This window comes from Sceloporus occidentalis, unplaced genomic scaffold, assembly GCF_023333645.1.
Source record: "Sceloporus occidentalis isolate IW3139 unplaced genomic scaffold, rSceOcc1.0.p SCAF_1, whole genome shotgun sequence".
NCBI lineage: Eukaryota > Metazoa > Chordata > Lepidosauria > Squamata > Phrynosomatidae > Sceloporus > Sceloporus occidentalis.
The window spans coordinates 149277362-149565719 of record NW_028316981.1 but is presented as its reverse complement, the minus strand read 5'-3'; the positions used below and the strand labels follow the sequence as shown (position 1 = coordinate 149565719).

The following is a 288358-nucleotide window of genomic DNA, read 5'->3' as shown; positions in this document are numbered from 1 at the left end:
CCCCTTAGACTGGCTATTTTGATTCATCTCTCTTGCTTTCTCTCTGAATAAATCAGCTGTTTTGATTCAATGTGAAAGAAACCAGAGTATGTGCTCTACTGAAGCATGCTGAAAGCATCTGGTGGATGCTGGCTGCTCCTACAGAAAATTTGTCTTGGAACAATTAAATTTGGGATATTTTGTTTTGCGGATATCTTGTTTATTGTTTAATGCAGTTTTATATTGTTTTACCTAGATGAATTTAATTGTTTTGAATTTTTATTGTAAAGTTTTAAACTGATTTTATCTGTGAACTGCCTTGGGTCCCTTTCCAGGAGAAAGGCAGTATATATATCTGTTCAACTATATAATAATAGAGGAAGGGATGTCCATGAGATCACAGCTCTAATCTGTAGTAAGAAAATTTGCTTTATATAAGGAACATTTGTACTTTGTACAAATATGTAACATGTGACCTATTTCTATATGAAAAGGTCCCAATTAGGTGTAATTACTGCAACATATATTTCTTTAATGAGAATTATATCCTTTACATACCACAGCTTAAAATCAATCGCATGAACTGTTTCTCTTTAGCATTTATGAGAACAGGCACAGTCAGCTACAAGTATTATACCTTACTAATTTCTTGTCTTGCTTTTACATGTATGTCATTTTTAATTCTGTCCTGCAGTTCACCATGGAGCTGAAAAACAATCGTAACAATAGATATTTAAAAATAAGATTGCAGCTTGTGGATTTAATTTGCCACCCCCACCCTCATGTTTAATCATATACATATGCAAACTAATTATTCTAGGCCAATTGTTAGTCTCTCAAAAAAAATTCATCTTTTTTTTCCTGGGAGGTTCAAGAATGGGCTAATTTATGGTCTTCAGATTTAATAAACTAAGCTTGCACAAGCTAGAAATTTTAAGTAGGTCAGTGTAGGTGTAAGTGTACAGTTTTTAGACTTTGAATCTATCATGTACATTTTCAAATTCAGGTTAGAAACTGTCTTATGTAAGTTCTATTTCTGTTCTTGTGCAAATGTATATATGTCTGTGCATGTATGTGTGTTATTCAAAAGCAAACTGGCAACCCAGATCAGCAGTCCAACCCCTCCTGCAATGTGTGGATTAATCTGTTAGTGTTGTCCCACTGGAATGAAGCAGGGTGCCAAGACTATAGTAATATTTGTCATCTGCTGTGTCTACAGGTCCTGAAATATTCTTCATCCTACAGTGACTGAAAGAAAAAAACAGAGCAGAGAGATTAACTATGCAGTACTAATGATCCAGCGTGATGTAGTGGTTTGAGCGTTGGATTAGGACACTGGGAAAACAGGGTTTGAATCCCAGCTTGGCCATGGAAACTCATTGGGTGACCTTGGGCAAGTCACACTCTCTCAGCCTCAGATGATGGCAATGGCAAACCACCTCTGAAGAAACTTACCAAGAAAACTCTATGATAGGTGTCCAGGACTGCTGCCAACACACACTCACATGGCTGATAAGAGCCTACTCGGCAGAAGGAAACCACGCTGAGCTGCCAAGAAGCAGTTCCACAAGCAACAATACCAAACCACATCCGAACAGAATAAACCACAAGCCAGTCCAAAGTTCAGGATTACAGAGAGCAATACAACCAGTCCAATCCAAAATCAAGAGTGCCAGAGGGTTGGTCAACAAGTCCGGTCTGAGGTCAAGGATTCAAAGGCAGTCAAAGGTCTAGGAAGCAAGGAGTCAGATCCAGAATTGTTCACTAATGAGAACATATAGGCTTTAACAAAAGAGCTTGGCATCTGCCAGGTATCTTATATCTAGCTCCCTTATCACAGCTGCTGAGTGGCTAATGAGCATTTCTCAGGAAGCCTCTTGGACTGCTGAAGGCACGCCCTTTCTGATCTCCTCTGACTGAAGGTAGGAACCTCAATGCCTTGCTGCTCTATGTCTCCCAAGTCTGGAACTTTTACTGGGGTTGGGCTGCTGAGCCCAGGATCCCCTGAAGAAGATCCCACAGAGCTAGGGTCTGGCTGAGCCAAGTCTACTGGGGCTGGGAGAGCAGAGCTGGGACCTGGCAGGGTAGAATTGGGGCCTGGCACAGCCTCAGGTTCCTCCTGTATCTGAGGAGCTGAGTCCTCCTCCTCGTCTTCCAAGTCCTCTTCGTGGCTAGCCATGACAATAGGCTTGCAATAGAGTCACCAAGTGCATGTTTTTGTAGTCCACATATTCTATAACATTTGTTAATTTTTGTGTTATCACAAGACTTTCTGTTTCTTGCTACTGCAGTTTGTACTGTTATTATTATTACTAAATTTTAGTTTCTATTAAATTGTAAATGGTACCAGAAAGTTCAGAGCACTGAATGTTGTGAGCCCTGCCTACTCAGCCCTCCCTCCCTGCCTATTCTATTCAGCCAGGTCCCACAACTGCCAAAGCAGCAATGAGCGGAGGTTTACACAGGAAAGGGAAAAGTCTATTTCTGCCACTCTTGTTACACATGCTTTTCTCTCAGTCTAACCCATTGTGTTTAACATAGAATAACGGATCACATTTTTAGAGTATCAGTGATCAGATTTATATTTTCTAAAAAAACATTATTATTTTTTATCCACCATGGCACAGCGTATGAAGAATAAAGCATACATAGCTTGATGCTTTATAGAACTGAGTGGGCTTAAGCTTACTTATCTTTGCATAGATCAGGCTATTAACCTTCCAGTGACTTTACCGGACAAGTTATACAGGTTTATGGTATAATGGGCAACAGACAAATAAAGTACATAGTAAAATAGCATTGTTATCGAACTTGACCTTGGAGTTAGCTAAGGAAATCAGTGGGGAAGAGTAATACCAAGAAGATCATAAATTAGTACAGTCACAAAATTAATAAAAGTACTAGTATTTGGCAATAGAGGAGAAAGAGACAAGGAAATAAGGTTTGTCCCCTTCATGTTCTCCTGCCAGATAGATCTTTTTATCTGAACAGTCATTTGGTGATCAGCAAATTATACCATACGTTTTTATGGGGTGTTCATGGTATACCTTTACTGTTGTTATCATATTTGAAATTATTTTATATATATTTAAAATACTAATGCTTTAATATTGTAGTTTTGTTTTTAAACTTTTTATCATTAGCTTTTTTTTTTTAGACAGCTTTGTTTTAATGCATGGTATGAGCCACCTTGGGTTCCACATCAGGAGAAAAGTGAGATATAAATTAAACGCTCAGTAAATTTACTTGTGGCTGGGATGAAGTGGCTTAGTGGTTAAGATGCCAATTCTGATGATTGGAAGATCAGAAGAATGGCAGTTCAAGGCCCGAGTGCTGCATGATGGGGTGAGCTCCTGTCACTAGTCCCAGCTTCTGCTAACCTAGCAGTCAAAAGCATGCAAATGCAAGTAGACAGATAGGTACCACTTCTCAGTAGGAAGGTGGTAATAATAATAATTTGTTTTATTTATATACCGCTACTCCAAAGATCATAGCGGTGAACAGCAAGTAAGCTAATTAGAAAGTAAGCTAATTTGCCCCCAACAGTCTGGGTACTCATTTTAGCGACCTTGGAAGGATGCAAGCCTGAGTCGAGCTTGGGCCCTTTTTGCTGGTCTTGAACTCGCAACCTTGTGGTTTCGAGTGAATGGTTGCAGTATAGGCATTTAACCACTGCGCCACCAGGTAACAGTGGTTAGTGCAGTCATGCTGGCCAAATGACCACCAGAGCAGTCCTCGGACAACGCTGGCTCTTCGGTTTAGAAGATGAACACTGCCCCCTACAGTAAGTTATGACTAGATATTCATGTCAAGGGACCACCTTTACATTTTTCAATTGATTTATATTAAGTCAGACCACACACAGGTCTGCAAAACTGAGGGTCATGCAAACTTTAAAAAAAAATTATGTTAATTTGATAGAAATTTGGCATTCTTAATCCAAAAATTACCTCAATTTGCTCCATCATGTACAGTTTTTTCACAGTATTCTTTGACTGTTCTATATTGTAATATGTAACCGAATGAAATTATCCTGCAAAGAATTATCCTGCAAAGAGTAAGAAAGGGGTTAAAGTCTTCTAACAGACTTTCAAAATACTTTAATTCTGCTAAGAAATGGAAAAAAATCTGTTCAAAAGCATAAAAAGAAATTGCACTGGAACATCAGCATCTGCATTTAATCTAAGCTGAGTAACAGCATAATAGATAAAAAATATCGACTTTCTGAAAGAACTGTTTGTGGCTAGACATTTTTATTGTCTTTCAGCATTCAAAAATATTTTAAAAATAGCTACAGTACTGAAAATTGTTTTAATGGAGGTCTGTGTTGTTGGTGCATGTATCTCAGCACTGCCCAACATCTGCAGGATTTCAGGCAAAGATATTTCTAGCCCTGTCTTAAGGTGCCAAGCAAAACTGAACATTTTGTATACAAAACACATATTTCCACTCAGTTATAGCCTGCACCTCTGTAACATTCAGCACACATCTAGTCTTGTGGCACTTTAAAGAATAATTTAGGGGTGAAGCAGATGGCCCCAATGGGGAGGCTTGGCGCCAACCCATTTAAGGCTGGATTGGAGCCATGGCAGATGTGTGCTCCTATCCAGCCAGCTTCTGCCCCAACTGAAGTGGGAAAAGGCTTCTGCTTTGCATCTGGAGCTGGCTTTTTTCTGGCTCCAGGGCATGAGGCGTCTAAATGCCACACCTCTAAGTCACTCAGAAGCCACCCAGTGTGTAATTGCCAGCGCAACTTCCGGGTGACTTGGGGGCATGGCGCATGTAAACGCCACACCCTCAAGCTGGCTTGAAGCTGGCTGAAGCTGCCGGTCTGTTTCGGCCCATATTTATTTATTGGCATATGCTCTGACCCACTTAATGAGAAGTTATCAGTCTGTGAGAGATTGTGACCTTCTGGCAAGCAACTTAAGCTTTAAGATGCCACAAAGTCGCTTTGTTGTTGCATCAGATCCCCGGTCCTTCCACACTACATAGTTATAGCAGTATCATTCCACTTTAACTGCCATCCTGTGGAATCCTGTGAACTCTCATCTCATAATAGTCCCCAATATCGCTGATGAGTTTTCCAGAGCCCTAAAATCTGCTTTCCAGTATGGGTTAGCAGTTCTGTGACATGACCCTTCCTCACCTCTGCCCATAATCCCCATTAGGACCAGCACCCTGGCATGAATTTATCTTAATGTGTTGAAGTAAATCAATTAGTCTGAAAAGGTGCTCCTTGATTCTTTCAATGGATATGTTTTAAAAAGGTAAAGGTAAAAATTTCCCTTGACATGAATGTCTAGTCGTAACTGAGTGGCGCTCATTTCTGTTACTAAGCCAAAGAGCCAGCGTTGTATAAAGACGAATCCGGTGGTCATATGACCAGCATGACTGCACCAAAAGCCTGCCCACTGAAGTGGTACCTATTTATCTACTTGCATTTGCATGCTTTTGAACTGCTGGGCTGGCAGAAGCTGGGGCTAGTGATGGGAGCTCATCCCATCACGCAGCACTTGGGCCTCAAACTACCAATCTTCTGATCTTCCAATTGTCCGAATTGGTGTCTAAACTTGTAAGCCACTGCATCCCTCTAGGATGTGTTTTACTACTGGTACATTTTTGCATAAATCTATGGATGCCATATATTTAGGGCTTGGGAATAGTGTGAATAGATAACCAGAATAAAAAACTGTGGTTTTGCTAACTTCTATATCTCTCTGCGAGATCATCTGAATGAGAAACTCCTCTTTGGCCAACAAGCATCTTTTGCCTTTGCCAATGAAAGAAATTTTTTGGGTGCATTTTAAAAATAATGTAGCTTGATACCTCTTTAAGTGGTGTAATGCTATCCTATGGAAGCCTGGGATTTGTAGCTTTACAAGATCTTTAGCTTTCTCTGCCAATGAGTGCAGTAGCTTCATAAAACTACAAAATCCCAGGGTTCTGTAGGAAGAAGCCATGTCAGTTAAAGTAGTGGCGTTATTGGGGAGTCTGGGCTGCACCAGGGGACACCTTTAAGAGAGGTGACACCACTGCTCCCCAAATGTCTGTCTTTTGCCAGAAACAGGCTGTGAGCGTTTGCTCACATCCCCTTAAAACCCTGGAGCTTAGCAAAAGAGAAGGCATGAGTGGGGCAAAGCTCAGTGGGAAGAGAAAGAATTATTCCCAAAAAAATTTTTTTTGACTCTTCTAAAATTTTCTTTTAAAAGATAACAACTTAATAAATGTTCCCTCTAATCACATGAAACTATGTAAATGTAAATCATAGAATCATGGAGTTGGAAGAGACCACAAGGGCCATCCAATCCAACCCCATTCTGCCATGCAGGAATTCTCAATCAAAGCACCCCCCCCCCCCCCAAGACACACACATAGATGGCCAACCAGCCTCTGTTTAAAGACCTCCAAAGAAGGAGACTCCACCACACTCCTAGGGAGTGTGTTCCACTGTCCAACAGCTCTTACTGTCAAGAGGTTCCTCCTGTTGAGGAACTAATCACTTTTCCTGTAGCTTGCATACATTACTCCATTGTGTCCTAGTCTCTGGAGCAGCAGCAAACAAGGTTGCTTCATCCTCAATATGAAACCCCTTCAGATATTTAAACAAGGCTATCATATCAAATCTTAACCAGTTCTTCTCCAGGCTGTGCTTATGATATTGTAATATCATAATATATCCAGGCTGTGCTTGATATTGTAATTTAGGGTTGCAATTTTAATTTTGCCAGTTCTTTATTATTATCATTGTCATTATTATTCTTTATTTATATAACACTATAGGTTTGCACAGCGCTGTACATAAAACAATAAATATATAAGAGTAAACCTGCCTATGGTGTACAATGTCGCAACAATTTCCACTGCATTCAGTGATCTAGAGGAATCACGATTTAAGAGTAACATGAGTACAAAAAACACTACTAAGGATTCTGCATGGTGCGGGGGAGGAGGTGACACCGAACCTAATGACGCCATTGACTTTTGAGTGGTGTCAAACAGTGTAGAGGCACTCTGCTGCATCCACACTACAGGAATAGGCCTTTGTAGCTCCTCCAGCGCTACTCTATGGTCAGCGCTTTATAAATAAAGGTTAATAATATGGTCAATGTCTGGCAGAGGTTGACCACAGAGTTGCACTGGAGGACCTAGAAATTCCTAGAGAGGTGTCCTCTCAGGTAAAAACATGGCGTTTTTGTTATTTGTGGTTTTTCCATATTCACTGTGGTAGCATGGTTCAAATTGGAATTTTACTATGCTCAGGAGCTGAGGATTATAGTGCTGAAATGTGAAATGAATTGAGGGCAAAATTTGTCAGGATGAAGGATTCCAGGTCATGCCAAATGGGACGTACTAAAACCAACTTGCCCATAGGGAAACCATACTTGGCCATAGAGAAACATAGGGGAATACTTAGCCATAGGGAAACATTTGGGAATACTTGCCCATAGGGAAACATTGGGGGATACTTACCTATAGGGAAACATACGGGAATACTTACCCATAGGGAAACATTTGGGAATACTTGCCCATAGGGAAACATAGGGGAATACTTACCCATAGGGAAACATAGGGGAATACTTGCCCATAGGGAAACATAGGGGAATACTTACCCATAGGGAAACATAGGGGAATACTTTCCCATAGGGAAACATAGGGGGATACTTGCCCATAGGGAAACATAGGGGAATACTTACCCATAGGGAAACATAGGGGAATACTTGCCCATAGGGAAACATAGGGGAATACTTACCCATAGGGAAACATAGGGGAATACTTGCCCATAGGGAAACATAGGGGAATACTTGCCCATAGGGAAACATAGGGGAATACTTACCCATAGGGAAACATAGGGGGATACTTGCCCATAGGGAAACATAGGGGAATACTTACCCATAGGGAAACATAGGGGAATACTTGCCCATAGGGAAACATAGGGGAATACTTGCCCATAGGGAAACATAGGGGAATACTTTCCCATAGGGAAACATAGGGGGATACTTGCCCATAGGGAAACATAGGGGAATACTTACCCATAGGGAAACATAGGGGAATACTTGCCCATAGGGAAACATAGGGGAATACTTACCCATAGGGAAACATAGGGGAATACTTGCCCATAGGGAAACATAGGGGAATACTTACCCATAGGGAAACATAGGGGAATACTTGCCCATAGGGAAACATAGGGGAATACTTACCCATAGGGAAACATAGGGGAATACTTGCCCATAGGGAAACATAGGGGAATACTTGCCCATAGGGAAACATAGGGGAATACTTTCCCATAGGGAAACATAGGGGGATACTTGCCCATAGGGAAACATAGGGGAATACTTACCCATAGGGAAACATAGGGGAATACTTGCCCATAGGGAAACATAGGGGAATACTTACCCATAGGGAAACATAGGGGAATACTTGCCCATAGGGAAACATAGGGGAATACTTGCCCATAGGGAAACATAGGGGAATACTTACCCATAGGGAAACATAGGGGAATACTTACCCATAGGGAAACATAGGGGAATACTTACCCATAGGGAAACATAGGGGAATACTTGCCCATAGGGAAACATAGGGGAATACTTGTCCATAGGGAAACATAGGGGAATACTTTCCCATAGGGAAACATAGGGGAATACTTTCCCATAGGGAAACATAGGGGAATACTTACCCATAGGGAAACATAGGGGGATACTTGCCCATAGGGAAACATAGGGGAATACTTTCCCATAGGGAAACATAGGGGGATACTTGCCCATAGGGAAACATAGGGGAATACTTACCCATAGGGAAACATAGGGGAATACTTGCCCATAGGGAAACATAGGGGAATACTTACCCATAGGGAAACATAGGGGAATACTTGCCCATAGGGAAACATAGGGGAATACTTACCCATAGGGAAACATAGGGGAATACTTGCCCATAGGGAAACATAGGGGAATACTTGCCCATAGGGAAACATAGGGGAATACTTTCCCATAGGGAAACATAGGGGGATACTTGCCCATAGGGAAACTATAGACAAGTAATGTCTCCCTATGGGCAAGTATTGCCCTATGTCTCTCTATGGGCAAGTTCTGTCATTTGTTTTAGTATGTCCCATGCTAAATGTTCTGTTTAGGAATGAAAACAACTGTGAATGGCTCTAGGTTTTAAGCTGCTAGCCCAAATAAAATAAGTTCTGCAAGAGACAGTTTGAGGACAGTGAAACAAAACATATAGATAAGGGTTTGCTTGATGGGTACCAGGAGAGATAGGAGAGGTATGTTAGGTGTAATATCTGAGCATCCAATGGATGTTTTAATTCAATGTAACCAATGAAAATGTGTTTTGTTGTTTCTTTTGTTCAAAATGCTATAAAAACTTGGTTTGTTTTAGAACCGTGGCCCCAGAAATTTGGAATATGAATTTCCTCTGGGAACAATGCTGCAAATGGAAATAAAGCATGCTTAGTTTTGTGTGGGTTTTGGGGTAGAAGAGTTTATTCCTGACGCTTCGCCTGCCTCCGTGGCTGGCATCAGTCTCCGAAAAACCCACAGAAAGCTATGGACGCCGGCCACGAAAGCCTTCGACGAAACTCTGTTTCCTTGCTTGGCCTCCCTCTTGCTCTTTGCTTCCCTCCCTCCCCTCAGGAAGGACCCCGCCAGTGGCTCAGAGATTAGGCGTCTACCGCGATGCCTGCACAGAGAGAGAGAGAGAGAGAGAGAGAGAGGGTGCGGTGGGGTCCTTCCGAAATGGCTGTCCACCCGGGTGCCCACAGAATGGCGCCCGCCGACTTCCGCTTCCGGTGAGTCAGTGTGCGGCTGGTTGCTGGTGAGGAGCGGAAGGTTTCTCGGCTGGAGGAGGCGACGAGGCCGGAGCCATGGCGGAGAGCGGCGCGGAGCGGGCCGACGGGCGCATCGTGAAGATGGAGGTGCGACGGGCGCATCGTGAAGATGGAGGTGGACTACAGCGCCACCGTGGACCAGCGCTTGCCCGAGTGCGAGCAGATGGCCCGGGTGAGGAGGAGGAGGAGGCTGCTGCCGTTCCCGCTGGAGGGCTGAGTCATGGCGAGGCCCTGCTTAGGCCCCAGCCTCCCCACCGGTCACAACGGAGGGAGGAGCCGGGGGAAAGGCTTTCAGGCCACCGGCCCAAAACACCCGCTGCAGAAATAACAACCCTCTTTGAGAGCGCTTTAACTGCCCTGGCCCAGTGCGAGGGGATCCTGGGAGTTGTGGCTTATTGGTGGCACCAGAGCGCTCTCTCTCTCTCTGGCAGAGGAGGGATGAATGCCTCACAAAACTACAGCTTCCACAACTCCCTAGCATTGGGCCTCAGGGCAGTTAAAGCGGTCTCGAACTGGGTTATGATTTCTGCAGCGGGTGTTTTGGGCCTCAGGCGCCCAGCGTCCAATGGAAGGACCAGGGACCCATTTGAAAGGCTGGAAGGCCGGGTGAAAAGCTTCCCTGGGCTCTACATGGAGGCAGGCCTTTCCTTTGCGTTGCTCCTTGGCTGCAGGGAAAAGGATGCTTCCAGACTCCCCTTGACTCCAGAGGCTGTGCTTGAAGCACTGGGCTCCTCTGGTAGGAATACACACACACACAGATATACAAACCTATTAGAGATGTGGTGCTGGAGAAGAGTGCTGAGGATGCCCTGAATGGCCAAGAAGACAAATGGGTCCTTGGCCAGATCAAGCCTGAACTCTCCTTGGAAGCCACAGTTGTTAAGGAGTGAACATGCAGATCCCCAGTGAATTGTTGTTCAGTTGTTGGATGTCAGGCAAAGGTTGAAGTCTTGTGTGCATTTATTTAAGAGGAGGTGCCATAGATTTGAATGGGACTTCTAAGTAACAGTATCCAGGCTGGGCTGCACAAGCAAGCAAATAATTTGTGGTTGATAGGCAGTTTTGGAACCTAACTGGTGAAGAAGTTGCTAGCCCTCAATAATAATAATAATAATAATAATAATAATAATAATTTCTTACCTGCCTCTTTCCAAGACTCGAGGTAAGGGGCAACATGGATTAAAACACATAACGTCACTTGAATGCAGCAAAAACATGAACACTGTTAAAGCTTAAAGCACTGTTAATATGTCCAGTACAGGACACAGTAAAAGCATCCAACGTAAAATTAAAAATACAGTATGCCAATTTAAAACCCACAGTTTAAAAGCAACTACCCTCTTCTGAGTAGGCTTGCCAGAAGAGATACTGTTTTGAGCCCATTTAGCTATTGGATCTCTCCCAGCAGCTGGGTGACAGTGGCCAGTCTTGTCCTGGTCAGCTGAAGTAAATGTCCCCCAGAGGACCTGGCATTAACAAACAACTGTTAAGGATACTTGTTTTATTTGGAATGTAACTATAACATTACAGCTTTGGAGTTTAGGTAAAAATCAAGTCAGTATGCCTTCCGGTAAATTATTTATTTAAAATGTTTTCTGCCTTGTATTTGAACAGCAACCCTTCCGGTATACTACACTTTAAATTGAAAGACAATGAAATTGCAACAATAAATGTGTTTTGTGACAATTAAAAGGAGCAAAAGCAACACCAACAAAGAGCGATGTTCAAAACTTGCAAATTTATTATGGCATAAGCATTTGTAGACAACAACCCACCCTAGCAAATTGATGACACTTTATCCTGAATTGGAAATACTGTATCTGTGTGGCTGGCAAGTGCAGGTGGGATTGTTAACAGTGAGGTCAGAGGATAACGAAACGCAGAAAATACAGAGGATGACCAGGTTCCAATGGATTGGGACCAGTAATAGAAATCCTTCTGTCAATGAAAATTGGAGGGAAGACTATGGCCACACCCTCATTACAAAAATCGTCCAGGTTGCCACCACTTTAACTATCATGGCTCCTTGTGATGGAATTCTGAGAACTGTAGTTTTGTGTGACATTTAGCCCCTCTGTGAGAGACCTGGTGCCGCAACAAATTACAAATCCCAGAACTCCATGTCAACCTGGATTATTGCCGCAGTGTGAATGCAGCCTATAGCATCCCATTCCCCCCTGTAGGCCTCATGCTTCCACAGAACCAGCAGGAATGAAAAATGCTCCAGAGTTAGATTTTGAATGACTGCTGGAAGGAGGTAGAAAAAGAAAGGTTTGCCATGCTTGTTGGACATAGGCCAGGGTTACCTTATTAACAGTGGCCAGTTGTTAAATAATAATAGAGTTCCTTGCACTAATGAGCTAATTTTTACATATAGTTTGATGCAAGAGGAAGAAGTCCTTATATTCATTTTCACTATAACTGTAGTGCTTGGATACTGAATCTGGTCAAACCTAGCTAGTATTTGGATGGGAGACCACCAATGAATGCGAAGCGCTGTAGGCTACATTTCAGAGGGAGGAACTGGGAAAACCAGCTCTTGAGTATTTCTTGCCTATGAAACCCCAATGACATTTATTGAATTATGGGATCACCATAAGTTGACTTGAAGGCACATACGCACACAATGCTTGTGTTTACTCAAAAATCTGTATTCTTAAGTTGTTTTTTTCTGAATGACAAGAAAATTAAAACAAAATGCTTAATAATATAGAAATGTGTTCACTCCTTGCCTGAAAGTCAACCACGAGGGAATCAATTTGTAAAATATACATAGCTATACACTATGTTCTCATCTGTGTGGCAAATTATTCATGGTAAAGTTGTTTTTGTAATACTGTTCAAAGTCTGTTTTGTGAAGACGTGATTTCAGTAGTGACTTCTGGTTGAAGAGTCATGTGAGTGAGTAACCTTGATTCAGGAAAAAAAAACATATCAGGTTGATGGCTAAATGCATAATTTGGCTTTCACTTTTATAATGACTGCATGGTTCCTGACCTTAGAGAGGCTACTGTGCAGCTGCAATTTAAAGGAATGTTTCCCAGTCTTTGGTCCGCCAGATGTTTTGGGCTCCAGCTTGCAGAATTCAGAGCCGAAGTAGCCAAAGGTGAGGAATTTGGGGAGCTGAAATCCCAGGTGTCTGGTGGACCAACATTTGAGACTGTAACTGAAGTAATTTGAGATATGAAGCCTGGAGCTCTAGGTGTCTTTAAAAAGATATTGTACACATATGAAATTGATGACTGTCCATCTGCACTCAGTTCAGTCAAAACCAACAAAACAAGTTGTAAGTCATTTAAATTTCATTCTTTTCTGTGATACATAGTAACAATTGACTGGGGTGAAGTTGGCTCTGTTGCTTCATTTCAAAATGTGGTTTCCTAATTTATATGACAAAGGATTATACATTTTAACTAGCTTTCTTAAATGTCATGTTGGATATGTAGTGTACCAACTCTTTGTAGTTTAAAAATACTTGTTGTGTCTTCCTATTGAACAGTATGCATTGCATTTTAGGATGGAAGACTTCAAGAAGCAATTGAAACCTTATTGTCCTTGGAAAAACAGACTCGAACTGTAAGTACAATGCACCAAGTAATTGGTACCTTTTTTAAAAAGTAGTTTTAATGGCCATATAGTCCTACAGTGTTTCCACAGCAACTTTGAGTGTGAACTGATGGCTTCTGACCATCCTGTTGTGGTTGTAGCTAGGGCCTCTCTTGCAGAGGTCAAAATGGTAGTTGATAGTTTTTCCTAAAGAGCAAAACCTGGTCTTAGTACATCCTTCTCACCAAGAATGAGTTTCTGAGGCAGATCACTTCATTTAGAGGTCCCTCCCCTCAATAACCTGGGTGAAAGTAGTGCTAGGTGTCATCCTAAGGGCTTAGAGGAGGTGAGGGGCAAAGTGGACTGTTTGCCTTCATTTTAATTGTGTGCATTTTACCTGTTTAGTGTGCTGAGTGTTTGTTAGTTTGAACGTTTCCAGTTTATTTGTTTAGGATGGGAATGTTTTATCTTCTGTGGATAAATATGTATATGTTTCTGTGAATACTAGTAGTTTTCCTTCTGTGAAATATGAGTTTCGTAGTGGCAAAAATTTGACCAGCATTTGATGCTCAGACTTCGCCTCTGATTGTATTCTGCCTCTGACCATCTTCCATTCCATGGTCATTTTGCTTGAATCTGCCCTCATTAGTTTGCTTTCCATGAAATGGGTGATGGGGAAGAAAACTGTTCGAAAAGAGTAGGACGGTTTTACACACACGCGCACACACGAGTTAAGAATCATTGTTTTAGGCTACTATTTTACATTTAGGCAAGTAGCTGCGTTGTTACTGGCTACCATGACAGGCATTCTGTGGAAGGGTATATACCAATATGGGAACACAAACCAAGAGTTCCTGATAGGCTTGGTTGCTGCAAAATGTTGGGACCCATGTTCCAGATTAATATGGAGTGTGGCTCCAAAGGGATCTCTGTTGTTCTTTAGCACATTGTCACTATATTTCTGGGGTACATGTGCTTCATGTGATTAGTACAGTGAGCAGTACAGCAAATTGATTTCTAACTATGGCTTTATGTTGTTCAAAGTGCATTAATACTGTACAATTCAGTAGAAGAAACATGCTTCATAACTACCAGTGCTTCATTGGAATTCCTTGAAAATGTTCTTAATTTTTACCTTCTAGAAACAGTTGGTGGGTTCCTACATGACACTTGTGGAGCATAATGATCTGGAACCAGATCTGTGTTTCTCCCCACTCTCCAGGTAGTTTCCAAGAATGGAGTCAGGCAAGAACTAGCTAAGTGGCCTTCAGCTACAAATCTGCACCATGGAGCAGAGTACTAAAGTTGCTTTCTTTTTCCAGCTTCAGATCTCCAGTGAGATGCTGCTAGGGTACCTTCCACCAGCCACAAAATGATGCTTGGAAATTATCTTTTTGTGTGTGGGGGGAGGGGGGGTTATATGAGGAATGTCTGAAAAATTATGCATTGTGGGGCAGATACTGCATCAATAGGATTCTAGCTAGTAGCTCTATCTTTGGTCTCCTAATTATGTAGTGTTTTTTCCTCCCATTTAGGCCTCAGATATGGTATCCACTTCTCGGATTTTGGTTGCTGTAGTTAAAATGTGTTATGATGCTAAAGACTGGGATGCTCTTAATGAAAATATTATTCTTCTGTCAAAGAGGAGAAGTCAGTTGAAACAGGTAAGAGATTACACTGAGTGGGGTGAGTGCACAAAACCACAAAACTGGATATTTGAAAATCATCTGTAGACATTGATAATTAACTGCTTTTTGTTGCCACTGATAATTATGTTGGTGCTGTCATCTTCATGCTGTCATTTTGAGAAAGGGACTCTGCTTCTTGTGATCCTAATGAATTTTAAAATTATTGCTGCTCCTGCTGGAGGCATTCCTGATCATCAGTAGAATTAAACTTCTGGGATGTTGCCACTTACATCCCAGCAACTATCCATAATCTTGATGAAAATAATGACTTGAAGAGACACACTAGCATATTTTTAAAGTCCTCCTGAATGAATGGCTAAATCCACTTCCTTGTTAGTCCTCTATAGGTTCTAATTACTTATTCAGACTCTTATGTCTTGATGGTTTTGTTGCATTTCTTTAAAAAATTCAAAAAGGATTGGAAACACAGTATATGTTACTTACATCGAAATTAACAGAGGGGTGAAACAGACGGGCTGCTCCAACTGCAATCAGGCCCTGATCAGCCTGGGACCATGGTGACCACACAGCCCACTTTCAAATAGGCTGCCAGCAGGAGTGGAGCTTGTACATTGTGGTTACCGGTGCCTGTGAGATTTATTCAGCTGTGTGTCATTCCACAATAGGATTAATTGTAGTAATACCATCTGAAGTAAGCAACTGGAACTCAATTAAAATCTTTGATTTTGTCCTATTATTATAAAAATTAAAAAGCTTTTTAAAAACAGCAGCATTACTTTGGCTCCCATGCAAAAATGTGTCATTTTAGCATACCAGAAAACCAGTTGCTCATAGGAAGGCCATTCAGTTTGGTAGAGGTTCAGTAAGTTGGAAACATTTATAAGTTTTGTATGAAGCCATAAATAGTAGCACATTGGAGCATCCACAATTTGCTACACCCCATAGTAATCATTGGTAGCACATGGATGCACTGATGCAGGCATTCACATGTCACCACCTGTGGAATAATCTGGAGCTTTTCCCCATCTACAGGGGAAACCAAACTCTAATGGATGGGAATGGTTCCCCTTATATTATTACAGTGTTGATCTATTCACTATAATAAATATTTGTCAATGGCAGCTGGGGTATTTTGTTGTTTCACAGAGTACTTTGTCTTGCTGAAAAAACAAATCAGTTTCAGAGACTTTAACCAAAGTTGTTAAAATGAGAAAAATTGGAAGAAGCTTTTCTGTTGCATTTACTTCTGAATGTCTCCCCAGTCGATGTGTTGATGTCTGTGAATAGAAAAGCAGACATTCTTTTAGTAGTGTCTGCCTTTTTGCTTTAAATAAAGCACATTCAGATATTTGTCTACAAAGATTATCTGTTTTGATAGATATTAATTTTTGTGTTAAGGGCACCATTACTAAACAACTTTGATAACTGGAGTTCTAGATAAGCCTTGTGAAGTAAAGGATACAAAAAAGAAGCATATACTGAGATTGCAGTTTTTCCTGTATTTGCATTAGGCAGTTGCTAAAATGGTCCAACAGTGCTGTTCTTACGTTGAAGAGATTTCAGATCTATCAATCAAATTGCGATTAATTGACACATTGCGGATGGTCACAGAAGGGAAGGTAAGACTTGTTTCTCTTTAAAAGCTGTGAGTTTTATTTATTTGTTTGATTTATAACCCACTTTTTCTCGAATAATTGGGCTCAAGGCAAATATATTTATATACCATATTTTCCGGCGTATAAGATGACTGGACATATAAGATGACCCCCAATTTTTCCAGTTAAAATATAGAGTTTGGTATATACTCGCCGTATAAGACTACCCCTCTTCCAAAGCATACCAAATAAACATTTAAAAAACTTTGAAACTTCAACCCTGTGGAGGGGGCTACATGCACTGGCTCCCCAGGCTTCTGTAGAGGCCTGCAAAGCCTGCCTTGCGTGCAGGCAGCACCCTGGCCTACTATGGGCTGAGTTAAGGGGGCCTGGTACCCACACACGCTAGCTTCAGGGGGCCTCCTTGGAGGTCTGGGCAGGCAGCAGCAGGCCAGGCGCGCACTGGCTTCAGAGGGCCTCTGAAGGTCTGGAAGGTGGGAGGAGGCCAGCGGCGTATGCACCAGGCCGCAGTGTTCTCTTGCGGCCTCTGTGGAAGCCTGGGCCTCCTTGGAGGCCTGGGAAGGCAGGAGGAGGCCGGGCGCATGCCAGCTTCAGAGGGCCTCTGAAGGCCTGGAAGGTGGGAGGAGGTTGTCGGCAAATGCGCTGGGCTGCGGGGCTCTCTTGAAGCCTGAGAAGGCTGGGCCTAACCCGGCGTATAAGACGACCCCTGACTTTTGACAAGATTTAAAAGGGTTAAAAAGTCGTCTTATACGCTGGAAAATATGGTATGTATATTTACCTATTGCTCCATCACAGTATTTCCAGAGCAGCTTACAAATAATCAAAAATAGAAATAAAATAATAATCACAAAACAATAAACTAATTCTAGCTTTTCAAAGTTCAATAAAAAATCAGCAGAAGAGAATCAGACAGCATAGGAAAGGACACATCATCCCTAAAAGGTTTACAGTGTACCTAAAATTCAATGGATTTATAAGTCAGAGAAAAAACATTTTCAAAGCCAGGTAAATTCCACAAAAAGAGACTCTCTGGAGAGGGCATTCTTTGACCAGGGTGCCCCTTCCATGAAGTCCCTTAGCTACCCATCATACATCACTTGTTGCAGGCAACTGGAAAAGGATCTATGGAGGAGATCTCAGAGTCTGGCTTGGTACATGTTGAAGAAAGCAACTAGTTTCAAGCTTGGAGCTTTAAATTTATGTCCAGGACATACATACAGTGACATAATATGACAGAGTCTTCCAGATCCTAAAACCATCTAACAGTCTACATTAAAGAAACCCCTGGGATAAATTCACAAGTCACAAATAAGCTAAATCAATAAATTACCAATGTCTGCTAAAATGCAATAAAAATAATGCAGACAAACAGCAGAAGACATATAAAACACTTGTTTCATTCCTGAAAGCATGTATAAAGTGAGAAGTGTTTAACTGATGCCTGACAGACAAATGTCTGGAATACCAGATCAATGACAGGCATGTTTCTACCCTAATCGGAGTCCAGCTGTATTTTATGGAATGTTTTCAGAAGCAACCTTAATTATGTTATAGAAATCCAGATTGGAGATAATAATTACAGCAAAATTATTTTAGAACTTAATTTAATATTAAAGACGCTCTTTGGGAGCAAAATAACTTACATAAAATAAAATCTTTCTCTTTTTAGATTTATGTTGAAATTGAGAGGGCTAGGCTGACAAATACTCTTGCAACAATCAAAGAACAGAGTGGAGATGTGAAAGAAGCGGCTTCAATTCTGCAAGAGCTTCAGGTAAAGGACCAAAAATGCTTAGAACTATTGAGTAATTGTTTTGATGCATAATAAAGAGAAAATTGTACCAACTAGAAGGTTTCAGAATTTATTTTTATATTTAAAGTACCTTTTACAGTATTTTTATCCATTGTTTGTAGGATACACCACATTATTTACCAGAAATGGTTACAGTTTCCTAGTGCTGTTTACACAAAGCCCTATAGTATTCTGTGGTTATTCTGAACTGAAATCTTGAAAGAAGCAAAAGCAGTGAGGTTTTTGTAGCTGAGCTGCACAGACTGTGTTGAAACAAATAATGAATCATGGACACAAAATGAATTATAAGCACAGTTTCTGTTCACATGCTGAATCTACCCATATATCTTACCTTTTTTAGTACAACTAATATAACTTTCTAGGTAGCTAAAAGCCAAGCATTTTAAACACTTGATAATAAACAATTCAGTATTTCAGTCCACTTTTTATTAATGAGGTAGTGTGTGCTGTCTTCAACTTTTGTGTATTACAGTCTGTAATGTATTATATATTCTGAATATTAGGTGGAAACATATGGATCAATGGAAAAGAAAGAGCGTGTGGAATTCATCTTGGAACAGATGAGACTTTGTCTGGCTGTGAAGGACTACATTCGAACCCAAATTATTAGCAAAAAAATTAACACTAAATTTTTCCAGGAAGAAAATACAGAAGTAAGTCTGATGGTAGCAGGTTTATATTCTAGTTATTTACGGCTATTAGGCACATGGTTTAAAATAGATTTGTCAGACGTATTGAAGAGTGTTCAGCTTCCAGGTTTAATGTGTTTGTGTTAACCTGAGATTATTTGACATTTCAGAAATTAAAACTGAAGTACTACAATTTAATGATTCAGCTGGATCAACATGAGGGTTCCTATCTTTCCATCTGCAAGCACTACAGAGCAATTTATGATACGCCTTGTATCCAGGCTGAAGGTGAAAAATGGCAACAGGTAAAATAAAAAGAATGTACTGCAGTATGCAAGAAGAATAATTTGAATGGTCCACTGCCATGTGAAATAGATGTAGCTCATCTATTGGTGGAAACTGTGCCTATTCATTCAGTTGAGGGAGAGCTGTAGTCAAATTCTGTCACCTTCCAGCAATTACTTTTCAGTAAAACCGTTGGGACGTATTCTGTTTGAAATTCTTTTTGTGGCTTAGTTTGTTTTATTAATGAAAACATCCCACAAAATCAGTTTTTCACATCCATTATGCTCTTTATTATGGAAACATTGGGTTACATAGTTGCACATTTTCTTTCCACAAATATTTCCTTTCTTCATGAAACTCACTGAAATCTAACAGAGGCTGCTCTGGTAGCCTGCTCCTTCACTGAGGACACAAGAGCATACAAGTGATGCACATGTTTGAACTGTATAATGAATCCTTGCCCAATTCACGAAAGAAGGAGGAAGAGTCTTTATGCCAGCAAGCCTCTCTATGGAGAGTGCACATCTTGTTCCATTATGTTTGCTTTTGCTACCCTACTGTATGTTGCAGTGTCAGCTCAGTAAGTGTCTGAACCTGGTGTGTGGAAAGTGGCTAAGGAAGCACATACGTCTTCCAGTCTGCATTCATGTGACTTCCAGCTTTGTCAGAAAACCACCATCTGCTGAATTCTTTCTCTTGCTTCAGTTACATTTGACAAAACCTTTTCTTCACTTTTAAAACAACTTGAGATCTGTTCAAACAGGCAGAGTCAGTATCTTGCACTGTCCTTACTAGATGCTTTACTAAATTGGCTGGGAGCCTGAACTGAGGCCCTATTTCCTTACATTTCCATTTTCAAGTGAAGGGAGTAGTTTGCTTTTCAAAATGAGATCACTTAGCCCAAAGTCCAAAGATATTGTTTCTTTGTTTTTTTTGCTGTCTGATACAATCATTAATTACTTTAGAAAGAGGAAGCACATCTTTAATAAATAAATCAGATTACAAATTAGGAAGAATAACAAATACAAAGAGCATCCAAAGCCCGTGTATTGATTTGTAAAGAGAGTAGCAAGGACAGATTATCATTTGAAGACAAACGAAATGGGAGTCAGCAGTGTAAGGGAGTTGGCAAGATAATGCTTAAATTTGATTAGGAGAAAGGTGCTCCTCTTCAGCACTAGTGTCTTCTTTGCTGTATTGTTTCTGCAGTACGTTCGAAGAAAGACATAGGAAAACTTGAAAGAATTCAGAGGGCGTTGGCAAAAACAGATACGCATTGGGTTATGGAATGTGAGGAATTACTGGAGGAGTTCAGGTTTGTATTTTTGGAGGAGGGAAGACCACTTTGTTTTTAGCTCCACAGACAGCTGTTCTTAAAACAGTTGGTATCATCAGATCTTTGTCTACCATGGACAAGAAATGAGTGCAAAACATGATTTAGAAGTTATATGCTGCAGGGATTGAGGAAGAGAAATGGCCTATTTGTAAGAATGAAAGACCTAGAACCACTCTACATGGGAATAGAGTTATTTAATTTTGATAAATGTAAAGCGAGAAACATTTGGATGGCAAAAGGACCAATTTACTGGATGATCTTTAAGAATATTTCCCTCTGTAGCTTATATCCAATTAGCCCCTTTTACCAATGGAATTACTTCCCTTAGTGGAACAGGGGAGAAAGCCATTCTCTGCCTCATTGTGCTGCAACCTCCTTTCTATGCCTTGAGGTTACCTTTTACCCCTCACTTATAGAAAGCCTCTCATCAATGATGTCCAGCATCCACCCTTATACACTTTCCCTAAATGTATCAGGACTAGGGTCCCAAGTGTCTTCCTCTTACAAGTTTAATATCTTAGGTAGTGTGTTTGTCTATGCCTATATGGTTTACAATTCACTCAGGCAGAGGCGTCTGTTATAACAAATAAACATTAACTTTATAGAATAACATTTAGCAACTTAATAGCAACAAAGTAACTTAAGTAGAATAGTTCAGATATGGTCTGGTTACATTAATATAACAGTTGCAGGCATTTCAGAGTTTCCTCTTTACAATCTCCAGTACACTTTCTCCCAGTCAGTATTCTTTTCTGACTGTATTTGTCTGACCTTTTGTCTCTTTCTCCAGTTACTCTACATTTCTGACTTTCTCTAGGCCCAGTCAGATTCCCAATCTGACCCGCTCCCTAGAACTCTCATTCAGGAACCTCCCCTGAATTCGAACCTTCCCTCAACTCAATTTCCTTCAATTCCTTTCAGCTCTTTTAAACTCTCCCTCAACTTTCGTCTCCCCCAAAATTATAATATCAAACATGATTGTATAATTTGTATTTTTGGAAAAATTAAAAAAAACCTTTCATCTCTCCCTTAACTGAATTCACAGGCACTTACTCCTGCCTGGTATTGTGACTGGCTGACAGGAAGCCAAGTCTGCCCAGTGGCTCCATCACACTCATATGCATAAATTCTGTGTCAGGTTTGAGGGGATCTTTTGGAGCCAATGCTACAGAAGTAGATGAGAAGAGGGAAGGACCTGTTGCATGAACAGAAGTCCATTCTGTCTAAACCTGAATTTTGCCACATTGAAAGGATGTATAGTAAATGTATAGTCACTTTTGGACTTGATGGATTTGTTAATTGTTCCAGATCACTGTTCTTATGATTTTGTAATAATGTGCATTTAATTAATTATAAGAACATAGATATGTTTGGCCCTCTGTTCTGAATGGCAGTTGTATCTGCACAGTAAGACCCCTTATCTGTAGTGGATATGATGCAAGATCCCCTGCAGATGTCCAAAACTGCAGATAGTATCAAACCCTATATTTTGACTACATTTTTGGACTGCAGAAATATAGACAAAATATTCTCCCTCCCCGCTGCTAAGCTACTGCCCTGTGGCGGATAGGGGAACCGATCCACTTCCAACTTTCCTCTTATTAGTTCCTCACAAGTGAAACGTGAACTCCCAGGCCAAGTATTACCATAGAATTGCACTGGAGATGTCCACAAATGTAGGAAATGATGAGAGGAAGGTTGGGACCAGTTTTGTCCCCTGTCCTCCACAGGGCAGCACAGGGCAGTAGGTGAGTTGGGGGGATATTTTTTGGACTGAGTAAATGAAACAGAAAGCAAATCCACAGAGAAGGGTGTTTTAATTGTATTAATAACATTTGTTTAACTGAATTAAAAGATATAGCTGTGTCAGTACGTAGAGAGCTTGTAGCACCTTTGAGACTAACTGAAAGAAAGAAATTGACAGCATGGGCTTTCATAGACTTCAGTCTACTTCCTCAGATGCATTTGGTGGAGTAGAAGCCAGGTACAGACATATATATATGCCATTGGCATGTGAAGATGTCAGTTCAAATTACAAATCTTTTGTGTGGTGGTTTCTCAGCAAAATTAAGTTTTTTTTTCTCTTTCATTAAAACAGGCCCTGAAGAGTGTTGTTCTATATGTTATTCTTTCACCTTATGACAATGAACAGTCTGACCTGGTGCATAGAATAAGCAGCGATAAAAAACTAGAAGATATTCCTAAGTATAAGTATGTATAGCTGGCATGCTAAATGTTACTGTGATGTGACATGATGTTCAACATATGTTCTTTGTGATAGTTAAAGATACATAAGATATTTTGAGTTGGCATTATTACAACATGCAGTGATGTTTGAATTTTATGGGCCCATACAGACAGGCCAAAATAAAACGGCTTCGGCTCACTTTGGAGGTATGCTGTTTAAATGATGCGTGTGTGCTAAGAGACCAGAAGCTGCGCCAAAGCTATGCTCCAGCGTTAAGGACTGAAGCGCAGCTTTGGTGCAGCTTCTGGCCTCTTAAGATGCATGTGTCATTTAAGCAGTATACCTCCAAAGTGATCCGAAGCAGCTTTATTTTGGCCTGTGTGTACGGGCCCATAGATAGCTGTTGTAGGTGCAGGTACTTCAGATCTCAATGTTAGTGTGTTTTAGGTGCTTATTGAAAGTGTAACTTTGGTCTTGGCAAACTCTCCCAGCCTAAAGCTGTTTCAATTGTCATATGCCATATGATGGTGTTTTCAACAATTTTTTATATTACTTATGGTGTTGTAAACTGCCTTGGGATTTCTAAACATGGCATAAAAATGATATAATAGAGAACCATTTGCAGCTTTTAATGTTTCTATCAAACCGAAGTGGCATATACACACGTAATATATATTCAGTAGTATTAATTAGTATGCTGGGTCAGTGTACTCCCTAAAACTTTTTAAAAACTGTTAACAAGAGAAACTGTTGTACTGATAGACTAATCTTGCTGAACTTTAAACAGATGTGCATATTTGTTTTATAGTGTATGAGAATTATGCTGTTGACCATTTACAGAGACATTCTTCTTTTTTTAACAGAGATCTTTTAAAACTATTTACCACTATGGAACTGATGCGCTGGACCACTTTGGTTGAGGAATATGGAAAAGAATTGAGGGAAGGCTCTCTAGAAAGCCCTGCCACAGATGTATTTGGTTATACAGAAGAAGGAGAAAAAAGATGGAAAGATTTAAAAAACAGAGTAGTTGAGCATGTAAGCAGAATATGCTTTCTACCTATTATTTAGGACTGTGAGGAATGCTGTTAATGTTAATTTGTGCTGGATGGAGTTACACTCCTGAAATCTCAGGCTCATAGCTTGTATGTTCTCTTGGACTCAGATCTGAGCCTGGATGCCCAGGTTTCAGCAGTAGCTAGGAATCCATTTGCACAGTTAAAACTTGTGTGCCAGCGGTGCCTGTTCTTTGAGATGTCAGATCTGGCTATGGTGGCACATGCCTTGATTATATCCCGTTTGGACTACTGTAACATGCTCTACATGAGGCTGTCCTTGGAAATTGTTCAGAAACTTAAGTGGGTTCAAAATGCAGCAGCCAGAATGCTGACCAGGGCCAGTTATAGGGAGCATACAGCTTCCTTGTTGAAACAGCACCACTGGCTACTGGTTATTTCCAGGCACAATTCAGAGTGCTGGTTATGAGCTATAAAGTCCTACATGGCTTAGGTCCAGACTATCTGAAAGTTCTGAAAGAATGTTTCCACCCTCTGGAATGCCTTTCCATGGGAGGCTAGGCTGTCCCCTCCCTGCTTTTCTTTTGTCAGTAGGTGAAGACATTTTTATTCAAGCGGGTTTTTATATGGGGTGTGTCAACAACGATCACTCCCCTCGATGTCAGAGATTGATTTCCCAAATTATAATTGTGTTTATTTAGGATGCATTGATAATATAGCTCCTGATACAGAAACTAATTGACTGACTACGCCCATAAATCCTATCCCATTATCTGATTTAAAACAGCATGTCAGTGGGGAAAGTATTCAGATAGTCACATGGAATGTTGCCGGGTGGAAGGAAGCAGTGGATGCTCAATTAGTGGGTTTTCTTTCTAAATTTGATGTTGTAGCTATTCAGAAAACCTGGTTAACTGATGAGGATAATGCAATAAAACTTCCAGGCTTTCAAAGTTCAGATATCCCTGCCCAAAAAATTAAAAAACAAAGGGTGAGCCTCTGGTGGCCTTTGCATTCTTATTAAACAAGAATTGCATTGGCAAGGAGAGAAATTATATAATGGGGACAAATATACTCATTTTTTAGTTATGAAATTCAGATATAAGGATCTGGAAGTTATCCTGATAAATGCATATGTTCCCCCTATTACATCTTCATATTATACCAATCAGTGGATTGGTTTAGAAGTGGTAATGCAGGAACTATTAATCTTGTATCCTCAACCTGTAATAATTCTACTGGGTGATTTTAACGCCAAATTAGGCTCATCTCTTTATGATTTTGCCCAAAAGAATAATTTTCTAAAAGAATTTTTTGATAACCATCTTCAGTGGCGTTCAAGAGACAACAAAAGTAACAGTGCTGGAGTGCATTTGGTCTCTTTAATTTTCAAATGGAATCTACAAATTTTGGGAGGTAGAGGTGAAGATGATAGTTTCAGATACCCACGCAACTAACTCTAGTAACGTATTAGATTTCATTTGTGTTTCAAGTAACAAAATTGACCTTTTTTTCTGAAATTGTTGTTCTTCCAAGAGGCGAAAGTGATCATCAGCCTGTGAGTGTGATACTAAGGGGTAGCTCAGATTTAAGATCAAGTAGTAGGACTGATAGATGGTTTGCAGACAATTAATGAGGTGGGTCATAATGGCAGGCTCAGATGGGCTAAAGTTGATACTATTGCAATATCAGATAATCTTAATTCAGAGAAAGTGGAAAAGTGGGCCAATACAATTCAGTCACCAACAAATGATTGGCTGTCTGTTATTAATGCATTTGCATCTGTGCCAAATGTTGAAGAACTATCTAACAACTAAACCTCTGGTGAAAAGCTACCAAAAAGGCAGCTCACCCTGGTTTGACATGGAATGTAGGATGCTGAAAAAGAAATTAAAGTTAGCATTAAGATCTGTTCAGAGGTGTTTCTCTATTCATACTCAAGCTAAGATGTTGTCCCTTAGAAGGGAATATAAGAAACTAATAAAACTAAAGAAGAAAAATTATGCCACTACAATTTGGGCTAGTCTTGAGTTAGCGGCAAAGAGTCACAATTCAACAGTGTTTTGGCATTCTGTGACAGGAATTCTAAAGGAAAGGAGATCTCTATATGATATCCCTATACCTGCCAAGGAATGGGAAAATTATTATCAAGGATTATTTGCTTTAAATGATACATCTATGTTCCAGCATTTAAGTATAGATTCCCGATGTACAGAAACCCTATCCCCCTTCCTCTATTCTCAGAAGAAGAGATACAGTCTATTATTACAAGTCTGAAAAATAACAAAGCTCCTGGGGAGGATTTCTTGCCAGCCGAATTGTTTTGGTGGGTGCTTCATTTGTCAGGCCTGTTTACGGACATAAATAATACCTGCCACATCCCAATCGGATGGAAGTTGGCAATAGTAGTCCCTATATATAAAAAAAGGAAGAATAAGGACCCGAGTAGTTACAGACCTATTAATTTAATAGACATTGTAGCCAAAATCTATTCTAAGTTCCTACTGAACAGACTTGAATGCTGGGTAAATGAAAAGGGAATTCTGACAGAAGAACAAGCAGGCTTTAGACAAAATCGTTCCACCACTGACAACGGTTTTATTCTAAATCACATGATTACCAAATATGCCAACAAAGGGAAACATCTTTACACCACTTTTATTGATCTTTCTGCTGCATTTGATACAGTGAATAGAGAAATACTATGGAACAAATTGATTGGTCTTAAAATCGAATTGAGATTGTTGTTGTTAATCAAAGCCCTCTATACAAGTACCTGTTTAAGAGTGAGATATGGGATAAATGGCGCCATGACAAATAAGATTGACACACATAAAGGGGTAAGACAAGGATGTCTATTAGCTCTCTTGCTATTCAATTTGTATATTAATGACTCACCAAGTGAAATGAAGGACTCTGTAGTCCATATACCCACAATCTTAAGCACATCTTGTAACATCCTGCTTTACATAGATGATATGATTTTGTTATCCTGCTTGCAAGTTGGCTTGCTTAGATTAAGAAGATTCAGCTGTTATTGTCAGGATATTTCTTTATCTATTAACAAATCTAAGGCCCTTATCACATGTGGGGGTTTGCAGCTCAGATCCGCAGTCACTCCTGTTCTAGCAACTTGAAAAGTGATGTTTTTTCACACCAGATCCAAAGTCACTCCTGTCTAGCAATGCAAATTCACGTTAAAACGTGATGTTTTACCACACCTTGTTGCCTTTCCATTGCCCTTCTGAACCAAGAGGGAAGCGGAGTCAGTTCAATTCCAAGCAAGTCACGTGATGCAGATTTAAGCAAAGCGTGGTGAGTGCACATTGTATTACCACACCAGGACATTCGAATTGGGTCCCTTGCACATGCTTAGTGGGGGTCTGAACGCATCCTAACCGTTGCACTTTCAGGGTGAAGAAGGGAGCCTGGTTCCTCTTTCACGTGAATGACAGCCTCACGTGAATGAAGCCCTTCTATTTTTCCATCCCTGGCACCCAAATTCAAATGGGTCCTCCAGCCCCCATCCATTTCAGCCACATCTATATCTATCCTCCGTGTCAGAGCCCCTATCCATTTATTATTATTATTAAGGAATTATTATTATTATTATTAACTGCAAAATAATCAGTGTAGAAGCTGCAGGTTTACTTGGAAGTAAATCCTTTGGATCTGAAGGAGACCCATTTTGGAGGATTGCAGAAATGATGCAGTTTCCCTTATTCTCCATGCTCCCTAAAATACCACCTCCCTGAATCCAGTCCACTCTCCTTCCCTTTGTAACAGTTGCTTCCAGTTTAACTCCACTTTCACTGTCCTGGCTCAGTGCTATGGAATTCTGGGAGCTGGAGTTTGTTGCTGCCTCCAGCCTCCTGTTCATTCCCTCTATCCCTGTCATCTACCCTTCCCAGCAGCGGAAGCAACTGGGGCAAAATTGCAGCGCAGCATCATGGGAAATTTGCCTCTTTGGAGGTTTGGGGGGGGGGGTGTACTGGGAGGGAAGCAAAGTTGCATTCCACACCAGACCAATTCGGAGTGAAATCGAAGTGAGCTTGAATGCGAATTCTGTCAATTCACTTGTACCAAATTCACCAAAATGAGGAGTCACTTTGGATTCACTGTAGAAGCGCCACAGAAGGAGCTCCCATAGAAATAAATTGCATGTGATAACACATTCGGGTTATGATGTGAATTTGCATCGTTGGACCCGCAGTCACCGCAGATCTGAGCTGGAAAATCTCCAAAAAGCTCTGTGTGATATACTCCTAAGTCAAATGTAGTGGTGTTTGGTAAAAGACAGCTGAGGCGCATTACAGACTGCCCAAAACAGGCGGTCTCGCGCTGCTGCCGGTTGCTGCGTCCAGGAACTGCCCCGTTCTCAGGCGCATCCAGAAAGAAGCACTGAAATGGCACTTCTTTCTGGGCCCCGGAAGTGGCGTCGCGAGGCGCTAGTCGCACACTCGCAGCGTCGCTTGCGCCGTGTGACGTCTGGACGCTATGCGTCCGCGATGTCAAAATGGCAGCCCCCTTGTGGATGGGCGCCGCCATTTTGTACGGACTCGGTCTGTACTAGGGTTGAGGGGCATCAGGAAGTGACACCCCTTCTCAACCCTACCATGCCCCTTCCTAACCCTAGCAGGCCCCTTTGGCACGTCTGTAATGCGCCTGAGACATAGATGGCAACTAGATGGTGAGGAGTAGAACAAGTGAAGACCTTTTCCTACCTTGGTGTCTTATTTTCTGAAAATGGATTCTGGTTACGTCATCACCAAAGGAGTTCTCTTAGAGCAAAGGCATGCACGAATCTTTTACTTAAAGCACATAATTACCCCAGTCTCTTTGAACAATTACAATCCCATGTACAAGCAGTTTGGTCTATCCAATTAACAAACTGTATAAGTATAAGTTGTGGTCTCTCTGTATGTTGCACACTCAGTGACCAAGCAAAAAAGAATACGAGACAAAGAATCTTGGATATTGAGGCCCAAAAAGATATAGCCATTCTTAGTAAGATAGGCAATTTAAAATGGTTGAGCCAGTATAAACTGACCTTTCAGTTTCAAACTACCTAAAAATTCAAATGCCAAAACACCAGAGGGAGATATTTACCCAAGCTAGATTCAAGCAGCTTGATACCATGTTAAGGTTTAGGAGATTTAACGGCATTCCTTATAATGAGTGAACCTGTATTTGTGGAAATCATGAAATTGAGGATATAGCTCACATATTACTTAAATGCAAACTGTATCAGCAGGAAAGAGACCTGTATCTCGGTCCATATATCAAATGAACTGTGTACTGGGATACCCATATTAGGACAACCTACGTTATGAGCGGTCAAGATTCAAAAATTGCTTTCAATACAAAATCAGGATCACAAATGTTTAAACTTTTATTTTGATCCCTTATTTTGCAATGGAACCAGTTGATACACAGTTGTACATGCTGTAGGAACTTGCTAACAAAATTGATCTAGTTTGGAAGTAATATATATTAAGCAAAGTAATACACCTGAGATCTAGATATGTGGGGATGATTGGGGTAAATTGCAGGGGTGATGAAGAATTTTGATGTATGATGGTAATTTTAGTCTGACTGACTTTTGTATTATGATTATTTTTACTTATTCATTATCTTTCTTTTTAAACTTTTACATAGAGTCTTACAGAGTGATTTTTTAGTTTTGTTGCATACATTGCCTAATGTATTGTAGCTATACATTTTTGTTATATTTTCTTATTTTTATATATTTTACTCTCATGTTCTCTTATATAACTCTAATTACCGTATTTTCTGGCGTATAAGGCGATGGGGGGGGGTAAAAGACGACCCCCCACGTCGCCCGCCGGCAGCATCCCTGGCCTGCCCTCAGGGGGTCTCGCACCGGCTGAGGGGGCCTCTCTGGAGGCCTGAGAGGATCCTTGGCGGCTGGGCTCTTGCCGCCATTCTTTTTTCAAAAGGCGGCGGCGAGGAAGTGGCTCCAGAGCTGGCCAGCCGCCACCCGGGATCCTCTGCTCCTCCAGCGGCTTCCGCGGAGGACTTTTGAAGCCGCTGGAGGATCCCCGGCAGCGGCGGCGGCACGGAGAAGTAAGGAGCCGGCTCTTTGCCTCGGCCGGCCGGCTCTGGAGCCGCTTCCCCGCCACCGCCTTTTGAAAAAAAATGACGGTGAGAGCCCAGCCGCCGAGGATCCTCTCAGGCCTCCAGAGAGATCCCCTCCAGCTGGCACGAGTGCCGGCTGGCTGGGAGAGGACTCAGCAAGTACCCCAGAGACAGGGAGGTGGCCTTGCCATTCGCCTGTCTCGGGTATAATTCTGGCGCATAAGGCAGACTTCAAGAGTCGCCTTATATGCCGGAAAATATGGTATTTAGAGTTCTACACAGAGTTTTATTTAGAATTTTATTCTGTTTTTCTATTTTGTATTGTGGTACTTTGAGATGGCCTATGGGCAGATCAATAAATATTGATTGATTGATTGATCTGAGATGTGTGTTTTTAGGTACCTTTTAAGAAAACATCTGTATGTTTTTATGTCATTTTATACTGTTTTTAGCTAGTTGATTTTAATTGTTTTTAATTTTTTATTGTAAAATCTTTTAAATTATTTTATCAGTGAGTTGCCTTGGGTCCCTTTTAGGGAGAAAAGTGGCATAAAAATGAAATAAATAAACAAATAAATAATAAATAATTTATAAACCTTGATTTATAAAGGGAATCGATGCATGCCAAATGGAGGATGTTATATTCGTGATGTGTCACATGACACTACCTCTGGTCAAGCTAGTATGTAGCAAAGAAATGACAGCAAAATGTAATTTTAATCTGTAGGTACTTGTTTAGCTTTATATTTAAATACTAAACTATTTAGAAAGAATTGTTCCATTGAGGATTCAGTTAAAAGTGCTATTTTCTACAAAATGTTGATAGTAGTAATTTTTCCATTAAGCTTACTACTTTGCATAATAACAAAAATAACCCAATCCAAAGTTTTATGGTTTATAGTCTTAGGTCACTTCCTAATTTATAATAAACAGACATTTGGCATATATATATATATATATATATATATATATATGGAATCAATTTCAGTTTTTTCTTTACAGTAGCTGATTCTTTTTCTTTCTTTTAGAATATTAGAATAATGGCAAAATATTATACCAGAATTACCATGAAAAGAATGGCACAACTTCTGGATCTATCAGTTGATGTAAGTGATGTTCAAGTTTTCTTAGTAATTTTGTACAAGAAGAAAGCAATGATATAGTAGAAAAATACAGTTTCCTTCCTAGAGCCACATTTGCTTTGACATTGTGATTCTCTTCCCTAACTAAAGCTAGTATGTTCCCATATTCATATCTCCCCTTTCTTTCTTAGAGGTAGATATGGCCTTTCTTCCAGTTGGGAATCAAAGACCTTTTCCTAGAGCCATCTCGAAATGTAGGGATATTTATTTCAACCTGTAGTGAAATTTTATTAATTTCATAGTTGCAGAAGTAGTCAAGTGAAATTTAGTGTTTACTAAGTTCTTTCCTTACAGTTCTGGAAAGACATTAGGTTGTTTTGGGATAAAAGTCTGGCTTGCAGCCAAGTTGATAAACAGCTCAATTTGAAATGTCTGAAGTCCTGTTTATTGCAAAGGAATTTAAGTCAACTTATCAGCAGATATATTCGTTCTTCACAGTCTGACAATCTTTGGCCTGTTACAGACTGCCAAAATAAAGCTGCTTCGGGTCTCTTTGGAGGTATGCTGTTTAAATGATGCATGCATCCTAAGAATCCGGAAGCTGCACCAAAGCTGCCCTCCAGTGCTTAGGAATGGAGTGTGGCTTTGGTGTGACCTCTGGACTCTTAGGACCCATGCATCATTTAAATAGCATACCTCCAAAGAGACCCGAAGCAGCTTTATTTTGGCAGTCTGTAACAGGCATCCTTACTGTGAATCAAAGCAGGGTATTTTTGTTCAGCTATCTAATCCAGTGCTGTTTGTTTGCTTTACAGGAATCTGAAGAATTTTTGTCCAACTTGGTGGTGAATAAAACCATCTTTGCCAAAGTTGATAGGCTGGCAGGAATTATCAACTTTCAGAGACCGAAGGACCCTAATAACTTACTCAATGACTGGTCTCACAAGCTCAATTCATTGATGGCTCTAGTTAACAAAACTACACATCTCATTGCCAAAGAGGAGATGATACATAACCTGCAATAGAATGTCTCAGTAGCCTTAATGCTTAGGGAGAGGCATTGAATTGGTCATAGAAAGAGACTTTATCCCACTGTATATTTGCGGGTTTTTGTTTTTTCATCTTACCCTTCCAGGTGAAACTTAGAACATAATCACTTTTGAAGAATTGTTGACAATTAAGTTCTTTTGATTATTCATATGGTTTATAACATTTTTGCTGCAATTGATGGATAAACAATAAAATTGCCTGTGTAATGGAAATGGCCTTTAATTTACTCCAGATTGTCTTTAGCTGTCCAGCAAAAACTTCCATTAGTCTTAGATATTCTTTTTCACTCTTCCAGATATATGAGTATGTTATAATATATTATTTTGTTTAAAAAAATGTGCAAGGTAGTTCTATAATGTTCACTTTTCCTAAGCAAAGTATCTTGGAATTTCAGGCACAAAGCTGAATTACCATTATTATTTTATGCTGTAGTATGGTAGCTATATAGAATGTGCTCTAACAAGATGGCATGGGATAAGTTGTAGCCTGTTTCTGCTTTTTATGTGTAATTTTTTAATTGGACATGTATTTAACTATGGTAACAGTGAAGTAATTTTTACGAAAAACTGAGTTCAGCCTTGCAGATGTCTTAATAAAAGAACATATAGACTGTTTCTTTAAGATTTTAAAATGAAAAGAGAATGTAAGTAAGTCAAGGTGGTGTTTTACTCTTCTATATTTACATTTGATAAATAGCAATGTTGCCTATGTTGTGATCCTATTAATTTTTTTCAGATTAATATGGCTTCTTTCATTTAAGTTAGATCAGCCATATTTGCTCATAAAAAATTGTTACCAAGTTACAGTTTGAAAATTCTTTAAAATAGCACTTCTAGGGATATCACTATTGACCTGCAAGTGCCTTGGATACACTGACATGCTATGTTAATACTGCAGCTTCCAAAAGCTCTGGGCAGCATAGCAAATGAAGGGGAATGATTGGTGTTGCAGTCTTACACACTGGAAGTCATTTTGAACAAGGATACAAAGGGCTATATGTTTTGTATCCTTGTTCAAAATGACTTCCAGTGATTTGCTGCTGAATTTTAGTAGATTAGGACTGGATCGTGGCTTTGGCGTGGTTTCCGGACTCTTAGGATGCATGCATCATTTAAACAGCATACCTCCAAAGTGAACTGAAGCAGCTTTATTTTGGCCTGTCTTTATGGGGTCAATAACAGCATGCAGAATTAGTCCACTGGACAGCGGTACTTAAGGATGCTCAGATATGATCCCCTGGCCTGATTGGTGCTTGTCTGGATCTATGTCAGCATTGGTTAATTTCAGAAGTTAGGAACCCCCCCCCCCCCTTTTCCCTGTAGTTGAAGCAACCTTTTCAGAAATATATGAATAGACAAAATACATTTCCCAAAGGGGTAAATGACTTACGGGAATGTTATTTTGTAGATTTTGTATAAAGTAGATGTACCATATATACTCGTCTGGGCCAAAATGTGGATTTTTATATGACCCGTGGGTATATTGAGGGGGTAGCCCAGCTGGATAGAGATGCCAGGGCGATCGCTCGCCCTTCCCAGCCTGTCCCCAACTGGGCTTTCCCCTGCAGAGGAAGTCCAGCTGGGGAGAGACACCAGGATGAATGCTCACCCTTCCAAGCTTGTCCTCAATGGGGTTTCCCCCCGCAGATGAATACCAGCTGGGGAGAGACTCCAGGGCAAGTACTTGCCCTTCCCAGCCTGTCACCAACTGGGCTTTCCCCTGCAGAGGAAGACCGGCTGGTGAGAGGCTTGGTTGAAGGACCCATTGCCCTGTGCATAAGTCTACTCAGGATTTTGGAGGCTATTTTGGGGCAAAAATTTCTTGATTTATAGTTGAGTATATACGATAAGGAGATACATTCTTATGTTTCTTACAACTTGGTTTATTATGTACAATGTCAGATTTTATTTGAACAGTAGTCACACTGACTGACTATGAATTCTTGCAGTGTTCATTTGAAAACAAGAATTATTGGGTTGAGCATGCAGAGTTAAAGAGGTCTTCATGGAATCTTTCTGCCTTGCATTTGCCATAAAATTGATGTTTTCTCTGTTCTCTTGAGTTGGCTTGTTCAACCTACTTAACAGGTCTGTCCTATAGATCCTCGTTTGTTTATGTTTTCTCCCAGTGCAGAAGTCAGGGCAGCTTACAACGGCCCCATTCAGGCTGGCATCAAAAATCTGGAAGGAACTGGGCTGATTCAGATGCCCCTCCCCCGAATCTCTCCGTTAGCAAGTGCCCACTACAAAAAGAGGGGCATTTTAAATCGAATGCATTCTGTGCCTGCTGTGAAGGTGCCTGCTGTCAATCAAGCGATCGTCATGGTGACGTGTGTCCTCCCCCTCCTTTTTTTTTTAAAGAGCCATGCACAAAATGCCCCAAAGTGTCAATTTTTTAAAAAACCTTTTTTGTGTGTTGTATGTGTGGGCATTTGGGTCAGATCTGCCCCTGTCCCCATTTTCAATCCCATGCAAGCTAATGCATCCCCCACTCCTTGCCTCCCAGAATGCCTCTTACACATGAAATAATGATGATGATAATAATAATAATAAATTCTTCACCTCAGAAATGCCAGTAAAGGATGCAATTGCCATGCATTCTTTTTTTCTTTTTTCTTTTTCTTTTTTTGCTTTTAAAAGCAATTCAGGGCTGCCTCTGATTAATTCAGTAGCAAAAGCATGTATCATTTGTCTAATTGACGAGCAAAAAATGTAACATTCGCATTGTAGGTCTGCCCTTTGATTGTAACATTTGCATTTGCAACATTTCCCCTTTGCTGGAAGCCAGCAAAGAAAAGGGAAAGTGCACAAGCTGCTAGCCCTGCTCTATCTGCCTCAAGAAAAAAAATCATGCACATATTTGGTCAAAAATAATTTTTAAAAAAATATGAAGGGGGGGTGCCTGATGTGAACTCCGCCTTTGACCTGACCTTACCTGACCCTTTTCCTTCTGCTAGAGGAGCTTTGCCATTGCCTTCCACTGAGGCTGAGAGAGTGTGACCTGTCAGTTCCAACTAAAGTAGACCCATGGAATGAATTGGGAATAAAATGGAAATGCAGCACAGGCATTCCTGTAACATCCTCATATAACACAAATAATAATAATAATAATAATAATAATAATCCAGGAGCAACAGGAAAGTAGAACAAGCAAGCACCCAAAAAATAATGTCAAAAGAGGCTGATTTCCCTACATCTCCCACCTTAGACCCACAGCCCTACTTCCCTGGGCAATCCTTCCTTCTGACCCTCACCTCCCTTTGAGCTTTCTCCACCACCCCCCACCTCCCTCTGACAATAACCCAGGAGCAAGATGGAATGAAAGTAGAACAAGCAGCCTGATTTCCCTACATGCCCCAGCGTAGCCCCACAACCCAATTCCCCCTGGAACTCCTCCTCCTCCTTCCTTCAGACCCTCTCCTTCCTCGGGGATGCCCATTGACTCTTTCCCCCAGCTCCTTCATCCTCCTCCTCCTCCTGCTCCGTTTTAGGATCCCCTCCATGGCTCCCTTCCTCCCACGGCCCCTTTCTCCTCCTCCTTCATCACTTTCTCCACCCCCCACCTCTCTCTGACAGCCCTCTGCAGCCCAAAAGTCACCCCTGATTTCCCCCTTTCCTCCTGTCACCCTTTGCATCCAGATTCCCCTTTTTTCGGCTCTTTCCTCCTCCTCCTCCCCCCTCCCTTCTGATGATGGGAGGGAATGCTCTGACCTCTGCCCGCCCCCTGACCCTAATCCCTCCCTAATTTGCTCCAATCATGATCGAGGGCAAGTTCAGATTTTGCACAACCCGAGTCTTTTGAGAAAAGACGGATTTTAGCCCGAATCTGGATACCTCAGTGTAAGGGGCATTTCCTTGTGCAAGCCCCGACATGGATTGTGATGGAATCGGATCCAATATGAACTTCACGTGCAAGAATCGCTTTCAAACCCAGTTTTTACTGTAGTCTGAATGGCCCCAACATTAATCAGCATAGGCTGCGGTGCAGAATTCAGTCTAATTCCTGAGATTCACCATTTTTTCCTGTCTTTGAAATTTCCTTCTCTGATGGTTTCTAGAGATCTCATAAGAAAAAGTGAAGCCTTCTCAATTTTAGTCCAAAAGAGCCTTTGTTGAATCAAAGTCCTCTCTGTAAATAGAATGGGTCCTTGTGTTATTGAAAAGTCTGCATATATCCCTCTCATTAGTTACTATGTGTTTGTACTCATATTAAGAAAGACAAGATTCTTCATTCTTAATTTCTCTGTCTCATAAACAACCACATCCTCTAAGAAGTGATAGCTTATAGGTTTATCAGTTGTGCACATCTTTGAGCACCTTAAAATATTTTCAAACATTTTTGTTTCATGGTATAACATCTCTATAAAGACCAGTGGAAACAAAATTCCTGGGGGGGGGGGGGGAGCTGGTTTATTGGAATTCTTTTATCTTGTCTAATACTCAGTGTGCTTTTTATAAAGTAGAGGTTCAGCTCACTCAAAAAATATTTTGAGGTGGCTTTGTCTAGATTTGTGTATTCTTTGCGCTTGAAAGTAATTTGTCCACATGTAAATAAAATGAAGCGCTGGGTTCCATATCAATTGTAAAGGTTTAAGTTTTCATTTTTAATAAAGCAGAATTGAGCCCAAAGGACCATGAGGGAACTAGGTGCATACACATAAAAGTTAATGTAGTCCTCTAAGAAGGTTTTGAAGCACTCTTCGTGTTTCTGTCATGCAAGGAGATGCACCAGAAGAATGTCCTGAGATCTAGTTTCTGTCTTCTTGCACAATTATGTTCTTTGAAGAGTAAAACAGACATTCTTGTCAACAAGAAGGTACCTTTGGATCTAACCTGTAGATTTGTCATAGTATGTGCTAATGCTTAATAACATGCAAAGCCAAAGTGATGCTAAGCAGGATTTCCTGTGGTAAGGCCATGGCTTTAGTGTTCTGTAATAGTTGTTTATCCTCTGTGTCATATGTGGAAGATAGATTAAAGAGTTATTCTGTGCAGCCTCTTGGATTGAAAATGTAGCAGTTTATACTATTGCAAAACTGTTGTATGAACAACTTTAGTAAAATAGTGGAGCTTCTCCTTCTCAAGGGATTGAATATGTTTTCTCTCTCTGACCTAAGATAACTGTTTGAGGAAACATTTATACTTAAAGGCTATATAACTCAATGAGTCAGACTGGAACAATATTAAATTTGTGAATGTTTTTTTCTTCAAGAGTTGGTGAAATCTGATTCAAGTTAGCATCTTCAGTGAGAAAAAATAAACTCGTAGTGCACTTACTTCAATTTTTGAAAAGATAGGTATATTAAATACAATACTGGGAAATAAAACAGAGGTCTGATATCAAACTGAAGATATGATCAATTTTTGAAACAATCCTTGTCTTTAACTGGTTTCTTTCACACTCTGAATGAAATGTTCAGCAAATCTAATTACTGTTCCTCTTTTTAAAAATAGTCATGATTGGAAACCTTTCTCCATCTTTTAGCTATTTGAGGAATACATTTGCTTTCCATACCCCAATTTAGATCCTTCTTTAGGTCCTTGTATTATAGTCTTGGGCCAACTAACATTTGGAATGCATGAACTGGCACTTCTCTCCAATAAACAACAAAAATAATGTCACATTTTTAGGAAGCATACTGGGGTGTTCTTTTGAGGAGGAACTGGGGTGGAGATCTGTGGATAGTAACTCCCCTGCCTTGGTACCTGAAATAAATAGAAACTCAAGTACTGTTTCTGTTTTTAGTCAAACTGAAATAGTTTCAAGTAGCCTTGACCAAAGTCTGTGTCTCTGATCTGGAGTCATTAATGTGTATTTTGGGGTTTCTTTGTGTATTGTTTAATAATTACTTGGATGTGACAAACAAGGGAATTAAGCTGATTGCTACATTCATAATTACACCTACCATATGCCTTGTGTACATGCCAGATTCAAAATTTACACTATTATATTCTTGGACTGGGTATTCTTTTTATTTCTCAGTGCACTTCTCAAGCTGCAATTGCTAGTTGTCTGTTTATGATCTGTTGTAATTATTACACATAAGACGTTTGACTTTTTAGTCTGTTCAGCACATGGATTTGAGGTTCCACTTTCATAGTTAGATCAAAATGTTAGATCACATTGGAACAATAATCTGAAAATAGTGTTTTCCTGCTTATGCTTTATACAATTACATTTCTGGATTTTACAGGAGTTGTCTATCAAGTGGATCCACTCTGGAGCACCAAAAAGTGGCAGTGATTAAAATTAACATGGTATTTAACATGGGCATTAAACCAGACTGGAACACATAGCTTATAATAATCTTATGTGACCCATCCACTTGAGCAGGTATGAGAACATGTTTGCAACCAAGATGCTATGTGTCTTAATATTAAATATGGATGAATCTGTCAGTGCACAGAAAAATCATGTTGTTATCCTCAACTTAGAGCCTTATCACACCGTGGCATTATAGTGTCATAGCAATGAATTAATCCTACTATTGCCTCAGCCTTATTGCATGATGCTTGAGTGTGGCTTGTGTCCTTTGCTCTTCTGTTCTCCACAGGAGATGGTTTAGAAACCATTCCTTTTTATTAACACACACACAAAAAATAATTACCTCCTTTCCTGCTTCTGTTGTGTTATGATTTCTGGTGTGAAAGTTGTTGCACTCCTGTGGTGGTTTTGGATGGTTGGGGTGGTCAATAGGTGTGCTGTGAGTGTGGCTTGTGTCCTTTGCTTATCAGTGAACAGGGAGAAGGAGAAGGCACAGAAGTTGAGAAGGGAAAACGTGGTCCACTGGCCCCTGCCTCATTTTCCACTGGAGTAGTCTCTTTCTTCCTCTCTCTCTGACACACATACACACACATGCCTGGAAATGTAAGTGGAAAAAAGTCTTCTAGTTAAAACAGTATTTATTTCATTATTCTGTCTGTTCCTGATAGAGCAGACTTGATTAATTGCTGGCAGGTTAATCACTTCTTTAGCTGATAGTTTTCATCTACCAGAAATTAATCAAGTTATTCCAAATAAGTTAATCAAGAAATTAATCAAGTTATTCCTCTACAAGGAAAAGGGGCCTTTTTAAAACATAAGAGGGTTTCTGTGTGAGGGGATTTGTGTGTGCGGCATGTGTGCCGAACTAGCAAAAGGGGCAGTATTAGATGGTACTGATTGGGCAGTGCCAAATACAGTTGGTCCTCCATAGACATGGATTCAACTATTGATGGCTTGAAAATATTCCAAAAATATAAAAAATCCTAAAAGCAAACATTGAATTTGATATTTTATATAAGGGGTACCATTTTAATACACCAATGTATTTAATGGGGCTTGAGCAGCCACAGATTTTGGTATCCACAGGGGATATTGGAACCAAACCTTGGATACCAAGGGCCCCTTGTACTGTGTGCAATAAGGTTTGCATGAGCAATGGTTGCAATTCTGGAAAGATTACAAAGGTGCAATAGGGAAGATAGCAGTCTTGCTCACATTGCTCTTTTGAAAACAATACTATTTTTAGCTGGAGACGATAGCCTAGTGTGATAAGGCCCTTAATGGGTTGATCTTTAATTAGAGTTGGAAAAAGAACATTCTGAAGAACTTGCTCATTTAGTGTAAGCAAAAATGAGTAGAGAAAACATATGGAAATTAAAGTTGCAACACTGCAATTTCAATAAAAAGATACATTACAAGCTGTTTCTTTAGTAATAGCTCCCAAACGTAAAAAAAGGAATCACCTCTTTAATTAAGGTGATGTGTGTTCTTGCTTCATGAGTCTTTTGGCAATGGAACCAAGTGTTGAAACAGATGGCAAAATCAGCCTTGCTCTTAACATTATATTTTTACTGTCTTGCGTTGATACAAATAATAGGAAACAAATTGGAACACTGCTTATTGCAAGTAACCTTTAATCACACTTACCTGTTTCTGAATCCTTTGAACGGTTACTACATATTCTCATACATAGATCTAGACATTTTAGTCAAAAAATTGACCCCCCCCCAAAAAAAAAAACCTGGGTCAACTTATCCACAGATCAATGTAAATACTATACTTTAACTCTTATTTTAATAAAGGAACCACCCGCTTCTCTGAGGTCTAATCTGCACTGCAGAAATAATACAGTTTGACAACACTTTAACTGCTCTGGCTCAATGCTGTGGAATTCTGGGATTTGTAGTTTTGTAAAATATTTAGCTTGTCAGAGCTCTGGTGCCACAACAAACTATAAATCCCAGAATCCTGCAGTATTGAGCAATAAGAGTTTAGTCAATCCTAGAAGCACCTAAAAGAACCACCACTCTACACTCTGTCACAATGAGACAATTTTGAATGCCTGGGTGAGAAAATGGTGGCAGTGGCAGCTCTTTGGTACTTCCCCTCAAAGGAGGGCTAAGAGGAATTGGGCTCTGAATGATTTTATAAGACATTTGTGCATGTTTGTTGGCTTTTCTGAGTTAAAATCGGGGAGAGTTATCACATTAAAGTTAAAGCATGTAATCATTGCTAACATAGCCACCATTTTCTTTGTTTTGCCTTTTCATCCTATTGGACACGTGTATTTTCTTAGCCCTACTTATGGCTGGTTGCCTCCCCCACACATCACATAGCCATGATTTACTGTAGTTCTCTTCTCACCCATCCAGCCTTTAAGGGTGAGCAAGCAGGTACATACGGTACAGTTTGTCACCATATTTTCTTCTTACAGCAAACAGGGTGTGTGCATGTGTGTGAGTGACAGCATTTTCAGGGAAGGAAGAAAATGTGTGCTGCAAGAAAACATTACATGTGCAGGCAAATAGAATGTAAGGTCACAAGCCTATCCTAGCCTCAGTGTATATTTACTGTGTGTGGCAACTCTTACATATCGTGGGCAAAACTCACTATCTTCTCTTTAAAGAGTGCATATTTTATATTGTTTTAATTCCACCATTAAAGTTAATATTGATGAAAAAGCACAGAAGACACGTTTAATTCTAGAAGGATGCATGACTAATATGATGGCCTCTATATTTATTGTCAAATAACTCTTGTTTAGATTACTGCAATATTTTATATATATGGGTCTGCCTTTGAAAATGTCCTGGAGATTTCAGTGTTTCCAAATGGGGTGGCACCATGATTAATTGGGGCTGGCCCAAATGATCACAATATACCAGGGCTTTGGCATGTGCACTGGCTTCTAGATACAATACAAAGTGCTGCTGGTCATAACCTTTAAAGCCCTAAATGGGCTTACTTGTCAAATGCCTAATTGTACCATATTCTAAATCCATTGATTCAGTGGATCTACTCTAAGGGGTACTACCAATAGGATGCAGTCCTTGATTTTTTGAAAGGAATGTAACTTGACTGGAGGACCAGCTAACTTCTCCACCCCACAGTATCTCCACCTTAAAGTAGGGAATAATGTGTGTATTTTGTTGTTGTAGAGAACTAACATTTTTTCTTTACTTGTTCTATTATATGTTTATGTCCGCTGTGAAAATTGTGAAGTGACATCTATAGAATAGTAGCATCTGTAAATTGCTGAGTTGTGCTTCTCCAAAGAAAATGGCAGGGCTTTGCTGAAGTTTAATAGCCCTGTTGCCTTTTACCTTTAGCTGCTTGTGACCTTACATTAAATACACATCACATATTGCTGTCTTCACAATCTACTTCTGTGTCACTTTATAGTCTCTTACAATCTACTGCCCTTGATCTGGGTGCTACAGATAGCAAAGCAATCTTGGGGCCTCAGTCTACAGTCCTATATTCATATATTTATTTATTGCATTTATGGCCTTCCCTTCTTCTTAAAATGGGGCCTAAAATAGCTAATAAAACAGAGTAAAACCAATACAATAAAATTATTAAACAAATTCAAAACATGTTAAAATACAATTTAAAATATAGAAAGCACAGCACTGACCTTCATAAAAGACCCTTCTACTGCAGCCAAGATCAATTACCAAAGGTGCACCTGAATAATAATAATAATAAATCCATTGCCTGCTGAGGGAAAGACAACTGAGAGGGAAAAGGCATAGGGTTCCAGAGCCCAGGAGCATCCTCCAAGAAAGACTTCTCTTGTGTCCCTGCCAAATGTGTTTCAAAGAGTGACATTTTGGGGTAAATCTTATTAAACTCAGTGTGTCTGACAACAGAATGAACTGAATAGGGCCGTGCAATTTACCATTTATTCAATTAATAACGTGGGATGTACAATGTATTTCATCCCCTCATTAATGATTTGATCCCTGTTGAAAAAACAATTTAAAAAGTGGAAGAAGTGGTTGAGCCACAAAATAACATTTGACTTTTTGTAGTACAGTACCGGGGTGAGAAATGCATGGCCCTCTAGGTGTTGTTCAACTGTGACTAAACTATTGGCTATGCTGATTCAGGTACAGGCCGACAACAAGTGTAGGCCAGATGTTCTCTTGTCTCTGTTTTAGACAAACGGTATATGAACTGGTATAGTCTGGGGCAACCTTAACAAATCCATGCCCTTCCATATGTGTTAAACTACAGCTTCCATAACCCCAGCTAGCCCGGCTAAGTGCTAGAGGCTGTACGGATTATAGTTCAAAATATCTATGTTGGCTCATTTCATGTTATGTATTAAAGACAATTGAACCTCAATTTCAAGGTGCAAAAATTCACACCAGTTCGCTCAACACACGTGTAGACCAAGTGCTTGTCCCAAATTGCCATCTTAACAGTCAAAATCAGCTCTGGGAAGAAATTAACTGAACTGATGCAATTGACAAAACAAAGGTGTAATGTGATCATAACTGACTGATAACATAGTGGCCAGAATCCAAAGCAGAGTTGTGTTCATTATAACAATGGTCTTGGGCTCATTTTGAATTGGACTCCAGCTGGACCCTAACATTTATAAGATTTTTATTGGTCACCTAACCTTTTAATTCAAAAAACTCAGTTTCATAGAGATCTTTAATTTTAATCATTATTTGAATAGATATTATGAATGTCTGGTTGTGCATTTCCAAATGTAGTTATGTTCAGTCACTAAATTGTTTAAATAATTCTAGAGACTTCATCAGTTTCATCATATAATAAACACTCTGTTTCTCCTCACTACTGTGATTTTGTTTCTTTGTAAAATAAGTGACTGCTATAAAGCTGGAATCTTTAAACCATATATGAAGAATTTGAAGTTTAAGAGGATTTTTATTATACATGACTTTTCTGCTATGATCCATGTGATAGAAACCATAGTAGCAGCAGCAATGTGAATTGATCCGTAATGCTAGAGAAATGCTCACAGTGTTGTTCACATTATAACTACCTTGTTTTCATGTTAAAATTTTGTAAAAAATAAAACAGAACATAGTTGAAATACTATTTCAGTCTATCATACAACTCACACTCTAATGTTGTTAACTGCCATCAAATCAACTTTAGCTTAAGGCAATGCTATGAATAAGAGACCTCCAAGTAACTTTGTCAATAGAACCTGCTCAGGTCTTGGAGATTCAGAGTCATGGGTTCCTTGATTAAGGGGAAAAACAGACAGGCAGTAAGCGCCAGGTTGGGGGTGGCATCTGAGTGCGGCATTTAGATGCTGCTTACTCTGACGCTGCCCCCATGCTGCTGGAGAGCTGCATGACTGACTGCACATGTCATGGCTTCATAGCATTTTGGCGTTTACATGCGCTGTGCCGCTGAAACACCAAAAAGGTGTGGCGGCTGCAAGAGTGCCCCTTTTCTGCCCCAAAAAGGAGTGGCATTTTGCTGTTTATTTTTGGACCAGAAAAATGCCAACTGTGGGCGTGATGTGTGGTTGCTGTGGCCCTGATATGGCGCTCAAAGGGGTGGCATAGAGCCACCCCTTTACGGTTGTTAGTTTTGGTCCTGCGTCTATCCAACTAGAATGCAGTCCTCCTCTTTTCCTACTGACATCTACCGTTCCAGGTGTTATTGTCTTTTCTAAGGGGTCATAGCTTGCATGACATGTGCAAAGTATGACAGTTTCAGTTTAGTCATCTTGGCTTCTAGGGAGAGAGTTCAGGTTTGATTTACTCTTGGGCTCATTCATTTGTCTTTTTAGTAGTCCATGACATTGGTAGAACCGTGCTCCAGCATTACATTTCAAATTACTGTAGTTGATTTTCTTCCTATCTTTTTTCTTCACCATACAGCTTTCACAACCGTACACAGAAATCAGTAATACAATGGTGTGAAGAACTCTAACTTTGGTATTAAATTATATAGCTTGACACTCCAAGTTCTTGTTTAGTTCTTTTATAACAGCCCTTCCCAGTTCTAGTCTTCTTCTGATTTCTTGGCTGCACTCTCCAATCTGATTAATTAATTAATCCCAATAGTTGCTTTCTAGAAGATGGCTATTTTTGGTCAATTTTGAGTGGAACTTGGTGTGATATAAAATTTAGGAATTGCATATGATAGCAGCCCACACTTTTGCCATTTAAATCCAAGCAAAATAATCAGCATAGACTCAGAGAACACTTGATAAGTTCCCCTAGAGATTGGGGGTACTATACAAACTGAGAATGCTAATGTATTTATAGAGAAAGTCTGTTCCTTTCATAGGAGATAAAAATATTGGTGACCATACTGATTTTCTAGATAAAGAATCATTTGAATATTACAATATATCCCTTAATTGTAATACATGCTTTTGGAATTAACTGAATTTTTGGAGTGAAAAACTACAAGGAAAGTGTATATTTTTACATATGGAGTTTTGTGACCATAGCTTGCACTTTCTCTTTAAACTGGATGATTCTGGTGACTGTTAAACCGAGTATAGGAGAAATAACTTGTATTTTGGTAATAATATCTATCCAGAGAAGTTTGAACTTCATTTATGTTCCCACTTAATAATTAATTTTTGTCTTAATCTCTAACCAATACATTGGCTCAGGGCTTGGGTAAATCGATAAGAGTTTATGGAAGTGGAACAGTGTCAAGACTGTAGCCAAATATTGTGGCTGGCTGTATGTGTTCATGTTTCAATCCTAAACACATTTAGTTGGAAGAAAGACATATTGATTTCAGTTGTATTAAATGGTCCTTCAAGATTTCAGCCTTATATTACTTCATTAAAAAAAAACCTCAAGCATTTCTTCACAACTACTATACCTTAATATTTACATATTAAGGTAATTCTAAATCTTGTGGTATTATAGTCATAGCATAGTGTTAGTTACTATACTTTCTATACAAAGTAGCCCACTTGTTTCTTCACTTAAAGGATCTCAGGTTGGCACCAGAAGGGCTTCTGTCACAGAATCACTGCCAGTCAGAATAATTGGTATTGGCCTAGATGTTATGGTAGCACAGTATTCTATAATGTAACTTAATAAATGCATAAATGGAGAGGAAACAAGTGGTGGGCAGTTGGCTCACCAAGAGGCTAGGTCTCTGTCACTGCATTCTTTTGCCTCCTATGATGGAAGTGACTACTTCTTTTTGTACAGAAAATGAGAATAGAACATTAAAGCCTGCTATAGAAAGGGGAGGCCCACATATGAACTGGGATGTGTGAGTATGTTTAGCTCAAGTGACACGTAGAGCTGCTGTCCATGTTGATTTACTCACTTCCCTAAACTACAGTCAGCAGATGCACTGAATTTATTATACTTAATGCAACTATATTCAGTTTAAAATAGTATTTGGATTTTTGGATCTGAAAGAGAAGTTATGCAGAGGATTAAATCAGCATGACCTTTACTTTATCTTCTGCAGACCATGTGAGGAAAATGAATGGTGGTTGTAGACTGCCATTTAATAGGGCACATATTAGGAGAAGAATAGAGAAGGAAAATCCATCTAAGAGAAGCAGAAAGAGGACTACTTCAACAAACTGTAGGAAAAGGAAAATGGTAAAAGGTGGAGAAGAGCATGCATGTAGCAGAAGGTTGTGTGGAGTGTACTGGAAATAGTCAATTGAACATTAAAAATGATGGTCAAATTGGAAGTTTAGAGATATTGCAGAATAAATAGCACTGAGTCTAGACATTGGGATTTTCTTTGTTTTTTTTTTTTTAAATCATGGGGTGGCTACTTCTTAATGTTGTATTTTCTTGTACTTCTCCATCCTTTTTAGGAAACTATACATAAGGAAACTATACATAGGATAAGAATTTACTTGAAAAACTGAAATGTTTGGTTTGACAGGGGGTGTCATTGATTCTCACAACCAATTCTGTGTCATGTTTTACCTGTTTATTAAGTTGCAATGCTAAATGCACTCACTGAGTTGCAGTGCTAAATGCATTGAGGCACTAAATCCCAAGGGATTCATGTCTAAGGATATATGAATAGGATTGCCCAGGAACTTTGTGAGCTGATGCACAACTGAGCAATGCAGTTTCCAGAACTGTTGGAATTCAAAAATCAATGTGACTTCTGGAATGTGTGTTTTGTCTCTTTCACCTATGAGAGATAAAAATCTTTTTAATCCTTTGATCTATTTCCATAATGTCAGGTTGTAACCAAGGATTGCATTCTAGTCCTCTGCATGGCTACTCAGAAATAACCCCTAGTTTTGTTAAATGAGCTTGCATCAGTCAGAAGTGAATGTCCACTGGACTGCAAACGCGACATCCTAGTTCAAATGTCCCAGTGAAACACAGTGCCGGTTACTGAATTCTTTTGGTAATTAATCCCCTGCCCCCTCAAACTCTGTAATAATAAACAAAATACTATTCACTAAATTCTAGAGGCTACAGTATAAATTGGTTTCAAGTATGAAATTCAGGAGTTGCCATAAATTGACATGCAACTCATAGCATATACAAAGAAAGATATTAAAAATCTGATGTGTTCATATGGTAAAATACTGAGTGTCAGGGGAAAGGCACTGCTGACTCTCTCCTGTAGCCAATTATTATAACTTGGGATCAAAACACACTGCAGAAATAATCCAGTTTGAGAACGCTTTAACTGCCCTGGCTGAGCCAGGGCAGTTAAAGCGTTCTCAAACTGGATTATTTCTGCAGTGTGTTTTGGCCCTTATTCAGAAATCTAAGAATATGTGTTCCACAGGAAAAATAGAAGTAACTGTGAGTAGATACATTCTGTGCTTGAAGTCAACTTTCTACATAAACACCCACCTGCAAGAAATTTTTGTGGAATATTGGCATTGCAATATATGATAATTTGACATGCTGCTTCCCTACAAAAAGCAAGTTGGAGAAGAAGTTGATAAGAAAGAATTTCAGTGATAGTACATTCTAGATCAGTGATGGAGAACCTTTGGCACACTGAGGTGGCACTCAGAGCCCTCTCTGTGGGCACACATGCTGTTGTCCTAGCACAGAGTTTGCCAGAGTTTCTTACTAGAAAGCCAGTGGGACGTGGCACTTTGCAATAAATAAGTGGGGTTGCAGTTTGGGCACTCGGTCTGTAAAAGGTTCACTATCACTGTTATAGATGTTTGGGTAGTGTATGTGTACAATTGACTAATTTTCTTTACTAACTGGTACAAACTTTTTTGAGCACCACTGGCTATCATCTACATTGAATAATATGCCTCATGTTACGGCAGTTAAACAGTTCTCTGGATCATAAGTGAATACAGTACAGGCCAGGGTGACCAGATGTCATAACCGGTTGCAAAGGAGAACAAGGCACCGCAAAATGTAGGACATTTAAGAAAAATGTTGGACATGACAAAATAAAAGCTGAAAATACTCATATAAACATAAATTAATCCTTTTTAATTAATGCTACTGGAGAGAAGGATGAAATGTAGGACATGTCCTGGAAAAGAAGTGCATGTGGTCTCCCTGGTATAGGTTGAATCTCCCTTATGGGAAATTCTTGGGACCAGAAGTGTTCCATGTTTTTGGGTTTTTTGTGGGGAGGGGTACCTGTATTTGCATATACATGCTGTCATGGGGGGGGGGGTCCTTGGTAAGTTTCTTCAGAGGGGGTTTGCCATTGCTATCCTCTTAGGCTGAGAATGTGTGATTTGCTCAAGATCGCCCAGTGGATTTACATGGCTGAGTGGGCCCCTACTTATTTGCACTCTCTCTCTAAAACCCCACAGTTCCAGGTGGCTTTCTTGGGTGGATCTGACTAGATTTGGCCCACTGATGACGACAGCTCCTGGGATAGGGTGACGCCACTGAGCCCGTGGGGCTGAGCTTTTTCAGGGTGACAGCCATCTTCCTTTTCCAGCACACATCCTCCATTTTAACCTCCTGTCCAGGAGGAATTCCAAAAAGTCCTCCATTTTGAGCATGACTGAGAAGCATGAATTTAAATTTCTATGAGTGTTTTTAGCTTTTATTAGGTAATGCCCTCTATTTTCTTAAGGAGCATGAATATACATTTTTATGAGTGCCTTTAGCTTTTCTTTGGTCGTGTTCTCCATTTTTCTTGCACACCCTCCAGCGCGAATGGATATTTCTATTAGAGTTTTTATCTTTTATTTGGTCGTATCCTCCACTTTTCTCCAATGCCCTCCATTTTGAGCATGACTGAGAAGCACAAATTTCTGCGAGTGTCTTTAGCTTTTATTTGTCATGACCTCCATTTCCTTGAATAGCCTCCATTTTGAGCATGGCTAAGAAGCATGAGTTTACATTTCTATGAGTATTTTAAACTTTTATTTGGTCATGTCCTCCATTTCAAGCATAATAAAGAAGCATGAGTGGATATTTCTATTAGTATTTTAATCTTTTATTTGCTCATGCCCTCCATTTTTCTCCAATGCCCTCCATTTTGAGCATGACTAAGAAGCACCAATTTCTGTGTCTTTAACTTTTATTTGGTCATGTCCTCCATTTTCCTTGAATGCCCTCCATTTTAAGCAAGACTAAGCAGCATGATTTTAAATTTCTGTGTCTTTAGTTTTTATTCAGTCGTGTCCTCCTTTTTCGTTGAATGCCCCCCATTTTATTTGGTCATGTGTCCATTTTCCTTCAATACCTTCAATTCTGAGCATGGTTAAGGAGCCTGAGTTTACATTTCTATGGGTGTCTTTAGCTTTTATTCAGTCATGTACTCCATTTTCCTTGAACACCCTCCATTTCAAGGATGACTAGGAAGCACGAATGGAAATGTCTAATAGTGTTTTTATCTTTGGTTTGGTCACGCACTCCGTTTTTCTCCAGTGCTCCCCATTTTGAGCATAACAGAAGCATGAACTTAAACATCTTGTCTTTAGCTTTTATTCAATAATATCCCACATTTTCCTTCAATGCCCTCCATTTCAAGCATAACTAGGAAGCATGAACTTAAATTTCTTTCACCGTTTTGGTGAACTTAAATTTCTGTGTCTTTGAGCTTTTATTCAGCCATGTCTTCCATTTTCTTTGAATGCCCTCCCCATTTCAAACATGAATGGATATTTCTATTAGTGCTTTTATCTTTTATTCAGCCATACCCTCCATTTTCCTTGAAAACCCTCCATTTTGAACATGTCTAAGAAGCATGAGTTTACATTCTTATGACTGTCTTTATCTTTTCTTTGGCCATGTCCTCCATTTCCTTGAACACCCTCCATTTTGGGCATGGCTAAGGAGCATGAGTTTACATTTCTGTGAGTGTTTTTTTTAAAGCTTTGACTGGGCCATGTCCTCCTCCTCCATCCTTCCTGGAAGTGAAGGCATGAAGGCCTTAGGCCTCCTCCTCCTCCTCCTCTTCCCTTGATTGAGGAGGAGTCTTTTCCCAGCCCACAAAGTGGAGCACTTTTTGAGGGGAAAAGAAAGTTGCCCGGAAAGGGGGGCCTGAGGAGGCGGGCGTCGAGGGGCCGGGGCCGGCCTTTCCTTCCTTCCCTCCAGTCAGGCATGGCCATGGTGGCCTAGCAGGCCTTGAGGGAAGAAGAAGGGAAGGGAAGCAGGGATCTGGACGGGCGGGCGGTCGGCTGTGTGCGCGAGAGAGCGCGAGCGAGCGAGCGTCGTTTCCCTTTTTACCCACAATGCTTTGCGGGGACGTTGACAAGTGGATCCAAGATGGCGTAGAAAGTAATGACAGGTAAGCCAGGACTCGCCCGCTCCCCGCCAGGGAGGGACAGGGGACACCGGGGACACCGGGCCCTTTCCCCGGGCAGAGGAGGGGACGAGGACGGGGAGGAAGGCCAGCCCCAGGACGCGCCTCTCGGGCGGGGAGGCGGCGCAGGCGCTGGGGCTGCAGCGGAGGCCTAACGGGGGAGGAGGAAGGGCGCGGGGACCGGCTGTTTACTCGGCGCCTCAACGGACTCTCGGGCCCCGCGAGGGAAGGAGGCCGCGCCACGGCTTGGAGGGACACGGCCCTGGGCCCCGGCCCCGGCCCCGGCGGCGGGGGAGGAGCAACCCAGCGCCAAGGGTGCGGGGCCTGCTTTTTATTGATTGATTATATATATACATACACACACACACACACGCATGTATACACACATGTATATATATATATATATACACACACATATACACACACACATACACACACACATTTATACACACGTGTATACACACACACACGCATGTATACACACATGTAGATATACACACACATTCATACACACACATACATATACGCATTTATACACACGTGTATATATATATATATACACACACACACATACACACACGCATTTATACACACATGTATATATATACACACACACACATACATACACACACATACACACAAACATTTATACACACGTATATATATATATATATATATATATATACACATACACACACACACACACATGCAGGAAGTAAGCAGAGAGGTTCAGGATAGCGGGGTTTGGAGGTGTTTTCGTCGTCATGAGTGCAGGCCTACTCCAGGGCAGTTCACAACACACACACACACACACACTATACACACACACACACACACACACACTATATATATATACACACACACACACCAAAACAACTCCCCCTCCCCTTTTGAACCGCCTCCTCAGTCCTGGCTTAAATTTACACACTCCCGCACTGAAGCCATAAACACACCCCAAAGCAATTTTTCTCCCCACTCTTTGAACAGCTTCTGAACTCTCCTGGCTTAAATTTACACACTCATGTCCTTAAGGCACATATATATTAGAAACCAAAGTAACTCTCCCCGCCCTTTGAACAGCCTCCTCCTTGCCCCAGCTTAAATTTACACATTGCTGTCCTTAAGCCATATATATATTATAAACCAAAACAACTCTCCCCACCTTTTGAACAGCCTCCTCACTCCTGGCTTAAATTTACACACTGCTGTCCTTAAGCCACACACACAATTATACACAAACACACACACAATATAATATAATCCAAAACAACTTTCTCTGCTCTTTGAACAGCCTCTTCCTTGCCCTGGCTTAAATTTACACACCATGTTCTTAAGCCATATCTATATCTACATCAATATCTATAATAAACTAAAACAACTATCCCCGCCCTTTGAAGAACCTCCTCTTTGCTCTTGCTTAAACATACACACTCGTGTACACACACACACACACACACACACACACATCAAAGCAAATCTCCCCACCCTTTGAACAGCCCGCTCTTTGCCCTGGCTAAAATTTACACACTTGTGTCTGATATACATTTAAGCCAGGAGAATGAATATAAATTTAAACCAGGAGAAATATATATACCAGTAGATCCATATCGCTTAAGGACCTGGGTGACCAGATGTCCTAACTGCAAAGGAGGACACAGCACCATAAAATGTAAGACATTCTAGAAAAATGTTGGACATGACAAAATAAAAGCTAAAAACACTCATATAAATGTAAATTCATGCTTCTTAGTTATGCTGAAAATGGAGGACAGTTTGGAGTTCCTCCTGGACAGAAGGATGAAATATAGGACAGGTCTAGAAAAAGAAATATAGGATAGGTCTGGTCACCTTACTTAAGTACACGAGCGTGTAAATTTGAGCCAGGAGAATATGTATATGGTTTAAGGACATAAGTGTGTAATTTTAAACCAAGAGAATATATAGTTTAAGAACATGAATGTATAAGTTTAATATGGCTTAAGAATACAAGTGTGTAATTTTCAGATAGGAGAATATATCGTTTAAGAACATGAGTGTGTAAATTTGAGCCAGGAGAATATATGGTTTAAGAACATGAGCGTATAAATGTAAGACAGGAGAATATATGGTTTAAGGACACAAATGCGTAAATTTGAGCAGGAGAATGAGGAGGCTGTTCAAAGGGGGGGGGGGTTGTTTTGTTTTTTTGGAAAAACCACCCTCAAGGATCCTGTGGGTCAAGCCTTTGTGAAACTGAGAAGGCAAACAACAACTGCCAGCATTTCTGAAGACTCCTCTGCCCGCCTTCCCGACTGTGAGACAGGCTCCTGCAAATATGCATGCCGGCTCCATCAGGCAGCATTGTTTCCATTAACGAAGCTGGAAGTAAATATTAAAAAAACCCCAACAAGCGTTATTGCACGAGACATTTAAGGGGCTGCCCAGCCTCTCAGAGATGATTCATCTGCGAGTGCTGGATAGTGAGAGACAAGCCCTAGACTGATTGTTGGCTGTTGCAACAGAATCAGTTCCTTTGTAGGGTGGATGAAAACAGTTTAAAAAGTTAATGTTTAAAAGAAATGGCGTGACTAGTAACCAAAAGCCATGTTAAAATCAATTGCTTGGTGAAGAAGGAAAGCTAGTAACTGTGTCTTAACTTGTCCAGCACACTAGAAATGTGATCATAGCTGAAAATATTGATGAAAACACAGGGGGAGAATAGGTCTCTCTCTCTCTCTCTCTCTCTCTCTCTCTCACACACACACACACACTGCACTGGGGCTTGTTTTGGGGGAATGGTTTCAACACTTAATTTGAAGATTTTTTGCTGAATTTTCAGATCAAAATATTTGGCATCACATATAACATTTAGCAAACCCACATTTTTCTGTACAAATATTTTATGTTGAGAGATCGTTGTACTTACAATGTTAAAATGTGTTGTAACTTACTGAGCTGGTGTAGCTCATAAAAAGCCCACCCTGCTCAAAGTGCTATAAAAAAAACCTAGGCCAAAAGCCTGCAAGAATGTACGCACTCAGTTGTTGTGTGCCTTGAGGTTTCCTACTTGTGGCACCCCTAAGATGAACCTGTCATGGGTTTTTCGTGGCAAGATTTGTTCAGAGGTTGTTTTTTTTTTGCCTTTTCCTTTTCCTTCCTTATAGACTGAGAGTGTGACTTACCCCAGGTCACCAATCAGGTTTCCATGGACAAGCAGGGATTTGAACCCTGGTCTCGAGAGCCAAAGTCCAGTATTCAAACAATTAGACTGGCTCAGTTTCACCACTAGAGATAATGAAATGCTTGTAGGACACAGAAGGAAACAGCAGCAACGTCATTATGTGTGACTTGAAATTAAGAATATGCTGTTGGGATTACATGAGAAATGTCATTCCAGCCTAATGGAAATGGGAAAAAACATGCCTTTCAGTAATTTAAGTGGAAGACACAGTTGTCATATAACTTAATAGTATTATTGCATCAGATTTAATTTAAATTTCCTTAGTTAAAGACTTATGCTGTTATGAGGTCTTATATCTTAATGACAAAAAACCAATTACAGTCGTCCCTCCAAGTCCACAGACGTGAGATCCATGAATTTGGAAATCCACTGACATCAATGGGGTGTGTGCCCGTGTTGCGTGCCCTGCATGCACGCACTCCATCCAAGCCTATGGGGCTTGAATATGTGCACATTTTGGAACTCGCAAGGGGGGGGGGTCCGGAACAGATCCTCCGTGAGTTCCAAGGGCCAACTGTACTATAGATTTCTACCTTAAGCCTGCAATTCACACTTATATGGGAATGTCCCATTGAACTCATTAAAGGGTACTTATGAGTAAACTAGTATACGACTGTACTGTAACTGTTGGGGCAAAACAGGCCGGCAATAAGAGCCAGCTTGGGGGTGGTGTGGGGGCGTGGAAGCCGCTTCGCTCCCAATTTAGCCTCACGCCACCCACCTGACCAGACGGCAGGCAGCGTGGGAACCAGATGCCACAGCGATGTCAAAAGGAGGGGGCGTTTTCCCTGGTGCAAAAGGGAGCAGCTTTCTGCTGCTCCTTTTTGTGCTAGGAAAAGGCCAGATTGGGGTTTATGTGTGGTTTGCTGCAGCCCTGATCTGGCTCACAAAGGGACGGCGTAATGTCACTCCTTTAGGGCCGTCTGTTTTGGGCTGTAGTTTGTGGAAATGTTCCTTTTTGGTGAAGCCCAAATGTGTGGACATCATGCCAAATAACCACAGTGATTTAATTATTTAGTACAACTGAAAATCATAAAACAAACATCTTGCAGAATTGGGTTGGTAAATGGAGCAATGGCAGTTCATCTGACTGGCTTTACTGTAAAAGGTGTGTATACAAAATTTCTCACTCTCCATCCTCAAATCTTCCATTTTAAAGGAAAAACCTAATTTCAAGGGAATAAATGAATATTTTGAAATAACTACTTGTAGGAGTAGAAGATAGAGAAAATTCTAAACATATGTATTCCATTTATTCATATAGATAATAACCTTTTTTTTTTTTTAAAAAAGGGCCTAGACCAAATTACTGTTATAACAGTAGTCAAATTTAAAATGGAGGAGACAACTGATGGAATTCCTTTGTTGTTTGTGAGTCACAAATCTCATCCTTAGGTAATACTCCTCTGTGTTGCAATGGCTTCATCAATGTTGCTGATAACCTAGTAACCTTCCCATAAATCTTTCTTGTCTCCTCCTACTTGCCAGAATTATTGTACTACTGCTAACTTTAGGAAAAATGGTCTGTGGAATAAAGGACTCAATCCTAGCAGAGTTGGTTGCACAAACAAGACTTTATTTGCAATGAACTTTCTTGTGGAATTGGTTTAGGTTAGTAGGGAGAAAAATACAGCAATGCAACTTGACTAGGAGTGCGTGTGAATAGCAGATGGTGAACTGTGAACCAGGAAGCTTTTTGTTGTTGTTTTAGAGCCCTTGAAGTAGCTTGTAGCCAATAAAATACTAATAAATAATTAAATTCTGGTTAAAACCCCTTCTCAGCATGCATTCACATGGTGGGTTTACCAACATGCTGCCTTAGCTTTACCTGATCAATGCCCAATTTGCTCTCTGTGGTTGGTGTAGTTGCAGTAATACACATTTTACAGAAATTGATGTAAGAATTAGTATGTCAAGTTAATATCTATGAACTTATTTGAATATGTGCTTTACAAATGTTACTCATGTTATTACCAGTTATTTTTCAGTGTGAGAAAGTAAGGTGAAATCTAAATTATACAAGCTTCACTACAGACATGGAAGAACTCGGCAGATCCTACCTTGTCTGCTTTGGCAGTAAAGGAATAAATGCCTGAATGTAGTGAATGATCTAAGGATAAAAAAGAAGAGAGAGAGGCCTCAAAGTGTGTGGGGAGGTATTTTGATAGAGCAAAGACTATTAATTGCCCAATTTATTTTGATATTAAATTTCTTCAAGACCATTTGAACTGATAAAGTGAAGTAAAGTGAGAGTAAATTCTTTCAAATACAACAGGAATGTTAAATACACATGCATAGGATTGCACAATAAGCCTGCAACCGTGAACACATTTATAGGGTTGAACTGCAAACCTGAACATGCGAAAGTGAGTGGAACTTACTCCTGAGTAAACATGGAGAGGGTTCACTGTAATCTTTTTATAGGAAAAAATATCTGATCTTGTAGTCCAGGGAAGGATTTTGAACCCAAATCCTTTGGATACACTTGCTTTTACACCACTAGAGTAAAAGATTTTTTGTAACAAACCTATTTAAGGATTATTTGTCATTTTTTAAAATACAGTTTCAAACAATTTAGGTAGTTTTTTTACCCACATCTGCAGAACGTAGAGGTATACCTTGATTAAAGAAATAGATGTGTTCTTGGGAATTCTTTAATAGAAAATTTGGCAACAGGGGCAAAAATAACATGGAAAGAATAAAGATGCACTACAACTGCACTACAAAAATGATTAGCAGTTCAACATGTTTCAGCGAACCTTTTATGCAAAACTAACAATATGCTTATGTGAAATGAAGCAATTGGATCAGGGAAACTTTGCAAAAGTAAGAATTACCTTTTTTCCTTCAGCCTCTACTTTTTTCTGACTTCCATTTTGATGGCGAAACTTGCAGATCTATGCCTTTGTTAAAAACTTGCTGGAGGAGTTGGTGAGACAAGCTTATCTGCTCTCCTCTTTTCTCTCTGTTCTTCTGTTCTTGCATACACATTAAAGGATGTCATAGGCAGGTGCTGCTGTTTACCTTGCCTGTTGTAGGCAGCCACATACTGTACAGTAGGATTGACTAGAGTAGAATCCCATTCATTCCCAGTTCAATCTGTACTGCATTATTTACTACAGAATCACTACTGAAACACACAACTGAAAGTCTATTTCTCCAGCCTGGCTTCTCCATCCTCCCAATGCTGATGCTGCTAAAAACTTCCCACTCAACATAGGACAGGGTGGAAAGGGGGCGGGCTAGGCAGGTGTAAAAAGACTTTGTAGAAAGGAGCTTCTTTGTCAGAGGTTTTGTTAGCTGAGGTATGCCTATATTTCTAAGCTAGGTATTATAGCTCACAAACTTCATTTCTGTCATTCTGCAAGACAGATATTATTTCTAGTTTATTTGAGAAAAAAGTACAGTATAACATAACCATTAATTTATTGTACAAAAATATTGTACATGGGGTGGTCAATAGCGCCATTGTAGAATATACTGTATATACAACACTTGCTACATGACTAATGTTCACCTGTAGTTGAAAAGGATTGTTTATATAATAGAAACATTAACTGTGACCTGCTGTTGAGTTGCAGATATTATTGTACGTGCAGAACTGTTAGTGTGCAAAAGCTACGTTCTGGCTAACCAGTTAGGAATTAGTTCTGTTAATGACCCTTTGAATCATGTATCTAAATGTTCATAAGGCTGAGTTCTGCAAAACTTTACATACTTTCTATCTTACATTCCTTTCTAGTTCCCTACCTGACTGAAAAAAGTGTCTTCTATGCATCTTCACACCTTCTCTTACACATAACCAATTTCACATGCTTTTTTGACCCCTTTGTCAATTGGGAACCATTCTATTTCTCCATATTCTGTTCTGATTGTAATCTCTTCACCAAAGTACAGATTTCTCATTGAGATAGTCAGATACGTTCTCCCATGTCTTTAAGAGCCATCTGTAGCTTTTCCTGGTCTGTGCAGTGAAATGTTTTGCTATTGTCCATAAAGCCCATGCTTATTTTCTTCTGGAATTCTTTGAAATTATTGCTTCATATTACCCTATATACTTGACTGTGTCGGCCTCATGTTTAAATTGAAGGCAGGTTTGGGGCCAAATTGTGGACTTTTATATGACCCATGGATAAGTCCAAGGTAAAACTTAGGTTCAGGTAACAAAGGATGTAAATGATGAAGCAAAGGAAAACGATGCCAAAGAATTTAGAAAATTTTGGCAAGCATAACTGTTTGTGCTCACCCTAAAGGCTGGGTGGATGAGAGAGCAGCGGAGCACTTTTAGGTGCTTCCAGGACAGACTAAGTGCTTGCCTTTTGCTGTTCTACTTAGAGAATGGGATGGTACAGTACTTATATGCGTATGTACTTATATACATATACTTTATGTACATTGACCCAAGGATAAGTCGACTCAGTTTTTTAGAGTCAATTTTTTGACTAAAATTTCTAAAACAAGTATAACAGAACTGCTGCACTATCTAAAAGCAAACTGGAGAAAAGACAACTTCACAAAGACAATGCATCATGTGCAGGGAATCTGAATGTAGAGCTGGGAACCAATCTTGAGTTTCTGAAGTTCTTAAGTATCATTGACACCTAGTCTGTCTTACCCCCCCCCCCCCAAAACAAAACAAAACAAAACAAAACACCAGTGCTTCTCCCTTTAAGTTAAAGTATAGCCAGTTAAAATAGACCATACAATTTTAAAGTTCATATTGAACTTAGTTTTAGAAGCTTTTTTTTTAAAAAAAACAAACAAACATCTGTGTGTTTACTCAAATACAGCTAGCTGTGTTGGAAAGTAAACAGGGTAACCATTTATCTTTGGTCATCTCTTATTGTCAGAACACTGTAGAGTCACTGAATGTTTCTTCTTGGTATCTGGAGAGACATCTGTCATCTTGTTATTTAGAAATGTTAAGGCTATAATTTTTTGGTGATTCAGGAAGAATGTGATTTTTTTCCTGGTGTCCTGTGTGTGTTGCACTGTTGTTGTTGTTATTTTTATTATGTTGCTGCACTATTATTATTGGATTAGAAAAAGAATCTGAACAATCATCGTGAAGAAACTGATTGCAATACACTTACATCCTAGTATACTTTGACACTACTTTGCTATTCTGGAAACATCAAAGTACCCTCCATGCCCACTGAATTTCTTTATTTGAGACTGTGCTCTTGCATATTTTCTGCTAAGAACAGTTCAAGATTTCCATACCCACATCATATTGTATTTATTGCTTCCTTGACCTTCGTGACATGTTGGTAATCCACCTATCATGTGATGTTTCCTGATGTTATTGTTGCTGTGTGCCTTCAAGTTGTTTCAGACTTATGGAAATCCTAAGGCAATCCTATCACAGGGGTTTCCTGGCAAGATTTTTTTCAGAGGGGGCTTGTCTTTGCCTCCTGCTGAGGCTGAGAGGGTGTGAATTGCCCTAGGTCACCCAGTGGGTTAGAAGAGATAAAATGCGGCCTGATTTCATCCACAGCAGCTCTGTCTGTCACTGCAGTCTTAAACCTGTTTGCTCAGAAGTACATTCCATTGATTTCAGTGAGATTTAGATCTAAATCAGACATGCCTAGTAAAGTGCTTGAGTTACTGCTCAGAAATCATTCACAACTAATGCCTTCTCAACAACCTTTCACAAAGAATTTCAGAGGAAAGGAAAAGCAATGACCATTGATTTAGCCCTTCTGTCGGTAGGAGCCTCCTGTTAACAGAGATTTGCTCATGGGACTTTTGAATCCAGGGTTAGATTAGTGTGGAAGCCAGAGATTGGTGTTTAGGGACCAGTACAGGGTTCCTTAGCTGGGGTTCCTGATTGGATTTAAAAACAAGTAAGATGTAGGAATTTTTGTACAGGGGTTCCCAGTGACCTGAAAATTATTTCAGGAGATCCGCAAGGGTAAAAAAGTTGAGAAAGGCAAGACTAATGTATAAATCAGAATAACTCTAAGTGTTACATGAGTTTCCAGTATATCTGCAAAAGGTGTAGCTTGTACTTTTTCAGATCAGTGTACTAGTCAGACTACAAAAGAAGTCTTTCTTTTAAAGCGATCCAAGTTAGTTTTATAATTGCAACTATGATTTGTTTCTTTCTTCTAACAAACTGAGTTAGTTGAAGATTGGAACAAGAATAGGTAATACAAATGCTTGTGCATGTAGAAGCTGTCAAAATTGCAAAGCTGAAATTTATAGGTACTAGTTTTGGAATAGTTTACATTAGATGTATGGTGGCAGTCATTGGTTGGTTATATCCAGTTTGCATGTCACATTTTGTATGTCGAGATGAAATGGCTTGGTTTTAGGTTTCTCAGATATTGGCAATGTTATATTTACATTTTTGGAACTTTGAGACAGAAGTCTGATCTATGAGAGCCATCTAAACTGAAAGCTGGTGGCTTCAGAAGTTGAGCATTTATCTTCCTGCAAGTTTTAGCAATTAACTAAAAGAGTATACAAATATTATTTGTATAATAGTAGATACTAGAGTATTCAGATCTTAGTGATGTTTGTATTTTTGTTGGTGTAGTGATTTTCATGTATAGTATACAAATGTTTCACTGAAAATAATTTTTCTGTTGAACTGTTTTGGTCAGTAATATCAAACTGGTGTATCTTCAGGAAAATCAACTAAAATATAGGAAGATGGACTATAGAAATCAATATATTATGGAGAAATTTGTTGGACAATATGCCAGGGTAGAAGGACAGTTCTTTTTGTTGTACTTATGATGCTCTAGATCAGTGGTCCCTAAACTGTGTTCTTTAAGGAATGTTGGACTTTCGCTCCCAAAATCCCAGATTATTGGCCAACATGGCTGAGGCTTCTGGGAGCTGAAGTCCAAAATCTCTTAAAGGGCACAGTTTGGGGAACCACTGCTCTAGTGAGTGGATAAAACAAATGGAGCTTTAATTTGAAAGCCCTTCTGATGGTTTCCAGCAAGTACATTGGAATACAGAAGTGGATTTTTTTGTTCAGAAGCTTTTCAAGCACTACTTTATATTACCCATCTCTGCTTTTTCCTTTAATGTTTTTCCCAGTTGGTTAGTTTGGCGTTTTAAAATGTTCTATACATTCAGCCCTCTGTATCCATGCATTTTTATCCACAGATTCAAGCATCCATGGTTGGAAATATTCAAAAATACACATAAATTCCAAAAAGCAAACCTTGATCTTGCTGTTATGTATAAGGGACACCATTTTACTGTGCCTTTGTATTTAATGGGACTTAAGCATCCATGGATTTTAGTATCCACACATGGTCCTGGAACTAAACCCCAGTGGATACCAGTGTAATTATCCATTACAAACTTTGTTTAGAAACAGGTTTTCCAGAAAGATAACATGGGCCCGAAGCAGATGGGCCAAATAAAGTGGCTTTCGGCCTCTCTGAGGGCAGGGCATTCAGATGTTGCATGCCCTGGAGCAGCCAGAAGCTGCTTTGAGGCTGCCTAAAGTAACCTTGGGCTGGCAGAAAAAAGAGCAGGGAAAGCCCGCCCTTTGCCAGAGGCCTATTCTGGATTGCAGCAGTGGCCTGCTTTCAGAGCAGGCTGTGAGGTCGCTGTGGTCCCACGCTGATTGGGGGCTGATTTTGGCTGAAGCAGCCAGAGGCTGCTCCAAGCTGTTGGTCTGCTTCACCTCCTGGTCATTCTTTAAATAAATGGCCTGGTTTGTTGTGGCCATGATATATGAATAAATTAATAAAAGAAAAAGCACCACTTCAGAGTTGTTGTTGTTGGAAGGCTAGCTCTTTACCAGGTGTTTTATTTATTAATTTATTTGATTTCAACCATACTATAAATTTTAAACCTCCAATTTCATAATAGAAATGTGTTCTGTCATCAGAAGAATCTGTTTGAAATTTTTCACCAGGAACATTGAGTTTTCCAGATATCTTTACCTTAGACCGAAGGAATATCAAGTTAACTGTTTTGTCAATTGTATTCTTAGATTGTCTGTGATTGTGCTATTAATCGCAACATACTTTGAGGTAAAAGTTTCAGTGCTGTTAGTAAGTATAGGTCATCTTGTGGTTGAAGAAAAACATTTAAAGAAGGCAGCTTGCCTATATATGTTACAGGTAGCTTAATGAGTCCAGATTAGTCATAGTTATGATATGAATATTATGATTTTAGTGAATTTTTATGTTTTCTGTTGAGGTAGTGATTTTCAAACTCTGTCCTGGAGAATCCTGGGATTACTTAGAAGCTTAATTATGTCAAAAGGTAGAAAAGTATGAGAAGACAAATAGTCCCTGAATGTTCCCTGATTTGCTTAATCCAGTTTTCCTGATGTTCTCAAAAACAGGACTCAACATGTTTGGTCTATACCAAATGAAATAGTGAACTTTAAGACAAGTGCAAGAGAAAAGGGCCTCTCGGGAGGCAGGCCAATATGGTAGTTTCCCTGAAGGCAGAGTATTTTGAGTCATAATGTTAGGGTACTTGTTTTGAGATTGATTGAACATAATCATTTTGTAACACATGAACTGGGGATGTAAGTGAGAAGCTAATCTGGTTACTGAATAAACTGTCAGACATTGCCCATTTTAGGTTTTTGTAATGTTATAGAGGCATTATGCTACAGAAAGTCCTTTTTAGAAACAAGCTCTGATTCCTTTTGGAGCTGGTTAGCCCCTTCCCTCAGATATTAAAGGAAAGTTTTCTATGAATTGATTTTCTTTGATATTTTAAATCTGAAGGTAGTGAAGAATGAGTATATTTTAGAGAGTTATTTGCTTGGAGGCACTAACTGTACTTTTTAAAGAGGGTATCTAGAACATTGCTGTGTTAGAAGAATAGAGGAGGAGTCTGGCATGTTTGATGGGAGAATAAAGCAATAAGGAAACCATTCTCCCACCTCCTCTATTATGCAGCATCCACAAATACAACCCCATAGATTCAAATTGCCTTCTGTAAACCAGAAGCTTCAGAAACTATAGAAAGTGGTGGCAGCTGGTGTTTCCCATGCCCTTGGGTGGTGAATCTACTCTGGGTTTTCATGTGAACTTTAAAAAAATTATCAAAGCTAATGAGCATATTGAGGAATATAGTTGAGCACCTTTGATTGCGCTTTAAAGTTCAAAATAAAATTCAGAATGGAATTCACCATCCACTGACTTAGGAGTGAAGCAGAAGGTCTGGGACCATGGGCCGGGACTGCAGCATCCTTATGGCCCACTCCCAAAGGGGGGCACTGTAGTCCCAGGCTGACTGTCGCCAAGAGCCAGATTTAAATGGCTCCTTTGTGCAGTGGCTTTGGGCTGTCTTTGGTGGCTTTGGAGCGGCATCTGTCTGCTTTGGGAGCATGCATCATCTAAACCCCATGCCCCCAAAGTGTCTGGAAGCTGCTTCGTTTGGACTGTGCATTTTGGACCTTAGAAGAAAGCAACAGTCATGTTTTTGTTGTTGTGTGCCTTCAAATCATTTCTGACTTATTGTGACCCTAAGGCGACCCTGTCATGGCAAGAAGGGGTTTGCCATTGCCATCCTTTGAGGCTGAGAGTGTGCCTTGCCAAGGGTCACTTAGTGGGTTTACATGGCTAAGCTAGGATAGGGTCTTTTAGTCCAGTGCTCAAACCATTACTCCACATTCGCTCCTTGGCAGAATTCAAATACTGTACAAGAGGAGAGGTGCTTGTGATACATTTGGCTGATTTGTCAGAATGTTGTTTTAAGTTGATTCTTCCATAGGTTCCCCCCTCCCTTTTTTGAGTGAGGAGCATTAGTAGGCTGCTATTGTCCCACTGTATTTGGTGAAGCAAAATAGCAGAGCTAGATGATCCTATGTCATGGATGTTGTAGTTGCAACCTATATTGCAGATCTTGCACTAAATAGAGATTATGTAATCTCAGTTTTTCCTTCCAAGGTTTTGAATTTATGAAATGTGTATGTATAGAGTATCTTTCCCTTGTCACCATCAGTGAAATCCAACAGTATCCATTTGCCAGTTGAAAGGACTTCGTTGCTGGAACAGATTCCTCCACATGCCTCAAAAATCTGTTCCCTTTTTGAGAGCAGATTTGGGTAGTATGCAGAGGAAGAGAGGGAGGTTGAGTTCTGTTGTGTTTGTGCAAGTCCACTGACATAATTTTGATGTTTCCTGGTGTTAATGCTTTCAGGACATTTTTAAAAACATTATATTCAGAAGAAAGTTTTCCACACTATGGTGCTCTGTGTTAAATTCTGACAAATTTATTTTAACAAAAGCCACACATTTTGTAGAATTGACAAGTATGGCTGTTTGAATTTTTTTGTCTTCATTCACCAAATCATGTGGCAAAGAAAAAAAGAGTAGCGTTTCTTCTTTTCTGTTAGTCATTTCAGGAACACCTTTTGGCTAGAAAACTGAAAGGTGGAAGCAGACTTGCTTCTTACTAAACATTTGGTCAGAATACCCCCTACACATTTTCTCCTGTTATCTTTACAGTGCCAGGGGCTAGAAAAATGAAACCTAATGGCATTGTGATCCACATGAAGAAAATTTCTAGGCTGAAGGCAGGCAACTTTAACAGAACTGAAAGAGACCTTTTGAAGGAGCTGGGAACAATGTGTGTTTCCTTAAGGTCCAGAATCACAAGCTCCACGCTATTCTCTGTAAATCACATGTTCTGGTTTCACACCAATGTTTTAATCAATGAGTTAATTAACAGTAATATATAAAGGAGACAAGTTCAATTATTAATGTTTATGCTAGTGAATTAATTTTCCAGTTTCTGAGGTTTAGCATCAAGATTAATTTTGATGCTGAATATCTTCAAAACTAGCAATCCAATCTTGGGTCTAATCCAGATTGACTAGGTCAACCTTCCTCATCCTGGTGCAGTTTAGATGTTTTGGGTTAGAACTCTTAAGGGCCGAAACAGACGACCTGAAAGGAGCTATCCCTGGCCACCTTGACTGCAGTTGCTCCGGGACTGGGGCAATTGCACAGCCTGCTCCTGAAGTGGGTTGCTGCCGCGGTCCCAAATGGGCTGCTTGCATTGCATTTGTTAGAGAAAAAGATCTTTGGGATGGTTGATGTCTCTTGTTACCGGTGGTTCTGGACTGGTACCAACTGGAACAGATGCAGTCTTCTCAGCTACTCAGGATCAAAGTAATTTCCACACAGATTTTCACTCAAATGACTTTGTTGCTATTTACACTTTACAGCAGGCTACTATACATCTATTCTCTTTCAGAGTCCATGCTAGAAGCTCGAATGTGACATCAGTCTTTGTTCTCTCAAAAGATCAACCTTCCCACCAAGTGGACACACCTCTTTCCCATGAAGTCACCACACTACACAAAAGCATAACAATAATACATTCCTAAAGTGGCCGGAAGCTGCTTTATTTGGCTCGTCTGCTTTGGGTTTTAGGGTTCCTAACTGTTGGCCCTGTTCCCTGAGGCTAACAGCCACTGGTAGCAAAACATTTGCATAGTGCTAGGTTGTGAAAGGTTGAACTAGGGTATATGACAACTCCAATAGAGAGAGTGTGTGTGATGTCAGCAGGTTAGTTACCTGTTGAAGCACTGTTATAATTCAAAATGAGAAAAACAAGTGATCTAATGTAGGCATTGGGGGTATTAACCAAAATTGCTCACACCTCTCCAGGTTATGCACAAGGAGCAGGTTAAGCATAGTCAATTCTTTCATTCTTGTAGCATAGCATGTAGCCTCTCCAAATACAAATTTCCATCTTCTTCTTTGTTCAGAGTGTAACATTTGAGATAAACTTTTAGTTTTTTGACTAAGCAAAATAATTTGTTTTGGCAGGTGTTTATCTTTAATATAGAAATAACTAATATATAAATGATAATTTTTAAACCTGCAGCTCTTATATGAACACAGAAAAAGTAAAAGAGGATGTAATCCTGTGGTTGAGTTACTTCTCAGTGTTTTGTTGTCTGTTTTTAAAATAATAAGGAAGAGCCTTACCCATACTTACATGGTAGTTTTATATCATGTAATCAGTTATTAAGTATTTCACTGTATTTTACTCCATCCTCCCCATTCACTGTAGTTGTATCACAATAATCTGGCTGTATGGTAGAACAAGAGTCTCAAGTGCACAAAGTGTGGCTGCCAGTTTTGAGAAGAGCTAATAAAATCAGTGGGCCATAGCTCTTCAAGCACTAACCATGTGTCAAATGCTTTCCTTTTTGTAAAAACATAACTTGCTTTGGGATTTATAGGGTATTGCCTGCATATTTTAAGTAAAATACACTTTAGGGACACTAATTTTTGAAAAATATCAGTTTCTTATCTGAGTATTTAGTACCTATAGATTATTTCCAGTGTCTAAATACTCGTTCTTTAACTAGTTCCAAAGATGGGGGGAGTAAAGGGATAAATCACATTTATTTCCCTTGACATATTTCTGTTTCCTTTTACAAGCAATAATGCCATTCATTAGAATAAAAAAGCTTCAGGTACTGTACGACCCTCAGTGAAATAAGTGGTCTGTTTTTATTGCTGTCCTGTGTAACGTGTACCCTGCATTAAAGAAATCAGAAGTTACAGTGCATTATGAAATAGGGGTCTCTATGCCTCAATTGTGTGACAGTGGATTATAGTATAGTAAGAAGGGGCAATGAAAAGTGCCATGAACTGGAGGTTTCACTTATTGGACTTGTATTATGGAGACTGTCTGTAGCATTTGCTGGGATGTTATGAAGAGATCTGAAGGCTTCTGAATAACATTGTAACTGAATAAAATAGTATATCACTTGCATCTAGGATCTATATCACTTGCATCTAGGATTAATAAATGAATAAATGGTAAACCTTTGTATATAGCCAGTGATCCTGCTGCTGCCCAAACAATACTTCTGTAGAATTACATTGTCAGGTAAACACACCATGCCTGCTGGAGCATTTATCTGCAGGTACAGTGCTTCCATTATTGTCATGCAGGTACAGTGCTTCCATTTTTGCCATCATAAGATTTGTGGATGACAAAGTAATGTGGATGTGGCTTGGTAAAATAATTTAGGATGCATCTGCACCTGGGATTTGTACGTTTGGCAGAGGAGGCTAAAGAACTTTTAAAATTACAGGTCCCAGTATTCCATAGGATGGAACCGTAGGACTGAAAGTGGTATCAGACTGCATTATTTCTACAGTGTAGATAAAGCAGAGATAAGGAATATGTTGTCCCTTACCTATTGTTGGACTGTAGCTGCATCCCTTACTATTTGTTGGCTGTGTTTCCTAGGGAGTTGTAGTTCCATAAACTCCAGAGGGCCACATATTTCCATATGTCTGACTTACAGATGTCAATGTGCATGTCAGTCCCTAGTGTGTGTTTTCCTCTTGTAGCTAACCAGTTTTGTTCATCAATTATAATGAGTATCTTTGAGGGCTAAAACAGTTAATTGTTTTCTTAAGACAATATAAATGCAATCACCACATATTGAATCATGGATCTCTCTGTGCCTGTGTTATGCTCCATGTCACAAATCACAGTATATTATGCATGTGCATTAATATGCCATTAACCAACAGCTTGTTTGTTGTGCTGGCAGTATGTTTTTAGTGTGACACATGCTTCTATGTATGGTAGAAGCAAAAGCCATTTTCATATTATGGATGAAAGAATGATATAACTTTGAGGCTGACAGTTCCCAGTTGCAAAGAAACAAAGATATCTGTCGATTATATTTAAATTCCCAATGTGGAACAAATTTCTAATAGAGACTATATTTTGAATTGCGTAAGAGCTAAAATGAGTGGCGATCCTGTGGTCTACCAGGTGCTGTTGAACTGCAGTGCCCACCTGCATGAATACTGTATTTTCTGGCATATAAGACTACTTTTTAACCCAGGAAAATCTTCTCAAAAGTCAGGGGTCGTCTTATACACTGGGTGTTGTCTTATAGGGCAGGTGCTGAAACCTCCAAGCTGGACTGGAGAATCTGCGGTCGCTGCATATGGTGGGAGAGCTCAAAAACGACCACAGCTGCATCCCCACCATATGTGGTGACCGCTGTACAAGTACGGTAGAAGAAAATCCACTCACTAGGATTTGTGGAAAGAAGTGACTTAATGCGGTCCTGATGACAAGGTGAGGGGTTGCCTCACCGGGAAGGTGTAAGTTAAGGGTAGAGCAAGCTTCAGGCGTCCAGGATGCCTGGGGTATGGAAAAAAGAGCTGTGTTTGTGCTACCGCTCTGATAGTCTTGGAGACAGGGAGGGCTGGGCAGGCAGGGAGAGCTGACCAATCCAAGCAGGCTTTGTATAAAACAAGTTTTCCTGCTAAGTACCTGAATGTCATAAGCATTGAAATTAAAATTACCATATTAAAATCAAATCTAATGTTTTTTAATTTCTATTTGGTGTGCATTGGAGTAGTCTTATGCGGCAAGTATATACCAAACTCTATATTTTAACTGGAAAAGTTGGGGGTCGTCTTATACACCCAGTCGTCTTATACGCCGGAAAATACGGTACTTTTCCATACCATCTGAAATGAGGATATTCTCAAAGGAAAGCGGCATAAGAATCAAACTGTGATAAGTTTTTTTAAACAAACAAACAAACAAACAAACAAACAAACAAACAAACAAACCTCAAACCTTGAAACAATGTCGTGTTCACATGTCCCAGGTGGTGGGCCAGACTCAGATATCTAATAGTACATTTCTCTTCTAGCTTGATTTGTTACCATAAATTGGAAAACGTATATGAAACTGGTTGCTTCAATGGCTTTGTGTTTCATATGATATGCTTTATTTGTAAATAGGATTTGTGAATCCTCAAATAAACTATTACTGTAAAATGTTGTAGTAGGGCATCATCATGAACTGCTTCTGAAATGATAACCTTTCATTTTGTTCCACTCTGCACACATTCCCTTTTGCATGCTTATTTTTGGCTTGTTGCTGAGCCATTTATCCAACCATGAAATTATTATTTCACATCTTCTTGTGTGTCAGGATGAGTTGATGTTTATATTATATTAAGTGAGCTAGATACTTTTGTTGTTTTTGTGCCTCTTCAACCAACTCCCTCCATTCCCCATATACTCTGTGACTTTTCAGAAGTGACAGAAATGACTTGATTACTGGATACTTACTGCTTTGCTAGCTTTCAGACTGTTTTTTTTTAAGTTGTTTGTCTTGCTTCAGTTGTGTGCAATATAAATGGAAAGCCTGGATTTTCATTTCTCAGGGCCAGCTCAGCTCCAGGAGTACTGAATTGTGAGGTGGCTTCTTCCAGCTATTCCTTAAAGAGTTTTTGCTGGGGCCCCAGTAAAATGGATTGGGGGAGAAAATAGAGAAGTAGCCCTCTCCCCCGCTACTGCCCCTGTTTAACGTTTTGCAGCATCAGGCATAGATTATAACCTAGTTAATGTATTACACCCTCTTGGGGAAGGGTTTGAAAAAATCCAAGTTCTGTACTGAAACTGACAAGTAACTTTTAAGTTAAAGTGTGGCAGGTTATCACAATTTTCATCAGTCTTGTGCTCTCCTGACATTTTTGAATACAGTTACCAAAACCGTTGCTGAATGCCAGGTTGGGAATGCTACCCTGAGGTCCTTTACATGTACAATGTGCTTTGTGTTAACCTGAAGGGTTTTTATGAGTTTCTTTTTCCCAATCTCCCTAAGAAGCTGGCATACATAACCTGGCAGGCTGTGTTCAGTATTAATATTTGCTAGTTAAACAGAGCCATTTTAGTATTTTCCTTAATACTTTGTGCAAATGTAGTTCTTTTACAATTATTTGATAATAGCAGACACAACATTAACTGTATAGTTGATTGTATCTGGTAGCTATAGATTCGAAATCAGGTTGTGCAACCAGTCCCCTCCATTCCCTGTACTCTTCTGATAACCCTCTCTAAGGGGTTGTGGGCACTTCTGACCAATGTAGTCTGTTCTATATGGTGTGGGGTAGATGGCCAGAAATTTAGTAGAGCAATTTTGTGCCTTAATCCTTGGGTTGTATGAACAGGGCCTCCTTGCACTGGAGCTTAGATATATAGGTCACTGGTTCTTGCTGAAAGATATGTACTTGCAGTGTGTGCATCAGCTTAGCTAGTTTCTAAATGGGAACTTAAAAGGGTTAATAGTAGTGCATTATCTCAGCTGACCAAACTGAAATAATGGTTGTTTATGTTTGTATTTTTATTTCCCTCACTATGCCTTGCCACAGGACAGCCTACCTCAATTGCTATGTGTGTCTCACCACAACCTGATAAAAATTCACTATTAGTTAAAGCTTTTATTGTGTCCCCTGGAGTGTTCTTTATGAGTAGAAAAAAAAGGGTCTCACAGTATAGACATCTTTTCCTTGGTGTGAAATGTCATTCATCCTTTAGGCAGCTGAAACAACAAGGCTCAAACTTCCTATGGAGAGGGTGACAAAAATAAAATGGCTTTTTTGGCTACCTTTTACATAGTGCCAACTTGAAAAGTAGGAGAGCCCTTGAAAGTTGCTGAGTTTAATTTCCAAGATATTTTTAACTTGACATACAACTATACAGTGACCATAATGGTCCTTGAGAATAAATTTAGTCTTAAAGTGCTATGATAGCTATATATGGTTGCTCTTTTCTGGAAAACCCTTCTGCAGTCCACTTCTTTGCTTATCCATACAAAACTTATTATACATGTGTATAACATGACCTTGAATTTGTATTTGTATCTGAAATTGTTTTTAACAGTTGTTAATAATTGTATTTTGCAGTTATTATTTTATCAAGAATTTGTATGTTGATCAACAACTGAATAAATTTTTACTACTATTAGTAGTATACTTGGCAACTAGACAGTGAGAGCTGTGGAGGGACATTTCTACCCATGGGAACAAACACATCAGAGAATAAAAAGCTATAGTGCCAGTCGTAAAAGACAGATTTTGCTTTTTGGATGAATGTATGCTCTACAGTACAAAGCAGTGAGCAAATTTGTAAATGCTTTCCTTTTCATTCAATAATGGCATGACATAAGGCATTTGAAATGTCAAACTTTTATATTATTTTATAATATGTATTATTTTATTATTTTGTAGAATGTATGTCATAGACACACTTATTTTTATCTATTTTATTAATTGTAAGTACAGCGTTGGGTAAATCTACAGCGCTATATAAATAAAGCGTAATAATAATAATATGCTTTTTAATTATTGTAAGGTGCCCTGAATCCCATTTTAGGAGAAAGGCAGATTATAAATCCAAATTCTTTCTGTCTATCTATCTATCTATCTATCTATCTATCTTGCTTTCTCCCACTCCAGAATTGGGACTTAAAGCAACTCAAAGTTTAAAAGAACAATATAATTAAAAAAATAAAAATAATACATTGGCAACTTATACATTAATAGTGAATAGTTATTTTAACAACTGCAAAATAGAAATCTATATCACATCTAGGGCAGGCCATAAGATGGTATCATTAAACTTTAATATAAGAAAGATCTTTGGATTTCTTATAATAATAATTGCTAATAAATAGCAATTTATTTCCAAGTGTTTTCACACTGATGTTTTCTCCATCATCCAGAAAGTTTAACATCGGTTTAGGTTTTTCAGTTATTTTTGCAGTTACAGTGTTTCTTCTGGGATGAATTTGCATTAATTTTTTTTTAAAAAATGTTTTTTTAAAATTAAAATAATCTTTACAAGTCTTGCAGCACATCACAAAAACACAAAAATGTTTTCCTTTTCTGACTATCTCTTATCTTATTTCTTTGGCCGTTATTTCCTTGTATATTTATTTAAGTTAGGTCTGTTTAAAACAGTACCGTATATTCCGCCGTATAAGACGACTGGGCATATAAGACGACCCCCTCCTTCTGAACAGATCTTGCCAATAAAACCTCATGATAGGTTCACCTTTGGTCACCATAAGTTAGAGAAAACTTGAAGGCACACAACACGTAAGTGTTGTATATACCTATGGGTCAGTCTAGAAATTTCTGTCAAAAAAGACCCCCCCCTCAAAAAAAACCCTCAGTTGCCGTATCCACGGGTCATTGTAAGTACTTTGACTCCTATTTAAAAAGGAACTATCCCCTGGTGAAAGTCAACAATGTAATGTGTCCTGAAAGTACCAATTCCCCATCTTCTCTCTTATCCATCCAGTCTTTAGTGTAAGCACAAACAGTTATGCCTGCTGGAATTTTGTAAGTTCTTTGGCATTGTTTTTCTTGGTTACATCACATGCGTGATTGTTTATCCATTTGTATCAGCTGTCATTAAGAAGTACACAGGCCTAAACAATGTGTTTTTTTTTCTATTATGAAGAACTTATATATGTAACAAAACATGGTTTTAAAGGAAGAAACTTAATTACAACGGATGCAAATGGTTTTTAACTGGAAGATGGAGTTTCAGATGATATTATATTACAAGTTGGCTTTCTGCCTACGGAATATATTTACATTCATGGTCAAGGAGTGACTCTTGGACATCTCAGCAGCCTTTGATACCATTGACCATGGTATCATTCTGGAATGCTGAGGGAGTTAGGTATCGGGGGCACTGCACTGTAGTGGTTCAGGTCCTACCTCTTGAGCAGATTCCAGATGGTGAAGCTTGGGGACAGCTATTCGACCAAGAGGGAGCTCAGATCGGGCGTTCCTCAAGGTGCGATTCTGTCCCCAATGCTGTTTAACATTTACATGAAGCCGCTGGGTGACAGCATCTGAAGACATGGGGCATGGTGTTATCAGTATGCTGATGGCACCCAAATATGTTTCTCTATGTCTCCAACTGCTGCAGTGACTAAGGATGGCATCTCTCCTCTGAATGCTTGTCTTGAGTCGGTAATGGGCTGGATGAGGGAAAACAAACTCAAGCTGAAGAGAAAACTGAGGTACTTGTGATAGGAACCTTAAGTCCAGGGAAGGAAATTTGTCAACCTTCCCCTAAAGGACTGTGTTTGCAGTTTGGGAGTAATCTTGGACTCATCCTTGCAGTTGTCATCTCAAGTAGATGCGACGACCAGGAGTGCCTACTATCAACTTCGGTTGATACGCCAACTGCGTCCCTACCTGGACTGAAAGGACCTTGAAACAGTGGTACAAGCACTGGTAATCTCTCATCTTGATTTCTGTAATGCCCTCTACGTGGGGCTAACTTTGTGCCAAGTTTGGAAGCTTCAACTGATCCAAAATTGGCAGCCAGATATAGTCACTGCCTCTTCCAGGTTTGACCATATAACACCTGTGTTAAAATCTCTTCACTGGCTGTCGATCAGCTTCCGGGCGCAGTACAAGGGGTTGGTTATTACCTTTAAAGCCCTACATGACTGGGGCCCAAGTTACTTGTGGGAATGCCTCTCCCTATATAATCCACCCCGCATACTCAGAACATCTGGGAAGCAGTTATTGGAGTTATGAACAACTAGACTAGTAATGACTTCCCAAAAAACTTTCACAGTTGCTGCCTCAAAATTGTGGAATAGCCTCCCGGAAGAGATCCTTCTCATTACCTCCTTGGATGCTTTCAAGAGGACAATTAAGATGGATCTCTTCCGGCGGGCATACCCACCTGATCTCATACAAGAGATAACTGCTCCACTCCTCTGACTATGATTGTTTTGTAATCCATTATTGCCAGAGTTGGTTTTTTAACTAAAATTAATATTGTTGTTGTGTTTTATTGATTGTTTTATGTATGTATTTTAGGTTGTAATCTAGCCTCGATCCAACCGGGAGAGGCGGGAAATATAAATAAACTATTTATTATTATAATTATAATGTAAAAGTAAAGTATGTTACTTTTCTACTTTGTTGACTTTGAAGACTATCTTCAGTTGTTTCCCAGGTTGTGTGAGAAGGTGATAGAACCTATTAGTGGAGGCACTGAGATTGTGGAGCCTGTCAGTACTGTACAGCTGTAAATTAATGCTCTCAGGATGGAGACCATCAGCTCTCCTTGGTGGCAGAGCTTTTAATTCAAGAAAGTAATGCTATGCTTGTAATCCTTTCAACAGTCATTGGAAGTGATAAAAGACTGAAAGGCAAACCTCTGGATCTGTAGAATTCACAAAACGGTCAATTACTTAAAGCATGGAATTTATTTCAAGCGCTTGAGTACGTGCCATTCAAGGCAAAATGATAACATGAAATATTTGAAACTGTTTAGATCTAGAAAATTCTGCCTGTACAAGGGGAATACTTAGCTGACTCTGGATGACCCTTGCAACTAAAGTAATGTAAATGATGGAAATGACTTGATAAAGCAATATTGATATTAGTGGCAAAAGAAGAAATGAGTGGATTTTATTTATTATTATTTATTTATATCCTGCCCTTCTCCCAGGGCTGGATCTCAGGGTGGCTTACAACATTAAAAAACACCATACAGTTTAAAACATACCAAAATAGTATATTAAAATAGAATTAAATTGCTACAATAATTAAAATAAATTCAATACTAAAATCAAGTAAAAAAAGATTAAAATGTTTAAAATACATTAAAACAATATAACAACACCTTATCACACCTAAAACCTTTCTGTTTTAAAAGCCCATCTAAACAAGTAGGACTTAGAATGCCGGCAGAAGGATAACAAAAAAGGGGCCATTCTGGCCTCCCTTGGCACGGAGTTCCAGAGCCTAAGGGCAACCACGGAAAAGACCCTCTCTCGTGTCCCCACCAACCATGCTTGTGATGGTGGTGGGATAGAGAGAAGGGCCTCCCCTGAGGATCTCAGCGCCCAGGCCAGCTCATATATGGAGATACAGTCTGCCAAATAGCCTGGACATGACCCATATAGAGCTTTATAGGTCATCAGCAGAACTTTAAATTGTGCCCAGAAACAGACTGGCAGCCAGTGGAGCTGTTTCAGCTGGGTTGTTGTGTGATGTCTGTAACCTGTCCCTGTTAGCAGCCTGGCTGCAGCTCTTTGAACCAGCTGAAGTTTCTGAACACTCTTCAAAGACAGCTCCATGTAGAGTGCATTACAGTAGCCCAAATGTGATGTAACCAAGGCACGTACCACTGAGGCCAGATCTGGTGTCTCAAGGAACGGGCACAGTTGGAGCACAAGTTTTAAATGTGCAAAAGCACTCCTGGTCACCACAGAGACCCGGGCCTCCAGGTTCAAAGCTGAGTCCAGGAGTACCCCCAAACTGTGAATCTTCAGGGGGAGTATGACCCCATCTAACACAGGCTGGACCCCTATTCTCTGATCTGCCTTTTGACTGACCAAGAGCACCTCTGTCTTATCTGGAATAAGTTTCAACTTCTTTGCTCTCATCCAGTCCATTACTGATGACAGACATTGGTTTAAGACAAGGACAGCCTCCTTGGATTGGGGTGAAAATTTTCCTCATTTCAGAGGTTTGGCATACATAACTTTATCTTAAAATAAATTTATGTGTATGGCTCAGAGAGTAAAATTAAGACAAAAATTGTTGGACATACAACAAAAGCTCAAGCAGAATTATACGAGGAATAAGGTAGATGGAGGAAAGAGGTAGATGGAGGAATGAGATAGATGGTGGTAACATGTGGAAATACAGGTGTAATTTGGAAGACAATTTTTATGTTACAGCTAACCTGCATTTGAAACCCCTCCTGATTTATATTAGGATTTCTGTCGCTGAGTCATGGCAGACAGAAGACCAGAGAAGTCATGTGAACAAGCATGTGAATCCCTCAGGCAGCAGGATTACGAGGTGGCGGTGAAGCACTGCACGGAGGCCCTTTTTTCCCTCAGCCAGTACCCTCCCACTCATTTCCCAGAAGCATGTCAGGCTGAAATCGACCGCATCAAAATAGAGAGTCTTCTCTATAGAATTGCTTCTTCTTTACAACTCGTGAGTGTGATGTTTACAATGGAACTAAGTGAAAATAATTTATTTTTATTGTATGGATAAAAAATGGTAATCTAGTGATCTTCTCGACATCACACTAGTATATAATTCTGAGTTAGCATCTGATGGCAGGAGACTGTGTACGTCTGATACAAAATTAATTTCAAGAATGCTTGCACAGAACAACTTGCATGATTTGCTCTAAGTATATGTTAGATCTGAACTAACAATAGAGGAAAATATTTTACACATCTAGTGCCTATCCAGTAAATTAAACATTTGGAAAAACATGTCCTTTACAAGTTAGTCTCAGAATAAAATCATAAATTTAGATTTTTTTCAGAAAATAGAGCCATGGTGTAAAATGGATTTTAAGATCTATAACAAAAAGAGTACAGTATATACTCATGTATAGGTCTAGACATTTTAGTCAAAAAATTGACCCTAAAAATTAGGTTGACTTATCCATGCTTCAATGTAAATACAGTAGAGTCTCGTTAATCCGACCTTCGTTGATCCGACGTTCTGGTTTATCCGACGTCGGATTGGTCGGTAGGCGTGGCTTTGAGCCCTGACCACGCCCCCAGCACCAGGCCCCAAGCGAGGCGGCAGGCGCGGAGTACCAGGTGGCAGCGGCCCCGAGTGCCACCCCCACTAGGCCGCTGGTGCGGAGGCGGCAGTGGCCCCGAGCGCCACCCCCACCAGGCCGCAGGCCCCGACCACCCCGAGTGCCACCACCACCACCAGGCCACAAGCTGTAAGGCTTTTCCTACGACCCTCCGGATTATCCGACTTTTTCAACTATCCGACCTATGGGACCGCCAGTTTACGTCAGATAATCGAGACTCTACTGTATAGTATCTTATTAACAAGAGAACCATTCCCTGGTGAAAGGCAAGAGTGCAATCTGTCCTGGAAGCACTGACCTCCCTCTACTCTCTCTTCCATCCCGGCTTTTCCTTTGCTTCTTCATTTAGATCCTTTGTTGCATGTCCCTAAGTTTTACCCTTGACTTATCCAAGGGCCATATCAAAATCCATAATTTTCCCCCCAAAACCTGCCCTCGACTTATACATGAGGTCACCTTATAGTTGAGTATATACAGTAATTGGGGAGTGTTTTGCTAAATATTTACTTGGTGAGATATTCTTCAGAGACTTACTATATATATTTAACTAAATACTTGAAAAGATGATTGAGCAATAGTATTTGTTAAAGATGTGAGGATAATGCAAAATTCTTAATGCAGATTTTATGCCAGAATTTGATTTGAATCAGTGGCAAGAAATGCACCCATATTGTCAAAATTCTTTGTTTGTAGTAGAGTTCCCAGAATCTTATATCTAGCCATGGGATTTTGGGAATTGTGGTCACAATGGATAACTTTCTGAGTTCTGAATTTAACTCATTAGTAAAGTTACATTGCTGCAGAGTGATGTAATGTGCATAGTAGTCTGATAAAAATGTGAAGCCATGCTGATTTTCAAGTAACACATTTTGAGTATTGTGGATCTACTCATACACATATCTTTGTTTCTAAAATGTACTAGCATTTTTTAACTGAGTAAAATCAGGCCTCTGTTTTTATTTTGGATCTAGATAGGTGAAATGTGCAACAAATTAGTAGTGTAGAGCACACTGTACCAATTGTGCCTTCCCCTGAAAAATTCAGCTCAGTTCCCTGTGACATTCTTTCCACATTGGGTAGTCAGTTACCATACTTAGACCTTTTTGGACATTTGGATCTATTGTTGTTTTACTCCTTCCACTCCCAAGATTCTTGTATTGGTAAATCATTTATTTATTTACTTATTTCATTTGTATGCCGTCTAAGGCGGCTGTCTTGAAAGTCCTTCAACCATGCAAATACTTCCCTCTTGTTTGTGAAAGCTACAGTTTTGTCTTCATAAGGATCCATGCTTGGAGAATGAATTCACTATTAGTAAATGGGATTAAACCGGTAGTTTAATTATCTTCTATAATCTTGTGCATGGGAAGGTATGTATTTCAAGTCCCATTGAAATCAGTGAAGTTTACAAACAGTTGACTGTATTTAGGATTAGTGTTAGTTTATTGTTGAATATATCACATTTTCTATTCTTTCAGCATAATTTCTGTTTAAGCACATAAGAAGCAGAGATTTTCTTACAGTGGCTGTTACGTCTAACCATCACTTTTTTTTCTTTCTGCAGAAGAACTATGGGAAGGCAGATGAAGACTGTAGGCATGGTATGCAGATTTATTATTTAATAAATTTGTAGCAATATGACAGCTCTTTGAAATTCTGAAAACACTCATTCAGTATATCACTTGACTTCATGACTGGAGGATATTGGTCGTTCCAAGGAGATTCTGCTATTTGCCATCTTATTGTGCGTCAAGAGTAAATAGTATTACTGTTAATTCAATCCAGATATAACAATTGAATTTACGTATATATTTAGAAACATTATCCTCTTCACTATATAGTGTAGTGCAGTTCTTTATTACTAGTTTCTGTCACTGGGAAATCATGTTAGAAGCATAAACAAGGGAGCAGAGGAGCCCCAACTAATTATCTGATTTGGGGCCCAGCAGTTGGGTCTAATCTGCATTTCTGGTGACTCTGCCATATGCCAAACTACTTGCCAAGTGTATTTTACAATATTCTGATTTTGAAATGAATGGCCTCATTCATTTTGACAGGATTTCATTCAGAGATCCCAATTTCTGTTTAAATGATACACCAAGCAATTAAATTATAATTGGTAGATGAATTGACAACTAAAAAGGAAAGAACAAAGGCTTGACTTGGTGGGTAGCAATTTACAAAATATAAGCATAGCACACACCTCAATAACAAGCCTCCCTGCAAGTGATTACATGTTAAAAGCCTGCTTGAACGAATATGTCCTTGTCTACTAGTGAAATGAGAGCAGGGAGGAGACCAGTCTACTGTCCTGAGGAAGGTTCTCTCTCATGTCTTCACCAAGTAAGCCTTCAGTATTGGCGGAATTGAGATAAAGCCTCACCCTGATGATTTTAAACCTCTGGCATGTTTGTATGAAAGGACACACTTTATTTTTTTCAGACCAAGCCATGGCACCCTACTGTCTAGGTGCTCTATTTGTGCCTACATGATGCAAGGTCTGGCTTGATTCATAGTTTGAGTAGTTTACTGCTGGCAGCTTCCTGGAAGCATTTGGAACAGGGACAAGTTTGAAGCTCAGATTGTTGTTTGGCCTAAAACCATTTGGCTGTAGCCATTCTATTCCTTGCCAGCATCCAAAGCTTTCCTTCTCACCTGTTTTGTTTCCTGCTGTTTGCTGTGGTTATTTGTTACCCTCTAGTTAATCTGATTAAGAATTCTCTGCCTTTGGTTCTCTATTTTTTGTTTTAGTTACTTACTGCTGTGTTTGCAGTCAATCCCTCTTCTTTAGTTGAAATAAACACATCATATCTTACTTTACCTTTAATAGTTCTCCTTATTAACTTTTAACAAATAAGATAGTTCAGAAGTGAGTGAACAGTGTACCTTTTGGCAGGAAAGAAAGCAGAAAGAAAAGAAGAAATGGAGATCAGTGAAAAAAAATTAACCCAACAGTTTGTAAGATGAGATCTTATGCTGTAGAAGAGCCTTTTCCAATCTGACAGTTTCCAGATGTGTTGGACTCCCACATCTCCAGGCATCATAGCTGTGCTGTCCCTCTGGAGAAAATACTGGGTTCAGGAAAGACAACTTTAACAAAAGGAGTTCTTTTGAAAGAGCCAGTAACAACAACAACAACAATAATGATTTATTTCTATTCCACCTTTTTCCCATGGAATAAAAGTGGATTACAACAAGAACATTAGATACAAAAAATAATCATACAGTAAACATATGTCAGAATACAAAACATAAACCTAATGTCTAAAAAGCAAAGAATATATATATATATATATATATATATATATATAGAGAGAGAGAGAGAGAGAGAGAGAGAGAGAGAAATACAAAAAACAAAAAACAAAATCCACAGTATCAACATAATAAATTAAAATATACCCTTACCTAGTTAATCTAACTAACAAATATCAAGTTTCCCCTAGCAGCAACAATGTGCCCTCAAGATCAATGGTGATAACCTACATGCCATTGTCTATCATTCTCATGCTCCACACTGGAAAACTAGCCTGTAAATAGACTTGTGGCATAATTTTGTGCATGTCTACCAAGAAATACACGTGGGACGTGGCTGCTCAGCAGTTAAGACACTGACTCTGACAATTGCTGGATCAGCAGGTCAGCAGTTCGATGCCCAAGCACTGCATGATGGAGCGCGCTCCTGTCACTAGTCCCATCTTCTGTCAACCTAGCAGTTTGAAAGCATGTGAAAGTGCAAATAAATAAATAGGTACCTCTTCGATGGAAGGTAACAGCATTCTGTGAAGTCATGCCGGCCACATGATCACAGAGTTGTCTTTGATGACGCTGGCTCTTCAGCTTAGTAATCGACATGAGCACAGTTGGAGACAACTTGACAACCTTGTCAAAGGGAAAAACTTTACCTTTACTATGAAATACGGTTCACTGAGTTCAATGGGACTTATAGTTGGGAAAATGTGTATAGTTTAATGCTATGTCTGCACAGTCAAGCGTGTCGGGATGGTTTGAATTAAACATTTGCTGTGTTGTGACAAGTAACAGAGCCTGTTTTTGTTTGCAGTATTGGGAGAAGGACTGGACAGGGAAAGTGACACTTTCCGTGCAGTGCTTTGCTGTATGCATCTTAAAGGGAAGCTGCAGGTTGTATCGAATGCTCTTTCTAAATCATTGATGGGTGAATCACTGGTAAGTCACAATTGCTTCTGCTTCTGGTTTTCAGTATTAATATACTTTCAGATAATAACAAGATGGCTGCCTGTGGAATCCTGACCTCTCAGAAATGTAAACAAATTATAATACTAAGATACTAGGGAAGGAGAAACATCAGTTCCAGCTTCATCCATAACTGAGGCAGCAGACTGACTTCCCGGGATGTTGCTTATATTCCTTAAGTAGCAGCAAATGCATTGATACAGGATTAATGGTTCAAACATGAAGCAAAGTATACGCTACCATCAAATAAATTCATGATAGGAAAGCGTAAAGATAATTTGCTTTTTCAGATAAGTAGCTGAACAAATTGGCTTAATTCTTTTTCAGCATGCAAGGCTAGGTTTTCAGGTTTTTGTATCAGAACTAATTTGGGGGATATGGTTCCGGACTTGAATGGCTTTTTTTTAAAAAGTCTAGACTAAAACTTGGAGTGGATGCACTTCATCTGGGTATGGAAGTGTTGACTGCCACTATTAAAATTTGCCTTAGCAGCTGATTCTCCAAAAGGTAAATCCATCACCTTGGTTCCACAGAAGACTCATTGTGCATTTCTGCTTGTGCAAGGCAGGTCTGCCAAATCTTCCATGTTCCATATATATAAAATGGTAAACGAACACTCATGTATTAGTAGCCATATAAATCATATTATAGAAACGCAAAACATTACAACCCATAAGTTTACCCTATATACATATATCCTCCCCTCAAAAACAAAAAAGAAAAACCAAACCAAAAACAACAAAACAGTAAATAATAATATAATAATAATATTTATTTGTATTCCACTTTTTCACAAAGGAATCAAAGCAGATTCCAACAGTATAAATAAAACATCAAATAGTTAAAAATTACAATTTAAGAACCCCAAAACCCAACCCCTCCCCGCAATATTGACTTCCCATTTGCCAAGACGAACAGCATATCCCTTCATTCTTTTCCCCATTCCTTTCATATATAAACTTTCTGTATTCATTTACTTCATTTTTAACATCTTATAATTAACACAGGAAGAAAAAAATCCACCCTTTCCTTATAACATCATCTCATTCTTAACCTATATAAAATCAGTTTTCATTAACACTGTAAATCACTAAGTACCCAATGAATATTCCAATGATACAAGTTCAGTAAGCAGCTTGGCAAAAATGGCAGTGTCTTGGTGAACCACAATAAATCACCTTGCGAAGATTTTGCTGGGTTGATATTTCAAAACTGTAGATAATCAGGGTGGTAGTATATACCAAGTACTTGAAGCAGTGGTAGCAATGATATAAGGTGCATTACTATCTCTGGTAGCAAGATGGCTACTTCCAGACTTTATGTGACCATTTCGACTCAAATGCCTTCTTCAGTAATGATATAACATTTCTATTCTGGATTATAGTGTATTGAATCATGGATTTTTTTACTTGTAAAATGAATATGGCCTAAAATATGGAAGCATGGAATAGCTTACTGGAATCATATCTTCTTAGTAGTCTGTAACCCCGCTTCGATCCTTGGGAGAGGCGGGGAAACACAAATTAATAATAATAATAATAATAATAATAATAAAAACTATAATCTGGAAAAGAAATGTTATATCATGTTTATGGAAACATGTTAGGATTGCACATGCATTCAGAATGTCTTTCTTGCCAAATAAAGGCAGTTTGTTTGCTTTTAAACAAACAAGCTTCATTTATATACCGCTTCATACCGCCTAAGCAGTGTCTAAGCAGTTTACAACTGTAAGCTAATTTCCCCCCAACAATCTGGGTACTCATTTTAGCGACCTTAGAAGAATGCAAACCTGAGTTAAGCTTGGGCCCTTTTGCTGGTCTTGAACTCGCAACCTTATGGTTTTGAGTGAGAGGCTGCAGTACAGGCATTTAACCACTGCACCACCGGGGCTCCATGCGCCACCAGGGTTTATAGTATTTTTATATATAGTACTATAAAAGTGATATTAAATATACAAATACGTTGTCATTGCACATCAGCTTAAAGGATCTACTTACATCAGCTTGTAACATTCAACTGTGCTGAGCTAATGTTATCAGGAAGTAAGGTCCAATAGTACATGAATTGTAATATGTTTGCTATGTCAGTAGCAGTATAACTTGTACAAGTCTGCCCTGAAAGTTCTTTTATTTTAACCTCACTGACATGGATGAATTATCTGTCCATACCAGAAATGTTTCTTCTGTTATTAAATGGCAACTCATTTGGTCTATGGTTCACATTTGGTTGCACACTTGGTTGTGCCAAGTACAGCTTGTTTTTTGCAAGGCAAGAACAAGAGGGTGGATCATTCACGGTTAAGGTGTATATGAGCTCAAGGCTTACTCCCCTCATTCAAGGTTTACCAACTAATGCTAGCCCCAAATGTTAAGTTTTAAGCTGTCCATGAGTGTTACTGTTATCAGTTTTTCTAAAGTATTTTAGGAGACAGTTTCATGTCTGGGAGAAGTATTTTATCAGGAATAAAAGAAGAACCTCTTGAAAATTAAAGTGAAACTAAAGTGATAAGTCATAAATACAGTGCATAGAAATTTCTCACATTCTTAAACTGTAAGCATCTCTTGGTTTGTGATTAGAAAGTGACACCCAGAAAATTATACTCGGCTTGGATACATGTCTGCATTTTTTAGTGTATTTCACCCTATTTTGAATTGTCTTATTGTGATACCGAATACATAAGATAAGCATGCAGCTAAATTCTGTGTTAAACAGAATACTGCTGAAGAGGGAACAGTGCCTCTCAAGACAGCAGTTTTATTAAATTTTCTGAAGAAAAGATAGGAAAAAGAACTTGCGTTTTTTATTTAACATAGCAGATGATAAACAGGCAGTGTGTGATAACACCCTTTCTTTGCAGAACGGGATGGTAACTAAAGATTTGACGAGGCTCAAAACCCTTCTTGTTGAGACAGAGGTAAGAATATGTATGGTACTGAGAGAAAGAAATGTTTCCTTGACATAGCCCTTCTTTATAGAGCACCAAGGCATTATACAAGAGCAATTTTAAAATTCCAGTTTTTTTATACCATAGAAAGTTATTTAAAAAAAGTAATTGCTGTAGCTACAAGAATCAAACAATTAATTAGTCAGTGTTACTGATAGTTTTAAAAACACTGTTTTTATCACCTGTAACTAGAATACTTCCTTTTAGTTTCAAAAATTCCCATGTAAATGCAGCAGGAGGGATGAAATATAAGCCAGTTTTTGAAGTTTTTGTGATATTCCTTGGTCACCATTTAATGAGGCCAACCTCCCATTACTGTCAAAGGAACAAAAATGTGCCTTACACCGCAAAAATAATAAAATAATCTCTAAAGTTACAGTCATAATATAAGTTAGTTGTACTCTTTTTAATTGGAAAAAGGAACTACAAGTAACTCACACTGTGTAACTTCTAACAACTTACTTCAAAGGTGCAGTAAAAATAATATAGACTAATCTTTTTAATAAACAAGCTAAAAATGGTTGATCTCCCTTTTGATTGGAAACAAGTGAACTTCTACATCAAACAGTGTTCCTTTTTATTTTTGAACTCTGTTCCAATCACAGTTAGGGAGCAAGCCATAGCTTAGTTCTGATTCGTTTGGAATAACCATAGTAGAATTTAACCAGAATTCCACTATTTTCAGGTAAAATGGGGGGGGGGGGACTCTGACTAGTTTAAAAGTAGATGTGAAAGCTTCCTATACAGTGGACCCTTCCCATCCATGTGGGACTCCTGCACCATGGGGGAAATTCCAGATACTCAATCCCTATATTATTCAGTAGGTGGTGATGTGTGCACATTTGTGTCCGTGAGCACATATCATTATTGAATAACATAGAGCATGGGGATCTGCAAATACTCCAATCCATGGATAGCCAGCCCACCGATATGGCTGGCACACTGTATAGTCCTTATGGTTGTTGGTTCTTGCTCATTATATGAACAAATAGCCTTGTTCATATAATGCTGAATCATACTTGAGCATTACATCAAAAAGACCCAGTAAGTCATGCTGCCCAATTTTGTCTATCATTATTTAGAAGTAGATTCCACTGAATCCTGTGTGCTTTATTTAATCTTAAAGAATTGCAACCTTATGTGTGTGTCATGGTTTTTAACTTTTGAAGTAGACTGAGATTCAAAAAGGCCCATGTGTATAAATGAATTGTTTCTATATACAGTAGGGTTCTTATAACCCTTCATCCTGGTGCTCCATTCCCCACATTGTAAATGCTACTCTAGAGACTTTCCAGATCATAAGGAGTGGGATTTCATGGGAAGGATATAACACAAAATGAAATGCAAAATTCCTAGAATATTCTTTGAATTCTCAATCAAATTTAAAATAAATAAATATCAGTTTAACTCTAGCAGACATTATTATTTGAATTAATTTCCCACTATGTAAACCTGATTCTAAGTTATGATTATCTTTGGTGGACCTGCACCTGGCACCTTATTTATTTGTTTTTTTTAATTTAATATCTGGCCCTCATTACATGAGAATCAAGGCGGCTTACAACAAGATTAAAACAAGAAAAAAAGTGATTATAAAAAGTTAAAACATAATTTAAAAAGCTGTCATGTTAGAAGACTATTAATTTAAAAGTATAAATTCATTTTAAAACATAACAATAATGCTTCTGTTTTCTGAAAATGAGTGGTTGGTGATTAGGGAATGTATTTGGTTCTCCCCCTCCCCCCCACCTCCAGAATGTGCTTGCCAAGCAGGTTATCTGGCATCTACCCTTACAGTGTTTTTGGTATAGGTAAAGTCTTTCATTTCCTAAAGGCTAAACAAGATTTAAATTTTTTTTTGGTCACTGATGCTTTTTACAGTTCATTAGTTGTCACAGATTTTATTTAATTTTTTTTAAAAAAACTTGGCTGCAGTGCCAAAGGAGGAAGATATACATTCTTAAAGTAAAGTTAAAATTTGACACATATTGCTTTAAAAATGTTAATTTGCCCCATTATATTACATTTATTGAAACTTGTTTTATACTCTTGTGTTGAATGTTGTGCAAATGATGTGCTTTATAACTGCAGGCAGCAGTCGCTAAAGTACCCTCCGTATACCATGGTGAAGAGTTGGAAGAAGGTAAATTAAACACAGAGATTAAAAATAGATTTTTAAAAACATTTTGAATGAAGGTTTTTAGATGCTTTACAGGAGAAGGCAAAGCCATGTTTCACTCATAATTGGAAGTCAGAAGAACACAAAACAATAGCAATAGTAAGAGCAAGTACATTTCTATACCACTTACGAGTGAACTAGTACACTCTAAGAAGTAGTTTACAATGTGTAAGCCAGTTGCCCCCAGCAAGCTGGGTATTAATTTTACGGACCTACCAAAAGATGGAAGGCTGAGTTGACCTTGAAGCCCTCCTCGAGGATTGAATTTACAGTGTTGTGGCTGCAGTACCAGCATTTAACCACTGCGCCACCAGGGCTCCTGTTGATTAATTAACAGTGATGATTATGGCTAAGAAGGAAGTTATGGTGCAAGGCGTTCTGCATTTTGAGAAGTACCAGTGGTAGGTTGGCAGACATCCACCGTACCTCATCCTCCTTGCAGCCCTCTATAAAGCTTCTCCTATTGGTTCATCTTTTTCAGAGGAACAGGGTGTAGAAGGAAGTGGGATATGGTGTACCAGAGAATCAGATGGAATCAACTTTTGTGAGAGGTACCCTGCCCCCAAGAGACGCTATATGGAGTGGTGTTGAGGAACAGGGGTTGGTAAAGTTATCTTCCACAGGTCCCAATTTCTCAGGACCCAGTTAATGAAGGTGTTACCATGGAATCAGCCACTTGCTATTTGTGGGAAATGACAGGGTGTGCTAATTACTTGTTTGTTCATCTGTACTTACCTAACAGTGTGCACTCTACTTTCCGTTACAAAATAAAGTCAGAACTTATTAAAAATATATAAAATACAATAAAAGTGGCTCAACTAACTAATATTTTGTTGACATTCAAGAGCATCTGAGTCTTTCGTGAGATAAATTTCACTAATGTAGTACCTTAATAATAAATGTTTATTTTTGATGGAGAATGTGAGGGTGTCCAGATGTTGCTGGTCTACAACTCCCACCATACCTTAGCACTGTCAAGATAGGGCTGATGGGAGTTACAGCCCAACAACATCTGAAGGATTACACATTCCCTACAAATCTACCAAATGCCATAAAATATATTTTTTTAGCATAACATCTTAGTTGCTGATAGAAAACAGGTGTGCAATTTTAATATTCCTTTTAATTCTCCAACCTTCAGTTGGAGGTCTTCATTACTTGAACTGTTCTTTCTTAAAAAAACAGAGGGCTGCATTTAATTTGTTTATTCTGTTCATGGAAGAACTTCTCCGAGCACAGTTTTCCTTCTGTGAACAGCAACTCCTTCTATTCATAGTGTATTTGCCTTGAATCCAAACCAGAGATTGGCACATTGGAAGGTACTAGCATTTTAGCTACTGTGCAATCTTCCTTATATTGTATGTAGTTTCTGATAAGTATGACAAAATGTAATCAAGTGGTCCTAACACTTGCTAAATTTAGACACCCCTTCTGAGTAACTTTGCACTAGATCCCACTTGACATGTTGCTGTTGAGGCAAGAGATCAGGCTACCTATTTGGCTTTATTCAACACAAAATATATGCTTGCTATTAGGAATTATAGAATAGTGACAAACAGAAAAATAACTTTATAATTACCTGACAGGAGCTCAGGATGGTTGGCAGTTTCGCCCCCCACCCAGGGGAGTCACAAGTAGTGAAGAGTACACGTTATGCAAAAGGTAAAGTACTATATTTTCTTTATTTCTCAGTGTTGATTGGTATATTCAAATAATGTGTGTGTGTGTGTGTGTGTGTGAGAGAGAGAGAGAGAGAGAGAGAGAGAGAGTAGGGGGGAGGGAAGGAGAGAACAGAGATACATAGAAGTGGAGAACATGAGTGCTCTGTCTGAAAATGTCTAAAAGAAAATTGTCACGAACTATCAGTTTGAATTACTGAAATATCAAGAGATTTTTAAATTATTAGCTCAAGTCCTGCCATTTTTAAAACCTTGCTAATGTGCATTGTATATTATAAAATTAATCCAGGATTGGGATTTATGGAGATGTTGTTGGACTGCATCTCTCAAAATCCCTAGCTAGTATAACTGATGGTGAAGAAAGCTGGAAGTTTCAGCCCAATAACATCTTGCAGGCTACATGATTCTTATCTTCCTTTAAACTATAGTAATTTAAAACTCACACATTAGAAAATTCACTCCCACAGAGTATATATTGATGCAGATATCACTCTTGACATGATAGTATAAAAAATACTTTCTGTTCCTACAGAAGGTGTCTGCATCAAAAGTACATGACTTGATCTCAACATGATTTGTTTTAATAGAGAGGCTTTTGCAAGAGTGATCCCTGATTATTGTCAATAATACCTTCTTGCTGTAACCCTCAGTGCCACATCCCATATTGTTGCAGGGGAACTGAAATATGCTATTCTGGTTGGAACTAGCAAATGAATTCATGCCTGAATGTACATCTTTTCTCAAAAGCACCCCAAAAGTTTCAAAAGCAAACAAACCTAATATGTCATTCTTTAAACTAGTAACAGGCTAACTTAAAAAGCAATCTCTGTAATATGATCCAGTCTACAGCCAGAGCAGAGATTTAAAGATATAGTCGGCCCTCCTTATCCACAGATTTTTTATCCACGGATTCAAGCATCTGTGGCTTGAAAATACTCCAAATAAGGATAAATTCCAAATAGCAAAGCTTGATTTTTCATTTTATATAAGGGACACCATTTTGTACTGCCATTATATTTATGCCTTATCCACAGATTTTGTTATCCATGGAGGATCCTGGAACCAAACCCCAGCAGATAACAAGGTCCCATTGTAGTTATAATATGCTTGGATATAATTTGATTTTTTGTGTTGGCGGACTGTTTGTGGATTGTAAAAAGGGCACAGAACCTGGCATTTAGCCACTTGTATTTGCAAGGGAGTCAGCATGGTGTAGTGTTTGAATGTTGGGTTAGGACTCTGGGAGATCAGGGTTCGAATTCTTGCTTGGTTTTGGATACCCACTGGGTGAAATTGGGCAAATCAGCCTCTCTCTCTCAGAGGAGGGCAAAGACAAAATCCCTCTGAACAGATCTTGTCAAGAAAACCATGTGATAGGGTTATCATAAGTTAGAAATGAATTGAAGGCACACATCAACAACATCCTCTGCAGCATCCAAAGATTTGAGCTGTTATTAAAAATGGAAGAATTTTGTTTTCTTACAGTTAGTGCTGTTAGGCATGTGCTTAGCTTATTCAGAAAGGCTTTTAAAACAGAAAGTCTTTCAAGAACAGGCTGGAGGTGTTGTACTGTTTTTAGGTGCTTTTGTCTTTTTAAACTGCACTTTATTCTTTTAATGAGCGATGTGTTTTAATACTATAATTCTATTTTAATGCTCACTTTTGTATGTTTTTAATTGTATTGTTCTTTTAAATTGTGAACTGTTTTGAATTCCAATTTTGGAAAAAAGACGCGATATAAATAAATATAATAAAGATAACAACAATAACAGCATTAGAAAGATTATAACACTGACTCCGATCATGTCAAATTACAAAGTCCAATGATTATTCAATAGGAATATCTTTAACATTTCTATTGAAATCGATGTGTTTGGCTAGGTGGTTTCCCATTTATGTTTCTACTATGTTTGTGTTAATAGAAAACTTGAAAGTCTTTAATTTTTTTTTTATTTTGCACCTTTCCTTGACAACCTTTCTGAGGGCAAGCCCAATCATTCTGACTGCCTTTTGACCCCACAGGAGGACTGCTTTCCAGCAGCATTATCATGGGCATAGAATTGTAATATGTTTTACTGCAGCCTTGATTTAAAAGTACTTTGCTTCATCCTTGTCTTCAGTGAAAATTAAAGTTTGAAACTAGAAATTACATCATTATCTCTGTATTTTCAAGACAATTTTTGTTATTGTTGTGTGCATTCAAGTCATATCTGATTTATGGTGACCCAAAGGCAACCCTGGGGTTTTCTTGGCAAGTTTCTTCAGAGGGTTTGCCATTGCCATCCTCTGAGGCTGGAAAATGTGAATTGATCAAGGTCAGCCAGTGAGTTTACATTTGAACCCTGGTCTCCAGAATCATAGCCCAATGCTCAAACTTCTATGCAGTGCTGGCAAATATTCCATCTTAGAGGTTGTCCATAATTTTGCATTTTCTCCCTGCTGTGCTTGGTTAAAACACCCCATTGCACAAGAAGTTCTTTATCTTCCAAGCTCCCACAAAGCGTATGCTAATTTCTTGTTACATAAACAAGTCACCACAAACAGAAACACAAAGTGGGGGCAGAAACATTAACCCCTTTTTAGTTGTGCAAGAAAACAGTATATCTGAGTGACTAGTTCAGAGTTAAGGCAGACATGCTTTTAGGAGACTGAGAAGGAAGGAAGGAAGGAAGGAAAGAAAGAAAGAAAGAATAAATGAATGAATAAAAGGATACTGGAACCTCTTTCACATCACAGAATTATAATACTTTGATGCCACTTTAAACTGTCACACCTCCATCTGATGAAATTCTGGGATTTGTAGTTTTAGTAGGGATTTAGAAATCTAGTACCTCCCTAAATGACAAGTCCCAGGACTCCAAAAGATGCAGCCATTGCAGTTGAAGTGGTGTCAAAGTGCTATAACAGTGTGAAAGGGCCTAAGGGAAGGAGGAAGGAAGGAAAACAAGAGAGCAAGCAGTGCTTCTGTTACCAGCATGGCTCCCTGGCCCACGTCATGGTGGTGGCAGTATCCAGTCAATGGGATTCACTTCTGGAGTTTATGTTGGCTAAGGTGGATCGCCTGATGCAGGCTGATTCCCTTAGCTTGCCCCACCAATTCATAGTGAGCTTAATGTCTCCTCCATGCCATCCACTCACATGTTCAAGGGTATCAAGGCTGTGAATAGATCTGTACCGGTTGCTTTTGTGTCAGGCTGACTCCACACAGAGTTGGTTACTTCCAAAATGCCTGGCTGAAGAGTTGGAAGTTCAGAAGTAGCTCCTACTTTGGAGAGATGTGCAACACTGTGTTCCCACATAATTGTTTGTGGGACTTAGCACACAGCTAGCCTAATCAACATGGGGGGGGGGGGGAAGAGACAGACTGGCAAAATTGTAACTCAAAGCAGATTGAAATCACCCCTTCTGAAGATGGATTGGGGCCGTAGCAAACGCATGCTGTGGTCCCAATCCACCTGAAAAAGAAGTGGATAAGATCCGCACCTTTTGTTGCCAGGGAAAAGCCGACTTTCCCGGGCCTGCCGCAGCCCCGTCATGATGCTCTGGCAGTGTGCGGTGTTTAAGTGCCATGCTACCGGAGTGTCATGAACTCATCCATGTTTGGGCAGCCAGGAGGCTTCAAGCTGGCTTCTCGGTGTTATTGCAACATATGTCATCTAAACACCGCATGCTGATGATGCCTGGAAGTAGGCTTATTTCACCTGTCTGTTCAGACTCTGAGTTCCTGTTAAATGTAACAGGTTAGTTTCTGGTGGTGGCTGTAACTGATAGTGTTGCATTCTTTAATAGATCAAAATATTTATTGATTTCAATTGGGTATAGTACTATCATCTGTAAATAAATGTTGTTCTTGGTGGTCTCTGTGAATTACAAATGGGTTATCCTGCACCTTCACAGTTCATATTTGGAATCTTCTGTTGCTATTACATAAGTGTTTGGGCAATAGCCCTGCCTACTCTCCCAGTGACCTACCACTTGCTTCCCACAGAAGCCCTCAGTTTTTCTGTTTGCCACTACCACAGCATCTAAAGAATGCTTCAGAGTTTAATTATCCTGTCAGACTTTGATTTCTGTGTTTGACATGGTCTGTCTTGCACTTTGGTGATCATTTCTTCATTCTCCATTTGCCACAGTTACTTTAAAATAAGTGATTTCTGGTGAAATACTGGATACTGGATACTACTTGCCTTGCGTTTTGTTCTTACATAGGTAGATTGTAATACAGTTGTGATGTTAACAGCTCTGCTGTATGAGCAAAGCCTATCGGAAGTTTCTTAGGTGGTTGGGAAACAGCCTAACCCAACATAGATCATTGGCTTCTTGTTCCTCTAGCTATCTAGACCTCTAACCAATTAAAAGTCCATGGTGTGGAAACCCTGTCTCTCTCTGATTTCCTTTTCTGGTGTCTGATAGCTGTATCAGTGCTGATCTCAGAGACTGTTCACTTAATTGTCTTATGCCAATAAGTGGATTGGGTTCTCAGAATGCGTTTGGCTTCAGAAGATCTCTCCAACATTACCACAGCCACTCATGTATTGGACCTTTTGGTGACCTTATCCAGTTGTTGTCCCAGTCTTAAGTTAAGCATCTCTTTTCAGCCATATCACGTCAATTCCGATGACTTGGTGAGTCTTCTTATTTATTAAATCCAAGGGTCAGCAGTTTTTGAATTGTTGCAGGGTTTTACACCCTCCTAGAATGGGTATGTTTCTTTTAATGGTCCAAGGAATGCTTGAAGGCAGTAGCTTCTACTTCCAGATTTCTTTTAGTGGTCCAAGAAGCATTTGAAAGCAATAGCTTCTTCTCCCTTCTAATTATGCACCTGGTGGATCACCTGTCTGTTGGCGATTGCCATTACCAGCAGAGCTGCTATACACTTTGCAAGGGGATCAACCTCACCTTTGTTAGGCCAGATATTCCTTTGTATTGATGGTCCTGTCCTATCTCTTATCTGTCTCAGACAGGGCATTTTCTCTTCCAGTATTCTTGTATAACTGCCTGGATGTTCGTAGGATGCTAACCTCCAGAGTTATTTCCTCTTTCACTCACCTGCTAAGTAGGGACAGCTTGCGTCTCCGCAGCTTCTCTATAAGTGGATTGCAGCAACTTCCTGTATGGCATATGAGGTAGTAGGCAAGCTGCTCCCCCCCCCCCCCCCCCCGGTGAGAAGTCTTTCAATTAAAGTGATTGTAGCCTCAACTACGTTCCTGAATGGGATTCCTCTGCATGACATCTGCAGAATTGCCACCTGTTCAGACTGCTCACTTTTGTATTTCATTATTCCTCTGAACTCAGGGTCACAGGTGGAGGCTGTGTGTGGGAGGGCTGTGCTTTTCTCTTGTGTGACATAACACTCCCTTATCCTATGATTAATAGTTTTCTACTTTTCCATTTGTGTAATTCACAGAGACCACAAGGAAAGACAGGTGGCTTAATTAACTGATTTTCTTTGAGTGTTCATCTTTGAAATCACACAACCCTGCCCATCCTCCCCTCATTGTTTCCTGCCTCCCCTTAGTTTCTGGGCTGCTTATTTGGCATCCATGGGTGGGAAGCGAGCTGGAGAGGGGGCGGTGCTACTACAAAAACATTTATGTAATACCTCTAGAAGTTTCTGAATGTGCACTATGCAGGTGTAGGATAACTCATTTGTGTGATTTCATAGATGACCACTCCAAGAATTACAGTTACAAGTAAGTAGCCTGTCCATTTGTGTTGAGGGCTTTGCTGGATAAAACATTTTTATTATTCAAGTAGGTACATTTAAAATGCCTTTGCAAGCAATGAATTTTCTGTTTTATTTAAGAAATAGTTTTTATTTAATACTTTTTAAATGCATTTGGTGAATTAGCAGTGCTGTGGCATGTCCAGGATTACTTTAGTTCAGAAAGATTCAGTAGTGAACCAGAAAACTTTATTCAGAAGCCAAAGATGAATCCAGCAGATGTATGTGGTCAGGACTGAAAGACCAGCATTAACACAGAATAAAGCATACCGTAATTCAAAATTTTATTGGACTGACAACTCATTTGTCTACAAATCAAACAGGCTTACTTTCCCCTTTTCCCATGGTCACCCCTCCTTTTAGCCATACTATCTGTTTTCATGCAACCAACCTTGAAACTAGTTTTTCGTGGGTTTTTCGGGCTATGTGGCCATGTTCTAGGAGAGTTTCTTTCTGACGTTTCGTCAGCATCTGTGGCTGGCATCTTCAGAGAATGCTTTGCCTGGAAAAATTGGGTTTATATATACTGTGTGAGCCTGGGAATGCAGGAGTGATTTGCCTGTGTATTGTTCTGTGTTGATGGCTGGCCTCAGGCTGGGAGGCTAATGCAAAAGAGGATTAATGTCTGCTAATTGGTGATCATTATCTGCTGGGAAAGCCCCTGATTGTGAATGGTTTCCCATTTGCATTTGCTGAGTCCTTATTTTGCTATTCCTCAGGACTGGTAGCCAAATTTTGTTCATTTTAAGGGTTTCTTCTTTCCAGTTGAACTTGCACTGCAGACTGGGCCATCCAGAAAAATCAGCAGTAGCAGAACATGCCACAAACCATCCTGGGTATAAAATACAGTTTGAAAACACCGAAGTTCTGGACCATGCCAACCACTACCATGTCAGGATGCACAGGGAAGCTATTGAAATCCACAAACACCTGGACAATTTCAACCGGAAAGAAGAAATCCTTAAAGTGAACAAAATTTGGCTACCAGTCCTGAGGAATAGCAAAATAAGGACTCAGCAAATGCAAATGGGAAACCATTCAGAGTCAGGGGCTTTCCCAGCAGATAATGATCACCAATTAGCAGACATTAATCCTCTTTTGCATTAGCCTCCCAGCCTGAGGCCAGCCATCAACACAGAACAATACACATGCAAATCACTCCTGCATTCCCAGGCTCACACAGTATATATTCACCTAATTTTTCCAGACAAAGCATTCTGTGAAGATGCCAGCCACAGATGCTGACGAAACGTCAGAAAGAAACTCTCCTAGAACATGGCCACATAGCCCAAAACCCCCACAAAAAACTATGGATGCTGGCCATGAAAGCCTTCGACTTTACAACCTTGAAACTTCTAGCACTGCTGGTCCCCTTTCCCACCACCAAAGGAAGGTGAGCAACAGCCTTAGCAATTAACATATGAAGAGTAGACATATTAGTGCAGTGTAACATGTTATAAGCAAACAAATTCAGCCTTTATTGACCATGCCAGGCAACCTGCAATTCTCAGCTCCTGGCATGCTGTCTATTTGAATTAGTTTATTATGAAATGATTCAAAAGCACAAAATGTAATAAAACATTCTTAAATGGTAATAGTCCTAATGTCTAACACAAGATCTAAGAAATGTCAACACATCAGTTATAGACATAAAATGTGACACCCCCCCCCCCCCACATTCTTGTATGCATGTAGAATCTTATTCTCATAGATAAATGGGTTTTACATTGTCCTTCCAGGAAGCAAGTTGTTACAAAGAGCTCTCTATTGGCAGCAAAAGTATTGGTGGGAAAATTATTAGAAAATTCTGAGAGTCATTGGGTATGTACAGGAATGCCATAGTTCTGGAAAGCTGATTTGTGTGCTGGAGGGTGAGATCCTCCTTAGATTGTGTTGTCCCCCCCATTTGCTCCTAGAAGCAGGAAGAGAAATACAAACAAAGAAGACCTTCCTGCCTCCCAAGTGGGAGGGGCAACCCAGAAGAGGCCAGTTCTTTTCCTGCCTTGCTCCTAGCAAGACGTGATTTTTCTTCATCTCCTCTCCTTCTTCATCCACCTCTACCTGATGGAGGAGCTGACTGACCCTCTGCTCCAGCCACTCACCCGACTTTGTTGGGCGTGCAGCTGGCCATTCATCCTGGAGCTAGAGAGGCAATAGGAGCCCGGCAGATGGAGGGTCTCCCCTCTGGTCTGAGGAGGTTCTGTGCCACCGCCCAACCCATTTTGGGTCTGGGGCCAGGGAGGCACTGGCAGATGGGGTGACTCCAGAACCAAGGGCCATGAGTACAGAGGGCCATTTTTCTCCCCCCCCCCAGAGTGGGCTGCGGCTTTCAGGGCCTTCCTGGCCCAGGATGTCTCCCACGTTCTCTAGAGTCCAACACCCAGGAGGCAGTTGGGAGGGGGGTCCGGGGAGATGGGAGACCCTTTATGGAGTCCCATCACCCAGCCCGACCTAGAGGCCCCAGGCAAGAGGGGACCACATCTAAAAAAAGAGCCCATACCTCCATCCACTCGTCTAATGAGGACGATGATGAGGGAGAAGCCAAGGGCAATGGCTCTGGCTCAGATTCCAGGGAGGATGAGCTCTCTGACGTCACCCCAACTTCTGCCCACATTTTCAAGCTAGAGGATTTCCCAGTGCTTTTGAGGAAAACCTCTAGGGTCCTAGCCATTGCCCTCCCAACTGACACCACTCCCCCTCAGGTTTCTGATCTTCGCTGGGTGGGAGAAAATCTGTTCCTGCCCTCCCCCAAAACCAGGATATACCATGCCCAGCTAACCTCATACAGGTTATCACTGGGGAGTGGAACAAGCCAGCAGCCAGCAGGCCATGTCATGCAGCGGTCAAAATGCTCTACAATTTTCCACACTTGATCATGAAAAGGCTACAGGTCCCCAGTAGACACCCCCATGTCTGCTCTGGTTTCATGGGCAATCTTCTGTAAGGAAGACAAGGATTCACTTAAAATTTTAGAAGACAGAAAGGTGGAGGTGGCCTTGAAAAAGGCACACGAGGCCCTTTCTATAGCCATCAGGGAAGCAAATGCTTCCTCTCTGGTGGCTAGGGCTTCCCTTCAGTGGGCCAGAGATACCCTTGAGGACCCTCCAGCCTCTCACACCAGATTATGTCAGTTGTTCAATAAACTGGCGAAGATCACACAGTCCTTCAGCCAGTCTCTGCTAGACCTGTTCACCTCCCCAACGAATGCAAATACCCCACGCTTCATCTCCAGGGGGCAGAGGACATCCTGGCCAAGGTAGTCAGCAAAAACCAGAAAGACAGGGCAGAAGTGATCCTAGTGGCCCTGGCTTGGCCCAGGAGGGCCTGATTTTCGGAAATAAGATACATGACAGTGGACAGCCTGATGCTTCCAGTCCGACTGAATCTATTCTCTCAAGGCCAGATATTCCATCTGGACCCAGCCTGGCTTCAGCTCCACGCCTGGAGATTGAGTGGCAGATGTTACAACGATATGGCTACTCAGCCGAAGTGATACACTCCATCATAGCCTCTGGATGACTCTCTACCATTAAAATCTTCCAGAGATGGTGCAAGCGCAAGCTCCTGGACTTCATTGAGTTTTCCGCAGCCACCTTCCTGCAGTTCCTTCAGGACAGCATCAAACAGGGACTCTGACCTAACATGGTCAAGAGACAGGTGGCTGCCATCACATCCATCCTCCCATATGACAAGACGGCCAAGATATCGTCAAGTCCACACATCAGGAGGCTCCTGAGAGGAATTACCAACCTGGCTCAATCTACAAAACATAGTTTTCCCTCATGGGACCTTCATACAGTTTTCAAAGGTCTTACGATACCACACTTTGAGCCACTCAGCCAGTCATTACTGAGACACCTTATGTAGAAGGTGCTTTTCCTGGTTGCCATCACCTCGGCCCATCAGATCTCCGAACTTGATGCCCTCTCAGTATGCAAAGACTTATGCATTATCCTCCCTGATTCAGTCCTGCTGTGCACAGACCCATCCTTTGTTCCCAAGATCAACTCTCCATTCCACCTGGCTCGAGATAGGATCCTATCTTCCTTCTGCTCTCACTCAAAGATTCAGGATTTCTGCGGCCTTATTTGTGTCCTTCAAACAAAGATAAATGGGAAAGAAGGTGTTTCCATATACCCTGGCCAGATGGATAAAAAGCTACATTTCAATATGCTACCGATCTCTAGACTTTCAGCCCCCAGAGAGGTGATGGCTCACTCCACCAGAAGTGCATCAACATCTGCAGCTTGGGCCACTTCTGCCTCCATGATAGAGATCTGTAGGGCAGCCACTTGGAAGTCCCCTTCCACCTTTGTGAGACACTACATATTAGACCTCTTCCAGTCAAACGAGGCTGCCTTTGGGAGGAGGGTGCTTCAACAGGTGCTCCTGGGTTCCCCACCTAGAGCACAGCACTCCCCACCTAGTTAAGAGGGCTTTTGTAAATCCCAGTCTTAGGAGGATGTCACCCTCTCCACTGGGAAAAGGAACATCGGTCTTACCTGATGTACATCCATTTCCAGTGGAGAAAGGTTTGATCCTCCTGCCTACCCCTTTTAACGTGCTGTGCTGGGAACCTTGAGACATGTATGCTGGCCAAGAGCCGCCTTGGCCTCTGGCCTGTTTTTTCTTCTTTCTTTTTTGCTTTTCCTATTTTAACTTTGGTCCAACTTCCTTTGGCTGGCTAATAACAGATCTCACCTGGGTTGCCCTTCCCATTTGGGGGGGCAGGAAGGTCTTTTTTATTTGTGTTTCTCTTCCTGCCTCCAAAAGGAAGTGGGAGGGACGACCCAATCTAAGGAGGATCGAACCATTCTCCATTGGAAATGGATGTATATCAGGTAAGACAGATGTTCCTATCTCTGTTGTATTAATACAAACCTGAAGTAAACAGAAAAGACCACATGGTGTCACTATCACTCTAGCAAATTTGGAAAGATCATATTTGGATACACACACACACAGGGAGAGAGAGAGAGAGAGAGAGAGAGAGGAAGCATATCCTTTATTGAAATATGTATGCTGTAGTGTCTGAAACTGAATATTTTTTTTATAACAGTAGTGGACATTTCTTGGCATATTTTGAAAGATCAAAATAAATAAAAAATTGGTTGAACATATTATCTGCCTGTTTCATAGTTGTCTTTGTATATTTGGCATAAATGATAATATGGCTATAATGCAAAGAACTATTCTCAGGATGGTACAGAGGATGTACCATCTATACAGGATGTACACATGGGTTATTTCCTACATGCCAGCAGTTTTCTCAAGCCAAATCACAAATTACTTTAGAAGGTCTATCAGTTTTCAAAGCCACGTCACACTGGTAAAGGAACGCTATTCAGAATACCCAACTTCGGAGCCTCCATTGGCATACAGAACTAGCTGCACAAGAAACAACAGTGGCTGGAAAATTCAAAGTTCAGCATTTACATACCTCAAAGAAAGCTTTACATCTGGGGGATATTTTTTATTGGCAATGTTAAGATATAATTATCTTTCCTGTGTTGTATAGATTTTTAGAGCAAGGTATCTGCAGGTATGGTGCACAGTGTACTTCGGCACATTCCCAAGAAGAGCTAACAGAATGGCAGAAACGTTATGCTTCTCGCTTGATAAGATTAAAACAGCAGAAGGAAAACAAGCAGTGTTTAGGAAGTTACATGGAATCCTTGATTGAAAAATGGATGAATTCCTTGTCGCCTGAGAAAGTGGTAAGACAATATGAAACTACTTCTTACAATGTATGCATATAACACTAATAGAGGAGCCCAGTTTTGGCGCTATACCTACTTCTTGCATCAGTAGTAGAGCTTTGGGGCTGGTGGACTAGGAAAAAAAAGGTAGAATGGTCTCCCCAGCACATCCCCCCACCCAAGTATGCTGTTGTATCAGCTTTTCAGTGCTGGTACAGATCCTGCGAATTAATACATGAATATACACATCTGCCACTGCCTGCAGCCTTCTTGCCATGGAGTAAGGAAGATGGTTCAATAATGCATCTACATATACACTGCTGAGAGGAAAGGAGATGGGAGCCCAGTTACTGTTCTGAATGCCTCACGGAACTAAGCAGCTTTGTTGGTGAAGAATAGATAAATCACTTGTTTTGCTACAACCCTTTGCTAGCTGTGCCACTGCAGATTATCACACTGGGAAAAAAGATGGAAGCATCGTGGGATGCTGTCATCAATATCGCGTGATTTGGCAAAGATTATCACACAACATCACGCGATGTCGCAAATATCCCGTGATTATCCCATGAATAAAGAGGAATTATAGCACTGCTTTTTATTCACAGGATTTTCCTGTGAATAAAAAGTGGCACTATAATTCCTCTTTATCCATGGGATAATCGTGGGACATTTGTGACGTCGCGTGATGTTGTGTGATAATCTTTGCTAAATCATGTGATATTAACAGGAGCATCCTGGGATGCTCCCGTCTTTTTCCCCAGTGTGATAAGCTCCATAGTTCCAGCAGGAATTTGAAACAATAGCTGGACTTTGTTTCCATTTTCTTCTTCCTTAGTAGCATGTGAATGGCACTGCTATATTATGAGGTTGCCACTACCATGTTCCCTGGCTGAAGAGCAGGGTATAAGTAAATTATTATTATTATTATTATTATTATTATTATTATTATTATTCCCCTTCCTCCTTCCATGGCAGGGACAACTGTGTATATGAAGAGGATAGAGCACAGGGCATGCAGCATGCAGTGACCCTGAGTATCTGGTGACCCAGGAGGCTTACCCTTTCGAGACTAGCCTAGGTCTCCCCGTATGTTGGATATGTAGTGAGTCAGGACTGTTTAGAAGAAGAAATGTTCGGAATAATTACAGTATTATTCTTTATGATAAGATTTTGATTAAAGCATCTTAAACTGGATCTTGTTGGTATTTATTTTTGTACAGAGTATTACTGATGCAGAAAACAGACTGTTTGTAAGCAAAATTTAAAAATACAATCAGATTATTGAATACTTCTATATAAACACTATTAAATAATAAATATGTGCACTAAATATCTATACTATTTATATAGTTTTCATAAATGTCATATAAATTTCAGTTTCAGATGAAAAGCTGCGTTAATTGGTGGTCTTTTAAATTAAATGTAACTGATTTTTCTTGTACTTGTTAGGTTGGCTTAAACAGTTAGGCATTTAAATAATTTGCAGAGCAATACATAATGAAGTTGTTAGGTAGGGCAGTTTAAAACAACAGTGAACCTTGGGGTTTTGTTTTGTTTTGCTTTTGCTTTTGTACTGCTTCAGTTGAGTCTGAGATCCTGGTGTAGTTGTATCTTGTTTCAGATTTTTGGTGATGAGAACTGGATTCTCCCTGAGTACTCTGTGTATAAACACAGCAATAGTTATAACAGTTTACTTGGTTAGTTCTCTGTGCACATTGTTGTAAATTTAGTTAAAATAGACATTCATCAGTATTTGTTTTTTCATTGCTGTAGCACTGTAATGAATCACTAACACTGATTTCTTCTTGTAGCTTAGTGAATGCCTAGATGGCGTGAGAGTTGAACATAATCCTGAACTGTCACTTACTGTCACCACCAAAAAATCACAACAGATGTGGACATTTGCTCTCACATGTAAGGTAAGATTCCTTTTAAAATTATTTTTATTTTCTTTCTTGTTCTTCAACAACTTATAATTTACTGTATTGTTTGAATCGTGAAACTGTATAGTTGCTCTTCACATTTGTGGGGGTTAGGGGCACAAGTTCCCAGTGAAAGTGGAAAAACCACAAATATGTGGGGGAAGGTGGGAGGGGCTTGCATGTACTCAGCAGGCCAAAGCATGGGGGGAAGCGGGAGGGGCATGTTTGCATGCATCCTTCCCCCCAAAGCTTTATTTGGCTTCCTTCAGCTGCCCAAAGCATGGGGAAGGTGGGAGGGGCATGCACCTGTGCTCCTCTTCACCCCCCCCAACATACTTTTGCCAGCTTCCCTCAGCTGGCCAAAACATGGGGCAAGGCAGGAGGGCCATGCATGCACACTCCTCTTCCCTCCTTGATTTGGCCAGCTGAGGGAAGCGTGCTTTGGCTGGCTTCCCTCAGCCAGCCACAACACAGGGGAAGGTGGGAGGGGCATATGCATGCTCTTCCTGGCTGCTCCCTCCCTCCTGGGCTTTTTTCCCCCTGAGAGGAAAAGCCAGAGAGGGAGGGAGGGGAAGCGTGCCTGTGCCCTTCCCAGCCATGCTGAGGAGAAACTCACAAATAATCAAATCTGCAAATGTTAAACCTGCAAAAGTGGAAGGCCAACTGTTTGCATTTCACATTTGCAGCATTTTCTATTGGTAAGGATGGAATATACCAAATTTAATTGGTTGTTTCCAGTACTTTATTCTCCCAGGGGTTGCATCCCTTGAATGTAGTTCCCTCAGAACACTCCTGCCACTGGAGGAGGAGAAAGCAATTTTCACTGACTTCCTGATGCCACCAGTGCCCTCCCTCCATTGTTGCAAGGAGTCTCCCACCTCCAATTATATTTTTTTTGTGAGGGGCAAATTGGATTGCAGGAGATGTTCGTATTAACAGAAATTGTGCCATTCACCCTTCCACCAGTGGACATGGCTCATAGGACTTGAAAACTTTTGTGAATGACAGGAATCCTTTCACCTTCAAGAGAAAAATTAAATCCAACCTATTTACCAAAGTATTCATGTTGACATTCTGTTACTGGCAGAGAAGTATGTAAATATGAACATGATGATAATATGCTTTTTGTGCTATTTGAAGAAAAGTGCTGTTCCTATCTTTGCCTCAGGCTTGAAATGTTTTGTCTATTAATCAGATAGAACTGAAGATGAAGAATTAAGATCTATGGGATGGTAGGACTGAGATTGACGGAGACATGATCAAAAGCAGGAGATGACGCAAAGGGCAGCGTAGTACCCAAGATTATGAGCCCCTTCTCATGATCCAACCTTATGTTGATCTTGAACTCACAAGTTTGTTTTTTGCAAGCTTTTTTCTCATCCATATACCATATGTAGAGATCCTAATACTGGCCCATCAGTTGTTGGAAGTGATCATATTCTGTGTTGAGATACTGTTCTAAAAGATTCTAAAAGCTTGGATTGAAAAAAGCACACACAGTTATTTACAGTGTTTTATTCTTCTACAGCCTGCAAGAATGCTATATCGGGTGGCATTGCTTTATGATGCCCATCGTCCTCATTTCAGTATCACAACAATATCTGCTGGCGATAGCACTACCCAGGTATCACAAGAGGTCCCAGCAAACTGCCAGGAATGGATAGGAGGAAAGATGGCCCAAAATGGAACAGATCATTCTGTGTATAAAATCAGCATAGCCTTTAGAACAGAAATTTTCGGGACATTTCGCCAAACTGTTGTATTTGATTTTGGGACTGAACCAGTTTTGATGCAACGAGTAATGATTGATGCTGCTTCAACAGAAGGTACAGTTTGTATGTTTTTCTCAATGAATATACTTGTTGCCTGTGCTGTATGATTTTTTTTCTGTTACAAGGACCCTCGTCTGATAAGTGACCTTCTGTTTTGTTTAAAAACCAAACTGTGGTCTTATTGCAATCTATTGTAGTCACCTGTTAGGTTAAAAACAGTTAATCATTATTTTGTCATGTCATCAGGAGATGAAAAAAACTACCTTCTTTAAGCTCTGTCTGATGTGTGGAGGCTGCATAATGGGATTGCAGTCTTCTCTAAAACTAGAATTATGCTAAAATTAGCAAAGAAGAATGACAAAGGCCTGTTACAGACTGCCAAAATAAAGCTGCTTCGGGTCTCTTTGGAGATATGCTATTTAAATGATGCATGCATCCTAAGAATCCGGAAGCTGCACCAAAAGCTGCACTCCAGTGCTAAGGAATGGAGTGTGGCTTTGGTGCGACCTCCGGACTCTTAGGACCCATGCATCATTTAAATAGCATACCTCCAAAGAGACCTAAAGCAGCTTTATTTTGGCAGTCTGTAACAGGCCTAAGCCACTTAAGGTATAAATAAATAGAAAACCCAGAACCTGTTACTGTTATATAGGCAGCCAATAAAACAAGCGATATTGAAAGTATTTTCCTCTGTTTGCTATATAAGTGCACTGTTTTAAATGTTTGCTTCTCAGTTTACACAGCAGGAGTTAAAAACATTGTGCACTTGCACAGTCAGCTGGGGGAGTTGCCTGCCACATACACATTTTTACCTCCCTACCTGAATGACATGATGAGTGACCCAGGCAGTTTTACTAAGAAAATGCATTTTAAAAACTCAGTATACATTAAATGCATAAAAAAAATCCCTCAGCCATTATGAAGAGCAGGCATATTAAAAATAAATAAATAAATAAATCCTCATAATTTTTTTCATTGTCAATGAGAATCAGTATTTCAACATATACCCTATCCAAATATGGTCCACTGCCACAAGATTTTTGCATTTCAGAACTTTTACATAAACATAATTTGTGCAACCCCCTTTTTTTGTGTCAGTAACATTCTTGCACACAAACCAATAGCCGAGATCTGATTTGATACTTCCAGCATACTTGTGCATATGGAGATGACATGCCACTCGTCTTGTATCAACTGCATTGGTTTCCATCTTGACATATAAAGCCCTAAGCAACTTGGAACAAAGATATCTGAAAGACTACTTCCTCCTTTATGACTCTGTCTGGAATTTGAGCACATTAATTAAGAGGCTAGGTCAATGAATACATGAAAGATGTACTCTGTAGTGGTGCCTGTGCAACTCCATCCAAGGGAGTTCTGAGCCAGTATATCATAAGGCACTTGTTCTTAAAACCAGGGGCTGTATTTCTGATTCTTTTTAGATATGTGTTTTTAAAAAGTATTTTTACAAGTTGTTTTTAAATAATGCTTTTACCTGTTTCACCTGATTTTTATGTGCTGTATGTTGTTTTGGGAGCTCTGGCAGCTGAGAGACAATAACTAAACACATGAATAAGCAAGTTACTATAAACATTTATTATGATCAACCGATCAAACATCAAATAAACAAGTTAAAATTTACATCCTTGATGCCTAGTTCTCTGGGCTGAGTGTGAGCTTTTCATGCACATGTCAGCTGTTAAGACACTTTCATTGATAGAACAACACTATAAAATATTATTAAAAAGCCATTTTCATTGACAGAAGAGTATTATAAAATAAAATGAGAGACATAAATCAAATACTGTAATCAATAGCAGTAAATACTATCATGGTGGTCAATTGCAAATTACACTAACAACATGTGAACTCAAGGTCTCTCAGGGCTGAGCTTAGCAGGCTTTTCTAGGAATAAAATAGTGTAAGTCCATTGGCACCCAGGAAAAGGCCATAGTATGTAAGACCAGATACTCTCCATGGCAATGTGTGTTTGAGATGATAATTTGTAGGGTAGAAGAGGGCTGAGTGTATGCATGTCATTTTCTCCACTTGCTCTTTTTCTGTGGAAATCCATACTCATGAAGTTCCATGCCTATATGACATGGATCTGAGCCACAGATACATCCCGCCCTTCATATCCATGGGGGATTTATTCCAGGGCCCCATGTGGATGAAGAAAAACAGAGGACCTTGAGTCCCATTGATTTCAGTGGTGGGCTTGACATGCGCATGGCCACTAAAATGGTTGCGTGCACATGCTCTCATTGAAAGCAACGGGGCTTGCTGTCCGCGGATGGTTAAATCTGTGGATGGCAAGCTCGCAGATATCGAGGGCCCATTGTAATTATGGTTGGAGGGAGGAGAGCTTTAGTGATAAACTGATGGACGGGGAGAGATTTTGGTCACCTTTTGCCCCATCATTTCTCCATTGTAAATTGCCATCGATGAATGTACTTGGAAATAGCAAAGTAGCTATTTGGCATACTGTTGCAAATGATTACATCACAGTTTGTCCTCCTGTCATCACTAGTCAGACAGCAGACAAATTGAGCATACTCAATTAGCCTGTTTCAGGCTTAAGAATTTGGGAATGTTGTTCAAAACTGCATTTGCTAAGGCAGCCTTTCCCAACTTGATGCTCTCCAAATTTGGACTGCAACTCCCACTGTTTTCATCCATCGTGGTCAATTTTTGCTGGTCAGGCAAAAGAAGAGTAATTTGCTTACTGATAAGACAAAAAGAATGAAGCCAATTAAATAAATCCTGAGAATTTTTTTTCCTGACAGATGTTGCATGAAGGTTTCAATAATCTAATGTTGGTGATCTTTTGAAGCACAATTCAGTTGTTTGAATAATACTGTACAACTTAATTGTGCTTCAGAAGATCACCAGCATTAGATTTTGAAGCAGAATTCAGTTACACTTGGCCCTCCACATCTGTGAGGGTTGGAGCGCAAGACCCCTGCAAATTTGGAAAAATCGTGAATAATTTCCACCCCTTCGTGTGGAAGCCAGTTAAAGGGATCAGTGGGCAGGGGAAGAGGAGCAGGTGTGTGTGCTCCTTTTCCCCATGCTCTCCTGTCCTATTAACTGGCTCCCTGCCCCTTTCCTGGGTGGGTGGGTGCCTGTCTTGCCCAGGCCCTCATCTGCCCAGGAAAGAGGATGGGGGATGGATTCATCCCTCCATGGTACCCATCCATCCCAGAAAAGAGCTAGGAGAGGGGAAGGTTCCATCCTTCCAAGTTCCTTTACCAGGGGGATGGCCTAGCCAGGCACCCATCCTCCAAGGAAAAGGGCTGGAAGTAGGGAGGAAACCATCCCTTCCAGCCATTTTCCTGGGTGGATAGGTCCCTGCCAGAAGGCAACCATCTACCCGGGAAAGGAGGTTGGAGGGATGGCCCCATCCCCTCCCCTTTCCTGGGTGGATCAGTGCCTGGGGAAGGCAACAATCCAACTGGGAAAAGACTGGGGTTGGCACACGCAATCTTCTTGACTTCTTCCACCTGGGGGGGGGGACCCAGGGAAAAGCCCAGGAGAAAAGAGGAGGAGGAGGAGGAATGCATGCGCACAGCAGCCTTGACTTCGCGGATAATCAAAACCGCAAGCCGAGAATGTGGCCGGGTGTATTATTCAAATAATTATTTTGATGGGTGGCATTTGAATTATATATTGGATACATTCTCAATTTTGCGTTTGAATTATGTATCGAGTACTTACCTACTTCATAAAGAAATAGTTTTTAAAGTGTTAGGGTTGTTTAAAAATCCATAGGATTTTTACTCATTAAAGCCGAGAAGCACTGATTACTTTGGAAGATGCCTTTGCAAGAAGGCCTCTGTTGCTGGTAGAGTTGAGAAAGGGCTTTGCCAACTGACCTCACTTTCAGTGGAAGAGGTTTTGGATTTGGTTAATGCTCTGTTTTCTTATGTATTTAAATTGTGCTTTAAGTCTATTATATTTGGATTCATGTTATATTTTAATTGTATTTGTTTAATTTAATATTATTTTAAGCCACATTCTTGGGATAAAATTGGGCACAAATCTAATAAGTAAATAAATAAAACAGGAAGTCATTAACTGTTATAACATGTCCCCCCCTCAAGTATACGTTTTACACCGCCAACTACAATTGAACTACATGGATATGTGTACATCTCACTGAAAATAACAAAGCAAGACTTCAAATTCTTCCTTGTTAAGAGAAAGTTGTCAACAAATTTAAATGGCTTCAGAAGGAGGAATAGAATGTAAAGGAAATACATGTCTTTGTTTTATAAAAAAATGAAACAAAATCTCCTACTTAGCAGAAGGTTTCTAGTAAAAGATGTGAATAGTATTGTAATGGGAATTTTTTTTTTAAAAAAAAATCAAGCATGCAGAAAGTGTATCGAGTACAGTTATTGAAATGTTTGTTGTTGGTGGTGTGTGCCTTCAAGTTGTTTCCGACTTATAGTGTCCCTAAGGCGGACCTATCACGTCTTTTTCTTGGCAAGTTTCTCAGCCAAAAAAGAGACTATCAGAAACTAATAGTGGGACCTTTGTGTCACTGGAGTAGTACCCCAAGACAAGGAATTGTACTGCTACAACAACTGTGGATGGAGCACTGTGCAGGCTTTTGGATGAGTCAGATGTGGGCAGACAGAATGCATAAGAAGGGCAAAATGGAGCAATGACAACTTCACCTGCTCTCATTTTTATGTCAACAGGATAACTTCCTCCCTTTCTATGTAAACTCATAAATATTAAGGCGCATTGTCTAGACATTCCTTTTACGGGGCATAGACAAACAAGTTGCTCTATTGTGTCACACAATAAACTTACATTGTACAGACATGGTGGACCATGCCCAGGTAACACCATCTATCATGAATCACACATTATGAATGGAAAATGAGATAGTGTAGACAGTGAGTAAGGGAAATACTGAATGATCTGGCTCCAGAATGAATGACCAAATTCTTTTACAGGCACATGCTAGCATGAGTCTGTGAATTTGAGAACTCAGTGCTGAATATGTCTTTTCTAGCAACAGGGCCCATTTTGTTTGTGACACTTGAAAGCAATCAAGTGTTTAAAATTAATCAGTGTCAATAATAAGTGTTTTGTTATATCTTGGAGCTTTCCCTTCTCCTTATAATTTTCTTTATAGGTAAATAAAGTGACACTCTTAGAGTATTAGCAGCTCAGTCTTGACAGAACTGTGTTGACAACAGTTGGTTTAAAAAACAAAACACCATACTGTTTATGCTATAGATTGGCTTGAGGCTCATAGTCATCTTTTCCTTATGCACTTCTGTCATCCTTATTTCTGTTTTGCTGTGATAACTTTTCCAAAGCATTTAGGATGCCTGTTACTACAACGAAATGTTTTCCAGATGTGGAAGCAGTTTGCTTGGAAACCTTGTAGATTTTTTACATTACATATTATTTTCATTTTTATTGTATTTTTGTCAGTCAAATCTCACTGTTTTTCTTCCTTTTTCATTTACCCCCTTTCCCCTCCAAAACGTTGTCATGTTGACTTTCAGATAAGACAACAATGAATAAGTTAAAGAACAACATGCTCAAAATAGCATGAACTGCCAGTAGTTTGCAGCAGCTTACCTGTTGCATAATATCCAAGGATGAAATTATTTTTCTTGGAGATAAGTGGTAGAAATTTTGTGTAGTTGTGCTCCTTCAAGTTGTTTCCAATTTATGGGAACCCTAAGACAACAGTATCATAGGTTTTTCTTGGCAAAGTTTGTTCAGAGTGGGGTTGCCTTTGCCTTCCACTGAGGAGAGAGGGTGTGACCGACCACATGGCTGAGTGGGGATTGAAACCCTGGTCTCCAGAGTCATAGTTCAATATTCAAACCAGTATACCATGATGACTTTCAAAAACAATAGAAATACTTAGGAGTAAAAGCTAGCAGATATTTTTTGCATGTCCTAGAGAGATGAAATTAACACCATTTTAATGTTTAGATGGATCCACACATGAGGAATATTTTTTTCAAAAAATTTAAATTGAAAACAATTTAAGAAAGAACATTTGTACAGCAGATATACTCATTTCACAAACATTGACAACAATAAACACATTCATACATCCATCATTCGTTACTTCCTTTCCTACAATTAAAGAACTTTATCCTTTCCAGTTTTTCTATAACATTCTTTCTCTCAATTAAAGCATAGTGTTTTATTTCCTATGTTTTCTTTAGAATTGTTATGTCAAAACATATTTATACATAACCTTATACACACATATGAATCGATATTTACAGTTGATTCTTCATACATTTTCTTTTCTTTTGCTTAACTTTAATCCAAGTTTAATTACATGGCTATTATTTCTTCTCATATCTAGATTAAATAGTCAAGAACTTTTTTTCCAGTTCTAGAGATATTTTTTGAGTGTTCATTTTGTAAGCTTCTGGTCAGTTTATCCACTTCTATTATGTAACTTCAGTAATCAATCCTCAGTTAATGGATTTTTTTCTTGTTTCCTCATCTGGGCATAGATTATTTTGGCTGCAGATAACATATAAAATAAAATTCTTCCAATGTTCTTTTCTATCTTTTTGTCAAAACAAAAAGATTTCCAGTTTAAGTTTTATGTTTTCTTGCAATAGTACATTTGTTATATGGTGTATTTGTGCCCCAGAATTTCTTAGCTTTAACACGTGTCCACCACATGTGGAAAAGCAATCTATTTTCTTTACAACACTTCCAATATTTATTACTACACTTTGCATATATCTTACATAATTTTTCTAAAAATTAAGTGCCATTTAAAATATATCTTGTACTAATGCTCTTTTAAGCCTTGGCATAAATATATATTTTAGCTCTTTTTCCAAGTTGTTTCCCACTGACATAAATCAATTGTGTAACCAAAGTTTTAGGACCATTTTATCATACAGTAGGCCCTCTCCTTAAGCGGGAGGATCCAGAATGGATCCTCCCGCGTAAGGGAAAATCTGCCTATGCTCGAGTCCCATAGGAAATAATGGGGCGAGTGCATGTGGCGGAGCAGCACACATGAGCCATGGGCGTGCGCACCATTGTTTTCCTCCCCAAGCAGCTTCCCCGTAAGCTGGAAGCTGCATAAAATGTATCCGTGCATGGCGCATGCGCACTGTATTATCTTTTATGATTTCTTCTTTTGTATATATTTTCAGAAGGCATTTATATATGTTGGACAATATAGCATTTTTGTTTGATACTAATATTTCTAATGTTTCATTTTTAGCTTTTTCTATTCCTACTTGCCTGTTGTCTATTATGTATCTTTCCTTCATTTGTCTGTTTAAGAACAGTTACAGAGTATACCTTATTTTTTAAGTTCTTCTGTAGTTTTTATTCTAACTGTTTTGTTTTTATAAGTCAATAGACGTTTATATGTGATCCAGCTTTTGCTTAACCATGGGTCACTTTATATAATGGTTTGTGTGGGGAGGCCCACAGAAATATCTTTGAACAAATTCTTTATTCTATATTTTCCATGTACATAAAAGAGAATTTCTTATATAGTGATTATTAAAATCATGATTTACTTTGTCTTTGCTGTAAAACATGCAGGTGTGCCAGCCAAATCTCAAATTTAGACCGTTTAAATTTAGTAAGTTTTTATTTTTTAACAACAGCCAATCTTTTATCCATGTTAAACAACACACATCATAATATAGTTTCAGATTTGGTAAGGCTAGGCCTCCTCTTTCATTCATGTCCTGCATATATAGTGGGCCCTCTCTCTATGCGGGGGGATCCGTTCCGGATCCCCCCGCGTAAGGGAAAATCCGCCTATGTTTGAGCCCCATAGAAAATAATGGTGCGTGTGCATGTGGCGGAGCAGCGTGTGTGCACCATGGTTTCTTTCTCAAGCAGCTTCCATGTAAGCTGGAAGCCATGCAAAATGTGTCCATGCATGGCACAGGTGCACTGTATTATCTTTTATGATTTTATCTTTTATGATGCTTGATACAGTGCCTGTTGGGCCTGATGACTTCTACCATTGCGGTCGTTTATCTGGCTTGCCAGCAGTTCAGGACATTACACTGCTGGTTTCTCCAGCACTTCAGTCCCCTTTGTGATGGCCTGTCCATGCTGTTGACTGTTCCCTCCCATATGCTTCACTCTTGGATGTGGTGGATGTCTCGCTGCAACTTTCTGGCAGGCAGAATCAACAGACACTTCAGATGGGTTGGGCGTCCACTACAATGGCCTCATGGTGCAGGGCCTGTTGTTGTGAGCCGAAGCGACTCATCATAGCAACTTCTTGGAATTGCTGGCAGTGTTCAAGGTCCTCAGAGCATTCAAGAGAGTACTTCAACATCAGATGATTCAGGTTGCTTTAGACAACATGACCGTAGTATGCTTCATCAACAAGCAAGGGAGTACCCACTCCTCCACACTGCTCAACCTAGCCTTTCGCCTGTGGCATTGGTGTCCCCCCCACTGGTATATTCATCCATTAGCAGCCCATCTTGCAGGCAAGAACGAAACGTTGGCAGACTCACTCAGCCACACACAGATGCTCCAGCATGTGGACCCTCTCGGATGAGGCCTTCCGTCTCCTCACATTGCATGGGGCCTGCCACAAATAGACCTATTTACCATAGAACTCAACAAGAAATTCCAGTTCTGTTCCTGGTCTGGATAAGGTCTGGCGGATGCCTTTCTTCCTCTGTGATCACAACAGCTCCTATATGCATTTTTTTCTGTTTCCCCTGCTGCTATTGAGAGTAATAGTGAAATTGGCAGAGGACAAGGCCAATGCTGTATTGATAGCACCCTTTTGGCTGAGGCCACCCTGGTTCGCGCCTCTTCTTCGTCCATCCTGGGCACAGTACACTATTTTTCTGATACGACCAGACAAAGTTTCACAATCAAAGTCATAACACCCGGAGCTACACCCCCCCCCCCATCTGTTTGTGTGGCGGATAGGACCATGATGACCCCTGAACTCCTCTGTGTCTTTTTCTGCAGCTAGAAAGGATTCTACCAAGTATGCTTATGATTACAAGTGGCAATACTTCTGTTCCTTCGCTACTTCTACGACAGAATCATCTTGTCCAGTGAGGATACTGACATCCTGCACTTCCTACTCAATCTCAGGGAAGGTAGACTTGCCTTTTCATCCATCAGTATCTACTTGGCTACGATTGTGGCACATCTGTTGATGTCCAGTCCTAATCAGATTTTGTTTACTGACCCAATTGTCAAGAAATTTCTCACGAGCTTAACTCACCTATACCCACCTCTATCGTCGCTGTGGTACCTGTCATTGGTCCTCTCTCAGTTAATGTGATGACCCTTTGAGCTGATGGCCTCTTTGGACACCTGTCTCTTGACACTGAAATCAGCCTTTTTAGTGGCCATTACTCTGTGAGAAGGGCTTCTGAGCTTACCGCCCTGCATCATGACAAACCATTCCTCATCTTCCACTGAGACAAAGTGATCCTACGACTAGACATCTCCTTTCTTCCTAAGGTAGTCTCTCAGTTTCACCTTAACCAAGACATTGTGCTGCTGACTTTCTATTCTAACCTACAATCTCCTAAAGAGAAATCACTACACTGCTTGGATATCCGTTGGGCCTTGGCATTCTATGTTCAAAGAATGGCATCATTTTGCCTTTCTGAAAGACTCTTTATCTGTCATGGAGGTGCCAGGAAAGGTCAAAAGGTGTTTTCCCACAGGTTTTCCAAATGGATTTTACAGACTATATGCTTGGTTTATGAAATGGCCAAATGTCCTATCCTGATGGGCTTGATGCTCTCTCTACCAGGGCGTCCACCTCCTCAGCAGCTCTTTTATATGGCGTTTCCTTGCCTGATTTATGCAAAGCTGTCACCTGGTCCCAACCTTCTACTTTTATTCAGCATTACCACTTTGATTGCAGGTCTCGGGTGGATGCTTCCTTTGGACGTGCTATCCTTTCTTCTGTTCTTCAGTGACCTGACTTGTCTACCAGTGTTACGCTTTATAGTCAGCCATTTGTGTGAGGCACAGAGACCACAATGAAGAACAGGTTGCTTAGCTGTAGCTGTGGTTCTTTGAGTGGTCATCTGTGCCCTCACACAACCTGCCCTACCTCCCCTCTCTTTTAGGTCTCTGTCTTACTTGTAGACTTCGAAACTGAGGAGGCAGTAGCTTGGCGGGCTAGAGCATGCATGTTAGGCAATGGGGGTGGGATATTTCCTGCCAGACTACTCAGATCTAGAATGTTCTGTTGGTGATCTCTGTGCAGGCACAGACCTATTTGTGTGAAAGCACAGATGACCACTTGAAGAACCACAATTACAGGTAAGCAACCTGTTCTTCATCCCCATTGGCTCTTTAGCCAAGCATATGCAGCAAATGTGTGAACCTAGATTACTTCCAGAATACATAATCAGTAGAGTAAAATTAACCTTAGGTGGTGCCTGAGATTGTGTGCCCCCCCCCCCCCCCACTAGCAGATTTTTTTTATTTAACCTTCGTAGGTTCTTGGAAGGAAAGTATTGGAAAGGTTTCTCTGTTATTAAACATGTTTGGTTTTTCATTTAATTTTTCTCCCCATTATTGGGCAATGAATAACCTAAACTACTGTTTAGAGAAAGAATCCGTTGAGTGAGTCTGCTTGGCAAGCTACACAAATCTGTATTCTTTGGCAGGTTTGGGGTGGTTGGAAGTTGAAACACAACTCATCCTTTTTTAGGGGTCATGTCTGACTAGGAGCATCTAGGTACCATGGCTGGCTATTAAGGGGAGGCAGGGGGGGAGTGATGATCTGCTACATTCAGGATGAATGGAAGGGCACAAGATGAAAATCCAGGTCAACGATGTTGCTCAACTGCTGTGATCTAAATTCAGTTTTTAGTCCTGACTGCACCAGTGGGGCTCTGGTTAGTCAACAGCTAGTTAAGCTCCATCAACCCAGATTTCATGGGCCTACTGCAGATGGGACCAATAATTTTATTTAAACCTATATAAATGTTTCTTTCAGTGTTATTATGATTAGATATTACTTTTTTGGGGTTTTAGCATTAAAACTCATAGCTGTGTTGGTCCAGATCAGTGTGCAAAGGGCTCTTGTAGCACCGGCTAGTCTCAAAGGTGTACATGTTCCTTTTGCATTGTCAAGTATTTGTTTCTTTGTACAACTTGTTTCTTTTTAAAATGGTAAATGGTCAGTGGAATAAATAAACTCAGTACACAACAGTATTATACAGTTTTGCATTGAAATATAGAAAGATGAATGAAATATGCTTATGATTCGATTATGTGCAGGTTTTTGTTTTAAACTTTAAACATTAAAGCTTGCTTGGAGTATAATATTTTATCTTTTGACTGTCCTGTTTGCCCATGTGGTATATTGAGCCGTGACCAGGTTTGTAGCACATCAGAGCCCTTGATCTTTACTGTAGGGTGGCTTTAAAAGCATTAATTATGCAGCAAAGTAAAACCTTGTATATTTTGAATTTTGGTTGGCTAGAGCTTCAGGTAGTTTCATGCTCATCCTATTCTTTATTTATGTTCAACAGATTTCCATTTTCAGCACACGTAGAGCAAAAGATATAAAGCAAATGCCATAGTTCATGAACTTATCTTTTGAGATTATCTGAATTCTTGTAACCTAAAGCATGAAAATTGCTTTAGTTGTATTGTTGTTGCAATGTACAGTTTAGCATGAATTTGAAGTGATTTTCAGTGGAATAGCTGTGGCTTTTTTGAGGAACAGTTCTTTTATCTTATCTAAAAGATAACTAATTAAAGCCATCATTGATAAACAGTGTAGTCAAATTGCACAAAGGTCAGTTGCATACATGTAATTGTAGTTCTCTGAGTAGTCATCTGTGACACACAATTGGGCTTTCCTATGCCTAGATAGTACCTCTTTCAGAGCATTCTATAGCATTCTGAAGAGTTTTGGCAAGGGGTCTGCCCATCCTTAGCAGCCCTGTATAAGGGGCTTCCTGCCAAAGACCACCACAGGATGCCGAAGCATCCATTCATGTGAACCTGCAAGACACGATGAGAGGAGGATGTACATGCTTGTGTGAGTTCACAGATAACCACACAAAGAATCCTCCTTCATGTTCTCTGTAACTCACATCTTGAAAGACTAGCAAACTACAAGAAGTAGGAGGAAAGAATATTGATGCAAATCATCTAACTTTACAGAAAAACATGTGTATAGTCAACAAGCATAAGCATAACAACCCCCTGCTCCAACATGTCATACAAGTACTCAGTAATACTGTACAATACAGACAAAAACAATACATTCTGGAAAGGAATGAACAAAGTACAGCCTTCTTAAATATCAGCTTGAGACCTTGAGTCCACTCTGTGATGTGAAATAAAAGTCATAAATTGGGACCAGTTAGTTGCATGGCAAATGTCCTTGATAGAAATACCAGCCAGGAAAGCCTGGGAGGAAACAACCACCCTGATGAAGTGGGCCTGAACCTGGTTTGGAGGGTCCTTTTGAGCCAGTTTGTCAAGTCAAGCAGATAGCTGATGCCACCCACTTTGAGAAATGTTGCAAGGAGATATGCCATCCCTTCCTTGTTGAGTAGCAAACAAACAGTATGGAAGAGGTACGGAATGCTAACACCCTCTGTACATTGAGGCAGTTCCACTGCCTCTTGCAGTCCAAAGTAGGGTTCTGAAACCAGGAGGGCAGTACAGTACAATGTCCTGGTTGAGGTAGAAGGATGACACCACTTTCTATGGTAAGAAAGTGATGATTGGTCCCAGCTCAACTCTGCTTGGAGTAGTTGGTTGACTGGCTGAACCAAAGGGTGTTCAGCAAGGGCTCTTCTTCATCCTGAAGGGAAGTGACCAGTGGGGTGCCACAGGGTTCTGTCCTGGGCCCAGTGCTATTCAACATCTTTATCAATGGCTTGGATGAAAGAATAGGGGGCATGCTTATCAAATTTTCAGATGACTCCAAATTAGGAGGACTAGCTAATACCCCAGAGGACAGGATCAAAATTCAATACAGAGAAATGTAAGGTACTGCACTTGGGGCAAAAAAATGAAATGAGCATACTCTCCTCAGGATAGGTGAAGAAGATTCATGAACCTCAGTTGCCTTGGCCACCATGGGGTGATCAAAATGCACCTCTCTTGATCCTGGCACATTTTGTGATTGTGGTCAGAAGAGGGAATTGAGGAAAGGCTTACAGTGCAAGACAATACAGACTGAATAAGAAGGCATCACCACATGACCTGCCCTGGCACACCCTGGAACATTACTCTGCATACTGAGTGTTTTGAGCCAAAGCGAAAAGGCCTAGCTTGAGAACACTCCATTGCTGAAAAGTGTTTCTTGTGGGTTTTTCGGGCTATGTGGCCATGTTCTAGAAGATTTTCTTCCTGATGTTTCGCCAGCACCTGTGGCTGGCATCTTCAGAGAATGCTTGGCTGGAAAAAGTGGGTCTATATATACTGTGTGAGCCTGGGAATGCAGGAGTGATTTGCATGTGTATTGTTCTGTGCTGATGGCAGGCCTCAGGCTGGGAGGCTAATGCAAAAGAGGATTAATGTCTGCTAATTGGTGATCATTATCTGCTGGGAAAGCCCCTGATTGTGAATGGTTTCCCATTTGCATTTGCTGAGTCCTTATTTTGCTATTCCTCAGGACTGGTAGCCAAATTTTGTTCACTTTAAGGATTTCTTCTTTCCGGTTGAGATTGTCCAGGTGTTTGTGGATTTCAATGGCTTCCCTGTGCATCCTGACATGATAGTGGTTGGCATGGTCCAGAACTTGGGTGTTTTCAAACTGTATTTTATACCCAGGATGGTTTGTGGCATGTTCTGCTACTGCTGATTTTTCTGGATGGCCCAGTCTGCAGTGTCTCTTGTGTTCCTTGATTCTTGTTTGCACACTGTGTTTGGTGATCCCTATGTAGACTTGTGCAAACAGGGACCACCAAACGCAGTGTGCAAACAAGCTGAAGATGGATGCTGAAGGTCCACTTCATCTCTCGATGTCAAAGAGCTATCGTGGTTTCAAGGTCTGCTCATACAGGAGAGCTTTAAGGCAACACTCTCTGTTGTATCTGGCCGTGGTGTTAACGCAGTGCATTATGCACACGAGGCAATGATATAGGACTCAAATACCAAAGGCATCTCAAGTGCACATCTCAGCCCAGAATCTTACTTCCATGTTTGTCACACCTCTTAAAATAAGCCAGTGGTACCAAGAAAGCCCCAAGGATTAGTGTGGCTCGAAGTCACTGCCAGTGATCAAGCCTCAGAAGATGTCTTCCAATCTGAGCAAGCAACTGCTGTTGCAGATGAGGCAATGCAGCTCCTTATATAGGGCTGCCAGAGAGGGGTAGGTCTACTGTCAAAATTCTTCAGAAAGTTGTAAAATGCTCCAAAAGAAGCACTGTGCAGGTACAGGATAACCCAGTTGCGTGAATCACAGAGACCACAAAGGAACAAAAAGTATCCCACAATTGTTTTATCTTCAAAAACATCTACACTGTCTTTGAATTCAGCAGCAAAGAATTCCTAGTACTGATTACTTAAACAGAACAAGAGTAGGGGCACCCACTGCAGCACAAGGCATAGGAATATGTGGTTAAAGAAACAGCCCAGCTCAGTATTTGAAATGTAGCCTATGTTTTTGTAGACTGAACATAAATGAAAATTGTTAGCATTTCTTGGAAACAGAATATATTTGAGTATGAAGAGTTCTAGGTTATTATTTTTTGTTATTTTTAAAATTATTATTATAAGTAAACAAGTACAGAACATGACACAACAATAATGCAAAATAAAACAATTCATCTCACAACTTTGAAGTATGTTGCGGGTCTCCTTCTTAGGTTCTGTTCAATGTAAGTGGTCATTTTAAACTCCAGTGCTGTCTTTGTGTACGTTTTGATAAGAGTGGTCAATCAAACAGTTGTAGATTAAAGATGTTAGTCCTGTGGTGTTTTGGGAGCGGGGAACATATCATGGCTCAAAAAAGGTAAATATCTAGGTGGTCCTCCTATTTTTCTGATGGAGATGATACCAACTAGCTTTTAATAGCTCTAGATCTAAAGTTAGTTTGTCAATTGTTTTTGGTTTGCCATTATGAAAAAGGTATTGAACAAAGAATACACCTTGATGTTCCCATCCCTGTAATTGATTGAATTTATCAGGAAAATAGAAAGATTTGTGGCCCAGGAAGGGACAAATAGGAGAGGGATCTGGTGCTAGAACTTGCTTCCATCTTGACCATATCTTTACTGATGTTTGTAGTCATAGGTTTTTAATTTCTTGCGGAGTAGGTTTGTTAAAGAACAAAGCAAGTTCGATTGATGGTGGGCCATTCATTTCCATGTTAACCCAGTTTATGCTCTGTTCTTTTTTAATGAAATGAAGGATTTGACTAAGTTGGAATGCTGCAAAATATAGTTCAAGATCAGCCATTTCTACCCCCCCCCCCCTTTTTGGAAGAGAGGTGTCGTGTGGATTTCCTGAATTTGGGCCTTTTATGGTTAAAAGCAACTGTATTGATGAGATTTTGCCAAAGTGAGTTTTATCTGCAGTGGTTGAAGTGGGATAGTTTGAAATAGAAAGGATAGGCAAGGAACAGTAAACATTTTAATGAGAGATATTCTGCCTAGTATAGAGAGTTTCAATCTTTTCCATTCTAATGTTTTAGAGATTAACCATTTAGTTATTTTTTTTGTAGTTTCTGGGGATTATCTGATTGAAATCTTTTGTAATGGTGATTCCTAGGTAAGTAAATCCTGAGGGTTTTAACTGGAGATTGGTAGCTTTTTGAATGTCTAGTTGCTCTTCATGAGCTAAGTTGAGACATAGCAATTTAGATTTTGAGTAGTTAATTCGGAAACCTGCAAAAGTATCAAAGGAGTTTAATATGGCGCGTAAGGTAGGGAAGGATTGTTTGGGTGTGTGTTTCTTGAAGGAATAAGAAATTTGGATGTACAGTGGACCCTCGCCTTATGCGGGGGATCCGTTCCGCCCCCCCACCTGTGTAAGCGAATTCCGCCTATGCTTGAGCCTTATTCACTTAAATGGGGCTTGTGCGTGTGGTTGTGCGGTTGTGCGCCATGGGCGCACGCCCCATTCATCTGAATGGGACGCACTGTGCCCTGCGCACTCCTGTGTGGCTTGAACACATACGCTCAAAGCGGTGTATAGCGTGCCTGTGTATAGTGTGCGTGCACTGTACTTGTTTGATTTGTTTTAGGATTTTCCCTCTCTTTTTTGCTGGTTGTCAACGTTATAGTCAATGACTCTCAGGGATGCCTTTGTAACACTATACTGGATTGTAAAGAGAAATTGGAACTTATTTTCCTATTACCCACATTATTTTCAAATTTGAGGGTTAGCATTTGAGGATCTAAAAAGTTCAGTTTTGCCACATTTTGATATTTTAACAGGTTTTTCCCTAAAAATTTGAAGAACAGTTGTGAAATGTAGATAAACACTCAATAACGTAACAATATAGATAGCAATTAACAGTGAACTAAGAATAGTATCAAGAGGAATGGAGGACAGGTGTCTCCCATTCTCCCGATCAGAGTCAAACTATATGATCTTCTCTGAAGGCATGGGGGCAAATAATATCTTTTCTTTGTAAGATATTATTTCCTGTCTTTTGGCTCATCTTGTGATTAATATTTTTATAATAGTTTCCTAAGAAGCAAGAAATGTCAAATTTTAAACCTTAAGAGTTTCATATAACTCTATATAGGCTTGTAGTATGCCAGGTAAATTAATAGCTGTGTAGACAGAAAAAAAGATAATTTAGGCCCGGCTGAAGCCATCAGTTATTAGCTGTGGAGAAATAGATACACCAAATTGCTCACCAGGTGTCCCTGTGTGGCTAGCTGCCTCTCTGGAATGAATCAGCACAAGGACAGAACCCTGTGGCACCCTGCTAATCACTTCTTTCCAGGATGAAAAAGAGCCATTGGTGAGCACCCTTTGGGTTTGTAAAGTATGTTCAAATCTTGTCTCGTGGTTTGCAACCCAGAATTATAACCCAGGATTTGTTTTTGGTTGATCATTCATGGCTTGTTTAGGCTGGTAAGCTAGGATTTCCAGTTCAAACAACATTACACAAACTCTTCCTCATTTGTATAGTGAGTATACTAGAAAAGTGGAAGTGCACCATGCCTTTTGTTCAAGATAAGCCAGAACTGACTAGAATATGGCCATTGAGAAGAAAGTTGCCAAGAATAAAGATGCACAGTGATACATAGGAAGCATAATTGCTTCTACTTTCAGCTTCCATTGCCAAATAAGAGAAGAAATCAGCTAGAAAATTTTTATGTGGATACTTGTGGGACATAAAGATAATGCTGTCTTCATACATAGAGTGAAAGACTCTATTCTAATTGTATTTCTTCGCTCATGCCAGTTTATCTTAAACACAATTTGTGTATGTTTATGATCAAATATCTTCCTAAAACAAAAATGGAAAGTTCCTACCACCTAGTACTCATAGCAGTATGAGATTAAAAGAGAATAATTAATAGGATGTCATATTTAAAAAAAAAACAGTTAATGGGGACGTGGCTAGCCAGCCAACATGGCACCTGCTTTAAAAAAAGGGCAGGGCTGGATCTCAACAACTTTCTCACAGTTGGGGTTAGTTAAGCAGAGATTGCATCTCTAAACAGCATACCCGATGCAAGGAACAAAATAATTTTTGGAATTTTACCCCCTCACTAAAAACCACAAAAATTTGCCAGAAGAACCACACTCACTGAGTGAAACTGCCATGCAGATCGAACAGAAGGAGCAAAGGAGGGGGAGGAGACCACATTCCAAATTTGGATCTACCTTTTGCTGAACTTGTGAGATTTCTTACCAGGTTCTTTGAGAGAACCTGGTAAGAGATCTCCAGAAAGACTGAGCTCTTGCACTATAACCTTTAGATGCACTAACCAGGCATATACATATGATATAGAAGAGACAGCAAATGCAGCTCTTCACTGGGAGACTTTACATGAAGAGAGAACACAAAAACTAGAGCAGCTAAATGATTACCTCCAAAACAAGATTGAAATCCTGGGAAATCAAGAGAAACGCCTGAACATACGCTTAAGAAGGGTTGTGGAACATGCAGAATGAAATGACTTACTCTCATTCTTGACTTGATCAATGGCATCTGCCCAGATTTGAGCCATCTGATATCAAAAGGTCACAGAGATCCTTAACCTCATATCGCAAATCAAATACTTTTCCACGGGACATCATTATTCGATTTGCTCACTATCAGAAGAAAGTGCAAATACTATCCAAACTCAATGGCATCTCTGATCTCACCTACCAAGGCCGCAAAATACAACCCTGAAAAAGAGGCACACCTTCAATCCATTCACAACCCTGCTGTAACAAGCAGGAGTGAAAAACAAGTAGGGATTCTCACTTAAACTAATCACTACTCAAGGTGAGACAACCATGTCTGTGACTTCTAGAGAACAAATGCTGCATGTCTGTGAAACTCTTGACATCAATGTCCTCTGTGAGTTAGAGAGAGAAATAAAGGAAGAAATTTCCTCCTCTAATCGAATGGCTGTAGCCCAAGAAAGCTCAAAATGGCAAACAGTCAAATGGAGAAAAGAAGGCAAGAAAGAAAAATAATCCACACCCTGAACTGAGAATTTTTATTTTGCTATTCATGAACAACTGGAATTCACATCACCATTTTGACAGTTCTTCTTTTTCAGCCTAGTTCGTTCAGCCTAGTTAGGCCTTCTCTGACAGTTCTTCAGCCTTCATTCTGGTGCTGCAGGGAAACTGTTTTCTACCAACACAGAGGCAATCCACCAAATGGCCGCCTGCTTATGTTTTTGTCAGCAGGACATTGGTATGAGGAGCTGCTTTTCTACAGCTTTAAAAGCCTTTGCCTTAACTCCAGGCCTGGTAGCTAAATGGTGAGGTTTGGCTGAATTCTGGACACCCCAATCTCTGAATTGTGGTCCCTGCACTCCCATCTACTATTCATCATACTAGATTGTGATACCTAGGCTCACCTCTCAAGCACAGTTCTCATCCCTTATTCTAATCATCATCATTACCTCCACACCAAAATGCCACCGCTCTCTGGACCAGATCACCAACAGAGGGAATTGCTAAAGGCCCCTTTAGTGGTGATTGTATACATTGAAGTTGATTCATTATATTGCTATTTTGCCTAACATTACTTACCAGTCTTTTATCTTGTAGCCCCAATATATGTACTCCTAGTACCTAAACAGTGTTTGAGATCCAGTTCCCCGCACTATCTACTGTTTTCTCAACCTCCCCCCCCCCCCCCCATTCCCACCTAAGGAAATCAGATATGCTTGTGGTGATCAGCTCCCAACTTTGGTGTGGAATCCTGTCCTTTTGGCGATGATGTTTTTTAAAGTTTATTATTGTTATATTTAGATATTTGCATTTTATATGTTGGAAAGGAATATTATTGGGGAAAAGCTTCTGTCAAACACCACTCACTCTGCTACAAGATTAGCAAATTGATGCAGATGTTTAAGCTCTTCTACTTAGATCTGGATAATCTTAGAATAGTCTCATTGAATGTTATAGGGCTGGATTCTCCCCCTAAACCCACCTGGGTTGCAAGTTATTTGAAAAAATTGCAACCCAGTATCATGGTTCTTCAGGAAGTGAAGTTGAAGGCTTTCATGGCTGGCATCCATAGTTTTTGTGGGTTTTTTGGCCTATGTGGTCATGTTCTAGAAGAGTTTCTTCCTGACATTTCGCCAGCATCTGTGGCTGGCATCTTCAGAGAATGCTTGCCTGGAAAGGAGTTGGATATATATATTGTGTGACCTGGAAAGGCAGGAAACTTACAGAAAAGGGATGGGAAATATCTTTTCTATCTCAAATGATCAAAACCAGTACACTGCTGGAAACTCCATGAAGGCTTGAGGGGTGGCAATCCTAACTGACAAAAAATGTCCCTTTATAGAAGAGCAAGTACTGTAATAAGAGGCCCAAATGATCGATATGTAATTCTGAAAGGCACCTTAGCAGGCAGGAAGCTCACTTTAGGTACTTTTTTTATTCTCCCAATAGTGAGTAGAAAGCTTTTTTGCAAAGCTTTATAAAAATCCTCCTAGACAATTCAATTGGCGAAATTATTATTGGCGGTGATGCAAATGAAGTTTTAAATTATAATTTATTTTAAGAAAATATGTGTCCAGATCTTACTTCTCTATATTTATTTATTGGCATTTAGATCTTGAATATCGGATGAATGCACGACAACAGCTATTAACTACAGCCAAGCGTTGGGATTCCACCTCTAAGACTATTGTAGAATTTGAGCCAAATGAGACTACTGAATTGGATAAGAGCCTTCTGATCAGATACCAAATTCCTCTTTCTGCTGACCAGCTATTTACCCAGTCTGTCTTGGATAAGTCATTGACCAAGAGTAACTATCAGTCACGACTGCATGATCTCCTTTATATTGAAGAAATAGCACAATATAAAGAAGTCAGCAAGTAAGTATTGTTTCTATTAAAGATTTCCTTCACTTACTGATCCTGCTATCATGTTCATTGCAGTCATTGCTATCTCAATTTAATTAGTCAGCCATAGTTTTTTTAAAATGATGATTTAGCAATGTGTCTTCAGTGACAGCTCTAGGGTTGCACTGGATTGAATCCAAAAGCACATGTGCGAAAAGACTACTTGTGCACAGTTGGATCACTAGGTTTGGTGTCACCTGGTGTGGTAACTCATGGTGTCACCCTCCCATTGACCTCCTCCATTACCACACCACACAGAATCTTTAGTAATGTTTTTTGTACTAATGTTACATATTAATCGCAATTCCTGTATATTACTGAATGTAATCGTAATAGTTGTGACATAAACAACCAGCAAAATTAAAATTATACCTTTAAGTTACAGTATCATACACATACCCTAATTGTGTTTACATATACATATACATAGTTTCATGTGGTTGCAATGAAAATTTGGTAAAATGTGATGTTTTAAAAATAGATTTTTATTTATTTTTTAATTTAAATATTTAAAATTTAAAAACTGAGGTCTCTCCTTTCTCCTCCAAATCATCTCTTCAGCATTTTAAAGGGAGAAATGCCACAGCTTGTTTCTGCCCAAAGTCAGATGTTTGGGGAGCAGTGGTGACACCCCCCCCCCTTTTAGGATGTCACCTGGTGCACTCCACATCCCCAGCACTTTATAGTGACGCCACTGCTTATGCAGTGGCATTTATCTATCTATCTTTTGTAGAGTGGCATCTTCTATTTCTTAAGATTCTAGACAGGCTATTTATTCAAGGAGGTGCACTGAACCCCCCCCCCCCCCAATTTGCCCTGGTGATAATCAAGACCACATGCTCTTCCAGAAGATCTGCCAGTGAGGCTTTTGGAAGCTACATTGGGATACGAGGGTGGGAGAACATCACTACCTTCTGCTTCCACAACTGTGGCTCCAGCCTCCTGTTCCTGGAATCTAGATATGTATCCCTTTGTTTCTTTATCCCCCTAAATCAAATACAACATCAGGGAAGTCTAGAAAATATGTTAGCCTACTAAAAGCAATAACAGCTTTTTAAAAACATGAGCTGCCCTGGAAGTCAATAATTCATGTAGATGATTGTTTATGCTGAATATTTATTTAATACACACACACACACACAAACACAGGGCCCTTAGTATCTGCTGGGAGTTGGTTCCAGGCCCTCCCCATGGATACCAAAATCCATGGATACTCAAGTCCCATTATATACAATAGGCTAGTGAAATGGTGTCTCCTATACAAAATGGCAAAATCAAGGTTTGCTTTTAGGAATGTGTATATTTTTGAAAGAGAGCTCCCATCACTAGTCCCAGCTTCTGCCTACCTAGCAGTTGGAAACCATGAAAAACTGCAAGTACCGTATTTTCCGGCATATAAGGCGACAGGGGGTATAAGACAACCCCCCACGTCGCCCGCCGGCAGCATCCCTGGACGCCCCTGAGGGGGTCTCATGCCGGCTGGAGAGGCCTAAGAGAGGCTCCTCGGCGGCTTGGTTCTCGACGCCATTTTTTTAAAAAAAAAAGCAGCGGGAAAGCGGCTCCAGAGCCAGCCGGGCCGAGGAAAAGGGCTGGCCCCTTACTCCTCTGTTCCGCTGCCGAGGAAAAGGGCTGGCCCCATACTCCTCCGTGCCGCCGCCGCTGCCGCCGGGGATCCTCCAGCGGCTTCAGAAGTCCTCCGCGGAAGCCGCTGGAGGATCGGAGGATCCCTGGTGGTGGCGGCGGCGCAGAGGAGTAAGGGGCCAGCCATTTTCCTCGGCGGCGGTGTGGAGGAGTAAGGGGCTGGCCATTTTCCTCAGCCCGGCCGGCTCTGGAGCTGCTTCTCCGCTGCTTTTTTTAAAAAAATGGCGAGAGCCAAGCTGCTGAGGAGCCTCTCTTAGGTCTCTAGAGAGGCCCTCTCCAGCCAGCACGAGTGTCTGCTAGCTGGGAGAGGACCCAGCAAGGACCCCAGAGACAGTGAGGTGGCTATGCCATTTGCCTGTCCCTGGGGTTTAATTCCGATGCATAAGGCAGACTTTAAAAGTTGCCTTATACGCCGGAAAATACGGTAGATAAATAGGTACCAATTCAGTGGGAAGGTAACAGCGTTCCATGCAATCATGCTGGCCACATGACCATGTATTTATCTTTGACAACATTGGCTCCCTTGGCTTATTAACGGAGATGAGTACCACCCCTACAGTCAGACATGTCTAGACAATCTTGTTGAAAGGGAAACTTTACTGAGAACCTCTAGTCAATGAATCACAAACCACACTAGTCCTTTATATTTTACCTTTTACCTTTATATTTTTTGAATATTTTCAAGCCATGGATGGTTCAGTCTGTGGATAAATATATCATTGGATATGGAGGGCTGACTCTCTTCAGCCACAAAGGCTCTGAAAGCAGCTTACAAATCATTAATTTGACTGTTCTCTGCCCTGAAGCATACAATTTAAATAAGGCATGCCATACAAGGAAAAGGGAATGGCAGTGGGGAAGGGGATTAAGTCCAGCAAATACTGCCTCTTCTTCCCTTTCTTAGTGGCCAGGGCTATGGCAGTTGGGTTGGAGGGAGGGCCTTTCATCTGTTTCTGGGTCTGGGCATGATAGAGCACAGGTGAGGGCAGACACAGTTGGGAGGGGGCTTTCATCTGTTTCTAACAATGGTCTTAACAGAAACCCTCCTTTATGTTATTGTTAAAAGCAGTCCTGTTCAAAATGGTGGTTCATGGACTGGTGTTGGTTTGTGATCCATTGGCTAATAGTTCACCATGAGTTTCCAGCAAATAAACAGTTGTAACCAATGGGCACAAATATGGTACAGGTTGGGGGGAAAACCCATTGATTCCTCACATCAGCTAAGTTGAGATAACACTGATCTAAAACAACCTCCCCACCCTAATTCATTCCTTTATAATTTTATAACTGCTAAATACCTGAGTGTTGTAAAGTATGTCTATTGTTATACACTGTAAACTCATTTAATTCAATATGATGCCCAATATGGATTTACTTAAATGCTGACTTGAAATTAAGATGGTGCTTCTAACCTCAGCAAATAGCCAGCCCCAATCGGTGTTTCAGTGCAAGATAGCACATGAACAGGAATAAAAATACACACCTTTTAAAATGGGACCATGGACACATTAAAGGATGAGATCTATACCAGGTACTCTTCCTTTCTCCTTGCAAAATACTTTAAGGAGAGTGGAGGAAGCTGCTTGTTCTGATAGTCATATTTGAAGTCTCATCTGTTGTTTTGAAAAACATAACTTACAGTGTAATTTATACCAACATCTATTCCTCCATGCTTTGCTAAGTACACATGCACATACACAAGTTACCTTGAATTTGAATTTACAGTACAAAAAGCATCAAAATGAACTGCAGCTTAAGGGTTATGTGAGTTTTGTAAGAGCATATGAAAAAGGGCTAATTAGAAATATTTCTCAGAAACTGAACAACAGACTGAAAAGTGTCAGAGTGAAAGCAGCTGTTCTATAAAGCAGTGAAATGATTCCACATATCTGAGCAATGAGAAACTAGAAGAAGAAGGCTATAAAATTTCAGATTACCTGTTTGGAGAGAGACTTTAGATTGCCACAGGCTGGATAAAAGTCAATGTATTTTTTTAATTGGATTTTTTAAAATTAAAGTTGGATTTTTAAAATGACGTGCTTTTGGAAATAAATCTATCTAAAGATAGCTTTCTGTTTAAGATTCATTATGGTCCAAAGGTTATTCATCAAGAAACTGGGATTAGACTTTAATTAAGTAGCATGAGAATGTATATTCATGCAATTTTTAAATGTTTTGGTAAATGAATTCTATTAATCCATTCACAGTCTTTCAGAGGTTTCTGTAAGATTATTGGACAGTTTTTCTATCTAGAGTTTATTAACAACAGATGTTTGGTTTTACAGTTCTCAGAACTGTGAATTGTGTCTACAAGATCCCAATCCCATTGTTCTTTTTCAAATCGATGTAGACAGAATCGTCCTCTTACCTCTTATGTTCTAAGTTTCAAAACATTCAGTAAATAGATATGGATGTTTAAGCAAATACAAGAATATGTAAGCTATAATGTTACTGTTTTAGGTAAATTAAACTATTTAAATTATTAAGGCAGTGATTATTTTTCTCCTTCCAATAAAATATAGCAGAAAATTTGTCCAAATATGAAACAATATGTTAAATAGTTCACTTCACAATCATTTCATAATTATCTATCTATAATGTGTTTCTAATAGTATAAACTAAATCAGTTATTTTATAACTGTAAAACTAATGTGAAAAATTGCTATTCTGAAACTTTCATCTGGTTGTAAATATTAAGATTATAATAGCAAGAATGAGTCTACAGTAACTCTTGAGTTTCGTAAAATATGTATTAAGCTTATACTAGGAAGAGTGCCTTTTTTTTGGGGGGGGGGGGGAACACATGATTAAAACAAATCTTTCTGAGTGGTGATTTAAATTGTGAGTTAAATCAAATCTACCCTGGATTGCCACATTCCATAATTTAGGAGTTTCTGTGACGGTATTTGTCATATGAAATGGCTGATTTCTTCAATCAGTTAGTGCAATGATTGTGGCTCACCTATTTATGCATTAAGATCTGGGTTAAAACCTTGGAATCTGATGAGTTACAGTGATCCTCTTCCTACCAGAGGTTCATAAAGTCACTTTTCATAGCAGTTGCTTTTAGTTATCAGGTTCATAGTAATCAGGTTCTGTGGGCAAATGAAACCTTTTCTTTTTCAGCAAGCTTTTAAGGGACTGATTTGCAAGGATTTTCAACAGATTTTTAAGAGTGCATTGTTTTACTGTCGCTTATCTTTTGACCTTTTAATGGATTTGTTGTTGTTGTTATTGCTGTTAACTGCCCTCCAGTTGACCTTTTCTCATGATGACTCTGTATAGGGCATCTCCAAGATCCCCTGTCCTCCACTTCTCTGCTTAGGTTGTGTAAATTCAGGCCAGAGATCTCCTTAATTGAGTCTATCTATCTGGCCTGCTTTTATTGTCCACATTTATTCCAAGTTAGTGCTTTACTTGCTTTTTGCCTAGAAAACAATGTCTTCAGTTTCTGTAACCTCCCTTGTTCTTTTAGGTTTCAGTGTAAATTATACATTGTTGTAACTGTGAAAGAGAGAGAGATGAATAAAAACCACATGCTCACTGTCTTGTGTTTGAGAGATGATTGTATTGTTGATCAGTTTGCCAGAAGGTGACGATAAATCATTGGATTGGATCCAGCTTTAGGCGCATGCAATTAGGCTGTTGGAGGTGTACTTGCCTGTTCCTTTTGAACCCCTCCTGCCCTCTGAAAATGCTAAGCAAAAGGTCAGGGCACTGTGTTAAGTTGGGTGCATTCTGTGGAAGGAAGGGATCCCTGTAAACCAGACAAGGGCATTATGTGTGGGCAGAGTCCTTCTGTCCAAAGTACCATAATGGGCAAAATAGTAATTGTTTATTTAGAATGAATAGCCATACAAAAGAAGGATATAAAATATAATATACTGTTACTAAACAACTTTTAGAACTAAGATATTTTTAAAGTTTTGGCATTTTTCCAAAACTAATCATGCTTTGAAACATTGGGAAAAAAACCATGGTTATTCAGTCTTAACAACATGACTAGACTTCACTTCATCAGCTACTTATTGTTGTAGAGTTCTGAGTAACTTGCTGTTGTGTTATATGGATTTAACAGAGGAGTGATTGCAAACTGATCATGTATTACTTAAATCTTGGCATTTTGTTGCACTTCCACTTGAATTCTTGTAACATTCATTCCTTGGCTTCCCTATTTGTTGATAATATTTAAAATTTATCCATGAAAAGAGAATGTTCACTGTTCTGAAAATTTCAAAATTATATGTTTAATATGTTAGAGCATGAAGTTTATCACACAGGCCCTGAAACGGGCCTGTTGCGTCCTAAAACGGGGGCGTGCACAGAACGGGATGGGGCTAAGAACCGCATTTTACAGCACAAGGGAACACCGCTGCTGCCACTTGGTGTTCCAATCATGTCCTCCCTCCGTTCCAGAGGGCGCGATTTCTGAGAACTGTTCTAAAGCGTTCTCAGAAATCATGCCCTCTGGAAAGGAGGGAGGACGCGATTGGAATGCCCGGTGGCGGAGGCAGCGTTCCCTTGTGCAGTAAAATGCGGTTCTTAGCCCCATCCCGTTCCGTGCATGCCCCTGTGAGCACCCGTTTTAGGACGCAATGGGCCCGTGCGATAAACTTCCATGTCTCAACAGATCTATTTTAAAACTATTATCCAGTGTCATTTTCTTGCTTTTTGTCTCAGCTATCTGTCCTGTAGAAGGAATATATGCCCCTTCCCCCATGAAATAGCCTGTAATATACAGTAGTTAATTTCATTTAATAAAACAACATAGGGTACTTAAAATGCACAGGGGGCTGGGCATGGATCTTCCACATTCTCTCTGGCTTGAATTTTCAGTTTCTGTTTTGTTGTTTTCTGCTTAATACAAAACTTAGTTGTTGCTTTTTTACAGAACTAATGGTATGCTTTCTTAATTTAGGTTCAACATAAAAGTGCAATTGCAGATTGTAGCAAATTTTATGCTCACTGGTGTTTCTGGAGGCGCAAAATATGCCCAAAATGGACAACTTTTTGGACGGTTTAAGCTCACTGAAACACTTTCTGAAGACACTTTGGCAGGGCGACTGGTGATGACCAAAGTCAATGCTGTTTATTTATTGCCAGTCACTAAAGAGAAGTCAGTACTGGCCCATGGAACCAAAGAGAAGGTGTATGAAGCAACTATTGAAGAAAAAACAAAAGAATATATCTTTCTGAGAATATTCAGGGAATGCTGTGAAGAACTTAATCTTCGAGCAGATTGTGAAATGCAGGTATGTCTGAACAGAAATTTCCTATGTACCTCTTTCATTATTGTAGGTATCTCAGCAAACCTCTGTCATAGCATATGACTAAACGATGACAACAGATCTGACACAGAGAACTTTTTAAAATAGAAGAACTGAAGAGCAATTGTTGCACAGTACAGTAAATTTGTGGCAGAACAAAGGAATTATGTTTTGTGTATAGATTTCATACATTGATGGAAAAACGTTGTCAGCTCCTTCTTTTGATACAATTATTTGAAAATGGGATAATAGATCCGTTGCTATTAGTTATATTTTGTACAGTACAGTGGGAGCAGCAAGGGTACCTGTGAAACCTATTTTCTGCACTTCTGCAGTTGCTATTGCTAGGGACAGAGAACAAACCAAAGCTACCAGCATGGTATCTATGAAGACTGACAACATTGTCATGGAGCTTTAGGAGAAAATACCAGGTTGTGTGAACAACTGGATGGCTCTAATATGCTTAATGAGGATAAGCTGTTGCAGTGGTTATGGTAGTGCAAACCATTGCAAGCACTGTTTCTCTTTTTGCATATAAGTAAAATGTAGTTCATATCTGTATGAGAGGAGTTCATAGGTTCTCTTGTAATATTGGTAATAGCCTTATTTAATATTCTGCATATGGCAAAGTTGAATGTTTTAAACTCATTTTGTTACAGAGGTCTAAATAAATATTGAAAAGGAATATTGCATCTTATAGAGTTTTATTTCTAATTTAAAACCTGTTCCAATATTGATAGGTATACAGGTCAGGTCAGGTGTCTTTGTTTCCTCAGGACTTCAGCATCAGTGCTTTCCAGCAAAATTCAGACATTTTTCAATTCATAATGATCATAGGAAAAGTCTAATGGACTTTGGAGCCACTGGCTTTGTTTATAGATATAAATCTGTAAGAAGCATGCATTCTGGGCTCTTGTTAAAGCCAAATTCTTTCTGTTTCCCTCTTTCCTTTTTATTTCCCAAATCACTAAACATGCTGTCTGTTCCTGTGGCTGTGACCTATCCTCACCAACTCTTTTTGACCCCCACAAATCTGGCATCAGTCATCTCCACTGATTGAAACTGCTCTAACCTATGTGTCTAACAACCTCTTCTATGCTAAGGGTGAGTTCACTGGAGAGTGTTTATCACACCATAACTAAAGGGAGTATTCTATATTATCACCCATATTATTGCACAAAACTTCTACCAACAATTGAAAAGGTGGATATTAGTGTGCAACAGTGGGATGGTAATGTGAGAGTGTTGTACATGATTAAAAAAAATAGGGAGTATAGTCAGAGAGATCCCAGTCATCTGTAGCCAGTGCAGTGGTACACTTTCTTTGAGAATATTTTCTATTATCATAGCTCCAAGATTGTTAATCTGCACTGGAGTGTTGTGGACCCTAATTTTTCCTGTGGTTGTCCTGTGCTCACAGTTTTCTTTCTTTTTTTGCACATATTTTGATGCCATCCATCAACAAAATGTTTTGTGGCTGGTTCAAAAGTAAACATTATAACTATGAAATATAAAACTAAAACACAAACTAGAACAGTTAAAACATCACTAGAGTATAACCAGTAAAAGAAAACAATAATTCGGAGAATTTTAAAAGCACTAAATAATTTTTTTTGGAAAAAAACAAATATCTTGATCTGGCACTAGAAATACCACAGAGCAGGCACAAAGCAAGTTGCTCTGGAGAGATCATTCTATGATCAGTGTGCCAAAGCCGAAAAGACTTTTTTCTAGTAGCTAGCCACTTCACTTCATTGGATAGGAACACCTGGAGAGAGTCTCTAAGGAACAGAAGGTTATGATCCTTCCATTAACTTGGCTCAAAGCTATTCAGGACTTCTTAGGTTAATATTTGGGCCTGAAATTAACTGAACACTGGTGAAGTATTAATATTTTCTTGGTGATTTTTTTCATCTTCAAAAAGAAGTATAACACATCTTTCAGTATAGCTTTTACCATGGGCATGTCTATTTTGTGTTAAGTGTGTTAATAACTTTATTGAGATTATATGAATAAATTGGGACCTATGGTTCAGGAAATCTTGCTGGCTTTACCCATAGTTCTGAGCAGTTTGTCTTTCAGTCCTCTAGGGAACAGATTTTAGAAAAACAAGATGAAATTGTTTTTCAAGATTCTGAAAATGTTTTCAGGGGGTTGTTTGCAGACAGGTCTGATTCCTGAGATTAAGGTTGAGATTGTGTTGGTGGATAATGCTAGTGGTTGCACTTTTGTTAGGGTCACACAGTGGTAGCCAGGGAAAGCAAACAAAATTTGCTGGTCCCAGCCAGCTTGTTCATTTTTCCTGCTTTCTATCCACAGCATCCCCCCACCCCCGTTTCTGCTGGCACCACTTGGCATAGAAACACTGGTGTAGTGCCCCAACAAGATTCCAGCCAAAGAATAGAATTTCTGTTGATCTACAGATTAATATCCTATAATTCATATGGTTAAGAAAAAAAATCCTAGATAATTTATTGACGCCCCTAGCAACTTTGTGCTGCTTTTTTTTGTTGCAGTAGACTAACATGACTATTCCTCCTGCCCTTAGCTCCCCCTAAGAATTTTTTTACAGCAAGGGGTAGCTCTTGGTAAGAAACAATTTACTGAAGGGGAAAAACCTTTTAGGTGAATTTGTCATTCATTAAAAATTATTGGTCAGTTTATGATCTTATCATTTGTGGTGAGGGGAGAAAGTGATCAAAGGCCTAGCAACAGCACAAGTCAAATAACTTCTGGATGAAGCTATATAGAACCACAGATCACTAGCCCCTCTTAGTGATTTACAGTACATTTCACAGTGATAATTTCTTGGATTACTTGTTAAATTCAGGAAGCATTATAGCAAACATTTGAACCTTGCACAACACCATGGGATCCTCTAAGGGAATCACCAGTTATCTGTAAAAAAAAAATTTCTCTTAAAATCTTCAAGCATAAGATAGGAGTGGGCTGGGAATGCAATAGGGGGTTTCAAATGGAAAACGATATTGTCTTTCCCCATGAGTTGTTTTTCCTTTATGGAATACATACACAAAGTGGCTTGTAACATCATCTTTGTAAAGCTGCCTTTGATGTAGGTCTGTAAATATCATTTAATTCAAACTGAGGCTTTCCATTTAAAGTGGATGTGAGGTTGGTCTGGTTGTGACATCTATCACCCCATTGATTACCAGGGTTGATTCGGCTGATCTGGCTGGCTAGGTGGGTGTCTCCTTCCTCCCTCACCACTCCATTTAAATTTGATGTGTATGTGAGGTTTAACCGAGGAAAACATGTTTCCTAGATGGGCTGTCGTGGCTTCAAGCCTTTTTCTGAGCACACTGAATGTTCTGATTTTGACCTGTTGAAGTCCTGAATTGACCTGGGCCCTGGTTACTTAAGGGATGTATGTTTTCTTATTGTTTACATTATAATAAGCAGAAGAGCTCTTGTTTCCTCACTTATATTTGACTGATGTTGAAATGCTGGCAATGAGGACATGGCTCTTTCAATTATAGCACCTCTCTTGAATTTCTTCTTTCTCTGTCTTTACTGCTATTTCTATCATAGCTCTATCTTTTCCTTTTAGAAATTAATGAAGATCTTATTCCAGCAGGCCTTTTGAAGGGTGAACAGATGCTATTTTTAAACTGAACTTCAATCTTTCTGTTCTGTGCTTTTATTGTTTTATAGGTACAATGACTATACTTTTAACTATCTGCTGTTATAGAACTTATGTAAAGTTTTTGTAAGCCTTCTTGAAGTTCTCTTGAATGAATGTCTTAGAAAGTAAATGGAATTGATTAAGTTGCTGATTTTTAATCATTCAATTGAAATTGTGTCCTTCAGGATTAGATTTCATGTTGTTGTTGTTGTGTGCCTTCAAGTTGTGTCTGGTTTATGGCAAGCCTATCATGGGGTTTTCTTGGCAAGATTTGTTCAGAGGAGGCTTGCCATCACCTTCCCCTGAGGCTGAGAGCATGTGACTTGCCCAAGGTCACCCAGTGGGTTTAATGGGTGAGCTGGGAATTGAACCCTGGTCACCAGAGTCATAGTCCAACAGTGAAACCACTACACCACACTGGCTCTCATTTCCTGATATGTCTTTCAGTAAGTGCTACAATTTGAGCTTTACTTGTTATCAAAGCAAATTCTTTTTAAAAATTGTCACTGAGTGACCAAATTAGGACAATATGTTTATTTTAATACAAAAATAATTATTTAGTTGACTATAACAAACTTAAGACAGCATGCATAGATAGAAGCGTGACCTGTATGAAATAGATTTTGTGTCATTATGCCTAGGACACCTTCTATCATTGTATCTAAAACATTCATAGGCTGGTGATTAAAAATCGAAAGAGCAAATCAGGAAACACTGGGAATAGAGTCCATTCTTTGTACAGTTTGTGAGTCTGACCTTGGCTGAAGAGGAATCCTTGGGCTTAGATTGCTTTATTTTCCCCAGAGAAAGATGGTGGCATTAAAACCTGTAATATAGCCTGCTATCAGCCACTGAAGAGCTTCCGTTATTTGAAGTAAATGGTTTCTCAATCTTGTATCTCTTCTAGGCATAAAACATTCAGCTGCCTATTGTAGTGGAAATAATTTCAAATACAGGCCACAGTTAGAGAATAAAGTACAATAATTCTCTTGAAGAAAATCAGCAATGTCACTTTTCAAGTAGTGTGTTGAAGAATGGGGAATCTTTATACGTTAATTATATAAATATAATTTATATGTTAATTTAACATGTATAATGTTGATTATACCACTGTATAGTTGAATTTTGTATATTTTCTAAAAACAATCTAGATCCATAATTGACTGCATCATGAACTGCTGCTGGAATACAGTGCAGGATGGGCTTATTTGTAGTATTGATTCAATTTTCTCTTATTGTGAAATTCGACTTGTTAATGGTATTTCAGCATTGTCTGTCTTATGGGAACCAGCAAAGTGCAGGCAGTGAGCACTACGTTTCAAAGCACAGATAAACATTAATGCTCTAATCTGAAGTCCTCCGTATTTTAAATAATAATAAAAACACTGAGTTGTCTTTGCCTCATTTTCTATTGTCCCTACATGTAGTTGCCAACTTTCTACAACTGCCAGCTGTAATTCCCCCAGTAGGTGGCTGGATCTTGGTAGTATGCTAGCTTCTAGGACAGATTGAAGAGATGTTATGACTGGTATGTGAAATACATATAGACGTTGTGTATGCCCTCCACCAGTTTCTGTTATCTGGTCACCAAATTCTGGATACCAGGTTTCTTTCAGTCACAGCCAATTTTGTATATTTTCTTAGACCTCACTGCAAGTCTCATCCCACAGATGCCCATGTCTTTCTAGTTTTCTGTCTATTTCAAGTTTTGGGGTATGGAGAGCCAGGCTGACTTTCATAGTGCTACAGAAAAGAGTTCTTTGTGATAGTAACAATAAAAAAAATTAAGGGTGCATTTTAGAGCTGTGTGCTTGTTTCTGTTAGGTGTCTTGATGTGAAGAGTTGACTTAGGGAATGAATCTTCTTTTTAATATTTGGTAGGATATTGCTGAAATCATAAATCATGGAGAGGTAGATCTGGATATAAGCTATTGTGTTTACTCTTTAGAATTTGCCTAAAATTGTCCCAGATTGTACTTCTTGCATTTAATAGCCATTTGGCCACAGTATTTACATCCCATTACTCCACTCTAATTGAACTATCAGCTGATGATAACATTTCATGCATCTGGTGGCTTTGGTCCACGTAAAACTGTCACAGTAAATATGTTAATATTGTGGTAAATTGTAATAAATTAGATTTCTTCCTTTTTGCTGCAACAAACAGCTACACTATGGAAGTTTCCTGATACCTAAAATACTGGTTTAAGTTCTTAATTTAATTTTTGACAATGAAAATGGTGTTGCAGTAAATAGAAATCTTTTATATAGAGTACTAGAGCAATAATTACCAAGGCTGTTCACAATTTTTCTAAAGCTGGCTGTCAATGTACACGATTTTCTATTTCAGAAGTAACCTTTCATTCAGTACTTTGATTTTTTTTTTTGTTAATTGTCTTTGAACATAAGCACAATGTGAACTTAATGCTGGATGCATTTCTACCTTTTATGGTAATTTCCATGTTTTTATTTAATTTCCCAATGAAATAGTGTTTCTTTATTTGGTTTGTTAACAATATAGTAGTTGAACTCATTTTAAAATTCATTTTAAGTTTTTGGTTTTTAGTAAACATAGTATTTCTGCTTGTTGTCACATTTCTGGAAATGTGCTGGTTTTTTTTCTCTGATGCTTTCTCATTACCATTAAATAGTAATTATATTTACAATGAAAACAACATTTCTGTATAGATTGTAATGTGTTATATATCATGAAATCTAACATTTCTTCAGAAAGACTGGCTAGGTTATAAAATGATTTTAGTTTTTTGACTATGCCCTTTTACTTCCAGCATTCACCATGCCATTCTCATCAAATATCTCCCTTAGCTCCAAATTTCTTCATGAATTGGAATAATCAATTTACAATATTCCTAGCCTTTCAAAAATATTTCCTCCACTTAGTCCTGTCTTTACTAACTTTGATTATTTTGGAGAGTGATGCTGAATCATGTTGGTGATAAACCTTGTATTGAATCATATTATTTTTTAAAGAATGTTCTGACTTTATCAGTAATCAAAGTTTGAATCTATGAGGGTTCTGAATGTGTTTATCTCCTATGAGAAATCTGGTTTCTGTATATTATTTGACATTATTAAATAAAAAGCACTGAACCCCCCCTCCAAACTTGTCCATATTATTCTTCTCATTACTGACAATTTACAAAAGCTAATTAATAAATATTTTCCCCCTAATTTACTGCTTTGGCCATAATATTGGCTGAGGTAATTACAGTAGCTCTATAGAACCAAGCCCAGTATCATGCCTAGCAATTGCCTGTTTTCTGGAATGGTTCTCATTCATTCATTCATTCATTCATTTTGTATGCATTGTAGGTTGAACTTCAGTTTCAGTTAAACCGCTTACCCCTCTGTGAAATGCATTATGCCTTGGACAGGATCAAGGACAACAGTATTCTCTTTCCTGATGTCAGCCTAACTCCCACAATACCTTGGAGCCCCAACAGGTACAAAAATACACATTTGATACTAGAAGCTGCTATATTGATATTATTCAGCATTCATAGTAGCAGATAGCTCACACATGCTCTTATGTTAGCTGTTCTTCTTCTGTACTGTAATAGACTAGGAGGTGAAATGACTGCATTATAGTAAAACTGAGTTTGCTTATGAACCATAAAATCAGAAAATTGTCTTCCTTTATTCTTAAGAAAATGAAGTTGTAATGAACTGCAAGCTTGATTGAGGGTGCTTTAGAAATTACATGAGTCTTTCCACATCACATTTCAAATAATGTGCATGTGCATGTTTCCAGTTTATAGTTCACCTTTCTCAAGAGCTTATTGTTGTAAGAACAGACTGTTCAAACTGTCTTGGCCCTACCTCAGCCTGTTTAAAGTAGAAAAGTAATGATTGACTGAACTGGGGGAGATATGTATCTTATGGTTAATCATCTAAATGATCTAGTTATGCGTTCTCCAGTTTAGGACATAGTGAGATTCACTGGATTATTTGTAATCAATGCCACACTGCCTTTGCTTTGTAATGTCTACTAGAAATTATTGCTGGTGGCAGAGTTTTAATTTTCACACATCAGAATGGACATTTCAGTCCCCCTTAGCCACATTTCTGGTCACAGCAACCCCTCAGAATCCACACACTCCTACAGTACCATTTTCAGCCACTTGCCATGTAGAGTGTTTCTTTACAAACAGAAAAACAGCCAGTTTTTTTAAAAAAGAACAAGCTAAAATAAAGAAGCTGTAACAAGACAAAAAGGAACACACTATAAAAGAGAGTACCACAGCTAGGATTCAAAGATATAGCAATGTTAGTCTATAGAATCAGTACGTAGACAGATCTGGTAGCACCTTTGAGACTAACTGAAAGAAATAAGTTGGCAGCATGAGGTTTCGTAGACTACAGTCTACTTCCTTACTATGCATCTGAGGAAGTAGACTGTAGTCTAAAAAAACTCATGCTGCCAACTTATTTCTTTCAGTTAGTCTGAAAAGTACCAAAGCTAGTTTATTTTCATTCCCGTCTAGTGGACTAAAAGATTATAAGATAGCCAATTTAACAATTGCTGAAAGCTTTTAATGTCATGTATTCTGTCTGGAATAATAACTGTAAGCATTTCTGTAATATGAGTAATCAAGTATTAATGTCAGTTGAGCACTTTATTCAACAAGGTAGTAAAATAATAATAATAATAAAAATTCAGGAAGCAATAGTATTTTGTGATATAAGATGGCACTTTTCATTGATAGACCTGTATAAGGCCTGCTTGGGTTTAGATGTGTTTTTGCCTGTGATCACATTTGGTTCTGCGCAAATATGCCAACATAAAATAAAACTGTATAACCCAGAACAAATTTATCAAGAGGAAAGAAATAAGAAAAAGCATAATATGGAATTCAGTGAGTTCCTCCTGCTTCCAGTATGGCATCCAGTAGCGAGTTGAAGATTCCCCCTTCCTGGCTGCAGTCGTACACATGCCCTCAAGGTTTTAAGAAAGCACAGGGAGTTGTAGGGAAGAAAGACAATCTTGTTGATGAGTGGAAATTTATTTATAATGTAAGATTCTGCCCTGTAAGATTGTCCTGCATAAAGCTTGCATGGTCTCCCAAGTATTCTTTTTTTTGTGGGAGACTTTGTTTTTGATGGAGCCAAAGGAACATTCAAGAAACGCTTTTAAAGGAACAGCAGAAGGATGAACTTTGCATCACAGTGTACTTGAGTGAGGATCAGATTACCAAGCTATTATTGTTGTTTTCTTGTTGTTGTTGTTGTAAACATTTTCATTTAATAAGTTAATGGCACTCAAGACAACTAAACCATTTCATTTGTACTGGGATGATCTAATTCCAGAATATGTGTTTATTAAAGGTAAAGGTATTCCCCATTGACAAGGTTGTCAAGTCGTGTCCGACCATAGGGGGCGGTGCTCATCTCTGTTACTAAGCCGAAGAGCCAACATTGTCAGAGACTACTCTGTGATCATGTGGCTAGCATGATTGCACAGAATGCTGTTTATTAAGAAGGGCTAAATTAGCAAGTACCTCCTGTGCTGTTCTTTTCATCATTGGTCTGTAAACACGTAATGGATAGTATATGGCTCACTTGGGAAGAACTGGTCCCATAACAAGTAGATTGATGTAAACAGTGCTGCAAGGGAAATAATTTTATTTACAATTCTTCTACTGTATGAAATTGTTTCATATGGGAAAAGATAAGTACTATTACTTCCCTTAGAATTCTCAGTGTTCCATATATGAAAAGGAAATTGCATATTTCTATCTTTCAAGAAATGAACAGTTTACATGGGACTGATACCGAGAAAGAATCACCCAAAGTTGTTGCATTTTTTAATTTTATTGATATGCATATCAGTGGGTAGTCTTGTTGGCCTTCAATGTATGTCTGCTCTACAAATGGAAAATGGTAATGTAATAAAATTTATTCGGTCATTGACCAGTATAACGGAAAATGGTAGCTTCTTTATTGTTTCTTTTCTTAATGCCATGTCTGAGCACCAGCACATATGGAACCACATATTGCAGTGACTTGAGAAGTCAATATGGTTCTTTAGATTAATTAAGGAATGCTAAAACCCCAAGATGGGATCAGTATGTGAGTTTGGTTGGTTAACTGACTTTTGTCTTCTAACTCCAAGAAGAGAGTTTTAGCTTCTAGTACTCTGACATACCTCCCAGTAGACAGGGAAGAAGGAGAAGAAATTATTCTGTGTGTGATTTCAGCATGTGGCTTCGGATTTCACAAAAGGATGGAAGAAATTCAACTGTAAATCTAGATAGCTTGATAACAGTGGTTCAAAGCACACTGTAGAAATAATCAAGTTTGAGACCACTTTAACTGCCCTGGCTCAATGCTAGGGAATTGTGGAAACTGTTGTCTTGTGAGACATTTACCCTTCTCTGCCAGAGAGCTCTAGTGCCACAATAAACTACAGTTCTCAGTATTCCCTAGCACTGAGACTGAGCCAGGGTACTTAACGTGGGCTCAAACTGGATTATTTCTGCAGTGTGTTTGGGACCAGTGGTAAAATATATATATATATATATATATATATATATATATATATATATATAGAGAGAGAGAGAGAGAGAGAGAGAGAGAAGCCCTTTTGCAGTAGCTTTATGTACTTTGAGCTTTGAAAGTGCTCATTGGTCTTAAGTGTCTTCACATTGTCTTCACACACAGTCACTGAAGTACACTTTTTCTCATTAAAGATGGCAGAGATTCAAAAAAGGTTAATATGCAGTAAATCTACAAAATTACTGGAGGTTTTCTGTGCTGACCAGACCATTATTTTAAACTAGTAAGCTTAGGTTTTGGTTATTTATTTATATATTTGCTTTATATCCTGCCTTTCTCATACATGTGGGATTCAAGCCAGTTTACAGTAAAATTCCACAAATCCCACAAAATGAACAAAAGCATAAAAAAGATTAAAACACAATGTAATAGCCACTGGTTAAAAAAAGGGAACTTTCATCCTATTAAAAGCCCTTCTGCTACAAGTAAAGTTAGTTACATAAGGTTGCCCTAAATAGAAAGATTTTTGCTGTCTAGAAGAAGGGCATCGAGTTTTTATAAGATTATAACTGTAACACCAATCTTAACTGCTCAATAATGAGCTGTTGAACAGAAAACTAGGAAAAAGCCATCTTCAGTCAGCACACATGGCTAAATGGATCATGTAAATTATTCTTTACCCAATTTAATAGTTCAGACCAATTTTTCTGTATTAAAATGTTTCCATTTTACTTCCTTTTTAAATGTTTGAACCATCAACTAAAGAACTGTGGTATTTTTAAAAAACAGCATAACTTTTAAAATTTATAAGGGATGCAAGTATTTGCTGCAATTGGAATGCATAGGTCCCCAATCTTCAGATAACATTATGTGTCTTTTACAATCCAAATCCTTTTTTGTGGAGAGGGATAGAATATCAGTCCACACACATGCTTGTGGAAGGATCAAGCTATTGAACAGCTGGATTTGGTCATCCTGCTCCCCCCCCCCCCAAAAAAAAAAAAAACCCCTTGATGTTGTGAAGTAGTTCTCTGATGCTACATGCACAGTTCATGGTCCGTTGATGGAAAATGATACAGACCAGTGTAAGTGCAGAATTCAGAAATCCCTTGTTATAAAGTGATGGTGAACCTTTTACAGACCGAGTGCCCAAACTACAACACAGACCCCACTTATTTATTGCAAAGTTCCACGTCCCTCTGGCTTTCTAGTAAGAAACTCTGGCAAACTCTGTGCTAGGGCCACAGCATGTGTGCCCACAGAGAGGGCTCTGAGTGTCACCTCTGGCACTTGTGCCATAGGTTTGCCATCAGGCAGCATTTCTTTTGCAGTTCTGGATCCCTTCCTGATCCACTTGATCAAGCCTGTTCTACACAGATATCACCTTCACTGTGCTCTTCAGCTGAATTATCATTGTAATCAGTGATCTAATCATTACAAGTACATCATGTACCATCATTTTACAAATACAGTTTTAGTCCATGAACATAAAGCCACTGTTCATTGCATGTATGCAGGATTTTTCTGTCCTGTCCTATTGTAGGGAACAGAATTGCTTTAGTAGTCATGTGATCCTAATATAGTTGAGTTAAAGAGAGCATAGACACATTGAAATCAAATTAGTTCTGATTAACAGTTCTCATTCATTTCAATGGGTCTACTCTGAATAGGATTAAAATTGAATTCAGACTTTCATTTTCCTAATAAAAATATTTCTATTTAGAATTTCAGTCTTTCATGTATAACTTTCTAAGACTTCTATAGAAATTTGGTTCATATTATCCTTGAATCATGTATAATTTCTTTTCAGCTAGAGTTTCATAGCAATGACTATCAAGATGAATTTGCAAATCCTTCCAGTCTCATTTTTTACCCTTACTATTACAGTTAACACTTATTGCAAATATTTCAAAAAAATAACACTATTGCAAATATCCAGGAAATAAAATCACTTTATGAAAGGATGATCATATGTGTTTGAGGGACAGGATTTTTGCTATCTATACCAATGCTTAAATCTGTCACTGACATAATAAAAATTCTTGTCAAAATCATTAACCTTTTATGGAATGTCTCTAGAATAAGTTTCCTGTTGTATCTCTGTTACTATACAATTACTTCTACATCTAAGGTACAGTGTTTAGTGCCAGATACTATTATTTAACAGAGTTTATCTAATTATGCCATTTAATATTTTTTAAAAGTGTGGTGTGGATTTTTAGTTTATCAAAAGCTGCACCTACATTGCAGAAATAATCCAGTTCGACACCACTTTAATTACCATGGCTTAATGCTGTGGAGTTCTGGGAACTGTAGTTATGATACCAGAGCTCTTTGACAGGGAAGGCTAAATGTTTCACAAAACTATGTCCCACAATTTCATAGCATCGAGTCATGACAGTTAAAGTGGTGTCAGACTGGATTATTTCTGCAGTGTAGATGCAGTCAATGATAATTATTGATGCTCCATTTAAATGTGATAAATGAGGGGAGTGATGAACAGGTATGTTGATTTATTAACGTTTGCAAATTAAGCACATCTTCCTAACGGAGTTGTGATTATAAAAACAGTAAGCAAAGTGAGATCAATACTTGTTTTAGAATTAAAGCTGTTTAGTGCTAGCCAGTACAATTAATACATCCATGCATAATAGTTTTAATTGTTTGTTTATCTTTTGTCTTTTATTGTGACAATTAGCTATGTAAAAATATTATGTATGAAGTCATTTTTTTTAATGTATAGCATTTTGGTCTTACTAATTGCTCTGCTTTCTATTGTGCAGACAGTGGGATGAACAGTTGGATCCTAGGCTCAATACCAAGCAGAAAGAGGCTGTTCTGGCTATCACAACTCCACTCTCAATACAGTTGCCTCCTGTTCTTATCATCGGTCCCTATGGGACAGGCAAAACCTTCACTTTGGCTCAGGCAGTCAAACACATACTTCAACAGCAGGATACTAGGTGAGATGGGATGATATTTAGTTGGAAATCGATGCTGCTGTATATTTAAGGGGGAATTAGTGCAGAATCTCCATCCAACTTATAAAGAACAACAACCCATTGTTCATTGTTTCAGGAAAGAATTCAACAGTCTAAAAGGGTAGTCTCTCCTTAGAAGAATTAATATTGGCAACTTGTAGAACAAATGCATTGTGTTATATTTAGAAAGCTGTGCATTTTGTAAAATTATAATACATAACTCGCTTTAAAACACTTGAAGTGTAAAATGACTTTTAAAGCTGTGTTGAAAGTTTAAATCTTCCCAGAGAAATTAGAAGTAGCATTTATCCATAAAATTCTCAGACTAATTTCACTGGGAGAAATGTATGGGGGAGATGGTCACTATTTTTTTTTCTTTTGTATTTTTACTGCTTTGAATGATTTCTGTTTCTTCATTGCTTTTTTTATTTGCACCATTTATTCCAGCAGGATTCTCATTTGCACCCATTCTAATAGTGCTGCTGATCTCTACATAAAGGATTATTTACATCCATATGTAGAAGCAGGCAATCCCGAGGCGAGACCTCTCAGGTATTTTTTAAGGCTTATTATTTATCTCTATAATATCTTAAGAAAAGGTGTCTAATAAGAATAGTTTTGAAAAACCTCAGTATTTCCATGCTATTGGACTTTTAAAAACAATTTTTTTTGCATAACTTGGGGACAAAGCACAAAATGGAAAATTTTAGTATATTTCTCACACATTAAAGACATCCTTTTTTAAGCTTTTCTAATGTGGATATATGTGCTTTTTCTAACTGAACACATTTTGTTATAATCCTCTAAAGAACTACAGATTTATTTCATTTTTAAAAAGAAATTACATAGTAATTGGATTTTGTTTATGGTAAATTATGTTTCTTAAGTCAGTGAAATATACATCAATCTGGAGGAAGTGATTGTTGGAGGTGCTATATATTTGAAGAGTCATGCAAAATTAGTTCAGTATCAACCATTTGTGTATTTAAATGAAATTGTCTTGGGAATTAGGGGGAAAATCATAGAGGAGAATTTAATTCCTTCCTGTACAGTCAACAATGACTCCCTCCCTTCGTTTTTGATATATGTATATCTAGAATATGTAAAATTTGGCTTTATAATAAGCAAATGTTTCATTTGAGCTCAGAGTTCATTTAGTTGCAAATCCTGTTGTTAAAGTTTGATTAAACATGCTATGCCACTGACAGAAGTCAATCGTGGGCTACATGGTCTTTCTTCAGGCAAATACTTTATATTTAAAAGAAGATAGAATTATATCTAAAGTAGCAGCAGTGCTTTAATGCTGCATGTAATGATGGTTGCTGCATTGCTATTTGGCCAAGATTCTGAAGGTGATATGTGCAGGCATAACAGGCTTATACCAGTATATATACATGCAAGGATGTTATAGAAGGAGATATGCATTGCCTCTTTCCACAAGCCTCCTGCATGCAACTGCATTTGGCAGCACCAGGTATTTTTCTGTGGCCAGTGCAACCCTCTCACCGAGCAATGTCTTCTTGTAGTGGGAGCAGATTGGAGAAAGAAATGGCCATCATATTTCTGGATCTGCAGCATATACAGTGGGCCCTTGTTATCCAGGACCCTCCATGGATAACAAAATCGGTGTATGCTCAAGTCCCAAAGCAAAATGGTCCCTTATATAAAATGAAAAATCAAGGTTTGCTATTTGGAATTTATAATTATTTTAGAATATTTTTGGACCATGAATGCTTGAATCCGTGGATAAAAAATCTGTGTATAAGAAGGGCAGACTGTACAACTAATTCACTGTGGGAATATGCTCTGTTGCCTTCAAGCTGTGTTGCATTGGGGATCGAAACAAACATTAATTGTTAGTACACAGGCAGAATTTTACATTCTGTCAGAGTAAAATTGGATCATGTTCCAATTCTGGCAAAGTGTTCACTATTCTGCTTTGAGAGTACCTTGAAATCAGAATGCTTACCTCATCTACAGCCATCTGGGAAAGCAGAGCTGGTAAGGACCTGATGGAGCATCAGTAGCAATTCTTTCTCAGAAACAGGAATTCTGCTGTTGATTCTTGCTACATGATCAGATGCCATTTTATAGCTGCAACTGATCTCAAGAGAGGGAATATTTCAGATCAAGAAATGTCCTGAACTCAACAGTTAACAAATCAGTGGGTGAGAAAATTTGGGGAATGGGGTGGTGGTGGATGAAACTGTACATAAACTTGATCTGCAGGATTTGGTTTTTCTGCTGTTCTTGTCTGCTTGAGGCAAGATGATGTATTGCATGCATTTCATCCTTTAAAGATATTGCAAGACAAATAGGTTTTCTTTTTAGTCAACCAAAATTGAGGTGAGAGATGACCAATCCAAAGACAATGTTCACTGGCTGCCATAGAGTTCGGGCCCGTTATAAGGAGGCTATTTTAAGATTATTCATAGTGCAATTATTCACTTCCCATATTAATACCCCTTTATCAGTTATTAGCTGAAATTGTTCTGAGGAGTTCAGTGGGAACTTGTTATCTGCTGCAGTTTGGTTCCAGGAACTATCCACCCCGTGGATAACAAAAACCATGGATGCTCAAGTCCCATACAAATACAGTGGCATAGCAAAATGGTATCCCTTGTATAAAATGGCAAAATCAAGGTTTGCTATTTTTAAAAATATTTTCAAGCCGTGGATGCTTGAATCTGTGGATAAAAAATCCTTGGTTAAGGAGAGCTGGCTGTATTAGTATTCTGGCAGCAGGCTGTTGAATTCATCTCAAATGAATGGAGAATTCATTCATCATAGACATTAATCTTTGTCTCTGTTTTTGAAGCCAAGAATATCAGACTAAAACTTAACACTCTTAAGAAAAATCTTATTGTCTATAGCTAAGCTTCAGGTTGCTCTGTGTTGAACATTGGCTGCTTGACCTTTCAGTTTTGCATGAACAGGGGGTATGGAGTTTTGTACTATGAAAAAAATTACCATATATACTTGACTATAAGTGGACTTCATGTATATGTCGAGGGCAGGTTTAGGGGCCAGAATTATAGATTTCGACATGACCCGTGGATAAGTCAAGGGTAAAACCTAGGGGCATGTAACAAAGGATGTAAATGATGAAGCAAAGGAAAACAATGCCAAAAAACTTACAAAAGACCAGCAGACGTGTTTGTGCTCATACTAAAGGCTGTATGGATGAGTGAATAGAGTGGAGTCAGTGCTTCCAGGACAGATTACACTCTTGCCTTTCACCAGGGGATGGTTCCTTTTAAAAACAAGAATGAAAGTACAATAGTTACATTAGTTCATAGATAAGCTGACTCATTTTTTGGGGGTCAATTTTTTGACTAAAATTTCTAGACTTATACATGAATACATACAAACAAAAATCCATCAGTGATATTTTATTGGCCAACTGAAATGCACAATATACTTGTTGCAAGCTTTCGAAGCTCCATGGGCTTCTTCATCAGGCATGATGTTACAAACCAAACATGAGGAATAAAAACAGTTGGCATTCTTAGTCAGATACCTGCATGTTGTTTCAGTCCCTAGCAAAGATGTTATGATGGGGAGGATATATTTTACAGGCAGGCTCCTGCTCCTTATAGTCATGTGACAATAGGGAGATTTTCAAAGTCCAGGAAATTTAAAGGCCATTTGCATCTCAACAGGAACCCCTCTTTTGCAATCCAATATGTCTTCATTCCAGTGAGATCACAGGCCTCTTTGTAGGCAGAATATATACAGTAACTCTTAACTTGGTGTGATACTGCTATAGAGATATAGCATCTCTTTATCATTTTTATCAAAAAAGATGTGTTTCCCAGTGACCCTTTGAAATGAGTAGATGAAGTTCTAGAAAAATGTATTTGAACAGTTATTAGTATTTTGAATGCTTCTGCTTTGATCAGATGAAATATTAAAATTATACTATGTGGATTTTATAGTCTCATGCATTTAAATAGTAGTCTAGTATTTTAAAAAAGAGGGTAATGTTGAAAATGTAGATATATGGCCTGGTACAGATGGGTATTTTGTGGCATCCTCGCCACGAGGGCTAGATGAGACTGCACATTTATATGCCCAGCAGCCCTAATCTGCGAGGAGGCTGTCATCATTGCTCGCTCTGCTTACATGGGTGGTGCCATGATGATGCGAGCGTGGTGCAATGCCCAAACTGCACTGTTTGGAAGTGATGTGATCGGGGCGCGCAAGCGCGCCAATCACACACCTTCCAGGAAGCTACTTTTGACAGCTTCTTTTTGCTTCCGAGAGGGAGCACATTGTTGCCGCATCTTTTGGTTACTGTGGCAATGATACAGCTCAAAAACGGGCGGCATGGAGCCGCGCATCTGTCGAGCCCCATATGTTGTGCCTGCTGATATTTTGTAAGTTCTTTGGTGCTGTTTTCATTTGCATTTTTAAAATTTTATTTATTTCAAAGATTTATATCCCGCCTTTCTCCCACAATGGGATTCAAGGCATCCTTTGTTACATGCACCTAATTTTTTAAAATTGTTTTTCTTTGTTTTCAAGTGCCTTGACTTATCCACAGATCATATCCAGAAGTCATAATTTTGCCCCCCAAACCTGTCTGCAGTACATGTGTTTTATTTATAATTGAGTATATATAGTAACTTTTCTTTCAAGGATTCTCCTGTGAATTAAAGAAATAACTTAAAATATTACTGCATGTTTGGTTCAGCTTATATAGTATTGTACTTGTTTTGATGAATCTTTTGAGCAGAGAATTTGAGTTTGTACAATGGTCCAGAAAATGCATTTGCTTATGGGGAATAGCAGTTTTTGCTCTTAGAAACCAGGTATACAGCACTTTGGTTCGCAAGGGTTCAAGATGACAGGGCTTCATGATGTAGAGAAACTAACATGGACTGATGAGTTAAGGAAAGATGAAGGTTAACAGGCAGAAAGAGAGAAACATAAAGGAAGGTACAATGTAAAGAGAGAACTCAGAAAAAGGGCAGAAACTCAAATCTAGATCAACAAAGTACTAGTCAAACAGGGGGCTTGGAAGAAAACTCATAGCAACTGAAGGTGAAAAGGGTCTGAGTTTAGAAAGGGGAGTACAATAGGATAAAGTAAGCAGTGGTTTGAAAGAAATAAAATCAAAGAGAAAAAAAGAATGGTACAGACATGACAGTGATAAAAAGAGATGCTAAAGATAAATTAGATGTACAGTGCGCCTGCGTTATACATGGGCGCGCTTTGCGTGGTCTTGAGCATATGCGCTCAAGCTGCGGGGTGTGCACGGGGTGCACGTGGGGCGGCGCGTCCCATTCAAATGAATGGGTGTGCGCGCCCGTCATGCTCTGTGTGCTGCCGCACACGAGCCCCATTGTTTCCAATGGGGCTCAAGCATAGGCGGGATCCAGAACAGATCCCCTGCATAAGGCAAGGGCAGACTGTAGCAGCAAATCTGAATAATAGGCTCAAACTATGTATAGCCGTCCCTCCTAATTCACAGATGTGAGATCCATGACTTTAAATATCCATGGAGAGGCAACGTCCGCTATTTTCAATGGCACGCGCATGGAGGTGCGCCCCATTCAAGTCTCTGTTTTTGCTAGGGGATCCAAATAGATCCCCCGCGAAAATGGAGGGCCAACTGTACTATTAAAAGGAAGGCCCAAAAGTCTTGAAGAGTAGGAAACACATTCATTTGTAGCTTCTGTGATCATTGAGGTTGTGGCCTGACAACCAAAAGGACCAAACAGTAAGAATGGGGCCAAATTTCACAGAGAAGATAGGAAATAATCAAATAGCTTTTGGGAAGTGATCTTCTAGTTGAATGATAACTTTCAAAAAAAAGTCTTGCCTTTTTTTAACAAATGTACTGAGTTAACATTATGAGTTAATATTGACATATCTCTTCCTTCTTAGATTTCTCATTTTAACAATGTGTGTACAGTCAGCCCTCCATATCAATTGTTATTCAGATTCAACCATCCACTGCTTGAAAATATTTTTTAAAAAATATAGATTTAACATCAGGGGAAAAAACTAGCAACAATCTTTGTGGATGCAGAGAAGGCCTTTGACTCAGTAAATTGGATCTTGGTGCAGATTTTTTACAAGGAATATGTGCTATCTATAAGATGCAAAAAGCTCAAATAATTGTTAATAGCAATAGAATGAGGACAGTTAATATCAGTAAAGGCACTAGAAAAGGATATCCTTTGTTTCTGCTGCTATTTATAATAGATATGGGAATATTAAATAACACAATTAGAAATAACTCACAGATAAAAAAGGGTGGAAATAAAAGGACAATCATATAAGCTAAGAGCATATGCCTATGATCTGGTGAAAATCCAGAAGATGGAGTGGAGGAACTACTAAAAGTGCTGAGTGAATTTCAGGGACTTTCTGGCTTTAAGATAAAGAGAAAACAAAGGTCATAACGAAAAATATGTCAAAACAAGAAGAGAGACAACTATTTGAAATATCGAGTTTGAAGACTGAGAAAAGAGTTAGGAATCTGGATTACAAAAAGAAACATGGACCTATATGATAACAACTATAAACAAATTTGGAAAGATTTTAAAAAGGATATGTTAAGTTGGTTCAAGCTCCAATTGTCCCTTCTTGGGAGAATGTCAGCAGTAACTATGAACATACTGCCTAAAATGAACAACATGTTTCAAAATCTTCCAGTAATAACACAACCATTTTTTAAAAAAAACTTGGCAGAAAGATATATCAAACTTTGGAGTGAAAAAAACAACAAGAATAAAACACCTGGCATTAAAAGAAAGGAAACTGAAAGGAGGAATAGGATTACCTGATGTACAGTTATATTATAAAGCAAATAGTTTGAATTGGGTTTCCAACTGGTTGATCTTAAAAATGGTAGGTTATTGAAGCTCGAGGGCTTCAACATCAAATTTGGATGGCATGGTTACATTTGGTATAGCAAACTAAAAGCCAATAAAGAATTTACAGATCATACAATTCGAAGATCATTATTACAAACAGGGATAAAGTATAAAACAAAGATCTATAGGAAAATACCATTATGGATTTCACCAGAAGAAGTGTTTATGGGTCAATAGAAAGATCATAAAGAGAAATGGATCATCTATAAAGATCTACTAAAATTAGACCCCTATGCTAAACCAAAAATAAGAAAAAGAGAGAAACTAGAGAAAAAAGGTTTTGTATGCCATTGGTTTATTTATAAACAGTTACAAGAAAGATTTATATTAATATTAATATCAGAAACCAACAACAGCTAAAATTTACAATACAGTTTTAAGGCTGCAACTGGAGAAAGAATTGGTGATGGATTCCATGACCAAGTGGGCCCAGAATGTAGGAAATGTATTGATGTTGGCTCAGTAGGAAAATTAATGGAAAAAGATGTCAAAGGCCTGGTACAGACTGCCGAAAAGTGATGGTCCGGAGCCGATTTTAGGGCTCGGGAATGCGGAGTGTCCGCATGCTCCCGAGCTGTACCACACACTGCTGGCATCATCATAGCACAGCCCCATCCACATGGTGCAGCATCCAAACATCACCATATGTGCGTCATCGGTGCGCGTGAGTGTTCCAATGGCACAACAGTGACGCCCATGCACAGACTAAAAAGAACCTGGTTTCAGCGGGTTCTTTTTAGTCCTGATGGAAGCCGTGCTGTTTGGTTGGTACAGCCTCCTTGCAGCATAAAAACAGGTGGCTACAGGTTGCTCTTTCAGGGCGGTCTGTTGAGCCCCAAAGATCACAGGACCTGTAAGAAAATTCACAAGACCTGAAAGAAAATTACCTTAAACTATTGTGTAGCTGGTACCCTACTCCAGTTAAATTAAATAAAATGTACAAACCAGTAGACCCCACATGTTGGAAATGTGACAGAACACAAGGAATCTGCTTCCATATGTGGTGGATCTGTCCAACAACAAAGAAATACTGGAAGGACATACAAAAGACAATGAATTATTTCTGCTTAACATGATGACAGTGTTGGGAAAAATGACAAAAAGAATCTCCCAATAATAACTATGATATTCTATGATTCTATGACATGCAGAATAAATAATAATTTCTTGAGTGCAGTCGAAGAAGGATGGTTACCGACATTTATATACTGGAAAGAGAAATGGAAAGATTTTATTGTAGTGCCTGTCTGATGAAAGGGGGAAACCACAGATGTTTAACATTTTGTTATACAGTAGTTAAACACCTTTATAAACAAATAATTCTCACAGTAATTACTGGGGGTTTTTTTTGCACTTGCAGAACCTCTTTTAAATCTAATAGTTTGACATTAATAGGATGATGTGCAAATAATAACAAGAAATATTGAATAGTTTAAGTTTAGAAATCGGGGGAAGTACTTGTAGATGTGAAATTTAGAACCTTGTGTATGTAATAATACTGTACAGTACTGTTAAAGCTGTGATATCATGTGTCAAATGTTTTTAATTGTATGTTTTGTTGGAATAAAAATTATTTTAATAAATATAGATTTAAAAAAGCGATACTTGACTTTCTGATTTTATATAAGGGACACCACCTTTGCCATTGTATTAAATGGAAATTGAACATCTGTGGATTTTGGTATCCATGAGGAGCCCTGGAAGCAATCTTCAGTGGATACCAAGGGCCCATTGTAGGTATATGCATGCATGAAATTCTATTTTAAAGGATTCTTCACTTTTTTTAAAAAAAGTAAGCACTGTCAATCTCTGGAGTGGGGAATCTATTAATTTCTGAACTCTGAACATTTACAAATATTAAAGATATTTCTGGTAAGAGTTGTGGAATGTACTGAGATAAGTGTTACATTGCAGTTGCAAGACAGAACTGTGCTAGACTTGAATTATAAAACCAAACTGCCTAGCTCATTGTTGTTTCAGTGAAGTAGGATACATTTTCAAAAACCAAACTTCCTTTCCTTCTTTTACTTTCCACATTGATGAGTTTTGCTGTATCTCAAAGTTCTCAGGGTAATATACAGTAGATAAAAACCAATAAACTCATAGCCCCAACATGGCTATTTTTTAAAGTTTGGAAAGATATATTTTTCTAGGAAAGAGGAACGTTTCTATAGGTGAACTGAGGAAGTTGGAACTTCCTGCTCCTTTCCTTGACCCTAAACCCTCTATGCCAGTGGTCCACAAACTTTTTCAGGCCACCACCTCATTTCTTCTTGGGTGACAACCCTAGCACCCCAACACCTATTTCTTAATATTAAGTCTACTGTTCTATTGCAGATTCAAAACAACCAATCTTGGTCACTGTTTTCTTGGCACCTGTCACCTTGGGAGCACCAACACAGCACCTGGTTGAGCAGCAACTGAAAAGACTCTCACTCATGCCAGAGTGACTAGGTGCAAAGGGAGCAGCGATCTTGCAACCAGTTGAGAAGCAACCAAGAAGCCTCTTGTCTGCGCTGGCCTTTGCTGTAGGACTGGCATTGGCTTGCAGGTTGCTGCTATGGAGTGTCAGGTGTTCTACATGCTGCCTTTCCGACTGTCTGCTGCTTTGTGATTTCACTTTTTTCAGAGGCTGGCTTCTTACAAAAACCCTTCTTTAAGTAGCTGAAGTTGTCCATAATAATAGCTGTGTTATAATTAAGTAAGGCCTGAAACAGATGGACCAAATAGAGCTGCTTCAAGCTGCTTTCTTTATACGATGCATACCCCTGAAGCAGCCCAAAGCCACTCTTAAAACCGGCTATGGTGGCCCAAAGCCACTGGCAAAAAGAGCAGATTAAATCCACTCCTGCTGGATTTAATCGCAGCGGCGGCCAGCTTTGGGAGCAGGCCATCTGGTTGCTGCGGCCCTGGGCTGACTGAGGGCTGATTGTGGCTGGAGAGGTCATTGGCTGCTCCAAGCCACCCATCTGCTTCACCCCTAAGTGTGGTATATCATCACTTAAGATGACACTGCAGGATATAAGCAACATGTAATTAGCTTTAAGTAATAAATCACTATAAAAAAAGTACTCACTGTGTGGAACCATGGCTGTCCAAGCATCCACGTGTCATTTCAAGTGTTTGTGTTTCATACCTTAGATTTGTGGGGGAAATAGACACATGAATGGACATAACTTTCTTTTTTTAATTATAGATTGTTATTTTATATTTCATTCCCCCCGCCCAGGGGACCCAAAACTGGGATACTTGGTTCTTCCACAGTCATTTTATTCTCAACAATGATGTAGGTATGTTAAGATGAGATTAATGATGATGAGAGGCGAAATCACCCAGTGCATTCCATGCCGAGTTAGGATTTGAATTTGGATCACCCAAGTCATAGATGAACACTGTAACCATTACGCTATGATTTCTTCTTCTATTCTTCAGAGTCTGGTTATATTACCACTTCTCTTTCATGCTAGTCAGGTCTTTTAAGGAGATCATCAGATATCTTGGCATGTCATGGGTTTGATTACTTTGGCTCTGTTGGGTTGTTTGCATTATAGACCTAATGATTTCCTTTTATTTTTATTGATTGTGTTACATAACCCTAGCGAATTGTTTACCCACACATTGCTGTAAAATCAATGCCAAAGGTTCTTATTAGTAGAGGCACAGAGTGACAAGTTCAGGTTTTGTGCTTGTGATTGTGTTGTAAGTGCTGAAGCATGTTTTTCACCTTAGTGCAAATAAGTTTTCTGTCTTGGGCATTTTGTTGAAATGTCTCTCAAGACTACATCTTAAACTAGTAGCTTTCAAAACATAAGATGGAAAAAACATGCTCACAAGCTGAATTAGCTGTATTGCAAAGATTTTAATTCCCCCCCCCCTTTTTTTTTTCTTTTGACTTTCTATATAGTTTTCAGTGTCTAGGGCCTGTACACACGGGGCAAAAAGCTGATGCTTTCCATGGTCTCACATTGTTCTGTATGGATGATACAGGCCATTAGCCCCAGTCCAGGATTGGCTTGTCTGGATGCTAGTCTTGCATCTATCTTGCAGACTGATCCTAGCCCAAAGGGCCCTTGGTTTGTGTCAAAAATACCTGCTGTGTGCCACAGAATTTCATTGAAACTCTGCCATGGCAACCAGCACACCACTTGGCTCCTCCACACCCTGTACCTACTTCCACCATTGCGTTTTCACAAAAGACCCTCATTGCGGCCTGTGATGTCATATGTGGAGTACCTGATCCTATGGGTGTAGCCAGGTCCCCAATTTCCACCCTTACAGGCCGTGCTGGGGATCTTCTGTGAATATTGGACAACCGGGGCGGGTATGGACCACATGGCAGTAGTGGGTCCATGGTAAGGTGGTGGGTGTGTAAACACCCATTTGTTGTTGCACACACACACCCTGGGGACATACCTGGGTCAGAACCCAGGTCAAAATAGAATAGGTTTGGCCTCTACTACCCTGCAAGAGTACCAGCTTCTGAAACACTGATAATGACAGGTGCTTTCCTTTCTGTATTGGAGAGACAAGCCTTGAATTAACCACTGTACAGTATTTAAATAAGAATTACAAAGTAGGTCAAATCTAGGTTATTACACCAACTTTGTACAAAACATGTTAACTTTGCCTTCCTGAGAATGTGTGACTTGCCCAAGGTCACCCGGTGGTTTTTCATGGCCAAGTAGAGGTTTGAATCCTAAATTGTAGTCTAAGCAATACATAGTGCTGCAAATTCCTGGCTAAATACTGGTTAAGTTTTGCAGGGCCTGCCTTGCAAAAGCAGTAGATGAATCTTAACTAATCCTAATTGTTCCTTGTCTTAATTTATGTGGGTGGGTGTGTTTCTTAGTATCCGGAGATATCTACCTTCTTCTTTGTGACTTGATTATGTGTAATTCTGTCATGTTATCCCATACCTTTGTTCCATTTCTTTTCTGTTCCCTTGTTATACTTTCTACTACTTTTCCTGTAAGCTAGCTCCTTCTCACACCATTTCTCTCTCTAGCTCCATTGATCTCTCAGTCTTTTTCTTTTGTCTTGTAAAGTTTCTTAATAATATTCTGCATCCCTCTGTGTGTGTGTGTGTGTGTGTGTGTGTGTGTGAGAGAGAGAGAGAGAGAGAGAGAGAGAGAGAGAGAGGTATGTCTGCACTTTTAGCCTGTGGTCTAGGACAAGCTGCAAGGAATAAACCCTATCTCTCTTCCTCAGAGGTAGTATTGACATAACTTTTAATAAAAGTTCCCAATTTCCAAGAATACCAGTGTATATACATAGAGAATAAGACATTCCTTTTCAGAGCTTTCTTTGTACATTTGATCAACCAAAGTATCTTCCACCAAACAGGCCAGAGCCTGGATGAAACAAGTCTTTAAGTTTGACTAGAAAACCAGATCATTTTTAGTTTCTAGTTCAGTGTACTTAGTTAGAGAATCAAAATAGAACCATTTAGAAATAGCCTGTTGCTTTAAAATAAAAAGAAATTAAACGTTTAACTAAAACTAACAAGGATCTTAAAAATAACTGACCCAAACAATTGAGGAGGCGGAAAAACCTGGTTGGGCTCTGAGCCTTCTTTTTACACTTTGTCCTTCTGTCCTCTGAGCACAATGAAAAATCTGCAATTGCAGACACATTTCTATGAAGGCTAGCCCTCAAAGAGGGAAATTCACCGTGATCAGTCAGTAGCCTTGGAAGACCAGCGTTAGGGGACCTACAGCTTAGTTGTTTGGTGGAAGTGAAGTGTTAGTCTGGAGTGCATAGAGCAGGGGTAGGCAACCTTTTTGAGCTGGGGGCCGGGTTGCTGTCCCTCAGACAACTGGGGGGCCGAAGCCGGGGGGAGCTTCCACCCTCTGGGGGCGGGGCCACGTGCCGGGGGTGGAGTTTCCACCCTCCAGGGGGCTTGGGCACCCATCCCCAGCTCTTCCCTTCGGCCGAAAGGACACCAAGGGGCCCTTTCGGCCAAAGGGGAGGGAGGCTGAAGGAAAGGGCTTGGGCACCAGTTCCAGGCCCTTCCCTTCGGCTCTTCCCTTCAGCCAAAGGGAAGAGCGGCCGCCGGAGCCCTGCTGGAGGACTCCGGCGACTGCACCGGGACCCCTACAGGCCCGCTGTGGCCCCTGGAGCCCTGCTTGAGGGCTCCGGCAACCTCAGTGGGCCTCCTACAGGCCTGCTGCGCCTCCTGGAGCCCTCCTGGAGGGCTCCAGCGACCGCAGCGGGGCCCCTACAGGCCCGCTGCAGCCCCTGGAGCCCTGCTGGAGGGCTCCGGTGACCGCAGCGGGCCTCCTACAGGCCCGCCGCATGGCCTCTTGCACGAGCGGAGGGGCCCCTCAGCTTGTGTGAGAGGTTCCTCTGCTCGCGCGAGGGGGTGGGGCTAAAGGCTGCTCGCGCGCGGGGCCAAAGGCTCCGCACGTGAGGTCCTGCCGCCGATTGCCCCACGCCGGCGGAAATCGGCGGCAGGACCGGGCTGGGGCCAAACCCAAGGCCTTGGCGGGCCGGATCCGGCCCGCAGGCCAGGGGTTGCCTACCCCTGGCATAGAGGATGGGATGTACATTTTGGAGTTCCCAGTAGCCTGTAATTCTTTGCTCAGAGACAATTCTATTGAGGAAGGAGTAGGCAGAGGAAGGTGCATATATATCACCTGAACTATTTCACTTTATTGATTCATTTAGTTAGCATGTGTTTAGGGTTCTCTGTGGATGATGATGATGATAATGATAATGATTTGTATTCCGCTTTTTCACAGAGGAATCAAAGCAGATTCCAACAGTATAAATAAAACATCAAACAATTAAAAATTATAATTTGAAAACCCAAAAACCTCAACCCTCCTCCCAGTGATAAAAACAGTGATCAGCCTATTAAAAAAAGATTAAACATCAAAAAATTTAAAACTATCAAATAGGAATACATTAAAATTTCGGGCAGATTAGCGCAAGAAATGAATCTTCCTCTAGAGGAGAGGGAGGATGGGGGTGATGGTATCAATCAATTTGGTGTTGGTATCAATAGAGGGGGAAGGCAAGTCTGATGGATCTAATGGATCTAAACTAATTTGGGAAGGCCTGCCAGAAGGATTCTGGTTTTTGCTTTTGTAACTAATCTTAGTTTTGGTTTTCTCATCCAGTAAATGGATAAAGTTTTGTCAAATGCCTTCTAAATGCTTAATTCAGTATACTGTAATGATAGACATTTCATGTGTGCTACCCATGTGATCTGATCTGTTTGTATTCTACGGCTGAACTCCACCTGTATGTGTTATCTGTTCTGTATGAATGTTTAAGTCTTGCTTTGTGCTTATGAAACATTTGAGTAGTTTAGATTATGTTTGATTAATGTTGTCAAATATCAGTTGTTGCTATTATTACTTAGTGGCAAGGGACTTCTGAGAACTTGGAATTCTGTTTGTGACAGATGAATGAAAAAAATTCTGTGGTGCCAACTGTGGCCCACCACTTGGCAGGCTTCAAATGCCATTTTGTGCCTACAACAGTTGGAGGTCTCAAAATCCCTTTTGATGGAATCCAGCAAAGTATCTTCCTGTGAACCAGTGGAATCACTAGAGTTGGTGTCACTCGGTGTAGTAACTCATGATGTCACCCCCCCCCATTGACCTCCCATACCACACCATATAGAATCCTTAGTAATATTTTACTAATATTACCCATAAATCATAATTCCTATGTATCATTGAGTGTAATGGTAATAGTTGTGACATAAACAATTAACAAAATTAAAATGCTACCTTTAAATTACGGTATCATATACACAGAATAAATGTATTTACATATTCATTGTATCATATGATTAAAGTGAAAATTTGGTAGAATGTTATGTTTTTAAAGAAAATAATAATAATAATTTTTAATTTAAAAAATTAGGAATTTTGAAATTTGAAATTTTATTTTTTTTTTAAAGTAACTTGGGCCTCTCCTTTCTCCTTCCACTGACTTTCACTTCACTTATCCCATCTTTTCAGCGTTTTATAGAGATTTTGTAAAAGAGTAAAGGGAATTGGTAAGATGTAAGAAGTAGAGATAGAAATAAACACAAAGACAAAGGAATAAGGATTTGAGTCTAAGGATTGTAAATGATAAGAGTAAGAGTATGTTTAATATCAATTCTATAATAAAATAGGAAAGGAACTAGTCTTAGGAAGTATCAAAATAGACAATAAGATTGATCTGTTGAAGTGATGTGTAAGGGAAAAGATGTCTAAGGATATTCTTTTATATTATGTATTGTAATTTTTAGTTTTAATCAATAAAATTTAAAAAAATTAAAAAAGAGACACAGGTGAATACCACAGCCTGTTTCTGCCAAAACACGGATATTTGAGGAGCAGTGGTGTCCCCTAGTGTGGTTCTCCACCCCCAACCCCCTAGTGATACCACTGTTGTGAATCAAAACTGATTGAGAAGATTAAAAAATCTAGACAATGAAGTCTCTGATTCTTGTGTTCTCATGTTGAATTGAGGAGCCTCAGTTCTGATGGGCAAGGAATGGTAACTTGAGAACCACAGCTTCTTTCAAAGAATGCTTATGATAGAATGGTGTAATCATGAAGTTGAAAGAGACTGCAACAACCATCTAGTCCAGTGTATAGGAGAGATCCTGTTGCCCCATTTCGTTGTCTGAACCTCTAGACAGAAGTGAAAAACCTCTCTTCACTACCAGAGTTCAGTTATACAGGCAAAACAAACATATTCACAGGGAGAGAGATGAACTATATAAAGACAAGCTAAAATCATTCTAACAGCAGATCCAAATGTGGGCGGTAAGTTACCAAGGAAGACCTTGCATGACCTTCGAAATGAGCAGAATAGGCAAGGGCAGAGCAAACAAAGGATTCAGTGAGCTGCATGTAGCAGGTACTTTCGTGTGTGGTTTTCTTAGGGAAGGAGAATGCTGTATTCTGAAACAAGAAAGGGTAGTCTCCAATCACGGTGATGAATTCTACAACTCAAAGAGCTTGGGAGGTTACTTGGTTGCTAGGATGTCCTGTGACTTCCATAGATAGGTAGTGGCTCAAGGATCAGAGCTCTAGCCTAACTTCATGAAGGATAGACAATTGGGAGTTATTTAACCCCAAAGCCTGTTTTTACAAAATGTCTGATGTGGATGTGGATGATGGTACTCACATTGTGAGATTTTTTAAATCTCATGAATATGAGTTCTAACCAGCGTCCCTTCTAATCAGTTGCTTATAGTAGATCCCTAATAAGAATATATTTAAACAGTATTTCAACAAATTATTGGAGTGGGTGTCTAAAAAACTCTTTGAATACATTTCAGTAATTTGAAGTGCAGAGCCAGGATGGTATGGGTAGTTGTGAGTAATGATAACCTTTTTAAAAAAAAATAATTAAAATAATGTAGAGTGTACATTAGAGAATACAATCTATGATGCATTAGATGGTACAAAAGTACTGTAGTAGATAAGATAAAAATATAAGAGTTCATTGCAACTGTGTTTTGTCACAAAGTAAGATCATCTCTTCTTTTCCAGGGTCTATTTTAGAAATCGCTGGGTAAAAACTGTCCACCCAGTGGTGCATCAGTACTGTTTGATTTCAAGCACACATTCCACCTTTCAGATGCCCCAAAAGGAAGACATTCTTAAACAACGAGTAATAGTGGTTACTTTGAATACTTCACAATATCTGTGTCAGCTGGATCTTGAGCCTGGTGAGGAAATGTGTATGATAAATGTTTTTTCTGTTCCTTTCTTTGGTATTCACAAATCTTGAAATATTTTTCTATCCAAAGTGAACACTATTGGGAAAGTAGATTTGTTAATTGGTGAGAACCCAGTCCACTTTTCTTTTCAGTTAACCACCACAATGTTTTCATGTACATGTTAAACAGCATGAGGAAAGAAAGTAAAATCCTGCAGAGCTTCACAGAATAACCCTCAAAAGGCAGAGTACTAATTCCACAGCACTGCTTTTCTATTTTGCTTTCCAAACAAAATTCAGTTATTATACCTCAGTCATACAGGAAAGCCACATACTGTATATACTCATGTATAAGTTTAGAAATTTAGGTAAAAAAATTGGCCCTAAAAACCTGAGTCGACTTATCCACGGGTCAATGTAAGTACTGTATCTTAACTCTTATTTCAAAGAAAGAACCATCCCCTGGTGAAAGTGAAGAGTATAATATGCCCTGGAAGCATTGACCCCCCTCTATTCTCTCATCCATCTAGCGTTAAGAGTGAGCACAGAGACTGATGTCTGCTTGAATTTTGGAAGTTATTTGACATTGTTTTGCTTTGCTTCATCCTTTAGATCCTTTGTTATATCCCCTAAATTTTACCCTCGACTTACCCAAGGGTCATATCAAAGTCCATAATTATGGCACCCAAACCTGCCCTCGACTTATACATGAGGTCGACTTATAGTTGAGTATATACAGTACATCATGTATGATAAGAGTGGATTTGTTTCATCATATGTCTTTAGAGTGGAGGGCTGTTTTTGGTGAAGGATTCCAGTACCTGTCACATGCACATTGACAGATTACCTCGTATTAACATAAATATGTGCAGATAAAGTCTACATAAGAATGCATAGTGTTTCAACTCAAAGTAGTACCTTGTCAGTTTCTTCTTCTATATAATTATGCAAAGTTAATAGAATGATTATGAATGACCAAACAGCTCAGCAAAGAATTATACTGCTTTACTTATCCCTGTTTTAATTTTTTTTAATCTCATATTTCATTGATCCTGAGCCAGAACTTTCTTCATAAGTGAAAGGATCTTTATTTTAGCTCTTTTGTTGGATTAGGTCTGTCTCCTAGGGGAAAAAAACCACTTGAACACATTTGACCACAGTAGAAATTAGCAGTTTAATTTTGGACATCAGTTCCAGCAGAGTTTTAAAATCTTCAGGGAAGAAAATTATCAGGAGCTTATCCTGTTTTCTAAAGTATTTTAATATTTTAGCTTTGCTGATCTCTCATTGGTAGGGTAGAATGGCAAGAGAAAGAGTAAAAACACCTTCCAATCCCACCCATTTTACAGGACACATTGCTGTGTTGATTGGATTTCAACTGGTTTCACAGAATGCATGTAACTGTTTTCATAGGATTGTCACCACTTCTATCACTTGATACTTAATATTTTCTCTGTTTCTGTTTTGTAGGGTTTTTTACACATATTCTGTTAGATGAAGCTGCACAGGCAATGGAGTGTGAGACTATCATGCCTCTAGCACTAGCAAATAAAAACACAAGAATTGTCTTGGCGGGAGACCATATGCAAGTATGTCTTCGTATTATTATTGATCTTATAATATAACTAAAAATGTGCAATCATATTAGTAAATTGCAACACATCAAATTCTTAAACAGATAGTGTGACATAATGGGTAAGGAAATGAAACATAAGTCAAGGAGTTAGTCACAAGACTAGTTAGTCTTTGACATTATTTACTCTTTGACAAAAAGCCATTCCCTTTCAGTCCTTTTCATTCTTAGTTTCCATCTGCACTGGGAATTAAAGAAGATCCAGATTGTAATCACTAGTGATGAATAGTGCAACAAAATCTAAAATCTACAAAACAGCGATATCTTTAATGGTCCAAACATCATTATATAAAGGGATCTTGTAGTATCTTTCACACTAACTGAGAGAAAGAAATTTGTTATATTAGCTTATCTAGATGCAGTCTATATAATGTAGATTCATGCATCTGATGAAGGAGATTGAATCTAGAAAAACATACGCTACAAACCTCTATCTCTCACCCTTAAAGGTGTTATATAAATGAATAAAATAATGCTGTGGATTGTGTTTCATTTTGACTCAAATTAAAGAGCCATCTACTTAATATGTAATATATGCACTTCCAATGAGTTTTTCAGGAATTAGGAGTGAGTTAATTTCATACTAAACTTGTGACTATTCAATATTGTTTTCCTGTTTGTTGAATATCTCTCTCTCTCTCTCTCTCTCTCTCTCTCTCTCTGTGTGTGTGTGTGTGTGTGTGTAACACACACACACACATACAGAGACAGACAGACAGAGACAGAGACATAGAGAGCGCTAGCTTGTGAGAAAGAAAGGACAACAGCATCTGACCCGTGCTTGCCTTTGCACTGTAAAGATTAGGCTTGTACAGAATCATATGTAATAACAAAATGTAAGAATGGGATTTTCAGGTCTTCAGTTTGGCACCAAGGTGGGCCAATATCCTAATGTCAGTAGCTGATATCGAATACAAATAGAAAACAGTTTGGATGTATTACTTTCGTGCCCTGTATTAGGAACCACTGGAGCCTCACATACTGGTAATTTATCATCCCATTTGCTTTTTTCACTGTTGGTCAAGATAATTAAGGGCCTAAATATTGTAAAGGCACTATATCCTGTCTGATCTTAGAAGTTAAGCAGGGTCAGTTCTGATTAGTAGTTGGATGGGAGACTGCCAGTGGATACCAGGTGCTGTAGGCTATATTTCAGCAGAAGGAACTGGCAAAACCACCTCTGATTATTTCTTGCCTAAGAAAAGCCTATGAAATTCATGAGGTCATCATAAGTTTTCAGGCAACATGAAGGCACATAGACATACATAAGACATTTAATGTCATTTCTATGCATTTGCTGTTAGCTTTTCTTGTATTTTATAAGACAGCTTAAAATATTCTAGATATTACATTATAAGGCTAAATAAACAACACTTTTCTTCTTTTTCTCTATTGCAGCTTAGTCCTTTTGTGTACAGTGAATTTGCCAGAGAGAGAAATCTTCACGTCTCACTACTTGATCGTCTCTATGAACATTACCCTGCAGAATTTCCATGCAGGATCTTGTTGTGTGAGAACTATCGCTCCCATGAAGCAATCATCAAGTAGGTGTGAACTTTTTCACTGTATCACACTTTTGCCTGGCTGTTGCAAATGTCTAATAGAAGCATTTCTTTTAAAAAAGAATCCATTGCCACAGTTGAAAAGAGAAGTCTAATCACTTAAAACTTTTAAAACACTACTGTTTCTGTGTATGAATAGTGAATATATAAGAACATTATTTTACTATGCAATTTTTAAAAAACGAGGTTAGCTGAATTTCTTAATGATTGATACAACAAAAGCTATTGTAAAGACCATGGTGGTGGTCCAACTGATTTATAGCCACAGTGATTTTAATGTTGATTAGTTGATTCCTAACACTCATTCTTCCATTCTCACTCTTGTGAGCCTCCTGAAAGAATTTTAGGTATTTTGCATGACTACTCCATTTTTCCAAAATTAGTCTATTGGAACCTGCTGAAATATGCACAGGAGGGAACACCTAACATGAAATATTCATTATTCTAGATATCTAGAATAATGAATATTTCATGTTAGGCCAAAGACTGCTAATTCTTGCATATTGAAGTGCTTACATCTAGATATCATGTAAGAGAGAAGCAGTATACTTAATTTGCCAGTGGTCTAAGCCAGAAACATAGGACGAGTAATGGCAATTCATGGTATGCTGATTCTTATGGTCCAGAGTCTAGGTGGAGATCTGGAAAAAGGAAACTGGTGCGGGAAATAGGCAGGGATGAAGCTGCATTTGGGGAATGCTATAAAGCAGGCTTGTGGAAGGTACAGCCCTCCAGGTTCCCATCATGCCTCACCACCAGCCAAGCTGAAGGACATTTTAGCCAGGATCATGAGGCCTTGGTTGTAGTTTCTCCCCTTATGGTGATGCTACATCACCATAAGCGGAGGAACTACAACTAAGCCCTCATGAGCCTGGCTAAAACTTCTTTCAGTTTGGCTGGTGGTGAGGCATGATGGAAATGGTAGTTCATCAGAACCTAGAGGGTGTAAGTTTCTTGTCCTTGCTCTAAAGAGACAGAGGCTAGAATCCTGTTGGCAGACTGTGCTAACGATTGTCCTCTTTTCAATCAAGTGCAGCCATCCTGGGAGAAGACATTAAAAATCTGCTGGCTTTGAGCAACCCATTTCTACAATAGCTTTCTTCTTTCACAGCTGCTACACCCATAAGCTTTTTTCTTCCTTCTACCACTGTCCGTACTGGCATAATTATGCCAGTGTAGTGGACCAACATCCTTTTGGCTAGACACTCTGTTAAGGTGACAACATGTTTACGTGCTTATCATAGACAGAGGATTCATGCATAAATGTCAGACTGAATGGGTCCAAACTATAACCCTCGTGCTCATGTTGAATCATGAAGAGAAATTGTGGGATTATTTTGGATTTACGACCTTCCCTAATCCTACAGTTTTTCCATTGGTAGATTGGAAAGGCTAATAATAATTTACCCATGAGTAAGTTATTAGGAGCAGATCACAAGAATGTAGGCTCTCCCCTTCTGTAATGCCCTATCAGTTCATACTCTAGAGCTTTATTGTGGAGTTGATGCCCTTGAAACATTTTTGGGAACAGGCATAGCATCAGTAGTACTGTAAAAAGTAAGTAGGTTTTTTTTAAAGATGATTGTAGGTCCTACAGTACTACAGGTTGGATACATTGCTCTATACTGAGCTAGGCAACTGTGAAAGCATGGAAGCTAGTTTTCAACTCTGGTTCCATGGAGAGCTGTAGCCCTCAAGGTTCATCCAGAGATCAGCCAAAAATGAAAGCAGCTTTAATTTTTGTTTGATTTTTTTGTGTCATTAGTGTCAAGAGTGTCATTAGACTAGTTTTGGATATTTTTGCTACATTTATTTTGGGGAGGGTATAGTGTAGTGATTCCTAAGTGGACGATACTACCCCCTGGGGGTGGTGAGGAAAAAGGGGGGCTTCAGTGCAGTTGCCCAGCTTCATTCCAAGTAGCGAAACAGATTGGAAATTACTAACATGGGGATCTAAAACTTCTCAATGCCTTCCAGCCAGATAGTAGAAAATGTCCCTGCACCAAGCACGCCTATCCATTAAAAATATGAAGACAGTGTTTTACGGATAAGATGTATATTTATTTCTTCAGATTTATAAAAAACTTAAATAAACTGTTTTATAAAGTTAAGAATTATTTGTGAAATACATATGCTTGTTTAACTCTGTAATGCTAGACTACTTGTTCTGAATTTGTAGTAGGACAATGGATCTTATATCAAGAAATAGGCATGAGCGGTGCTAGGGTTGTCACCCAAGGGAAAAGAGGGCAACAGCCCAAAAATGTTTGGGAACTATTGGTGTAGAGTTTCAGTTACGTGGATTTAGAGACTGTAAAAAGAAACCTTTAACACCACATGTAACCAATAGGTTTTAGTTTTCCAACCCTGTCCTCTGCTGTGTGAGTGCTCTTCAGCTGCTACCAAAAAAGTTGTGGCCATTTATAATGTAAGAAAGTGTTTATGTATTTTATCTCCCTCTTCCAGTTAGTAGTGTTTGCCACCCACTATTTACCACTAGGGAAATAAAAATTATTCATACTCTTATTCATACTCTTATTTGGCATTCATTCATTTTAACAAGTTTCCTCCGTTCATTTTTTGGCCTGAATCCAAAGGGCCCCTGTAGGTATGCCAAGGAGGATAGCTGTCCATTGGAAATGTTCACTCCCTCTATTCCTTAAGGCGTATTCCATGCTGTGTCATAAACTTTCACCTGATTTTCAGAGATGTGTGCATGCACAATCTACTTTTCATCCCCTCTCCCAACTCAATTGTTTTATATGTTATTTCTCTTTTATGTGAGGCTTGTAAGTACACCTCAATACAAATTTTTGTTGCCCTTGTCTTTTGTTTTCTAGCTTTTGTGGCATCATCTAAAAACTCTGTTCCTAGCTGTTTCATATTCAGAATGTGCTTGAATATTGTATCACAGAGAAAAGTAATTGTTCTCACCATAAAATATTCACCACACTTTAGATGTAGAAATATCACTGGAATCAAATCAACCTGTACTGCTTGACAATGTATACCATCCTTAGAAATGGAAATGTAGACCAGTGTGCATGTGCCCTTATTCCGGCCATGCCTTCTTTTCTTCTGTTTCCATGAATACATAGTTTATTGCCTAGCAACAGCTCTCTTTCTTACTTGGGCAGAAGGAGAAAGAAGGTTCTCTTCTAGCCTTTGGAGACAGGGAGATAAATTAAATGCAGGCTGAAGGATATTTGCCTCCTGTTACTGTGGGATGAGCATGTGAGTGCCTTCCCCATTCTCTTCCATGTGGTTGTGTCTGTTTTAATCTTACCTCCACCTCCTCTGTGTAGATCAGCAAGAATTGTTTTGCATTACAAAAGCATTATTTTATTTATTTTTTAATTTGGCATTGAGTTTTAAAGTTAATATGTATTTTCCACATTCTGTTTGTGCTTTCTTCACTGCAGTTATACTTCTGAACTTTTCTATGAGGGCAAATTGATGGCAAGTGGAAAACAGCCAGCACACAAAGATTTCTACCCTCTGACTTTCTTCACAGCACGAGGAGAAGATGTGCAAGAAAAAAATAGTACTGCTTTTTACAACAATGCTGAGGTAGCACTTGGGTTTCACCTTTAATCGCTTCTCGTTTGTTGTAATTTTTGCTGCATGTCATTATTTTTTCCCTTCCAGAATGGTTTTTCTCATGCCTTGTTCGATGCTTTAAACGATCCTGGGAATGCTAATTTGGAAATTAGTATGTTCTTGCGCCTAGGCAAATGGCCTCTTCACTTCACCGTTTCAATATGAATCCACATAGTTTTGCATTTTAGCTACCTTTGGCAAGGTGATATTGATAATGTGCATTGTGGCTTCTACATAGAAATGAGTCTTTTAAGTGGAAGAAGTAGATAGTTCTCCAAAGTGGTTCATAGTAAAAGACGTATGCAAAGCCCAAAATCCATTGCCATTCCATTTTTTACAGTCCTGTCCTTGACAAAAAGAAAGCAAAATTTATTCTTAAAATGCTAACACAATAAGGTTCTTAACCCCATTGGGCCACTGGATTATATTTTTGTAAATATAAATTCATTTGCATAATATTAGTCTCTGCTTTGTTCCCATAAATTGGAATATCCACCTTTTAGTACCATGGCTATTGTGATTACTTAAAGATTTATGTGCCTCAATCCTTCTCAGTAATCCTGAAATTTAGCAGTATATTCCCACTGATAATTGCATTTTATTATTTTAATGAGTGATGTGCTTTAATACTGTAGTTTAAGGGGCTCAAGACATGGCTGCTAAGGAACGGCTCCATGCCACCCCTTTCCTCACTGTATCAGAGCCACAGCCCTGTCCTGGTCTTTCTGTGGCACAAAAAGAAGCCACAACAACAACAACAATAATAATAAATTTATTTTTATCCCGCCCCTCTGTGCAATACAACTTGAGTAGCTTACAGCATTAAAATATATATTCCATATCCACCAACCCCCCCTCCACAAAATACAATTAAACAATTAACAATTTAAAACATCACTTAAAATAATAGCAGACCAACAGTAACTGCAGCAGAGTCAGGCGTAAACAGGTTAAGCTTTCTTTTGGTGGCCGGCTGTTTATTCAGGAAGGGCCTGCTAGAAGAGATCCGTCTTAATGGCTTTTTAAAAGCTGTTTAAGGTGGTAATATGACAGATCTCGTCCACAGGCCGTTCCATAATCTGGGAGCAGTTGCAGAAAAGGTCCTCTGGGCAGTTTGAAGACAATCTAGTTTTTATAGGTTGCAGCAAGCTCCTGCCAGAGGACAGAGGACTGAGCCATGCCCCCACACTGCCCCCACCGGTCTGTAGAGGCTCTGAGTCTAATACTCACTTTTGTATATTTTTAATTGTATTGTTCTTTTAACTTATAAGGTGCTTTGAGTTCCAATTTTTTGGGGGAAGTGAGATATAAATAAATATAACAACAGCAGCAACACGTAATCTGCTCACAATACAAATGGTGTTCTGAATCTTTTGTTGTTCTTGGGAAGCTGGGAGTCTGGACCTTTTTGTCCATCTTATGACCCAGTTTCATTACGAATGGTGAGGCAGTACCCTTATTGTATCTCCCCATCACTACCAAAGTCTCTCTTGTGGCACCATGTTTTTATCACCTTTCATTTGGAAACCATCTCGAAGCTTCCACACTTCTCCCCAAACTGATCATTGTTATGGGGCAATCATTAACCCTTTGTTTACCTGGAGGAGAGACTATACCCCTCGATTATGTTACCCAGATAATGGCAGAATACATTATCATATGGTGAGAATACATTTGAAGAATCCTTATCAAAATTTGTTCTGTTTTTCTTAGTGAGTAGCATTATCAATATCTTGTTCTTCTCTTCAACTCACCCTCACTCTCACCCTTCACAGAGTGTTGATTACTGTGACAGTTTTACTGCAGCAGAATGACTTGTCTTGGTCAGACTTTGGATTATATCCTTTGACTACTTTTGTTACATCTCTCCTCACTATTAACACTCGATTTCTTCTTAGATTTTCGTTCCCTGAGTCAAACATTGTGTAATTATCTGACTCAAAAGTCTCATTCATGTCACTTTAGCTTGTTCACCCCAATTATTGCAATGTTTATGTGTTCCATTTCTTGTTTTACTAAGGGTCTGTACAAACAGCCCCTAAGGGGCGGCATGCAACCACCTCTTTACTGGTTGGATTGGGGCCACGGCCACCACATGCCGCAGCCCTGATCTGGTTTCTGGAGTGCGGAGAAAGGAGCCGCAAAATGCAGCTCCTTTTTGCACCCTCTAAAAGGCGCTACAGCTGTGGCAATGCAGCTTTGTGACGGCCTTTTGGCACTGCATCATCTAGATGCAGCGCCAGGGTCATGCCATGATGCTGGACACCATCTAGAATGCTGCGCAGCGTCATGTCATGAGGGGGCAGAGTCACAGCGTTGAGTATGCGGACGCTCTGGCGTGACTCTGCCCACAGGCCAGCACTTTGTGCCTGTCTGTACTGGGCCTTAGTGTATCTTTCCCTGAACCTTACTTCTCACATTCCATATTCCTGTAATATGTGTTGTGCAGCTTCTGACTTTCCTTTAGTCTTTGAACATACCAACAGTTGAACATCCTTTCAGCTTAAATCCAGTTGCTTTGTTAGCTGCAGCACTACCTGTATTTGTCTTCTGCTCTTCCCCAGTAGCTTGTTGAATACCATCTAGCCTCGAAGTTTCGTCTTCTGGCACTATTCCTTTGTTTTATTTTGTGTCTCATCATAGAGTTTTTATGGTCAAAGATCTCAAAGGCACGTTTACTGTGCCTCCTTCAAATGTTAGCTATGATGCCACTGTGATTGTCCGAGAGAGTGTCCTCCAGTGTCACTTACCACTACTGCTGCTTCCTAGTAGCTGTTTGGCACATTTTGTCTGGCTCCTCAGAACAACTCAGTCCAACATAGAAGACCCTATCAGCAGCACTGATGCTGTCAGAGTACAGTCGTCCCTTGACTTTAGCGGCTTTTGGACTCATGAATTTGATTATTTGCCAGTCCCTAGCTGTGTGCACGCACAGTCCTCCTCCTTTCTCCCTCCCGGGCTTTTCCTCTGGAAATGGGGGGAAAGCCAAGGAGGGAGAGAACAGGCAGGAAGTTGTGTGCATGCCACTCTTGCAGCTCCTCCACTGTCTCAGGCAGCTTCACAGAGCTACCTAAGGCATTGGAAGGGAAGTGGGGGACCCGTACATGCACACTCCCTTACCCTTCCAGAGCCTCAGACAGCTTCACAGAACTATCTGAGGCATTGGAAGGGAGGCGGGGACTCACGAGTGCACACTCCCCTGTCCTTTTAGTGCTTCAGACAGCTTCCCCAGAGCTACTGTCTGGGAGATGGAAGTGCACGCGTGAGCCTATGCACTGCTCTCGCCCTCCTTATACTTTATTCACGGAATTTTGACTTTTGCAAGGGGCCCTAACCCCCACGAAAGTCAAGTGTCAATTGTAGGGTTAACTGTAGTCTCTTGCCTCACAATCCCACCACTATGGGAATGTAGTGCTATTGGTAGGATGTTTTGCTTACTTACTTTGAGCCCAAAATGATTTCTGGTTCATAGTTCTGAAAATGTAGTCTTGCCATCATGTAGTGTGCTAACTAGCAACATCCAGAGAAGAGACTATGGCATACATTAGATATGATATAATGATTATTAGCTTTAGGAAGAATGTTTTAAATAGAGCAAATATTGTAGCATTTCTTAGCAAGCACAAAAGTATTTTATTTAGTACATTTTGGCAATGTGTGTACCAAAGTGGAGAAAGACCTATAGGGTTTCTCCCCAGGAGAATTGTTGCAGTAGTTTCTTCATCATTTCTGTACAAAATCGTCTGACAGTAGTCACGTAGAGAAGCAAATTTTGCATTTTCTTTGGTCTTGTATTGTGAGATTGAAAACTTTGTCTCATTTGATGTTGAATCTTGGTTCTGACTGTTCTAAATTTAAATTGATTTAAGTAGTCTGTGTGAATTCTTTATTTTGCCAAACTTTTTTTCAGTGTGATTTGCCCAGCCCTCAAGCTTAGAATAACTCATAGAGTAGTACCCAAAGCAAATTAAAAAAAGGGAAAAGTTTTGGTACTCATTTGTCAGTTGCCCTTCTCAGTTCTCTAATGCACCACTCTAACTAGCCATTTACTACAATGGCAAGTGTAGAGGCAGGGGAGAGATTATACAAACCATAGAATGAAGGCTTTTAATTTGTTCTGATCACATGATGTGTTTGTAGTGCATATTGTCTTTCTCAAAATTCTGTCAAGTGTACTTGATAATTTCACTTTCTCTGGATACTATGGAGAAAGAAATTATTTACAGTGCTTGCAGTTTCCTCTGTCTTTAAGATGCTCATCTTGTTTTTTTCAACTTACACATATTGTTCAACATGAGATGTGTGCTGTTTTGGATGAACTCATCAAGAGGTTGCAGGACGGGGAGTCATGTTCCTAGGGGAATCCTCAATCAGTTTTATTTAATGGCCTGCCTCATGGTGGCCAGAGTGTAGTAGATCTCAACTTGTGCAGATAATTTGCACCTGAGAGAATTTGAGGAGGACAAATTGGAGGTCAGTACCCAGTTGTCTCTTCTCAATATAGTATGATCACATTACATGACATCTCTTGACAAATTTGTGTTTTTGTGAAGCAACTATGGCCACACCGATATTGTTTCACTGCTTATGCTGGAAGGATTACAACATCTAGGACACAGCTCCTCCATATATAATGGAAAAGCAGTTTAAAGATTTTTCATTTAAATAAATATAGTTCTGTTGACTGATTGGACAGCTGTGGTGTCCTGTGAGATACAGTTCTGTGATGTGTGCTGTATATTATTTTAAGTCTCACTTTTGCATAAAGAAAAGAAATAAATGTAAGGAAAAATGTAAAAATAAATATATGTTAGTTCTGTCTATTTCAACAAAGCAAATTGCCATTGTTTGTGCTTAGCTTAAAGGGTCTACTCATTTTTGGATCCTTCTGATTGCATGTTAAGGTTACAGAGACGATGTTGATTATTGTGGAGGTATGCCTATAAATTATAGTGTTAATTGTTGAAAAGAGGGTATTTCAGTTGTAGATTAATAAATATTATAAAAATGCTTCCATAATATGCTTTGCTTTGTTTTGAAGCATTACTTTTTATCCAGGGGACTAATACCAATCTTTTAAAAAGTCCTGTTCAGTTTTTAGTATGAGTTTTTTTCCTCCTTTCAAGGTGTTTGAAGTAGTGGAACGTGTTGAAGAACTGAGAAGAAAGTGGCCAGTAGCCTGGGGAAAATTGGATGATGGCAGTATAGGTGTTGTAACACCATATGCTGATCAAGTGTTCCGAATTCGGGCAGAGCTTCGAAAAAAGAGATTGTCTGATGTCAGTGTTGAAAGAGTGCTAAATGTTCAGGGTAAGTAGCACATACACATGTATGGTTCTTTGAAACTAGCTGAGTATTTGAAATAATTGTTAATGGGTCAGCAGTTTTATTTACCTAGTATTTTATTCAAGAACCAGTTGTGAAAATTCTTGGCTACACTTTTTACTTTAAGTTTATATTGTGTAATAAATTGAATAATAAGTGTAATATAATTATAGTTTGTGCATAGACAGATATATAAAGTGGGTCCTCAGTATCTCATGAGCTTTGGTTCCAGGACCCCCCATGGATATCAGAATCCATGGACGCTCAAGTCCCACTATATACAAAGTTGTTGTAAAATGGTGTCCCTTATATAAAATGGCAAAGTCAGGGTTTGCTTTATGGAATTTTTTATGTGAATATTTTCATACCCTGGTTGGTTGAATCAGTGGATGCAGAGTCTGTGGTTACAGAGGACCAACTGTAGAAGTACTGTTTCTATGTTGTTCTTAATTACCTTTTTTCTATGAATTTTCAGTATACAGCAGATTCTATAAATGCCTTATCAGTTATCTCAGTGTGGGGAACTGGCATTTCTCTTTTTCGAGTTTAACAAGGACTGGTACCGTATTTGTGCCCATTGGTTACAATTGTTTCTATCCTGGAAACTTTCCAGGGATGGCAGCCCTTGGCTTAGAGAATCATAGGTGCGTTACAGACTGCCTGAAAGCGGCGGTCTGCCGCCACCACCATTAGCGGTGCCGAGGAGCCTCAGCGGCCAAACCGCAAGGCTCCCCGGTGCCGCAAAAAAGCGACAAATGGTGCTTCTTGTTGCGGCACGCTAATGACGCCACAAGGTGCCAATGGTGCACTCGCGATGTCATTAGCGACGTGCAGACGCTAAGCACCCGCTACTCAAGATGGCAGCGCCCGTGTAGAATGGGCGCCGCCATTTTGTACATCCCCAGGACGTACTAGGGTTAGGGGCGTGGGTAAAGCACGCCCTTTCCTAACCCTAGTACCTCCTGGGGACGTACTTTACGCCCGTGCGGAACGGGCCATAGTATCATAGAATCATAGTGTTGGAAGAGATGCCTAGGGCCATCCAGTTCAACCCCTTGCCATGCACAATCCAAGCACTTCCAACAGATGGCCATCCAGCCTCTGTTTAAAAAGCTCCGAAGAAGGAGACTTTGAGCAGCACTGAGTTATGTCACATTGCTATTCATTTTGTATGGCTTTCCCATCTCCTGCCTTCTCTTTAGTCTTAACCATACCATTGTTAAATCTAGTTTGGATACTACATAGGTACTTGGTCTATGTCTGTAATAAACATGTACCTTGAAACTGTGGTTTGCTGTCTCTTTCTGCCCCCCCCCCCCCCCCCCGGTCTCACCTCCCTCGTAGTATATTATTTCTTGCAATGATTTACCATGGCTCAGAGCTAGATACCAAGATTTGTTACTCCACTTTACATATATATGACTGTGTATAGATATGGGAGGATTCAAAGAAATATGTCTTGCCCACCCTACAGATATTTCTGGTAATAGAGGAATGATGAAGACTTAACCAGTAAATGATTCTTGCTATTTCTCATGCAGTACTGTTTTAACATAGAGCTCCTTAAGTGAGAGGTAGCAATCCAGGTTCTAGAATTACATATACTAAGTCAATCTATTACTAGCTATTATTAGCAACAACAACAACAATAAAAAAGGATAAAATTATCTTATACCTTTCTTTTTTCTACAGGAAAGCAGTTTCGAGTATTGTTTCTCAGCACAGTACGAACACGGCATACATGCAAACACAAGCAAACACCAATAAAACGGAAGGAGCATTTATTGGAAGATTCAACAGAAGACTTAGATTATGGTTTTCTTTCCAATTATAAGCTTCTCAACACAGCCATTACAAGAGCACAATCCCTAGTAGCTGTGGTGGGAGATCCTATTGCTTTATGTTCCATTGGCAGATGCAGGTACACCAAACATGTGGTATGAGCAACCAGTAAATAGTAGTGATGAAAATATTTTATATTTAATAATTGAAAGTTGGACTGTTGTTTGGAAAGTAATCCACTCCCATTTCAAGTGCCCTGCCAATATGAAATCTGTTCACTTTCCCAAATATTTTGAGAAAAAAATTGAGCCTTAGAGGGAAAAAAATGTCCGTGTTCTTTACCCTTGACTGATATTAAGAGCTATCTTAATACCTGAGTCATTTTTTATTTTATCAGAAAAAATTATGCTCTACTAGCAGGATCTTAGTCTAATACAGATCTCTTCTGTATTTCTCCCTCAGTTTTATAAGTGGGTGTAGAAATTTAATGTTTTAATGCCCTCTCAGGTAAAAAGCTTTCCTACAGATGAGAAAAGCAGCATGTCACAGGAAAAGAGTCTCAATTAACTTCCTTTTTGACATGCTGGCTTTTTTGTCTGTAGGTAAAGTGTGTCATGAGGGAGCTTTCAAGTATGATGTCTCATGCACAAAGACACCAGTGTGGGATTATGCAGTCCAGGAAAGGATGCTTTACAAGACTTTACTGCACATTCAGATCAGCTCTCAGCACAAATCTTCTCCAAATAATAGCATCATTGACCAAAAAGTAGATGAGATAATGCAGACATGTATTGTGTATTTCATTCCAGCCGCTGGATTTTATTCTTTGGGGATAAAACATCAACTTGCTGGTTGTCAAAAAGGATCAGAACCCAAGTGTTTTATTTTTTTTAATGCCATTTGGGTTCCTTGAACTCTATTTTTGTTTAAGAGAAAGAATATGAAAAAGTGAAGTGGTTTAGTTAATCCAGAGTATCTTTGTGGGTTACTAAATTGAGTATAATGTTACAAGGTTATGGTCCTTTTGTAAGAATGTGGAGTAAGATTGGATTAGACAGCAGTTGCTTGTCACTGAGAGAGAAGAGCATGAACTCTTTATGCAATTTCCTGGACAAGAATTTCCTATGTGACACACAGAACAACCTGTGAGAGCTTTTTCTTAGTCACTTGATATGAAAGGTGTGGTTAGAGACATTTAGAAATTTAAAATTATCATTATTGTAAACTCTGAGACGCTTCTGGTTACATACAGTGTTAATGGCAAAGCACAGACAGGGAACTCAATGATGTTCCAGCATGACATCCTTATAATAAACCTTAACTGCATAGAAAAAGTTGGGAATGTGCTTTGATTTCATACTTGGCATGTGTTATGCCATTTTAATCCAAATAAACAATATAATTGAGTTGTACATTTTTGTATAACCTTCTAAGTCAGACTCAGTTTTTAACCATTTCTTTGCTGCAAATTATGAATATTGTTTTTGGTAAGGTTTTGTTTTCATTCTGAGACTCATGCTCTGTTTGAAAGGCATGCTAAAAATGAAGATATTCAAAGAATAAAAAGGGGTACAGGAATATTTATAGGAAATTCTACTTGATTTGGTAAAACAAAACAATTGAAAGTGGAGAGTGCTTTACTTTTATAAATGTTCCAATATCTGTTGGAGTAAAGCAGTAATATGCCCTGGTCAGATATTAGGGTTTGTTTTTTATAAAAAAGGTTAGATTAGGAAAGAATCTTTGATAGAAGTTTATTTTAAAATCTTTAGCATATATTGTATAGCAGAGCTGTCAGATTTCCATTCATTGGTATTATAGCCCTATAATAATAAGTGTGCCATGTGTGAAGAATCTCCATGGGGTACTGTGCAAATCAAAAATGCATGGTTTTCTAAAGTTCTAGTACTAAGCTTGATGGCTATATTAATATGCTATAGGCAACTCTATCAAAATTTTCCTAATGCCTGAATGTTGATGTTTATTTTTCTTGAGTTCATCACTATTTGTCTCAGAATCAAATAGTACTGTCATGAAAGGGATATATAGAAACATAGCACAATGCTGGATTCAAAACCCAATTTGGGAAATGTGTACCAATGTACTCAACTATAAGTCAATCTCATGTATAAGTCAAGGGCAGGTTTTGGGACCAAAATTACATATTTTGATATGACCAGTGGATAGGTCAAGGTTAAAACTTTAGGGCATGTAACAAAGCAAAGTTTCTAGGCGAAAAGCAAAGGAAAACAATGCCAAAGAACTTAGAAAAGTTCAGCAGGTGTAACTATTTGTGACCACATTAAAGGCAGGATGGATGAAAGAGTGAGGGCGGGGCGGTCAGTGCTTCCCGAACAGATTACTCTCTTGCCTTTCACCAGGAGATGTTTTTTCTTTTTATATGAGTTAAAGTACAGTATTTACAGTACATTGCCCTGTGGATAAGTTGACTCAGGTTTTTGGAATCAATTTTTTGACTAAAATCTTTAGACTTATACATGAGTATATACAGTATGTAGCAAACAATAAAATTCTATCCCTTTTATACTGACTTCTTTAGGAAATTCTGGGAAAGGTTTATTGCCTTGTGTCATGATAATGAAAGTCTGCATGGTATCACATTTGACCAGATCAAAGCTCAGTTGGAAGCTTTGGAATTAAAGAAAACCTATGTATTGAACCCACTGGCTCCTGAATTTATTCCACGGGCTCTACGTCAGCAGCATTCATCAAACATCAGTAAACTACAGCAATCTCCACCAAAGGTAAAGTGTCACCAGTGATGAAATTATTAAGAGCTATCAAGCATCTGTCAAGAAATAAAATGAACAGGTGGATTGTTTTGTTTCTTCATGTGAGTAGGAACAGTGCTGGACTGAAGGACTGTTATCAGGTGTTGTAGAATGTAGCTGTATATTAAGTAGTAGGGTTTGTGAGAAAGTAGGTTTAAAAGATATTGCAGTAATCCAGCCAAAAGCTGCTAAAATTCATGTGAGAAATTATATTTGCTATGTTACATTTTGTAAGGGTGCACTGTATTAGAACCTTGAGGAGGGAAATCCTGTTTTTAAAAAATTGCATGTTTTTGTTTGCAAGTTAACCACTATATCAGTTTTTCAAATTAATGCTATTTTCATTCACATTTTCAGAGTTTATTTGACAGAATAGAAAGAGAAAGCTTTTTCCTTGGCAGTCATTTGCAGAAGAATTCTCATAATTGGAAATATTCATTTATCAGAATTCATTACCTTCTGCAACATAATGAAGATGATGCATTGAAATGTTAGGCTTTTAGGAAATGGCTTGTCCAAAAATTACTCTTCACTTTCAAGATCCATATATTAATAACACTCCTATTTCTGCAGAGGTTTTATTATGGCATGCAGTTTGGAGTTAGAACATTTGTCATCTTGCTTTTTAATTATCAATTAGAAGCCATAATATTTCTGACATACGTTGTAGTGTAAAAGGAAAAAAATAGTTTCCTGAGACTCAGTGGAATTTTGTTAAAGGGTATCGTTAGTCATAAAATTTATGTTAAACCTACACTCTGCCCACAGACTTCTTTCTTCTCTCATTGACAAAGGAATAAAGTACATGACAAATACATGTTCAGTGATGAACTTTCAGGTTTGAATTTCAACTTAGGATCTGAAGAGAGAGTGCTTGGCTATAGTTCTTCTTTTACAGCTTCATAAACCATTGCTTAAGAAGCCATGGATAAATGTCCAAAAAAACATCCAGTATGTAAATTTGTGGTTTAATGGTAATGGTGCTAAACATGCTGCTAGAGTTCCAGTTATATAATATGCAAGCTTTCCATCTGAGTGTCACTACCACAAGATCCGGAATAAGGGTGTTTTATGATTGTGTTAGTAATCATGAACTTTATTTTCAAAAAGGCTGTACAAATACTCTTCTTTATTAAAGCAATATTGAAGTACTGCATATACCCATATATAAATCTAGACATTTTAGTCAAAGCATTGATCCAGAAAACCTGGGTTGATTTATCCACAGGTCAGTGTAAATATTCTACCTTAACTCTTATTTAAAAAAGGAACCATTCCCTTCTCTGAGTACAGTAATAAAAGGCAAGAGCTTAGTCCATCCCAAGAGAATTTATAAGAGGCACTAGTCACTGCCTCTCCCTCTGCTTTGGTGCCACTTCTGGCTTTTATTTTATTTATATGCCAACTTTCTCCCAAATTGGACCCAAATATAAAATTAATGAACCACATTAATAAAGCAAATATAAAATGTAAAATCCTTAAAAATGCTAAGTTAAAAGTATAAAACCATTTCAAACATACCAAAGCAACCATTCCAATAAGAAGCTTTAGTGGGCAAAATTGCGTATTAAATATTTGCATGAAAAGAAAAGGTTTTGCCTGCTGGTGAAAGGAGAAGAGGGAGTGGGGCAGCCTAACCACCTATGGATGGAAGCAGCCACTGAGAAAGCTATCCTCACTAAGTGAGCCTGTGATGGTGATGAGACTGAGAGAAAGCATTCCCCTGAAGATCTTAGGGTTCTGCAGGTTCAAGGAACGGACTGGTCTGAGCTTACTGGGAAGTGTGTTCCAGAGTCTAGGGGCAGGGACAGAAAAGGCCGTCTCATGTCCCCACCAACTGTGCTTGTGATGGTGGGACTGAAGGGCCTCTTTTGAGGATCTCAGAGCCTGGGCCAGCTTTTACAGGGAGATACAGTCTTTCAAGGAGTCTGGACATATAGGGCTTTATAGGTCATGACCAGCACTTTGAATGGTATACAGAAATAAGCTGGCAACAAGTGACCTTTTTTTTTAACAAAAAGCTATCCCTGTCGATGCCCAGACAAAGGTCATCAGCTAAGGCGACCATGACAGTCTCCACCCCAAAACCCATCCTAAAGCCAGTTTGAAATGGATCAAGATAATCGGTTTCCTCCAAGACAGCTTGGAGTTGAAGAGCATCCGCCCTCTCGATCACCTTGCTCAAAAATGGTAGTAAAGAGACTGGCCTGTAGTTCTTCATATCCAGGGGGTCAAGGGAAGGTTTTTTCAGGAGTGGACTAACCGCCGCTTCCTTCAAACAGGATGGAACATGACCCTCCCTAAGAGATGCATTGATGATGTCCCTTAAAAACACCCTCAAGGCATCTTCCCCCTGGATGGCCAGCCACGAAGGGCAAGGGTCAAGAGGGCAAGTTGTTTTCTTCACTCTACCAAGGAGCTTGGCCATGTCATCAGTACTTATGGATTGAAATTGATCCAGTATAACCACATCAGCGGAATTGCTGGACACCTCATCAGTTGATTCTGTTATAACTCCGGCATCCAAGTCGGCTCTCATCTGAGAGATTTTATCTACAAAGTAGTTGTTAAATGCATCACAGCAGGCCGTTGTCGGGTTAAATAAATGGGACTGCCGCAGTGTTTGTGTGTGTGTGCTCACTTGCTGCTTGCAAATTCCTGTCTGATTCTAGTGATTTTTCTTTGCCAGACAAATGAATCAGAAAAATGCAGAATCTCTTTTTAATTTTGTTTTTAATTTTTAAATTATTGTGCTGGAGGACTAGAAATTCCTAGAGGGAACATATTTTTTTCAGTTGAGTATAGGGCAGCAGCAGAAGCAGTGGCAAATACAGTTATCCACGAATAATCAAGTCTGCAAAAGATTTACACACAAATGTGGAGGGACAACTCCACAGTCCATGTGACTAGAGGTGCCAGAAATGAAGACTCCACAGCTGACCTTTAAGTGAATATGTCCTACAGTCAATACAAGATAACAGATATGCCCAAAGGTATTATATTAAGAGTAATCATCTGAGATAACTGCCTAGGAATAATTATACCCAAATAAGTAATAGAACTTGAGCAATATTGAAACTGTCATGTTTTAAACACACAGTCTTGTCTCCCATTGGCAGTATTTCTGACTTGGACCAATTAATTGAATGTGCAGATATTTTACCAAAATTATGAATGATTAATCAACTGCATCAAACAGGGATCCACTGCTGGGCCTTTGAAATGAACAACGGATGATCATCTGCAAAAACAACGTTTTTGCACTCTAAACTAACATGCTCAAATCCATTGATTCTGGAATTTTTTCTAATAGCATTTGCTAAGAATTCCAAGCACAAATTGAATATTAAAGGAGACAATGGACATCCCTGCCTTGTACTCCATTTCAGTGTAAAAAGAAGAAGACCACTGTTATAATCCATGCTCTTTGTGCTGAATATATATATATATTTATGCATTTCAAGAATATTTTAGGAAACCCATAATTAGGCAATGGCAAAGGCCTTTTCGGCATCTAAAGAAATAATGGCTGGCTCATCAGTTCTATCCGAGCTCAAAGCAATCAAGTCCACAACCTATTGAATATTATGGCTTCCTGCCTGTTTTTGATAAATTCTGCATGGTCAGGGTATACCAAAGATGAATTCATACTATTTTTATATCAACATTGAGTAAGGACATAGGCTAATTAACTCAGCGAGTATAGCCCTTATCAGGTTTAGGTATCAGGGTAATAGAAGCATCATTTAAATATGAAGAGAGGGAGCTGAATTCTAAGATAAATTTCTAAAGTTGGAGCTGCCTTGGTGCTAACAAACTGGAAGAGCATTGTACCATTCAGTTGAAAACCTATAGAACCATGAAGGGAGAGGCATGCCCTCAGTAGATGGGGCCACTCAAACTACTGGCAAGTTCTCTGACATGCTTTCTTTGCCCCTGCCCACTTGCTCATATATGCACTCCTCCTCCTCTCTCTCTCTCTCTCTCTCACACACACACACACTCTCACATGTGCCCCCACTGAGTTGTCTTATCGATATGACAAGCCTCTTAAGGCCACCATTACAAGATGCCATGATTGCTTTGAATCTATAACTTCCAACTCAAGGAGCACTCAGTGAGGCAGTGGCTGAGTCAGACTCCATTTGCCTGGGAAAAGTGAGAGATATGCAGATTCTCCAGGAGCTGCTGCTTCAATATGTCTGGAGTACTGTGAAATAGTAGTACACGTGGAAACTGTTCCACTGTCTTGCCTTTCCTGACAAGGGGCTAGTGCAGACAGGGCAAATCAGTGCAGGACCATGGCGACCACATGGTCCTGGTCCTGATCTGGGCTGCAACCACAGTCCTGAACGGGCTGCTGGCAAAGAACGGACGTTCTCTGCTCCTTTTCCAGCTGGCTTTTCCTAGCCAGGTTCACTCTCTGTGTGGCTTCTGGCTGCTCTGGGTGTGCGTGTTGTCTAAATGGTATACCCCCAGAGCAACTGGAAGCTGCACTTTCCTGGCCATCTGTTTTGGACCAAGGAAAAGTGAAAGGAAGGATGGTTTAGGAAAGCTTAATAGGCTATGGGTTCCCACTTCTTTGTTGTATACTGGAAGGTGTATACTGGAAATACACCTTTGGATAAAAGCCAATGCCGTACTGATTTTCATAGTGAGGTACCAATGAGGGGTGCCAGGCGGAAAAAATCTGTGGGACCCATTTAGAAAGGTATAGCAAAAGTGAATGCAACACAATTCTTCCAATATAAAGTGCCAAAAACCTACCTTAAAGAACTTTCTTGGTAGCTGCTATCAGCAAGTCAGAATGAATCTAATTGAATGTAATCAGCTAAGGATTTGACAGGCTGGAGTTGAAAACATCTCCATTATCACTTTTAATACAAGTCTGCTTGATCTAGAAATCAGTGAGTGACTATAAGCACTGAGCTCCACAAGACCATTTTCAAGAGCAAAAGTACAATGTAAAAGGAAAAAGGAAGGTTAAAAATATTGTTAATTTCCCTCTTTGGTGGTACAGTGTTAGTGTCAGGTAAAAAAAAAAAAAGAAAGAAACAAGAGCCTTTCAGACCCATTTTTTCAAAGCCCACCCGCTTAAATTTCATAGGCTATTTTAAAGCAGAAATGATAAACCTGATAAAGCAGGTGTGAAGGTTTCTATATTATGGATAAAGTTCTTGGACATGTTCTAAAAATATAAAGACTTGCTAATTCAAGGTTAATAATACTTTAGGCTGTAGACTTAAAATATAATCTATTTCCTTTATTTATAAACTGTAGAAAGCCACCATCTTATATTTTTGTAGTAACTAGTAAAACAGTGGTCTATTTGTCTTAATCCATTTTATTTATGAGTCAGTATTTATACTTGTCTATAAACAGACAACTGATTAATGTGGTCTGACTTCTGGAAAACTGCATAGACCTTTCCCTGGGGAAGGTATGTTCTTAAGCATCAGTGAATTTTACAATTTGGTTCCTGACAACATATTGAAATAGGAAAACCTTCATCTTCCTGACCTTTTACTCCCACTCCTGGTTATAGCTGTTGTAATGATAAAACTAGCAATTGAGACAGCATGAAATGTTGGGTGTAAACAAGGGAAGTCCAATAGCCAGCAATTTTGGACCGGGGTTGAACAGAAGTAGGTTAGGTATAATACTTATAAACATGCAATCATTTAGGTCTCATATCTTTCACCAGGAAATAAATACATACATACACTGGGCTTGCCAGATCAGTAACTTCCTATTTGCTGCGTTTTCATGGCTGAAACTATGACTTTGAGTAATAATTGCTGAAAGTACGTAAGAGAGAGAGAAAGAAGGTAAATGTCAGTATAGGAGGGGGCCAGACAAGACTGCATTCTATCACCCTATCTGTTCAACACGAATGCAGAAAATGTAATAAACAGAGTAGGTTTAGACACAGGTGAAGAAGGAGTGAAGATTGGAGGAAATAATATCAACAGTCTAAGATATGTAGATGACACTATACTCCTAGCAGAAAATAACAAATGTTTGAAAAAGTTACTAAAAAAGTCAGAGGGGAAAGTGCAGGCTTGTGGTTGAAGGAATTACAGAAATTCAATCTAGACGATGAGGAAATTGAAATAGATAAAGATTGATCCCATACCTTAGCTCAATCATTGATCATAATGGTGATTACAGCAAGAAATCAAAAGAAGACTAGAATTGGGAAGGGCAGCTATGAAAGAACAAGACATGATTTTAAAGTGCAAAGATATAAACTGAATACCAAAGTTAGGATCATCCAAGCCATTGTATATCCCATCATTATATTTGGATATGAGAGCTGGATAGTGAAGAAAGCTGTTAGAAAGAAAATCAGCTTATTTGAGATGTGGTGCTGCAGAAGAGTACTGAGTATACTGTGGATGGCCAAAAAGACAAATGGGTCCTAGAAGAGATCAAGCCTGAAGAGTCACTAAACAAATGTTGGTCTTTCCAGGGATTGGAATAAAAAACTCTCACAAATGCTATACATAAATAAAATATTCTATTGTATGCTTGTCTCTAACCCTTGAATAAGGACAGCCTATAAACATTATTTCAGAGCATAGTTCTTAAAGTTGATTAAAAAAATTAATAAAACTAATTGACTTGGAGGAAATCCAAGTCAATTACTTACATGCATTAATCAGCGTATTGGGGACAGACCATGCAGATACTGGTGCCCCCCAAAACCTACCTACCTACCTACTTTTCCTTCCCTTCCTTTCTTTGCTTGTTCGTCAAATTTTGGATTTCCCTCAAGTATGTGGATTCTTTCTCCTCCTCGTCCTTCTTTATGAATGTGAGGGTGGGTGCCTTTCTGTAGGCAAGAGCAGGTTTGGAACTGAGATCACAGTTTATGCTGGTGGGATGAAATACTGCACTAAGTTCAGCATACTTCTTTGTATTGAGAGCTCTTCCAGGGTATAGGTGTGTATGGGGTATAGGTATGGGGAAGGCAAAACTAGAAAATTACTCCTCAAATAAGAATTCTGCCTCCCCAAATGGGATTTCTCTTCAGTCCCCAAATTTCTAGCACTGCAATCATTTAAAACGGTAATTGAGCATTTAGAAACAGAGAGCCCATACAGGCAGGCCAAAATAAAGCTGCTTTGGATCATTTTGGAGGTATGCTGTTTAAATGACACACACATCTTAAGAAGCCAGAAGCTGTGCCAAATCTGTGCTCCAGTCCTTAGGACTAGAGCATGGTTTTGATGCAGCTTCTGGCCTCATAGGGCACATGCATAATTTAAACAGCATACTTCCAAAGTGACCCAAAGCAGCTTTATTTTGGCCTGTCTGTATGGGCTCAGAGTTTAGGCATCCAAAAGAGCCAGCATGGCATAATGATTGGAGTGTTGGACTACACTCTGGAAACTAGGGTTTGATTCCCCGCTAGGCCATGAAGCCCACTGGGTGACCTTGGGCAGGTTACATGCTCTCAGCCTCAGGGGAAAGCAATGGCAAACCTCCTCTGAACAAATCTTCACAAGAAAACCGTGGGATAGGTTTCTCTTAGGGTTGCCATAAGTCAGAAAGGACTTGAAGGACAACAATAACATTAGGCATCAAAAGGAAGGGGGAAGGCAAAGTACCAAGGGAATACAAACACAGAAAACACAAGAGTAATAGCTGTGGATGTTTCTCAGTGTTTCAGTTTCCACAATGGTAGAAATATGTGAACTGAAGGAAGATTTCTTAATGGGAGGGGTCTGTGCCTTCATCCCCCCCGCCCCCCCAGCTACACTCCAGCTCCTGTTGTTCCCCCTCAAGAACCTGTACATTTGTGTGCCTCTGATTAGTAATATTGACAGTGTTGGTACAGAAATCAATTGTACACACTGGAGTTGAAGAAGACGCTTGTCTTCTTTAAGAGAGTCCTGGTCAGATTGCCCATTTGCTACCTATCCCTCAGCAGCACTCTGTTGCCACGGAGCTGTTGTTTTCAAGCTACCCTTGGGTTTAAAATAATATTTTAAACATTATTTATTCAAACCTTAAGATTTCCACAAGCATGCTGATACTTCCCTCCATGTGTAGGTAATGTGATTTTGATGCATAATCACTCACATTTATCTCTGAGGACTGGAAATGGAGGAAATAATGTTTCATCTTTTGTAAATAATTCATGTGATGTTGTTATTCATTGTTTAAATTAAGAAATGTGTTAGCCATTCCTCAGTTTCTTTAGTCTCACTTAATGCTAAATAAATATGCAGCTAGAATTTCTTTAACTCTAGATCACTTCTTTTTAAAAGGTGAAAGGCCATCATCATAACCAGAATGATCATTTCCAGAGTGATGGAATTGGTAAGTGCCAAGCAATGTATTGTTGATGCAAATCAGTTTTGAAGTTTGCTTTTAAATTTGCTTATTTTCTTAGAGAAAATGAATGACTTTTCAGAAGAAAGAGAATGATCTCAGAACAAGTATCTGTGAGCCTGTTTGGGTTCCTTGCTTTCTTTCAGGGCACTTTGGTGGCTAGAGATGATCAATCTTGCAATGTGGCTTTGTAATACTTATTTATTACATTATTGTATTTCCCTAAAACGTAATATTCCAGATCAAGGAACATCCTGAATTCAAATTACAGTGGAATCTCCTAGATTGATTAATTCCTTCCTGGCGCAAGCCTCCACAGTAGGAAGAGTGCGTAGGAGGGGGCATGCATACCAGCATGCATACTCAAGACCTTTCCCCATTCTTTCCTTAAACTTTAAAGTGAGTTCTACTTGAAGCAGGCTTGGAAAGCTGCTTAGATATTTTGGTTGAGAAAATTCAGAGGAATTGAAATAAAGTCTTCTTTAAACTTGGCTGTTAATTTGGTTCAGTGAAATTGTGTTTAGGATGTAATATAACTGAAGACAGAGATAGGGAGCTTAAAGATTTCAGATGTTAAGAAGTGTTATGGCTTTCCAGTGAGCTCAGCTGGCTTGCCCATCTGGGCTATAAAATCAGGAGTCTAGCAGTGACAGGCCTACTGTTGGTAGAGGAGCCACTTGACAGGGGGCATAAAGATGAGGTTCTGTCCCTTTGGTAGATGGAAGAGAAGATTTGCTACCTTTTTATATCTGCCTGTCAGTATAGTATTTTTCTTCTTTTATTTTTATTTTTAAGAGCAACAGATCTACTTGTCCAGTAAAAGAAGGATGGGGGAGAAGATGGAATCAGGGAGCAACCATTGGAGTTGTAGAGGGCAGAGGGAGATGCAGAGGAGATTCAGATAATGGTGTTATCATGGAGGAAGGGTGTCTCCCCAACCATCTCCCTGCTCAAGTAGCCTGGATAGCATTGGTGACAGTTTCCTTGCATTGACAATACTGCTTTTGAATGCCTGCCAGTTTTATCAAAAGGAAAGTAATAGCTATTTGGAATTTGATTCTGAATGAGCATGCCAAACTGGTATATCTACAGAGACTTGGTTAAATGAGACTTTCAGCTTTGTCCACCAGGCGTCTCTGTGCAGCAACAGGTGAGACTTGGGAAGTGGGGAGGCATAGTTACAATGGTCTGTCATGATACCATCACCTTGATCACATGCCCTGTCCCTCAGCAGTTTTGATGTGTGTATCTGAAGATGGGTAGTTAGAGCGAATGGGAATTCTGTTAATATATCACCCATCCCACCACTCAACAGTCTTCTTTCCTGAGCTATCTGGGGTAGTCTCAGGTTGGTTGTTGGAAATTCCTTCAGCTTGTGGTGCTGGAGGGCTTCAACATCCATGCTCTGAAACTCCCCTGACAAGAGGTGTTCAGTATTATATGGATGCCATGACAACCATGAGTGTGTCTCAAGTAGTATTTGACTCCGTTCATGTTGCTCATCATAGTCTGGACCTTATTTTCTCCACTGGATGGGATGGGGTGGTTTGGATGTGAAGGAACTTTCTGGAGTTCCATGGTTACGGTTTGGGAGACGGTCAACACCCTTTTGAACTCCCTTCCTCTATGATATCACAATTAGCTCTGTCCTCTGCATTTCCTTCTGCCCTCTACAACTCTTATGGTTGCTCCCTGATTCCATGTGTCTACCTCCATCCTTCTTTTACTGGGCCAGTAAATCCCTTGCTCTTGTAAAAAAAAATGAAAGAAAGAAAAGAAACAGATTATGAACAGATTACTGTCTGGTGGATTTACTGGGACACAGAAGTCCTGCAGGGATGGAGGACTGATTAAATTAGTCTGCTTTAGGAGGTTGCTGGACTGCTGGTGGCTTTTGGGGATTTTCCTATCATTTGAGTGGGCCATTCTGTCAAAGCCCTGTTTGACCTTTGGAATAAGGAGCTGGTCAAGAAGTGGGTGATTACTCCTTGGAGTCTCCACCTACACAATAGATTCAAACCAGCCACTGTTTTTTTAAATTGCTGGTAGTGATGAAACGAGTGAGAAGGGGGCTAGAATGATATTGTCAGAAGACTCAGAGTGAAACTGACCAAACACAGGCTAGAGCCTATATGAAGGCCTGCTTTATGTCATTGGGAGTAGCAAAGTAATTATTCTTTTCTGCCATTACTCCACTGTTGAGTGGAGCTGTTTTAAGTGGTCAAACATAGTCTACTCATCCCACTATGAATAATTTTTGTGGTATTTTGCAGATAATAATCACGTAAATCCATTCTGACTTGAACGCTATATTTGATACAGTCCCAACAGATATAACTTTGGGCACTGCTTGTCCAATAATAATGCATTATTTTTAGTTTGTACAACCCCAAGGATGTAGACAGAATCCTTGGAGAAGTGAGATGTGCACTAAGCCCCCTTTTTGGCTTATTATACAGCCTGCTCTCCTTCTGTGTGGGCTTGCTACCCATGGATTGGAGCATCCACAGATGTTCCTGCCCCTTCTTCCCAATGACGATGCATACACAGGGTCATGCCAATGCAATTGTGCACATATCACACCACCATTGGGAAGAATGAGACTTGAGGTCCCACAGATTTTGCTGTCTGGGGTATGTTCCCCCCAGAATGGAACCCCTGTGGATACGAAAAGCCAACTGTACAAGCCAGAGGAATATTGGCCAAATGGGTAAAGAAGATAGTGCCCTTTTAGAACAGTGCAGGATTCCAACATTCCCAAAGGGAGCAGATGTAAAGACCATTGAAAAATCCTTTGCTAAACTGTTCTAAAATATATAGGTATCAGCCAGCATTCAATATTCTGTTTTTGTGCAAGTTATTAGACTGTGTGGTGGCCTCCCTCCTCCAGAGGTTCCTGAATGAGACAGATTATCTAGATCCATTTCAGTCTGGCTTCATGGTTGGTTGTGGGATGAACATGAAACCACTGGAAGAGATTGTCCAGAGGCCTGAGGTTTGGTGCCATCAGTATGCTCTGATCCCATTTCTTTCCCACCAAATTCCAAAGAAGATATTTTGGTTTTAAACCAACATCTGGCATCAGCAGTACAGTGAATGAGAACAATGAAACTGAATCCTAATCCGCACAAGATATAGATACTCTATCTTGTCTTGTGTCAAAAGGTATATAAGGGGATGGGAATTAAGCCTGTGTTAGATAGGGTTACATTTCCCATGAACATGCAGCTTGGATGTACTCAGTTTTGCCTGGATGTCTAGGTTACTGCAGTGGCTAAGAGTACATTTGCTCACTTAAAACTAATGTGCCAACTGTGATAAACCTGATTTGGCCATGGTTACATATGCTTTAGTTACCTCCCATTTGGATTGCTGTAAAGTACTCTATTTGGAGTGTATTTGAAAAGTGTTGAGAAATTTCTGTTTGTACAAAGAGCTGCAGTCAGATGGTTAACTGGAGTTGGTTATTGGAATCACGCAACTCTCTTGCTTCAGCAGCCCCACTGTTGGTCTGTTTTTAGGGACAATTCAAAGTGCTGGTTATGTCCTATAAAACACTGTCCATCTTAGGTCCAAATTATGTTTTCATGTGATCTGGAGGCTGAGATTCTCAGAATGGGTCATTCTCTCAGTTCTGCCACCTTCACAGCTTTGGTGGGTAGAGACACAAGATAGGACCTGCTCAGTGGTTGCCTCTAGGCTTTGGAACTCTCTTTTAATGTCCATCTGTTCATTGGTTTTAACTGTATTGTATTTATTTTAATTTGTAAGTTTCCTTAAATCCTAATTTTGTGAAGAAGGTGAGATATAAATAAATTTAGCAACAGTTACTCCTGTTAACCCTCACCAGAAGCTATGCTGTTTAGAGCCAGTAGGAATTGTAGGCCAACATCTGGTGCATCACATGTCGCCTGCTTGTGATCTGTTGTGATTTATTATTAAAGCCTGCTGTATATGTAATAGTGGAGGTGGTCTCATGACATCGACATGCCAGTTTTTGTTTCAGGCAGAATCTGACTTTAAATAATTTCTACTGTATGAAATGTTTGGAAAATAAGAGTCGTATTGTGAAATTTAATACTGATGTACAATGACCTTTACATCCATGTTGGTTTTCTTGTTTATTTCCAGTTCAACCTAATCCTTCTGTCTTAATTGGAAATCCTATCAGACCATATACACCACCACCACCTCCCCCTCCTCCTCCTGGGCCTCATCCCAGTCTTGGGAAATCCCCTAGTCCTGTTCAAAGAATAGATCCTCACACTGGGACAAGCATTCTTTATGTTCCTGCTGTTTATGGAGGAAATATGGTCATGTCTGTGCCTTTGCCAGTAAGTATACATTTCTTCCTAATGCTAGCCTCTTCATCCTTAAACCACTACTTGTTGCTTTACTTTAAAAAAGCAAGTATGTTATAAAGGTGGTCTTCCATCCACATTGCTGATTAGGCCTGTACTTGTTTAGCTTTAGTGACTGTAGCAGCTGATGTGCCCATTTTGCTTGTGTATATGTTTGTGTTTATTTTAAAAAAGCACCCTAGGAACCTGATATAACAACAATAACTTATTTATTTGTAGTGGTTCTCCATTACTAAACTTGATCTCATTTCCCCCACTATCCTTACCAGATTTCTGGAAGGAAGACATCAAAATGAGGAGAAGGGAAGACTTTAGAGAGAAAAAGGCTTCACAGTGGGTGTGGAAGGACTTCTTATCTTTTTATTTTCTTACTTTTAAAAGCTACCTGCTTTGTGAGTGACTTCAGCAGGGCATTACTGCCATCACTGGCCTTCCTTTCCAGGCATGCTTGAAGCCCTTTGCAGAGCCAGCCAATTAAACTAAAAGCTTAATTTTGTAAAAAAGTGGAGAGAAAATGAGAATTCCCCTTAATATCTGCTACCAATTCACCCACCTGCAAATACATTTGGTTCTCCACATTCATGGGAGTTAAGGATGCAGGATGCCTGCAAAAGTGGAAAAACCATGAATATCCATGGCACCACCTTCCTTACTCTCTTTCCCCCTAGAGGATGGCCAGAGAAGCTGAAAGGTGTTGCCATGGTCCTGGGTGGTTCACTTACTGTCCTTGCCTGTTTCTCCACCTCTCCCTCACTGCCTCTTTCTAGTCGTCTAACCTTTGCAGCTAGCCTTTGCTGCCTGTTTCTCTGCCCCTCCCTCGCTGCCTCTTTCTAGCCTTTCTGGCTAGCCTTCGCTGCCTGTTTCTCTGCCCCTCCTTCCCTGCCTCTTTTTCTGTGCCCATTGGCCTTCACTGCCTCTTCCTTTGCCCCTTCCCCTTGTCACTTTTTCTGCCTTCCTGTCTGTTCTCCTTCCCTCTTTTTTCCGTGGCTAGGGTACATGTGGAGGGAAAGAGCTCACTTTCTCTCTGTCTCTCTAGTTCACTTTCATCCATTCTGCTCCTCTGGAAAAACTCCCAAATAATCAAATCCTCAAATGTTAAAGTTGCAAATAAGGAGGGCAAACTGTACTCCTATTTGGAGACTGGGGCACATACTTTGGTATGCTCTAGACTGTCTTCCTACCTGAAAAATAGAAACCCATCATCTCCTCCTGAATGAGGACTGATGTAAAACTGTTGGTTTGTTCATTATATTTCACAGATCTGGACTAGGCTGTGAGTTCACACAGTATAGCCTATGTTGCAGTGCACCATGACCTTTCCTGTATTTCTCTACCTCTCCTGTATTAAATCGTTCTTTTCCTATTGAACATTTAAGCATGATAGAATATTATGTCTGCTCCAGGTTAATTATACCAGTTAGCTATGGTGGCTAATTCTAGTAAGAGATAAAAATTGTTCAAGTTATCCCTTTTCCTACACATAAACATTGTTTCTTTTGCTACCTCTTCTCTTGGTCTGTCCAACAAAAGAAAGCAGGTGCAGCAGCACAGCTCCAATCTGCCAGCCAAGTCCTGACAAAGATCAGTCAAAATAGGCCCCCAAATGTGAAATCTCCTTTTTGCTGCTGCTGCTCCTCCCCCTCTGCCATGTTCTCTAATTCCTCATCCTCACCTAAAAGCTGGTAGTTCCCTTTGTCTTTCTTGTGTGCCAATACTTTGCTTGAAGGCCCCCCTTTTTTGTCATTGACTCCCTGTTGCCCCCTTTATTGCCTTAGTTTCCCCTGGGGGGCAGTGATGCCCACTTTGGGAATCACTGCCATAGCTGCATCTACTTACAGAAGGGGCTCTGTACACTTATCACATAAGGGAGGCACAGGAGGGTGGTGGTCATAAAAATGTGTCTTTTGTCATGCTGGAAAAATCTATTTGGCAAAAGACATGCTCTTACAACTGCCTCTTCTAAAGGAAGTCCTTTGCCTGTTTCTTGCCTTCCCAGAATTTCACAACTGAGCCTGAGGAGTTTAGGGGAGAAGGTGGAACTTCGTGGTGGCAAAGGGCATACCAAAGATGACCTCACAGGCAGGCTGGGGCTTCCCTTCCCTGGTACTAAGATAACCAGAGCAGGGTGACCACATGTCTAGGATAAGAGTAGGCAACCTCTGGGGCTGGATAGGTTGAAGTAGAAGGAGAGTGACTTCATCCCTTTTTCCACTGGGAGGGTTACATTTCCTCTCACTTTGCCAATTAATTTTCATGGCTGTACAGTAGCAGCAGTAAGAAAAGTCACAGTTTCACTTTAAATCAAGACGTGTGGGACTTGCACCTTTGTTTTAAAGCCGAATCACAGTGGTAAAGTCTGTAAGGTCTTATGGGCCATGTTGTCCATTTCTGATGTAGAGGGATATCTGGATAGCATGCAAGGTGGGGGTTGGCAATTCAGGATTCTCTCTTCTACTTACCTGCAGAGAAGGATCAATTCTATAAATTGATTTTATAAACTGACCATCTGGTTCTTGATACTTTCTGTATGACCTTCAGTGCTGAATATGTTACACATCCGTGCCATGATTTAATACTTTATCACAAACTAGAATTGTTTATGAAAAAAACTGTTTTTGTTTATTTTTCTAACATAAACTTTAAGTTAATTGGAAGCTTTCCATGTTCTTCTTTCCTTCTATTTTCTGGCCATATACTGAAGACAAGTGGAGTATACATTTCTATTGTACAGTGGGTCCTTGTTAACCTCTGTGGTTTGGTTCCAGGATCCTCCATGGATAACAAAATCTGTGGATGCTCAAGTCCCATTAAAGATAATTGCATAGCAAAATATTGTCCCCTATATAAAATGGAAAATCAACACTTTCAAGCCGTGGGTGCTTGAATCCGTGGATGAAAAAAGCCATGAATAAGAAGGGCTAACTTTAGTTTGCAGGTACTAGAAGGAAAGTCAGAATACTTCAAGAGCTGTCATTTTTTTCTTTCTAGCATTCAAGAAGTGAATTGTATTTCTGAGGAAAAAATAGCGTCTGCTGAAGAAGCATTATAATTACTAAAATATGACCTTTATCATAATCACATAAGAATTTGTCTAACCATATCTACTTGACTACTATGTTAGCATCAGTTTAATTTCTCAAGAATGTAATGTTATAGCTTTCCTTGAATACACTGCATCATATGCAGGCGCATTATACGCTGAAAGCAACGCTGGAAGAAGCGGCGCTGAGTGCCGGAAGCCCCATTACTTCTAACATATATACAATTTCTTTTACGTGGGGGGGGGGGGTCCGGAACGGATCCCCACGTAAAAGAAGGGACCACTCTATTTAACATTAGGCCTTAATCTTGGAATGTGGGCAGATTTACTCATACACCTACGTGTCCATGAGATTCTTTGTAAACTCAGTAGGTTGTCCTAGAATTGAGACATTACAACAATGGAAAGATTTATAGAAGTCTGTTCTTACCATTATGTTTTAATTTTTTTCTAGTAACACACATGCTGTTCTTTTATTTCTGTAGTAGAAATGTTCCCCATTCTCTTTGGAAATACTGCCTTCTCTTTGCCAGAAGGCAACATAGTGAAATCTGGACAAGCTATTTCTTTACCAGCCCCCTACCTGTTTTTGATTCATCTGCTTGTACAAATGATTTCTAGTCTTTTTATACACAAATGCATTTCCAGTGTCCCTTTTGCTATTTATATCCCTCATTTTAGAAACTGTCTTTATAAACTGCTCCTAAATCTGTTGTGATAGTTTTGGTAATACTCACAATGGTGTATAGAGAGTTTAATCGTTATTATTCTCACAGTAACTATGAATTATGCTAGGTTGAGGGATGATGATGTTTGGTAAGTTACTCAGTGAGTTTCTGATTTTTGAAACCCCTCTGTATACTGGCATTCTTTGTTTCTGAAAGTACCATCACTCCTCATTGTCTTTTACACTTAGTAGTTTTGTGGCACTGCATTACTTTTTTTAATATGCATACTTAACAAGCTATAAACAAAAACTGTTCACATTTGTTTATTACATAGGTACCATGGACTGGGTATCAAAGTAGGTTTGCCGTTGATCCTCGAATCATTACTCATCAAGCAGCCATGGCATATAATGTGAATCTCTTACAAGCACACGGACGTGGATCTCCTATACCCTATGGTCTTGGACATCATTCACCAGTTAGTATAGGACAGCAGCAGCTTCAGCATTCAGATAAAGAGCAACTTGAACAAAATCGTATCAGTGAGTGGTTATCCTTTGTTTTGTTTTAATATATTCCTGGCATGGTTCAGAAATGTATTTGTTTTGTCTGTAGAAAATTACTATACCATATTCTGAGAAAGCTTACTGGAACATACTGTGTTTGATGCTGCTTGGTCTCAAGAATTTAGATACTCTTTCTTAATCTTCAACTCTCTTTGTTTTGTTTTTCTTCCACTGGCACCTTCTTCTATGAGAAGGCAAGGTTGTAACTTCCTTGGAGTACAGCAATATTATACTTTATTCTTCTTGGTCTCTGCGAATCACACAAATGGGTTTTTACTGCGCCTGCACAGCTAGCTTGGAAACTTCTAGAATCTCTAGGCAAAACTTAGTTTGCAACGTTTTGCAACTTTTTGGCAGTAGCTCCATCCATCCCATATAATGCCCCTGCTTGACCCGCTTTTCTCCAATTCCTTCATTCCACCGCACTCTGCAACTCTGTTCTCAGTGCTAACAGCTCTTACAGAATCTCACTTTGGAATTGACCTCTAGCTTGAATTGTTGACCACTCTCTCGATCTGTCTTTGGACTCTGGTAGCCTCGTCTGATCTTGCCGGATCACCAACTCGGTCACTTTGCTCCGATGGCCTCTTTCAAGCATTGTGGCAAATGTGGAGGCAACATGCCTACATTGGATGGCCACGATTTGTGTGTCCTCTGCCTTGGGGAGGCACACAACACCAAGACCTGACCTCTCAGGCCCACAAAAATAGGGACCAGAAGCTTAAGGCGGCATGCTATGAAGAAGGCTTCCACTTCTACAGCCTCTGTCTCAGAGACTCAGCTTGAGCGGCTGCAAAAATCCTCTCAGGCTCGTAAAGCCCACTCCAAATCCTCTGACAAAAGAGGGGGAAAGACCAAGGAAAATCTTCTAAGGTCTCCAAAGATCATGGAGATGAACCAAAAAAGGCTCCTAAGAGGAAGAAGGAGAGGTCTGAGAGGTCTCCGGACCACAAGGCAGACCGGTCTTTGAGAATGGCTCGCTCCGCCTCTCCAGTACCTAAAGCTTGTCACAGATCACCCAGTACCATCTTTGTTATTCCAATCCCAGTATCTGGTGCTCCTCCTGTACCGGATGATATCCGCTCGGCAACATCTTCTCTGCCTTTGGGACAGCCAGTTGTGGTTGATGTCAACACTGACCTGGTGCACCTGGATACTGGCTCTGAATCCAAGGGAGAGATCTGGGATTCTGATCCTCCTGTGTTAACATCTCCGGTCAAACAAGCATTGGCTCGACGGGACCGTGCAGCCCTAGGTACCAAGGCGGATGAGCCCCAGCCTCAAGAGGAGGTGGATGATGATGATGTCGACAGTGAGCTCCTTGATCATTACCCTGATTTGTTTTTTGATGCTGAGATGGGAAATTACTTGTTGCCTGTGGACCCACACCAGCTATGTAAGCGTCTTATACAGCAGGTTGCAACCAAGATGATCACCTCGATGCAATCTTGCGTGATCCAGCCGCCTCCATTTCTTCTCACACACTTCTTCTCAGCTCTTTGCAGAATCGAGATGTGGTTCTCCGAAACGCTTTCCGGACCGTTATTCTAGACCGTCTCGCTCTCCATCCCCTGAAGAGCTGAACAGGTCCCGTTCTCCCTTGTGTTTGGGAGATCTTGACCCACCATGCCCTACAGATGATGTCAGGGCCTTCTTGGACCAACCAACAGGTTCCTGTCAATCAACAGGAAGATGATGCTCTCGACCCGGTCGACCGCCAGATTCATGGGTGCATTCCGGCCCCTCCGTCATTGGCATATCTACCGGCCTTAGAAAAGATTGCCAAACGGCCCTGGGCTTCCATTTCTTCTACTTCAAGGAAGATAGAAAACCTATACCAGTGATGGAGAACCTTTTACAGACCGAGTGCCCAAACTGCAACCCGGATCCCACTTATTTATTGCAAAGTGCCACGTCCCTCTGGCTTTCTAGTAAGAAACTCTGGCAAACTCTTTGCTAAGGCAATAGCATGTGTGCCCACAGAGAGGGCTCTGAGTGCCACCTCTGGCACGCGTGCCATAGGTTCGCCATCACTGACCTATACCGTACTGCCCCATCCAGTTCAGGATGGCTCTTTGAGCATCCCAAGCCTAATTCTGCCATAGTGGAAGGCTCCCAGACTGCCTTCACTCCTCGTTCATCTTCCTCCCCCATAGACAAGGAGAGTAAGAAGTTGGACACCTTGGCCAAAACATTCTGTGCCTATGCACCTTGTGATGTGAAGATTGCCAACTATGCAGCATGTACGGGGGCTTATGTACAGCACCTGATGGAAAAGCTAGAGCCCTTTATAGATGAGCTTCCTGAAGATTGGAAGAAGTTTGCTGCGGTGATCTGTACCGAAGCCCACTTGGTTGGCGGTCAACAAATAATCTCCGCAAGACACTCAACTGATTGTGCTTCAAAAGTTCTATCAGGATCGATAGCCCTTAGAAGACACGCTTGGCTCTGCTGCTCAGACCTCACTCCCCAGGCTAAGTCTGCGATAGAAGATATGCCATTTGACGAATCGGGCCTTTTCCACAAAGACACTGATGAAAAACTCAACTTTTGTTACCATATGAAGACCACGGCATGAAAGCATGGCATGCTTTCTGCTCCCAACCTCAACCCCAGACCTCGATATGGATACCAGCACCCTTGGTACCCTCAGTACCAGTCTCATTATCAACAACAAGACCAACAATACCAAACCCGATAGGCCTCATCAACGTCAGCCATCTCAATCCTCCTCGGCTTCTCCTGGATGTTGCCAGCCTTCTCAGTGCTGCTTCCAACCGGCCTATAAGAAGAAGGACTCCAAACAAGGCAAGAGGAGGTTCTGAGATGGGGCTGCGCACTCCATTGCCACCCTCTTTGGGGATAGATTAAGGCCCCATCTTAACATCTGGGCCTCAATAATGTCCGACTCTTGGGTACTCAAAATTGTCTGTAGGGGATATGCCCTTGAGTTCAGTGAGTTCCCTGTCACCAGAGTGGTTCACCCCACTAACCCCTCAGACACTCTTCTCGACGAATTGTGCACACTCTTGTAAAAAGGTGCTATCGAACCCATGGGTCCATCGTGGTCTCAATACTGTTTCTTTTCCCGCTATTTCACTGTCCCCAAAAGTGACTCTGGTCTAAGACCCATCCTGGACTTGCGTCAGTTAAACACTTTAATTGTTTATCACCGATTTAGAATGCTAACCCTTGCTTCCATTCTGCCACTCTTGCAGAAAAACTGCTGGTTCACAACACTCAACCTGAAGGATGCTTATTTCCATGTTGGAATTTGAGAGGACCGTTGGCGCTTTCTTGCCTTTGCCATTGGTACAGATGCCATTGGTACAGAGATGTTCCAATACAGAGTCCTCAGCACTGAGAGTGTTCACAAAGTGCATGGCACCGATTGTAGCTTGTCTACACCAAAAGGGGATCACAGTCTTACCTTATTTGGATGATTGGCTGTTCACCAACCCATCCCGAGACCAGCTATTTCAAGATCTCCGGTTCACCTTAGACCTCTTACACTTATTGGGTCTTTATGATCAGTGTCGACAAGTCTCACCTGAACCCGTCCAAGCGGGTCAGGTTCATCAGGATGACACTCAATTCAGAGACATGCATGGCCTGTCTCCCGGAAGACAGATACCAAGCCCTCTCCCGTGCAATTCGGGCTTGCCTTCCTCACAGACGAATACAAGCACGTCTGGTTCAGGTCGTGTTAGGCAACATGGCATCAACCACCTTTGTTACTCCATGGGTGAGCCTCAGGCCTCTTCAGTCATGGTTTCTCTCCGTAGTCGACCCCCTGTCAGATTCTCCATCCAAGCTCCTCACCATTCCAAGACCGGTTCAGAGAGCCTTGCGCTGGTGGCTCGAACCCGACTATGTTCATATCGGAATGCCCTTTCTGCCTCTGCAGGTGGAGATCACCCTCACCACAGATGCTTTCTTAGAGGGTTGGGGTGCCCATGTCTTGGGCTTCACAGTCAATGACAGGTGGTCGCCATCCGAAAAGCAGCTGCACATCAATGCATTGGAGATACTTGCCGTAGAATAGGCTCTCAGGTTTTTCCAGAATCTCCTTGCCAACAGGGTAGTACTTCTCCTGACGGACAACACCACCGTCATGTACTACCTAAACAAGGAGGAACAAAGTCCCAGACACTTCTGCAAATAACACTTCACATCTGGGATTGGTGCATCCAAAACGTGATCCTACTCCAGTCCATTCACCTTCCTGGAGATGAGAACGACCTGGCAGACCAACTGTGAGCAGGTCCTCCAACCCTTGCCATGAGTGGCATCTCCACCCCAAGACGGTAGACTTTCTATAGTTTTTTGTGGTTTTTTTGGGCTATGTGGCCATGTTCCAGAAAAGTTTCTTCCTGACGTTTTGCCAGCATCTGTGGCTGGCATCTTCAGAGAAAGGTAGACTTTCTCTTCCAACTCTGGGGCAAACCAACAATCGACCTCTTTGCTTCACCCTTCAACACTCACTGTCCAAGGTTTTGCTTTCAAATCTGGTCACTCAACTTTCAAGGGGACGCTTTCCAGCTTGAGTGGTCCACTGAGATGATGTATGTCTTCCCTCCGTTCCCTCTCACGAGGATAGTGTCCAAAATTATTGTGGACTGGACGGATGCCATCCTTGTGACTCCTTGGTGACCGAGACAGCCTTGTTGTGCACCGCTTCTTCATCTGTCTCAAAGGACATTCCTCTGTTTGGAGTTACAGCCCGACCTTCTGTCTCTTCACAACAGGACCGTTCTCCAACTGGACATGGATAATCTCCCGTTGGTGGCTTGGAGGATTCAGGCGTAGAAGCTTTGTCCGAATCTATCTGGACAGTGATCTTGGCAGCACAGAAACTGTCCATGCAATATTCATACCAGATCTTCAAAGAAGATCTTTTGAGTCAGGGTCCAATTGTACATCCAAATCCTAGATGGCTCAATTTGATGGCTTGGAAATTGAGCACCAGAATTTAACGCAAATGGGATATTCTGAGAAAGTAGTGGAAATAATAATGTCATCAAGAAAAGATTCAACAAAAGCAATATATGCAAGGACATGGAAAGCATTTGGAAGGTGGTGTTTGCCGAAAAATATACAGTTCAGTGAGGTGAACGTTCAACATGTGTTGCAATTGCTACAAGATGGTTTGACGAAAGGTCTGAGACCAAATACATTAAAGAGACAAATATCAGCATTGTCATCTGGAGTTTAAAGGTATAACCTTATCTGCTCAATGAAACGTACAGCTTTTCCTAAGAGAAGCAACTCTAAAGTCTTTTTCAACTAGACATACAGTACATAGGTTTCTATCATGGGACTTCAATCTAGTGCTCAATAGGTTGACAAAACCACCTTTTGAACCTTTATCAGAGGCCACACTTAGGGTGTTGTCTTATAAAGTGGCTTTTTTAGTAGCAATTACTTCAGCTAGGAGGATTTCTGACTTGTCAGCTTTATCAGTAAATCTTAATTATCGTAAAATAGAGACTGATAGGGTGGTCTTGACATTGGATCCAACATTCATATCTAAATCTCCAAACCACAAGATGATTCCAGAGGTTCTCTACCTTCCAACATTCTGTCCTAATCTGAAACATCCGGAGGAAAAAAGATGTCAAACATTAGATGTAAGGAAAGCAATAAAGTCATGTATAAAAAGGATGAGATCTTTTAGAAAAACAGAATCTTTATTTGTTTCATACAACCCAAGAAACATTGGGCAAAAAACATTGGAGACAATGATTGGCAGATGGATAAAGGCATGTATTCTACTGTGCTATGACTGGGAAAACAAAACGAGACCAGAACACATTTGGGCACATTCCACAAGGTTTATGGTAACTACATCAGCCTTTTTGGTATTAGGATCAATTCCAGAGATATGTGAAGTTGCTGGATTGAGTGAACCGTCAACTTTCATAAGGCATTACAAAATTGATAAATATCAATTAGCTAAGGCAGCGTTTGGTAGGACTGTTCTACAGCCTGTTTTATCAATGGATTATTCCCACTCAGTGAAAGGGCTTGGGTATATCCCATCAGCTGTGGATTGCTCCTCCAGCCATATTGTGAATGGCAAATTAGACTTACTATGAAGGGATGGCCGGAGGACCAATCCACACCCACCCTTAATATAATAATTAAAGTTAAATAATAGTTGAAATACAATTTTGATATCGGTAAGGCTTTATACATAAACTGAAAGAGGAGGGCAGGAGTTCAACAGAAATTAACAGAAAAAGAATTTAGAACTTAGAATTCCTGCATGGGCCTGGTTGGCACAAGGAAACCCATCAGTCATCGATTGCTCCTCCGGCCATCTCTGAATGCACTTTCACGGTAAGTCTAATTCATCATTTGCATTTTTCCCGCATTCGCTGGCATCCTGTTTCCCTAACCTCCATGAATGTGGAGGACCAACTGTAGATTTATTGTTGTAACTATGACGTAAAGTAACATTTTAAAAATAAAAATGACAAATTTTACTTGCTGTGCTGATGTTGGTAGCTCCATTGCTTTTCAATAAGTACGCTTTGGTTTAAATTGGAAAACAAATCTGATGGATCCATTATGAAACAAGAAGCATAGAACTCCATAATATTATTAGCATAAAATCTATTTCAGAGCAAGCCAGCTTTTTAATGCTGAAGGACTGACTACTGTATCAAAATTGAAATTGCCTAGGTTCCATTTGTGATGTTGGAATGACTTCCCTTAAAGCTGTGCAGTTCAAAAATCTGCCTCATTAACTCCCTGAAAAGCAGAATTATCCATGTGTTGAGAGCTCACAGTGCCGAGGTGCATATCTGAAAACCTTCTTGTATTTCCCAACTTTGTAAATATATGTCACAGTACTATGCCAGACAATGTTGTTATTCAAAAGTTAATTGAACTCTAACTAGTTCATGGATATAGTCATGTGAATAAACTTATTTAAATTCATGAAACCTGGGATAATTCCAGAAGTAAATATGGCGTGCCATCCTTTATTTTTGCTATAGTAATCTCATTGGTGGAAGAGAGCAGAAAAATAAAATTGAATAGATGATTTCAGTTTCCTGAACTTTTAATGGTATAACTCGAGAAAAAAACAAATACAGTGTTGTGAAATTCATTTAACATAATCTTCTGTGTCTCTGAAAAAAATATGATGGGTTTGCCAGTGAAAGCTTCTAAATATCTAATTTATTATAAAATAACATATTTTCACACAAGACAGATTCAAACTTGCATTTATTTAAATTGTAAAATAAGAACCAGTTGAGGAATTCAGCTTGGGAATACTACTGGATTCATGTTTGTCACTAGAAGTTCAAGTGGACATCATAGGTTGACATGCTGGGGGCCAACTTTGGCTGGCCTGCCAGTTGAGACCTTTCCTGGACTGGAATAAATTTGCCACAGTAGTCAGTAATCTGATAATTTTCTGATTAGACTAGAGCAAAAGCAGCCAGTATGGTCCTTCCATTGGTGATGGCATACACCATGCAGCTAAGGCAATATGCAGCTGCCAGATTCCTGACAGGAACACATTTCAGCAGGAATAGGGGAAGCATGCCCTGCAGACCCAGGTGGTCTTCAGACTCCAATTTTGCTTCTCCCCTCAAGGCACCCGAAGCTCCCTCAGCATTTTTTTTAAAATTCAGGTTGATTTTGTGGCCATTTTTCACCTGAAAATGGTCCCCAAGTTCCAAAATTGCTCACAAAGGTTTTCTTTTGCACCCCCAGGACCTCTAATGGCTGCCAAATTTTTGAACATTATGACCAGAAGTGCACCCGAGTGTGCTTGTGCAGCTCATGAGGGGAGTTTCAGGGGTGAAATTTGTTTCCTCTGTCTTTACTCATCCCAATCCAAATATAATATGTTGTGATGACATTCAAAGCTTTAAACAACTTGGCACTTCAGCAGTTGAAGGTGTACCTCCCCTGGATGAGAATTGATATGTTCTGAACTCCTCTTAGGGCTGCAGCACATGAGGCCGCTTTGGCTGCAATAGGGCCAGGACTGCAGCAACCGCATGGCCCACTCCTGAAGTTGGCTGCTGCCACAGTCCCAAGCTGGCTACTGGCAAGCCCAGATTGAAGTCTTTACTTTTTCAGTCAGCTTTTCCCTTCTTAGCTTGGCCTTGGAGCAGCTTCCACCTGCTTTGGGAATGAGCGTCATGCCCCCAAAGTGGCTGAAAGCCACTTGATTTGGTCTGTGTGTTTCGGGCCTTAGTGTCACCAGTGGAAATAATACATTCTGTGAAGACACATATTGTGAAGCCCCTGTTGATGCCAACATAGGCTTCATTTGTGTGCCAAGTTAAAATGTTTGTGTCTTGGTTCATGCCCTGACTAGATTGTGAAGTTCTGCTTCAGGACATGTGTTGTTAACATGTAGTAATTTGTCTTAAATAATTTCAAGGTTTTAAGAAACTTCTTTAAATATTTTAAATTAATATATGGTGTAATCTGTGTATTTCCCCCCTGTTGTCTGCTCCTTGCTATATATCTATTGATACAGGATGGGATGTAAATATTTTGGTTAATAAAAAGCAAATATGAAAGAAAGTAAAGTTAAGATTTTGTGTTCCTCTAAGAAACAGAGGGGGAAAATATTAATCAGCACAAACCTCTAACTTTGGAAGCTTTAATAATGAGACAGAAAAGACAGTCTCTCACTGATACAGTAAATGTTTCTGTTTTCTAAGATCTGCATAAGAATAGATTAATTTCCTACAGTTGTTCCTTTACTTTGAATTTAGGATACTCAAATTTTAGCTATTTAGGAATAAAAGAGTAAGAAACAATGTCACTAGTATTAGTTCTTTAACACAGGTTTTAGAACTGCTAATTCATTCAGTTTGTCAGTTTTTCAAAATTTTCAGTGATCTTATGAGTGTCTAAGCAGAGCTGTAATTTTCTCACCAGCTCCTTGTCCAGCTTAAAATTCACTGAGGGCTGATGCTAGTAGGGTTGCCAGAATGAAACCTGGAGAGGGTTCCTATACCTTTAATGGTGGTGTAGAAGAGGGAATTTCAGCAGGTGTTATTTGTCATGTAACTAGGCAAAAAGCAACTCATGCTGAAATTTCTTCTTTTACACAATCATTAAAGGTACAGGAGCCCTTTCAAGTATTACTTTTCTATATTTACTGTATATACTCATATATAAATGTAAAAATTTTAGTCAAAAACCCTGGTTTGATGTATTCACAGTGTAATGTAAGTACTGTATTTTAACTCTTATTTAAAAAAAAGGACCTGTGCCCATCTCTTGAGTAGATGCTTAGTCCATCCCAGGGACACCTTAAAGAAGCACTGAACCCCTCTCCTCTCTCTCCTGTGGTGCTGGTTCGGACCTTTCTGAATGTCTGGTTCGGAAACGGTGCTAATTTTAAAAGAAAATGCTTTCCTACTCTCTAAATCTGCCTCTTCTTTATGGAGTTTGAGTAAGAAAATTGTAGTTTTAAGAATCATAAAGTTTAAAGTAATTATAAATTACTATCAATCCAAATCACTGAAATCTTGCGCCATCCTATATTATAATTAATACCAGGACTGGGGAGTAGTGGTGATTTTGGGGTTCCTCCTTGTCCTATTCCAGAGTAAGATATTTTTTCTTAATGTTACTCGCAATTCCCACTCCTGTAAAAACCTTTTACTCCTTACTCCTAATCCCCAGCTCTGATTAATACAATGTTTTCTATTGAGCTATTGTTTTCTGATTAATAGTGTGAGCAGAAAAGGATACATAATTTCATGAACAAGTGAAAATGCTATATATGTCCAACAGGAGAAGATAAAATACTGTCATTCTTTAATAACTCATAATTGTGTCTGTAGGTGACTATAATTTAAGTGAACCTAGGAAAATAAGTGTGATATCTTTTTATTCTCTGTAAATAAAGATCTTTATATATCTAGGCAAAAATGAATCTGGTACAGGACCTGAAATCAATAAAATCCGGACACCAGAAAAAAAGCCTATGGAAACCAAACAGGTATATGTTCTTTATATCTTTTTATATGTGGTCATTCTCCATAATGCGCACAATTACTGAAAGAAGGTCATTCCAGATAAATGTAGATGTGAAATCTGTGAGCTGCTAGATAGATTATTGATGAAAATGAATTAAGTTTGGAAAAGGATAATCAAAAGGGTGATGGTTTAATTGATATAATTTGATAATTTAGCCATCTAGCACTGAAAGAAGTTGAAAAAAATTCTTTTCAGATTTTACATATAAAGTAGAAAAGAGCACAAATTCTATAAATGGCAGAAAGTAAGGGGGGAAACAGATGCCTCCTTTGCGCCAGCTTATGGGTGACATCAGGGTGCACCATTTAGATGCCACAAGCTCTGATGCTTCCCCCAAGCCGTTGTCATGCTGCCCACCCAACCACATGTCAGGCAGCTTTGCAACGCTCTCACATGCAAACTGCAAAGCCACGGCAGCAGCAGAAAAGCCAGCTTTTTGCTGGCTCAAAAAGTAATGGAATTTTGCTGCCTCTTTTTGGGCAGCAAAAAGCTGGATTGGGGCTCCAGCATGCAGTTGCTATGGCCCTGATCTGACTTTCTCCAGGCTGGATTGAAGCCACCCCTTCAGAGCCGTCTGTTTCGGTCCTAAGACTATAGGAATTCAGATCATAACTTACAAACACACAAGGGTTGACTGCATGTAAGTAGACACTTGATTAGTACCAGGGCCAGGCTTGGCAGAGATCTTAGTGCAGTCCTTGCCTGAGTGAAACCCTTGGCAACAGCATTGTTCCCTGGGTAGACCTCACAATAGTGGTATGTTTGCCTTCCTTCTACTTCTTTTGGCCCCACAATTTTAATTCCGCCACAATATCTATGACTCCTTGATGTAACATAACTCTTGAGTGATACTGTTTTGTGTCCCTTGAGGCATTGTGAGGTAGTTAAAATAGTAGATGCTAATCACAGACTCCTAAGCCCCAGCACTGGGAAGATTGCTAGGCTGAGGTGGCTGTAGCCAGCATTTTGATTCAATGCAATGTAAGCAGTGTGGGTGCTCCTGGCAGATCAGCCCATCAACAGGTGTGCTGATTTCTTGTTGTGTGCTTTCAAGATTGTTTCTGAACTAAGATGGCTCTAAAGCTTTTTCATTGGGGTTTCTTGATAAGAGTGGTACAGAAGGGGCTTACCAGTGCCTTCCTCTGAGGATGAGAGAGTGGTAGAATTGCCCAAGGTCACCTGGTGGGTTTCCTTGGCTCAGCAGGGATTCATACCCTGGTCTCCAAAATTGGGAGTCAAACCACTACACCATACATATTATTTGACATAATTCATTAGCTTTATATGTGTGTGAATAAATAGAGTTCATGTTTCTTACTTTATATGCATGTGCCTTACAGACGTTACTTCAGATATGTCATATTTTTAAACTACAAAGGCTAGGTAGCAAACTCTTTAGAACGTATTAGAACTGAATTGATGTCTATTGTTTGGTGGTGGTGTGAAAGGAGGGTAAGTTCATATGACAAATAGTTGGCAATGACTCCTGTAGTCTTTTCTGTGGTGTTAGTTGTTCCATATAGTTCTGCTTCCCTGTTAGTTGGTGATTTTAAGATGGAGGTTAAATGTTCATTTTTCTATTTTAAGAATCACTGTGATTTTTCTAAATAAAGGTCTTTAAAATGGGCATCTTTCAGGAGTGCTTTTGTTTTGTATTCCTGCATGGCAGACAGTTGGACTATATGGCACTTGTGGTCCCTTCCAGTTCCATGATATGCTTTTACCTAACGGTGAAAACTATGCTTAATTGCTGGCTAACACATTGCTAATGATTTCAGTTATAATGTTTTATGTGTTTTCATCCACCTTTCAGGGTGTATAGAAATAAACACCCACACTTATATGAAAGATTAAAATACGCCTGAACACTGTAAAGAGGAATATTTTCAGTTGAGCATGATGGGAGGAATTACAAAGAATCCATCATCAACTAAGGGCAGTGACCCCAAGGAATCTGCTGCTTTGCAAATAAAGCCATTTTTATTGAATATAGGATGCCTTTGTTTTTATTGAAAAGTAAATAGTATTTGATACTGCTTATTTTTAATTCAGCAGGATATAAATGCAGGGAAGCTTCTGGTAATCTATTTCTGCCATAACAGTAGTTGCTAAAATGGATTTCAATGATGAGAAAGTTTGGGTGCTAAGTTTAAGAACAGAGAGATAAGATCACAAATGGCCGTGGTCTTTGTTGCATCTAATTCTTCAACTATTTTGTATTTATTTCTGTTAGAAAACTATTTTCATTTTTAAAGCATGGCTATAAAATCTATTTAACATCAGTTAAAATGACCAGTGAAATTAGTTTACAATTACACTGTTCAAAAAGAAATGTACTGTATCTAATATTTACAGTACTTTTTCTTAACTCATTACCTTCTTTTCACCTTTAGCTACTATTATATGGTTGCTTCAGTATTAAAGCAATTTTCTTGGGACATTCATAGCTCACAGGGATTTTATTGAATTTGTTTTCTTAAATGATTTTTTTAACTGAAGTAATTTGTATAATTTCCTCCAGGTTGACTTAGAAGCAAGTTCCCAAAATAGAAGCCCGGAATCACGCTCCAGCACTGCTTATCCTAATTCCAAATTTCATCGCAAAGATAACATTAACCCCAGGCAGTTGAATCTTCACCTTACCCCTCCCCATGCCCAGTTTGCTGTTCCTAATCGTCACTTCCCGCAACTACCCCAAGTTCCAAGACAGCCATATCCTGTACAACAGCAGCAAAACCTCTTAAGTCAACAACAAAACCATTTGTCTGAACAGCAAAACCAAATGCATCCCCAACAAAACCAGATTGTCCAGCAGCATAATCATTTAAATCAGCAGCCACAACAGCCACCTTCACAGCTTTCCCCTGTCTATCAAACAGGACCCAACCTGTCATTCTTTAAAAACCCAGTTCTGCACAGACCTCATTCCCCTGGCATAGATTCTATGGTTTCAGAGCATCATCCTCCATCCCTTTTACAAGAAGTCATTAACCCTCAGAGACAGCACAATCCAATGATGCCCTCCCATTTGAACCACTTCATTGAAGAGAATCCTCCAGGAATGCCTATAGGAGAATCATTAGGTGGGTATCTTTTCCACATTCCGTGAGTTGTAATGAAACACAATGATTCCAAACTGAAAAATGTTCTCACTTCAGGTTTTGATAAGCTGATGAATTTGAAGACTGAATGTGTTGGTTGAACTATCCATCTTAAACAGTGTCAAGAAAAGGGGGGGGGGGGGTCCTGTAATGCTTACTTCAGAAATTGCAGAAAGTGTTTTCCAGTTATGCTGAGTGCATTGATACAGAGTTCTGAGGAAAGAAGGTGGAAGTAGACAAGAACATATTTTAATTGTTCCCATGTTCCTTTTGGGCCATGAATAGTTGCTCCCTTTTTGGAGTGTTTTTATTTGTTATGGTTAACTTATTTATCATGTTTGAATAAAAAAAAAATTCCTTTCCTGTTCTAGTGTTTTAAATGTATTGTATTTCATTGTATTTATTGGTCTTGTTAGGTTGTTTTTAAATTGTTGATATACTGTTTCGACTTAGTCTTAGGGCTGGCTTTCCTATTAGGCAAATTAAGATGGGTAGGTTAGAAGCAGTGAATTTGCTAGTCTGCTGGCACCTCTGAGAGCTACTACTTCTTTGTGCTGTTCTCAGAAGCTGGCAATTTTAGTATTTAATTTTCAGGAATGGAAGCAGGAACTACTGTTCCAGGCCTGCTTGGCACTAACAGCCTTCCCTTGATACCAGTGCTGCAGGCTGTTCATGTACCCAATTTGGCCATCAGATCCAACACCACCCACACCTCACTCTATTTTTGCCTGACCTAGCTCAGTGTGGTTTGTTAAGGGTCAACTCAGTCTCTTCTTGCTGCAGATGTGCACCTCTGACAAGCAGGCAGGTTGAGTGGTTGCATAGTGAGCTAGGGCCCCAAAATACTTTCCTGGACCAGACCCAGTCTGCCTTCGCATTAGGCCAGGCCAGTTGGATGTTAGAGAGGGCATGTATGGATCTGGGGTTGCTATGCAATGGGATAACCTGGGCAGAGTGGAAAATGCATTGATTTGGAATGAGTACACTTTAACACTTTAAATACCTACTCATGAAGAACTACTGTAGGCTTGTCTTCCTCCTCTGTGTAGGGACAGAGAGCAACAACCACTGCTCTTTGTGGGTCCACCATCTGCTGATTGGCAAAACCACTGCTGCTGCTGTCCAACTTAGCACCTTCCTCAAGTTGCAATGTGTATTTGTACGTTAATGCCCAGTCCCATTTTCACTCCTGGATGACTGGCCTTCCCCTGATGTTGGCTGAGGGCTTGTGAATCTGCCCCTCTAGATGAATTCCTACTAGTGCCAGTCACCACAGACAAAGCTTAAGCCTTTCTCAACCTTTTTACCCTGGAGCAGGTGTTTTCAACCTGGGGTGCCTATCAGGATGTGTGATAAGGTATGGCTTGTATCTTTGAATGGCAAATCACAAATCATCACTCAGTTTTTTTCTGAATAAATTAGAATCTAATTGCTCAATTTAGATTTGCATTTTATGCACTGAGTTAAAAGCTTTTTTTTGAAGTTCAATTTGTTTACCTACAGTATTGTATGTGGTTCAGAAATTAGAAATTAGACTTTTACATCTTCAAATGTGATACTACTTTTGCAGGTACGGAGTGCGAACATTAATCAAACATTTCCAAAAGAGTTAGAAAGTACTACCCTGGAAGAGCCATTGAAATAAATTTCAAGCTTCAGGAAACCCCTACATAAAAACATGATGATATATAATCAGTCACAGTTTCTTGAGGAATCCCTAGCAACCTTCACGGAACCGTAGTTGAGAAACCTCACAGTAATTGTAACAATAGCTGAGGGCACTAACTGATCAGCTACCTCTTTGGTCTTATTCAGCAGGGCCTTTTCATGCTCACTTGTATCCATACTCCAGACTCTCTCATCCTAGTAGTAGTATTTGCATCTGATAACTGTTCCTTTCTAAGATGAAGACACAATTGGACATAATATAATATTGCTGAAAAATTGCTGTTCCCGTTATTCATAGAACTATAAAGCTGGCAGATGTTAAGGTCATCTAATATATTGGCTTCAACAGTCCATCCTTTAAAAGCAGTTCTACTACAGCAGGTAATTCCTAGATGTTTTGGATGGAATGATCTTGACTTTCTAAACTATGTTTTAGAAAGCTAAGAATGAACATTGAGCCTGCAAGTACTCCCGCCTCCTTCTCTGTTGTTTGGAGTTTGGGGCTGTGATTTTGATTAAACAATTTTCTTGTTGCATTTCAAGTGCAACTATGATTTAATAGTTTACTAATGAGGGAATTGTGGTTTTAAGATCATGGCTAATAAATAAGTATTCTACAACCCCTTTCCCTTTTAGATTCATCAGGGAGCAGTGGTTTAATCTTCATCTAGGCATGCAGGACATTTTAGTTGCCTAGAATTTTTTTTTAGATTGTAAGCCTGAGGGCAGGGAACCGTCCAATTAAAAAGATTGTATGTACAGCGCTGTGTAAATTTACAGCGCTTTATAAATAAAGGATAATAATAATAATAATAATAATGATGATGATGATGATAATAATAATAATAATAATAATAATAATAATAATAGAATTGTATTGTAGACCTAAACCTTACATTTACAGTATTGTCACCTGAAGAATTGTAATCAAGGTTTCAGTATTTAAGCCACTTTCCATGAGTCCTTTTCTTTTTCTTTTTCTTTTCTTTTCCAGACAGAAAAGAGTTGGGACAAATATCTATTGCCTTTGTATTGGTTCCCTGTTTTTGCACACTAGGAAAGCTAACAGTACTTAAAACAACTGTTCCATCTTATGTGAACATGTGTTTTCTGGCTCTTGGTGTTTGGTTATTATGGAATACCATTGTTTTTGAATTCACACACATTCCTGTAGTCATTGCATAACCCCCAGGTTAAAGCACTGGATGAAATAATGTTAATCTACCTGGATGAGGGTTAAGAGATTGTGCATGGACCAGTTGACCTATGTCATGGGTCATGGTCAACTAGTGTCAATGCTCTTGGCTTGTACCTGGCTTAATAGAAAAAGGGTTTTAAGGAAAGAATGTTGGATTTGAACTAGCCCTATGAGGGTATTGTAAAATACAAAGAGGTTGACATGCCAGCTTTGTGTTAGTAATGCCACCTTTAAAATTGCTACTGTCTCAGGTTTGCAGATTTCCATTTATTATACAGACTCATAATCGGTGATACATTTTTTAGAACAGTATCAGCTCACAGATACAAAAAGGAGAAAAAAGTGATGCGTGTTGACTGTTCATAGGTGCCATGTGATATTGTGAATTGTAGTTTTCTGACATAAACATCTTAAATACAGGAGCTGGGTAATTTTTTTCTCCAAAAAATGTTTTACAGATCGTATTCATGGAAATTTAGCTTTGGAAACCTTAAGGCAACAGCAAGCAAGACTACAGCAATGGAATGAGCATAACGCCTATCTCAGTCAGGGCAATATTCCTTATTCTCACCATCACCACCCTCACTTATCCCACCTTTCTCAGCAGCCAATTGGATTGCATCAACAGCCAGTTAGGGCAAACTGGAAACTTGCCAACAATATAGAAGATGAACCTGAGGCAACGTATTCAAGGTAATTGTGGAATTAATTCTCAAACAGGTAACATTTAGATAAAAACAGATCATATGCTTCTTTTATTGCAGTGTCATGGTCATTTAAGTTTATTTGCATCCCTAAATTCCTATACTGTTCTGAAGGTGCTTCAGAAAGCAAACAAAAACAAGAACCATTGAAATAGATTAATTTTTAATATTAAAATCCCTACTATAGATTTATAGAAATGGCTGTACTATGGATATAGAAATGAGCTTTCTGGAGTCAAGGTTGTGTGTGTGCGAGAGAGAAAATGCTGAACTGGATTTGCAGTAAAATGTTTAGAGAACAAGTTGACCTTTGCAAGCATCAAGGCGACTAGCTTGCTTTGAAAGCCAGAACAATTAGGAACAATATCCTTGGATGGGGGAAATAACACACAAAGTGATAGAGTGATGGAATATTCCAAATGAGTCAAAAATGTATTTTAATGTATTCACAATTCTGTGTCCTGATTGAATGAAAGTTTTTGTACGTTTGCACTTTGAACCAGCCAATAGAATACATTGTTAGGGACCTCATTGTTGGAATTACCTATATGAACAGCCATTTTCTTTGGTTTTGGGGCCTCGGTTTTTTGGAAACTGGATTTCCACTGAGGACTGCCAGCATTAAAGGAATTTGGATTCTCAGCCTTTCTGGGTCCTGTTCTTCTCTCTGCTCTGTCAAGCCAGTGGACTTAGTGAGAGAAAGTCCAGGCTTTAAGAATCCTATTACGCCATAACTGCAAAACATGAACATCATAGTGTTAATGCAATATTATGAGCGTGGTCATATTCACACCAAAACAAACAAAGAATCAAAGGCAAAACAAAAAAACCCCTACAAAACATTTCAGAAAGTCCATTCTCAAGCAAATGGATTTGCTACTCACCAGGGCCCTTCATCTGGGTTTTGTGAGAAATTGAAGATGGGGAGAAAGTGCAGCACATGACATTAGCTGCTGAGATGGACTGTATTGGCTGCTAGGACCCCCTTGACAAATAATCAGCATAGCTGAGCTGGTGGCACAGGACTTTGAAGGCTAATGTGAGGGAACAACATCCCACTTTGGTCTGTGTACTTAACTGACTCTTCTTTGGTGCCAATCCTCAGTGCCAAGATAAATCTCCCCTAACTCCCCTCCCTAAATTTGGATTATATCTTGCTTTGGATTTGATTCAGTAGGGCTGAGCTGGGAAGAAATTTTATCTGTGAGCACAATTGGACCAGTTCACAGACTTTTTGCCTCCCTCATAGTAATTTGTATGACTTATATTCTCTATTTGCAGCTTTCTGTGAGGGTATTTGACCAGATCCATTTTTTTGGAGTAAGTTGGGAAGATGCACTCTTTTCTGAAGAGTCTTCTGGGGTGGATGCTTCTAGGCACGCATTCAATCTAGAGCTGTCATGGTGGCCTGATGCCCAGGGGGCCTTAGCAGCTCCTACCCAAGCGGCTCCTGCCCAGGTTATCCCCATATCTTTTTGTCACCTGGTTTTTGTGTCCAGAGCCAAGAAAGGATATTCTCATTCCCATGACAACTCTCCTGCTGTATGCTGTATGAAACAGAGCACCAGGAGATGCAAGATGGGGTGGGAGGGAATACTCCTGGACAGAGGGACCCCATTAATGGTATAGTGCTAAAGGTAGCACAAGCACATTCTCTCTCTCTCTCTCTCTCTCTCTCTCTCTCTCACACACACACGCACACACACACACACACACACACACACACACCACAAGTAGAAACAGCTCCTCTGAGGGCTTCGTGGGACAATTAATCTGATGATAGACAAGCCTGATAGACATTTCTTTCCATTTGCCATTCATTCTGACAACAGCAGTCTTACTATGGAAATGAAAGGTTCCAAATGATTACCTGACATCTCTTTTGAAGTGGATGCTTCCAAAAGAAGGGGGAGGCAGTTCTGGGAAGTCCATTTCAAGCATGCCTATTCCAGGCATCCAGTTTAAATGGACATGCAATAAAAATACTTTCTTACCACCTATTATCATCAACATTATCAAGGTGGGGAGCAACAACAGATTAAAATACAACACATAACATCAAATAGGTTGAAGAAAATATAGCCTTCCAACCACCTTTGTTTTCGTCACATATACAATTATGAGAACTTGATAAGCAAAAGAAGACTTTAGAGATTAACCTTGGTGGAAGAGAATTAAGGATAAGGCAAGAAATGGTCTTTTAGCCCCGATGGCACAGTGGTTAAATGCCTGTAGTGCAACCACTCACTCATAAACCATAAGGTTGCGAGTTCAATATCAGCCAGGGTTCAAGCTCGACTCAGGATTGCATCCTTCCTAGGTCGCTAAAATAAGTACCCAGATTATTGGGGGCAATTAGCTTACAGTTGTAAACCGCTTAGAGACTGCTTCAGTATCATGAAGCGGTATATAAATGAAGTTACTATTGCTGTTGATACACAATCACTCCACTGTTCTCTAACCCAATACAGTACTCTGAATGATTGCATTAAGAATAAGGGGCATTTGATTCTACAGTGGGAACAATTCAAAAATTATTTCCAGTGAAAACGAGATATTAGTGAAATATTTATATTTTGTTATTTTTTCTTACCTCTTATAATGTAGAAATATTTACATTATTTGTGCATTATAATTGATAGATTGGGTACTGTATATAATCATGTATAAGTCTAGAAATTTTAGTCAAAAATGGACCCAAAAAACCTTGAGTTGACTTATCCATAGGTCAATATAGGTACTGTAATTACTGTACTTCAGCACTTATTTTAAAAAAGGAACCATCCCCTGGTGAAAGGCAAAAATGTAACCTGTCCTGGAATCACTGGTCCTCTATTTTTTCACCCACTCACCCTTTCTTTTGAGCTCAGATAGTTATGCCTGCTAGAATTTTGTAATTTCTTTGGCATTGTTTTCCTTTGCATCCTTTATATCCTTTGTTACATGCTCCTAGATTTTACCCTTGACTTATCTATGGGTCATATCAAAATCAATAATTTTGACTCCAAAACTTGCCCTCAAGTTATAGCTGAGGTCGACTTATGGTCAAGCATATACAGTATAATGTTATCTTGCAGCTTTTAAATTTTGTTTTTGCTAGTTTGTTTTATATCACTCATTACCTCGGAGAAAAGTCTACATTAGAAGCCTGATATTTGAATCAATAGATTTGGAAGCTGTTTTCAGAGATGTTACGAGATTACAGCTACACATGCAACTACCTCTTAGCATTATAGTAGACTAGTTTAAAATGCAGGGTGAAGATAATGGATCTGTATGAAGGTGGCATATATGCATCTATTTTTCTTGAAAATTCAGTTTACGTGTTAAGTGTTCTGTGATTCTTTGAACATTAGGATTTTTTTTAATGAATATGATGAAATTTTATACGTTTGGTTCTCACCTGGGCAATCATTATCTCATTATTATAGATTCCAAGATTTACTTCGAGAACTGTCACATCGTGATCAAAATGAAAGCAGGGATCTTGTTGAAATGCCACCACCTCAGTCAAGACTTTTGCAATACAGACAAGTACAGCCCAGAAGCCCACCAGCACTCCCCACACCATCATGCAACTCAAACCATAGTGGCCATTTTCCTAACTTCTCTGAGAACAGAGACATTGACGTATCCAACAACCCAGCCTTTCAGCAACATTTGCCTCAGATGTACAACCCATCCTTTACCATGCCATCTGAACACATAACCCCACCTTCCTTGAAATATCTGCAACCTGATGGGTCATGGACCTATGCTAATATACACCAGAGTCATCTAATGGGGCAAGGCTTTCATTATAGTATACCTCCATTGCCTCATAGATCACAACAGAATCCTTTTATACAAATGCAGAATCATCAGCACACGGTTGGTCAGGAACCATTTCACTCCCTCAGTACGCGGGCAGTATCTGCTTCTTCGCTACACAGCTTAGAAGAGGTATGTGGGTTTCAGCATTTGTATATATATATATATATATTTGTTTTGACTTAGAGTGATCAATTATGTGTTGATTTTGTTTTTCATGCTATAAAGTGCAAGCTGATCAAGGCTTTGGTCAAGGACCGATATATTTTTCTTAGTTGCATCAGGTATTATCTCTGTAGTTGCTTTCCTGCCGATCCAGTGATTAATAGTTTCAAAGCCTGAAAAAACAACTTCAGATGTTATGAGACATTTAGCCTTCTGTGTCAGAGAGTTCTGGTGCCACAACAAACTACAGTTCGCGGGATTCCCTAGCATTGAGCCATGACAAAGTGGTGTGAAACTGGAATATTTCTGCAGTGCTAAAGCAGCCCAGAGATCAGAAAATGAGTCTGATTAAATTTCATGCCTATTAATTGAATCTTAGGCCCTGTACATACTGCCAAGAAGCAGTGTCCAGGCAGCGTCCTCCTTTCCATACGGAGGCCACCATCGTGATGTCAGCGACATGCAGCATATACACGTTGTTGCGCGTCACTTAAGTCATGAGTGCAGCAGTGGCGCACTCGTGACGTCCGCATAGCATCTGAAGAAGAACCCGTTTTTTCCGGGTTCTTTTTGCGGTGGAGGGATGCCGCACAGTTTGGCTGCTGCAGCATCTCTCCGGAGGAAAACCGGCTGCCTCCAGCCTGCCCTTTTGGGGCAATTTGTTTCGTGCCTTAACCCCTCCTCCCTTCCACCACCCCCAATTGTTTTTAAGGGAATGGGTGTTTTATGTCTATTCAGTACTGTGGAGTGGAAATATAAAAAAATTTCTTTGTTACTAATGTTGATGGTTTTTCTTTCTTTCTTTTCTTTCGTTCTTTTTTTCCCCATTTGTTACAAATAATCTTTTAAGTAAAAAGTAAATTCCATTTGTAATAATTCTTTGAATAGTTCTTTGTGAGTTTTTTAGACTATGTGGCTGTGCTTTGGAAGAGTTCATTCCTGATGTTTCGCCAACATCTGTGGTTGGCATCATGGATGTTGGTTGTGAAAGCCTTCGACTTCACAGTTGTTTGAATACACTGTATTTTAATATACCAGTTGTGATAACTTTATGCCAAATCAAATTGTACATAGTCATATTTTATTACGCCTAAAGTAACAGTGAGTTCCAATCTGTAAAAAGTGCTAATGTTGTATTTTTTTTAAAAAAAATTCTAAAAATTTCCATTTTTTCCAGAAAAAATGGTTTTTCCCCCATGGTTTCAAAATTTCTGGAAATTTTACATCTCTAAGCAAGACCAACAGCAGCTTTTAATGCTTGTACAACCAAGGCTTCTGCTGTAAATAAAAGGTTTCTCTTCGAAAAAAGATAATTTGACCATATTAGTCACTGTTGGAGCATTTAGCTGTTTATTGACAAATTCTAATGTCAATATTAATCCTTTTAAAGAGTTATTTGCACTGGCAAATAAGCTCTTGGCAAAGTTTTTAATTTTGGCTGCACGGTGCAGTCATGGTGCCACATGACCATCAGAGCAGTCCTCAGATAAGGTTGGCTCTTTTGCTTAGTAACAGAGATGAGTTATGACTAGACATTCATGTCAAGGGACTAACTTTACCTTTCTATTTTTAGAAAACTTCAGAGGTACATGCCAGATTGAACTTGCCACAGGCCTTGTGGCTTTTATTATGCTCCCTTCCCTACCTTTACCTGTGTAATTCAAGCAGTGCTGTTTTGCTTTAAATAAGAAATACAATGAGGAATTTAATTGAACCAGTCTTTGAAGCTGGCTAAAAAGTACCATACTAGATATCTTTAAGAACTGGTGCCTGATTTTTTTGTTTTTCTCTTTGCTCATCTCCTTTTTTCTTTCACATCCTATGTTTTAGACTGGAAATCCAGGGGCAGAGAATGTTTTGTATTTTGTGTTTCATAAATTGCTCTTGTACTTAAGCTGAACAACAGGATAAGAATGATTCAAATAAATATTCTAGCTGAGATCCAACATAACACTGCTGGAGCTAAACATTCCACCAGTCTATTTATGCTGGATCCTGGGAGGATGAAGTCATCCAGTAGTAGCTGGAACAGTGCTGAACTGTTCTGCCATCCAGAGAGGCAGCTGGGTATCTTCAGTGCCCCCTCTGGCCAACTGATGGCAACTTTGGCTTGTGGAGGGATGGAACTGGACTCAATCAGCATGGAGAATGAAGCAAATTTGTACTCATGCAGGGAGATATCAGATGCTTTCTTGTTCAAGGATAGAAAAGGTCCAACTGCAGTGTCATTCCTCAGTTGCATCCTGCCCATTAAATGAACTGATCTTCATAGGCAGTTACATACTGTTTATGCATATGTCCAACTTTACATTCCACTCTTTCTTAGAGCAGTTAAAACCTATGGGTGGGACTAGGATCCAAATCTATAGGCTGCTCAGAGAGCAACACTTTGCATTCACAGAAGCTCATTCAAAGCACAGAAGAGTTTATTATTATTATTATTATTATTATTATTATTATTATTATTATTTATATTCCGCTTAATCTCAGGGAATCCAAGCAGATTACAACAGTAAAAATCATACAGTTAAAAAAAAGATGCATTAAAATCCCAAGATCCCCAATCCTCCCCCCAAACATAAAAACATGATCAAACTCTTTAAAAGGATTAAACCAAAGTGTAGATCTATGTCATTTTCATCATCATTACCACTGTCACACCCCTGATGCCATCTGTCCCTCTTAGATTAGAACAGAGCTGAAGACCCTAAGGTGCAGGACATTCTGAACTACAGCAAGGCATGTATTTAGTCTCTAGGAATTACATGTGTGTAGGGCTGCTCAGTTGCCTTCTAAACTTGGCATACAGTGTACAGTCTCATGCAGTGACATTATGATTAATTAATGTACTGATTAGAACCAAAGAAAATGACTCTTAGAAGCACAGCTTGGACCTGTATCTATAAATAGTGTACCATATTTCTTTAATTTTTTTATTTAGTTCTGTTGCCAGGAATTGCAACAGTAGTTGCTACTACTACTACTTATTATTATTATTAACTTAAATCTTTGGCTTTTGCTCCTCAGTTGAGGAACCAACATTAGCCATAAACGGAGACAGCGCATGAATTTATACTGAACTGAACAAACTGGAAAAATAAGTACTGTGAAGCCTGAGAATTTCAGGCTCTTTCAGGAACACAGTTGGGAATCAGGAAATTGCTATATGACAGACATGGGGATTCACATTCAGTAAATCTTTGTTTATATGTTTGCTTGCTTGCTTGCTTCCCTCCAACCCCCCTCCCCCCACAAAAAATTAGCTGTCTTTTTGTTTTGTTTTCTTGAAAACTCAGTCTCTTAATAGTTTATAATACTGTAGATTCTTGTTGCAAGGTGAACAAACTGAAATTAGGTTTTGATTATATTTTGTGCATCTAAACACTTTCTCGGTATGTAAACTAGCATTAATATACTTTTGAGTTTGATAATGCTTGAATATAAAATAACATAGCCTGCTAGTGTTTATTCATTTTCATCGACTGAACTACAGTACTTGAAATGATTCATCACCCAGTGTTATAATATGCAATGTCATAATATCTACTTTCAGTTTTCAGTGGTATATGTGTAAAATTACAGTGTTGTTATTACCGATGTGTTGTTAAACCATATACCATAAGTTTTTCAGCATTTAATAAGGCCTTGAAAATGCTGTATGTGCTAAATAGTAAACTCATCCCAGACCATAGAACATTATGTTTAAATATGTGTCCCCATTAAATTGCTGCTATTGAAAAATTAACTCATTGCTTGTTATTTTTAGAGGGCCATATTAGCAATTGAGTTTAAACATTTGTTAAATTTTAATAATTATGATTACAAAAAGATATTAAAAATAGAAAAATTGTCAAATTTACCCCCAAATGACCCCCCCCCCCAAACCCATCATTATAGAAGTAGTAGGTAAAAAACAGTGGTTGTTCCATTGCTTCTCAAAAATAATATAGAACATTGCTACCTGAAACTGTAGTACAGTATTATACAGGTAATATCATTACTTGTAACTGTTACATTACCTCAAAGCTCTGACAACACAAAATGTCCTATGTTGATACTATGTTGCTTTTTGTTTCTCAGAATCCATGTCCCTATTGTAACTTGTCCCTAATGTAACTTAGTAACTGATGGATGAACACCAAACTAAAATAGTAACACCGGGGCACTATCACAGTTTTATTTTCTATGTAATTATAGTTTCATAGGGAAGGATGAAAAAGAATGATAGAAAGCAGAAAGATGGAAAGACACGGAAAGTTTTAAGTGGCAGAGGGGAAAGAGAGGGGAAAACATGTATTTCTTTTAAAAATGAAGTTGGTCCATATAGTAGGTAGTTAAAAATGTTAGTTGTTTAGGTTGTACAGTATTGAAAAAAAATGATCAGGCACACCTTTGGTTTGATATTTGTATTTTTGTTGGTTTGTTTTGCTTTTTTAAGGTGACTGAGGAAACTAAGCTCCCTTAGTGTATGGAATCTATGAGACTCTTCAAACTTGTTGCAGCAGTATTAGGGTTTTTTCTCATTGAGTACCATTTTCTTAAATTTTCCTTCTCCTTAATTTTCCTTGGGGAGCCAGTAATGAACACTTTGCCAACTTGCCACTTGTTTTCTGTGGTTGCGAAAGTACATGCTCCCATCAGGTGAGAGGCTGTGCTTCTAGAAGCATTGCTACTAATAGGATCTCCCACATCAGACGGGCTTTTGCACACACATCCCCACAGACACAGCAGAAGGAGGGCTCAACCAGGTGCCACCACTCCTCTCAGGTGTCACCTGTTGCGGTCTGTACACCCCTAGTGATGCCACTGCATAAATTACAGCTATCTATTCTCTACATGTGTATAGAATGTTTAATAAATGAGAATACTAAAGAAGCTCTTGGCAAAATAGGTCTGTAGAAATGTATAAGAATCCTCCAACCCTAGAATCCTAGTTGCTTAATCCATTACAATACTTGGTAACTGTAGGCTTTTAGTCACATCCCAACTTATTATAACAGGTTAGAGTAAAGATCTCACATACAGTGGATCCTTGTTATACGCTGGGGTTTGGTTCCAAGATCCCCTGTGTATAACAAGTCCCATTAAATATAATTACATAGCAAAATTGTGTCCTTTATAAAAATGGAAAATCAAGGTTTGATATTTGAAATTTATACTTTTTTTGAACATTTTCAAACCATGGATGCTTGAATCTGTGTATTTAAAAAATCAGTGTATAAAAAGTGCCAACTGTAGTTTACAAAGAAAATACTTTTGAAAAAAATATTTGCACATCTCATGTTTTAAGTATGATGCTCTCAGATGACATTCAGACAACTAGCTGTATCAGTGCTAGCTTTTCAGATTTTATGTAACTGTATAGGTTTCAGTTTCTTGAATTTCCATGAAAACAGTTGCAGCATTACTTATCAGCTGAGAGATATTTGTAAAACTACTTCCATTTTTCTTTTCCCCTAGCATATTTTGAGTCATCCTAGATGGATACATAATTTTCCATTTTTTTGCAGAGGTCTGGAAATATATTCTTTCTAACCCGAGGTTATATTTAAACAACTCCATGTGTTTTTTGTTTTGTTTTTACAGAATAAGTGTTTAAAGTGTTCTTTAAATAGCTGGAATTGCATGGAATATTAAGACAAACCTTTTGTAACTTACAAAGTACTGTACCTTACAATGCTTAACTTGTTAAGGGTGACAGTAAATGATATAGTATAAGCTTATATATCATTAAAAATGCATCTAAGATGCCTTGCCTCTTTCTGCAACTAAGATGTCTTATTCTTATTTTAAAAGTAAAAGCTATGTGGGGATCAAGATTGGGGTCTCAGTGCAGGGAGCATGATTTTAATCCTTTCTTCCCTGCACTGCTGTCCTTATGAACCCCTTCCCCATCCACCGATATTGCCATTAGTACCAGTGTCTTCCTTCCCTCTGCTCACTTTGATTTGCCCAATGAGGAAAGTTACCATTGACATCAATGGCAGGTTCTCCTCTGGGGTAAAGACCTCATCAGGTTTGTCCCTTAGTCCAGAATCTCACTGTTCTGTTCACTAAAATCTCTTACGAAGTAGTGGTTTCAATATTATGGCTGGAATTCTGTCTTTCTTCCCAGTGCCTGAAATATTCTTACCAGTGAATGCAGGAAGATCAATTTCATCAATTTCCTGTCCCTTTTTTCTTTTGACATGCTCCTGCCAAGAATATGCTCTAGACCAGTGTTTCTCAGGCTATCTGATGTGAGGAATAGAAAGTTATTTTTTCCCCCAGCACAATTTTTACGTCCATTGGCTACGATTCTTTCTTTCCTAGGAACTCTCCAGGGACTGCCACTGGTTCAGAGACCACTACTTTGAGTAACACTGCTATAGAGTTGGGGTGGTAGTGATCAACTGGAATACAGAGTAAGGTAATTCAGGAGAAGAAGGAATTGTTGAAAATTTCCTTTCTTGCTTTGTCTGCAGGAACCTCATACAGATTCAGACTACCAGTACTTGGCACTGAATTAGAAACTTTTTTAAAAATCTGTAAAATGCTAATGTGCTTTTTATTGCTGTTGCTTCACTCACTTAGACATGAACATGCTGCATATCAAGTAGAAAAGTCAGGCCTTTTCTCCTGCTTCCCTACTCTCTCTTTCAATAACATTTTAGTGAAGTGTTGATGATATAATTTATATTTAAACAGTTTTTGCATACAGTATGTTAGGACCAAAACTGAAGAGCTTATAAAATAACACTTTGATAATGTTAAATGCCTTTGCACCCATAAACACTCAGACCTTTGATCAGAAATTAATTGAATAGCTCTTCAGTTGTTGCTTTTTTAATACCACTAAAGTTTAAATTCTTCATTGCAGGAGAGAGGTCTTTTGGTTTTGTTTTGTTTTTGTTTGTTTTTTACAAATCTCATTCTACCAGGCAGTAAAGAGCCAAACCCAACTCAAGTGATTTCTTCCCATACACTGGAATTTGTAACAAATGTGAATATCCAAGGCATGGAAAGAGAAAAGTAGAATGTGGGAGCCCTTTGCCATTTCTGAGCTGAAGTTATGTTTGTGGGATACCTTTAGTACTAGGCCTACTTGCAAATAAATGAAAATAGCTGCTTTCCTTTTGGGTTTATGCCTGTTTCCTGTTGGGATGTGTTCACAACAAGCATTTTGGTGGTTGTTGTTGTTGTTGTTGTTTTTCAGTTGGAAAGGATAGAGGTACCATTTTAGGATACAGACATTATCTTTATTGCATTTTGTAGATAGGGAGACTGTTGACTACTCAAAACAAACACTTTGCTTTATGTGAACTTACTATTTCTGGCGATAGCTGTTTGGGTACTGTAGTATACACTTCATTTTATATCAATACCCTTGTAGACGTGGGGCATTTTTGTTCTCTTAGATTAACTGGAATTTTCATGGGATCAGGGAAATACCCAAACAATCAGTGCATGTTAGATTGATCCATCTTGATGGGAGTTAAATATTTGTTCATGCTTTTAATGGATTTCTCAGATAGGGCTTAGATGAAATAGAAATTATAAGTCAAATATTACTTTTCTTCCATTTAGTGGACACTGGCTGCAACTCATTGGGTTGGATCCATGTTAGTTCCCTGTGGATTAATACAATTTTAAAGTAATAATAATAATAATAATAATAATAATAATAATAATAGGATTTATTTGTATACTGCTTTTCCGTGGACGATCAAAGCGGTTAATAAAAATAATGGCCCAGGAATTTTAGATGCATACTCAATTGAGAGGAATCTGAAACTAATAATGCTTTATCAACAGATCTTCTTTTAAGGGAAATCTAAAATAGAGCGTGTGTGCATGTGTGTGTGTGTGTAACTTTCTAGTTTTATTTATCAAATATTGATCTGCAAGTCATTAAAATGTATTATTGCTAGCCATTAATAATACTTACATTATTAGATATTTAGTGTTTCCTTTTACAGGATGCACACCCCTCCCCAAATGTGGTGCTTAATGTTCTCTCCAATCATGATGGTTTCTGAACCCAACTTTCCTATTTCATCTGTATTCCATTTGTTTCCTTTTTCATCTTTCTTTTGTAAAACAAAAGAATAGCAGAAAGCCTTGAAGTGGAAAGAAAATAATAAGCTTAATTTGATTGTGTGCAATGTGCTACCTAGACATTATTTTCAAGGGATGAATTAAACCAATATGGTTCAGCCAAATCTGCCATAGACATAGAACAAATATACCACTGGCTTACTACTTCATATAATTGCACTCCAGGGGAAAGTTGTAGCAGGGAAGGAAGATTGGTAGTATAACTGGAAGACAAAGTGAGAAATCAGAAAGTAAGAGGACCTTTCCAGGGGAAAGGTAGAAAGAGGTTGTATGAAAAGAATTTGAGTCTGAAATTGTCATTTAGCAATGCTTTAGTCCTATGTCCATTAAATATTTGAACTTAGGACATCTGCTTGGTATTGTACTGGCACAGCAATTGTTCCAAAAGGCATTTCCCAAGGGAAATGTCATGGAGATCAAAACAACAACAAAACATGTTTTTTGATAAACACAGCCTGCAGTTGACCCCTTTTCTCATCTGTTTTGTTCTTCTATACAGTATGAACCAAGAGGACCAGGCAGGCCATTGTACCAAAGAAGAATTTCATCTAGTTCAGCCCAGGCTTGTTCTGAAGATTTAAATACTCCTCAAGAGGGCCTTGGACAGTGTAAAGAGCTTCAGGACCATAGTAACCCATCCTCTTTCAATTATTCATCACCCGAAATGTGGGTAAACTCCACTTCATCAGCCCCATATCAGAACATTCCATGTAATGGATCCAATAGAGCAGGCCAACCAAGAGAACTGTTAGGTAAGTTGTACTTGCTTTTGTTGTCTTTGCCATACTTGGTGTGACAGATTAGTCTACTTTTATTATACAATATGCAGCATTTACAGATGTTTTATCTTTTAGGCCAATTGTGTATTACAAATATAATACCCTGTGATTATTCTTTTAACAAAATAAGCTGGCATTTATTGAGACTTTTTAAAAAATGTGTATCTCAAGAGTAAACTAGGTAATGATCCACAGTTTTAAAAAAAGTTTTATTGCATTTCTCAGATAAGTAAAACACAACTTTAAGACTATAAAAGTCAAAATGAAAAAATATACAAAAAGGAAAAGAAAAAAAATAAAGTAAAGAGATAGAAAATATAAAAGTGACTTCCAGTCTTCTCCAAAGTGATATATAAACCTGTACTATTCTATATGTAAGCCCTTGATGCTTCTCTAATCCAATAAATCATCTATTGTTTTTCTGTAATGTATATTTGTTAATAATCATTAATTTAATCTTACATTTATATCCTACAGAAAATCAGTAAAATATTTCTATAAATCCTTTAACATTATTAATAAATATTCTTAGGAACCTTACACTAATTAATCCTTCACTAACTTAAGTTATTATAAAAGCGTATCACTTTGTTGTTTAGCTATATCTACTGGAATTAAGCTAAAGACCTTAACTTCTTCAGTCTCTTATTTAACAGTCATCTATACTATCAACAATGTTCTCTTTCTGCAGTACAAACAGAAGTTAATCTATAATTTTCTGTGCACTCCAATACAGTGCGCCCACGCCATACGCGGCCTTGAGCACACGCGCTCAAGCCGCGGCGCGCGCGGGGCGGAAGGGGCAGCGCGTCCCATTCAATTGAATGGGCGCGCACGCCCATTGCGCGCCGCGTGCACCCGCGCCACCGCGCACGAGCCCCATTGTTTCCAATGGGGCTCGAGCATAGGTGGAATTCGCCTTACGCGGAGGGATCCGGAACGGATCCCCCGCGTAAGGCGAGGACGCACTGTATTCATCTTTTTATACATATAACTCATCCTTTTACAGACAGCCCTCAGTATCTATGGATGATTCTTTATCTATGGATTCAACTATTCACAGAATGAAAATATTTTCTAAATACCCAAAAAGCGAACCTTGATTTTGTTATTTTATGTTAGGGATGCCATTTTACTACAGCATTATATTTAATGGAATCTGAGCAACCACTGATTTTGGTATCTATGGGGAGTCCTGGAACCAAAGCCCAGCAAATACCAAAGGCCCACTATATTTATATTCTCCCCAACCCCATATCCATAAATCCACCCATTTCATTGTAACAACCAGTTTCCTTAGAATAAGAAAGCATTCCTCTTAATGCCCATATTAATATCTTGAAGCAAAATAATCAAATCTTATTTTCACAATTCTGCACTCTTAATCTCACACTTGGTTTCTATCCATATTTCCACACACACACACACACACTTTAAGCAGTATTCAAAACTCCACAAACATTCTGAGAGTGACAAATCTTTCCATAAAAAACAAATATTTTACCCTTTTTATATTCATTTATCCCCTTCACTAGAGTTCCTAAGATCCTCTCCCTACAATCTTCCCCTCCATCAGTATCTCCATATTCTTCTCTGAATCAGAATCAGTGCCCTCAATACTCTCCCTGGTGGGATAATTCAAATGCTCTTCTGGGTCTCCTTCATCTCCTATTTGATTCTCCAGATCTCTGTCTTCAGTGCTGTCATCCATTAGGTCAAGCTCCATGTTATGTTTCTACAGAAAGCCATTCATCAAATAAATATCCTACCAAATCTCCTTTTAGTTAATTGGCTTCATCTCCTGGATGGAATGTATTCTTCTGTTTAATGAAATTTTGAAACTTAAAAAGCCAGCCCTCTGGACTTTGCGTTAAACATAACACAAGCGCCTTCACTGTTTGACTTCTCCTGTTCACTCTCTCAGAGAGTTTCAAGAGCTAAACATGCTGTCTGGATTTATAATGGTATTTAAGACCCATCTCTTCCAGCAGGCCTGTTCAGTCAATGTTAAACTATGAATTTGAACTGGTATATTTTTAATTTTATGTTGGATAATTTTAATGTGCCCTGTGTTAATGAGTTTAAATTAATTTGCTTAAATAGTTTGTTGGTGGGTAAGGGAGGAAAGAAATAATAATAATAATAATAATAATAATAATAATAATAATTACTGTTATTATTTAGAAACTTCGCTTTCCATAAAAAGCCAGTCTTTCTCCCCTTTTCTTAAAATCCACTTTAATTGCAAAATGTATGAAAAAAACCAAACAAAATTTCCAAATCTAAAAATTCTTTCCTTCATTTCAAACTCTGTTTCTTTGGGCTTGTCTACACTTACTGTAAAATCCAGATGAGTCCCAGATTTTCCAGATTCACAGGGGTGATATTTCAACTAAAGGTTAAAAAAAAAAAAACTATCCCATGAGAAAAAAATAAGGCCCTTGAAACCAGTAGGTGAAATTCCAAGTGAAATCCTACAAAATGCACTTCCTTCAAGTACTGACTATCTTCCTCTTAAAAGTTGCTGCTACTAAAGACAGGCTGAGTGAATCATGTATGCTTGTCTCTGGAAATTTCTTGCTCTTGAACTTCCTGTATTCACAAAGAAACTGACATTCAAAAACTGTAAATACTTAGCGCTCATGTAGAGGCTTCCTTTACCAGTAGCAGCTTCATTTTCCAGCCTCATGTATGCCATATACAGTCTTACAAGAGACTTCAGTGCAAGGGTAGGGAAATTGTATCTCTCCAGATTTTGTTGGACTATGACTCCCCAAATCCCTTACTGTTGGTTGCATTTGCTGTGTGTATGTGGATACTAGTTTCCCTGCTTCAGAGTGGAGATCTGCACCCAAAGCTGCAGTTGGATTTGTTCAGGATAATCAAGTCAAAGTCAAATTGATTATAACCTAGGATCTAAAGTTGCCCATGTGTATACACTTGTATGTACAAGGATTTAAGCTCCCTAATTCAAGTAGAAGTGTCCCCCAAAGTCTCACTACTGATTTGTCCTCTGAGACATTGTTCATAGTGAGGTACTGAAATGTGAAGAAAAAAATTCATTATTTTATGTTATTTGCAGACAGTGTCCTACTTCACTCTTAAAGTTTGGGGAAGGTGAACCTGAATATCTTTCTCACCAACTTGGACTTGCTTCTGTTCTGATAATTGAGTAAATATAGTTTCCTGCTTTTTTTCCCTTCTTCTTCTTTCTAGTTCCATTGAAGACTGCCAAATCCCCCGAGGAACAGCTGAAGGTTGAAAACATCCAGTTGTCCAGTTCTTTTAATTACAATGTGCTCCAACATCTTGGCCAGTTCCCTCCCCTCATGCCCAACAAGCAGATAGCTGAGTCCAACAGCAACAGCCAGCCAAGTGCTGGTGTTAACAAGCCTGCCATGTCCTACGCAAGTGCTCTGAGGGCTCCCCCAAAGCCCAAAGCCCCTCCTGAGCAGGCAAAAAAGAATAGCGATCCTTTGTCTTTGTTTCAGGAACTTAGTCTAGGTAGTTCATCAGGTAGCAATGGCTTTTACTCCTATTTTAAATAATCAGAATATTTTTGTAGAGAAATTTTAGTTTCTATTTGTGTCTGTAGATTTAAAATAGTTGGGGCTTCACCTGCAGTTGCCACCATTTGTCTTTGTTTATATTAGTAAATATACCTTGTTTTAATTGCTTTGCTGCTAGACTTGAATCTAACCTTTTTAAGTTATATTCCATTATCTTTTTTTTCCTTTTTGATGTGGGTCAGAAGTTTGGAAAAAAAAATCCCTAGAAAAACACATACTAAAAAAATTATGTAACTATATATGTGTTGCATTAAACTAGCAGCTGAAAAGTTGACTGTGCAACTATAAAAATATATTAAAAAAATTAAAAAGTTGTCTAAATTGTATTTAAAAAGAAATGTAAGTAGCATTTACATTTATTCAATAACATTTAGCATAATGTGCTGGGTTTCTGTACCAGAAATGGCCAGTCAATGTACAAATGTATGTTATGTCTGCTTAAATTGTTTATTTTTTTTAAATAAAGATGCAGCATCTTCTAATTACTTTCACTTTTATCAGCTTTCTGTGAAGGGATGCTGCATTCTAAGACTTTTATAGTTTTAGAACCTGTATGATGTGGTATAGTAATCTCCTTGACTGTAGGATAAAGTGAAGACCTTCTTTGCAGACCCATATGCCACTGTTAACACTTCAGAATCAAACAGAAAAGCAGTGGTCAATTTTTTAAAAGGAAAGAAACACACCCTACACATCTTATTTTTGGGACAAGCTGCTAATTTTAGCTTGTTGGGAAGATGAAATTGATAGGTTTATAAACAAAAATCATGAAATTAAAAACCTTTTTTTGTTATTTTGGGTGCTTTGTAGTTTAATAACTATTTTAAAAAAATTGAGTGAATTTAGTAAAATATTTGGGTCCCGCTCCCAACTATGCATGTGTAAATGCTTGTAATCTGGTTTCTCCCCCTTTGGCTTCTTTAGTGGTATAAAGAATTGTGCCATTTTAAGTTCTCCCTCTCCCTAGTATCCTTTTGGTATATTATTTGATGTTTACATTAAATGTGACATTATACACAGATATTCAAATATTTTGCTAATTGTTTTGTTTGAGGAACATCATTAAAGAAGATTTTTATGTTTGTCAAAGCTGTATCCAAATTAATCCAAATTTTGGGGGAGTAACATTGTGGGGGAGGGAGGGCAAAGGAAATGTGCTCCTACATGGTTGTTTTTATCTTTGTATGTTCTGCTAAGGTTTTCCACAATCCTGGTCTTTTACCACTATATATTGAAATCTATAAAGAATTATACAGCAATATGTAAGAAAATTTTGGGGGGAAAATACGGTAATGTTTACCTTTCAGGTTGTGGTCTTGTACACTGTTCATACTTTTGAAGTAAGGGATGTATCTTTTATAGCTTCTACAGAGGCATTTGTCCTCTTTTACACTTGAAAATATCTCTTTGATAGGGGACATTAATTTTTATCACCAATTTATTTATTTTAATTTCCCATTGTAAGACACGAGTAATATTTTAAAAGGTAGTATCATTTGTTCTCCTCACTGCTTTGAAACCATTGAGATCTATCCACAGCCTCTTACTGAGCTACTGTACTTTGCTGCTGTATTCAATCTGATATCTGCTCTTGTTACAATCCATTTATTCCATTTGTGTTTTGTAAATTGTGAAAATCTCAGTTTGGCTGAAATCAATGTCATTTTTCTTCTTGATTTCAAATAATTCAGGATTTTCAGTGGTTTTTCTGTAAAAAAATTTGCCTATGGATTTAGCACATTGCAATGTTTCATGACTATAGAGGACATGGTTCAGAAGTGCAGCATAACAACCAAACAAAGCATAAAGATAAAGCCCTGCTTAGTTTTGCTTACAATTTGAGCATGTGATGTCAGATGAGGAAGAGTTAAAAGCCAAGTCCCCTACATTTTTAGTAGAGTTCTTGTTGCTGTTGTTAGTAACCTTGCTGTCACCAGTAACCAGATAATGGCCTGATAAAAACATTCTTACTGAGTCCTCTGAAATTAGTGAATCTATTTCTGATTGTCATTTCCTAAAGGTCTGATCTGAAATGCTTCTTCTGATTTCGTACTAGCAAATTCTACTGAAGATAGTGAGACCTGTCTACACCTAACCTATGGCAGGAATGCAGTTCTGGTCCTCTTTATGTGGGCACATGAAAAAGATGTTAGTGACATGTACAAAAGTAGGATGACGGTAGTTAGAGCTCAGATGCACTTGCTGAATTCTAACTTTAAGGATTTCAAAATCACACATCTATATAATCTTATGATTTTAGACAATGATCACATTATTTAAAAATTAAACTATTATACATTGATAGTTCATTGATTTCATTCTGTGGGTTAGTTGATGAATAGTATTCATATCAAATTCCATTACATTTAAACTGCCATACAATGGTATTTTCAGTGCAGAAACAACTTTCTGAAAACATTAAAGCACATTGTCCCTCTTTTTCCCCCCACTCCCTTTACTATAGTTGTTTAAGTGTGTCTGAGTGCTTTTACTTCATCAGTGAGTTAGGTCAGGTGCATATGTCTCTATTTGGAATAATCATTAACTTTTCAGGATCCAGCAATTCAAGCAGGGTTTCAGTAATATGAGGAAGATGTTATCACCTTCAGTCCATGGTGGATTTAAACAGACATATTGTGGAGTTCATAGGTTGATTTTAAAATATGTTTTTCTCTAAAAATATTAGTATATTGGCAGCTTCAGAAAGAAAGAAAAGAATTGGCTTTGCATGTGCAGAAAAACTCCACATCATTGCAGCAGGCTGTTTCTCTTTTTCACACTAGACCTTACAGGAATTCTGTTGCCTTGTCTCAGACTGCTGTTTACACTGGAGAAAAAAAATTCTTAAAAACAAATCACAACATTCTCATTGATTTCTGTCATGGTGAAAATACTATCTTCAGTGGATTGTTTAGTTAATAAAGGCATTATGTGTTGCCAATTACTGTAAAATAATAATTCTAATTTCATATTTACAACCCAGTTGATAGAACTATTACATACTGAGAAATGTGGATCCTATTTATTCCAGTTTTATACTATAATTTTTAATTTCCCCTCTCACCTCTCCTCAAAAGTAGTAAGATTTTCCATCTTTATTTCATTTCATGTTTTCAGGAACAAAATATACCATTGTCATGGGAACAACCATGTATGTCATATATCACTGCATTTAAAGACAGTTCTAGGATACATTACTGAATCTAGAAGGCATAACTTGCTCAGAGTCAGTAATATTTGAAAGAAAAGACTATTTTGTCTTTGACTTGTGAACCATGTTGGTTGTCCTTAAAATTAATATCTTAGGTAGAATAAGTATTTTTTTTTCCTTGTAGCTGAAGGATTTGTTTTGCAGGGACCATTCAGTTTTTTAAATTCCAGAATGATGTAATTGAGAAATTCTGCTTACTGTGACATGAATCTTGAAAACTGGATGGATCCTAATGCTAGGACAATTTAACTTGTGGACCTCATTTAATTGTACTATGGTGTTGGGTACGTACTGGATTCTCCACGCCTGATTTTTTTTCTACCTCTTTTTCCTTGCCCAGTAACTGTGTACTAGTTTGCTAGTAATGCTAACCTCCCTTGGCTCACCTGACTAGACCTTATCAATATAATCCTGCCACCTACTTTATTTCAATCAACCAACATCCTGCTCCCCACATAAGATGCCACTGCTCTGTGTTTGCCAGTGATTGAGAACCCTAGTTCAAGATTTGCTTGAATGACTGATGGTCTTCACATTAAGTGCTCACCATATGTCTCATGTTCTTCATGAAGGACATCCCAAATGGTGTAATCTTTTGCAATTATCTCCAGCAAATAAGCAAGTACAGAAACACCCTTACCTGTATATTGGCAGTCCTGTTCTCAGATCGTGTATATGTATATGGTAGATCATCACTTAATGCAGCCTTCCCCAACATGCTGCTGTTCAGGTCTTTGGGACTACAGATCCCACTTAACATGATCATTGGCTGTACTGGCTGTCACTGAGATGAGCTATAGTCCAGTGGTGCAGCTTGCACATATTGGGAGTAGAGGGAAGGGGACAGGGACACACATAAAGGCTTCTTGATATTATATAAGAATTGTTGTATAAGAAATGGCCCTAGATTTTAAGAGGCTCAGAGTCTGTGGCAGAGACAAAGCCAGTGAAAAATGGCACAACATCCCCAGTGATATTTTGATGTTTTGTGTATCCCAAAAATTTACTCTAAGAAAATATATTAATATAACTGTGCCTCTGTAAGAACTTTACTGATGGCACATCTGAAATATTCCAGAAAAAAATAATGGTTGTGAGACTCAACTGCATACATCTTCTCCTTCAACATTTGCTTTCCCCTTTGATCATTTTACCAAAACAAAGTGGAAAATGCAGTTTTGCAGCACCCCTAGCCATGACTTTTTTCTGTCTTTTTTCCCCATTTCATATTTTACTCAGTACTGGATTTCTTAGCTACTCTGTCTTATTGCGCTAAAAACTGAAAATCACAATTCCCCACTCTCCAGACCTTATGAGTAGGGAGGCAGTGTGGCTGGAAATGTTGGTCAACATCTGATTCTTAGTAAGTGTACTGTGTGTGTTGCATCATTTAGTCAACAGTTGTGAACTAGACAAGGCACACTTGGGAAAAGTGGGTTTTATTTGTAGTCTTATACCCCAAGCATTGCGTTGCTATAAATTCTGGTCATGAAAGCCCCAAGTAGCTTTAACTAAATAAATAAAATGTGAATTTGTGACAATTTGTGCTAACAGTTCTGAATCTAGTAGTGTATTCATCACAAAATGTATATGCATTTGATATATGTGAAAAACTTTGTTAATTGGCACAGCACTATAGCATTAATAGAGTCACTTGACTGTCGATCCATCATTATACAACATTGGTTTCTGTTAGGATCCAGCTTTAAATTAATTAGAATTGATAAACAAGTAAGGATAGATTTGAGTGGTAACATGAATTTTGAATCAGCATTTGTGTCCTATTCATATGGTACCTGTACAAATGTTCCCATTCATACAGGTCTTTCCCTCTAGTTGGGCACTGCATTTCTATTCTCATGCAGAATCCTTCCAGTTTTATTTTATTAGTCATTGTGTCAGGTTATTTGTCTATCTTGCTTTTGCACTATCTATTCATGTGTACTACCTGTTCATCTATCCATATATATTTGATAGTGGCCATTGCTAGTCTCTGATGTGGAAATACATTTTTTATTCTTCTGATACTCAGACAACACATGATAACCATAAATCTATTATTGTTGGGTTTTTTTAAATAGCCCTTTTTTGCTTTGTGGAACATGTCATTTTCATCTGTCCTGGGGTATTCTAACAGGCAATTTTTTTATTTTGCCACAATACATCATGGGTATTTTTACCTAGTATTAAATGTAATAAACTCTTAGTGATCTACCCACTAATATTTGTTCTACCTCTGGTGTCAGCCTTTGTTAAAATGGAACTAATTTTAATGGCCTATGGACATTGGAGACAGATAAAAAAATGTCCATACTAGAGTCTGCCATTGGAAGCCAATATTTTACCATTAGGCTGTCCCTACAGTTCTTATATAAAAGCCATTTGAAAACTGTAGTTGCTAATTTACAAGACTGTGCCCCAATTTCAACAATCAGCAGGATTTAATGTGATCACCTGTGGGCAAGTACAGAGTTGCTAAAGAATTTAGCTACCTAGCATAGATCAGGGGAGGTGCCATGTGGGTGCTATGCACATGGCCATTGTGATTTGCACTACTGTTGTGGCTCAAAAGAGACAAGTTGTGGTTGAAGCATATATAGGCCCTAGCACTTTATGCAAATGGTGCCTTTATACATCTCCCACCAACTTGTACACTCACTAGAAGCTTCATCCATATTTCTGCAGGTAGTCATGTGTTGAGGTCTGAGCACAAAAATGAGAACAAAACTTTTGAGGGTGTGTGCCTGCTTAACATAGACCCAAAAGACTGGGTGCAAATTTGGATGTAGATGCCATATTTCTTAAAACTGCAGAAGTACTTCTACAAAGTATTGTGTCTATCCAGATGGCAGGTTCCACCATAACTTAATTCTGAATTTGGTATGTGAGAGAAACTACCACAAAAGTGAGATTGGCTTGTGAGTTGCCACATAGACAGATCATGTTGATTCCTGGATTTGGAGGGCTCATCCCCATTAGAATTGTAAGTATTGAGTTGTGCTTGTAACTGTGAACTATGGGTTAGAAGGAACAACGTGAACTAAGATCTACATATGATTGTGTGGTGAAATTCACCTTTAATGTTGTGTGGATCTATTAATAAAATTAGAAGTTAGTAAAAATGGTCTGTTTTCAAGTGCTGTATCAGCACAACTAACCTTAAAATGTCAATCTGGAAGTGATCCCACATTTTTACAATGGAATTGCTTATGTTTCCTGTGTATTTTTGTCACTTCTCCTCATATATATTATTAAGCTCCATGGTTGATCTTCCATCCTATTTGTTGTAGCACCCTGCTTTCTAAATAACCTGCGCTTTGTCCTTATAATTTGTCTTTAGTAACAAGTCCTGAAGTTCACTCTACCTACTGTTTTTGCTGCCAAAGCCAAATTCTGCCACCCACAAACTGTTGCTCTAGCCAGGAAAAAGTGGAAAGGTTGGATTTGCAGTGTATGGCCCCATTGTTGAATTATGCAAAAAGGTAAACCACGTTCATTTGAATGAGACACAAGCGCTTCTAACTGTGAACTATGGGTGAGAAGGAACAACTTGAACGAAGATCTGCATATGATTGTGTGGTGAAAAGCACCTGTAATGTTGTGTGGTTCTATTAATAAAATTAGAAGTCAGTAAAAATGGTCAAGTTAGTATACAAATCTCTAAAATCTCATTCGTTCAGGGACAAGAATACATCCTTATTAACATAAATGAAATTGTCATGTCCAAAAGAATACCATGGGTTATTTTTAGGAAAAAAAATGGCCTTATATATTAAAGTCAATACTTCTAGGATTAGCAGAAACTCCTGAATGTAGCTCAGAAGAGTTGCAAAGCACCAAGAGTGATCTAACCCATTCACCAGTGAAACTGAATTAACTTGTCTACTCATGGTCCAGATTGCTAAATCCAGAAGGTGCTTTTAAATTGTTTCGATGACCTTTGTGATTCCTTGTAAACTGCATTAAGGATTGGGGTCTTACAGTATCTATCTTCAAGTGTAATGATTGTCTTGGTGCACTCTTTATTTTTAAAGATTAATGGTAACACAAAATGTATTTTACTGCTACATTTAAAATGTATTTATAATAAAGATGCCTTTTTAATAAATAATATTGCAATTTACAAGTGCATTATGTTTACAGTATATGATGACGCTTAGCTCAGAAGCACAACACATGTTGCTGTTCAATAGTGGTTTGAAATAACTTTTGTTTTACTTTAGGTAGAAGGACAGGTCAGTGCATTTGCAAGCAGTAGATTCATTTGTCTTTGGTTAAGATAGCTTGCATTGACATGGAAGTTTTAACAACTGTCTCTTAAAATCTACTATACTAGCCTTCAAGAATAGAACAAACATTTCTTTCATTACCAAGGCATAAAAATGTCCACTGCTAAGTATGTTGCCACTTACTAGAAACATCATTTTGCCTGCTGCTGTTCCTAGTTTTACTTTTTGCCATATCCCTGTTGTAAAGTAAGGTGCACCTAGAAACAAAATTGTTGAGCCCTGTAAGCAATGAAGATAGCACTGAGAAGGATCTGACTCTGAGGATGGTGTGTGGAGCCATAGGCTGGTAAGGGAGTTCTGTACTTTACGTCAAAGATTGATCATTCAGGGTGGGCATTGATATGGCTAGCAAAGGCAATACCTGGGAATGACATAGCCCCCAAACCAGCTGAACTACCACAGACCTCTATAAATTTGAGATGATGGCAGAATTTGTATCAAGTTGGCTGGTTTAGCTCACTGTTTGGAAGAATTTCAGCATTCCCCATGTTGTCATTTGGAATGCTAAATATTCCCTCTCAAAGGGGCCCTTAATGGGTCTCCCGAACACATATGTGTAAATCTTCCCAGTTGAAAACATTCACATTCTACTACCTCAGATGATATGGGATGGAGAAACTGAAACATGCACAAGACATTGTACTGGTTTGTTGGTTGCCATACTGAGACAGAATTGTGCTTTGGGAATAGGGCAAGCCTGGCATTCCTTGCTTCCAAATGATTCCAGGAATTCCTTGCTTCCAGGTTTGATCCAGAGCGGTAAATACAAATAGCAACAAAAACATTTATCATTGGATGCCTTCAAGTCCTATCCAACTTATGCTGCCTAAAGTGAGCTTATCACAGAGTTTTCCTGGCAAGATTTGTTCAGGGGAGTTTGGAATTGCCTTATTTTGAGGCTGAGTGTGACTTGTCTACAATCTCCCAGTGGGTTTCCATGGCTGAATGAGGATTCAAATATTGTTCTTTTAGAATCCTCATTTAGCACTCTAACCACTTGGTCACGTTGGCTCTCAAATACATGCATCATCCTGCCCTTATTAGAAGAACAACCCTATCCAGTCAATGGGTGGATCGATATAAGTACAACAAATTGTTACTGATCTAGTTTAAGTACATTTCCCATTGGAATAAAACACGAGGGGCCTGGTCATAAAATTCTGTTTAGATCTGCATCATGATTGAATATATTCTCTATGCAAATTATATGATGTATAAATATCACAAAGGTTTTGTTAAAGATAGATTTCACAGGTCCACTCACCTGAGAGTTGGAGTTGGCCACAGTTCTCTGACAGGTATACATGTGCCAGATTTGCCAGCATACAATGTGTGAAGTATTCCTAATATATAGCTACAGTGGTTCCAGGTACCATCTGTAGCAGCCAACTAACATTATTGAACACATTATGAATAGTCATTGAATCCCCCCCCCCCCCCCGAAGTAAAATGATCTCAGGATCATTCTGATCTATAAGAAGGACTGTAGAATTCAAGAGTAAAACATCCAGGGCATTACTGGATTCCAACCCCCCCCCCCCTTTTGTATCTAATTAATTTTCCTGTACCTTGCCTTGGTTAAGGGGAGGTAACCCTTCACTTCAATCAGGAAATTAAAAAAGTTGGCCCTACTGCTACTGAGGGACGCATATCTGCATCAAACTTGTTGATCGTAGCTTATTTCTTGCCTCACTGTGCCTTGGGGATGTAAACAAGTCTGGTTTTAATAGCAAGTAGGCAGTGAATCGGCTTGTCTGTCAAAGACTTAAGAGTGGCTGTCTTAAAAGTGCTGTATTTTGCTTGTTGATGCAAGACTTTCATTTGTCACCCAAAGAAGAAAAGTTCCATCTGGAGTTTTAGTAAACAACTGAAGGCTGAGGCAAATCACCAATGCAGCGGAACTTTGCCTTCCTCTCCTAAGAGAACAGCCAAATGTTTTAAGATGCAGCACGACATTATAGATATGCATGTCAAAAAGTCTATGTCAACAGCCTTAAGAAGAAGCCTAGAATCTTCATTTTCCTTAACTGACTAGAAAGAGCTCTTGAAAATAGTATTGGGACAGCAAATTGAAGCTTGGGTGGACACCAAAGAAGAATGGCTATACGATATGACTGGCCCCATGAGCATCCAGCATGCTCTCCTTATGAATAAATTAGATAAAGATGCTGATGCTTCTCAACAGGGGTAGGCAACCTGTGGCCCGCAGGCCGGATGCGGCCCGGCAAGGCCTTGGGACCGGCCCCAGCCTGGTCCTGCTGCCGATTGCCACTGGGGCCTTTGGGGGGCAATTGTCTATAGAAGCCTCAGAAACATGCATTTATATTAACATTTTGTAAAAAATCAGCAAATTTTTTTCACATGTCCTCCATTTTTTTTAAAAAAAAGTGTCTTCCATTTGAAAATTTTGTCCTACATTTGTCCTGGTTTATTTATATATTTAATTTTTTTTAAAAAAAAATATTTAATTATTTATTTTTTGGCTTTGGCCCCCCAGTTATCTGAGGGACAGCAACCCGGCCCCCGGCTCAAAAAGGTTGCCTACCCCTGCTTCTCAATCATACTCTGCCTTGCAGATTCAGAGCCCCATGAAATTGCCTTATGCAATGTCCTCTGCTGTACATTTGGAGAGGCAAGGCAATGCCTGTCCATACCCCTGCTTCACCAGTCACATGCAACTCTTTGTGGAACAAGTGTTACTGGATTGGAGCCTCTCTGTGAAGCATATAGTAGATGCTGCAAAGCAAGAGATGTTTTTGCTTTCACCATAGGCTCAAATCTGTCAGAATGCCTATTTTTCTCACACCATTAGTTGTAAGTGCTTTATCCAGCCTTTTACCAAAAAGCAATTTGTAGAGTGAATTTCTGAAAATGGGTTGCAATTTTCCTTTGAAATTTATATTTTAAAAAATTAACTTGTCAAGCAAGGCAGCAAAGATGTATAGCAGCTATCAGTTTTTGCTTAGCATAGTATGACCTACATTTGGATATTTCAGAGTGTGTGGTTTCTAAAATCCCATGCTGTGTTCAGATATATGGAAGCATGAAATCTATGACTAGAGCTCTGCCTGCCAGCCACCACCATTGCAGAGCCCTCTTGCATCCTGGCAGTAGTAAACAATTGAGCTGCAAGTTATGCCAAAGAGTTATTTCTCCCCACATCAGGGAGACAGGGCATCCTACCCATATCGGCCTCTCAACACACACAGACCGGCCCAAATCCACTAGATACTCTTAGAAAGAATAGTGGTTGTTTGCCCATGCTAGTTATGTAGGCAGACCTCTAATATCCACCCGGATGTTAACAACCTTCCTCCATTCCTTGAGGGCATTTTTACACTACAATTATTACACCTTTAACAGCCATGGTTTCATTCTATAGGATCCTGGGAACGGCTGTTTAGAAGAAGGGTAAATTTTATGTCGGAGAGTTCCTTTAGCACTTCATCAGACTATAGATCCCCAGAATTTCATGAGATGTTGCCATGGTAGTTAAAGTGGAATCATAGGGCTATAATGACATAGATGTTTATCACACTATACTCTTAAAGTGCTACTATTCCACTTTGACTCCTCTAGCTGCCTCCTGTTGAATTCTGGTATTGGCAGTTTTAAGAAGGGGTATTTAGAATTCTCAGGCAGAGAACTTCTCTGCGTGAGAATTCTGAATACCCCTCCTTAAAACTGCAAATCCCAGAATGCAACAGGAGGCAGCTAGAGGAGTCAAAGTGGAATAGTAGCACTTTAAGAGTATAGTGTGATAAACATCATAGTATGAAACGGATTAAGCCCCTCCCTGAATCTAAATAGGGAATCTAAACCATAGCTGCCTTGAGTCCTGGTTCTGGAACAATAGGTGAGAATAAATAAAGTGAATTAACAGCACCATTGAACTAAGAAGCACAGCAAAGGTCAAATAATATTTTTCCATTTATGTTTTGGTCTCGGATGTCCCTCCATGTTCTTCAGCAGACAGAGATGTTGTTTTCATTTCAGTTGCTAAGTATTGCTTCTCCAAGCTGTAGCTAAGTCCAAAGAAACTCACATTCTTGTTACGTTTACTTTCCTCCAGACATAATACTTTGTGTTCCCTTCACTGAGACTAAAATACTTTTATTAACATTTCTCCAACATATACTGTATATCCACCCAGGGAAATGTGAGGCCATTAGACTGTCCTGTGAATAGTAGCAGCTGTCTTAGTGGGCTCGCTAGCTCTCAAGTTTCTTACTGCCTCAAGTAGTGGGCTCCTTGTTCACATTATCTATATGGCAATTTCTTGAAAAACATCATGAGCAAAGAAGTTCAGAACCCCATGGCAGATATCCTTGTCTTAATGATAATCTCCCCTGCTACCTTCTCACCCAGTAGATATTGAGGGGTGAGTGTGTCTGATGTAGTTCCTTCAACATGAGGGCATCTTTTCAAAATGGGCATAAATGCTGCAAACCGTTCACTCAACGCAAAGCTCTGAGTGGATTCCAGTAGGCACTTCTCTATAAGTGGGCTCTTCAAGTCCATTCTTCACAACAGAGAAGAATCTTTTGTGTATACTTCTTTATATGTGCAGCAGAGCAGTTCTCTCCATGGAAGTGAATACAGAAGCTATTTAAAACAGGGGCACCACATGATTCAACTATGGTACAATGTCTCACAGCATAGTGCAACGGGTGTGTACTGAGTCCAGACTAGCCTTTTTATTATGTTTTTAGATGAGCTGTCAAGACTATATTGTTCTGCCAAGCTTGCCATGGTTTCTGTTACTGTATAGCATACTTTAGCTACTATTTTTTTCTTCTTGTTCAAACGCATTCATTTCGTTGTGTTTTTAGTCTGACTTCTTTCTATCACCTTCAGTGCCCAGGTAACAAACAACTGAACATGAACATGAATACATCAGACGAAATAAATAAAATGGACCCATGTGTGTACTGATTTGTCTAACAACACATATTTCCTGTAACATCCTTGAGGATAATGGAAAAGTATAGGGGTGAGGTAGGGCCCAAATCCCATCTGATGCGGCCAGCATGTGCAAGCCTGCCAGTATACTTATGCTAGGAGAGCAGGGTGCCTGAGCATACCTTCCAGGATTTCACAGATGAAAATTGGTACATGTGGCCAAACAGCATCAGAATGTAGTTAAGATGGCAAATGTTATTAATGAGGAAGAACATGCATGCTAAGAGAGGTTTCAGCAGTTTCCTTTTGCCTGAGTCTACTGGGAAGGCTAGATCCCACCCTCTCTTTCCCGTGATGAGTTGACTGAAAACTACATTTGCATTTTGAACTCAATTTGCAGCAATGGAACTAAGCTAAGGACAAAGGGAGAAAGTGGGAGGAGAGAGAAAATAGGACATTTCAAAATCATCTTGAAAAGTGGGGAAACAGAGGATTAAAAGGGACTGTTCCAGTCAAATTGGGGCAGTTGGAGTGTATGCTGTAGCCAATCGGTGGCCATTGGGGTTGAGGAAACATCTTCACCCAGGCAGTGGCTGAGTGTTATTGTACATGAGGAGAAAGGATTTGCAAAGAGATACTGTGAACCAACTTGTGCAACATCTGAATAAGTCCTTATGTAGGCATATCTCCCATTTACACTAATGTAAACCACTAAGAAGATTCCAACCTGGGATGCAAGCTGATCATTCCTTGATGTGTTCAACAGAATTCTCAAAGGTAAGCCATAATAATGGGTAACTAGTAGTGTAGTACTAGAAGTGTCTGAGGTGGCACTGCAGAATGCTTTTCCCATAGGCACTGCTGTTAAGGTGTCAGTTTCTGTCAAGGACCCTGCAGTTCTTAGTATGGCAGGTCAACTAAAGAAACAAAAAAAGTTCTTTGTGATAAAAGCCAAAATTTGGTAGTACAAAGTGAAACTCTTGGTAAATACAGAGGAAACTGCAAAGCTGAAACAGAGATAAAGAGCCATTCTTAATATTCCCAGAACTCAAAATACCGGCCAGTTTTGTAATTAGTTGTAGGTAGTTGTCTTAGGTTTTATGGCTCCAGTTTGGATTTTCTGTGTATCAAGCTGGCTACTGCTGGACACAGACTTTTTCTATGACCTACTCTTCCTTTGCCTATAAATTGGGTCTTTCACCAACGGATAACCTTTAAAAACTTTACTGGGCAGGCAAGCTTCCACAATCTGATAAGAACTTCTACAAATTAATATGGCATTGTCTCAAGAAGGAAGCCTTGAGCCTCTTGTGCAATTGTAGCATTGTGCAATTAATATGTGCTGCATTGTGTTTTTGGGTAGAGGCACAATACAGCCAATTAGTGGAGATCACAAGCTGTTTCAAACGCTGAGCTGATAAAGATTAACAACAGACTTTTCAAGGTACAGTACTCCACTGTTAAATTATGTTCAGATAGTACATTATATTACAATAATGTTGTTTGTTTAATTGCTACCTCATTACTGTGTCTTATACTGTACTGCAAACTGGATCCAGAGAGCTAGAAGCATCACATTATTTACTCCACCCACAACTAGACACAAAACCACCCACCATAGTTTTGTATTTTGAGAATACTCTGAATACTCTTGTGCCCACTTGTACATCGGAGTGGGCAGTGGGCAGCCCTTGGAATCCTTGAATGCAGCCTCTGAAGCCCTCCAGAAGCTTCCCAAAGCCCCCAGACTAATTTTTTAATGGGAGCAATTTTGGGGTGATCTTCTTTGCCCAAAAAAACACCCAAAATGTGCCTAAATTGCTATGGTTTTCTTCCCCAAACCCTACAACCGCCCCCCCCCCCCGAAACCTCCCTCAAACACCAAAGTGATTGAATAAATTGGTTGATAATTGGCCAAAATGGCTGCCAGAAATGTGTGTGGCCCACCAGGAGAGTGTAGCATAGAAAAATGGCTTCCATCCCCTAAACAGTCTACCCCTGTTGTACATGCTCAAAATGGCTTGTGGAACCTCTGGCTTCAGGAAACCTTGGAGATATGTAGTCCCTTCTTCCATCTAGTTTGAAGCCCAATGCTGTTTGCAAGTCCTAGTTCCAAGATCCTATACCCAAGCAGACTGAAGTGACACCTTGCCTCCTCTACACACTTTTAAAAAACTATGCCACAAATGGTATTAAGTCCTAAAACAGCACATTTCTTTTTCGTCTTACAACGATTTGGGGGCTCTGGCAGGTTGAGAAGTGATGTACAATTACTTTAATTTAAAAAATAGGGGGAAAAAATCCTGAACTAATATCATCCCTTTCTTAGTGAAACATAGTTGCTTCTAATCTGTAAATGTAAGGATATGGAACTAATAGACTTATGGGCAGTGCAATGCACACCATCCCTAACCTCAACAACCAATCATGAGGGATAATGGGAACTGCAGTCCAACAAGATTTGGAGGCACATGTCTTCCTCATTGTTGCTATAAGCAATACCATTAGAAGGATGAGGCCTTGAGGAGGCCACAGCATTTCAACAAGATCAGTGGCTAGAATCTTGTGAGTATGCAACTCTAGCATAAATATAGTTGATTCAAAACAAAACAAAAAATAGCTTCATTTATGTACCACTTCATACTGAACTAACAGTGTCTAAGCGGTTTACAAAGTGTAAGCTAACTGCCCCTAACATTCTGGGTACTCATTTTAGAGACCTCAGAAGGATGCAAGCCTGAGTCGAGCTTGAGCCCTTTGGCAACCTTATGTGAGTTACTCACTTTTCTAGGTGATGCCTAAGTGCCGTCCTTAGTGTGGCGAACCATTTTGCAATAACACACACACATAATCCCCTGCCTCCCTTTGACTCGGAGCGTGGGGAGCTGAACAAAAGTTGCACAATAGGAGAAGCTCATGTCTGTGGTGCCCACTTTGCAAGTGTGGGATCCAGCATAATTAAACTGGCATGCACTGACACTATGCTAAAAATGAATGGGATACTGATCAGTTGCTGACTTTGTAAGCATGATTTCACCATCTTCAGTGTTTCCCCATGCTGTGATATCTTAATGAGTTACCAGTTGACACAAGAACACTATAAAGGCTGTCACAAAACAGCAATATGTTGCAGTATGTTTCAGAAGACTTTTCCATTTCACTGTTATGCAAAACTCATTTTAAAATTATTGTTATTGATGCACTTAATAACATCACATGTTCCACAAAGTGGTAGTAGCGTTATTTACACTTGTTCACTCATCCAGTTTCCCTCCAATGACACACACGGAATCAATGGCTTACGTGGTGACTAGACGTCTCACTTTCACATACCTACATACTTTGCTAATAGTAGGTGGGTGTCCTACTTGGACAACATGGATCTTTCTCTTGGATGGCATACAGTTCAACTGGATGAACACTACCCTTTCCTCAACTATATTAAGAGGATGGTATTGCAAACTGGTGGTGCTACAGACCACAGTTATTTATAAAAGTTGTTAAAGCTGGCAATCGTAACACTCCCCCCCCCAAAAAAAAAAAATTGCTTTGCATTAAACTCCCCTTTGATTCTATAAGCAGGTGTTACCCAAAAATGCTTAAGGAACCATACACTGATTCCAGAGGTCTGTTAAAATATCTATATATAGCTGACCTTCTGGCAATCAAGGGGAATATAATGTTACTTAAGTGGTGGAGTGGCTTAATGCTCTGGCTCAGCATCCATACAAGACTCCCATGGGTTCTGGGGCATGCGAGGCAAGGAGATGAGGAGGAGAGCAACTCCGCAGATGAAGAGCAGGACAAAAGAAGTACAGGCACAGGCAAAAGACCACGAGTAGTAGTACTCAATCCAGGCAGTATCATCGCTGTCCACCATCTTCTTGACAGATTGCCTCATGACTTCCACAGATACGATAATACACAAGCCTGAAAGGGGAGGGTGGGTGGAAATCAAAAAGATCATACAGCTGAATGAAAACATACATCAGAGTCATTACCCGAGAGCTTATTGGTTTATGATTGTGATTCTTTCCAATTGCCTTGCATTGCTGGGAAGTTATAAGAGAGAGAAGGAATGTGCATGCCCTCCCTCTTTGCATTTCCCTATACTATTTCCTTCTTCCTTTCTGTCCACACAAGTAAGTGATAAATGTTTATAGTATCACCCATCTAACTTCTCTGCATGGGGGGAAACACACAATCTCATGGATGTATATCTGCAAAGTAACTTTTCCTGTCTTTGGCTACCAGCTTCCAGAGACCCAAATGAGCGATGGCTGCCCATCTTGTGAAGGCGACCCATGCTGAAACCCACGGAGCCTACACAGGATGACAAGGCGGCTTTACAACTGGAGCCCAATATTTGTGCTTGCTCTTGCTTGCTCTCATAGTTATGAGTAACAAAGCATCTGTGAATGACTCCTCTTACAGAAGTGAACAAGAACTGTTTTCTTGTTTGGCGAACTTGTCATGTTTCCCTCTTCACTAATTTGGTCTTCAGTTTCATCCATTCCTAAATTTGATTCATACCATGAAATTAATATCGCTATAACCACATGGGATGTCCTACCTGAAAAAGTATAAAACATGGAAGCTGGCTTCAGGATATAATCCATCTTTTTCCTGAAGGATAAGAGGACACAAATTGTTCCAATAATGGAAAAAACAACACTGAAGATGGCAATGGCAGCTGCAGAAATGCTGTATTCTGGAAAAAACAAAACACAGTGGAGGAGAGAGGTGACTTCTTGCAAACAATTGTTTCAGGTATGCTGAGGCTGCAGCCTTCACTTAAAATAACAGATCAAAAGGACTACCCCCTCCTAGTATGACAAATGGATAGTTCACAAAGAGAAGGCCATATTGGATAGTCCAAGGCTTTGCTTGTCCAAAGTGTCTATGACAAGAAAGAAAGGATTTGTGGAGGGATTAAATCTTGGGCTGCATCTGCACTGCAGAAATAATCCAGTTTGACATTGCTTGAACTGCCAAGGCTCAGTGCTATGGAGTCCTGGGATTTCTAGTTTGTTGTGGCATCAGAACTCTCTGACAGAGAAGGCTAAATATGTCACAAGCTCCAAATCCCAGAATTCCACAGCACTGAGACATGGTAGATAAAGTGATGTCAAACTGCATTATTTCTGCAGTGCAGATTACACCTCGGTTTGGTGATCAAACAATGAGGAGGAGCTGATCTGTTGTTATTATTATTGTTATTATATTATTTGTATCCCGCTCTTTTCCCAGAACTGGGACTCAGAGTGGTTTCACAATATTAAAAAACAATACTGTACAATATTGTAAAAGTAATACATGTAAACAGAATTAAATTGTTACAATATTAAAATATATTACTTATTAAAAGAATAAAAATACAGTTAAAAAGATTAAAAAAAATTAAAACACTTAAAATGATACAACACCTTATCTGATTTAAAGACCAACTGAAAATAATCTAGGAGACAACACAAACTGCTGGAGCTTCCCCAGTATGAAATAACCCTTGTTGAGCTGTGTAAGACAAGCGAACCAAGTTGCCTGGTACTACATATTGTATTTTTTTTTAGTGCTTCTAGAAAATGAAACCGGGGGGATTTCAGAACCATGATCAGAACCTCTCCACATTGTGTAACTGCTTGATTCCAAACCTATATACAAACACTGGGAATTTGGGAGATCCATTATCTTCAGTACAGGATTCCATCAGTTTGACGATCAAACATTTGTTGCCCCTGCAATGTCCAACAACAACACCAAACTCTACAGGGATTATATTAACCCCCTCTCCTTGCATTTGCCTGTTTTCACCTGTTCCTGAACTGAATAGGATTCTTTTTTCCTTCATAAGTCCTCTTATGAAGACACAGGTCCCTTACTGAATTCTAGAAAATTTGTTTAAAATTCATTAATAAATCCTAATTTGTTTACAGAATTCATGAATGATTTTATATTTCATCACTTTTAATTCATAATTCATCATTTTGATACAATGACACTATTGCTGATTATGCTATTTTAATTCATTACTTGTAGTTTAATGTGGGGTTTGGGGGCATCTATTACAAAGATAAATAATTGCCATGCATACTGCAGGGCACACTCTGGACCTGCTTTCTATGCTGGGTGGGATGATGGTGATCTGGGCATGGAAGAACTTTCTATAGTTCTGTTGTCATGGACTGATCACTTCCTAGTGAGGTTTAGGCTCATTGAGACTCAGAGCTTCTGCATGGATGAAGGGCCAGTTAAGTTGGTCCACCCCAGGAGGCTTATGGATCCAGATCCATTCCTGAGAGCCCTTGGACAGTGCTCTGTTGCCTTGGCAGGTGATCCTGTCAAAGCCTTGGCTGATGTCTGGAATAGGAAAATAGGGTAGTGGACACAATTCCACCAGTGTCCCACCCCATGCAGTGGAGACATGTGAGCCCCTTGGTTCACTGGGGAACTGGCAGTGAAGAGACTACAGCAACAAGGGCAGAAGATCCAGAGTGAATACAAGCTAGAGCTCATTGGAAAGTCTATGGAATGGCAATTGTGGCAGTGAAGAAATTACACTTCTCGGCCACCATTTCATATGCACAGTGTCATCCAGCAGAGCGGTCAGGGGCCTTTTTATACACTGGTCCACAAGAAGGAAACAAAGACAACTCAACAGTCCACTGTGAAGAATTTCAGGGCCTTTTGCAGACAAAGTTGCTTGGATCTGCTTTGATTTGGATGCTGTAGCGTCTGCTCCTAACCTCTGGAATTCCCTTCTGCAAGAAGGAAAACTGGCCTCCTCCCTCTGCTTTCACTGGCAGGCAAACACCTTTTTGTTTAAGCCAGTTTTTAAAAGCAGGCTTTTGTGTAAACTGGGAGGCTTTCTATTGGGGTGTGTGTTATTTATTTATTTTTAACTTTTGTAATATTTTAAAAATAATTTTATACTGTTGTAAATTAATCCCTTTAATTGTTTTTTTAATTTGTATTGCTGGGCTTTGATTTCTTTTGTGAGCCACCTTAGGTCTCACTCTGGGGAAAAGTTGGCATATAAATGAAACAAACAAATAAATAATAATAATTTTAAAATGGGTAAACAAATAATGAGTTAAAGCAAGTAAGCAAATTGGTTTAATAATCTCTTACTATTTAATCTTAATTACTTTGAATGATTCAGTGTCATTGCTTTAGGGTAGCCCTATATTTTCCAAGCATGACCATACTTTATGAAACAGAGCACTAAAATCAATTGTTATGTGCCATCAAGACAACTCCAGTTTGTGGCAACCCTATCACAGATTTTCCTTGGTATGATTTATTCAGAGGTGAGAGAGTGTGATGTGCCCAAGGTGGGACAGACAGTGAGTTTCAATGGCTTAGCAGGCCACTATACCCTGCTGGCTCCTTCTAAAATCTATTGCATGCATAAAATGTGTAGGATATTAGGGACTGTCAGGAAAGCGACCCAGTATTTGAATGCAGAACATGTCCTTTTTTCTGGATTTTATTCCCCTGGCCTCTTTCTTCAAGGTTTTACTCCTCAGTGAACTTTGGTACTAGTGATGGCCTTGGCTTAGAACAGTCATTCCCAAAGTGGGCAGTATGCCCCCCAGGGAGTGGTGGAAGAATCCAGGGGTCAGTGGGGTGGAAAGAGGGCAGTAGGGGGCCGTGAGGGGAAAAGGGGTGGCAGTGGGGGCCTTAAGTCAAAGTATTGGTGTGCAGGAAAGACAAGGGAACCAGCAGCCTTTAAGACCATAGTGAGGATAAAACTTCTTTTCAGGGTCCCCCAAAAACCACTCCACAGCCTCGCGAATCATTTTGTGTGCTGGTGTCTCCCACTCTTTGCCTGGCCATGTGAGTTCTCTACCTTACCGGTGTCTTTCACTAGTAGTGGCAATTGGGAAACTCATGTGAGGGCATTGCTTCTGTGGCTCAGAGTGGCACCATTTGAGGACAGACTGGAAGAAAGACTTAGAGCATATGGTGGTGGGGGAGAAGTGGTGGCAACAAGGAGCTTTCAAATTTGAGACCTGGTTAAGCTTTGTGAGCTTTGCTGGAAGTTGGCTCGCAGGTTGGAGTTGCACTGCTGCTCCTGCTTTCTTTCATCAGACAAGCTGAGAGAAGAGGTAGCAGAAGAAACAATTTTTGTGGGAGAGGACATTTGAAACTGTGGGGCAGACATGTCTCTGGGGAAGGAGTATCTGTGCTTGATTCCTGGAAACAGTCCTTTGTCTTGGAGCAGCTCCTGTAATTAAAATCTCTCCTTTTCCTGGTCCACAGCAGTCTCTAGTCCAGAGCATATGGCCTCTGTAAACTCCCTACATACTCACCACCTGTGCCTTTCTCTACCTCAATGAAGGGTTAGGAGTCCCTTTTCTCTAGGGAGAAGCTTCTCCCTTGCACCTGGTCACCCTGGGAGCAGCAACTGAGCAGTTGGCCTGTCCACACTGGCATTTGCTGCAAGGCTGGCAAAGGTGTGAGACTTCTTGGTTTCTGCTCAGCCATCTGTTCAGTTGCTGCTCTCAGGATTACAGGATGCAAAGGGAGCAGCGACTGGGCAGCCAGTTAAACAGTGACTAAAAAGACTCTCACCTGTGCTGGCTCTATCTGCAAGCCTGGCACCAGCAAGAAGCTTTTTGATCACTGCTCAGCTAGCTGCTTGGTTGCTGCTCCCAAGGTGACTGAGTGCAAAGGGAGCAGCAACCAAGATTGGTTGTTTTGAATTTGCAGTAGAACAGTACACCGTGTGTGTGTGTTAGGGTTGTCACCTAGGAGGAAAGGGGGCGGTAGCCCCAAAAAGTTTGGCGAACACTGACTTAGAGGAAAGCATTTGGAGAGAGCAGGAAGGGCTGTTGAAAGTGGAGTTCCACCCTTCTCTACTGATCAGAATTGTTTTTGTGTTTAAACTGCTCTCCCACATTTAGTTTGGCTCTGATACAAGTAGAAATCACTTGGATGCTGACATACATTTGAGATGCTTCCAAACATCTTTTCAAAATCCTTTTCAGATGGTTTCTGTGCCCTCCCTTTTTTTTTGCAGTGCACTCTTGAGGCTTTTCTCTCAAGTGAAGAACAGTGGAACAGGAGTGGATGATGAGTCTAATTGTGTACAAGTGACTAATAAATGTAAAGAAAGCAGATAGGCACTCTTTCATGCTTTCATAATTTAATATATACATGTTTTGGAACATGCAGTGGAAGGCTTCTGGATAGGAAGTGGAGAAAAATCAGCATTTATACTTTTAGTACTATCAGAGCTTGGAAAGTTATTTTTTTAAAAATAAGGCAGCTTACAAAAATTGGGCAGCTTACAAAAGAAATCAGTTTAAACCTGAGAATACAATTTTAAAAACAATTAAAACCATCACATTTAAAACAATATAAAATTATTTTAAAAGTATACAAGAATGGGAGCAACCACTAAAAAGGCTGTTTCCCATTGTAGAGAAAAGATGGATTAGCCTAGCAACAGCGGCAGCCAATCACAAGCCAGCTGGCCTCAGCCAATGAGATGCTGGCAGGGAAAGATGGAAAGTTCTGTTGTGGCATTTAAGAACTTCAGATAGGGTTCTGCTGAGTCCAGTGAGTGGACATCATTTTGTGAGTTCTGCTACTTCTTTTTGCACTAGGAAAATGTGCTCAAACGGGTGGCTAGTAGCTGCTCCTTCGTGGCGTTCTGCTTCGCCCTCCTATGAATGAGAAATCTGCAAGAGCCCCAGTCAAACATACCCCTGATCAGGTCTTGCAAACTCAGGGCTGTGGTTTCCTTGATTGATTAAAAAACAACAACAACAACCCACAACACCCTGAATGCTTCAAACGTCTGGCCTGTGATACAAAACTGAGTCTTGTCCCATCAGTCTCAAAACCCATAAGAGAGCATGAGGCAGCTACGTACTCACTCAATGACTATAAGCATGACATTGACTTTAAAAGTAACATTTACATTGATAAAGGAATGATGTTATCCCTCAATATGTTTACACTCATAATATAAGTCCCATATTGAATTAGTTATTTGGGAAATGGACCAAACACAAGTAGCTGGTTAGTTTGTTCCAAGCTCTGCTGATGCTGACAGCTACTACCATGATGTTACCCTAATTGCTGGGGTCCAGGGAGGACACCCTCAAATTAATATGAGATGTAGCTCAAAAGATAGATGTAGATTGACCAGGGCAACGATGATCTTGCCAGCCCAGCTATACAAAATCCGAATCTTTCAGAAATCCAGAAGCAGGTTTCCAAATGGGGATTGTAGTTTATTAGGGGATTAAAGCAACATGCACTTACAAGCACACAGCTCACACACACACGAGCTAATGAAATCAAAGGTGGGAGAAGCGAATGGATGTGAAGCTTTGCTAAGGGTAATACTAGCCTGGTGTAGATCTGGAGTCCAGTCGCTGAAAAGTCTGGAACAGAGGAGGCTCAATAGCCACTGGGGAACTGAGGTTAGCTGGCATATTGAGGGGCTTAGTTTAGTAAACTGACAGAGTGTCTGCCTGCCACTAGACTAAGACTGAAGACTGGCTGGTTTGCTAGCTGTATATACAACCTGAATTGTGTCTTGGAGGCAGAAACCAAGGCTTGGAAAGATGAAATCACTTTAGAATGGTTTTCAGGCAGGGAAAGAATGGTCCAAAACTGGTTTGAATGCAATGGCTGATAGGTGCAAATACCTCAGACAAAAGGGATTAGCACACCGGTTCTCAGGCCCCCTGTCTGGCTGTGCTTCCAGTCCCATTCCTTAGCCATAATCCCTTTGCCCTCTCCAGGCATAAATGGATTATGCTGGGAATTCCACTGGTTTTGTCAAAGTGGCTTCCCTCCTGGACCCTGGCTAGCTCTAACTGGATTTGCCCAATTAGTCCGCTGGAGTCCACAGAGGGGTCATGCTTGGGTCATCCACAGCAATTCTTATTAGTTTTATATCAAATAGGGAGGAATAAACAGGGGCTAAATCTTGGGGTAACAATGATTATTATTTTCACAAACTGTAGAACATGAAGTCTTAGAAAACAAGATGCAATTAACGTTTTGCTCATTCTGCTTGTCTCTAATTAACAGACATGGTGGTGATGAACATTACAGTGTATCTGGAGTGAAAGTGCAATGCAGGATGTAACTACACTGCAGAAATAAAGCTCTTTGACACCACTTTAACTGTCATGGCTGCATACTGTGGAATTCTGGGGTTTGTAGTTTGGTAAGGTATTCTGTCTGGTGTCACCAGGTGCAGTCTGTACTCCCCACACTCCCTAATACAATTCTTGGCTCACTCCGCAGTACGAAGCAGGAGGGGTTGCTGACTCCTTGTGGAACCAGAGGTTTGCATGTAGAAGGCCACAGGTGTGACCCCTGGCATCTCCACCCAGGATTAGAACAGCTGCTGCCAAGCAGTATCAACAAAGGGGCTGGCTGGACCAGTGGGCTTATTCAGCACAAAGAACTTCCCATAATCCTCATTGCTCAAAATCCATTCCCAAAATGTTGTGGTTGTTATTTGGATGGGTAGCGATTATTATGAGGCAGATTTCAAAGCTTGCATTTTGATGATTAGCTTTAAAAATGTCCTGTTTACACATGCCTCATTTCTAGACTTTCTCTGTAGAAGGAATGCCTTATGTAATGCATTTTGGCTATGTGTCAGGCAAAAAAGTGCTTAACCATTTTAGGGAAGTCATAGCCCTATTTTAAGAGCGAGGTTTTCAAATGTTTCTTCTTCTGGTACCTACCAGTTTTTCCTTTGAAGGTGCCCAAGGCTAGCTAGGGGAAAGAAAAGGACAAACATGGCAAGTAGGCAATATCTGGAAGTGAGAACTGATTGGCAGCAAAAGGATTCAGCTAATCCTGCCTACTGATTCTCTACTGAATTTTTTCCATCACCGCTGTCATATAATTACATGGGAAATATAGGGTTATTATGTGTAATTTCTAACTGAAGTTAGCCAGCCTCAAGTATTCTGATGACTTCTCGATCAAGTTGCTTGATGGTACAATTGACACCCATCTTTATTCTCTGCAATTATCTGTCTTCACATCAAGCATTTATAAGAATTTCTTACAGACTGAATGTTGCCTTTTATGAAAATAAAACCCTACAAGGACTGGATAGGCACTCTTGCTCTGAGCAATTTCAACCTAAGTTGAATTAAATGGCAAGTTCATGTCAAGGTATGATGCTTCCATTCAGCTGGCTCTGTGGTTCTGGAAAATGTGAATTATTTTTGCCTTCTGAGAATAGAACACCCGAACACACTCCTCAAAGGTGCAACAAGATCTCTCTACATATTGATTCCACAGACTAACACAGCTACAGTATACCTTTGAATTCAACGACCCTCCTATTTGAAGAGCAGCAAAACTCTTACCTCTTCTGAGCAGAGAGGCTGGGTGGCCACCTCCTGCTGAATATTGTGTTAGTGCATTCCCTGCATCATCAGAACCGAATGACTACTTTCAACCTATGATTCTACTTTTTAAAAATTACAAGACTGCCTTGCATCCATGACATAATGGTGCTTCCCAGATGATCTCATAGGAGAAGGGTGAAATAACCTGGCCTGTGGGTGTGAAGAGCTATATTGGTGGCTACAGAATCCTTTGAATGGATGGGCAGAACAGGTGATGTGTGTGTGTGTGTGTGTCTTCCACTTGACTGTCTACTCATGGTGATTCCATTAATTTCATAGGATTTTCTTAAAAAAGGAATCTTCAGAGGTGGTTTTGTAAGTTCCTTCCTCTGAAATATGGCCTACAGGACCTGTTATTCATCAAGTGGGAACAAGATGCAAATATTTGCCCATACACGCATTATCTGGGGGAAGTCAAGTTAAAGCCCCAGTCCTCCCATCAATCCTGATAAACATGATTTCTGTTTAAAATGACAATATCTAAATCTCACAACCAGCACAGTCACTGGCCATGCTGGTTGGAGGATTCTGTGATCTGCATTCCAAAAAGGTAATTTCCCCAAATTCTGCTGTTTACCTGCTGGTGACAGAGCACCATGAGCTTTTGGAGTGGTGAAGAAAAAATTATCCACACCAGCTGCTTATGGCTTACTAATGGACCCTGGTGTAGGTAGTTGTCCTAAAACCCTGACTAGCTCTCACGTTTGCAAGCTTAGAGGCTCAGATGGCTGCTGGGCCCTCCAGTGTGTGTATTTCAGATTTTTGGGTAGTGAAGAACAAGATCCAGTATTTCAAGTCTGGAAGCAAGGGTGGGGTGGGTTCTAGGGTTATGTCACCCAGTGGGCATCTTTGCTTATTGGTTGACCTCTGCCTCTCTATGTTCTATATATACCAGGGTGGACAAACAGGGCAGGTACCACTTTTCCTACCTGCTCCTACCTAGTGGGCTACAGCATCACATTTCAGGATGCCCAAACCGATGTAATGTGACCTCAAGCTGTCATTTGACTTTTTATTTTTAAATTTTTGCCTGTTTTGGGGAGGTTTGGAGGGGCTGGGAGGGTTAGTGGAGCAATCTGTTACTTTTTAAGGTGGCTTTGGAAGATTTTGGCTCTTTTGGGGCCAAAAAATAATCCTGCAAATAAATCAGTAAATTTAAAAAAAAATGGATAAGATCTGGGAGCTTTCAGGGCTTCTGGAGGTGATCCCGTAGGCCACACTTAGGGCTCTCAAAGACCGCATGCAGTTCATGGCCTGCACCTTGCCCATCCCTGATCTACACCAGTAGTAGAATGAGGAAGAAGGCAATGGGAGGTATCTTTTTTTGAACCTTTGCTCACTCCCCACCTACTCAGAGGGGGGCAATTGAACTGGCAACAATAGGAAGGAGGCGGACTCTGTGGACCAGCAGTTGGCAAGTACCCTGTGACACTGATCTCTTCCAACACTTCTGAAAAGAACAATTACACATCTGATCTGATGCTTGGAGTCTGTAGATTGGTGGGAATGCTACCAGTCCCTAATGTTTTTGGCAATATATGTGTACATGGAGTTAGGAAAGCAGCTCTGAAGAGTCTATTCACCATGCTTACTATGCAGGATGTTCCCGGTTCAGTCCCTGGTGTCTGCAGATGGAGATGAGAAAGATTTATGCCTTAAATCAAGAAGGGCCACCTATTGCCAGTGTAAGTTATACTGAGCCAAATGGACCATTGGTTTGATTTTTAAGACATCTTCCTATCTTCCTTAATAAGTAGCTTTCTTAATGGACATATCTGGTCTACAACACTCTCACCTAGGGTGCATCCTCACTGGGGAAATAATACAGTTTGACATCACTTTACATGCTGTCGCTCCACCCTATGGAGACCCAGGGTTTATAGTTTTACAAGGCCTTTGCCCTTCTCTGCCAAAGAGTCTTGCTACCTCACAAAACTATAAATCCCAGGATTCTGTAGGATGGAGCCATGACATTTAAAGTAAAAACCCATTATTTCTACATTGTAGATGTACCTCTGGTTGAAGGCTAGATGTGCAAATAAATACTTTTGGTTCATAGTTCAATCAGTTCAGCTATATCCTCATTCCAGAGATTTCATTAGTCCAATAAAATAAGAAACACTTAGATGACCGTTCTGTCCTTGGTCTAACTTAGCCTTCTTCATTCATTCATGAGGGTGATGATAATAATGCAGCCATCAGTTTTTAGAATGGAGGTATAAAGTTATGACATATCTATTGTTATTGCTACAACCCTCCCCCCCAAAAAACAACCCACAGACAAACAATACATTGTGTAGAGAGCATTGCTGATGGCCAGGCTGGTGCCAAAATGTGTCCAATAGATGTAGCCCTTGCTGCCATCTCCACTAAGTCTCATATCCGGTGTAGCTTTAACTACAATGCATATGTCATGTGAGGAGTTTTTCTGGGCCTCATGCTGCTTATGGGAAGCTCATTGCAAGCCCCCAGGGAGTGTTTTCCTGTCAATCTGGGCTTGTGCAACAAATTAACTACTGAGTCACAACACTGGCTCTCCACTCCTTGCTTTGTTCCAAATGGCACAATGGGCCTAAATGCCTCCACCCACTGTCTTTCCCTCCTTTCACCTTTTCTACTCATAGATGTTTGGTGCATGTGTAAACACATTTGCACTGAGCCAGAGAGCCCTTGTGCCAGCTAGAAATGGGAGGAGATGAGCATCCAGGCTTTGAAGCCACCTTGCATACAACCCCCACCTGCAACATTCTCCTCCACTTAGCTTGAGATTTGGATCCCTATTTGAAGATCCAGGAAAGCACAGCAATTCCCTAAGATTTGAGTCAGTGCTCTGGAGGATATGGCACAGGAACCCTCTTATTCCCTAGAAATGCCACCTGGAAATGATCCCTGATATTGGAAGGGAGAGATATCCCAGACTGCTGAAATGGATTTTTATTCTATCAACTGAGTTCCTCTAGTACAATGGATGCATGCGGTCACAACAAAGAGAATTACTTCTTATCAATTCTTCTCCTTACCTCTTTGTGTTGATACTTCAAATATTTCTGTGCTCTCTCCTGAGACAAAGTGTGTGAAATATGAACAGTTGCGCTCTGAAGGGGGGAAAAAGAAAGAAAAGAAAACATAAATAGATGAAGCAGAATGTTAGCCGATTTCCTTCATAATTTTGAACTCAGCTGGAAGTTGGAACAGACTAGGCGCTTGAAAAACACACTGCAAAACCCTCTGTATGTTTCCTCATACTTTAGGTCACTGGGTTCAGTGAGACTTTTGTCCAGGTAAATCGGTATAAAGCTGCAACTTGAAAGAGGTTTTCATGTTTATTTGCTTCTTCATTCATCTTCTTCAGAGTATGGAAATGTAATTTTGTGTGGACAACTGTCAAAATTCCCCAGTTAATGCAGGGCCTTTAGCCAGCATACTCACTGCTCATGCTACAGAGGATTCTGGGAGTTGGAATCCACATGACTGCAGGAATAAATGCAGTAGAAAAGGACCTATTGCATGAGAGGCAATAGTGGTATAAATGCAGTATAAGTGAAAAGCTTGGCCAAAAAGAAGATACATGGACACATGGATGTTGCTCCCACCATTCTTTGTCATGGAGGAGATTATATGAAACACATGCATGTTACATCCACCATTCTTTATCATGGAGGAGATAAAGTGAAAAGTTTGGCCAAAAGAGGACACATGGACATTGCATTCACCATTCTTTGTCACGAAGGCGGTAATATGAAAATCTGTAATCAAGCATAACTACACATCTGCTGGATCCACCATATACATACCTGGAAGTATTTCCAATCAAAGTAATTGTGTGCCTCCTTGCAAATACACATGATTAGGACTACACTGTCCACTAGAGATTAGAAAAGTTACTTTTCTGAACTGAAGCCAGTGGCTAAGCTGCTTGGGGGATTCTAGGAGTTAAAGAAAACGTTCCAATCTCTATTGATGATGTATTTTCAAATCCTCTATAGGTTTTCCTATATCAGTTTATCACAATGTCTTTTTGGCGAGAAAATCTTTTCAGGGAGGAAGCAGAAGGAAGTTTAGCATCACTTAATGGAATTTCAAACAGGCCACAGCTTTATTTAAAAGAAATACTACAGAAATTGGGTCAGGGGGATCAGCCCACTATTATTGCCATCTGGCCATTTCATAGTCAGGCCCTTTAGGAAATGGAGGCACTGCAATGAGGCAACAGGAGTCCAAGCTCAACGCTTAATCTAGTGGGCTGTTCCTCAGCTAGGCTGAGAGGACATGCCATTCAGCCTGCTTTCATCTTGTCAGCTCAGTATTATGTTGAGGGGAAGAAGAACACAGTGAGTCACAGGAGTTAAAATAAGACTCCCAATCTGAGACTCTGAACTCCTTCAGGCTGAAATTCTATACCCAGTTAAATGGACTCAATGGGATTTACTTCAGAGTAGATCTGGATAGAATTGCACACACAAGAGTCGGTTTAAAACCTCCCAGGAACCTTGTGCTCCAAATAGGTGTCTGCCAGATCCATTTAAGTCCTGTCTCAATTTCACCCTCACTATCACCATCCTCTGCACTCAGGCCCAAAGCTAAAACAATTAGCAAAACATTTCCCCAAAATTCTCTTTAACTGAACTGACTTATACACCTCCTTTTCCCCAATAAAATGTAGACAGGTAATGGGAGACCTAAGCAGGAAGGAGAAAAGGTAGTGGTAGTAGTAATAGGGAACACTTCTAAGGCTAGTCCTCCAAGGTTGTGTCTGCATTGCAGAAATAATGCAGTTTGATAACACTTTAAGTGCCATGGCTCCATGCTACAGAATCCTAGGATTTGTAGTTTTGATAGGTAGCAGATCTCTTTGGCAGAGAAGGCTAAAGACCTTGCAAAACTACAAATCCCAAGATTCCATAGGATGGAGCTACAGCACTTAAATTGGTATCAAAGTGCATTACTTCTACAGTGTAGATGTACCCCAAGAAAGACAGTAGCTATAAACAGTCCAGTGTCAAGTTTAAGGGCCCCAAAGGGCAAAAGCGTAGACAGTAGTCTTTCCATACCAGTATATAATGTGGACTCTTGGGGGGCTACAAAATAGAACCAGGGAGTGGCATGTGGCCTTCCTCGCTCCTGCAACACCCTCAATAGTAATAGCAATAGCAATACCAGCTTCATTTATATACCGCTTCATACTGAACTAAGCAGTCTCTAAGCAGTTTACAACTGTAATCTAATTGCCCCCAATAATCTGGGTATTCATTTTAGCAATCTTAGAAGGATGCAAGGCTGAGTTGGGCCTGAGCCGTTGGCTGGTATTGAACTCGCAACCTTATAGTTTGTGTGTGAGTGGCTGCAGTACAGGCATTTAACCATTGCGCCACCAGGGCTCTCAGTGGCTATGTGGAAGGGAAGACTTCCAATCAAAGCAAGTTGGCATTGCTGTAACCTGTTCCAAACTGTGCCCCCTTGCCCCCAAATTATTCACCATGGACTCATATTGCCAGGAAAAGTCTGTAAGGTAGTTGTGTATGAAGGAAAATGTGTTCTGCTATGTATTTTTTAAAAAATATAGTAGTGCTGGTATTATTGGTTCATCCTCTGAGTCATAGCAGATGAGCTGAAGATACCAAAACAAATTAAAAGCAGAATGCAATCACTGATACACACATACGTGTGTGTGTGTGTATATATGGTTAGGCAGCGAAACGTCTATATTGTGCATTTGGCACTCTGAAGGTGAAATTAAAATAAGCCAATTGCTTTCACTCTTTGTAAACTGAAATTCTTTATGAACGTGGGTGTATTTGTGCTGTGTTGAACAGTGCCTCTCTTTCTGTATAGCAAACTGTGACAGTTGGGGGTCTTTCATGCCCCCTCAAATAAGAACTTACACCTCAAATGTTTCAGCTCTTTGGAGAGCTCCTTTAAAACTTAGAAGAGATTCCTCGCCCCACTGACACTAGCTCCCATTGACAGCAAGTAGTCAAGGGGCAGATCTACACTGTAGAAATGATGCAGTTTGACACCGCTTTTACTACCATGGCTCCATCCTACAGAATTTGATGTATTGTGAGGCACCTGCACTCTTTGGCAGGGAAGACTAAAGACCTTGTAAAACTAAAAATCCCAGGGTTCCATAGGATGGAGCAACAGCACTTAAAGTGGTATCAAATGGAATTATTTCTACAGTGTAGATGCACCCTCTGAGGTACTTCCACTTGTGGAAGGGTCACTGTCTATGGTGCAGAGCTTGGACAAATTACTTTTTTGGATTACAGCTTGCAAGGGTCCACCAGTCATCATATCTATTTGGGATGCTGGCTAGGAGATGCTTCAAGCTGTGCTCCAAAAAGGTAACTTGTCTAAGCTCTGATGCAATGTGACTGCAAGAGGCATCACCCTGTTTCATAAACTGTGTACGTTACTATACTAATGAATTAATACTCTCCAAAGATATACCCTTTATTTTTATTGTATTATTGTCCGGGAATTCCATCCTATGGAAGGCTAGGTTGGTCCTCTCTCTGCGCTCCTTCCACCTTCACCAAAGTCTTTGTTCATCCAGGCCTTTGACAGTTAACTGTCAATTACATAAAGTCTTTTAAATTAGGGTGTGCTGTATTTTTTAATCATCATCATTCTATTTTAACTGCCTTTTAATCTGTTTTAAATTAACGTTTTTGATATTTAATTGTTTGGGGGTGGGAAACTTTTGCATTATCAATTCCTTTAACTGTACAGTATTTTTGTTTAGTTTGCTATATTGTGAGCCATCTTCAGTCCCATATTGGGGAAAAAGTTGGATATAAAATCCATCCCCTCGTCCGTCCATCCATTACCCATAAAACTGGCAATTCTGTGCTGTTCAGAATCATCTAGTTCTGCATAAAGGGCTTGTAATACTGGATACCCTTTCTCCCTCCTACCCATTTCTTACATGCTGGCTTCCAGTTTAACCCATCTTGCAGAATCCTTTCCCCAGACTCTTTATGGGGTGCATCTACACTATAGAAATAATGCAGTTTGGTACCACTATAACTGCTATGGCTCCATCCTACAGAACCCTGGGATTTCTAGTTTTGTGAGACACCAATAGTCTTTGGCAGAGAAGGCTAAAGACCTTATAAAACTATAAATCTCAGGATTCCACAGGATGGAGCTACAGCACATACCATTTACCAAGTTGACCTCATGTACTGTATAAGTCGAGGGCAGGTTTTAAGGTCAAAATGATGGATTTTGATATAATCTGTGGATAAGTTGAGGATACAACATAGGAGCATGTGGCAAGGGATCTAAAGGATGAAACAAAGAAAAACAATCTGAAAGAACATATAAAATCCCAGCAGATGTAACTGTATGTGCTCAACCTAAAGGTGGAATGAATGAGAGAGTAGAGGGGGAATCAGTGCTTTTAGGATGGATAACACTTTTGCCTTCCACTAGGGGATGGTTCCTTTTTAGAAGAGTTAAATTACTGTATTTGCATTGACTCATGGATAAGCTGACTCAGTTTTTGAGGGTCAATTTTTTGTCTAAAATTTCTAGACTATAGAGTTTATACAGTAAGTGGTGTAGATGCACCCTAGGAGTGCTATCATGAAACAAGTCCACTGGTAGATACTAGATTCTCCCCTCACTACCCCGTTCAATGGCAATTTTGCCTATTTAGGATTCTGAGTATCTTTCAGAAAGGCCAAAAAGACTGTGGATGGCACTGGGAGAGAAAAGTGAGGATAAGGAAAGAAAGCAGCATCTGCAGCTGGGGACTCAATCCTGCTCAGAAACCCCTCTGGGCAACTTACATCAAGAATATTCTGTCAACTGGTTTATGGATCAATATCATTCTAGACACTCTAATAAATTGCTAGCACAGAATAAAAGAGAAAATGTTTGAGGTTTTCTGCCATGTGTGCCTTCATGCTTGTGTCAGCCTGATGGTTATTGTTTAATATTGTTCCTCAGCACATCATTTATGCTTCTCTACTACTTGTTTGAAGTGAATGAATGGCAGAAAAACAAGCATGGGGATCTTGGTATGAAGCATGTTGCTCTCTCTTAGAGTGCATCTACACTGTAGAAATAAGACAGTTTGACACTCCATCCTATGGTATCCTGGGATTTGTAGTTTTACAAGGTCTTTAACGTTCTCTGCCAAAGAGTGCTGGGGCTGCAGAAAATGACAAATCCCAGGATTCTGTAGGATAGGGTCATGGCAATTAAAGTGGTGTCAAACTGCATGATTTTTACAGTGTAAATGCATCCTTAAACAATAGTCTTCCATAGTCTTTTTCAGCTGTAATATGCTGATAATCAGCATGAGAACAAAGTGCTAAAAGAAGCAACTCATCTTCCATTTGCCCCCCCACCCTGCCAAATACCTTTATTCTAAAAGCTGAAGAAGATGTGGTTTATAGATCAAAAGAAAAGGACAGGGAGGAAAAACAGTATGAACAGAATCCAAAGAACTACATGGAGTGCATGACTAGCCCTACCATTAAGGCAAGTGCCTCAGGTGGAATAGTCAATATGTCAACAAAGAAAAAAAGAAAAGAAAAGAAAGGGCACCACATTGTTAGTTATTTGAATATATTGTTACTGTATTCTTACTTCTAGGAATGGGATTTTCTGTCTTGAGTAAAATAATTTGCTTGATTTAGAGGAGTAATATCCAAACTTTTCTCCTCCAGATGTTTTGGATTTTAGCTCCCAGAATTTCTGACTCTTGGCCAAGCTGACATTCAAAGAAGCATGAACTTCTGGGAGTTGAAGTCCAAAACACCTGGAGGACCAAAGTTTGGGAATCATTTGTAGGGTACTAAGTACCTTGACTTGACTGAGTGAGGTGTGCCATTTGTTGCTCTGCCTCAGGCAGCAACAACAAAAGACGTATTAATCTTGTTTTTTTCACATGACAATCTTATATATAGTGGTTCCCCTCAACCTGGTGCTCTCAAAATCCGTTAAAATATGCATCATCCCAACTGGCAGCAGAAATGGCTGGGGATAATGGAGGTATTAGTACAAGACAGCTGGGAGGGAGCAGTAGGTTGAGGGTGGCTGCCACATAGCATTTTGGGTTTGTAATGGAAGATTTCAAAACCAGTTTGTGATATACCACAGTAGTGTGTATGTGTGTGCTATTCAAGAGGGCAGGGAAGGAAAAAAATATTTGCTCTTGTTAGAACGTTAGGTTAGAACAAACACCTTGTTATTTTGCCCAGAAACTGACTGGCAGACAGTGGAGAGATTTTAGAACCGGTGTAATTGGGCAGTTCTGGATGTGCCCGTGACCAGCCTGGCTGCCATATTTTGTACCAATTGAAGTTTCCGAACTTGGCACAAGGGTAGCCCCATGTAGAGCGTGTTGCAGAAGTCGAGTTGAGAGGTTACCAGTGCATGTACTACTGTTTTAAGGTCTCCCTGCTCCAGGAAGGGGGACAGCTGGCGTATCAGCTGAACCTGATAGCAAGTGCTCCTGAGTTGAAGTGACGGGTCCAGGAGCACCCCCAATCTGCAGACAGAGTCCTGGAAGTGTCACCCCATCCAGAACTGGCTGGCATAATTCCATTCCTGGATTAGGGGTCCCAATTACAAGTACCTCCGTCTTACCTGCATTCAATTTGAGTTTGTTTTCCCTCATCCAAGCCATTACCGCATTAAGACAGGCATTCAGAGGAGAGATGCCATCCTTAGTCACTGCATCAGTCTGAGACATAGAGAAATATATTTGGGTGTCATCAATGTACTGATAACACCCCACCCCATGTTTCCAGATGATCTTGTCCAGTGGCTTTATGTAAATGTTGAACAGCACTGGGGCTAGAATCATGCCTTGAGGGACACCTGACTTGTGCTCCCTCTTGGCTGGACAACTGTGCCCAAGCGACACGATCTGGAATTTCCCTGAGAAGTAGGACCGAAGCCACTGGAGTACAAAACCTGTGATTCCCAACTCTCTCAGGCATTCCAGAAGGATACCCTGGTCAAGGCCACTAAGAGGTCCAAGAGCACCAGCAGGGTCACACTTCCTCTGTCAATGCCCAGATGGAGATCATTGACTAAGGCGACCATGGCAGTCTCAACTCTGTAGCCTGCCCTAAAACCGGTTTGAAATGGATCTAGAAAATCCGTTTCTTCTGAGACTGCTAGGAGTTGAATGGTGACTGCCCTCTTGATTACCTTGCCTAAGAAAGGTAAAAGCGAGACTGGCCTGAATTGTTTCTGTCCAGGCAGTCAAGGGAAGGCTTTTTTAGCAGTGGTTTAACCACAGCCTGTTTAAGGCAAGATGGAAGACAGCCTTCCCTAAAAGATGCACTGGTTATGTTTTTTAACAAAATCGTGATGGTATCTCCCTCCTGGACAGCCAGCCAAGATGGGCAGGGGGTGAGCAGTCGTCTTTTTCATACTACCAAGGAGCTTGTCCACATCCCCAGTACTAACCGATTCAAATTGATCCAGAATAACAGTATAGGCGGAGGCACTGGATGCCTCTACTATCGCCTCTGTCATAATGCCGATGTCCAAGTCTGCTCTTATCTGAGAGATTTTGTCTGTGAAGTGGTTATTAAAAGCATCATAGCAGGATTTTGTTGGTTCTAATAAGGAGTTCAGAGTGTGTGTTGGGGGGCATTTGAGTCAAGTCCCTTACCACCCTGAACAGCTGTGCTGGATGAGACTTTGCAGACGCAATAGATGCAAAATAGAAAAACTTCTTAGCTGCATCTATTGCCACTCCATAGGATTCAAGAAAAACCCTATGGAGTGTCTTATCAGGTATGAGTTGAGATTTCTGCCAGCGGTGCTCTAGTCGTTGTCCAACCCACTTCATTATTTTGAGGTCTTGAGTATACCACGGATTGCAGTTGGGAGCGGGTTGGAAAGGGCGTTCGGGAGCAATAGTGGCTATAGCTCTGGTAAGATCGTTGTACCAAGTCTTAACCAGAGTGTCAACAGAATCACCGGCATTGCCAATCATTAGACCCTCTAGGGCAGTGATGGCGAATCTATGGCACGCGTGCCAGAGGTGGCACTCAGAACCCTCTCGGTGGGCACATGTGCCATTGTTCCAGTACAGAGTTTGTTACTAGAAAGCCAGAGGGACATGGCACTTTGCAATAAATAAGTGGGTTTTGGGTTGCGGTTTGGGCACTCAGCCTCGAAAAGGTTCACCATCACTGCTCTAGGGACTCTTGGAACCTAGTGGGTTCCATCAGCCTTTATTGGGTCCTCTATTCCCGACAGGGGGAACAGTGTCTTTAGCATTTTATGTAAGAGACATCATTTTATTATTCCACTGTATATAATGGGACTTGAGCATCCATAGATTTTGGTATCCTTGGGGGGTGTGTGTGTGTGTGTCCTGAAATTAAACTCCAGTGGATGTCAAGGGCCCACTGTAGCAACATTTGTGCAACTTTACAATAGAACCTCTCAGGAAAGTGAATTCCATATTTAATGAATACTGACCAACACATTATTGAAAAGGTGATAGTGAAACAATATTTGACAAGTCCCATACATTTGGTGTGGCGTTGACTGGGGGGGGGATAGGATTTTTTCCACCCCCTATTACAAACCGCATTGTTATTATTATGGAATGCAAAAAGGCATTTTTTTTTTTTTTTGCAAAAGGCCCCATCTCATGTTAAAATCGCTTGTTTTGCAATTAAAATGCTTCTTAGTGTATCCACTTTTTGCCTCGTTTAGTTATTGTCAGACCTTGTCTGCAGCCTACTGTTGCTGCCATCAAATTTCATCCTGCTTTAGGTTTACCTACATATCTAAAAGGTAAGGATAAACTATTTGTTGTTATTATGCAACTTATGGAAACTCTAACATGGAATTTTCTTGGAACAATTTGTTCAGACACCACCATTGCCTGCCTCTGAGGCTGATAGAGTGTGTATTGCCCAAAATCAGCAAAAGCTGTATCTGCACTGCAGAAATAATCCAGTTCGACACTGCTTTAACTGCCATGGCTACATGCTATGGAATTCTGGGAACTGTAGTTTTCTATCGCAACAGAGCTCTCTGACAGAGAAGGCTAAATGTATCACAAAACTACAGTTCCCAGATTTCCATAGCATTGAGCCATGGCAGTTACAGTGGTGTCGAAGAGGATTATTTCTGCAGTGCAGATGCAGCCCCAGTGGGTTTTCATGACTGAGCCCTGAGTCCTAGTCCAGCACTCAAACCTCTACAATAGGCTGGCTCATAACTATAAAATCATGCAAATGCATTTTCATTTGCACATTGGGTCTTCCCTTCCTCTACCCCTCCCACTCCAAGATCCTTGTCCCAGACCATCCCAGGCTCTTGTTTCACCCAATATAGTCCAAACATCTTTCACAAGCAAATTTGGGGAAACAGTCATGAACAACTACAGGGAAGAAAAAAAGTTCCCTATCACCACATGTGTGTCTGTGCCGTTCTCTCTCTCTCTGTGTGTGTGTGTCTGTGTGTGTGTCAGTGTCACTGTGATGTGAGTGTGCACACTGGTGACTGCAATAACAGAATGGGGTCAAATGCACCAATCTGTATTTCCTTCATATAGCTAGGATATATCTGAAGCCCATAAATAACCAGCTGTCCTAATAAAACAGATTCATAACCAGTGCAGCTCAAGTGTATTCGCTGCCTTTGATGGATGTCAGCATGTGCCTCCATGGATGGAACATAGCTGAGCAGCTATACACGCCCCTGTGATGTCTTTCAAATGTGCACAGTAAACAAATAGGCAATTATAGAGATTGGGAGTCAAGTCAAAGCAGTGTGACTAAAATTTATGGTACTCGACCAATGGGGTGAATAAGTAAGAGTGGAAGGATGAGTCTGTAGAGGGGGACATTCTTGGGATTTTATTAAACTGCTTTGTAAATAACATCACTGGGTGTGTGTTTCCCCCCTCAGCTTCCTGTCATCTGAGACTCTCCGAAATTCTCACATTTCTTTTGAATGGCAGATATTGTAATTTATTATGCCCGGCAATTATCTTTTATTATTTTTATAGTGCTCTCAAGACAGCCAGGGCTGTGCAGTGCTGTGCAAAATGAAATTAAAGTGCTGAAGCTTTGCAATCATCTGGTAACGTGCCTGCTAATAAATTGAAAGCTTTCCATTTGCCTTCTGACACGCTTTCTCCTCTGAATCAAAGCCACACAAAAAGTGGGAAAGACCCTAGTTAAAAATTAAATTAAAAAGACAAACCCACTGCAATTATCTCAAAAGCTGTGTTTAAAAACATTCATTGAATTATGGCCTGTGGCTGTCACATAATTCCAGGTAAAAGGCTTGTTTTTTTAAAAATAAATAAATCTGTGTTTGTTGATCTTGTTGCTACTTTATTAAGCCAAATGAAACTGTTAATCCCCATGTCGATGTATGTATTAATGCCAAGACAGCTCTTTCTACTCTGTTTGGCAAAACACATTTTGCTGGAGTCATCTTTCATGCTTCCCCATAACTAAGAATTACAACAATGTGAATGGAATCGTTGATGTCATATCAATGAATATCTTTGTATTTGGTGTTTTTCTTACATGTTGCTGATGGCATAATAAGATTAACAATTGATAACTACTGTTTTAGCAAAATGAAAAGAAGGAAGATACTTGACCAGAAAAGGCTGTTGGGCTGGCTGATAACTGTTTATGAGCTCTAAACATGAAATTAGATATGATTCTATACAAGGCAGCCTGGGAGAATCATCAAATCCTAGCGTTGGGAGAGACCACAAAGGTCATCCAGTACAACCCCCTGCCATGCAGGAAGACACAGTCAAAACACTCCCAGCCTCTGTTTGAAAGTCTCCAATGAAGGAGACTCCACACTCCAGGGCAGCATATTCCACTATCAAACAGCTATTACCATCAGGAAGTACTTCCTAATGCTTAGGTGGAATCTCTTTTTCTGTACATTGAAGATACTCTGTGTCCTAGGACCTTATCACACAGCGGTTTTTGCAACTCCAGTCCGAAGCCACGTGATTGATTATCACACATGACTGCTTTCTATGGGGAGTCGTTCTGAGCTGGATCCAAAGTCAATCCAAAGTGACTCCTGATGTAGGTGAATTCAGTAACAAGTGAATTCACAAAAATTGTTTCCAAGCTCACTTCGATTTCAATCCGAATTGGTCTGGTGTGGAAGATCACTCCGATCTCACCCCCCCGCCCCCCTGCGTCCTGCTCCTTCATCTTCCTCCTCCACCCCATCTCACCCCCTAGCTCCCTACATCCGGCTCCTTCATCCTCCCCCTCTTCCTCCACCCCTATCTCACCCCCCCAGCCCCCTGCGTCCTGCTTTTTTATCCTCCTCCTCCTCATCCACCCTGATCCTGTCCTCCTGGCCCCCTGCATCCTGCTCCTTCATCTTCCTCCTCCTCCACTACCCCAATCTCGCCCCCCCAGCCCCCTGCTCCTTCATCCTCCTCCTCCTCCTTTACCCCGATCTTGCCCCCTGGCCTCCTGCATCCTGCTCCTTCATCTACCTCCTCCCCAATCTCCCCCCCCCCGGTCCCCTGTGTCCTGATCCTTTATTCTCCTCCTCCTCCTTCACCCCGATCTTGCCCCCCTGGCCTCCTGCATCCTGCTCCTTCATCTACCTCCTCCCCAATATCCCCCCCCCCCCGGTCCCCTGCGTCCTGATCCTTTATTCTCCTCCTCCTCCTTCACCCCGATCCTGCCCCCCTGGCCCCGTGTCCTGCTTCTTCATCCTCCTCCACCACCCCGATCTCGCCCCCATGGCCCCCTGCATCCTCCTCCTTCATCATCCTCCTCCTCCACCACAATCTTGCCCCCCTGGGCCCCTGCGTCCTGCTCCTTCATCCTCCTCCTCCACCACCACAATCTTGCCCCCCTGGGCCCCTGTGTCCTGCTCCTTCATCATCATCATCCTCCACCACAATCTTGCCCCCCTGGGCCCCTGTGTCCTGCTCCTTCATCATCATCATCCTCCACCACAATCTTGCCCCCCTGGGCCCCTGCGTCCTGCTCCTTCATCCTCCTCCTCCTCCACCACAATCTTGCCCCCCTGGGCCTCTGTGTCCTGCTCCTTCATCCTCCTCCTCCTCCACCACAATCTTGCCCCCCTGGGCCCTTGTGTCCTGCTCCTTCATCATCATCATCCTCCACCACAATCTTGCCCCCCCTGGGCCCCTGCGTCCTGCTCCTTCATCATCCTCCTCCTCCACCACAATCTTGCCCCCCTGGGCCTCTGCGTCCTGCTCCTTCATCCTCCTCCTCCTCCACCACCACAATCTTGCCCCCCTGGGCCTCTGTGTCCTGCTCCTTCATCCTCCTCCTCCTCCACCACAATCTTGCCCCCCTGGGCCTCTGTGTCCTGCTCCTTCATCATGCTCCTCCTCCACCACAATCTTGCTCCCCTGGGCCTCTGTGTCCTGCTCCTTCATCATCCTCCTCTTCCACCACAATCTTGCCCCCCTGGGCCTCTGTGTCCTGCTCCTTCATCCTCTTCCTCCTCCACCACAATCTTGCCCCCCTGGGCCCCTGTGTCCTGCTCCTTCATCATCCTCCTCTTCCACCACAATCTTGCCCCCCTGGGCCTCTGTGTCCTGCTCCTTCATCATCCTCCTCTTCCACCACAATCTTGCCCCCCGGGCCCCTGCGTCCTGCTCCTTCATCATCATCCTCCTCCACCACAATCTTGCCCCCCTGGGCCTCTGTGTCCTGCTCCTTCATCATCCTCCTCCTCCACCACAATCTTGCCCCCCTGGGCCTTTGTGTCCTGCTCCTTCATCCTCCTCCTCCTCCACCACAATCTTGCCCCCCTGGGCCCTTGTGTCCTGCTCCTTCATCCTCCTCCTCCTCCACCACAATCTTGCCCCCCTGGGCCCTGGTGTCCTGCTCCTTCATCCTCCTCCTCCTCCACCACAATCTTGCCCCCCTGGTCCTCTGTGTCCTGCTCCTTCATCATGCTCCTCCTCCACCACAATCTTGCCCCCCTGGGCCTCTGTGTCCTGCTCCTTCATCATGCTCCTCCTCCACCACAATCTTGCTCCCCTGGGCCTCTGTGTCCTGCTCCTTCATCATCCTCCTCTTCCACCACAATCTTGCCCCCCTGGGCCTCTGTGTCCTGCTCCTTCATCCTCCTCCTCCTCCACCACAATCTTGCCCCCCTGGGCCCCTGTGTCCTGCTCCTTCATCATCCTCCTCTTCCACCACAATTTTGCCCCCCTGGGCCTCTGTGTCCTGCTCCTTCATCATCCTCCTCTTCCACCACAATATTGCCCCCCTGGGCCCTTGTGTCCTGCTCCTTCATCCTCCTCCTCCACCACCACAATCTTGCCCCCCTGGGCCCCTTCGTCCTGCTCCTTCATCCTCCTCCTCCACCACAATCTTGCCCCCCTGGGCCCTGGTGTCCTGCTCCTTCATCATCCTCCTCCTCCACCACAATCTTGCCCCCCTGGGCCCTGGTGTCCTGCTCCTTCATCCTCCTCCTCCTCCACCACAATCTTGCCCCCCTGGGCCTCTGTGTCCTGCTCCTTCATCATGCTCCTCCTCCACCACAATCTTGCCCCCCTGGGCCTCTGTGTCCTGCTCCTTCATCATGCTCCTCCTCCACCACAATCTTGCTCGCCTGGGCCTCTGTGTCCTGCTCCTTCATCCTCCTCCTCCTCCACCACAATCTTGCCCCCCTGGGCCCTTGTGTCCTGCTCCTTCATCATCATCATCCTCCACCACAATCTTGCCCCCCCTGGGCCCCTGCGTCCTGCTCCTTCATCATCCTCCTCCTCCACCACAATCTTGCCCCCCTGGGCCTCTGCGTCCTGCTCCTTCATCCTCCTCCTCCTCCACCACCACAATCTTGCCCCCCTGGGCCTCTGTGTCCTGCTCCTTCATCCTCCTCCTCCTCCACCACAATCTTGCCCCCCTGGGCCTCTGTGTCCTGCTCCTTCATCATGCTCCTCCTCCACCACAATCTTGCTCCCCTGGGCCTCTGTGTCCTGCTCCTTCATCATCCTCCTCTTCCACCACAATCTTGCCCCCCTGGGCCTCTGTGTCCTGCTCCTTCATCCTCTTCCTCCTCCACCACAATCTTGCCCCCCTGGGCCCCTGTGTCCTGCTCCTTCATCATCCTCCTCTTCCACCACAATCTTGCCCCCCTGGGCCTCTGTGTCCTGCTCCTTCATCATCCTCCTCTTCCACCACAATCTTGCCCCCCGGGCCCCTGCGTCCTGCTCCTTCATCATCATCCTCCTCCACCACAATCTTGCCCCCCTGGGCCTCTGTGTCCTGCTCCTTCATCATCCTCCTCCTCCACCACAATCTTGCCCCCCTGGGCCTTTGTGTCCTGCTCCTTCATCCTCCTCCTCCTCCACCACAATCTTGCCCCCCTGGGCCCTTGTGTCCTGCTCCTTCATCCTCCTCCTCCTCCACCACAATCTTGCCCCCCTGGGCCCTGGTGTCCTGCTCCTTCATCCTCCTCCTCCTCCACCACAATCTTGCCCCCCTGGTCCTCTGTGTCCTGCTCCTTCATCATGCTCCTCCTCCACCACAATCTTGCCCCCCTGGGCCTCTGTGTCCTGCTCCTTCATCATGCTCCTCCTCCACCACAATCTTGCTCCCCTGGGCCTCTGTGTCCTGCTCCTTCATCATCCTCCTCTTCCACCACAATCTTGCCCCCCTGGGCCTCTGTGTCCTGCTCCTTCATCCTCCTCCTCCTCCACCACAATCTTGCCCCCCTGGGCCCCTGTGTCCTGCTCCTTCATCATCCTCCTCTTCCACCACAATTTTGCCCCCCTGGGCCTCTGTGTCCTGCTCCTTCATCATCCTCCTCTTCCACCACAATATTGCCCCCCTGGGCCCTTGTGTCCTGCTCCTTCATCCTCCTCCTCCACCACCACAATCTTGCCCCCCTGGGCCCCTTCGTCCTGCTCCTTCATCCTCCTCCTCCACCACAATCTTGCCCCCCTGGGCCCTGGTGTCCTGCTCCTTCATCATCCTCCTCCTCCACCACAATCTTGCCCCCCTGGGCCCTGGTGTCCTGCTCCTTCATCCTCCTCCTCCTCCACCACAATCTTGCCCCCCTGGGCCTCTGTGTCCTGCTCCTTCATCATGCTCCTCCTCCACCACAATCTTGCTCGCCTGGGCCTCTGTGTCCTGCTCCTTCATCATCCTCCTCTTCCACCACAATCTTGCCCCCCTGGGCCTCTGTGTCCTGCTCCTTCATCCTCCTCCTCCTCCACCACAATCTTGCCCCCCTGGGCCCCTGTGTCCTGCTCCTTCATCATCCTCCTCTTCCACCACAATCTTGCCCCCCTGGGCCTCTGTGTCCTGCTCCTTCATCATCCTCCTCTTCCACCACAATCTTGCCCCCCGGGCCCCTGCGTCCTGCTCCTTCATCATCATCCTCCTCCACCACAATCTTGCCCCCCTGGGCCTCTGTGTCCTGCTCCTTCATCATCCTCCTCCTCCACCACAATCTTGCCCCCCTGGGCCTTTTTGTCCTGCTCCTTCATCCTCCTCCTCCACCACCACAATCTTGCCCCCCTGGGCCCCTTCGTCCTGCTCCTTCATCCTCCTCCTCCTCCACCACCACAATCTTGCCCCCCTGGGCCCTTGTGTCCTGCTCCTTCATCCTCCTCCTCCTCCACCACAATCTTGCCCCCCTGGGCCCCTTCGTCCTGCTCCTTCATCCTCCTCCTCCTCCACCACAATCTTGCCCCCCTGGGCCCTGGTGTCCTGCTCCTTCATCATCCTCCTCCTCCACCACAATCTTGCCCCCCTGGGCCCTTGTGTCCTGCTCCTTCATCCTCCTCCTCCACCACCACAATCTTGCCCCCCTGGGCCCCTTCGTCCTGCTCCTTCATCCTCCTCCTCCACCACAATCTTGCCCCCCTGGGCCCTGGTGTCCTGCTCCTTCATCATCCTCCTCCTCCACCACAATCTTGCCCCCCTGGGCCCTGGTGTCCTGCTCCTTCATCCTCCTCCTCCTCCACCACAATCTTGCCCCCCTGGGCCTCTGTGTCCTGCTCCTTCATCATGCTCCTCCTCCACCACAATCTTGCTCGCCTGGGCCTCTGTGTCCTGCTCCTTCATCATCCTCCTCTTCCACCACAATCTTGCCCCCCTGGGCCTCTGTGTCCTGCTCCTTCATCCTCCTCCTCCTCCACCACAATCTTGCCCCCCTGGGCCCCTGTGTCCTGCTCCTTCATCATCCTCCTCTTCCACCACAATCTTGCCCCCCTGGGCCTCTGTGTCCTGCTCCTTCATCATCCTCCTCTTCCACCACAATCTTGCCCCCCGGGCCCCTGCGTCCTGCTCCTTCATCATCATCCTCCTCCACCACAATCTTGCCCCCCTGGGCCTCTGTGTCCTGCTCCTTCATCATCCTCCTCCTCCACCACAATCTTGCCCCCCTGGGCCTTTTTGTCCTGCTCCTTCATCCTCCTCCTCCACCACCACAATCTTGCCCCCCTGGGCCCCTTCGTCCTGCTCCTTCATCCTCCTCCTCCTCCACCACCACAATCTTGCCCCCCTGGGCCCTTGTGTCCTGCTCCTTCATCCTCCTCCTCCTCCACCACAATCTTGCCCCCCTGGGCCCCTTCGTCCTGCTCCTTCATCCTCCTCCTCCTCCACCACAATCTTGCCCCCCTGGGCCCTGGTGTCCTGCTCCTTCATCATCCTCCTCCTCCACCACAATCTTGCCCCCCTGGGCCTCTGTGTCCTGCTCCTTCATCCTCCTCCTCCTCCACCACAATCTTGCCCCCCTGGGCCTCTGTGTCCTGCTCCTTCATCCTCCTCCTCCTCCACCACAATCTTGCCCCCCTGGGCCCCTTCGTCCTGCTCCTTCATCATCATCCTCCTCCACCACAATCTTGCCCCCCTGGGCCCCTGCGTCCTGCTCCTTCATCCTCCTCCTCCTCCACCACAATCTTGCCCCCCTGGGCCCCTGCATCCTGCTCCTTCATCATCATCCTCCTCCACCACAATCTTGCCCCCCTGGGCCCCTGCGTCCTGCTCCTTCATCATCCTCCTCCTCCACCACAATCTTGCCCCCCTGGGCCCCTGCGTCCTGCTCCTTCATCCTCCTCCTCCTCCACCACAATCTTGCCCCCCTGGGCCCTTGTGTCCTGCTCCTTCATCATCCTCCTCCTCCACCACAATCTTGCCCCCCTGGGCCCCTGTGTCCTGCTCCTTCATCCTCCTCCTCCTCCACCACAGTCTTGCCCCCCTGGGCCCTTGTGTCCTGCTCCTTCATCATCCTCCTCTTCCACCACAATCTTGCCCCCCTGGGCCCCTGTGTCCTGCTCCTTCATCCTCCTCCTCCTCCACCACAATCTTGCCCCCCTGGGCCCCTGCGTCCCGCTCCTTCATCCTCCTCCTCCTCCACCACAATCTTGCCCCCCTGGGCCCCTGTGTCCTGCTCCTTCATCATCATCCTCCTCCACCACAATCTCGCCCCCCCTGGGCCCCTGTGTCCTGCTCCTTCATCATCATCCTCCTGCACCACGATCTCACCCCCCCTGGGCCCCTGTGTCCTGCTCCTTCATCATCATCATCCTCCACCACGATCTCGCCCCCCTGGGCCCCTGCGTCCTGCTCCTTTATCCTCCTCCTCCTCATCCACCCGGATCTTGCCCCCTCTTGCCCCCTGCGTCCTGTTTCTTAATAATAATAATAATAATAATTATTATTATTATTATTGTTATTATTTGTATCCCGCCCCTCTGAGAACAATCGGGGCGGCTAATAAAGTAAAAATACAGAACATATAAAATCCCTAATACCCTCCCCTCCTTAAAAAAGTATTAAATCCAATACAGTATTTAAAAAGGCACAAAACAAAAAATACACAAACAAACATACAAGTTAAAAACTGACCAAAAAATCATCTTCCTCATCCACCCCAATCTCACCCCCCCAGCTCCCCGCGTCCTGCTCCTTCATCCTTCTCCTCCTCATCCACCATGATTCTTAAGGTGAGCTGTCATGGGGGTTTTCTTAGTATGTTTCTCCAGAGGGGATTTGCCCTGGGCTGCTTCCCAGCCCCACTGATCATGTGCAAGGGTGTCAATTCGAATGAAAACAATTTCACTCTTCACATTTCATAATTAATCATTGCTTTGAATTTGAATTGACTCTGCTTCCCCTTCCCTTCGGAATGGCTTTGGATTGGAGTTCCTATTTCAGGTGTGATAAGGGTCCTAGTCTCTTGAGCAGCAGAAAATAAGATTGCTCTATCTCAATATGACATCCCTTCAAATATTTAAACATAATTTGCTCCCTAAGGTTGGTCAGCAGCAATGGCGTCACTATGGGGGTGTGGTAGTACAGACTGCATCAGGTGACACTATGGGGTTGTGATGGTACAGACTGCACCCCAGAAGGGGGATGACACACGATGGGGCCATCCTTCTACCGGGGCGAGGGGCAGGCATGCTTGGCTCCGATTCTCCACGGTGGCTGCAGTCTCCTCATGAGATGTATAGCAACTGTGTGAGGGGAGGCAGGGGATGGAATAAGAGTAGGAGGGCAAAGAGAGTGGGCTGTGAAAGTGGCAGCATGTAAGAAGCAAGGTGTGTTGTTGTGTGTCTTCAAGTCAGTTCCAACTTATGGTGATCATAAGGAGGACATATTCTGGGGCTTTCTGTGGCTGAGAATGTGTGACTCACCCAAGGTCACCCAGTGGATTTCCATGACTGAGAGGCGATTTGAACTCTGATCTCCAAAATCATAGTCCAAGGCTCAAAGCACTATGACACACTGTCTCTCACTGCCAAGGTGTGAGTTGAAGCAATTCAGGAAGTAAGGGGGAACAGAGAGTGACTAGTATGAATGATGGAATCCAAAAAAGCAAGGGGACTTTAAAGTAGGTTTGCTGAAGGCCCTCTCTGTTCCAAACCCAGCACTTTAAACATTTCTCTGTACTACTTCTGTTAGATCAATTGTAACTTTAAAAACAATAGTATCACATTTTAAACAAATTGGAAAAAATGCAACAACTAATAACCTGCATTTTCATATAGAGAATGTCAATTAGAGTAATTTGCGTAATTAGACTAATTTGCATAACATGGAAATTGGGTGCTCAGGTTTGAGGAATATGGCAACCCTTGCCCTAGTCCTGTGTTGGTGGCATCTTATGAAGACTGTTTAAGCTTTATGCATTATGTGATGCTAAAGAGCCAAATTCACAACGATACAATGAACCTGTCTCCTAAATAAATGTAAGCCTTGTCAGTAAAAGGAGGATAACACACACACAGAGTCTAGTCTTCAAGAGGCTAAACAGAGGACTGCATCTATATTGTCATGGCCCTGAGCAAAACACTAGGGAACCAAAGAAAGATGATTTGTACATTTTTTCAGTTGGGTGGAACTGGGAGCTTTGGAAGATACAGCAGCTTATTATGCCCGGATGAAGATATGGGTGCCTGCTGCCATTCTCTTTTCTGCACAACATTTCAACTTTAATTATTAGTTTAATAATTAATAAAGAATTAAACAATTTATTAAAGAATGCACACACTCATATTTGTGTCCTCATATATAAAACTACAGGGACTCTTGATAAATTTGCCAGAGGACAAATCTATGTTCTTTTTTCTGATGATGCATTTTCTCCTTCTTTCTAATGTGCAAGGAGCCATTGTCTTCCCCAGTGTCTAGGCTATTCCATTATCAACTCCCTCCCTCAGCATGATATGGTTTACCATTAGCCCCAGACTCCCACAGACCACAAGGGAAAGGTTCCTTGGTGGCCCCCAGAGTCCAGACCCCGAAAAGCCTGGGGTGATTCATTCATTCTGACTGGATCTATTTGCTCAGGACTAGATGAAAATAAGAGTCCTGAACACTTTTCAGAGGCCAACCAGACAGGGACATCACTGGGGGAGGGGTGCGGGGATGTGCGGACTGCACCGGGTGACATCTGAGAGGGGATTGACATACAGTGGCACTACAAAGATTAGTGTCACCCCAGTGCGATAACTGATGTTATCACCCCAGGGGAGACAACATGGGGAAAGCACGGCAGGAGAGAGGAGGGGATGGCAGAAGAGGAACTGGCATCAGGGAGGGAGGGAGAGGCACTCGTCATCTGCCCTCCCCTTCTTGACCATCTCACCATCCTGCCCACCCCCCAACAACCTGGGACATCCTCCAAGTTCCCCCCTCTGCCAGCCAGGTCACCACTGCCATCTGCCTGCTGTGGCTGCTGACAGGAGTGGGTGCTCCTGTCACCCAGCATCCCCTTCCCCCACCCCAGCCCCATCCTCAATTGCACTTGGCTTGCTGCTGCCTCCTCTGCCTTATGCTTCTCTGCCATTTTGGGCTCTCTTGACCTCAGCTGGGAGAACTCAAGGAAGTGGAGCAGCACAAATGGGAGGTGGTGGCAATCAGCAGCTAGTGCTGCTTCTGCCTGACAGCACCTTCTTCCAGCCACCCAGCCACCCACCCCATCCTTGGCTGCAACCAGCTTGCCACTGCTGCCACCTCCACCTTATGCTTCTTCCCCATGTGGCTTTTACCTCATGCACTCCCTAGCAATGCCCCTGGTGTCTCCTGGTGGGGTGGTTGGTCACCAGCCATCCCAAGAGCCCTCCCAACAGTCATCCCCCTCCACCAGCCAAAGTGCCTCTGTTCTATACTCACTGGTGGGATTGGAGTGCTGGTGGGCTGGGAAAGGGAAGTGCCAGTGGTAGCACCAGCAATGGAGCCCACAGAATACTGCCCTTTCTGATGGTACCCGCCCCCGCCCCCCCGCCCCCCCGCCCCCCCCACTTCTTGCCTAGTCAACAACTCTGCCAGACCTGGAAAGGGCCATGGTTTTTTTCTGCCTTGGGCTCTCTCAACCTTGGCCAAGAGAGCCCAGGCCAGTGGTGAAGCATGAGGCAGAGGTGGTGGCAGTGCGATAATTGCACCAGAGGATGGAATGGGTGGGGAAAGGGCTGTTGGGTGGCAGCAGCAACTTGGTATCATGGCCTCCCCTTCGTGCTGCTCTGCTTGACTGCTGTTGAAGCCAAGATACCCTAATGTTGCAGCAGAGAAGCAGAAGGCTGAGGAGACATTGTCATGGAGCCAGCTACAGCCAACAATGGGGGTGGGAAGGGGATGCTGGGCCACAGTGGGGAGATGGTAGAGGTGCCACAGTTGGTGGAGGGTGGAAGCTGGGGTGTGTGCCAGGCAGCTTGGGCTGGAAAATGAGGATGGCAGAGTGGTCAGGAAGGGGAGGGCAGATGGCAAATTCCCCTCCATCCCTGCTGCTGCTTCCTCTTCTGCCACCTCCTCCCCTCTCATGTTCTCCCCAGGGTGGCTGCCTGCCTGAGGGTGACAACATGAGTTACTGCACTGGAGTGGCACTAACCAGGGAACCCAAATATCCAAAAGTTAGAAAGGCAAGTGGTGGCAGGGGGTGGGAGGGAATGACCCATAACCTGAATGAAACATCTATGTCCTTATGGACTTCTCCATGGGAAGATACAAAATGCTTGTGCTTACTTCTTCTACATTCATACATGTACAGGATTGCTTCATGCCTTGAAAAATGCATGGGGAGAACATGGAAAGTCAGTTTTTACAATCCTTGTCTCTTCCCACCCCACCCCCATGACCCATTCATTTGCTCAGTTTCTTATTTAAAGATGAGCTCTGGAGCATAAAGCTGAGGTTATAGCTCAGGCAACAGCAGCAATAATAGGCATACTTGGTTGCTACACCAATCTCATGCAAGCAGCTCCTGGGGTTTTGTTATCTGTGGCACTTGCTACTGTCATGCATTTAGATGTACATGAAAAGAATTTCATTGCAGTTATTTCTTTCTGTAAAATACCTGTGGAACTTGTGGTCGTTTGTTTTTAAATTCCAGTGATCTGGTCCATTACCTGCAGTTCTCTCTTATCCTAAGCAATTAAAGTTCTTTAGAGTCACTTTTGGCCATAAATTAGTTTTGTATTTTTGATGTATTCCCCATCCTTACATAATTATCCAAATCAGAAGTGCTATTTAATGGATATGCTATCAGTAAGTAGTCTGAAACTCTAGGGGTTATGTAGGCCAAGGTACAATGATTCCCACCCCACCATTACTCAAATAAAGATTTCTGTCAGACTTGGCAAAGCTGCGTTCATTGCCACTGCTGTGATCAAAGAATCCAGAGAAAGCATCTCTTATGTTCTGTTTCCTTTTTGATTTCTGCCTTCCTTACTGGCTTCCCTTAAAATCAGGGCAGCCAGAGAGTGTTGTACTAAACGTTAACACAATACATGCCGAGGTAGCAGAAAAAGCCTCAAGGAAATATGATGAAGAACATAGCTTTGGGCTACCTGAAAAGCAACATTGGTGGTGACATTTCCCTTTTCCCAGATGCCTGCTAACATACTAAAACAGAAGCTGCCTTGCTGTTTTTAAGATATTCTGCAGCACATTGTCAGGCGATTATATGAGGACACCTACCTCCTGGCAGGCTTATTGGCCCACAACCCTGCTCTTTGTCCGTTTCGTTTTCTTTCATGAAGATGCGTTTTATACAGATCCGCCAGAGGCCAAAGTGGGCTGTCTCACAGGTAGCATTGTATTCCTCCACCTTAGGACTCAGCACAGCCCAGTGGTCCGTCACTACTGCTGTAAACATTAAAGCAATGCCAATCAAAATAATGGCAAAAGTCACCCGGACTTTCAAAGCCTTGCCTTCGGTCATGGCTGGAAGGTTTAGGCCAAGATGCAGTGGTGAGGGCTGGTTCTGGATTAATCTGCTGGTGGCAAGGAACACTGCAAGTCAGCTGAGTTGTCTTCCAAAGTCTTGGCGTAGCTAAGCATGTTCAAATGTCAGCCCTGCAATGGCAAAGTGGAGTAGCAAGGAGGGGGAAGGGGGCTGGAGGACTAGAGAGAGACAAGCAGCCAGCACCAGCAGCAGCACCATGTACAGCTGTTAAGATGTATCAGATGATCAGGCTGGTTGCGAGTGAGGCGTCTATTAATGCACAGATTGGGCGAAGGAACAGGCTGCTCAGATTACGATCTCATACCCACTGCTGGGGTTTGTGCTGGGAATTCCAAAGGCTGTCTTGAAGCAAAATGGATTTAGCGCAATGAATGACCACCCCTATAGCAAGCACCTCGCCAGTATGTATGTGCCTCAAAGACAGCTATAAATACTAATACATATGCTGGAAACCTCTGAGTCAAGGCAGACCAAATACGGCAGCACAAAAGGCTGGATCCAGCAATCTGTGCTTGTGTTTATGGCTCTCTGTGTTTGTGTGTTCATACTCACACAATTGCACCATTTCTTTTGCTTCTGCAATTCACAGGGAATGGCTAAGAGCCATGGACGACATTAGAAATCTCTTAGTTCCTGGATGGGCTTCTCCTCCATATTTTGTGAATAAAACAAGATGGTAGTGATGCCAGTGGTAGTTAATGTGTAACCAATTGATTGTAGCTGATGTAACAACCCAGGGGTGTAGCAGGAGCCAAAATTTGGAATATATTATATAAGGAAGGGAGGTTTAATCTTTCCCTTACCCACCCCATGCTACAATTCTGATGATCCCTTCCCTCCACCTCCCAGGAAAGCTGCTAGTACATTTGTCAGAGAATCTACCTTTAGCTTCAGTGGAGAAAAGTACTGACAGACCCATTTCCACTAAGGAGTTTATCACACAGAGGGCAAATTGGTAGAATCCCATGCATAAACGGGATTTTAAAACCCAGGTGTTGTTTGTCAGATGTGATGGTGTGAAAGAGAAATAACACGAAAATAATCCGAACAGAAAGCTCCTTTGTACTTTTGAAATTTAGTGAAAGTGAAAAGGAGCTGCTTTGATGACTTTGCATTCAGGTTATTTTCGCATTATTTCTCTTTTACTCAGATGGTAGATTTGGAGACAAAGGCCATGTAATAAGACCAGAATACAGCCCAAATGAGGCTTCAATTCGGGAGCAGTAAGTTGATTGATAAAGCTGTGCGATAAGCTCCTAAATCATTCTAAGATGTTTTTCATACTGCACAATGGCAGCACTGTGAATCCACTTTACCTAGCATAGCAACATCCTATGTAATCCTGGGATTTGCAGTTTGGTCAGAGAGGCTTCCAGGTCAACGATCTTGAGGCTCAACCTCTAAATGTCCAATCTCAGGATTTCATGACTGATACTATGGAATCATACCCCTGTATTTTTATTCTGGATTTTTTATTTGGTGAACAATTTGTAGGCTATATTTCAGAGGAAGGAACTGGCAAAATAATCTCTGAGCATTCTTTGCCTAAGAAAACCCGAGCATACCCCACATGATATGAATATCCCCCGATATGATATGAATGATATGCCTCTGTCTGTGTATGATCCCTGCCTTGCTTGTGGATGCTGTTGTTATTGTCTGATGTTGGATATTTTATTGTTTTTAGCTGCTTTTAAGTGAATTTTGATGTAAACACTTTGTGCTTTTATTTAGTCTGTAACCCCGCTTCGATCCACTGGGAGATGCAGGGAAACATAAATAAATAAATTATTATTATTATTATTATTATTATTATTATTAAATTCATGGGGTTATCACAAGTTGAAAGATTATTTGAAAGTGCATACGTACATGTGTGCATGCACAGATACACTAGAGCTTTCTGGCTTAGGGCCAGCCATTGTATAAGTTGGAGCTAAGCAATCATACAGAAGTATTCTACAGAGGTCACATACAGACAGGCGAAAATAAAGCTGCTTCGGGTCACTTTGGAGATGTGCTTTTTAAATGATGCATGGGTCTTAAGAGTCCAGAAGCTGCGCCAAGGCTGTGCTCCAGTCCTTAGGACTGGAATGTGGCTTTGGCGCAGCTTCCGGACTCTTAGGATGCATGCATCATTTAAATAGCATACCTCCAAAGTAACCCAAAGCAGCTTTATTTTGGCCTGTCTGTATGGGGCCAGAGTATTTGAATATACTCAGTCACATATCATGTTGCAAGCTGAAGACTGACAAATCTTTCGACAGGGCAGCAGGTATTTCCTTTCCATTGGCTTATTCCCCACCCTGAATCTTACTTATAAAGCCCCAGAATCCCTATTATGAAACTGTATGTGTGACACCAGCGATGAGAACCTGCCTTTACCATTTGGACTGTATCCTTTATGATTGTGTGGGATTGGGAACATGTGTGCAGTTGTGATAGCATACAGACAGGGTTCAGCCAAATTATTGTTCTTTCAATTAACTGGGCACTTCTCCCCACCCCAGTAAAGACTGAGGGCATCTTAAAAATATTATAATGTTTAAAACAAGAACAATCCTATATATCCATTGCATACTACTGTGGCACCATAATAACACTGCTATGTAATGAATTCTGATGTGAACCCCCTCCACCTCACTTCCTGGAAAACAGCTGCTGGGACTGACAGAGGCCCATTCCCCTGTCAGTTGGGAAACAGCTGCCTGACACTCCCTTCCCCTCCCATGAGTGATCTATGGCACAACAGGCAGAAAAAGGACCCCTATTGCAAATGCCCCTCATGCTGGAGATTGCTGACATGAGGGTTGGGTCACGTCAGGCAGCTGCTTCCTGACTGATAGGCCTGTTACAGACTGCCAAAATAAAGCTGCTTCGGGTCTCTTTGGAGGTATGCTATTTAAATGATGCATGCACCCTAAGAATCTGGAAGCTGCACCAAAGCTGCACTCCAGTGCTTAGGAATGGAGTGTGGCTTTGGCATGACCTCTGGACTCTTAGGACCCATGCATCATTTAAATAGCATACCTCCAAAGAGACCTGAAGCAGCTTTATTTTGGCAGTCTGTAACAGGCCATAGTAAGTGAGGTTTAAGGAACCTTCATAGTACCTATGTAGCCCCTAAACTAGCGGCTACATAGGGAGTGTGAATATGTAGCAGTTGTGAATGCATAACTGTAGGTTACATATTTGCAGTTGCCCAGCAGGATTCTGCCCATCATCTCTATAATGGAAAACTATACTCTCCCATCAAAAAGAAAATCATCAGTAGAATCAATAAGCACAATGCAAATCTTTGAAAAGATTAGCCAGTCATATACCACAAACACTGTGAAGAAGAAACTATGCCCTATGAGGAAAGACTTAGGGAGCTGGGTATGTTTAGCCTGGAGGAGAGACGGTTAATAGGTGATATGATATGCTCTGAGAGCCTTTGTTGCTGAAGAGTGCTATATAAATACTCCAAATAAATAAATAGCCCTGCTTGAGTATTTGAAGGGGTGCCATAATTAGGACAGAGCAAGCTTGTTTTCTGCTGCTCCAGAGACTAGGACATGGAATAATGGATGCAAGCTACAGGAAAACATTAGAAGGAACTTTCTGACAGTAAAAGCTGTTCGACAGTGGAACAAATGCCCTTGGAGTGTGGTGCAGTCTCCTCCTTTGGAAGTTTTTAAACAGAGGCTGGATGGCCAACTGTTGGGGGTGCCTTGACTGCAAGTTCCTGCTTGGCAGGGAGTTGGACTGAGTGGCCCTTTGAGTCTATTCCAAATCTAGATATTTGTCTATTGCTGATATTACCATCTTTATCTCAAAGTGGACGTGTTTTTCAGTCAATGAGCCAATGGCTGTTTATAAAGAAGCCTCTCTGTGCTTTTTATAATAGGTATTTTTAAAGGAGACATATTTTAAAGTTGGAAAATGTTGTGCCCTGATTAAGCTACGAGGACAGTGTGAGTTACCAGAGAAAGCAAGACAAGGTTTATTCTTATGGTGTTCCAACTGATCTTTTCTTACTCTCATGTCTAAAGAATGTGCCAAGGAGTCTTATGGTACTTTGAAAAGGAACAGATCTATTGTACCATAAACTTTCAAGGACTAAAGGCATTTGATGAAGTCATTACATGTATTTTAGTTCCCAGAACCTCTGCTAGTCTTTTAGGTGCTGCAAGACTCCTACTAGCTTTTTCTGCCTTATACCAGAGCTAAGGAGAGTTACATTTTGGACTACAATTCGTAGAATCCTCTAGCAAGCATTCTGAATTGAAGTCCAAAATGTAATATTTTCAGGCTGTGTCAGACTAAAATCATGCCTCTGGAAACTGGGATAGTGCTATTAAATAGAACCATATCTCCCAATTTCTAATTGAGGAAGATTTAGAAAATACTTTCTGGATTGTAAACTTCCTTATTAACAGATAAAGATCAGACTGATAAGAAATGTTTCCTGGGTCTCTGAAATCAATGCAAACTTTGTAACCACAATAGTCTGGCTATATTCCCAAGAGATTTTCTTCCTCTTTCCCCTTCTTCTGCAAAAAAGCAATATTACTACTTTGTGGGGTGGATGTTATAGTTCTAACACCTCACACTAGTGTCACCTAGTCATTTTCCTTTCTACCAAGGCTTCCTTTTTTGTTTGTACTCAGCCATCTTAGGTGCATGACAGAGAATCAGGCAAATGAAAAACAACCACCATATAATTCCCACACAACCAAGATAACTGTTGAAAGGAATTGTGGTGCCTGTGACTCAACTCTTTCATTTCAATTGTACTGTGCTCTGTGTTTGCAAAAGGAAGCAGAAAGTGTCATCTGAGGTGACTATAATTTTAGATGAAAGGAAGAAAAAGGCAGAGAGAAAAAGAAAGAGTTCAATCACAGCAAACAGTTCTCTCTCACACACACATATCAATCTCAGGAATTATGTCCCACAGATAGTGAGAAAATGCCTTGATGAGCTAAGTCTAAGATTCTAAGAGTTCCCCATGAGACAAAACACCCCTCCGCATTTTAAAATGCTGGCTCCTGTGGTGCTGTGGTGGTCCCTGCCCTGGGAAGACATTCTGCCCTACTTAGAGTATCTTCCCATCTTACAAGACAGCCTTGCTAGTCATTCCTGGGTCTAAAAATTACACACAGGAGAAACTGAGACGTGCATCAGACTGATGATAGCAACACAAAAGTTCAGCTGATGAGCAGAGATTAAAAGAACATCATGGAAAGAGAATGGAGACCAAGAAGGGACATATTCTATTCTACAATGCAATGACAGATTGCATTCTACCAAAGGGAATAATATATTTGATCAGAAACAATATACATGGCTTCTAGTCTGTCTGCTGTCAACAGACAAAGCTGAAGTGGGAGGGGAGAGATGCTGTAGTTTTATTTTCATGGTTGTATGCTAAATGCCTTTAAAATTTTCCAACGTAGTGCTGTTGTGATAGGATTGTTTATTTAATTGCATGAAAATGTTTAAAAATCACAATCATTTTCTTCCAGCTATATTTTGTTTTAATCTGTTTTGTGACCTGCCTTGTACCCCGGGTTGTCAGAAAGGTACACTATTGAATGAATGAATGAATGAATGAATGAAACCTGTTCCTGAAAATATGTAAAAAAAACCCTCATGATTACAAATAATCTGTTAATACATTTAGGTCAAGAAGGGAAAAGAAACAAACACCTAGCACTTAAAAAAAAACACATATAAATATGTCAATAGTTTTGTAGGCAGGTTTTAGGTGCCCTCAGTTTTTTTCCAAGTTTTGCTCTGGTGCTTCAAAGGGGAGACAGAAAGAAGAGGGTTTTATTCCATTTGTGATCTTGATCCCCCCCCCCCTTTCTCTTCCTGGAGCCACATTGACCAACATTTCCTCAGGAATGCTCAGTGGGTGGGCCTTGTTCATTCTTGGACTACAATTGACTTCAAGGTCAGAAAAGCCATTTCCCTCAGATCAGACTGTTCTATAAACTTGACAGCTTTTCGCCTTCTCCTAAGTGGTGTCCGCATGAAGGAAAAGAAATATTCACACCCTGTTCCCACACTGACCCATTTAGATGACACACAGGGCTAAAATGGGTGAAACGCTGGCCCAGTCTGCTCTACAGTGCAATTCTCCAGAGCATAAAGAGCCCCTGTTTACTTTGAATGAAGGTGGAAACTCCAGAGAATACCCTGAGGATGCAGACTGTGTGCCAGTACGGAGGAGAAATATCGGTGGGTGGGTGAGCTACTGACCTCTTCCTGCCTGGAACCTCCAACTCCCTGCCATTATAGCACTTTTACTTTCCTGTTTGTGCAGTTCCTCCAGTGCCATTCCTTTTGCAAACATGTACAGTTGGTCCTCCACATTTGGGGTTTTGACTTATGTGGATTTGATTATTTGTTGTCTTGAGTAATATGCTCTCTCTAGGAATCTCTAGGTCCTCCAATGCAATTGTGCTGGAGGTTGACCATAGGGTTGTGCAGGAGAAACTAGAAGTTCCTAGAGAAAACACTTCTCTAGGCATTTGTAGGTCCTCCAGCATGATTCTGTGATAAATGGCTGGCAAAGGACCTGGAGATTCCTAGAGAGGTGTTCTCTTAGGTAAAAAGAATAGTGTTTTTTTTAATTGTGGTTTTTCCACATTTATGGGGGTCCTTCACCTGTAACACCAGCGAATGTGGAGAGACCACTGTAAATTGATCACACAAATGCACATTAGCAAAACAAAACCATCAGTACACGACAGCAGCACTTAATACAATGGCCATTGCTTTCATGAGTCTTGGGAAAAGGAAGAAAGCCTTTCACCAATCCTCATTTTCTAGAGATTAAATAATTTAGACATTTTCCATTTACGTTTGGCTGAAAACTGATTGTCAGTGTGCCTAACGCTTCAGACAGGTTTGTTCAATATTTTAAGCCAACTTGTGAAAACTCAATGAGGCTGGCTTTGCAGAATAACCAGTATTCTCCACCTCCTACGTGTGGAAGTCCAAATGACGGGGGGGGGGGGGGGGAATGCAGACACACCTTGAGATAAATCCAGGTTGGCACTTCCAGGATTGGAGGGACTCCTTCCATTCATGAAATTCATGGGGAGAATGATGTAATTAGGAACTTAAAGAATCATCCCCCTTAAAAATGTGCAACAATTAAGTTACTTTAAAAATTGTAATGATCAATGGTAAAAAAAAGAATCTACTAAATAAATAGCTTTCCAAACCATTGTTGATGAACAAGAGCAACACAACACCTTACTTGAAGACCAGGCAGTCTTGCACCTAAATTCTTCATTTGTGCCATGATGATTTGGACCGATCTGTTAAGAACAGCAGGAGAAACTACCAAAGAGCTGTCAAAACATCTCTCATAGTTTGGCAGTGAGTACTCATTCCATCACAGTTTGCAGCAGCAGCAGGAGATGGAGGAATGCCAGATCTCAAAATGATTCTGTGAAACACCCTGATTCAATTCTGAGAGATAGCTGTGTTAATCTGGAATATCAGTATGCAAAAGGAATTTATAGCACAGTGATGGAGAACCTTTTACAGGTTCTTTTACAGACCGAGTGCCCAAAGTGCAACCCGGACCCCACTTATTTATTACAAAGTGCCACGTCCCTCTGGCTTTCTAGTAAGAAACTCTGGCAAACTCTGTGCTAGGGCAACAGCATGTGTGCCCACAGAGAGGGCTCTGAGTGCCACCTCTGGCATGCGTGCCATAGGTTCGCCATCACTGTTATAGCACCTTTGAGACTAAGGATTTTACCTTAGGATCTCTGTTCTCACAGCAGTCATAATAAATAATAAAAATAATAAAACTTTATTTATATACCACTTTTCCAACAAGATCAAAGCGGTTTACAGATTCAGTCAAAGGACATACATCACATCATGCCACAATACAATTACAAATCTCAAGTACAATTCCAATAAAACTTTTTAAAAACATCGTATGAAACAATCTTAAAATATCTCGGTTGCAGGTTGAACATCTTGAGGTAAACTTCTGTTAGGGAATAACTTTCTCTATAAAGAGTCAGGAGGGTATGCTAGCTGGAAGAGATGGGTTTTCAGTGCCTTCCTAAAGACATTCAAAGTAGAACTAAGTCGGATCTCTTCCGTGAGTTTATTCCAACACGTCGGGGCTATTGCTGTACATGCTCTTTGGTGAGTTGCTGCCAGTATCACCTTGGGGTACTTGAGTAAGTACTTCCCTGTTGTTCTGAGAGTGCAGGGCGGATTGTGTAGGGCAGGGGTAGGCAACCTATGACCCGCGGGCCAGATGCAGCCTGGCAAGGCCTTGGGACCGGCTCCAGCCCGGTCCTGCCGCCGATTGCCGCCGGAGCCTTTGGCCTCTCATGTGAGGGCATGGGGCCTTTGGCCTATCAGGAGGAGGCGGGCAAGGGGGGGCAAGCGGCGGGCAAGGGGGACAATTGTCTATAGAAGCCTCAGAAACATGCATTTATATTAACATTTTTAAAAAATCAGCGAATTTTTTCGCATGTCCTCCATTTTTTTAAAAAAGTGTCCTCCATTTGAAAATTTTGTCCTACCTTTGTCCCGGTTTATTTATTTAAAAAATTATTTAATTATTTATTTTTTGGCTTCGGCCCCCCAGTTGTCTGAGGGACAGCAACCCGGCCCCCGGCTCAAAAAGGCTGCCTACCCCTGGTGTAGGGAGAGGCATTCCCTCAAGTAACTCAGGCCCAAGCCATATAGGGCTGTATAGGTAATAAGTCATGCTAGTAAAAGAAAAAAGGGGGGCATGCCACTTGTATTATTATTATTATTAAACTTTATTTCTAGAGCGCTGTAATTATACACAGCGCTGTACAAATTCGGTAAAATTAGGGAGTATATAAAAGCCTGCCCAAGGCGTACACTCTAAGATAATAACAATTAACTAGAGGAATAGATAAAATTACCATGTAGAAAGAAAAGAGAAATTAAAAACATCAAATATAAAAGCAGATCACATCACATCAAACATTATCAGACAGCCAGATGACAATCACAAATTCCCTGAGAACGCTTCCCTAAACAATATGGTTTTCAGCTCAGCCTTAAAGCTGGTTAGGGAAGTGATGAGCCGTGCATGCAGAGGAAGAAGGTTCCAGGAATGAGGGGCAGCAGGAGAGAAGGGACTGATTCAGGACGGGGCAGAGAAAATCCTGGGTTGAGAGAGGAGACTTTGGCTACCAGAGCGGAGAGTACGAGTAGGGATTTAGGGAGAGAGAAGATCAGTTAAATAAAGAGGGGCCAGCTCATGCAGGGCTTTAAAGGTGAGTAGCAAAAGTTTGTACCTGATGCGGAAAGGAAAAGGAAGCCAGTGAAGGGAGGACAACAGAGGGGAGACATGATCATAATGGCGAGCGAGTGAAATGATGTGTGCAGCTGAATGCTGAACAGAAATTAATGGGTGGAGGTGAGAGAGAGGAAGCCCTGCCAAGAGGAGGTTACAGTAGTCTAGTCGTGAGACCACTAGGGCATGGACCAGTGTCTTTGCAGTAGAAGCTGAGAGATATGGACGGATTTTGGCGATATTATAGAGAAAAAATCTACAGACTTTGGCTGTTGTCTGGATCTGGGGGATAAATGACAAAGAGGAGTCAAAGATGAAACCAAGACTATGAGCTTCCTGGACCGGCTGGATAGAGATGTTATTGACAGAAATAGAAAAGGAATAGTGAAGGGTGGGCTTAGGAGGGAAAACAAGAAGCTCAGTCTTTGACATATTGAGCTTCAGACGCCGATGGTGCATCCAGTGGGAGACAGCTGTTAAACAGGATGACATTTGTAGAGAAGCCATCACCACACCTCTTCTCAGTTGCACAACAGGGACTGTTGCCTACATCACACTTTTTCCCTAACTCTTCTTTAACTCCACCTCCCTACCTTATGCCCTACCCAGCATGCCTTTACATTATTTTTAATTTTCCTCAACTTTTTTTCTTGCAAATCTGGAGCTCTGCTACTCTGATTAAAGTTAAACAGAAGAAAGAAAAGAAATAGGAAAAAAAACACAAATAAGGATAATCAGGATGCTTGGGAATAGCAAGAGGGGGAGGGGCAGTGGAGAGGAGAGGGCACTAACACTATGTGTCTAGCAATTGCGCAACTGCCCTGGGAGTGATGTTTCACACCTGAGGACTTCTGTGCTTGAGAAAAGAGATAGGTTTGAGACAGAGCAGCTGTGGGTTGGATGCATCATTGTGTGTATCACCAAATTTGCTTCTTTCCTGGTGTAATCACAGTTTAAAAACCACATGTACTAATGTCCTAATTTGAGAGAAAGAAGTTGGCAGCATAAGCTTTTGCAGATTTTCTCTCAAGTACCTCTTTCTCCACAACAACATTTAAATAGAAACCAAAACAGGGTGGTGGTGAGATGTTTCCTATGGAGAAGAATAGGAAAGATTACTGATTTTGATAACCCTTATGTTCTCTTTTACCCCGTGATGTTCTGCACTGAAGTGTCGTAGGCTACAACCTTATACATACTTACCTGGGAGTATGTCCCACTGAACTGAATGCACATTTGCACAGGATTGTACTGTCGATTTTCAGCATTTCCTGTCATGGGAAGAATCTTGTGTCCCATCGTTTTGCTCCAAACTTTGTCCAATTTCTGTCTAAAACATTTAATGCAAAAAATATTCCAGCAAGTACCCCAGTGTGTGCAGAATAGGGGGTTATGCAATCTGTGGTTGTTGCTCTGCAGCTCCCAGCAGCCCTAGGTGGAAACTTTGCCACCAGTGAGGCATCATAGGAATTGCAGTTCAACAACTTTTCAATGGCCGCAGTTTGCAAATCCTTAATGTATGGGGCCAGAATTCTTGCTTCAAGGACTAATTTGCTAGGCTTAAAAGCAGATTTCCCCCCCCCCCCCCTTGCAGTAACAGCCTTCACTTTCCAAGTGAAGACCCCCCCCCCCCTTTCCCCTGCAGGAATAAATACACTTGACTCATGCAACGTGGCCTACAAAAATGCCATCTTCCACCTCTGACCATTCTTTTCTCTGGACTAATTTGGCAGATGTGTTTATGTGCTCGCCAGGCAAAAGCATTCATTTACTACACATCTTTCTCTCCATTTGTAAATGGGAGCCCTCATTCTCTTTTAACCAATTTGCAGAGAGGACATTTATCTTTACAGATTTCTCAACCACATTCATCTGTAAGAGGTGCAACTAAGCTGCCATTACTTGTTGTTAACCTTGACCCTAATCGGCTCTCAGGGCATCGAGCCTCTTCTGTGTCCATTTGTAGTGAACCTTTAGTTTTACCAGAGGTAAAGAGGGCCCCTTATTATGTCCAGTTTTAGCCTTTTCCCCTGGATGGCAATGTATGCAGTGTATCTAATCCATTCCCCCCAGCTAACAAAATGATGTTTCCAATGGCTGAACAACCCCATGCTTTCTGAGGCATAAAAATGGATTCATGTCAGATACACAAAGAGAGATATTACAGTGGCTTTACATTTCTGTTTTTCTATCCCCTTAACTACAGCTAAGAGATTTCATGAAGGCTGGAGGGGGAAGGGGGGGGGGGCTGAAAAAGTCTGAAACAGAGTAAGAATGCATTAAAGATTTAATAATGCTTCCTTTTGAAGTAGCCGCTTGTTACTTTTTTCTCCTAGATATGAGCTGATTTTATGAGACACATTCCCACTCCACTTTTACTATCCTCCATGCTAGAAATGCCACAGGTTCCTTGCAAGTCAGACTTACCAATGTTAATGTGCTTTTTGCAATCAGGGGCTCTCCAAACAAGCTTTTGCCATTTGAAAAATAGACAGCCAGCCACTCTGCTTTTAGTTTAATTGCATCTTACCAGGCAGCAGTTGCTGTTAAATCATTAGTTATTCAGGGACGTAGCCAAGGGGGGGGGGAATCTTAGGGTCCAGACCCCCCCTTCCATTAGAAAAATGAATGGTGTGTGCTGCTGCGCTGCTGCACCCAAGCCCCATTATAATGGTGGCACTTAGTCTGGACCCCCCCTCCTTCCTAAAATCCTGGCTACGTCGCTGAGTTATTTCTTCCAGCTGCGGCTGGTGTCAGCACCTTCTCCGTTACTGACAAACCATCATGCAAGCTGCTCCTGATGAAATCTTGCCATCTCAATGGGCTTGACAGCCTTATTTGGTGTGGCAGAATGAAAAACCA

The 288358-nt window shown here is 40.3% G+C and overlaps 3 protein-coding genes across 5 annotated transcripts; 2 read left to right on the top strand and 1 right to left on the bottom strand.

Annotated features, from left to right (window-relative positions):
• Positions 1–9923: 9923 nt before the first annotated feature.
• Positions 9924–32345, top strand: PSMD12 (proteasome 26S subunit, non-ATPase 12). The gene is made up of 11 exons (XM_089540915.1): positions 9924–9986; positions 13331–13390; positions 14896–15024; positions 16521–16628; positions 18295–18399; positions 18942–19091; positions 19238–19372; positions 22787–22899; positions 23740–23914; positions 31020–31097; positions 31889–32345. The coding sequence occupies exons 1-11, from the start codon at positions 9924–9926 to the stop codon at positions 32096–32098; spliced, it is 1326 nt and encodes a 441-aa protein (XP_089397041.1). The 3' UTR covers positions 32099–32345.
• Positions 32346–50014: 17669 nt separating this feature from the next.
• HELZ (helicase with zinc finger) lies at positions 50015–233043 on the top strand. Of its 3 annotated transcripts, none has more exons than XM_089540895.1 (31): positions 50015–50069; positions 74849–75076; positions 77266–77302; positions 79762–79886; positions 82774–82830; positions 84952–85003; positions 86626–86701; positions 97962–98160; positions 99954–100061; positions 101593–101890; positions 122034–122301; positions 128888–129221; positions 136213–136343; positions 142179–142358; positions 142827–142928; positions 158767–158945; positions 160406–160524; positions 161967–162112; positions 165553–165700; positions 170857–171040; positions 172748–172976; positions 175398–175602; positions 183906–183957; positions 188101–188303; positions 192373–192580; positions 202516–202592; positions 205152–205713; positions 209056–209290; positions 212733–213243; positions 221873–222125; positions 225369–233043. In XM_089540895.1, the coding sequence occupies exons 2-31, from the start codon at positions 74867–74869 to the stop codon at positions 225698–225700; spliced, it is 5820 nt and encodes a 1939-aa protein (XP_089397021.1). In that variant the 5' UTR covers positions 50015–50069; positions 74849–74866; the 3' UTR covers positions 225701–233043. The 3 variants fall into 3 exon arrangements, with proteins under 3 accessions (XP_089397021.1, XP_089397014.1, XP_089397030.1); XM_089540888.1 differs by having other exon boundaries at positions 142824–142928; XM_089540904.1 differs by lacking the exons at positions 50015–50069; positions 74849–75076; positions 77266–77302; ... (1 more) ...; positions 82774–82830; positions 84952–85003 and adding an exon at positions 85519–85590 and having other exon boundaries at positions 142824–142928.
• Positions 233044–239990: 6947 nt separating this feature from the next.
• Positions 239991–276333, bottom strand: CACNG1 (calcium voltage-gated channel auxiliary subunit gamma 1). Its single transcript, XM_089508159.1, has 4 exons — positions 275931–276333; positions 253542–253616; positions 242697–242834; positions 239991–242053 (listed from the first exon to the last, which is right to left on the bottom strand). The coding sequence occupies exons 1-4, from the start codon at positions 276172–276174 to the stop codon at positions 241827–241829; spliced, it is 684 nt and encodes a 227-aa protein (XP_089364285.1). The 5' UTR covers positions 276175–276333; the 3' UTR covers positions 239991–241826.
• Positions 276334–288358: the final 12025 nt, after the last annotated feature.

Coding starts and splice junctions, on each gene's coding strand:
- CACNG1 (XM_089508159.1), bottom strand. CDS start 276,174: ATGACCGAAGGCAAGGCTTTGAAAGTCCGGGTGACTTTTGCCATTATT. Junction 253,617..275,930: donor GCCAATAAGCCTGCCAGGAG/GTAGGTGTCCTC, acceptor TCCCCCCTTCAG/AGCGCAACTGTTCATATTTC. Junction 242,054..242,696: donor CATGTTTTATACTTTTTCAG/GTAGGACATCCC, acceptor CTCCCCTTTCAG/GCTTGTGTATTATCGTATCT.
- PSMD12 (XM_089540915.1), top strand. CDS start 9,924: ATGGAGGTGGACTACAGCGCCACCGTGGACCAGCGCTTGCCCGAGTGC. Junction 19,373..22,786: donor AAGGTGAAAAATGGCAACAG/GTAAAATAAAAA, acceptor TCATTAAAACAG/GCCCTGAAGAGTGTTGTTCT. Junction 22,900..23,739: donor GAAGATATTCCTAAGTATAA/GTATGTATAGCT, acceptor TTTTTTTAACAG/AGATCTTTTAAAACTATTTA.
- HELZ (XM_089540888.1), top strand. CDS start 74,867: ATGGCAGACAGAAGACCAGAGAAGTCATGTGAACAAGCATGTGAATCC. Junction 75,077..77,265: donor TTGCTTCTTCTTTACAACTC/GTGAGTGTGATG, acceptor TTCTTTCTGCAG/AAGAACTATGGGAAGGCAGA. Junction 77,303..79,761: donor AGATGAAGACTGTAGGCATG/GTATGCAGATTT, acceptor TTTTGTTTGCAG/TATTGGGAGAAGGACTGGAC.